The sequence below is a fragment of the Crotalus tigris genome, unplaced genomic scaffold (assembly GCF_016545835.1).
Source record: "Crotalus tigris isolate CLP2741 ecotype Arizona unplaced genomic scaffold, ASM1654583v1 scf7180000017567.3851432, whole genome shotgun sequence".
Classification (NCBI taxonomy): Eukaryota; Metazoa; Chordata; class Lepidosauria; order Squamata; family Viperidae; genus Crotalus; species Crotalus tigris.
Window position 1 is genome coordinate 2,778,281 of NW_024096477.1, and position 288,358 is coordinate 3,066,638.

Consider the following 288,358-nt stretch of genomic DNA (forward strand, 5'->3'; position numbering starts at 1 on the left):
TTGTAAAATGAGGTAAAACCAGTGATGGGATTCAGCCGGTTCGCACCACTTCGGCAGACCCAGTAGCTAATTTTTTGTTGCCCAGGCCCAGAATGCACACAGAGAACCAGTTGTTCACATATTTGAATCCCACCACTGGTTAAAACTCACCTGTCTCGCTTAGCGACAGAAAAGTTGGGTTCAATTGTGGTCGAGGAGTACCTGTATTTGCAAATGTTTTATTTTATTCCTTTGGTTCTGCTCCAGATATTGTGGAACACTCAGCAAACTGTATTAATTTACAAAGGGTGCAATCTGTATTGCATTTACAATATGTTCTTTTAAAAAAAGAAAAGATGATTAAATATTAAGAGAAAAATGTCTGCGTACTGAAAATACAAAAAGTTTACCTCGCCATCAGTGGACAGGATTTAGAGCCATCAGTTAAAAACTGCAGTGGAAGATCACAGTTTTAGTTGCTTCTTGTAAAACAGAAATAGATTCTAGGTTGCAAATGATTCTCTCCGAAGTAGGTTTGTGTCATTTTCGTTCCACTGGGGATAATTCTCCTCTCCCCCCAAGAAAAACTAATCCAGCAAAGGCTGAATGCCACTGATGCAATATTATCTCAGTCTCTATGTGTTTCTTAAGATTCCCACCTCACAATTTCTTCTCAACAACTATCACCTGTGGGGAAAAAACCTGTCTACTTGATGGTGGGAGCCCATCCTGTCAGTAACCCATCCCACCACAGGCAATTTGGTGGCAGCTTCCAGCAACAAGTCCAAAATGTCTAAGCACCTTTGCTTGAGAGATGCAGAAAACTCCCCTTCACACACTTGTTTCTGGCTTTAACTTAGCCTGTAAGTTAAAAACAGCAAAAGGTGAGAATGACACTTTGAACCAGGAGGTTCAATTTACCCTTTCAGGATGAATGGTGCTCAAACTCTCTCCAGAATCTCAAAAGTGGGTAATTCTAGGTAATGAAGTTTTTTTTTTCCCCCAGTCCAGCACTAATCATATATGCCCATCCTCTGGTAGCTTACACATTTGTATTTTTCTTCCCATTCTCCATCTCCTCCCATTTGCAACCATGTGGACTCTGATCTTCAGGGATCTAACCCCCACTAGTGCCACAATGCAAGAGAAAAGTGGGGAGAAAAACTAATGCACACCGCGAAGTTGGCCCTGAGACCTTCTACCTAAAGAACATATAGTGTGGTAACAGCTGCAGTAGCTGAACTATCATAGCATCCTTTTAGAAGATGCCCTAGCCTTCATCTTCCATAGCTGGGCCTCCAACCTTCTGCTTACTTTGTGTGTTCAGTGATAAAAGAAAGCATGGGAGAGGTATAAGGCTGAGGACCACATGGGAACCGTGCATTGCTTATTTCCTCAGTAAAGAGTAGATTACTGCTTTCTTGATTACACATTCACTGTTAATGAACCTGAAATTTTCCTCTGGGAATAGAGCTGAAATGTATTAGACATAGTTGTACTTTATATAATTAGGGGGATATTAAGCATTGCCCAAAGATCACTATTATTACAAGATGTACAATATTACCCAAATTTGACATATTGTAAGGTTGGCTAGATTTATCCAGTTAAATCTGTTTAGCTAGGTATTAAACTAGACATAATACTAGGCGTGAGAAATAGAGTGGCAGTAGTGAGGAGATTACTATGTTTGAGTAAGTATATGAAGATATATAGATAACGCTAAGCAGATTCAGAGTATTAAGAATGGGTTTAGCAGAACAGAGCAGTTGCAACAAATTGAGATAGAAAGGGAGGCAAGTAGATGTTTATCTTCAGAGTAGAAAGGTTATAAAAAATGGGTCAGGATGCTCTAAATCTCAATTCTACTGCCATTATGCAATTGGAAAGTAGAAAAATTAGGGTTCTTCTATCTGGACTGCCATTAGATGTCAGCAAAGAGCTAAACTTTTCTGACGTCTAGTGGTCATTTGTACTTTTGTAACCCCAATACAGCAAAGCTTTTCCACATCTCATTAACCTTTGCATGTGCTAATGCAGCTTTAAGAGGAAGCAATTTCCTCCAAAGCATTGAGTAGACTAATAGTAAAATAGCGTACAGAGATGCAGAAAAAGCTAAGTAGGGCAATTGCTACAAGCAAGGGATAACCAAATGCAAACAGAATGTGTTTTCAAGACTCTTTAAAATAACAAATGTTATCCTTGAAAAAAGGTGTCTCTTGTATTGGAGGCTAGTTGATCCTGCAGCATTTACAAAAGAGGCATTATGTGTAAAATAACCCTTAATGGCTCTTTAGATTGTCTAAATGAGGACAGACTTTGGTTAGAGTATTGATTCAGCTAATTGTGAAACATTTAAAGGTTCTGGAGTTCTTAGGCTTTACATAAGAGCAAAGGTTATTCCAGAGGATGTGTAAGGTTAGAAGTCAACAACTGTGACTGATGACATTCTTGCTCTGGATAATTCTGAGCTCTTGCTTAATCTGCTTAATCAACTGCCCAGCACAAAATGGAGATTCTAGAGACAAGATAGAGCATGTGTTTAAAACAAGACAACCACAACAATGCAGACAAGCTTTGGGGGAACCATATACATTTTATCAATGCAGAGCAGTGATTTTAAATCCTTTAAAATTCACAAAACACCCACATACTTCCCATTTTAGTTGTCAAATTCACGAGGAAGCCGTGGTATTTATGAATACAATGATCAAAACTCAAAAATGGTGTAAATCCCATGGAATTGCTTTCACTAATATTTTGAGCTACAGAACGCCACTTGAGTCAAAATATCCCAAGAGCAGATTCATTTCAAATGTTGGTTCAGCTTCCTGATTAAAAGTAATAAGAGTTCTGATCTAGCCATGAGATTCTAGTGAAACAGAAGAAATGAGGTGACTTAAGTCGCTATGCAATCTCTCTTTTTTTTGCACGGAAGATGAACAAGTTGCAACAGGAAGGCCTGCTTTTTTTTTTTTTTTTTTTTTTGGTTGATGTGCTTTTGAACAACTTGGGCAACCTGCCATCAGCATCACTGCTGGGAAACACACAAGAAAAATGTAATTAATAAAATCAACCAACCTCCCATGCCTATTCAGCACAGTGTTCTAACAAGCACTGGAATGAGATGAAACTAACATCCAGGCCATTAACCCTGTGAATGCAAGTTTCCTTTCTAGATGACAGTGACAGATTTTAACTTCCACACGCACCTTGAGGAAACTTGTGCAGTTCTCAGCACTGCCAATTTTATTAATAGCATTTGAGGTTCTTCTCTTCTTTCCAAGTGATCTGGAATTCAGGGAAGCTTTTCTGGAGTAAATTCCAGGAAAACATCCAGTTCCAAATCTTTCATTAAAGAAGAAGAGTAGTTGTTGCTTTCCTGGGGATCTTTAAAAAAAATGCAGAAACCTGGTGGGAGGGTGGAAACACATGAAAAAAACTACAGGCTGATTCCTTGGGATCCAGCTTCCCCAATCTGGGAATCAGATTTGTTTATACTGCAGATCTCACTATTCCTGGCAGCTTGGCTAGTGTTGTGAATGCCAGACTACTGAGAATTTGGGGAGCTGCAGTCCTATATAGACAGACTTATCACACACTTGGATTAATTTGAGACAGCATTAACTAGTTTAATGATGGAGTAGGAGCCATGACGTTCATAAACTGAAAACCCAAAGTCAAACAGTTTTTCCTGTTGATCTTTTTTTTATACTCACTGTGATTGATTACTTCAGACACAATCTTGGGATCTACTTTTCCAAATTAAGAAAAAGAAAAGGAGCAGCAGACAGGAGCATTGTCAATTCCTTTTTTATTTAGGTATTTTTAGTTCCATAGATATCATCTACTACTATTGCAGGCATCATCATGTGTGCCAGAATTTATGCTTTTAATTTGCTTCTGCCCAATCCCCCTGACAATCTATTCCAAACTATTTGGGTAGATGAAAAATAGCAAGCTCTGGATTTGATTTCTCAAGAGATCCCAAGTACCCTACATCTGCCAAACAAATTTGCAAAGACTCTTGTGCAATTAAGGCAGTGTAATGCAGAGAGAAGTATAGGGATTTTTTAAAAAATTAAAATCCTGATGCTATTATTGGCCCAGCAGGAAAGTAATAATTATTTTTATTAAGTAGCGTGCAGCTATGTCTTCCTCCCGGTGGATCCAATCAGAACTCCTTTGTTTTTCAGTGCTCCTTATCAGGATAAGGAGCCACATGTGCAATTTACGCAGGGGAAAAGTCTATTTTCTTTTCTAATGCAAAATGAAAATACCTGAGACCCAATCTGATTTATAATCAGGGTGAAGGGGGTGAGCATCCTAATCCAAATAGATATTTCCCTGCTTTCATTAGGATAAAAACCACCCAAGTAGTTACAATGCTGTAAGAAATATTGTGTTGGCAATAAGACATCTCCTATCAAAAATGTCTGGAGTTACGATAGTACCAATAGTCCCCAGCTTTCAACCATTCGTTTAGTTCAAAGTTATAACAGCATTGAAAAAAGTGGCTTATGACCTTTTTTTTAACTTATAACCACTGCAGCATCCCCATGGTCACATGATGAAAATTCAGATGCTTGACAGTTGGCTCATATTTATGACGGTTGCAGTGTCCTGGGGTCACGCGATCACCTTTTGCAACCTTCTGACAAGCAAAATCAATGGGGAAGGCAGATTCACTTAATATTTGTGGCAAGAAAGGTCATAAAACGGGACAAAATTTGCTTAGCAACTGTCTTGCGTAGCAATGGAAATTTTGGACTCAATTGTGCTCATAGGTTGAGGACTATCTATAGTTGTGAGACCAAATGTAACTAAGAAATAATTTTAATGATTTCCATCTCTCAAAATTCCTCTTCAAGCCTGGATTTTAAAAAAAGGTGCTTAATTCTATTTAGATTTTATATTGCTATGGATGGATAAAAACAGTAAGAGTAGAAAAGACAGTTTTCTTCCATTTTTGACCCTCAAATCAAGACCATAATACAGAGGCACCAGTTATTTTGGTATTTGAGGCAGAAAATCTCATAAGCACCTCTCCTTGGAAATTAAACACAAATTACAATCCTCAACAATTTCATGCCCTATGACATTAAACGAACTGACTGCCTGCATCTGCTGAACAGTAGCAGCAGCTCTTATGAATTTTAACTAAATGGAGTAAATTCATTCAGCCAATTCACACCAAAGTTCAAAAGGCTACAAACTGATAACCCATATATACCCATGTTTCCCTGAAAATAAGACCGGGTCTTATTTTCAGGATAGGCCTTACCTCACCTCTGGCACCAACAGCCCCACCCAGCTGGTCCACTTCTTCTGCCGGAAGTTCTCTTCCAGCTGCATTCGGGCCTGCATTTTGCAGTCAGGCCTTTCCAGAAGGCCTAAGCAACCAAGTACTGAGCTATGGATTCAATCCATAACTTGGTGCTTGGCTGCTGAAGTCTTGCAGAACAGAGCTATGGCTTGGTTCTTGGCTGCACAGGCCTTCCGGAAAGCCATGATTGAGAAATCCAGGCCTGGCTGCAGAAGAGGACCGGCCAGGAGAGGCCTGGCTGCAAGGTAAGTGGGCATGGGGCAGGTGAGATAGCTCCACACCCCCACCTAGCTTGATTTTTTAGGTATGTGCCTTGCCCCAAAACTAGGGCTTATTTTTGGGATAGGGCTTACATTAGGCCCACTCCCAAAAATCAAGCTAGGGCTTATTGTTGGTGTAGGCCTTACTTTCCAGAAAACACAATACTAGCAACAACTTCTTGGAGGAAGAGTTGGTATGTTTTTTCCAACAGCCACTGTACAACGGTGTAAGGCAGGGGTCTCCAACCCCCAGGCTGTGGCCCATTCGGAACCAGGCCACGGAAGCTGAGGGTGAGCGCAGGTATGTGAAGCTCCATTTGTGTCGGGCAATTGTGCTCACTGCTTGTGCAAATGGAGTTGTGTGCGTGCATGCTTACCCGCTGCTCATGCAGAACCATTCCCTCTGTCCCCCACCGGTCCACAAAGCTGGAAAAGTTGGGGATTGTTGGTCTAAAGCAGAGGTGTGGAACCTTGGCTCTTTTATGACTTGTGAACTTCAACTCCCAGAATTCCTGAGCCAGCATAGCTCACTATGGTCTAAGGGCTATTCATATATTCAACCACGCAGCCCTTCATTATCAATATTTTTCACTAGATGTAAATATGTAAACAACTCATGGCATTCAGCAAATGTGAAAGATATAGGTAAATCCTTGACTTATTACCACAATCGGGACCAGAATTTTCATTGTTAAACAAAGAGGTTGTTAAGTGAATCTTGTGGTCGCTAAGTGAATCCGGCTTCCTGCATTAGCTTTGATTGTCAGGTGTCAGGGAAGCTTGCAACGGTCCCTGGGACACTGGGACACTGCAAATATTGTAAATACATGCCAATTGCCAAATTTCCAAATTTTGATCACGTAACCATGGGGATGCTGTGAGGGTCATTAAGCCTGAGGATCATATTTCCAGTGCTGTCGTAACTTCCAATGCTTGCTAGATGAATGGTTGTTATCCTACATTTAAAGCCATTTAATTTAGGTTTCACAAATACCATACACTTAGAGCCATAAAATTCAGGTTGCACAGAAGTTATCTGGGAGTACTGGAGAGATCATGCACTAATCTGCACTTTTGACACACAAAAAAAGCAGGAATAGGATAACCTTTAGAGAGTGGCTAATTCAGTACTAGAACAAAGGCTCTTCATGTTTCCCAGTTAAAGGATCTTAGGCAGCACAACACAACAAAGATATTTGCCAAGACATTAAAAAGTATTCTGATTCCAAGACCCTAGAATCTTACTGGTGCAATAGATAATATTGAATTTGATTAATCAGCTGCTCTTTTCAATAGTTGAAGGTAGGACATTCAGGAAACGGTTCTACTTTATTCCTCAATTTTCTCCTATTTGGCTTAGGGAACCTGTTAGGCCAGTGATGACTCAATTATGTGTTCATTGTTCAGTAATTCTGAAAGACACTCCTACCAGTCTGAACTTCTAATGCCAGCTCATGTGCGGTTCACCCTGCTTCACTCCATCATACTCCCTTATAACACAGTTATGGAGACAAAGAAGTTGGGGAAGGACAGTCACTGTACCGCTCTGTTGTGGACCATTACTTTCAGGTGTCTGGAATGTTTTAAGAATGACAAAGCCCTCTCTTTTCTGCTCATCAGTGGAAATATCACTTTAGTTTCAGCAAAATCAGTGCTAGAGGAAGGAGGAAAGATGACATTTAATGCTTTCTGCCCACCTAAACTACTCCGCTGTTCATGAAGTATAGCTGAGCATTACCTGAGGTCTTTGTGTGTGCTTCCTTAAAGTTATACAATCTAAAAAACTGTCAGTTTCAGGCACTCCCTTCCTATGCAAATTATGAAAATGCCTAAATCAGCGTAAAAAATATACCTGTATGTTTACATCCCACCTTTATTTTTAGAAATAATTCAAGGTGAAGAACATATTCAACACACCTTCCTCCTCCTATTTTCCCCACAACAACCACCCTGTGAGGTGGGTTGGGCTGACACAAAGTGACTGGCCCAAGGTCACCCAGCCAGCTTTCATGAGTAAGGCAGGATTAGAACTCATGGACTCCTGATTTCTAGGTTGGTACCTTAACTACTGGTCCAAACTGGCTCTTAATGTTTGCAGCTGTCCTTGAATGAGAAGGAGGGGGCTACCATATTTGGCTATCAAAATTCTAAAAATAATTGGATGGCAGCAAAGAGATATATCAGATATACAAATGTTTGCAGCCCATATTATTGGGGTGGGGCAGGGGAATAGGGAGAGACTGCCTATCAATTGTGTGTTAAGAAAAGGGTATTTGCCTACATGAGTGCACCACTAAATTGCCAACTTTTGCCCTGGCTCCATTTATAATTGGTCCTCTTCCCTAAATTCTAATTTTCTAGGCCAGGACTTTTCAACCGGTGGTACGCGTACCACTTGTGGTACATTAACAAATGGCAGGTGGTACGCAACCCTGCCTGGCCCAGTGTGGGGGAGGGAAAGAGTCAGCGCAGGCAAGGACTTACTGTGAGAGAGTCCTCTGCAGCAGCAGAGTTGCTGGGGCAAGGCAAAGGCCCCAGGCTCACTCCTTGCTCACTCTCCCCCATGAGGGGAGGAGGAGGGGGACAGAGACAGGAGAGGCTATAAAAGGAGGCAGTTTGGGTGGGAGAGGGAGAGAAAAAAAAGCAGCAGTCTTGGGAGGAGGCAGAGTCATCTCTACTGCATTGAAGGGAAAGAAGAAGGAGGGTGGTGGGGGGAGAGGAGAGGAGATCAGGCAGGCTGGCCATGAGCTGATCTACTACTGCTGTGGCAGCCACCTGCGCTGGCAGCAGCAAACAGGCAAGAAATGCAGTGGGGGAGGGGTCACCCTCCAAGAGGAGTGAAAAAAGGCAGCAATGGCTGGAGGTGAGGCAGGAAGATGGAGAGTAGAAGGATTCTTATGTGCTTTTGAAATCCTGGGATTTGTGCAATGTGAGCTTTCTGTTCTTAAGGAGTGTTTGGCAATTTCTATTTGGCTGATGGCCCCTGTTAGCTTCTATTGCTCTGCTATTGTTAGCTGTAAGTTTTGTTGCAAGGGATTTTAAAGTATTTTTCTCCTGAATGGATTTTGCCTGTAGCATTCCTTTACTTAAGAATGGAGCCATGTAGCAAGGCTGCCTTAGCCAGAAGCCAGTACTTACTACATTTTTTTTTCTTCCTTAAGTGCCGGCTGCTTAACTTTCTTTTCTAGCCAGTAGCTAATTCTTAAAGGGGAATGTGCCTTTTTAAACTAGTTCACTCAGCACTTGTCTTTTCTGTCTCTGGAGGCTTTTCCTTGTTTGATGAATATATGGAAGAGAGAAAATATGGGGGAGGGGGTTCAAATTCTTTCTTCGGAAGGAGATGGGAATGAGAAAGAGGGAGGGAAGTCCTGCCTTAGCACTTGGCCATCAGCAGCCCTGCCATTGACTTTGCTTGTCAAAAGGTTGCAAAAGGGGATCACATGATCCTGGAACACTGTGACCATCATAAATATGAATCAGTTGCCAAGCATCCAAATATAAATCACATGGCCCTGGGCATGCTGCAAAGGTCATAAGTGTGAAAAATGGTCATAAGTCATTTCAGTGCAATTGCAACTTTCAACAGGTTTTTTGTTTTTGGGTTTGTTTTTTTTTTTTTTTGGGTCATCAAGTTTTTGACACCTTGCTAGATGGTACTCGAATATTGCCATATCCTAAAAGTGGTACAATTGGTGAAAAGGTCGAAAAGCCCTGTTCTAGGCAACCTTATTGACTTTCTAGAAGTTGGTCAAAATGGAGGGTGTCTTGAAATTGTCAGGATAGCACCATAACCAATATGGTTACTTTTATACTCTTCTGATTTTAAAATAATTACGCTGTTTTATGGACTTCTATCTTTAATTGTATTACTTTGCTTACATTATTTTGCTGTGGATATTTTTATTTTGTAAAATGCCAAGATTTACAAAATTATAGTGGTAAAAAACCTGAAAAAATAAATATGTATTATTAATACAAATATTTATATCCACTTTTCCACAAGTGACATCAAGACAGTGTATAGAAATCAGAAAAAAAATCCCACAGGAACAAAAGTCCACTGAACTCAATGGAAATGTAAAAGCCATTACAGTATTGATAATGTAATGGGTGATACTCACCATCCAAATGTTTAAATCTGGACCATCCCAAAAGTAATTAAATGAGACTTAAGTCTACCCTGTAAAACATTAAAGTAAACAAAAGATAGCTTTAAATTCCTCTTTCTCACCCCTACATGTGGCAGATGTATTTAGCATTAATTCAAGTATGGACAACTTGTGGAAACAAGACATGCAGTATGTTCCACCTAGACCCCAAATTCCTCCAAATTCTTTTTGCAGTGCTGTGACTCTTTCATTTTGGTTAATATAAACCACTTAAGAGACAGAAAACACATGAAAACTAGTAGTATAAGGGCTAAAAAAAGTTTTGAAAATATCCCGACTTTTTTTGATACAGCCCCATCTACATAGGAGATACAATTGTACCCATTTTACACCGTCAACATATCCCCAGATTAGAGCTGCAATCCATGGCCATGGGAAAAAAATGGCCTGCCTCTACATTAACCAGATGTAATTTAATGAATCGGTATACATGTCCCTAATTAAATCTTTGGATTTCAATTAATCTGTTCTTCAGTTAGCAACATTGGTTGGTTCAGCTGGACAATGGTCAAGCCTTATTCCTGTATGAACTGATACCTTTCCTTAAATATGTGTTTGTTAGGGTAAATTGAACTAAGGAAACCCATTCATTTATTCATCTTCCAGGAAAAGGCATTTCCCTTTATGGGTCACGCCCTTGAAATAATGCTCGACACACCAAAGTAATTGAGAACTTTGCCCAGTAGCACTGCTTGAAGGGGCAGGTTGATGCTTGCGATGGTTGACAACTCTTGCACAGAAAGCAACACAGGAGAGTCAGTGTGTCATTAGGAATTCCTTCTGGTGTGATTCACAACCATCTAACACCTAGGATACCAGTGTTCAGATATATTAAGCTGTATTGGCTGCAGCTAAAGCTACTTGAGATATACAAAGTTGTTAGGCTATAAATGAGGTCACAGCCATTTTCAGCAGAGGGAAAAATGAACAATGTGCATCCACAGATTGTTTGGATGTGGCCACCGCACCACCTATCCAAATAAGCTGCTATATAGCGATATTTAATCCAAGATAACATATTTTAATATGGATAGTACTATTAAATTTCAAAACAATTTAATTACAGCAATTAAATGCAAAAAGTGTAAAAAATTATTTTTTTTATCTTGGCTCTAATTCATATCTTTATCCCAACCTAACCACTTTTTAAGTGCAACCTCTAGCACAAATAATCTATGTTCATGGTAGTCTTCAGCCAAGGATTAGTTGCATGCCTCTGATATATGGCTGTGCAGGCTTTTAGGATATCTTTTTACCTAGATATCCCTTCCAGAATTCTCACATACTAAGTTAGCAACTATGTCCCTTTAATGACCTGTGGACTTCAACTCCCAGAATTCCTGAGCTGTGGTGGTTCAGGAATTCTGGGAGTTGAAGTCCACAGGTCATAAAGGGGCATAGTTGCCCATCCCTGCTCACATCCCAATACGAAATAGGCACATCTATTCTAGTGAGAAGAGGGAACTGAGCGTTACAACAACAAAACTGATTGTACCATCTTAGACACTACCTGGGAGTATCTGTTCTTTCAATACAACCATAGTTCTTTTTATTTAACCTTCCCCCTTTCTCTTATATTAACAGGTGTCTTCTTGCTCAAGACAGCTGAATTATGAGCCTTCTTTCCTTTTAAGATCCAAATACAAAAGGTACATTTAGCCAAAAGCCAAGAAAAATAAGGAACTACAAATACATGCCTAATGAAACTTTGCCTGTGGAAGAATCTTTGAGATTAAATTTACCATTTTCATTCTTAATCATTACTAAAACTTTTGTCTCATTATTCCTGTCCTCTTGAAAATGCCTTAGTGGAGTGGGATGTAAGAACTGATACCCCTATCCATTAACAAGAATTGCTTATGTATAAGCAATTGTGTATAATTGTGCCATGGCGGCACATGGTTAAAATGCAGTATTGCAGGCTGACTCTGCCCATAGCCACAAGTTCAATTCTCATTGACTCAAGGATGACTCAGCCTTCCATCCTTCGGAGGTCTGTAAAATGAGGTCCCAGATTGTTGGGGGCAATATACTGACTCTGTAAACTGCTGAGAGAGTGCTATAAACATTGTGAAGTGGTATATAAGTGCTATTGCTATAACTATGTTTTCCTGGCTGAAATAAACTGTTGGCCCTTTAATTACTGCTTGTCCAGGAATGAGGATGCATTAGAAAGTTTCCCCTCTTTATAAGAAATATACAGAACTAGGAGATTGAACAAGAAAGCAGGCACCCCAAAAGTTATTCCTGCTTGATTGTCAAACAGTAATTCTTCCACACCCCACAGTTCCATCCTAATTCCAGGTAAGATGTTCTATCTCTCTTTGCCAAATTCTACATTATGTTTCTCAGCCTGCCTGTCGTCCCCCCTTTCAAAAGATTTAGATAAAATATTTTAGTAATCAAGGAACATCAAAGCCTTTTTATTATCTAAACAGGATTCAGGGATTTAACAAATGAGACTAGAGGGATGAAATCTTTTAAGATCCAGAATTGAACTGGGAAATGGCCACAAAAACTATACCTGGCAGATAGACATCCAACTGTGCAGATCCAGTCACAGTGGTTTTTAGTTGCAAGATAACCTTCTCCTAAAACAGAGTATATATTGAAATAATAACTAAGTAACACTCATGGTCCCCTTTCCTTCACAAATATTGTGTCCAAATCTATTTGTTTTTTTGCAATTCAATTTGCACGTTGCATGTTTGCTAAGATGCTTGCACATAACAGGGAGAAAATGTTCAAAATGTTAACACTCAGAGATGAAATGCCAAATTATCTAGTAGCAATGGATTCTCTGAAGCACAGATGGAATTTGATCTGCTCCAGAAACTGACAGTCTTTTTAACTTCGAGAACAGCAATAGAGCTGCTTTAGAGAAAGATTCACTCTAGAGATTAAACGTCAAAGAAATAATGAAGACTCTGAAGATCACAAAGTTCTCCAGAAGCCTTTGAACTACTTTCAAAAATAACCTGCCAGAAATAACCTGCAAGTCAAAGCCCAGAGCACAGGGTTTCTGCTATAATATGCAAACCAATTTTTTAAAAATCCTCCCCAACTCTGAGATAACAGCCAAGAGATAAGAGGAGTTATGGGAAAGTATGACATATAGGAAATCTTTCATGAGCCCACGTGGTGTGTGATATGTGCTGGATTCATCCTGTGGTGAGAAATTTCACTTTCCTTATATTAGAAATATCTAGTGAACGGACTGTTCTCTCTAAACAGTCACAAGATGATCATTTCATTAACACAACTTGGGCTTCCATTTATATTAAATACATTAGAAGTTGTGTTACTGAATTTAAGGGATTTAAGACTGGAGTTCCTTGCTCAGTTTGGTATCAAGCCTTATCTAAATGAGTATAAGGAAATCAAAGCAAACTGGCTATGTTTTTCTTCCTCCAAAAGGACAGTGGTAAGTTTAACCAGTTCACTGGGTACTGAACTTTTTAAAAATTTATTATTTTATTCATTCCTTCTTTTGAGTCACAGTAATCACCAAGACTTTCTCCTTGGATATTAGAATTTTTTCAAAAGCAATACTAACTTGCAATTGGAAGGAAATCAAGAGACAAATTAACCTATTGTAGTTAGACTTTGGTCCTTTCCTTCTTTGATAATGTGATGTGCTTTATGTTTATAGTCTTTGAAGCTACAATCTGTACCAGCAACAGAGAATCTAAGTTAACTCATTCTGAAAAAAGGAATCTCTGCATATCTGAAATACACTTTAGTTAACCCCTCCAACCTTTTAGGACTGAGCCCTCACATTGCAGTCAAGTTAAATAATAAAATCCAAAGACAGAAAGAGATGGATAGCATTCCTATTAAAAATAACTTGAATTTCAGATACCTGCAAATTCTTGGGCACGTCAGTAGAATCTTTGCAGCATGCATGTTAGAACGCTTTCTGATACTTGCTCATCAGGCAATTAATATTTTAGGGATAGGAAGATGCAATGTTAAATGAAACAGTACATTTTTAAAAAGAGAGAAATGTAGCGTTGACCATATTTACTCACACCATTGTCAAACTTTTGAAGTGAGATCTACTCCAGTTGGTTTACACAATAGAAAACTTAAAACAGTAGTAGCAGGCACATATGTAACAACATAAACCTTGCATTTCAATATGAAAACAATATCATCAGCAAGTCTTAAATCTAGGTTGCCAATATAGCCCAACAATATTTGATTCAATACTTCTTATGAAGTGAATTTTGGGGCCATTTGCACTATACACGGTCAGGAAGACATTCAGGGCCTGAAAAGGTCGCTGTCCTTTGGTTATTGAAAATATGCTTAATTTAAAAGCAATCCCATAGCACAGTGGTTCTCAACCTGTGGGTCGGGACCCCATTTGGGGTCGAACGACCATTTCACGGGGGTCGCCAAACAACGCAGTCCGCCATTTTTTCCCTTTTCCTTAGCTGTGCTACTCCCTTTTATTCTATTGGCTTTTGAAAGCCAATAGAATAGACTCTCTTGAATAGAGTCTAATTCTATTGGCTTTCAAAAGCCAATAGGAATTGTCCAGGCTGTCTCTGCCCTGCTGAGCCCGCCAAAAGTCCCATTCTGCAAACGGTGCTGCACCAGTTGAGTAGTCCTCGACTTATGACCGGTTGAGTAGTCCTCGACTTATGACCGGTTGGGGGTCGCAGCATTAAAAAGGTTGAGAACCACTGCCATAGCAGAATCTCAGGTTTGCATTGTGATGAAACATACAGGACTACCAGGAACGACAGTAAAAAAAAAATAGCTCAGGAAATCTGATGCCTTTTAATGATGTCTCAAAAAGTGCTAACAAACTTCTGATTTTTGGCTACCACATATTAACCTGCCAGCAACAAAGATGATTAGGGGACTGGAGACTAAAGCATATAAGGAAAAGTATGTCTAGTTTAAATGAAGAGAAGGACGAGGGGGGACATGATAGCAGAGTTCCAGTATCTCAGGGGCTGCCACAAAAAAGAGGGAGTCAAGCTATTCTCCAAAGCACCTGAAGGCAGGACAAGAAGCAACGGATGGAAACTAATCAAGGAGAGAAGCAACCTAGAACTAAGGAGAAACTTCCTGACAGTTAGAACAATTAACCAGTGGAACAACCTGCCTCCAGAAGCGGTGAATGTTCCAACACTGGAAGTTTTTAAGAAGAAACTGAACAGCCATTTGTCTGAAATGGTATAGGGTTACCTGCCTGAGCAGGGGGTTGGACTTGATGACCTCCAAGGTCCCTTCCACCTTTTATTATTATTATTATTATTATTATTATTATTATTATTATTATTATCATCATCATCATCATCATCCTATGGTATCAAGAATGTACATGTGTATAAGAAAAAATGTGCAAGTGAAAAAGAGAAATTTCATCCAGAGAACATAACACTGTGCAAAAGTCAATATACACTTAATTTTGGTCTAATCCCATGCATGTTAGATTGTATAGTCCAATGAAATAAAAGAATTAAGATCTAAATCTGGGTTAGAAAAAAGATAAAAATAAATGAAATATTACATGCACTGATAGGTGTTTACTAGTTATAGAAAGCATTCAAGTAAAATTAAACTTCAGAAGTATCCTACAACTGATCTCTTAACTGTTTAAACTTGACATTCTGTTTCAATGCCTCATCTGAGGACAAACAGTTGAGCAAAACAAAATACAGACTAAAGTAATTTCAGTTTGAAGAAAAAATAATGTCCAAGGCTACCAGATATATGGATGGGTTATCATGTCTATCTTCTGGACCCCTTGGAATGTCTGCTGCTTTTATTCATATACAGTACTTTATTTATTAAATATTTACATCCTTGTCTTATTTGCTATTTTCCTTATCCACCTTTTGCTTCTGGCTTTGCCCATTTTCCTTTGGCTCAACCACTTTCTTAAGTTCAAGTCTTTGCACACCCACACACAACAGAGCATCTACAATCCAAAATAGGTTACCTAACTCTTCCTTTAAAGCTATGATTTAAAAAACAAAGGACCCCAATCTTTTGAGTCAGTGGGCAGACCTGGAATTTTAAGAGTATGTTCAAGTGTATATTGTCAGAAAATGTTCTACGATGGTCATTCAAGCCATCATTAAAGCACCCCTTTACCAAGAGAAAACAGTGGTTGGCTCTAAATATGCCTCTGGGTCCCATGGATCACTGAAAAACATAATTATCTTTATGGCTGATATTTTGCTCTGCAGCATGTTGGCTTTCCATTTTTCTTTTTAATTAAAAGAATCACCCAGGAACACGTTATGGGCTCATTATTACTGTAAGCAATATATTAGGGACCCAGAATGTGGCAGCCATGTACCAAAATCTCCAGTAGCCATGATGATATATATTTGTAATTTTTTATGTGTCACTGAATATAAAACAGAAGGTATGGAAGAAGAGATGCCAGGAAATTATTATATTTATAGGCCTGTTCAAATACTGACTAAAACTAGCCCTACAATTTGCTTTTATTTTGCAGTTTCACATTCACGTTTTCATTTACAGTGAAATAAATTTAGTTATCTGTCTCTGCACCCTAGTGAATGCTCAAAATTAACATTTCAACCACAAAAATTCTCCTCCACATGGTGGTGCTCCTCTCAGCAACTACAATGTTCAAAGTGCATAAAATGAATTTAAAAAACACAGTAAACAAACATGCAAACCACAGAAATGAAACAGGCACCAACTACAGTCCCATATATTCTTTTATATGGAACAACCAGGGTACAGCAAGGGGGAAGTTCTGTTGTGAACTATGCACATTTGCTCAAAAATAATGCTACACTGTACCACAGCACTTATTTATTCCAAAGTTTAAGTGAGCCTAAGACTGCAATCGTAATAGTAACAATGGAATAGAAAGAGGAAGTAATTGTTCGTTAAGGTGCAGTGGTTTACAAAGCCCTACTGGTGACGTCCTCCTGCAGCAATGTTGTGTACTTTAATCAGCAGCATGGAGAAAAATATTCTCTGATTTTCCAGTTCTGCAGGAAAGCTTCCATCCAAGACCTGGAACCTTTATGTGACAAAATAAAATGAAAATAAAACAGCAGGTAAGTGCCACTGTTCTTTTTACACTTGGCATATTTTCATATACAGGCATCAATACATCTTCAGTACTACACTAAATGCAATGGGGCTTACTGCTAATTAAGTGGGTTTAGATCTGCAATCTAACCTTCTCTCCCACTATTTAGGCGGTGTATAAGCACCCCTTGTTTGGAATTACTTATGAAAAGAATTCACTACTTCTAGACATTTACTTTTCAAATATGCACTGCAGATCCTTTTAGAGCAAATCTTATTAAAATGCCATGCATAAGAACACACTTTAACATGCTAATTGGAACAATTCTTTGTAAATAAGCTCAGAATTGTGCATAGTGAGCTTTCCTTCTTTTAAATCTCAGTTGCAGTTTATCTGTCTATCTGAGAGATTGCTTTTTATCAGTTGAGGGTGGCAGGAGCCTAGTTGATCTGTAACTGGATGTCACAAGTCATGAGACCAGCTTAAAAATAATGTTATTTGCTAACATGGGGTATCTGGAGTTCTTTTGTTTGCTCAAGATTTGGAAACAATTGTCACAGGTTTTCTCTTTGCTGTCAGAGGGAAAACCAGTGAACTCTTAGTTGTGATTCAGTATCCGACTGAGTGATCAGTTTATGCATCATGTTTAACCAGCCTGATTTGGATTTAACACTTTAACCATGAATGGGTTAGAGGTTACATCACATATACAGTGACTCCATTACACAGATGTAACAATCATGTAACCTGTGTCAGTTGCATCCTGATTTATGCAATAATATGACTCGTGTGCAATGTCACTCTGATGTCATAGTTTCTAGCAGCATTTATTGAACAGTACATTGCATCAGCCTAGCAACTGTTTGTGAACCCTGCACGGTAGCTTCGTCAACAAAACTCAGTTAAAGTAAGCTAAAGCATGACACAGTATATAAATCCAGCTTTTTACATACAGTACATAAATAGATTTCCTTATTATATAATCAAAGCCCAATAAATTAGGGAACTGGAGGCTAAAACATATAAAGAACAGTTGCTGCAATTGGATATGTCCAGTTTAATGAAAAGAAGGACAAGGGGTGACATGATAGCAGTGTTCCAATATCTCAGGGGTTGCCACAAAGAAGAGGGAGTCAAGCTATTCTCCAAAGCAAGGCTTTTCAACCAGTGGTACGGGTACCACCTGTAGTACATTGGCACCTGGCAGGTGGTACGCAACCATCCTATAAAAGTGGTAGCGGGGGAGGGGAATGAGCTGAACCAGTGGCAGCACTGCACAAGCCTGAGTGAGAGATGGCTGGAGCTGCAGGGCTGTCAGGGCTCAGCTGAAGCGCCAGGCTCCAGCTGGAGCTCAGCGTTGATCCTGGTGCTTCTGCTGAGTCCAGAAGTGCCGATCAGCTGGAATGTTGCAGCATCTCCAGGGTCTTGTGATTTATATTCAGATGCTTGGCAACTGATTCATATTTATGATGGTCACAGCGTCCCAGGGTCATGTGAAGTGACCAAAACCTGCTGCAATCACCCAGCAGACGGGGGGAATAAAAACCGAACATCCCCCCACCCCACCCCCACTGCCAATCCTCAACAGAAATGCTCACAACAACAAAAACCTCGGACAGGAGGAAGAGCGCCGCTGGGTGGGCAGGCAGGTGTCTTGCTCGGCACTTTTTTTGGTGTCATTGTAACTTCGAACAGTCGCTAAGCGAACTGTTGTAAGTTGAGGACTACTAGTATTTCATCACTTTTTTCCTTTTTTGGTCGTCAAGTTTTTGATATGTTGCTAAGTGACTGGTGGTATCTGGATATTGCCATATCCTAAAAGTGGTATAATGGGTGAAAAGGTTGAAAAGCCCTGCTCCACAGCACCTGAATGCAAGACAAGAAGTAATGGATGGAAACTAACCAAAGAGAGAAGCAACCTAGAACTGAGGAGAAATTTCCTGACAGAACAATTAATCAGCGCAACAACCTGCCTCCAGAAGCTGTGAATGCTCCAACACTGGAAGTTTTTAAGAAGAGACTGGGCAACCATTTGTCTGAAATGGTATAGGGTTTCCTGCCTGAGGAGGGGATTGGACTAGAAGACCTCTAAGGTCCCTTCCAATTCTGTTGTTGTTATAAATTGCTTAGCCTACAAATTTTTTTCTTCCTCTTTCTGGAAGAGAAAGCAAGCGCCATCTATTTTATACAATCTCCAGTAAAATAGCTGCTTATATCACTAACTATAAGGACAATATGGAATTTATGGGATGACCTGGCCACAAGATACCTTCTAGGGGAAACTTTAGAATCAAATCAGAACCTGGAGATGGAAATTATGGCTTTGGCTCAATTCTAGCTCATACTGTATGATGGCATAGTCCTAGCATAATATTTCTACCACCATCTATGAACGTTCTCAGATTTGCCTGATTTGAAGAATAGAACCTAACATTCACATTATAATTACAGTCAGTCCTCTGCTTATGACAACAACTGAGCTCAAAATGTCCACTGTTAAGCAAGACAATTGTTAATGTGAATCATTGCACGGTTGTTAAGTGAATCTGGCTTCTCCATTGAATTTGCTTGTCAGAAGGTTGCAAGAATAATCACATGACCTGAGGACACTGCAACCGTTATATATATGAACCAGTTGCCAAGTGTCCAAATTTTGATCATCTGACCACTGGGGATGCTGCAACTGGCATATGAAAAACAGTTGTTATTTTTTCAGTGCTGTTGTAACCTTGAACAGCCACTAAACAAATGGTTGTAAGTTAAGGATTGTCTGTATTGTAATATACAAGCTGAGTTAGCTGTAGGGTGGTGACTTTAACAGGTAGTCCTCAACTTGCAACAGTTTGTTTAGTAACCGTTCAAAGTTATAATGGCACTGAAAAAAGTGACTTATGACCATTTTTCACACTTTGCATGACCTTTTTAGCATCTCCATGATCACGTGATCAAAATTTGAGACGCCTGGCAACAGACGCATGTTTATGATGGTTGCAGTTGTGACCTTCTGACAAGCAAAGTAAATGGGGAAGCCAGATACACTTAAAAACTGTGTTATTAACTTAACAACTGCAGTGATTCACTTAACAATTGTGGCAAAAAGGTTGTAAGATGGAGCAAAGCTCATTTAACTGCCTCACCTAGCAACAGAAATTTTGGGCTCAGCTGTAGTCATAAGATGAGGACCACCTGTACTGTACTCAGAGGAATTCCCAAGACAAATGGAAAAGGGAGGACATGAACCAGCATGGCACTTTCTCATTATCAATCTACACCTTCAGCATTTAGGCTGCAGGCTAATATGTCTGAATTAGTGTTAGTCTCTCAGTTCAGTCAAACCATGGGGGGAGGGAGAGGGAAGGTGCAAGCAATGGGAAAATTGATTTGTTCAAGGAAAACTGCTGTAGGTAACCTAGCATATGCCAGATATTTTTAGACTACCCTCCCAACCTTTGCTATAGGCCATAAAGGGGCTGGAAGTCCAAAACATCTGGAAAGCATCAGGTTGCCTGCTGCTGATATAGCAGTTCAATATTTTGAAAGGAGGTGGATTAAGGAGGGTTATGCATGCTATGAAATTAAGATATGCACCCTCCATGGGAAGGGAAGTTTCAGCACAAAAACGATAAGACTTTTTTTTCTACCAGAAGAATGCCATGTAATTGCAAAACATGCCAATCCCAGTGAGGGACTAATATAAGGCAGCACAAAACGAGAAAGAAAAAGAAATGAGTTATGTTTTGTGCAACTCTGCTTGTTTCACAACAATGGCCACCTTCTGCGGTCTCTATTGTGGAAACTATCTTGACATCAGTAACATGCAGCTGGAGCTGCCAGCTCCATAGGACAAGGCTCCAATATTTCTGTGCAAAAAAAACAGATATTTGAACAGGTGTAGCTTATTGTGCAAACATCTGCTGAAATTCTCAACCCTGAAAACCGTTTAAGGAGCCCTGACGTCTTGTGTCTGGCCACCTAACTCATGGAAAAAGACAGCTCCGGATAGATCAAGATGTTACTGCAAACAATCTGCCATAAACTAGACTCTGCCCCGGTGCCAACAGCACCACGCAAGGACCAGAAATAACCGCGTTAACAATAAGGCACAATCTCGCCTCCCAGACCACGCATAACACGAAATTTACATACTTTATATTAACAAGAAATTCAGCATTAACTAGGGAATAAAGCTGTTTTACATATGGAAGGCATCGGTTATTTTTTTTTTAAAGGCTTAGTATTTCCTTTGAAGCTATGCAGTACAGCAGGATTATCCTTAAAAAGTCTTCTTCATAAAGCTCATCGTACACTTTCGGCACTCGTTGGAAGTTAAAAAAACGAAACAAAAACATCCTCGCGACCCTTCTCGTCGGAGTTACCATTCTGTGTAGCAGGATCTTTCGGTCTTTTAGCACCAAGGCAAGCAAAAATGTTAACAACAACAAAAAATAAAAAAATCAAGTGACGCTTTCCCCCAACCCATTGCCTTGCCGGCGAAACTGCAGATATTAATCTACCCGCCTTGGCAGCAGTTGTTCAAGGGACAGGTGTCCTGCAGAAAACCGAGGATCTCCTCCTATTCTGCTGCCGCAGCGCGGTGCCGTCCGTCTCTCTACCTCGCCAAAGGATAGCGAGGTGCGCTCCTTCTTGCGTTAAAGCAGGGCCTCACACGGCCGCCTGCACTCGCTAGGCCGAAGAGGAAACGGGATTCCCAGCAGTTGCAGCTCCGGCTCGCGCCGCCTCCCCGCTAAGCTTCGCCGCGCGCCTTATTCGCGCCGGGCCATTCAAGCGCCGCCGCTGCCGCACAGCCCGAGGCGGGAAAAGAGGGGAACGGCTCCCGCGGGAAGCTGGTGAGCGCCGCAATCACAATCCAGCTGCGGACGGTGGAGCCTTTTTTTTTTTTTTTTTGCGCGCGCGCGCGAAGGCTCTTCTGCAAAACTGCGCTCCTGGATTGTTTCCCCACGACGAGGTGACGGTGGGAAACGCGAAGGCAGAAAAAGCCGAGGAAGGCAGACACGGCTTGTTGGGGGGGGGAGGGAAAGGAGGTGGAAGGCTGGCGCACACGCCGCCCACGCCCGAAGCGAGAATTAAAGGCAGGAGCGGTGGCCCCAGCATGGCAGACCGGACTGCAAACTTTAACATTCGTAGCGTGTCCTAACGCGGGAGTTAGAAGGGACCATGGAGGTCTTCTAGTCCAACCATTTCATACAAAGGGATTTCCAGTCTCTTCTTAAAAACTTGCAGTGTTGGAGCCTTCACAACTTCTGGAGACAAGTCGTCCCACTGATTAATTGTTCTAACCGTCAGGAAATGTCTCCTTAGTTCTAGGTTGCTTCTCCCCTTGGTTAGTTTCCATCCGTTGCTTCTTGTCCTGCCTTCAGGTGCTTTGGAGAATAGCTCGACTCCCTCTCCCTTGAGATATTGAAAGACTGCTATCATGTCACCCCTGATCCTTACTAAGCAAACCCAGTTCTAGCAACCGTTCTTTATATGTTTTAGCCTCCAAGTTCATTAATTCGGTATTCAGGAGACCGACCTATCCACGGGACGGAACTTGTCGCCGTTTCGGGGTTCTTGCTCCCCAAGATGTGGTTTTTATGGGTTGCCGCTCTTTGCAGCTTGACCCCTTCGCCCGTATTCTTCCCACAAAGGAGGCGCGCAGGAGTTCCCACCTAGTTGGCTTTTTGAGAAGCCCGGGAGTACAAATTGCTGAGAGAAGTCTCTCAGTGTAGGGGTTTCAGCCTCGCTGTGTGTGTGTGTGTGTCCAACGCAATTTTGAGAAGAGAATCTACCCGTCGCTTCTAATGGAAAGTGCTATAGCTTTACTTTGCAAGCGGCTGCAGGATTGCAGAACACTCGTAGTTGTGCAAACTGCACAACCACTAGCTCTGGTTCCCCCCTTCCCCTCTCCTCTCCGCAACGAAAAGCCCGCCCCTCCCCCTCCCCGGGATGTTGGGTCTTCTAAACAGCTGCATGACAAGCAGAAATTAAACGGCTGCTGTTCGCCTCCCCACCCTAATTAGTGCATTTCCATGTTGGGAAATCTTCAGCTGTTAAAATTCTCTCATACAACTGCTGATGGCTCAGGAACTCCGCCAGATAATAAAATATTGGCATTTGTTTGCCAATTCTGCCTCAATCGTTTTCTTCTTCTTTTGTTTTGCAATGTGTTTGCCGGATTTGAGCCTGAATTCAAGCGCTGGGGCGTTATAAAATGAAATAATGGTTTTAAGAGTTCTTCTGTGCCTATGCTAAAGGCATTTCTCGGGGCATGATCAAATCCTATCCATACTGGCTTGACGAGCGGTCAGGTTTTATAGCCTAAAGGACGAGACTTCCAGGCATCTTTCGGTTTCAAAATAAAGTAACGTCGTTGCAAAAAATTTGCTTTTGCTTTTTCAGAAGGCTTATAGGAAATCACTAGCCTCAACCAGGATGATCTTTTAATTTCAGCTTGCTGGGGGTATTTTATAAATAAAATAAAAGGAAATACATAGTTTTATCAGATACCGTTAATTGCTGATCTGCCCTTTTTGAGGTGAGTTGTTACAGCAGCACAGAACAAAGTGATTTATAACTGACCATTGCAGCATCCCCACAATCAAATAGGGTTTGATTGGTATAGGTAGGCTTTAGGGTTTCCTGCCTGAGCAGGGGGTTGGACTAGAAGACCTCCAAGGTCCCTTCCAACTTTTCTATTATTATTATTATATCAAAATTTGGGTACTTGATAACTGGGTTATATTTGTGATGGGTGCATTGTCCTGCGGTCATGTGATTTACCTTTTGAGACCTCCTGAGAAGGAAAGTTACTAACTTAGCTGCAGTGCTTCGCTTAACAACTGTGGCAAGCAAGGTCGTAAAATGGGGCAAAACTCATTTAACTCTCCCACTTTGCAACAGAAATTTTGGGCTCAATTGTGATTTTAAGTCGAAGACTACCTGCATTTTAGAGACTGGGGCAGCTCAGGCAGCCATTTCTTTACAGCCCATATATTTATTAATTTATGTTCAATATCTTGCCTCAATTGCAACAGGCTCTGTATAGATAATAGCAAGATAAAACACAATACAAAAAAGATGTCACATAACCAGCACTGAGAAACAACTAAGGAACACAAACTCACTTGAGCAAGATATTTTTAACTTCTTTGCTAATGGAGGAGCCACCACTAATAAGGCCTGTTGTCTGGTTCACATCACCGAACCTGTCAAGGACACCCCAATTAGATCATCTTTAGATGTTCAGACCCATTCAAACTCGTGACGTCGCACAACGTATGGGGACTTTTTCCCCATTGCCGGCAATGGGATGGGTGCGGTTTTGGAGTGATGCATCTGGCCCATGGGCCAGCAGTTTGACATGCCTGCGTTAGGCCAACCTTAGCCTGGTAAAATGCTGCTTGATATATCCCACTGCAGTGCTTTGGATGTTGTTTCAAGGAAAAGTTTTCCTTCAAAATGGAATAATACAGATAATTACTGTATGGAACTTACATAGTTACTCTTTTCTCCATCATTATTAACATGGCATCTAACGTTTTTGAAGGCCTGAAGACTACAAAGTAGGTGGGGTACTTACTACTGGACAGGCCCAGATTTGGGGGGAGAAGAAGAATTGGGGGTGTTATTTATTTATATGTTTATTATGAGAGTTACACTACAGGTTTTATTGCTGGACTAAACACCACAGGGAGCTGCTGAGTGTCCTAGCCCCAGCTTGGTAGCAGACCTTCTCAAAGGTGATCTATCACCACTATATAACCATCTTACCCTGTAAAGGTTCATGAACTACATGAGATACTGGATGTCCTTGTACAGTATTTCACAAGACTGTGAAGTGCTTCCTATCCCAAGTCTGTATGCCTTTAACCTGGATTGATAATGGGCTATTACTGATTATATAACAGTCATTACGATGATAACTATTCTATATAATGCTTTTACTGTATGTTGCCCAGAATCTCAGTTGATTGAGGCGTTTGATCAATATTGTAGCTAATAAGTTAGGAAATTGTGGATTTGAGTTTGGTGAATAATATCTGGCTCCAGAACTGCAGGTTACCTGCTCCTACTCTAGAGTAAAAATGCAGTAGCTTGATAAATATGTGAGGGTGAAGAACTTAAATCCTCTTGTCTCTTATTTTACAAACATTTCTGTGTGTATGAGCTGTCCTACAACAGTGTGCCCAGAAGTATAGAAATTTTAAAAATATTTGGGACTTTTGAGCTGGAAAGAGCAATATGCAGGAATAAATCCAATTTAGAGGATCCACGCTCAGTGGTGGGATTCAAATATGTGAACAACTGGTTTTCTGTGTGGATGCCGCTTTCGGACATCCGTTCTGAGCCTGGGCAACAAAAAATTAGCCACCAGTTCTGCCAAAGTGGTGCGAACCGGCTGAATCCCACCACTGTCCATGCTGTATATTGTGGTGGACATTTATGTAACATTTATGCCACTTGACTTGGAGTAAAAATGTACAGGTAGTCCTTAACTTACAACCATTCGTTTCCTGACTTATGACCTTTTTCATATTCATGACTGTTGTAGCATCTCCATGGTCACATGATCAAAAATTGGATACTTGGCAACAGGCATGTATCTATGACAGTTGTACTCTCCCAGGGTCATGTGATCTGACAAGTAAAGCTAATGGGGGAAGCCAGATTTGCTTAACTGCACGATTCACTTAACAACTGCAATCATTTCTTTAACTGTGGCAAAAAAGTTGTGAAACGGGGCACATCTCTTTAACATCTATCTTGTTTAGCAACAGAAATTTTGGGCTCAATTGTAGTAAGTCGAGGGCAACCTATATTGCATAGAACAGGGGTGTCAAACTCAATTTCATTGAGGGCTGCATCAGCTTTGCGGTTGCCCTCAGGGGACTGGGTGGGTGTGGCCAGGGTGGGTGCAGCCTACTGGGTGGGCGTGGAAGGAATGGGTGTGGCCTACTGGGTGGGTGTGGCCAGCTCTACATCGTTCGCATCAAGAGTGCCTATGGGGGCTTGGGCAGGAGTGGGACAGATCTGAGGGTCTCTGGCAGAAGGGAGTGGGACCAGGGCAAGTGCCAAGGCATGGTCCACTGGAGGAGCCTCACTGTTCCTCTCAGGCCATGGGGGGGGGGCTTAATGGAGCTAAGACTGAATGCATTTCAGCATAGATGGCCACCACAAAATTGTACATTGGCTCCCAGCTGGCCTGGGCCAGGGCCAAGGCAGAGGGGGCCGTTCCCTCACTGTTTCCAGAATGGCTTCGTGGGCCACATGAAACCACTTCGCAGGCTGCATCCGGCCTTGTGTTAGACATGTCTGGCACAGAACCTCTATCCAGCGTTTTCCATCTCTTCCATCTTCTGTGGGGTGCAAGTGATTTGCATTTGTACAGTGTCATAGGATCTACACTACTGCCTGACACTTCAGCCCTGCTTGTATAATTTGTCCTCATTGTACAGCATGTTCTGAAATGAATTATAGCTGGAGAAGGAACTGTTTTTTTTTTTTTATTATTAAAGAGTTTTATAAATTTTACAAAAAATAAGAAACAATACAAAAACAAAAAACAACATATACAAATAAAAAACAAACATTACCCAACAAAACCCCCCTTCCCCCACCCCTACCCAAACCCCCCCCTTCCCCCCCCAGGACCTCCCAGAGCAGAATATAGGCTTAATTAAAGAAAAAGTTAAAAAAAATTATAAAAAAAGAATATAAAATAGAAAATATATATATATATAAAATTAAAAATTATGAAAAAACTATATAATATTTTTATATCAAATTTAAATTGTATGAATTTTATCCATTTATCCCAAACAGCAAGAAATTTCTCTTGCGTTTGTCCCTTTAAGAAAGCCGAAATCTTTGCCATTTCCGCCAAATGAGACACTTTAAGAAACCATTCCTGCAATGTAGGCAAAGATTCCTTCTTCCAATATTGTCCTACTAACAGCCTCGCAGCTGTTATCAAGTTTAACATCAATATAACCTCCTTTGTGTCACAATCAGTAACTATACCTAACAAAAATAATTGTGGAGTAAATTTTACCCTCCTTTTAAAAATTCTCTGGATATTCCACCATATCTTAATCCAGAATGCTTTTATCTCTCTGCACGACCACCAAATATGATAATAAGTAGCGTCCATACAACCACATCTCCAACATTTAGGTTGTAAGTCAGGGTACATAAAAGACATTTTTTGTGGATCAAGGTGCCATCTATAAAACATTTTATAAAAATTCTCCCTTAAGTTCTGTGCTTGTGTAAATTTGACATTTCTCACCCAAATAATTTCCCAGGTGTCCAATGGAACTGGCTCACCAAAATTCTGCGCCCATCTAATCATACAATCTTTAATTAGTTCCGTTTCTGAATCCAATTCAACTAAAACCCCATAGATCCTCTTAATGTGGGTTTGTCTTTGATCCTTCACTTGCTTAATAAGATTTTCATCTTCTCTGTAAAAACCCACCTTACAGTCCATCTTCCATCTATCTAATAATTGCCTATATTGGAACCAAGAATAAATAATATTTTCTTGTGCTAACTCTTCCCGTAATTTTAACTGCCAGTTTTGTCCATCCCATATAAGTAACTGTCTATAGGACACCATATCCATTTTAACCCCTCTTTTTATTCCTTCTATTGCATGCCAAGGTACGGCCCATAATGGTACTTTAAGAAGGAACTGTTAAGGGGCAGCTCCACAGCTGAGAAGCAGAGGGCTTACACCATACACCATTATGGATCTCCTAATCAGAAAGGACGCTCCTACAGCTTGGACTGGCTGCTCCATGAAACGGGAGGAGGGAAAAGGAGGAAACAAGAAAGTGGGTCAGGAATGTAACTAGACTCTATCCACCTCCCCACTTGGTTTTAGAGACAGGCGGCTGCACTTCCTCGCCGGTTGGAAAGCAGGCCTTATGCTGCTGATGTTTCTCACCAACTAGGCTCCCTGATGGTTACTAAGGGATACTGAGGGATGTGTTTCCTTGTGACTTGGGGGGGGGGAGGGATGACCATTTTTTTTGATGCAACCAGTTGAGTTTTTCTAAACTGAGCAGAGGAAATCTTAAAACAGGATGGAAACAGCAACGTTCCGTTCAGAAGGCCATAAGCCTGAGCATGTGAATGGTCCTTGCAGTTTTTAATTTTTTTCCCCCTGAACTTTTCTGTTCTTGATAGGCAAATCTGAAAATAGTTTGCCTTGAAAAAATACTGTTTTTTGCACCCTGTACGTAAGTTTCAGAATTGGCCAATTGGACAAGTTTCCACTAGGGTCCGTGAATATTTTTTTTTAAAAATGTAGCAACTAGACAACTTTGACTTCTAGCTTGTGCTTAACATTCATCCTTATAGTCTCAGCAGGGCTTAGGTGTTCTATCAGAGGGTTTACAGTCTTTTAACTTATATATGCCTTTTATATATCCTTTATATCTTGATGCCTTCTTTTATTGAATATATTCCTTCTTTCTGTCTTATGCTGGTCTATGACTATGTTAAAGATAAATTTCATTTGGTTAGCAGGGGCATCTGCAGGCAGGGAGGCACCAACTGTGTTGAAACCACAATAACTGAACCTTGCCCTTTTATGTGAGTGTGATGCCACTTTCAAAGGGGTGTGTGTCTTTGATTGCTTGATCCTGCCTGTTCTCTTGATGCTGCTGACCTTTTGTGTGTTCATGAGGAAAATAAACCAAACATAATGCATGATCTGACAATTCTGTTTTGTTGTTTTACATTCCTTGGTTTGGGGATTTTCGGATGCTGCCCTAAATCAGAATGTGGTTTAATTTTAAAAATCCAAAGAACAAGAGGCTTTACTGCCTAAAATTGCCCTGCAACTCCATTAGTTTTTATATCCAACTAGACAACATATGAGCCGTTGGGTCATCATTTCAGAGATTATTCTCTTACCTAAGCAGAGAAGCAGAATGACCATGGGCGGGCAAAAAAAATCAGTGGAAGCGGGAACAACCTTCGATTTCCTGTTGGCTTCCCCACTGAATTTTTAGTAGGATGCCAGCAGGTAAATATTTCGTCCCTCCCTCCTCCCTCTTCCTTTCCTCCCTCTTCCTTCTTCTCTCTTCCTTTTCTCCTTTCCTCCCTCCTCCTTCATTCCTTCTCCTTGATGTGGAGATCAGGGAAGATGCACAAGAGATCAGGAGGGGTGCATAGGGATGCATAAGAGGGTCAGGAAGAGCATCTGGGGGTGTGATGTGAGTTGGGTATGATGCACATGTGCATGAAAAGTGCTACAGGGTTGGGGAGAGTCCATGTGGATGGATGGGGTTTTGTGAGAAATGCTGTACAGGTTGGGCTGGGTGCACAGGTGTATGGCATATTTTTGGAAGAGTGTGCAGGAGTACCTTGTAAGTCAGGAAGGGTATATGGGATGAGATGTGAGATGGGTATGATGCACATGAGTGCATAAAGGTGCTACAGGGTTGTGGAGAGTTCATATGGATGGGAAAGTTGTCGGGGTGCTTAAGAGGTGCCATAAGCATTGTGGAGGGAGAAAGGAGTGAATCCATTAAGGTTACAATCAAAGTGACATGAGAATTTAGTAATATATAAGATTCATCTAATATAGAGGTAAAAGGAACATATAACCATTAACATGTTTTCGTTTCCCATATGGCTTGTTTAACCATGGCTTACTAAAATAGATTCCAAATTGTCTCAGTTTGTACAACACATCAAATTGTAAATGTCTTCTGCATTATTTATTGTTGAACTTTATGGACAATGTTTTCAGATGCCCAATTCAGCAGAACATTTTTTTCATTGCATTAGAACCCAACCTTTATGTTTTTAGGAAAGTGCAAAAGACAAAGTAAATGAACTGCAATGTTTCTGCAACGTCATATAATCTAATACAGTAGTTGGATTCTCTAGGCTAGATTAAGATTATGGGTAATGCTAATCTGTTTGACAAGTTCAATTAGATTTCTCCAAGCTTGAGAGAGTCAAATCTTTTTGCAGCTGAGGGGGCTACACCTTTTTAATCAAATGGGATATTTTTGGTGCCTAAGAGCCATAAGGAGAATGGCAGTAAAATGCAACATCATTGGAGGATACAGACTTTCCATTTTGGGAAGATTTGAGACTTTTGAAAATGTTAATGAACCTCTTAAGCTCACTTCTGGATTTATTCATTTTATGTGATTCCCTCCCTTCTTCAGCATACAATGATTGTGTCATAATTTGCTATAAGTTTCCAGGGTCCAGATTTTATGAGCTGCCAAAAGTTGGCTTCAAACCAAAAAAACTCTGTTTTGGTTTCATCTGTCCACAGGACATTCTTCCAACAGCCAAATGGCTTATCAAACTGTAGATGGGCAGAGATGTTGTTTTTGGAAAGTAGTGGCTTTCTCCTCCTATTCTTGTGCATATTTAGTCAAAAGTAATAGTAACAATTTTTTGGGTTCTTATTTGCAATTGTGCAAACTGAAGGAAGCAGGTTGTATATAACTGATTATATTCCCATTATGGGTTTCTTCTGCTACTTCGCCTCAAACAAAAAAAAAATCAGGTTACCAGGCAGGCAGGTAAGCAGGCAGCCTGTTTGTATCTTAAAAAGGATTGACACTGTCTGCCTGGTTCAGATTCCAAGGCAGGCTCTCTGAGATGTTTCCAGATATAGATAGAGATCACACTCAGCACCTGCACAACAAGTTTGAAGGCAGACACTAGAAAGATGTGACAGTGGTCAATATAACAGCATATGAACTATTGTACAGTAAAGAGTTTCTGATCACATTAAAAATGGGCACATCATTGTTCTAAAGCTTAAAAGGAGATGTGTCATTCTTTTGAATCTGAACTTCATAAACAGAAAATGGAAGGAAGGATTATTTTGTCTTTCTGTTTTCCAGAACTACTTCAACGAACTCCTGCTTATCTCTCTTGAAAAGATGTGTTGAAACCAGTTAGACTACTTTTTCATAACACTCATCTGGCTAGAGGCCCTTGAGAAAGGAGTTGTGTAACACTGCTGAAGTTCTGAGACCTGAAAATTTCATACGCAAATGATGTTCACCCACCATGATTCCTTAAAGGTGCTATTATTTCTGACTTCTTTTAAAATAGGCATTGATGTTTTTCAATTCTTCTCTCAAAAAGGCATTTGATTTGAGTAAGTAAAAACTATAGACTGAAATCATGTTTGAAGGCAGTTTTTCACAAGAAAAGGATACTTCCTTTTTTAAGATCCAATGTGAAATCATACTTAAACAGCTATTTCAATTATAACAATAATTCTATAATTCACTGACTTTCAGACAGAGCACTAACAATGTGTTACAAACAATTTGATGGCAGGAATATGCCTGAATTAGTTTGCAGTCTCCCCTCTTCACATGTTCTCTATCCCTCACTTCCTAATCTAGTCAAGCCACTGTTACCAATATATTTTGGTTATTTGCCATATGGATGATGTGGAGGCAAATATTAGCATCTGAAAGCCCAGTGCTTGATGAACAGGAACAAACAAGTTGAAACTCTGCTTCTTATCTGAAGATTGATTCTAGCCTGTTTGTGGTTTGAAATCCTTCTATACAATTTTGTTCTTTTTCTTTCACTTGGGAGCACTGGTGCAAACTACTGCACTCTTTGGAACTGCCTCTCCCTAAGGTCAATCAGCCTAAGGACAACAGAAAGATAAAATTCCCCAAGCCAGATCTGTAGGCTCTATGCAGAATACTTTAAAGGTAACTTCCACTGTCATATGCAGACTGCTTCAATACAGTTGGTATCCTGTAAACCAAGTGGGAATCTTGCAAATAGCCAGCTGGCCATTATGGTACTCTGAACCCCAACATTTCAGAAAGGTGTTAGGCTGGAAAAGGTTGTCATGCTTTCTTGGTGATGACCACTGAACCCATATGAAAGAGTGGTTCTGATCAGCTTCAGCGCTGTCTAAGAAAATGCATTAACCCTCTTTTCATGAATTGGGAAGCTTATAATGGACAGAGAGATACACTTAGTGCAGACATGTCAAACACAAGGCCCGGGGGCCGGATGCAGCCCGCTAAGTGGTTTCATGTGGCCCGAAAAGCCATCCTGGAAACAGTGAGGGAACGGCCCCCTCTGCCTTGGCCCTGACCCAGGCCAGTCGGGAGCCAATGTTGCCATCTATGCTGAAATGCATTCAGTCTTAGCTCCATAAGCCCCCCCTCCCGCATGGCCTGAGAGGAACAGTGAGGCTTCTCCAGTGGACCATGCCTTGGCACTTGCCCTGGTCCCACCCCCTTCTGCCAGAGACCCTCAGATCTGTCCCACTCCTGCCCAGGCCCCCATAGGCACCCTTGACACGAACGATGTAGAGCTGGCCACACCCACCCAGTAAGCCACACCCATTCCTTCCACACCCACCCAGTAGGCTGCACCCACCCTGGCCACACCCACTCAGCCCCCTGAGGGCAACCGCAATGCTGATGCGGCCCTCAGTGAAATTGAGTTTGACACCCCTGGCTTAGTGGGAGGGAATGGCACTTTGATTAATGAGGTTGGTGGGTAACCTTGGCCAGACACAATTTTTAAAGCAAACCAGATTTTACACTTCACACATTGCAGTGGATGGAAAGAGAAAAACAATACAAACGTGATTAAACAACATAAACAATATTAAAATCGGTCAGAATTGAACTGGCTGTGGGCAGAGTTAGCCTGCAATGCTGCATTCTAACCACTGTGCCACCACAGCTCCTTCGATTATTCATTATTATCAATAATGTGATTTTTAGCAAAAGTAACTTTCCAAAATAAAAAAAATGGTATTCCTGAAGCAATCATATACAGTAGTTATGTTCACACCCCTTATTTATGTATGCTTTCATGCTGGTTCAATCTTGCAGCTTGAGGGGAAAAAACATGCTTGGCAGCCCCAGAAGGAAAGTAATTCAAGGCCAAAGATGCTTTATTTATTATCCATATTTCCAGTCCTTTTTCCTCTATGAATTGCCTTGACATCGTTGATGGATCACCACTTTGGTAATCAGAGTCTTTCAAGCCTATTGGCATCATACCAAGATCCCAAATATGTATCAGTTAGTAAAGAATGAGGGTGTATCCCAAATGAAAGTTTGGTATTTGTCAAATCCTATGTCCAGAGGATAGCAACTTGGTGCCTCTTGGCACCAGTGTTTGTCCATGTTGATTAATTTAAACATTTTGGAATAGTTATTCATAGAAGAGTGTCTTTCCAGTACACTCTGCCAGATTAAAATCCTTCCAGGTTAAAACAGCTAAGAAAAAGAAGAAATATTAAAATGGATCTTACTCTATGGTAGGCAGTTAGAGAGATAATCCTATAATTGAAGTGATTTGTTTAAAAAAACCATTATGGGCATAGTAAAAAAAATTGCCATTAATATCTTGGCAAGGATTTGATTCCCCTTTTAGGTATACATCAATTTTTCTTCCCACTTTACAAGCTATAAGACATATAAAAACATCTTTGGAGGGAAATTCAGATTTGATCCAGAATTTCATGAGAAGTTGACATGGGACGATCCCACCCTGAAAACTGCTGGTAAATCCTTTTTTAGAGTTCATAAACGAAAAACAAAACTAAACAAAAACAGTAATTTAGCCTAATTTGTTCGGTTTATATTTTAATTTAATACTTATAAGGTTGCAAATAAGGTTTGGGGGAAAGAAAGAAGTACTAAGATGTGAATGTAATGCTAAACTGTACACCCCAAAATGTGGAATTCATTAAAGCATGAAGATCTTTGAATTTACTGAGTATGGGCAATAGTAAGAAAATTGTTCTACTTGCTGTAAAGACTAATGCACTTGATTTAAAATCTTGGATGGAAATATGTGTATACTCTCAACCTATAAATTGACTTTCTACTGATGCTTATAAAATGTGTTGAACTATGATTGTGCAGTAAAGATTTAATGTTTTAAGAGGTTTGTTCATATTAGTAAAGTTGGAAGGGACCTTGGAGGTCATCTAGTCCAACCCCCTGCTCGGGCAGGAAACCCTACACCATTTCGGACAAGTGGCTGTCCAATCTCTTCTTAAAAACTTCCAGTGTTGGAGCATTTACTGCTTCTGGAGGCAAGCTGTTCCACTGATTAATTGTTCTCACTGTCAGGAAGTTTCTCCTTAGTTCTAGGTTGCTTCTCTCCTTGATTAGTTTCCACCCGTTGGTTCTTGTCCTGCCTTCAGGTGCTTTGGAAAATAGCTTAATTCCCTCTTCTTTATGGCAGCCCCTGAGATATGTAGTGGTTAGAGCATCACCTTTGATGTGGGTTCAGATCCCAACTGGTACCTATTTTATCAATAGTGGTTCTTGGGCAAAGACCCCTTAATGTTTCACCTGCCTACCTCAAAATATGAGAGTAACATGAATTAGGAGAGCCATGCCAGTTTGGACATCCTCCAGATTAACAAGGAACCAAGGCTGCTGATGATGTGGGCTACTGAAGCAAACCATACGTAGACAAGAGAAGAGAACCTGGAACTGTTGGAATGCTATTACAATAGCAGACCTAATGAGAGGAGATATTTGAAGCATATGAGGTACCTATGGATGGGCAGAAGATCTGTACCCAGACTAAATGAGAAACAGCTAGTTACCAAATGTTTCCACATAGTAAAGAGGAAGCTGCTATCACAAATGGAGACAGACCAACTACACATTCCATTCCATTAAGTATGTGTGTATGTATGCATGCATGTATGTTTTAACATGTCCTTTCCTTTCTTGGGATTTAGAAATGGAGTGATGAAAATCACAAGTTCTCATGACCCAGCAAGGAGCATGCAGAGTGACTGGCATGGTATTTGACATAATTAATACTTCATTTGAATGCAAGATTTCATATGGGCCATAGTCACAGGGAACCTTAAAAAAAGGTAATTTAAGAAACATGGAGCTTATTTTCAGACGTCACAGTTACTTTTTTAATTTGGACACAATCCAAATTTTCAAGAAAGTCACAGTTCCTGGAATATATCCATTAACATAGAAACCTCTTAATCAACTCTGTTTGTGTGTGTGTGTTTGTGTGTGTGGTCACTCCTGTCCTAGTTACTGCCTAGACTAGTGCCTGCAGTTTACACAGGTAATCCTCGACTTATGATCACAATTGAGCCCAACATTTCTATTGTTAAGTGAGACATTTGTTAAGAGAGTTTTGCCCCACTTTACAACTATTCTTGCCTTAATTGTTGAGTGAATACTGCAGTTGATAAGGTAGTAACCTGGTTGCTAAGTGAATCTGGCTTCCCCATTGACTTTGCTTGTCAGAAGGTCACATGACCTTGGGAGACAGCAGCGTTCATAATTTTGAACCTGTTGCCAAACGTCTGAATTTCGATCGCATGATCATGGGGATACTATAAAAGTCATTAACTGTGAAAAATGGTCATAAGTCACTTGTAACTTCGAACAATCACTAAATGAACTGTTGTAAGTTGAGGACTACCTGTATAGGAGAGAGAGACAAAGACAGAGAGAGAGACAGAGAGAGAGAGACAGAATTTGAAAGTGATTAAAAAATATTTATTTCTTCAATGTAGGCTGAAGAAAGAGAATGGCAGACAGAATGGACAATGCCCAGCTAAATCTTGATTAATTTCCATCTGTTGCTTCTTGTCCTGCCTTCAGGCACTTTGGAAAATAGCTTGACTCCCTCTTTTTTGTGGCAGCCCCTGAGATATTGGAACACTGCTATCATGTCCCCCCTCGTCCTTCTCTTCATTAAACTAGACATACCCAATTCCAGCAACCGTTCCTTATATGTTTTAGCCTCCAGTCCCCTAATCATCTTTGTTACTCTTCTCTGTACTCTGTACTCTTTCTAGAGTCTCAACATTTTTTTTACATTGTGATGACCAAACCTGGATGCAGTATTCCAAGTGTGGCCTTACCAAGGCATTATAAAGTGGTATTAATACTTCATGTGATCTTGATTCTATAATAATGATGATGATGATAACGGTGATGATGACGACGACGATGACTTAGGTGAGGGAATAGATGGGGAACTCATCAAATTTGCAGATGACACTAAACTGGCAGGATTAGCCAACACCTCAGAAGACAAACTCAGGATCCAAAAAGATCTTGACAAACTTAAACAATGGGTCCTTTCCAACAAAATGACTTTTAATGTGGAGAAAAGCAAAGTTACACATTTAGGCAGGAAAAATCAAAGGTATAAGTACAGATTAGGCGAGACCTGGCTGAAAAACAGTAACTGTGAGAGGGACCTTGGAGTCCTAGAGGATGATCACTTGAATATGAGCCAGCAGTGTGGCAGCAGCTGCCAAAAAAGCTAATACAGTACAATCCTGGGCTGTATAAACAGAGGCATAGAATCAAGATCACATGAAGTATTAGTACTGCTTTATAAAATCCTGGTAAGATCACATCTGGAATACTGCAACCAATTTTGGTTGTGTATGTTCTGTTACTAAATGAAGCGTCAGTCTAGATCATGAACTATATGGTGGCAGTTGCATTCCATTGCAACTGAAGGTGTCTTATTGAAAGAGACTGCTTGCACATCATGATGTATGAAAGTTTATGGCAGCATGCAAATCAAGGGGAAGTGTTATGTGCATATGTACTTCTAAAACATATTGCAAATATTGGAGAATTATAGCCAAGTTGGTGGTGCTTCAATGCTCTTTGATTGCAGATCTTTAAAACACATCAATCAAGGGAATAATGTTCAGGCCTAATTATGATATACAATAGGGGTCCCCAATCTCCAGGCCATAGCCCATTACTGGGCTGTGAGCCATTGGGAATGAGGCCGTGGAAGCGGTGGGCAATCGTGTGCACGCATCCCCACTTGTGCGAGCAGTGGGCGAGCATATGTGTCATGCTCCATTTGCATGAGCGGAGGGGCACGTATATCCACTGCTTGTACCAATGAAACCCTGTGTGTGCGCTTGCAGGCCACTTGCGCGGAACTATCCCTTCTGTCCTTTCCCCTCTCCTTGCCAGTCCACAAAGCCTGAAAGGTCGGGGAACTCTGAAACACAATATGCCAGTTGAAAGTTTGGCAACTGATATGGCTAAAGCGGCAAAGGATCTTTACTGAGATTATTCTATTTTATATTTCAATATTCTGCCTTATTTTGCATCTCAACTGCCTTCAAGTCCCCATTATTTTATATTTTAATCTCAATAATCCAACCAAAAGTCAGCTTGTCAGCCACACACAAAAGACCCAAAGAGACACTGTCAGTTCTTCTGCGTTTTCCTCTATGATTTTGGTCCTGGGCCAAGTGAAAATGCACCACCTGTCACGGGTGATCTCTGGCTTTGGTTCATACTTGGTGGGATCACTGGTGAATTTCAAATAGTATTTCAGGGCAAACTAAAATGTAAAGTTTCCAGTTGAAATGGATAGAAAAATGATGGATACCCAAGAAAAATGTCCAGTCTACAATCTGATACCTACAGCCTCCATGCAGATAAAAATAGATCCTTATGTTAATAAACAATTTTAGACAATGTATATAAAGTCCTGTTAGGTCATTACAAGTTTAGGGAACCAGCCATACAACACCCATTGTACATCCTGGCTCATACTAAGCCATGAACCATGGTTTGCAAATTGCAATGGCTAGGTTCATACATTGCAGTGATCAATAAACAAGCAAGGTATGTTGTTACTGAGATTTCAGTGCTTTCCTATATTGAACCATGGTTGGCTCAAATCTAATTTTGGGGTTCATATTATTCACTGGTTGGATTTACCCAACATGCTTGGCAGCTTCTTACTTTTTGGAATACCTTCCTTCAGAAGTACATATAGCTCCAAGCCCTGTAGGTGGGGCTACATATAGTTAAGACTTTAGAAACAGGTAACAGATTGTTAGCTTAAACAATCTTTTGGTCCCAGATGATCTGAATTAAGAGTATCTAGAACAGTGGTTCTCAACCTTTTTAATGCCGCGACCCCCAACTGGTCATAAGTCGAGGACTGCTCAACCGGTTGTAAGTCGAGGACTACTCAATTGGTGCAGCACCGTTTGCAGAATGTGACTTTTGGCGGGCTCAGCAGGACAGAGACAGCCTGGACAATTCCTATTGGCTTTTGAAAGTCTATTCTATTTCAAAAGCCAATAGAATAAAAGGGAGTAGCACAGCTAAGGAAAAGGGGGAAAAAAATGGCGGACTGCATTGTTTGGCGACCCCCATGAAATGGTCGTTCGACCGCAAATGGGGTCCCAACCCACAGGTTGAGAACCACTGATCTAGAATGATACTGTTCATTCTGTAATTCTTTGTGTATGTCTTCCCAGAATTCTTCAGGAGTGGGGCAGTTTATATATACTATAAACAAGCAAGCAAATGCATAAATGTGTCTGTTAAGTATTTGATAGACCCTATCATTGTTAGTTGTGAAAACAGGAAGCCTGATTTCTGGAGGTTGTTGTTTACGCAACATTCAAACCTATGGCTAACTGATCCATGTTTTAATGACTTCACCTAATGATCTAGATGTGGCAAGATACGGAACCGTGACTAATCATACGACTTGAGGATTGTGTGGCTCCAAACTTCTCCATTCCTAGCTTAGATCCAGTTTGTGATTCAATAAAACAGAGTACCTGAAAGCAGCGAAGCAGGGATTATGGGTATCTGTTACAAGTGGGTGATATCATATACATCTTTGTACAAATGATAATTATGTAATTTGCCTCACTTGTGTTTTATAACTGATTCACACTACATTACAGTAGCTGAGTCATTTGTGGAATGATATCATAATACTTGTGAGATTGCTTGCCCCTTTTTCCTCCTATGGATGGTCCTGACATGAATGGTGTGAGCGATCAACCCCTTCATTGTATTGCATGTCCAATGCTGCGTAAGTAGAGAAATCTACACTATTTCTTTGTTGCATCTTTCACCTTTATTTCTTCAATTACAGCTTTACTAGGCAGCGCCCGATCCAAATACTATCCAGATTCAGATTTGTTTATTGTTAACCAAGTGTACTTAGCTCATGCTTTAAGACAGTGCTAAAACAATATTCTTGAGCTGGTGGGCACACTTGAAGTGCGGGTATTTATATGTATGTCTGATGATCCCAAATCACTTTCTCCGCATTTTCCTTTACAAAACAAGCTAAGTGCATATACAAAATCCTACCCCTGGTCCTTCCAGGTGAGGACCTGCTGCATTGCAAGAACAGGAAGGATAAGACAAAGGTGGCGAGAGAAACACACATATGCAGTCTAAAACAATGTATGCCGTATGGCTGTATCTAAGGTAGCCATTGAGTTTAACAGACATTTCCTGTTTCCTGACTTCCTCTTAAGTTCTCCCTGGAGGCCCATGGATGCAGCTTGGTTGGCCAATTCGACATAGGGAACTATTTCTGTAGATCTGTCTGCTCTATGCTTAAGGTATTCTAGAAAATAGTCTCTGTTGTCAGCTGCTGTCTATGATAACATACTAGGAGTTATTCATTTGGGCTGTATAGTTTTAGATTATATAAAAGAGCATCTTCTCCCAGTTCCTGACAGCTGATTAGATCTGAATCATTTTTACTAAAATGTGTTTGGATTGAACTGTATTTGATGAAGACATAATTATGGAATAAAAAATCATCTCAAACATCATGTAATATATCCACTCTGGACATTTATTGGTAGAGAGGGTGGAAGCAACAATGCAAAAATTAATTCCAAGCGTATGAAAAATTGGTTGTTTTGTGGCTATATAACTTTTTAAAGTGAGAATAGCAATTGAATAATAAATTGTTAGAATATTATTTTGCAATGTCATGAAGTTATGATCTGAGGGAAAAGTAATTACATATATGAATTTGATTTTGAACCAAAATTAATATTTTCAGAGGCACACAGTTTTTATGTATATCTATTCTAATGAAATTGGCACCTGAACAATGAAAATGAGTTCTTCACATCCTTATTACTGCCAAGAGGTTACTTATGTAAAATTATTTATATATAGTATATTTACACATTCTTCCTCTCTCACACACGGACCTTATGTGCATGAGAAACCTTTATAAAGACAATTTATTTTAAAACTGCAGTTCCTTATTTTTCTGTGTTTTATTGAAATTAGGAAGAATAGATTGTTAAATTATGCTATAAATCATTCCAACAGAAGATTCCTTCTCCTGTGCAAGTGATAAATAATATAAACATATATATTTACTAAATATGGAATATCCAGTGCTTTTTTTCTAAAAAAAAAAAAAAAGGTGCCAGAACTCACACACGTCATACAACCCGCCTTGCCTACCCTACAAGGTTCCATCCAAAAAAGGTGCCGGAACTCCATTCTGGGTGTTCTATGAGAAAAAAAGCCCTGGGAGTATCTATACCTACTTTTTTAAATATTTTCATTTTATTTCTACATCACTTATTTGCATATCTTTTTTATCTATACATGCTAAGAAGATAATATGCAGCCGTTGGATCAAGATGATAGCAGATTGCAAGGATTCAAAGAGAAAAATAAAGCTTGCTTGCCTGCAAAATAAACTCATTGTAATAGTTTTTAATAAAGTGCTTTGAATTTTATCCAAATCAAAGTTACAATATGTTATTTTCTACATACATTTATTTTGCATGATTACTCCAGGCCCATATCGTTTCCAAACTTTATAAAACTTGGAGCAGGATGAAATTCAACATACCCAGTGCTCCCAAGGCATCATAATCCTTTTTTTGTTTACAATTGCCACTCCTTTTCCTACTTTTCATTTGGTATGTAATCGGGTGCTTCAAGGATCATTACGTGCTTAACTCCACCATGCCGACAGAACAGCTGAACATGCAGAAAACTGAGAACCCACCCTCTGAACTTGCTCTTCTATTTCTGCTGTCAAGGAACCTTGATCAGAAGCTCTGATTAGCAGAAAACAAATCACTGCTGAGCTGCTGGTCCATATGCAAGATGAGGCTGGACCTACCCTGCTCGCTGTGTTTGGACATTCCTTAAACTGCCACTGATTCTTAAGACTTCCTTACATTTAAATTGCTCAAATTTGCTTAGGTATCTGCCTGAGTTGATGAATGCTGTTTTAATACATAAAATTTAAATTTGTGAATTCCAGCAGTGGTTTGAATTCAAAACAAAAACAGAAAGTCCCTCTTTAACAAAATCATGGCAAAGATAGCCATTATTTAATAAAATGACTGATGCTCTTAGTGTGTGTATGTGTGCGCGCGTGCACAACTGTGTAATAATATACTGATATGTGCGTACACATAAACTCATATCTACCTAAGTTTTTTTTAACAGGTTCAGGTGCTCTTCTTTTTCTCATGCAGCCATTAGTTGGAGTTAGAGAATTCTGAAATTTATTTATTTATTTATTTATGAGACTTATATACCGCTTTAAGTGCAAGCACTCTCTAAGCGGTGTACACCAGTAAGCAATGTATGTATATGTTTACATTGCCCCCAACAATCTGGGTCCTCATTTTACCTACCCCGGAAGGATGGAAGGCTGAGTCAACCTTGAGCCGGTGAGATTTGAACCGCTGACCTGCTGAACAGTCAGCTAAAGTGGCCTGCAGTACTGCACTCTAACTGCTGCGCCACCTCGGCTTGCATTCTTAATCAGGCTTGGAATTCATGTTTCCAGGGGTGAAAGGTTACTCTATTGCTACTCCTAATTTATCCTGCAATTCACATCCTTAAGTCTGCTCCTTCTCTCTCAAATTCTTTCCCAGATTTGGTGGAAGGGAACCCTTCTGCTGACATTTATGGCATGTACAGCTAACCTTAACTGAGAACACGTTATTAAAAATGGTGCTATGGTTAATATTAATTTGCAAGAAAATATGGACCGTGAGGTAATTCATTGGCATTTTGGTGACGCTATGAATACTGAGAAAAAAAGAAAATAATTCAGAAATTGAATATATCTCGAAATCACAATTTTTGTTTTATTTGTCCCCATAGATATATATATATTAGTGGATATTATTATTTCACAGACAATCCGGTCTATGTAACATGTTATGCGATCAAGCAGGCATCCTAAGCAACAATAGCACCATCATCTTTTTTCCTCTGGTGCAGCAAACTTCACAAATATTTATTTTTATCCTGCCCTTCCCCTAAGGTATGCATTTATCAGGTCTATTGATATCTCCTGAGGATAAGATACTTTCAAAACCAGTTATAGCAGATCAGTGGTGGGAGACAGCTATATCACCACTGCCATCTCCTGCTTTCAAGCACCTCAGAGGTATGTGAAAAAAGATAGGCCTTGGCCTAATCCAACAGGGGTATTCTTCCAAACACAATTATCTCATTTCTTCTTCACTACAGGGTAAGTCTTTGATTTATGACCACAATTTAGCCCAAAATTTCTACGGGTCAGTTTTGCCCCATTTTACATCTTCCTTGCCACAGTTGTAAAGTGAATCACTGTGGTTAAGTTAGTAACACAGTTGTTAAGTGAATCTGGCTTCCCCATTGACTTTGCTTGTCAGAAGGTCGCAAAAGGGGATCACATGACCACAGAACACTGCAACCGTCATAAACATGAGTCAGTTGTGTCTGAATTTTGATCATATAACCATGAGGATGCTGTAATGGTCATTTGAAAAATGGTCATAAGTCATTTTTTTCAGTATCGTTAAGTTCAAACCCTCACTAAATGAATTGTTTTAAGTCTAGGGCAACCTGTATTCTATAACCTAGTAATTGGCTCTGTGTCACCCACCCACCCGTGATTCAATGAAGTCCACAGTTAAAGTTTGATATGCTGAAGATATATTACTTCTCACAGATTTTGGATGGCTTTCCGCACTTACTATTTGTTGCTTGCTTTTATATTCAACTTACTTTCAGAAACTGAAGGCAGCATTAGGCAGTTTCTTCCCATGTTACCTTACCAGTCTGTGAACGAGGAAGGTTCTGATGATGACTGAGTTGGATCCAAGTCTTATTCTCTCCAGTCTTTAATTACTATGGTTTTACAAGTTAAACAATAAAATTGTCAGCCCTTCAAAATAGACCAGGTCAAGAAACAAACATAACAGGGGCTCCCAGGAATGCTAGTTTATTGTAGGGTGCAGTAACAAATCTTGAAAGCATGTTCAAGTTTCTGTCCTATCTTTTGATAAACAAAATCAAGGCTGAGTTATTTTGAGTTATTTCCTCAATAACTCTATCTTCTATCTCTGGTATGTGCAATATCTTGTCCAAGGATTTCCTTTCCCAGGGGTTCTCAGCCTTGGCAACTTTAAGACTTGTGGACTTCAACTCCCAGAACTCCTGTCTGAGGAATTCTGGGAGTTGAAGTCCACAAGTCTTAAAGTTGCCAAGGTTGAGAACCCCTGCGGTCGTATCTTGAAATATGGTACCTTCAGCAATAGCCATCATTGTAGATCGTTTGAAAAGGCACAAAATAAATTTGTGGAGAGCTAAATCACTACTGAATATTAGTCTTGATCTGGCTTCTGTTCAAATGTGAGAGATTCCATACACAAAGATAAAAGATAAACTCAAAGAAATATAAACGATAGCGAGAAGAAAAAGTACAGTTTTGAAAACAATAGAAAATGAGAAGAGAAAAAAAATACAAAAAATTGTTTAAACCAGTTTGCTCTAGTAGTTAAGGCAGCAGGCTAAAAACCAGGCAACTGTAAGTTCTAGTCTCACCTAATGCAAGAAAGCCAGCTGGGTGACCTTGGGCCAGTCATTCTCAGCCCAATCTATCACAAAGGGTTGTTGTGGGAAGGAGTAAGTATTATGTATGTTCACCCCCTTGAGCTATTTATAAAAAATTATGAAGGCAGGGTAAAAATCAAATACATTTCTGATCTTCTGTACAGCAGTTATAGACATACATACAATATCATCTTCCTTATACAAAATTACATAACATAGTTTCCTTTCCCTCGCACATACTGTATGCCCCTTAATATAATTAGTAGATCCAGAAATCACTTTTTATTTTTATCCATTTTCAGCAAAAAGTCCAAAAAGGGTTTTCATTCTTTTAGAAAAGTAGTAGCTTTTCCCCTCCCTGAAGTTAATTTACGGTAGCCATTTCTTACAAGCTCTATCATCTTCATGGTCCATTCTTTTGTGGGGCCTATTTCTGTATTTTTCCATCTTTGTGCATTTAATAACCTCGCTGCCATTGCCATATAGAAAACCGATCATCCATGAATCTTTTCTAATTGACATTCTGTAAGTCCTAGTAAGAAATGTTCTGGTTTCATCTAAATCAATGGTTCTCAATCTGTGGGTCAGGACCCCATTTGGGGTCGAACAACGGGAGTCGCCAAACAATGCAGTCCGCCATTTTTTCCCCCCTTTTCCTTAGCTGTGCTACTCCCTATTATTCTATTGAATAGAGTCTATTGGCTTTCAAAAGCCAATAGGAATTGTCCAGGCTGTCTCTGCCCTGCTGAGCCCACCAAAAGTCCCATTCTGCAAACGGTGCTGCACCAATTGAGTAGTCCTCGACTTACGACCGGTTGAGTAGTCCTCAACTTACGACCGGTTGGGGGTCGCGGCATTAAAAAGGTTGAGAACCACTGATCTAAATGTTGATCAAATGGTCATAAGATGATACAGAATGCTGGACTAGATGGGCCCTCGGCATATTCAGGAGGATTTTTCTTACTTTCTGAACGATCAGAGATATTAGATTCTAATATGTTGGATGGATGGATAGACTGAGACAGATAGACAGGTGGAGATTCATGTTATTTATTAAATAAAAACTCAAATGAAAAACTCAGGCAGATTTTGACTGTGTTAGCTGCATCTATTGAAATTGTAGCAGACAGATGCTAGGTCTTTGGAATTGCAAACAAAAATTGCATATATGAAAGATGGGGCAAAAGATTTATGGATTTGATAATTAGCCTTAATGTATAAGCCAAAATCCTGGCATACTTCAGTTGTGGATATCTGTCCTGCACTGTCCAAAGAGGGTTCTGCTGAATATTTTGCCTTTATATTTTGGTATTGCCCTGTTAGTGTTTCTCATTTTTTTAGAAGCTATTTGTTCCTTCCCTTAAGGAAGGGTTGTGATATTTTATAGTTATAAATATGTAATGGTAAAATAATAAAAAGAGTGCTTAGAATCAGTTGACTTGAAATTTAATCCTCTGGAACCTGAAACACTGAGATAAAGCAAACATCCTTTTCTCCCATTGTGAAATGCCAACATAGAGCCCATTATTGCTGTTTTTTAAATGGCTTGTGGCTGCACAAATGTTCTAGCTTACCATTTGGTCTAAAGGAACAAAAATGTGCCAAACTGGGTGGAGTTAAAACATGGTGTGGAGGTATACAGTGATGTGAACATTATTTCTAAGACTGTGTGGCTAAAACTGTTATCTTCTTTGCTGCCTGGGATAAAAACTAAACCAGGTAAAGTTGTTTACCATTCACCCAACCCATGTCTGTGGTTTAAATGCCTGGAAGTCATCATTATTCACCTGAAATGAATATGCAGGTAGCTAAGGGCAAGGCTATACTTGTGAGGAGTCATTAACACCCACCACTCCCTCTTTTCTCCTACTTTCCTTCCCACAGGGTGAAGGTAGTATAGGACAGCAACACTCTTCCCACAAAAGGTCTAAAGATCAGGTGAAGGTAGACTTGGTAAGGCAGATAAAAAGGAAGAAGTTCTTTTCTTCCAAACTAGTCCATCCAGAAACAGAAACTCTCACCCAAAGAGAAAGTTGACTTGGTCTAATGATAATTGAACTGATGTTCAAACCCATTCTTTGCAAGTGAGTGTTTCTGGGCTAATCACCATTTCTTAGTCCAACCAACCAGAGAAGAGAGCGAGTTAGAAAAGACAGAGAAGGGATGAGTCTATGGAGAAGTAAGGAACTTATTATGATAGAATAACAGAATAATAGAGCTGGAAGGTACCTCAGAGGTCCTTTGGTCCAGCCCCCTGCTCAAGCAGAACCTATACCATTCCAGACAAATGGCTGTCCAATCTCTTCTTAAAAACCTCCAGTGATGGAACACCCACAACTTCTGGAGGCCAGCCTTTCCACTGGTTGTTCTCAGTAACATGTAATTTCTGTTTAGTTCTAGGTTAGATCTCTTTTTGATAAGTTTCCATCTATTACTTCTTGTCCTGCCCTCAGGTGCTTTTTGGAGAATAAGTTAACCCCCTCTTCTCTGTGACAGCCCCTCAAATATTAGAAGACTGCTATCATGTCATCCCTAGTCCTTCTCTTTGTTAGACTACACATACCCAGTTCCTGCAACGGTTCTTTTTATTAGATTCCAGATCCCTAATCATCTTTGTTGCTCTTCTCTGCATGCTTTCTAAAGTCTCAATGTCTGTGTTTTGTTTTGTTTTGTTTTTTGGTATCAAGGTGAGCGAAGCTGAATGCAGTATTCCAAGTGTGGTCTTACCAGTGCAGTATAAAGCAGTACTAGTATTTCATGTGATCTTGATATTATCCCTCTGTAACATTAGAACTACATTAGGACGATGTATTAAGCATACTGAGAGTTCAATTAAAAAAAAATACAACACATCATACATATATAAATTCATTCTAAAAATACATGCAATCAAGGTTGTTTTTGTTAGTTGCAAAGTCGTGTCCCATCGCGACCCCCATGGACAACGTTCCTCCATCTATCCATGGGGTTTTCATGGCAAAGATACTGGAGTGGGTTGCCATTTCCTTCTCCAGTGGATCACATTTTGTCAGAACTCTCTGCTATGACCTGTCCATCTTGGGTGGCCCTGCATGGCATAGCTCATAGCTTCATTGAGTTACTCAAGCCCCTTCGCCATGACAAGGCAGTAATCCATGAAGAAGCAATCAAGATAGGATTTTTTTTTTTTTGAGACAGTGTAATTTAGTAATGACAAAAATCGCAACTCTTCTATCAACATCCAACTGTATTCAATAGACACACTTTTCAGACATTTTCATCATGCCTTAAAAGCTGTTAGACCTGTCAGAGTAGAAATTATAGCAGGGAGAAGAAACAAATGGGGGTGAACTTCAGGCACACACATGTGGATGTAATGTAGAGTGTTCCTGAATAACACACATAGAATTGCCCAATTGTGATGTGATGATGGGTAAAACTATCATCTTCAGCTTACTTTTGCAATACATTAATTAGGGCCCTACTTTATTCAAGCAGTGACCCATCTAAGAAACAAACCGACAACCCATTCAGAAGAAAGCCAAATTCTTAAATCAGTGGATGAACTGAAGGAAGGTTATCAGGCTTACTCACTTTTAAAATAAAAAGTAGGGAAGAGTACAAATAGGTAGAGCTTTTCCAATGACAAACTCAAGAGCTCCATCTGGAATTAAAGGGGTTAATGGGCCCCTGGGAAACCTATATTGAGGAGAGATGAAGTCTTTAACAATGCAAATCTAAAACAACAGTGTTATCATCACTAGAAGCTTTGGTGAATAAGAGCTGGGCTATTTATACCACTGGGCTTTAAATTATCAAGACTGTGCACCAATGAAAACATGATCCACTCCTTAACTGTTTTCCTCTCTACAACTATGCTTTTGTATCCACATTCTTACTTTTCAGTTGAAGACACAGATCTGATGAAATGGATTGTAATTCACATAATACACGGGCTATCCTTTATCATTCTTAAGGTACTTTTGCTGTCATGGACTAAGAGAATTACTTATATTCTGGAAGTTATTTTATTCTCATGCTTTGAAGTTCCATCTGGCTTGTAGTCATAGACCATTCATTCCTCTACAAAGTTGATCTAATCATTCTGAAAGACCATCTAGCTAGCAGCCACTCCTCTTTTTGTCTGTTAATGGATTCAGATGTCCTGATTAATAACGCATTCACACAGTGATAACAGTATCAGGGGGAGACTGTCTTTCACTGAAAACTATTGTTTCTCTAAAGATGGAGCGATACTGCTGATTGCCTTCTTGTGAAATGTTGAGATGACCTTATAAATTCAGGGCCACTCTTTCCTTGCGGAAGGGTGAGGCAAATGCTGGATGTTGGTGCAGGAGAAACTGATGCCATGATTCTGAGAGACAGCATCCTATGGCTTCCCTCTTAGCTCCCCCCCCCCCCGCAGCAGCTTTGGAAGATGCTGGCTCATCAAAGATGTCAAAGCAGATTGCTAGCCCAGTTGGCTATTTTTACTTCAAATATGTACCAGTTTTGAACGTTACTGCAGGAAACAGCATATATCATCTAAATCTGCACAATCATGTGACTAATATGTGATTAAAATATTAAACATATATTCCATATATCATCATCATCCTAAATCAGTGTTTCTCAACCTTGACAATTTTAAGGCATGTGGACTTCAACTCCCAGAATTCCACAGCCAGCAATGCTGGCTGTGGAATTCTGGGAGTTGAAGTCCACATGCCTTAAAATTGTCAAGGTTGAAAAACACTGTCCTAAATGAATACACAATAGCCTGAAGACTTCTTCATTAAAGGTTATGGAGTGGATCTACCACATTCTGCAGCTTTTTGAGTATTTTTGAGTTATCTAATCTAGAACTGAAAGATAGTGACTAGTTCCAAGTCACCCAGCCAAGTTCTGTTTCTAAGGGAGGACTAGAATCTGGGTCTTTCCACTCCTAATCCAGCACCCTAAGCATCAGATCACACTGATGGTCATCTATCTATATATCCTAAATGAATAGATATATAAACATAGATAGGGACATGTTTCATTGAAATCTGCCCTTTGAAGTAATAAATGTGTTTATCATTTAGATCAGTGGTTCTCAACCTGTGGGTCGGGACCTCATTTGGGGTCGAACGACCATTTCACGGGGTCGCCAAACAACGCAGTCCGCCATTTTTTTCCCCTTTTCCTTAGCTGTGCTACTCCCTTTTATTCTATTGCAGTGGTTCTCAACCTTTCTAATGCTGCGACCCCATAATACAGTTCTCCATGTTGTGGTGACCCCCAACCACTTATACATCACCGGTGCCAGGGGCGTGGCCAAAGAAAAGGGGAAAAAAATGGCGGACAGCCTTGTTTGGCGACCCCCGTGAAATGGTCGTTCAACCCCAAATGGGGTCCCGACCCACAGGTTGAGAACCACTGTTCTATTGGCTTTTGAAAGTCAATAGAATAGACTCTCTTGAATAGAGTCTAATTCTATTGGCTTTCAAAAGCCAATAGGAATTGTCCAGGGTGTCTCTGCCCTGCTGAGCCCGCCAAAAGTCCCATTTTGCAAACGGTGCTGCAAGTTGTCTGCAGCGAAGGCGAGCTGTCTGGAAGTTTCCACCCCTCCCTGCTGAGCAACTACTAAAAATGTAAGTAAAAGAGTGCCAGGGGTGGGAGGTGGGAGGCCGGCGGGCGCAGGGAGGGTTGCTGGTGCGCATGGGGCCCGACGGGTGCCTTACCTCCCTTGGGCTGGGCCAGCTGGTGGCCCAGCCGGTGGTCGGCCTGCGCCGTCTCTGCCGCTTGCCAGCTACGCCTTGGCCGGCGCAGGGGGCGGCACCATGCATGCGCAGCACTCCTGGGCAGGGAAAGTCCTCGACTTACGGCCGGTAGGATAGTCCTCTACTTACGACCGGTTGGGTAGTCCTCAACTTATGACCGGTTGGGGGTCGCGGCATTAAAAAGGTTGAGAACCACTGATTTAGATTTTACAAAAACAGATATTTCAATAGGAAGCTTTTACTTATACAGTGGTACCTCGGTACTCATCATTAATTGGTTCCAGGAGGTGCAATGAGTACCAAAAACGATGAGTACCAAACAAATTTTCCCCCTAAGGAATAATGTAGTGAGTCACAAGGTAGCAGTTCTATCTTGTGCGTTGGGTATCAAACAAACAATGAGTACTGGGACAAAATTGTCATGTCAAAATATGTTGAGTACCAAATTCAATGAATTTTAAAGCAGTTCAGTATCGAGGTACCATTGTATATGGCAAACTATATACAGGTAGTCCTCGACTTACAACAGTTCATTTAGTGACCATTCAAAGTTACAACGGCACTGAAAAAAGTGACTTGTGACCGTTTTTCATACTTATGACCGTTGTGGTCATGTGATTTACATTCAGATGCTCGGCAGCTGGTTCATATTTGTGATGGTTGCAGTGTCCCAGAGTCATGTGACCACCCTCTGCGACCTTCTGACCCAACAAAGTCAATGGGGAAGCCAGATTCACTTAGCAACAATGTTACTAATTTAACAACTGCAATGATTCACTTAACAAACGTGGCAAGAAAAGTCATAAAATGGGACGAAACTCACTTAACAAATTTCTCACTTAGCAACATAAACTCTGGGCTCAATTGCGATTATAAGCCGAGGACTACTGTATTTTAATATTCATTTTATTTATTTTTAATATTTATTAAATTAACTATGCAAATAACATTTGTAATGTTTGAAAATTGTTGGGCTGGAACTGACATTCCAGGGGAAAAAAGCAATTCTGTTGCAATACAATTAGATGCATTTTTTCTTCCAAGTGTTGTACTAAATGAAGCTGCAAAGGAATAGGGAACATATGGGAGCTGTTGGCCCATATTAGTATTCCCTCTCCTTCCTTTCCTGCAGACTGATTATAGGTGTGCCTGTTTCTAATGTCTAAATGTTGAATTGGCATCCCAATACTTATTCACACAGTAGCAGATTGCATATTGTATATAGCCGTTTATAAAGACTTTGTATTATCTTTGTGCCAAAAAGATGGCTAGGAGAGGTTCCAATGGGACTTGTTCTTCGGTAACAAGTCCCCAGTGGCTTCATCATGAAAGCCGCTGTTCAGTTTTAGAAAGAGATCTTTAAATATTCTTTTCCAAATGCTCTTTTGCAATCATCTCTCAGATCCAAATAGGTTTAGTTACAAAAATGTGTCCTCAGTTTTTATGCAATCATTAATTAAAACTGAGTACCAATTAACTTGTTAAAGCTTTTGCTGGTGAATCTGTTATAAGTCAATTAAATCTTGCTGCAATTTCTAGAACTTTTTGCATGGATTTATGTAGATGTATAGGTGTTTCCATCCATGTTTTCGAGCAGGTAACAAAAGCAATCGTCCCATCAGAGAATAAAACTATTCCATTGTTAAAATAGCCCAATTCTGGTTTTTTTTTAACAGTTTGGTTTTCATCTGTTTCAAACCATGAAAGGAGCGTTGGCTTACCTGAACGCCTCTTCTCAGCATGATGATGAAGAATCCACCAATGATTATTTCAGTCTTCCTGCCCAATCAGACTAAGTTGTCATGCCCCTCTTTGCCTGGGACCTCCCAGTTTCATCGACGGTGTAGCCAATGACAACAGTTCGATGTGATGACTCTCAAAGCAGGTACCAGGAAGAAAATAACAACAAGAAGTCCCTGATCCTGACCTAACTGACCTGTGAAACGGGGGGGGGGCATGGATTCTTCATCATCATGCTGAGAAGAGGCGTTTAGGTAAGCCAACGCTCCTTCTCCAGCATGATGACTGAAGAATCCACCAATGGGACGTACCAAAGCTCCTGTAGTCCCTATGGGTGGGAGTCAATTGGGGCCTGTGTTCCTGATGGTGTCACTACGTGTTGTAAGATACGCCTGCCAAAGGCAGCCTCAGCCGGGGCAAATTTGTCCAAACGGTAATGTCTAATGAAAGGAGAAGGTGATGACCATGTTGCCGTCCTGCAGATGTCCTCAATTGACGCCTGAGTTGCCCACGCCGCCGATGTGGCAGCGCTGCATGTGGAGTGAGCTGTCATATGACTAGGAACGGGCAGGGCAAGAGAAATGTACGCATTCGCAATGCAAGCCCTGATCCACCGATCTATGATGGAGGCTGACACCTTTTGGCCCATAGAAGAAGGCTGAAAGGATATAAACAGAGCTTCAGATTTGCGGAAGGCTGCCGTGTGTTTGATATAACAGCGCAAGGCTTGCCTTACGTCCAGTGAATGCCATTGCCGTTCCAAGTTATGCAACAGTGAGGACAGAAGTCCGGAAGAATGACCTCTTGTGATCTATGGAACACTGTGTTTATTTTAGGGATAAACAAGGGATCTAACCTGAGAACCACCCTGTCCTCATGAAACGTACACAGATCCTTCCTAATCGATAAAGTAGCCAGTTCCGATATACGTCTGGCAGAGGTAACAGCTATTAGGAAGACCTTGAGAGACAGGCGCCGCAAGGAACATGTTTTAATTGGTTCGAAGGAGGAGGATGTTATTGCCTGCAGCACCTGGGGTAGGTCCCAAGAAGGGTACCTGTGGACTATGGGTGGCCTAGTATTGCTGACACCTTTAAGGAAGGCACAGATCTTGGGGTGTTGGGACAGAGACCCTGAAGGGTCCCAGGAAAACACCGTGGAAAGGGCCGCTAGCTGCCTGCGGATAGTGTTGGGTGACAACCTCTTGTTGACGCCCTCCAACAAGTAATCTAAAAGCTTTGGAAAAGTTACCTGAGACAGACTCACTTGATTTTTGTCGCACCAGTGACAGAAATTCCTCCACATATGGTCGTAGATATGATTGGTCACCGGTCTCCTGGCAGCCTGGATCATGTCGATCACCTCTGCCGAATATGACTCTCGAGTCAGGGTGCGGCGTTCAAATGCCAGGTAGTCAACTGGAGCCATTGGGGGTCCGAATGCTGAAAGTCCCCCTGTGTCAACTATATGCAACTGTCTGGTATCCTCCACGGGGTGGATACGGAGAGGCCCACCAGATCTGCAAACCACGGCATCCTGGGCCAGTGAGGAGCAAGGAAGATTACCTCTACTTATTCCTCCAGGATCTTTCTGACAACTGCGGGGAGCAGAGGCAGTGAGGGAAAGGCATACAAGAGACCTTGTGGCCATTGGCTGCATAGGGCATCCGCCCCCTCCGGTCCCCGAGAGGGGAACCAAGAAAAGAATCTGGCCAGCTGGGTGTTTTCTGGCGAGGTGAACAGGTCTACTATCGGATGACCGAATCTGTCTAAGATCTCCCTGAAGACATCCAGGTGTAGCCTCCACTCCAAATGGTCTACAATGGACCTGCTGAGGAAGTCTGCCTGCCGATTCGCCTCCCCCAAGATGTGCTCGGCCCTGATGGAGAGCAGGTTGCTCTCTGCCCAAGAGCCCAATGCTTGAGCCTCCGCCATAAGGGACTTGGACCGGGTGCCCCCTTGTCGGTTCACGTGAGCTTTTGCAGCCACGTTGTCTGTTAGGACCAGCACATGTTGCCCTTTGAGTATGGCCTGGAAATGTTTGAGAGCTAGGTGGATCGCTCTGAGCTCCAACCAATTTATGTTGTGCCTCACGTCTGTCCGTGACCACTGACCCTGAGCCATCTGGGTTTGGAGGTATGCTCCCCAGCCGAATAGACTCGCGCCCCTGGTCACGCTGATGCGATAGGGCTCTTTGAAAAGAGTCCTCTTGAGAATGGCCGAGGTTGCCCACCAGCCGAGAGACCCATCTGACGAGGGACACACACCAACTGGTTGGAGGTACTGGTATGTTGCCTCTGGTACGGGAACAGAAACCACTGGAGGGTCTGAGCATGTAGATGAGCCCATGGCGCTATCGCTGTGCAAGATATCAACTTCCCCAGGAGCTGGGAAAGGAGAGCCAACGGTACAGCCCTGCTCCTGCGCACCTTGAGTACCAGGTCTCTTATACTCTTGCGCCTCTCCTCCAACAGGTACACATGACAGGTGTCCATGTCTATAACCACGACTAAGTGTAGCAGACGGGTTAAGGGAGTTGTCTGGCTCTTTTTGAAATTTATCAAGAACCTGTGGTTCTGTAGAGTCCTGATCGTGAGGGTCAAATCCGACTGGGTGGTGGAGTGATTGTGATTGAATCAGTATGTTGTCCAGGTAACACTGGACACGGACCGGGACCAGTCTTAAATGGGCTGCCAGTACTGCCAGGATCTTGGTGAAGGCCCTGGGGGCGGAGGAGAGGCTGAAAGGGAGAGCCCTGTACTGGTAATGGTGGTTAAGATAACAAAACCTCAGATACCTGCGATGTGCCGGGAGGATGGGAATGTGTAGGTATGCCTCCTTTAGATCTATTGATGTCAATAGATCCCCTCGCCTGATACTGCTCAAAATGGAATGTAACGTTTGCATCTTGAACCTCCGGTATTGTAGGTGGAGGTTCAGACCCTTGAGGTCAAGGATTGCCCTCCATCCCCCTGAGGATTTGGGGACTATGAATAGAATGGAGTAATATCCTAGTCCCGCCTGATTCAAGGGGACCTCCTCTATGGCTTCGATGCTGAGTAAGTGTTGAATGGCGTCTTCCATGAGGCCTCGTTTTATTGAGTTTCTCATGGCTGGGCAAGACACAAAATGGTCTACTGGCATGGATTTGAACTCCAGGGACAGGCCTTCTCTTATGGTATGCAGAACCCAAAAGTCCATGGTAGTGCTTTCCCATTGGCGGGTGAAGAGGCTGATTCTGCCGCCAATGGGGGGAGCCCCTTCCGAGTCACTTGGTGCGGCAGAAGGGACGACCGCCCCTGCCATGAAAGGAAGACTTGTTCTGGGTCTGAAACCGGGACCGGTCCCTGTAGTTTGGTCTATCAAAGGAACGTTCTGGTTTAGGCACTGCGGGCCTGTAGGATTGACCCATCTCTGCCACTGCTCCAGACCGAAAGGGCTGATGCCATCCATAGGGGAGAAAGCACCTGCTGGCCCTCCTTGTCAAATGGGAAATGACCTTTTGCTTTTGTTTGTTCTCAATGAGGAATGGAGTCAATGCCTTCCTAAACAGACTGCCTCCCTTGAAGGGAGTGGTGGCTGCTTGCCACTTGTGTTTACTTTCGGCCCTCCAATTCTTAAGCCAGAGTAGCCTCCGAGCAACTATGCCGGAGGCCATAGCCTGGGCCAAGTGTTTGGCAGAGTATAGAGATACATCTGCCATATATTCAGATGTATTTATTAGTTTGGTGAGGTCCTAGTGGATCCTAACCTCTTCCAGGGGAATTCTATCCTGCAACTGTCTAAGCCAGGTAAGTGAGATTCTGGCAAAGAATGATGTGGCGATTGCCGCCTTTGCTGCCCATGCAGATGCCATGTGAACTTTGTGTAACACCAGTTCAGATTTCTTATCCTCTGCCTTAAGAGCATCCGAAACATCTGCAGGGAGACTGGCTGTTGAAAAAAGTGGGGCTAGAGTTTCATCCACTTTGGGCACCTCCAGTATGTCAGTCATATGTTGGGCCATATCTACAGTCTTGCGCTCGGCCGCTCCCTGGGAGGGCTGAGCTGCTGGTGATTCCCATTGTCCCCGAATGTTCTTCAGGAATAAGGGGGGGCAAGGTATTTGTACGTGTTTGACTACCGGGTCAGCGAACAGAGGGTTTGTGTCCTGAGCTGTGGGACTCTGTGAGGTGGGACCGGATCGGAGGAGAGCTTACCCGCTGCACAGGCCCTGCACAGCAAAGATGGAAAGAGAGATGTGTTGAAGAGCTCTGCCATGGGTTGTGAATCTAGTGCAAGCTCCTCACATTCTGACCATTTATCTGCACTGTCGTCATAATCCAATTCATATGAGGAATCGGATTCAGGGGAGTGTGAAGCCAAGACGATGCTTGAACGATCCAGTATGGGTCAAGTTGAAGTAGTGGGTGCTGAAGAGGGCCCCAGAATGGTTTGATGGTGGCCTGATGATGCCATGGCTTGAAGGACCGCCTGCGAGATCATTGCTTGTAGCTGGTCTGTAAAGGATGGCTCTAGCGGAGGCCATAACCCCACAGCTGTCGGTGTAAATGACGCTGGTGGTGCCGTAAATGGGCCTGGAGCGTCGAGGTCCTCCCCAAACAGGGGTGATCCTCCCTGACCAAAGGTCTGAAGTGAGACCTGCTGTTGTCCTCGCTCTGGTGACCAGGTTCCCGATGAAGACAGCTGTTGCGTTCCTGTCCCTGGGCCTGCTGGTGCGAGGAGCGGAGATGTGCGTTCTTGCCCAGCTGACAAATGTTGTGCCTGGGAAAATTGCTTCTTCAGGGCTCTATGTGTGCGTTCAGCCTTCCTGCCGTATTTCGATTTTACTTTGGCCTTCCCCTTGGGCGCATCTGGAGCCGAGGTAGCTTGCTTGGGTTGAGCATCCATACCAGTGTTGTCTGCCATGTTGATCGAGAGGCGCCCCAGATGTGAGTCTGGAACTAACTCACTCTGCAAGAGACGTCAGGAGGCCCCTGGGGGAGGGATTGACTTCGTGTAGAACGTGAGCCGGTCCACTGGCTAAACCGGTCTCACGTTGGGCGCAGCGAGGCGCTCATCACCAGGCCAATAGAAAAACAGAATGCAAGCCCTGAGGCTTAAACGTGATGAATCACACGCGTCTCACAATAGTAGCAATGGTCAGGTCCAGTGGCCAACCACTAGATGCAGAGAGGCAGATACTAATGCGATGTAAGACGAGCAAGGCCTGAGTTTGCTTAGCAGCACTTCAGTGGGAGCACCAAACTTGTTGTGACTGTGATGTCTCCTGAAGTTGGAATAAGACCTCCAGGCAAAACCTAAACTTAAGACTAGAGTGAATCCACAGCAATTATATCTATGGGAATCCTAGAATAAATGTATATTTAGCTCTCTATAATCTATATAAGTAGAAGTGAAAGTAAAATAAATTAAGCCCCCAAAATGGCGACCGCGGCTGGTGAACCAGCTGGAAGCTTCCTTACCCAGCTTCCCAAGATAGTGGGCGCCCTGGGAAGGAAGGGTGGGGTGGGTAGGGAGACCTGACCAATAAGGCTTGGCAATCCGGATGAAGAACTCCTTTGATCCTCCCGGATTCAAGAATTGGGGGGGGAGGGGAATTAATGATTCGTGGTCAACAGCTGATTGGACTTGACAGTGCAGGCCACGCTGTGAGGCCTGCTTCGTTCCGAAAAGCAGTTGGGGCAAAAAGTGGAAAAAAAGCGGTTTTACTAGTTTCTGCAGCACTAGCAATCCCCTCAGTTCCGTCAATCAGCCTTCCAAAATCTTTGTGTAAAATATCAAGGCTGAACGGGCCCCAAAATGGCGGCTGCGAGCTGGGGAATGCCGACCAAGCCCGGTCCTAACTATAAAGCCATGTGGCCTCAAAATGGCGTCCGCAGGGGAAAACCAGTAATTCCTAAGGGGAAAAACGGTTCCGCTGAATCTGGGGATAAAAAGTTTTTTTTTGCCCTTGTCACAGCAGATATCTGAGAACGAGCTCAGCCCCGCAATTTGGGAACAAAAGCAGCCACCCCCCCCTTAGGGATGAAAGGAATAGTACGTTCCTCCCCTGTGAAAGAAAGGGAATAGGGCTTAAAATTCCTTATGAGAGGAATAATCAGAGGCTAGAAACCTCTACTTTATCAAACTAAGGAATCCACCAAGGGTTTTAAACTAATTCAGTCTAACCTGCAATCCAATCAACCTGAGAGTCAAGATATCACGTCCTCATGGGCGAAAGACTAAGATGAAACTGGGAGGTCCCAGGCAAAGAGGGGCGTGACAACTTGACAACTTAGTCTGATTGGGCAGGAGGACTGAAATAACCCATTGGTGGATTCTTCAGTCATCATGCTGGAGAAGAACAGGTTCATCCTGTATGGAATCCCCCTTCCAATTAATGACAAATCAATGATTGGGTTCTATGGATTATAATGGGAAAGTGTGATTTTGAACCATAATTTCAGCCCTACATTTAGCACAGTTTATACAATAAGCTAAAACGAAGCCAACCACATTATGGTTTAGTTCAATGTATGAATTCCAGCCACTGTAAAGAAACATGGGAGAGCATTTGGGTATAGTATCTGCTTCCTAGGGGTCACATTGATATCTACCTCCTCCATGGATGGCCCCCATCCTATAGTCCCTATCATCCCCATTTATCTTTATCTTGTTTTCTAAGCAAGTAAACAGACTTTACAAAACCATGCATGTTCTAAGGATGTGTGTGGAACAGAGAGATTCTGCAGAGATGGTCCGAGAGAAAAAAACATAATACTGAAAACTGAAACTTTGAAGTCTGTCAGCTTCCCATTTTATTTTGTTTCATTAATCCATTGCAAAAAAAATGAAACACTTCGATGGGATTAGAAGATTGGCTGGCCCAAATGTTTCAGGTTGCTTGTCCATGTTTACAGGGATGTGTATGAAATATGGAAATCTTATTCTTCAGCCTCACTGTGGGTGTCTGATGTTAAGAGAATAAATATCAGTGGCTTCTTAGCAGTCAAGCTAAAGTGTTATTCATAACTTTTTCAGGAGCATAAAATTGCACCAAGATATGGTAAAACCTGCTGTTCCACTGGCAATCCCTGTACCAGCAGAGGCACAATGCTGCCATCCTTATTTATGGTGTACAGGATGCTTTAAGGATAAGTATACATGCATAGTATCTCTAGCTGTTTCCCCTCCCTTTTACCAAATGTCCCCAAACAGCAGGAAAACAATTGACTAGTCACATAATAGGATTGAGATAGTAGGATGGAGTCGGAGAAGAGTCCAGTTCTGATGATTGCTAGATGACTGGATTTAACTCGTGTCAAAAATTGCTCTGGTTATGCGTGTCTTGCCCATGTCTGTTTAGAAGGAGTCTCAGTTGAAACAGCACACTTCTAGAATAAGTACCCAACCCACATCCAAGAGCAATCTGGCAGATGTAGCTGACAGGCATAGAAAGAGGTATGTGAAGCAGTAGGAAAAGAGAACTCTCATTTCCTTACTACACTGTGTAGTTGTCCATCTTGCTCCCGCTAATCAACTGTTATTGAGACTGATCCAAATCTCTGAACTTGGGGAGCTGGGGGGGGGGAGAGAAGTGCCAGCTTTGAAAGAACCAAACTCTTAAGTGCCCAAGCATATCTGAAAGACAATATGCAAGGAAGGAAAGGAACATACCTTCACCAACCTAAAATGGCCAATAAATGTTGATTGACTGTGGCATTGACTTGAATGGCCAGTGAAATATAACAGAATGCCATAAAGTATTGCTTTAAGACCAGAACAATAAAGAACAACTTTTAAACTACATCAGGTATGGGTTGAAGAGGAGATGAAGATAGTATTTTGAAGTCATGACATTAAAAAGAGTGTGGGTATAAATAGAGAAAGGCCTCCAATCCTGCCTGTTTGGCCCCGACATAGTAGATCAGTGTTTTTCAACCTTGGCAACTTTTAAGATGTATGGACTTCAACTCCCAGAATTCCCCAGGAGTTGAAGGGTGTATCTAATTTGGTGAGGAGAAGGACTAGGGGTGACATGATAGCAGTGTTCCAATATCTCAGGGGTTGCCACAAAGAAGAGAGAGTCAAGCTATTCTCCAAAGCACCTGAAGGCAGAACAAGAAGCAATGGATGGAAACTAATCAAAGAGAGAAGCAACACCTAGAACTAAGGAGAAATTTCCTGACAGTTAGAACAATTAACCAGTGGAACAACCTGCCTCCAGAAGTTGTGAATGCTCCAATACTGGAAGTTTTTAAGAAGAGACTGGACAGCCATTTGTTTGAAATGGTATAGGGTTTCCTGCCTGAGGAGATAGATGGTTGGACTAGAAGACCTCCAATTCTATCATCATCATCATCATCATCTTAAAAGTTGTCAAGGTTGCAGTAGATCAGTCTGAGTAATTCAGAGCTATGCCTAGTTGAAGATTTGTGTTATTGGTTGCCTTAAGTTCCACAATTGAGAAAACTCCTTATGGCTGGCATTGCTACAGGCATTTTAGAACCCATTATTTTATTAGTGCTTTCCTCAAAGAGAACTTGGAGCTACGTAATCCAACTTTTCTTACATATGTAATGCTGTGTATTTTCTTTGTAACGTATTATTGTTCATTTGTTTTCCATGCATCATCTTAGCAAGGCTTTGCATTAGTATGTGGTTTATGAATGCCTTACATAACGAACTAATAAACATACCCTCTATTAGTCAGCATTGCAGATTTCATTAGCTCAGCAATCTAAGAAGACATTTTAAAACAAGCACTGTCAAATCAGTTGCTGCTATTTATTTGCTAAATTTATACCCCAGCTTTATTTTGTAAATTTAAGGGGGTGTACACAATGTCGCCTTCTCCTGTTGTCACACAAAAGCGACAGGTGAGGTTGTTGCATTGAAACAGAATGACCCAAAGTCACCCAGCTACCATCTGTTATGTAGAACAGGGCTCTCCAAACTTGGCAACTTCAAGTCTTGTGGACTTCAATTCCCAGAATTCCTCAGCCAGTCTGGCTGAGGAATTCTGGGAATTGAAGTCCACAAGACTTGAAGTTGCCAAGTTTGGAGAGCCCTGATGTAGGACAACTGGAACTCGATTATTTACCTCTGTATCTAAGGAATTCCAGAAAAATTTGGGAAGAGCTGCACTATGTCCCAACATATAAGGTGACCTACTAGCACTCTCACTCTGTCTCCTTGTGCTACTGGGAGTGAAGAGTTAATGATAAAGAAACAGAGTTTCTAGATGAGAAAAGCTTTCCTTTTCTGCAATCTATTTCCCCCCTTTTTCTGAAGATATCAAACAGGGAGAGATTATGAGAGGAGAATCTTGTGCTGTAACTTAATGGCTAAGCTTGGTTTCCTAAGACGAACTAAAGGAGACAGGGAAAGAAAAAGACATCTCAGGTAGAGGTGTCACCTTTCTCTGCCTGGCATTTTCCAGTTTTGCTTTTTCTTCTTCCTGGTATAACTTCTATCCCAGCATCCCCAGGAACAGCTTAAGAGGCAAAAGAAAACTAAACCTACCAAATTTCCATCATTCTCTACCTTTGATTTTTTTTTTAAAAAAGGCTGAATAGAATTTGGCAACTGATTTACTGAGGACAATCCTCTGTTTCAAGACCAGTCAGTGGATAGTCCTCAATCTGAAGACTTCCTCTGTCTAGAAGGTTCTCCAAATCTATTTGGAAGATAGAAGAACCTTAACAAGAGGAGAGCAGGGCCCTTCAGTTACCCATTATCAATGAGGCACATCATTAGCAGGACATAGTCTTCTGCACTTATGCTAAGGAATGTTGTACAGCACTTTGACTTTCTGTTTAATTCGTAGTAATCATTTCTACAATTAAGTCATTGGGATCAACACAAGTACATTTTATGCAAATGTATTCAATTTTCACTCTTTTGGCAATGTCACCTAATTGATCACTCTGAGTTATGGTGTGGGGAACTGAACTAACGTTTCTTATGTGGTTCATCAATTGCTATCTCTGCTTCCAGGTTCAATCAGAAAAGGTCCTAGCATCAGGAGGCACATGGACATTTAAATGCAGGTAGCCAAAATCAATAATTGTGAGAGTCTGAACTTAAGGCCTTCTCTCCCATAGGTGAATTTATGGATTCTCTCCATTTTCTTTCAGAATACCACTACTTTACTCAGGCATATCACAGAAATAGCAACCTCACTTTTCTGAATGCTAATCCTTTCTGAAACCATCCAGTGATGAACAAAATAGTAATACCTTCAGGGGAACTCAAAGACTTGCCAGAGTTTAACACCCACTCCTAAATCAGGAACATTTCAGAGAACACAAAGACGGTTAAGTATATTCAGTGGTTCCAAAATATTGTTTTATGCTCGGGAGGGGGGAGGGAGAGAGAGAGAAGACAAAGAAACTGGAATGAGTGAACATTTGAGCAGGGATATTTTTTCTTCAATTACTATTTGGAAGGGTTTGGACCAGGTCTAGATAATATTTGGTTTGGGGCTCCTTTCCAGATGTTCTCTGTGATCACCAGAAAAAAAATAAAGGAACAAGGAGAAAGCCTAACTCCATAGTGAACAGCTGTATTTACAGGACACAAGGAACCATCATTTAGCAGAGTGCATGAATCCAAGCAGTGTGGTTTGTTCATGTTCAGAGTATCCTACAAACTGCAAATATTTTGGGTACCACGTGAACATAGCCTAACACAGTGATGGCGAACCTTTTAGAGCAGTGGTTCTCAACCTGTGGGTCGGGACCCCATTTGGGGTCAAACGACCATTTCACGGGGGTCGCCAAACAACGCAGTCCGCCATTTTTTTCCCCTTTTCCTTAGCTGTGCTACTCCCTTTTATTCTATTGGCTTTTGAAAGCCAATAGAATAGACTCTCTTGAATAGAGTCTAATTCTATTGGCTTTCAAAAGCCAATAGGAATTGTCCAGGCTGTCTCTGCCCTGCTGAGCCCGCCAAAAGTCCCATTCTGCAAACAGTGCTGCACCAGTTGAGTAGTCCTCGACTTACGACCGGTTGGGGGTCGCGGCATTAAAAAGGTTGAGAACCACTGTTTTAGAGACTGAGTGCCCAAACTGCAACCCAAAACCCACTTATGCATCGTCGAGTGCTGGGTGGGTATGGCCCATTGGGTGGGCGTGGCTTCAGTGGTAACAGCAGATTGGGTGAGACTAAAAAGTTTAATCAATCAATTACAACTTTGCAAGGTCTTTTTTTTTCCCACGAGAAGTTGAAATTGACTGATTGAACCTTTTTTTTTTTTTGCATACTGTGGCGGAGGCCTAAAGTGAAAAGGTTTTATAAAACCCAATGGAAGGCCTAGGACTGAGGCCACTGCACGGGTGCCCACAGAGAGGGCTCTGAGTGCTGCCTCTGGCACCCGTGCCATAGGTTCGTCACCACTGGCCTAACAGGATGAATGTAAGTGTGTAAGAGCCTATGTCAGTTCTATGAATTTGAGTAGAAGTTGTGTTCAGGAATAGCACATTGAATTGGTTGTCTGCATGCTTCCATGTGATTTCAAGCCAGTGTACTGCAGTTATAGTAGGGAGCCCTCCTCCCAACACACTTGTCCTGACACAATTTAATAGTGGGATCAAAAAACACCCCCATACAGTTCTGTAAACTAGATTTATTAGTATAACCCAAAGAAGTCCTTTGACTCTTGTTGAATACAGCACTCTGGCAAATGTTCATTTTAAAATTGTTTTGCAAAGCAAATGTGCTTCCCTGCAGTAAGCAATGCTACCATATGCTATCTGTTGTAGTATCACCAATACATATTCACTGGAAATTCTGTTTTACTTACCAATTCTGGTCATCCATTTAGCAATCTTTTGAGTTCTTTAAGACCTAATATTCCACTAGTCTGGGACAATGGATGCAAACCACCTGTCCCACAAATAGTAGAACCCTTTTCATCCCTAGAATAGACTAAAATTCAACAGAGCCTCTGTGTAAGAGAAAAGAATGAATTCCTATTTTAGATTATTCACCCCCCCCTCCTCCTCATGGACCATTATCATACTTATCATGCTCTGGAGTTGCCCCCAAATCCTGCAAATCCTGTGCCCCCATTTCCCTTCTCATGACCTCCATGTGTGACAAATTTGGATTCAAACCAATAAGAAACTTACTAAAAGTATTAACTTGGGTACCTGAGCTGAACCAAAATTAAATACTTTTAAATCAAACTATTATATTAAAGAATAAACAGCCTGTCCTTAAGGCTACATTCTAAAAATGCTTACTTGGGAGCAAGTTCAGCAGCTATCTGTGGAACTTACTTATGAGCATCCAAAAAGATCAGACAGGAGGAAGTAATCAAAAAATGAAGTTAAGGGCACAGTGCATTTGGACATAAGACTCAGAGGTAATTATGTTCAAGACTGAGCTATGCTGGCATGCAAGGCATCCTTGGGCATATGGGTTTTACAAGGGAGCTAAGAAATTAATTACACATGATCCCACATAATGCAGACCAAGATTTTCAATCAGTGTTTGTTGAATATGACAAAATGCTCCCATTGGCACATCTTGCTAAACCCTAATGAATGAGCTCGCTCACTATATACTATGCCCCAACCAACAAAATTATACTTTCAAAAAGTGAATTAATCAGACATCCTGCTCAAAAATTGACATAATGACCATATTGACATATTGAGATACTACTTTGTTTGATTTCCATACCAGGCTTTTATTTTATTTTATTTTTTAAAAGGAAGCAAGTAACATAAGTCTCATACATTACAATAATTAAAATATCCATGTGCAAAACATCTTAGTATTTTCTGCTCTTACTTCTGCCTGCTAAAAAAAAAACAACAGTTAATTCTGGGTGAATAACATCTGAAGTAACATGGAGGAGCCTTACTCCTGTCCATTCGTCTGGATGGCGCAAGTGATGAGAAAGACTCCTGCGAGACGCCCTGAACTTAAGCTTACATATGGGAGCTTGCAAGCCCATTGCTAATTGCGCCGACTTGTTGCTCCATCCACCCCTCGGCTGGAGTTTAGCCACAACAACATGGGGCTTCTTTGCCTTTCTGGTTAATTAGGTGGCGGGGGGCGGGAAGTAAGAGAGATGAATGCGTGGCACCTGGCTGACAATGGATTAAGCCGCTCGAGACAGGGAGCGGGTCAGCCCCGAGATCCCTTCAAAGCAGATACTGCACCGTCTGCATCCCTGACGCTTTATCAGTCGCTAACACCCAACTGCCTCGGCGCAGCAGCAGCAGCAGCAGCGCTTCCTCCTTACAACTGGAAGTCTGTAATGGAGGGGAGCAGCAGTCGCCACCGCCGCCAGATGGTACGTTACCGCCAAGAGCCTTTCTAGTCTGCACACTTCCTCCTTCGTGTCCCCACCATCATTCGAAGGAAGGGAACGGCGAAGTTATTTATTAATACGCGCGACGCTGCAAAGGGGGGCAGAGAAGAGGCTGAAAGTTGTCTCCTGATGCTTTGGCAAAGTGTCGCCCAAGTTGCTAAGTAGTCCGCTTCCTGGCTCAAGACAACTGGGGGGGGGGAGAGACAGAGAGAGAGAATAAGGAGGAGGAAGGAGAAAAGTTTTACTCACTTCTCTTCTTGGAGCAGGAGGAGGAGGAGGAGGAGCCCCTCCCAGCCAAAGAGAAGGAGCGAGAGAGATAGGGATGCTACCGCTCGCAACCAACAAGCGAGCAGCAGCCTGGCTGAGTAACACGTCCCCTGGAGACTAGCAGGAGCAACACGTGATGTGTCTACTTAGGGTGAGAGGGGGAGAGCGGCTGAGAAGTGGGCAGGGGGGCGAGGACGGGGGCGCATTCGAAGCGCAGCTGTAGAGCTGAAGGTCCATAACTTTGTCCATCTTCTTCCTTCGGGGAAGAGGAAGAAGGGAACTTATCGTAGAGTTGATGAACTTTGCACATCCATAGAAACGCCATTTTGAATTTGATTCCTCTCTCTCTCTCTCTCTTCCCCCCCCCCTTCTCCCTCCGGAACAAACTTCGTTTTTCTCTCTTCGCCGTCTCCCTCTCTTTTTCCTTCCACCTATTTTCTCCCCTCCCTCCATTGTTATTATTTTTTTAAAAAAACGAACCCACCACTCGATCGCACCATCGCCAGTCCAGCTTTCCATCATGGCTCGACCCAAGCAGCCCAGTTTGGAGCAAGTCAAACGTAAGTACGCGAGAGCGCAAGGTCAAATTTCTACCTGCGCCTTGGAAAGAAAAGAAAAGGAGGGGAAAAAAAAAGTTGAAGCCGATGGTTTAGAAAGCCCGGCGGAGAATGTATTTGCGGGTTGATGAGACCTGGAGGGAGGGGAGGGAAATCGCATAGGGGGCTTTGACCCTTTTGAGAGTGACAGGACTTTTTTCTTGTTTTAATTTTTGCACCGTAGCTTTTTTACGGGAGGGAGGAGAGAAAAAGTTTAGAAAAAGTTGTCTGGCAGCAGCGTCGGTGATGCTGAAAAGTCCATGCAGCCTTTTCTGCTTTTCCACCCCATCCCCCGCTCGTCCTGGCCTTCCCCCCCCGACTCTCCCCCCCCCTTCTTCCGTGTTGCAAACTGTACCAACCAGCAACACCCGTTGCAGACTGTTGCCTGCAGGACCTGATGCTCATCCATATTAAACCGTCTGAGCTCAGGAATTCATCCAGATCATCTCTCTCGCCTCCCCTCCTACAGCAAAGTTTATTTTTAACCAGCGAAGTTGGAAAGGCCTGCGAGAAGCAGCATCTTTTAACCCAATTGGCCTCGCTCGCGTCAAGCACATCCCTCCTGCTCTTTCGTTCGCTTCCCCCTTTCTCCAGTTGGTGAAGTTTTTATGATTTGTTGACAAAGATGATGGGGAGCGAGATGGCGTTTGGCTCCCCTCTTTTTATGTGGAAGTGGAGTCGTCTTTCTCAAGGTAGAGAAGCGGCTGGAGTGGGGGGGGGAGGTTGGATGGAAAGCGGGGGGGGGAGTAACTCGTTTGGGGCTTTTGCTCTTCCTGGGCATCTGTTGCTGTTAACTTTTCCGCCTTGTTTAGGGCGCTTGCTAGAAGCATCTGTGTTATGTGTGTGTCTTTTTAATTCGTAGTTCGGTACTTCTCGTTCCCTTCACTACCCTCCCCTCCACCCTGGGCGGGGAAGTGGGAGGTAGAAGCTTTTACGGATCATGCCAGCTTCTCTGGCTTTTTCCTTGGCCTTCAGGGAAGGTGCCAGGCCCCATCAAAGAGCCCTTACGCCCAGAAAGATTTTGGGGGAGAGGGAAGAGGAGAATCGCCTCTTTCGTTTGTTTTTTTTTCCACGTATACTGTGTCAACTGGACATCTCTCTCTGGGTACGGATCATAGAAGGAAGCGCACACTCGCATTGTCACGAGTACAGGAAAGCGCCCGAATGTATCCGAAACCAGGAAAACGGGTCGCCTTCTTTTTCTGCGGGCTGTTTACTAAACAAGCGAAGTTAACATCTTAGTGGTCCAGATCTATGGTTCCTTTCTCACCGTCTTTCAAGCCATCGCCCCCCCCCTCCAATTGCTACATCCAAAACGAATTGCAAAACACTCCCCTCTCTCCTTCCCCCTCCCTCTCCCCCCCAGTTCTGTACGTGTTGATGCAGACTAGTCGGGACTCGTCTCTTAGGAAGCTGCGACCTTAAACGTTGCTAAGAAGCGGGGGAAGGCTTTCCTCTCCCACGCCCCTTGTAGATCGGAATATTTCCCCCCTCCCCACTTCTGACTTGACAGACAGGGATACAGTTCCTCCTTTCTTTGAGAGTTTAAGCGAAAGGTCGGTCTGATCCTTCGTTCTCTACGGCACCCTCCCCCCCCCTCCGCCCTTCGCTCCCTCCAAGTGTAAAAGCAAACAAAGTTGAGTCTGCAAATTGCTGCTGGCTGCTTCGGGGCGCTAGATCTAACTTCGCCACCGCCGCCACCGCCGCTGACTTTGCTGCTCCCGGCCCTCAACGAGGGGCGGCCTGGGAGAGGAAAGAGCAGCCGCGGGAAACGTGGTTGCGCTGCTCCCGCTGCTGAGGTTCTCATCAGTTCCTCGTCCGTTTCCAGCAGTTGTGCAACAGGCGAACGCATCTCGTTGCTGGGCAGAGGAGGCGAGTTGGAGATGCTGAAAACTTCGTAGAGGGAGGAGCCGGCGGCTGCGGCTGCTGTAGCGGCAGCCTGTTGATGGTGGAGGTGGATTGAACTTTGTCATGTCCGTTGATAAGTTTGTTCTGGCTCCCCCCTTCCTCGCTTCTGCGCTTGCTCTCTTTCCCACCCCCCTCTTACCTCTGCGTTACACTATCTCTCCCTCTCTGGAGTGCTCTGCAATGCATCCTTGATAGGTTATAAAAGGGGAGGGCAGGCATTTCTCCTGGCTCAGCAGATTTTGCTCTCTGTGGCTCCTTGTTGCTCAGTTAGAAGATAGAATTTGAGGCCAGATCCTGATGAGCAGCTCCTATTCTACGCAACTTCACAATACACAGAACCAGTACCAGGGGACACGCTTTTGGAAGGGGGGAGGACATAAGTTAAAAAACCCACTGGCCTGTCCCAAAGTCTTTTTTTTTTTTTTTTTTGCACTAAGTAGGTCTACCGTCTGGCAAATTTGGTTCACATTCTTATTTGTGCTACTCTATCACTGCTTTGCCTTTTAAACCAGCTGAACTGCAGTGAATGTAGTTGTGTTCATTTTTTGGTGAATGTGAATTGCATCAGTGTGAATATGATAAACAGGGCCAGAATTACTTCCTTTTGATCTGAAAACCAGCAGTCTGGAATCCTTGAAGACATTTTTGGTAACTCATTAAAGTCTTCTGATAGCAGTTGCCCCACCAGTTTTAAAGGCTTTGTCAGTGAGGTGGCCATTAGAATTTTTTTTAGTCATTCTAGAGGAGTTTGGGAAAAGTTAACAGTGGTCCCATTTCCCAGAGAACAGATGTATGAAAGAGAAAGAGGGAGGTACCTAGTGACTCATGATCACACAAGCCATATTTGTTTTATTTTCCTGTTTGAAGGCTTAAGGGTATAGTCTTCTCTTGATGTCTGTATATAAAGCCCATTAGCATTAACGGGTGTTATGTACATCCCTCAGAAAAGACTCTTTTGTGTGTTAGAAACTCAGAAACAGCATGGCTCCATCCTCCAATCAATCAAGTTACCACAACATTTCTTTTCATCCTTTGCTTTAAGATGCACCTAATGGTTTTATTTGTTTTAGTGCAATTGGCCCGAAATTGATGGTTTGTGTTTGTGTCTCAGTTCCAATAGTGTACTTAAGCAGTAAAAATATAGTTTTGCATATCATTTTGCTTAGGAAAATAATGCAGGCCATTTCAATTACTTGCAGTTTCTATGAAATTACATTTTAATGTCTATTTCATTGATTACTATTTTAAAGCAACATTTCAGGATAAGAACATTTTTGATTTTGCTCTCTAAAAATTAAGTAGTTTGAAAAAGTTTAATGCTGTTTAATTCTTATCCAATCTTGAGCAGATGCTTTCATCCTTGCACTGTTACATCACTTATTTTGTCTTTTGAGGGCCAAGAATTCTTTGAAGTAAAACTTTTAGATGCAAAAACCAAAAGTCCTCCTTGCATAGCTAGTGGCTTTGATAAACTTGTTTTGGCCTGGGGCAGAAGGTGTGCTTGAAAACTCCACTTTTTTCAGGAGTTTTATGGGTTTTCATCACTTACTTGATAAGCTTACATTCCAGTAATCCCTTTCCATTATTGAAGTAATATATTGTTTGACTACATTGGGTTTTTTTTTCCCCCTTGTAGTGCAAATTGATTTTTATACTGGCCACAGCTAGTGAAAACTAGGTATTGTTGCTAGATCTCTCAGGTTATACTTATTATCCTTTGTGAAAGTAGGTGGTGTGTAGAAGGTCATAGGATAAGTGTTGCTAAGCAGCTAAACAGATGCTAAAATTAACCCAACTGCATCTATCAGGATTTCACTCTCTTGTTTCTTTTTGTCAATGAAATGCGGTTATCTAACCTTTTAATTAATTGAATTGTGCAATGATACATCTACTCGAAGAGCTAACAAAACATCACCCAACATGCAATATTTTATATTAGAGGGTCATTTGGGAATCGGAATAATAACAGAGTTGGAAGGGACCTTGGAGGTCATCTAGTCCAACCCCCTGCTCAGACAGGAATCCCTATAATACCATTTCAGACAAATGGTTGTCCAGTCTCTTCTTGAAAACATCCAGGGTTGGAGGATTGGAAAATCCTAAATTATTGCAAATAAATGTACAAGAGGGTTTCTTATGCGTAGTGATCGATCCATCTTTGGTTCCTGAAGTGAGATGTTTCATTTGGAAAGCAACCTCAAGAGAAAGTACTACACTAAAAAAGAAACAGATGCCGCGACCCCCAACTGGTCGTAAGTCGAGGACTACTCAACTGGTGCAGCACCGTTTGCAGAATGGGACTTTTGGCGGGCTCAGCAGGGCAGAGACAGCCTGGACAATTCCTATTGGCTTTTGAAAGCCAATAGAATTAGACTCTATTCAAGAGAGTCTATTCTACTGGCTTTCAAAAGCCAATAGAATAAAAGGGAGTAGCACAGCTAAGGAAAAGGGGGAAAAATGGCCGACTGCATTGTTTGGCGGACCCCCCCCCCGTGAAATGGTCGTTCGACCCCAAATGGGGTCCCGACCCACAGGTTGAGAACCACTGCTTTAAACAATGCCTTTATAAAAGTAAAATCTTATTAGGTTCATGAAGCCAAGTTTCTATGTTAGAAGACACCGGTTTTTGTAGCAGGCTGTTGCCTCAAAGTGGGGCCAGAATCCTAGGTGGGTGAGGCAAAATACTGTTTCTGTCTTAACCTTTTATTCTCCACCCCACCCCCAGTAGACTGCTGGTACTGGAAAAAAAATTCCACTTGTGATCTTGCAGAAGATTTCTGAAGGGCTCTGTATGGACCTGCTAGGGAAGGTTACCCACTCCAGCCCCAGAAGAAAGTTAGGACAGAAGTCTTTGGTGAAGCTATCTCCCAAGTATGTCCTAGTTACTAATACTTTCAATGCAAACTGCAACTGAGCATACTTCCATTCAAGTACAATTTTGGAAACTGAAAAGTTTAAGTATGTCTTTGAATGGGAACGTGGTGTTTCCCAATTCCTTTTTTAACAGTTAAAATAATAGATCTTAAAAAAAAAAACTTGATTTTTATTGTTCTGTCATCTGTCCTCCTTGACCCATGTGAGTTGAAGCACAGGTGGAATGTAATATTTCACCCTCAATCAGAGCTCTAAAATGGGATGGGGAAAATAAATCAGGGCACTATAGTAGTATCTTGGGTTCTTCCCATTCTTGCATATGATTTAAATTTTTTTATTGCTTGATTTCTAGCATTCAAACTAAGGAAAAATAAGTTGTTTTTCTTAATTTTTCTACTTTTGCCCAATTAGTTAATAGAATTTTTTACATTGCACCTGATTATTGTAACTTGAATTTTTTACAGATATGAAGTGCTTTTCTGAAGAGCAGTTTGAAGTTTAGAAAGGGTAAGAATTGCTTTATGTTTCTATTCATCTTCTCTGAAAGATCTTTCTAAAAATGAGTATATGGTGGAGAAAACATACAAGAGGGATGGCAAAAAAGGACACCCCCCCAAGAATGGCAAAAGTGAAAATTTGTAAGAAAATCTTATAGGGGGCTGGTAATTCTGAATGAATAGATTGATCATGGTATATGACAAAGTCTGTTATGTATTTTTTTAAAAAAATAACCTCGTTCTTATTGATGTTAACATTATATGTATTGATATTTATTAACATTGCAGTTGCTGGCCATTGTGAGAAGAGACTGCTGGACTAGATGGGCCAGGGGTCCGATCCACCAAGGCACTGCTTATATCTTTTAAGTAGAGCGTTATGTGGGTCTTCAATTGCCTATAGAATTTCATGGGAAGTTGTGGGGTTTCTAGCCCTGATGGCAATGATAAAAACAATGAAAACTAGATTTGAAACAGTAGAAGACATAGCAAAGTAATTGATATTTTCATATGATAACTATGAATGAAAATATCATAGAGACTAGGTTTATGCAGTTTAAACTATTTTTTTTTCTTTCAAATATGGCTTAAATTGAATAAAGAATTGGAGAAAAATGTTTTTTTTTTGTTCCTGTGTTGGTAGCATTTATGTACAGTAGGTATAGCTGAGAAATTGCCAGTGTTGCACATGAACCTAACATGCCCCCCCTTTTTAAACTCCTTGCCTACTTTTACTTCCCCACTCTAGCTATCGCCAACAACAATAACAATAATGTATGGAGTATTTGTGAATTTCTTGCAAAATCGTAACCTGTTAAATGTTCTGCTGGATTGGAAAATGTTATTTGGGAGTAGGCATGAGAGGATTGATAAGAGCTATATCATTAATTTTTACTATGTGGGGCTGAGGATATTTGGAATCTGCTCTCTTGCTATTTAATTTGTCCTGGAAATCAGCTTATCTGAACTAAAGATGATGAACACACTTAGAACTGTAGTATTTGGGGCACCTTTGTGAGGCAATCTATGTAGTTGTACAGAGAACATCCAAGTGTGTTAAAGTTTCATTTTTGAATGAAGGTCATTAAAAATCAACAGAATTATTGGAGTAACTGAGCATGGCTACAAACCCACCCTGTTTCACCTCCTTGTTGGTATTAAAAGGACAGCACTTTAAAGGTAGCAATCCATAAGACAGCAACAGCTGTGGTGTAGAAATAGCTAAACAGAAGCATCCTTGACTTTGTTCTTTATGAATCTTATTGAAGCTGTTCTGATCAAAGTTATAGAGTGTCAAGCTCTCCTGAAATATTATTGAGTTTTGTTAGAGATTGAGGTCCAAGATTTATTACTGTGCTGCAGTGTGCATATGTACACACATATGCAAGGTAGGATATTGTGCAGTTTGGATTTAGTGCAGTGGAAAATGACTAAGCGTAAGCTAACTGAGAAAGGTCAGGCTTGCTGGTTGGGTCACACAGATCTGTGTCTCCTGGCGATGATTCTGGAATTATACCCAATCTCTGTAGCTGCAGAACCTGTGGATTTTGTTCCCTCCAGCAGGATGGAAGTCATTCTAGTACATCTGGTTCAAACTAACCACCTCTCCAGTTTTTCATGCTAACCTGCTTTGCAGTCAGTACCTGAATAGGAGCTGTAGACAAAAGAAGTAGGTGATGGGTGGGGATTGTTTATTCAATGTTATTCAAGTAAGTCATGTTAAGGGAATTGGAGGGCCTCTGAGATAGGGTAGCTAAATAGTTTTAAGAAGGATTCACCTCCAGACCTCCAAAGGGGGTAATACCAACAAGACAGAGGATAGTAATTGAAACCCCCCAGACAAGCATTGTTAGGTTAAGGACACCAAAAAGAGGATTATGGGCTGCTTTGAAGCTGTTTTCTTTCCCTTTGCTTTAGGCCAGGGTCTGTATTGGGTCTCCTGATTGTTAGTTGTATTAGGGTCAGATTTGTAGTTTGCTAATGTAAAATACATCACTTTTAATTCAGCATCATATTTTGCTGTGTCTCAGGTATGCATAGGCAAATCTTAGGAAGTCCTTTGAAAGCATGTGCCTTTTTTTTCATGTTCAGTCATTCACAAATTTATACTCTTTGAGCAGCAAGCTACAGTGGTTTTCTCCAAGTAGATCTTATTCTCCCCAGTTAGCCTGACAATCCAATGAAGTTGTAGTCCAGGACATGTGCAGGTATCAGCTGTGGAATGTCACTTGTAACATCCTTAAAGTTTTTTTAAAAATAATTTTATTAATGTTTATAAGTACAAAGGTAAAATAACTAATACAAACTGAAAGAAAATAAGGACAAAGAAGTATAGGAGGTGAAAAAGAAAATAAGAAAAAATATATAAATTTTATAGTAAATGTTAAAAGGATAACAGAGAAGAAATATTGATGATGTAACCTGAGATATGTACTAAAGATTTTGTTATTGCACTATTGATTTACCCAATCACATTGCTTTCTAAATACTCAAATGTAAAACTGGAAAACCAAAAATATATATATTTGACTCCTTCCTCCCTCCAGCCAAGTATAAAATGTTTCAGTGGTTTAATGTCCTCACTAATATTTCAGTTAAAAAAATCTCTTCTTCCAATATCTCGTCCTTTATCAAAGTGTAAAAATTCATCATTCCGTACTAATCGGCAAAAGTCTAAGAGTTACTAGAAATAGTAACGTAACATTCTTAAAGTTATTTTCAAGATTGTAAAACTTTACCTTTTTATTTTAGAAATTTTGTTTCTCCATCAGGTTTTTATATTAACAGCCCCATTCTGCCAAATGGTCCCTTATTGAGGTCAATCTGAATAAATTTCCATATGGGAGATAACCTCATTATTAGTTTTTGCTAAGCTATGGTAGTTGTACAACTATTTAAAAGGCTATTTCATAAGTAAGTCATATGAAACTAATATTCATATGACTACTAATTTCTTCCTTTGTGTATTATTTCAAGAGTAACTTTTATTAGAAGTTCTCCTTTCCTTTGAGAACATCTTTGTACATACACGGAAGTGAATAGCCCTTGTTAGTGTGAAGAGCTTGACTGAATTCCCATATTCACAACCAAGTTGCTTGATTTTGGCTTAGCATGTAGGGGGGAACCTAAGCATTGTGATTTGTAAACCATTGCTTATGGCAACTTTTTTCTTCACAAATCATGGTTAGTAAAATTGTTGTTTGGTGCTGTGCAGAAACTAGGCCATTATATTCCTTAATTATAATTAGTAAATGAATTCTATAAACGGAGTGAGAACAACATAGCTTAAATAATAAGATTAGTTCAAATTTAAGTTTCTGCAGAGATTTGGAACCTCAGTGCCAATTATAAGCATCAGAGGTTTCCACAGGAAGCGGGTCATAAAAGTCAAGATGGTGGGCACGACCAGGTACTTGGAGCCTTGCCTCTTTTTTCTGACTTTTCCATGTGTTGCTTGCATGTGATTTTATACATTTAAAGAAAAGGTGGGGCTTTGATTTCACAACTGCAGCTGCCATCTTGATTTCTGTCAGCCTTCCCCCTGCGGACCTTCCCCCTGGATGTTCCATGAGAAGCATCATCACTGCTTTTCAGAACTGACAACTGTTCAGTTGGTTTGACAGCTGCATTTGCATGCAGTTCTCCTCCCCCCCACCCCCTTCCTCCTAATAACTTACTTACTATGAAGGATTTTTAACTGCAGTTGCCAGGGTTTGAACCTTGGTGCTTCTGCTATCAGAGCAATGATCTTTTCGATGGCTTGGTTCTCTTGCAGGCTCCCTTACCCACTCTGCAGGCTCTGTGATCACTTCCTTTCCTCTTCTTAGATTTGGGCACTGAGGTGAAGAATAATGATAATGTCCTGGGAGAACACAAAGCATAATATATATATATGTATGTATGTATGTATGTGTGTATGTATGTATGTATATCAAAGCATTATATATATATATATATATATATATATATATATATATATGTATGTATGTATGTATGTATGTATGTATGTATGTATGTATATCAAAGCATTATATATATATGTATGTATGTATGTATGTATGTATGTATATCAATGAGCTTAGATACAAGCAAGAACAATAAACCTCCAGTAGTATGGTATTGTACTTACAGGTAGTCCTCAACTTATGGTCTTTTGTTTACTGACCGTTTGAAACTACAACGGCACTCAAAAAAGTGACTAGTGACTGTTTTTCACACTTATGACCATTGCAGCATCCGCATAGCCACATCATCAAAATTTGGATGTTTGGCAACTGATTCATATTTATGATGGTTGCAGTGTCCCGGGGTCATGTGATCACCTTTTGCGACCTTCTGACAAGCAAAGTCAATGGGGCAGCCAGATTCACTTAACAACTGTGTTCCTAATTGTCAAAAGGATGATTGAGCAGTGTTACTACTGTATTACCTCAGACAGCCTCAGAAGCTTGTCTGTTATATGGGAAAAATTTTGTCTTTCTTTTGCAAACATCTTACAATAATTAATGAGAAATGGAATGGATGATGCCAAGGCCTATACTAATCAGTCTCTGTTTCTGAATTTTGTGTTTTTTATATTTAACCCAATGTATTGGTAAGGTCATACTTTGATGTGCTCCTCTCCCAGATTCCCCCCCCCCCCGCTTTCATAAATGCTTTTCTTCAGCTTTGTTGCTGAAGCTAGAAAAAGCTGGTATGGTATCTTAAGAATGGATTGGCTCCTATACTTGGAAGTATTAGGAGATGAACAAATTTAACTAGCAGCCATTTCAGGAGTCCTTTACTATTATTTTTAATGCACTTAAGTTCAAGGCTGCAAAGAAGAGCTGAACTGCTTGATGAAAAAAGTAAAACAAAAACTTTTTTAAGCTGTAGTATGTAGTTTTCTGGGAATTAATAGGTAAATTGGTTAACAGAGATGTATTTGTCACTCCACAAAGATAATTTGCAAGTTAATGATGCTGAGTTCCCTGTTACAGTACATAGGAAACAGTTTAGAGAATTTGAAGTACATGATATTTTTGTATCCAGGTTTTGTTCTTTTGTTTTGCATCATGCTATATATCTTTGGATTTTTCATACTGTGCATGATTTAATGAAGTTCTCAAAAATTGCACGGCATCGATGAATTTGGCAGTTGGTTGCTGGAAATATGCAAGGCCCTCCTGTTTCCATCCCAAATCCAGATCATGGCTGGACTTGTTTCTGCTTGTCAAAGTCAGGCTGGGATATGAGTTTATCCCTTCCTTGGTAGTTGCAACCTCTGTAGACACATTGTGGTATTGGTCTCTTCTGGAAGAATTTGTGAGAAAACCTCATGTTATATAACACTTTGTCAACACTGGACCACTGCAGCCTTATTTAGGAATACAAAAGAGTTCATGGAACAAGGCAAATTGTTCTCTGCTGGTTATCATTTGAAAATGATCCCATTTGCAGTGCAAGAAGGTATTATCTGGGTTTGACAAACCTACTCTGAAAAGCACTACAGCAGCATCCTATTTGGTTTTTTTTTAGGACAAATTAGGTATTGAAGGTTATTTGGAGCCTCTTGTATTAAGGCTACGTTCACACTGCATTAAACCATAATATTTTTTGCTTAGCACAACATACTAGCTTAGCTTATTGTGGCTTATTCAATATACCGTGGTTAGATAATGAGTTAACCTGGGGCTTGGATTCACATATCACATTGGTCAACCCGGACCTCTCAGCAGATGGCAATGAAGAACAAGTTTCCATTTAGGCAGAACATTTTGGGAACCACTACACCAGCTTGCTCTTCGGTTGCTTCAGTTTTTGTATTTTGTAAGAGGTGTCGTGGTGATTGAAGGAAGCTCTCATCCCTAATTTTAGAACTGTAGTTCCATATGATCTATTGGTTCCAGATGACTCACTGAAATTTAATACTCCCTCTATTAACTTTGTGATTATGGTGGTTGCCTCATATAATCTATGAAACACTTTGTAATTGATTGCATTGGGACCTGTAGAGTATTCCTGCATAGAACTGAATGAAAGTATTATAGCTGTGCTTGGTTATTTACTTCCATCAATAATTGTGCTTTATTTCTCTTGACATCACTGAAATTTGGTATTTCCAAATAAAAGTAACTATCTATAAAGGCAAAAGCTTTGTTAACATGGGTCCTCCTATGTGTGCCCACTCTTCTACATAGCTATTAAAGGCATCACAGGCATTCTTTCCATTTGCTCAGTCTAGACTACAAGTTCCATAATCCCTGATTATTGGCCAAACCTGTAGGGATGTGCCAAGCCCTACTGGAAAAAAAGAAGAATTGTCACAAAGGGGTTATAATTAAAACTGCTGTGTTCTGCTTGGCATTTAAGTGTTCCATGTCAATTTGCAGAGGTTGCCTGTCTCCTTTAACTTAAAGATTGCTGTCTGTGTATGCTATGACTCCTTCTCTCTAAACCAATGTTTCTCAAAGTGTGGATCCCCTCCAGGTCCTTTTCAGGGGTCCACGAAATCAAAATTATTGCCAGCCTGGGTTGAAAAAGAATATAATAGTCCCATCAGACAGTTGTGAGAAGCATAGTGGCAGCTAATGTGTCAAATTTAATTTTCAATATGATAAATATCAATAAATACAACTCATATAAACAAAACTCTTTGGGGATCTTCCATAATGTTTAAAAGTGAAAAGGGCTCCTGAGAGGGAAAAAAATGACACTGTTTTAAATCACCTGTTTTCCTAGGAAGTATTTTTTTTTTTAAAAAAAAAACAAGTTTTATTAGTTTTTTCTTTTTACAAACAAGTGTTTAAAGATCAACGTGGTGGCAGGGTAATCAATTATCCAAAAGCAAAATCATACTTATATAGTTCAAATTAAATCATAAAAAAGAAAAACCCCTCTCTATTCCCTCAGATAATATATTATATTCAGATTAATGTATTTCAATACAACTAAGTCAATCAAAACACTCATCAATAACATTTCATCTAGATATATCCAAATCCTGTGTTAAGCTTTACTATTTCAATTGTTATATTCCATTTTGCTACTATAAATACATAATTAACACTTCAGGTATCTCTCCATTCCCCTTTTCCTTAATATCATCTATAATCGTTTATTAACATCATTTCTCCCTAGGAAGTATTTTTGTTTTGCAAACAACAACAGTGCTTAGTATTGTACTTGTGCTTTCAGTTTTGTTCTAAGTCTTTCCCAAGTCATAGATGTGCTGTATTACAACATTATAATTTCTAACCAACACAGCCATGAACTACACTGGCTGGGAAGAATGATACTTTTAGTCCAGCGTTTTAGATCAGTTTGCTATGTGCAACAAGATAACAGGAGGTATAAAATGGAAGCGAAAAGATGGAAGAACTCTAGCTAACAGAAGCGTTTTAGTTGGCATTTTTCTACCTTTAATCCACTGGAAATTTTTGAGAGTATAATTCTGTAAATGAGGTTCAGCTATAAGAATGCTTTTGTTCTTGCTTTGTGGTTGTCAGCAGATGCTTCTTTTCCCTAGGGCAGGGGTAGGCAACCTTGGCTCTTTTATGACTCGTGGACTTCAACTCCCAGAATTCCTGAGCCAGCTATGCTATGCTATGCTGGCTCAGGAATTCTGGGAATTGAAGTCCACGAGTCATAAAAGAGCCAAGGTTGCCTACCCCTGCCCTAGGGGAAGAAAATTTCTACCAAATTGTTTAATTTTGGTGGTAAAAAACCCAAATAGCACATGTCTGATTGTTATATTAATTCTTAGTATGTAAGCTTCTTCATGGCTGTACCAAAAACTTAATTCTGAATCTGTTCAAGCGTATACTTTGTGTATTCTGCCCGCATGTATATATTAAATTTTGGAAACTACAGACAGGATTTTTTTTATATTTAGAAGCCTGGTCTCCTATTGTGCGAAGCTGTGATGGCTTAAGTGTGGTTTATTGTTGACTGGAATCATCTTTTAAGTCATAGCCGAGCAGACCATATTATGGCTTAGTCAGTGTAATGTGTGAACTAGAATACTAGATCACACTGTAGCTACCACTTTAATAGCTGGGTATTTTCTCTCTCTCTCACTACTTTTTGTCTTAATATCTGTAAGAAGTGATACTAATCTCCTTTCTCTTTTTATTGCCCCTGATTGGCTTGCAGTTTTATTGATCCATCATTTTCTTAGTTGTGGCTTACCAAATAAACCCTAATCCAGTGGATTTCTTTCCGCTATAGCAGTGGTTCTCAACCTGTGGGTCGGGACCCCATTTGGGGTCAAACGACCATTCACGGGGGTTGCCAAACAACGCAGTCCCCCACTTTTTCCCCCTTTTCCTTAGCTGTGCTACTCCCTTTTATTCTATTGGCTTTTGAAAGCCAATAGAATAGACTCTCTTGAATAGAATCTAATTCAGCGGTTCTCAACCTATGGGTCGCGACCCCATTTGGGTTCGATCGACCATTTCTCGGGGGTCGCCAAAGAAGGCGATCTGCCATTTTTCCCCCTCAGGGCAGCGCATGCGCGCCGTGCATGGGGGCGTCGCCGCGCATGGGGGCGTCGCCGTGCATGCGTGCACCGCCGCACATGCGCACAGCACGTTTGTGTGACGGGGGTCGCCGTCACACAAACATTGAGAACCACTGGTCTAATTCTATTCTATTCCAATAGGAATTGGCCAGGCTGTCTCTGCCCTGCTGAGCCCGCCAAAAGTCCCATTCTGCAAACGGTGCTGCACCAATTGAGTAGTCCTCGACTTACGACCGATTGGGGTTGCGGCATTAAAAAGGTTGAGAACCACTGCACTATAGGCTTAGTGTTACTACAGCAGGTGGCTGCAACTCACCAATCTTGCCTGATTTCAAGAAAGCTAAACAGAATTAGATAGAGAAAAACGTGTGTGGGGGGGGAGCAAGGCAGTTGACTAAATTGGGAAATTGAAAAAAAAAATAAACCCAGAAAAAGAATAGTACATAGATGTACCCATGTAATTGCCCAAAATCAAGCTTGACTCCAAGGTTTTTTTTGGTCACTATTGCAACTAGTCTTTAGTTATAAACGTGCTTATGAGAAAAAAATCTTACATACCCAGGTATGCTCTCCAGTTTAAAAAGCATCTTAGTTTCAGCACATGCATTAAAGTAGGACACCCAGTGTAGAGATTGTGGGCAGGTGTGGAAATTGTTAAGCAATCCATATTATAGACATTTGATGGCCTGCCACTCCCTGTGTATACCTTTCAGATTTGCTTAAGTATGTTGGCCACTGATTTGAAAATTCTGCTGTAGAACCAAATGGCAACAGAATGAAATATTTATACCACTATGTAGTTTGGGATTCTCTGTGCCATTGTGTGTTGATTATTTATGCAAGTGTATATGCTATGCTGGTCACCTGAGTTACACTCTATAATTTGTTTGCTAATGGAATATGAACCTCATTTAATCACTTTTGCTGAATTGAATTCTGAACGGACACTTATATGCTGCAGCTGGACCCAGAAATACTGTATGTTATCATTTTGCATTTCTGTAATGAAAAAGAGAAATGCTGAAGTGGAAAGAATACGGCTACATAAAGGATGCCAAAGCTTAGATTTTGGCAATTTGGTTCTGAATGGCTGTCATTGCTGTATCACATCTGCTGTTCTAGTGAGGTCCTAACAAGTAACTTGATATAAACTATTTGGATTCAGTTCAGTCTGCTTTCTGACTAAATTTGGGAGTAGAAAAGACCTTGAACACAAGAGTAAAAAAGTGGGAGGTGGGCAGCTGTCTAGTTGTCCTGCCTTTAGTATGTCTCTAACACATCCTTCTTGATCAAATGATACCATAGTATGTTATAATGGTTTCAGTAGTACCCCAAACGCAATATTTAGAAGCTGAGGCTAGAGAGTGTAGCTCAGTTCTGCAGCATTGAATTGCCTCAAAGATCCATCCTGTACTTTTGTTACCACAAACATCAAGTGGGTAAAATATGTGAGTAGCTCTCATCTCTGACTTCAGAGCCTCCCGCTTCCACAATTGGGCTAATTTTAATGCATTTGGGAATTAGATTTTTTTAAAGGAAAAATGGATGTCTTTTAAGCTTTGTAGAAGTATAAAATTCCAGTGTCATCCTTTAAACGGAGCTTATTTTGGATTCTTTGTTTGCCTATTTTGGGAGTATGACCCTGAGCACACTATGCAAATCCAGGCATGGTCTTCGAGCTGATGAACATTGAATATATTCCTGATCTGCATGAAAATAACTTGAACAGGTTCATCTTCCATTTTCAATCCTAGCATTCTTCAACAGATTTTTAGAGGCTATTCTAGGTCAAATGAGTATTTACAAGCTGAAGTTTAATCCAGGCAAGACTTACTCTGTGAGTCAGGAAATCTGCTAGTTTGGATAGAAATGTTGAGTGAGATTGAAGTTTCCCCAAGTATCAGGAATGTAGATTCTTGGGAATGTAGTTGCAACCCATATAAGCCTTGTTGAAGACTGTATTTGATGTCCATCAGTGTAGCATCAACAATTGAGAGATGGTTTGAGTTATCTTGTTGAAATAACCATACTGGCTGCACTACTGCCTATTCCAACGTGACTGCAATCTAAGGAGATTTGTTTTCTGAGTGTGTTCTATGTACATAGTAGAATGTTTTAAAGAAATTTCTTATCTGAAACTTCTTCCACAAAATTTCCAAATTGCTCTTAAACAGCTCCGAGTTCAACAAAATCCAAATGCATGAGGCCAGCTGATGATAACTCTGTCTTTTAGATTCTTGCCAAATTATCATGAAATTAGGACATAAGATTTTGACTAGCTGTGCAGTATGGTTTAGTAATGGCCATTACAATGCTGAATCCTTAATCTGACTCAGTTCAGACTCTTTCTGTCCATTCCTTTTTTACCCTTTTCCTTTCAGTGAAGCATTTGGTGACCACTGATTGCTTCTTAGAATGGAAAACCTTATACTTGCTCTCCCACTGTCAGAAGTTGTTATTATTATTAAGATCCAGCTTATTAAGGTTGGATTACTGGGCCAGCGTCATGTTCTAGGAAGTGATGTAAGTTGTAATGCTATTTTGAACCTGCATGTGGAGTTTGAACTACAGGATTCATTAGATACATAGTATGCATAATTAATAAGCACTGGGATGGAGTCAGATGCCAAATATATTGATGATGATGATGATGATGATGATGATGATATCCATTCAGTCATGTCGGACTCTTGGTGATGCTGTGGGCCAGGTCTCTCCACATCTTCTGGTCTTGCACTAATTATCTAATATATTATCTTCAATCAAATATATTGGAAGATACATACAATATGGCAAGGGGACTATGAATCAGTTTCTTCGAACTGGATTTTGCTTCGGTTTCAGACGAATTGGTATAGATCTTGCCCTGTAGTATTTTTTGAAACCAAGAATCTTACAGGAACAATACCCAATATTCAAATTAATATTTCAACTGAAAATTAAATCATAATAGTGGTATTTATAGAAAGTTAATCATTGTATATAGAGACCAGTCGTCGATAAATGAAAAGCTTGTTTTGAAACTTATTTTGAAAATAAACTCTATATTGATCTTGTTGAACTAAGGCTACACACTTCAGAAGAGCTTCATTGCAGTATGTCCAGGCCTTATTTTCAAGAAGGCATGTAAATATATACTTGCCCAGATTAAAATGGTGTGGTTAAAGTCACTGTGGAACCTGGGGGCCTGTGAGTTCTAGTCCTGACTTGGGCAGCTGAGTGACTTTGGGCCATTTACTCTCTGTCAGCCCTAAGAAACAGGCAATGGTGAAGCACTTCTGAAAGCTTGCCAGATAACTGCAGAGACTGGTCCATGAAGTCATCAAGAGTCGGTACTGACTCAAAGGCACAAAACAAACAATTTAAATAGTTTGTCATCTTCTAGTTGCTGAAATTAGTGCAGCCAATACATACTGTTTAAAAAAAGGAAGTACAGCTGTTTGCTGAATGTGTCTTAAAATTTGGACAAACATTAAATATGAATCTTCATTAGAGAAAATGGGAGCATGTTCATGAATAAGTCTGGACATGGTTCCTGTCTGTGGTACACTTGTAGAAGGAATAGATTTTGGATTGTTTAATCTGTGTAATAATTAGGTAAATGTGACTGGTGGCTTTTGAATAGGTATATCTTCAGATTTCTAGGCTTTTAGGGAAATATTCTTCCTGGAGGACCACAGGCTGATACCATACAAATATTTCGCATTTAACTCTATAGCCCCAAATATTTAACTCATATTTATTTATTGTTCTGCAGTTAGTTATACACATTTTGGAAATATGGTACTTGCTACTTGTTGGTCCATTCACAAATGAACCTGGGAGGAAATTATGTGAATTGCTTTCTTGGTTACACAGAAGAAATTCAATTCTGATTACTTTACTTAAATGGTATCAGAACTACAATGATGGAATGTCTTACATCACTTATTTTGGTTCATCATATATTTATTATTTTGTACGCAGTGATTATGATTTAGCAGAATAGTGTTGAATGCAGGTGGTGAATTATGGTATGTCTGCTGCTACTTGTATATATTGATTCACTGTAGGAATTGTTTCTATCATAATAATGTGGGAATTTTGATTTGGAATGTTTATTTGAGATCATTTAGCTCTTAAAAACATTGTGGGGTCTGAACTCTTTTGGATACAATGGTGTCTTTTGCTTATTTTTTTCCAGAAAAGATTAACAAAGGTTATATGATGTAGAGTATTAGTAGTACTGTGATATTTTCCAAATGCTGTTATTTCTAAGGGTTTCTGCAATGCTTGAAGTGTACAAGTGGCTTCTAGACCAGGGGTGTCAAACTTGCAATGTCACGTGATGTGTCCAACTTTTTTTTCATTGCCGGCAATGGGGTGGGCTTGGTTTTGCCATAATGCATCTGGCCCGTGGGCCGGCAGTTTGACACCCCTGTTCTAGACCAAGCAGAGGTAGAAAGAAAAGATGTTGTGCATATATCCACTCACAAAACTTTGGACTGATTTATGTATACATTTTCATTGATCGATTATGTGCCATTGAGTCATCTTCATCTCCTAGTGACCACATAGATGTTTCATAGTTTTTCCTAGTAACTAAAAATATAACAATTGAATGAATATATTCTTTTATAAAGATTGTATTGAGTTGGAAAAACCAGTTAATATTCCACTGCCATCAGTAACTCAATTCACAGTTAAATTTCTTCAGAATAAATGTGGGTACAGCTCTTGATTATAGTCTAACATAGTAGGAGACTTACTAACATTTGGGGTCTGATTTTCTTTAATAATTTCCGTTCTTCAATTGCTGGGTATTGACTTCTAATTTGTGATTAACTACATCCAGGCTACCTCTGTCTGCAAGCTACCATCTGAAATTTGTATGATTGATTTATGTATTTATAAAGATACTGAAAGTAACTTTCTGTGAGAGTTGCCTATCTCTTTTGGTCTATATTCTTTCTTTTCACAACCCTTCCCTCCCTAATTGTGTTGGTATTTTGGTTCAGTGTTAGATACTTTTCTTGAGGAAACAAGTAAGCGCATACTTTGTTCACCTTGATTCATAATGGCAGTTAAGTTTGAGACTAGATATAGATGTAGTTGTGCTCAATTTTAAAATAATTCTTATTAAGATGTTGCTTATTAGCTAAGACTGAATCTTGCAAATAAGCAAAGTAATTATGGCTTTCTTCAGGCAATTCAGGGTTTGTTATGTCCATTTCTGCTGCAAGGAGCTAAGAAAAAAAGAGTGTAAAAACCAAGTACAAACTGAAATTTGGGATTCAGATTTAACTAGTATTTCAGTTTATGGTTTGTTGCAAAAAAAAAAGTTTCTTCATAGAGATGAGTTTTCATATCTTGTTAATCCAGAAACAGACAAGCTATATTTTGGCTTGATACTATATGTAAACTTCTCAGTTTTAATTCTTGTCTTTGTAACTTATACAGTGGTATAAGTTGGTACTTGGTACCAATTTGGTACTCAATTGCTTTGAAACTCATCGAATTTGGTACTCAAATGGATTTTGATGTGAAAATTTTCTCCCAGTACTCATTGCTTTTTTGATACTCAATGTACAAGTTAAAACTAGTTATTGTCAACTGCCTTGTGACTCAATACATTATTCCTTATGGGAAAATTTTGTTTGGTACTCATCGTGCCTCCCGAAACCAATTAATGATGAGTACAATAAATAAGAAACTATAGCATTTCATATTTCAGTATTGAATTTTGAATCCAAACGGGCAACGGTAAATTTCCAAATTGTGCAGTACAGTAATGTTGAAGCAAAGTGATTGTACAAGAAAATCAGAAAGAAGCATAAGCATACAAACTATATGAGATAGATAGGGTAATTTTACCCTATATTCTGAAAGCATGTTATTTGGAATGAAAGTAATTTCCACTAGGTTACCCTATTATGTCCTAATAGGACATAAATTGGCTGATGTTCTTTCCTTTTTCAGTTGTACTCTCCAGAAGAGCATTTGCCCATGTAATTTCCTACTGAAGTTTCTAGAAATAGAAAAGGATTTTAAAAACCATGCTTTGTTTTAGTAATAAGTCCTCTCTGCTACTAAAGATCTTTCAGTTAAGAAATTCATATTATTCCCTTTCTTACCCTGGATATGCCCTCCAAATGTGTGAACTTAAACTCCTAGGACAGGGGTCCCCAACCCCTGGTGCGTGAACCAGCACCAGTCTATGGTATGCCAGAAACAAGGCAAGCAAAGCCCTATCTGCGGGATGCAGGTAGCACATGAAACCACACCCCCTCCGGTCCATGGAAAAGCCTCTCTCCACAGAACCGGTCCCTGATGCCCAAAAGGTTGGGGGGCCACTGTCCTAGAATGTTCAGTATAGTAGTGACTGCCCATCTTAAAGCAGACAATTCTAAGTGATTAAAAGAACAATAAAAATACAAGGAAATTATCCAACAATAAACATAAAAATGGGGGGGGGTCAAGAAAATTGGTACCCAATACACAATATAACCAAGTTCCAAACCTTACTGTCCTATTTTGGGAGGATGCTATGGTCCAGGGATGGCTATATTTTGGCATCCTATTATATCACTTGGTATTACTTCCTCCTGCAGAGTGATATTTGTTCCAGTGAGTTTAACATATTATGCCCTTTCTTATCTTGGATATGCCTTTCAAATGTGCAGACTTAAACTTAAATATTAATACAGCCTCTTGCTCTGCCCATTATGCAGCAATGGGCTATACTTCCTCTTATCTGAGTGTTTCTTAGGCCTCATCTCTTCCCTTGTCTCCCAAGATCATTCCCCCATACCATTACAGAAAATGACAAGCTCATTTTTGCCAGTAGGCTGAAACCTTCACTTGAAACAATCTTGAGAATTGCAAGTTGTACAGCCTTGGTGTGATCAGTATGTTTTCTCATATGAATGTCTACTTAATCTTGAGATGAATCTCAGTGTTGAAAAGTTGTATGTCTCTGATCCTTAGAAAGAGGGAGGCAGGGAAGGAGAGAGGGATGGAGGGAGGGAAGTCCGCCTTAGCACTTGGCCATCAGCAGCTCTGCCATTGACTTTGCTTGTCAAAAGGTTGCAAAAGGGGATCACATGACCCTGGGACACTGTGACCATCATAAATATAAATCAGTTGCCAAGCATCCAAATATAAATCACATGACTCTGGGCATGCTGCAATGGTCATAAGTGTGAAAAATGGTCATAAGTCATTTCAGCGCAATTGCAACTTTTAACGGGTGTTTTTTTTAGTCGTCAAGTTTTTGACACCTTGCTAGGTGGTACTCGAATATTGCCATATCCTAAAAGTGGTACAATCGGTGAAAAAGTTGAAAAACCCTGCTCTACCACACCAGTTCAGGCTTTCTGGACTACACTTTGGGTTGCCGCACTTCCATCCTGAAACTGCAACCTCTGCACACATGTGCTTAAAGGTACCTACACAAAAAATACACTACTTCGCATTACACTTTCTCATCCTCACCTCCTTCTGAATGAAGAATTTGAAACTCCTCCTCCATATTTTCTCTCTTCCATATATTCATCAAACAAGGAAAAACCTCCAGAGACAGAAAAGACAAACTGCTGAATGAACTAGCTTAAAAAAGAACATTCCCCTTTAAGAATTAGTAGCTAGAAAGGAAAGTTAAGGAGCGCAGCCAGCACTTAAGGAAGAAAAAAAATGTAGTAAGTATTGGCTGCCGGCTAAGGCAGCCTCCCCAAATGCCTCTATTCATAAGTAAAGGAATGCGACAGGCAAAATCCATTCAGGAGGAAAATATTTCAAAATCCCTTTACAACTAACAATAGCAGAACAATAGAAGCTAACAGGAGACATCAACTATCATCCAAATAGAAATGGCCAAACACTCCTTAAGAACCCAAAGCCCACATTGCACAAATCCTAGAACTTCAAAGTCACAAAAGGACATAAGAACCCTTCCACTCTCCATCTCCCTTCCTCCCTCCCTCCCCCATGCCTCACCTCCAGCCATTGCTGTCTTTTTTCATTCCTCTCCCACTGCATTTCTTGCCTGTTTGCTGCTACCAGCACAGGTGGCTGCCACAGCAGTTGTAGATCGGCTTATGTCCGACCTGCTTGATCTCCTCTCCTCTCCCCCTACCCTCCTCCTCCTCCTCCTCCCCCTTTGGTGCAGCTAGAGCTGATTCCACATCTTCCCAAGGCTGCTGCTTTTTTTCCCCTCTCCTGTCTCCGCCCCATCCTCCTCCTTTCTCATGGGGGAGGGTGAGCCAGAGATGAATCTGGGGCCTTTGCTTCGCCCCAGCCACTTTGCAGCTCCAGAGGACTCTCTCACAGTAAGTCCTTCCCTGCGCTGGCTCTTTCACTCTCCCACTACACTTGGCTAGGCAGGGCTGCGTACCACTGGTTGAAAAGCCCTGTGGTAGAGCACTGTTTTATCTTGGATAAAGATGATGAAGGCCAACAATATAGGATGCTTCACCTATTAGGGCTAGGCCTGTGAACCAGGCTTAGGGATGCTTTAGGCTCAGTTGCTGTTTTTCTGTGTTTAAGGCATAATACCAGGTGCTAAAAGCAAGTGCTGATGTTGAAAGTGGTTCATTGCTATCATGAGTAGCAGATAAAATGGTAAGAAAAAGTTCATAACAGCTACCTTGTGAGTGGCAGTGCAGTATTCCAGATCAGGTTAGAGTCTTTTCCATGCTTACCATTATTTCTCACTACTGAGGTTCAGTGCACCATGGTAAGCAAAAAGCTGGACTTGAATGTGACAAACATCCTGTGTCATCCATGGAGTCACTTGGGCAAACTATAGTGGATGTAATTTGAAAAGTGAAATGAAGAAACAAGTACCTACCTATTTGGAACCAGAAACTACAGTAGTAGACTATAATTTAATAAATGGATACCCGAAACGGGGCTGAATTTAATGTAATAAATTTATTATAATGTATGATTTTATTTGATGATATACATTGTGTTAAGCATCATTTGATAGTTTTTTAAATCTTTTAACATGATTATATAATTGTGTGTGTCCCTCTGTGTGGAATGACTTGTCTCCATGGAACTACTTACAACACATTAATGGTATATTAGAAAGCTATTATCTCCATGATGTTTTAGAATCCCTGGTTTATTTAGCTGTATTACATTCCTTTATTTTAGGTTTATATATTTTCTTTAACATGTTCAATAAAAAAGGTAAATCAAATATTAAACTTCTAGCTGGTGAGTGAGAGATAGATGCTGAGAGCTTTGGCTTTTGAGGATATGGCAAATCTTACGCATCTGGCTGATTAATCTGGTTTATACAATTCCATTTTGGGAAGGTGTTCTGACTAATGCTGTTGTAATTAAAAACTGAGAGGGATCTTTCCAGCAACTTTCCAGCAACTCTGGGCTTTCCAGCAACTCTGTTTTCTATTTAATTATTAGACTTAATCTGTTTAATGTTGCGTTATTAATATATTTCAATATATAGTATATAATATATAGTAAGATTTTATAACACTGGCCCTTAAATATAATCTATTGATAGCAAGCAATAATGCCAAAAAAAGCTATGCACTTAATGCTTTCTTAAATGCGAGTTTAGATTTGTCTTGGGGTTTTGTGCTTTTTCCCCACAAATTAAAGATAAAAATAATATTTGAAAACAAACGGATCTTTGTAATAGCATGTCGAGCTGTGTCATGTTCCAAATTAACCATAGTTCTTACGAATAATTCTGCTAATACCTGTCTCAGAATAGGTGCCTGGTCTCTAAATAATCCATGCAGGATTGTGGTTCTTACCTCTTTTCTCCTTAAAGTTACAGTTCTAAAAGTGCAGTTGCATGTAACTCTTTCTCTTTTCTCCCCTAGCATTTCTTTAAATATCCTCCAGATATTTAAAAAAATAGCATATGGGGCATAAAGCTTATCCTGCTTGCACTCAGTAAAATTATTCCTTTAAAAAAAAAATCACTGATTTTAAATTAGTTGCTTTATTTTACAACTGCTAACCTGATATTTTTTGCTTCCTTTCTCTTAGTCTTGGTCTTCAGTCTGTAGTAATTACTGGTCTGATGATCTTGTAAAATTATTGAAATAGATGTTTTAAATCTCTGAGGTATAAGCTATGAAGAAATAAAAATGTTTTTTTTTTTTTTAAAGTCAGGCACGGTTTGTGTCAGGTGCTCTTACTATTGTACTGATCAGTCAACTTACGCTGGATAAAGGTGGATTTTTAAGCACACCTGAATCAGTAAACTTTGCTAAATTCAGTGGGGCGTGCTTGAATCATGCTATATTTGATATCTAGGTGACTGATTTGTCGATGTTTACCATGGCGAACAGGGGTCATTTGTTACTTCTTTAAGAACTGCCAACTTAACCAGGAGGAAAATCTTGTCTCACCTGTTTTTAGTATCTTGTAACAAGAGCTTGCTATTAAATAAATAAATAAATAAATAGATAGATAGATAGATAGATAGATAGATAGATAGATAGATAGATAGATAGATAGATAGGTGAAAATGTTTGCCTCATATAGACAGCTTTCTGTATATCTGCTAATAATACTGGAATCAGATGACAAGTTAGCAACCTCATCTGGACAGTTTCTATATAACTAATGTAAGTGAATTGTGCTTTTCAAATCTCCCCCCCCCAATTATGTCATCCTCCCCGTTTTTAATATCAGTTGTTTTGACAGTGTTTAAGGTGCTGGATTAGAAGGAAAAAGACCCACATTCTAGTCCAGCTTCATCCATGGAAGAACACCAGATAATTTTGGGGCCATTCACAGTTTTTCGCCTCAGCCTACTTTTCCATGGTAGTGTTGCAATGAAAGATGGGGAGAAGGTTGTCATCCTGACCACTTGCACAAAAGACAGGATACAAACCTAACAATAAACAGAGTTGGAAAGCAAAGTCCTCTTCTTATCACTACTACCTGTCTTTTTGAAAAAAAAAAAAAGGAAATATGTTTTTAATTTGATAAGAAATGGCCTATTTCTTTTTTCCTTTCACTTGGAAGCTGGATGATGATGAAGAAGAAGAAAAAAAACAACTAGACCCAGATGGAAGTGAAGTTCTGCCTGCCTGGTGCTTGCCTCTTGGGCACCAAGGACCGGTTCTATGGAGAAAGGTTTTTCCACGGACCAGAGAGTGCGTGGTTTTGTGCCACCTGCATCCCACGGATGGGGCTTTGCTTGTTTGTGTGGACCGGTTGCTGGCATGCCGTGACTCGGTACTGGTCTATGGACTGGGGGTTGGGGATCCCTGCCTTAAATAATAAGGTCTCTATAGGTAGTCCTTGACTTAGGACCATCCATTTAACAATGAAGTTACGATGGCCTCAGAAAAAGTGACTGACAACCTGTCCTTGAAGTTACAATTGTCACATCCCCACTGCGGTCATGTGATTGCAATTTGACACTTAGCAACTGGCTTGTACTTATGGTGGTTGTTGGTGTGTCTTGCGGTCACGTGCTCATGATTTGCAACCTTCCCAGCTGACGTTTGACAAGCAAAGTCAACCGGGGAAGCCAGATGGTAAAAGTAGTCATAAAATGTGGTCCAGTCACATAATGATTTGCTTAATGACTGCATCATTTAGCAACTGGAATTCTGGTCCCAATTGTGGTTGAACTTTGAAAACTACCTATAGTTCCTTTAATTGCTTTTTTTTTTTAAAGCACAAATGTTGCACAGGTCTTCTTGCCATATATTTACCATTGAACAGTGGGCTAGCAAGGCTCTAATACCTTTGATATATAAACAAGGAAGCACAATTTTTATGGCAGGTTTTCTTGCCATGTATTTGCAATGAAAATGGAAGCTTTCCCTGTTGGACTTCTGCTTTGTAGGTATGAAAAATAATTTGATCCCAGTTGATCCTTTCAGTCTGGTGATGTGTGTGTATATAAGTCTACGCTGAGTAAGGAACTTACTCAAATCTAAGCCAGTGAATATAAATTGCTGGTTACCTTACCCTTATTTGTGAACCCTGCTTTGTAGAGATTAGTTATGGAGGGAGAAAATGTACAACATAAAGGTTGCCAATTGTTCAGAAAATCCTAGCTTAATTTCTGCACCAAACAGGAACTTCAGCTGCAGAAATGGGCAAATTTCTTCACAGCAGAAGAGCTGGTTAAAAAGTTGGCAAAACCCCTTGTTCCTTAAAAATCGTATTATGAGAGACGTGTACAAAAGGTGTCTGAGGGAGGTTAGAGTAGAAGAATGAGGACCGTAGGCTGCATGGTTGACAAGTAGAATTGAGAAGGTCTCCTTGCTCGGCTTGAGAAGGGGGATGTGGGGTGGAGAGACACCTCTGTGCACACACAAAAGAAGCTGCAGGGTTTTAGATACTGTTACGTGCAAAACGGCAAATAATCATTGCTTTGCAGAAACAGGGAGGGGCTCCAGAAGTGGAGGATGTTCGTTCATTGTTGAAGGGCAAGGGCAGCAAAGAGGCACAGAGGAGCTGTGGGGTAGGTTGGGGGGGTGCTGGCTGCCAAAACCTCTTCCCTCTCCCTGCCCTATAAACAGTCCTCCCAGCTGGCAGCCTGAGGATTTGTGATAGTGTGAGCGAGAAGGGGGAGGTGGACAGATTTCTTCAGTATCTCTGCTGTGTAACTGTGGCTTCAACTTGTCAGGCTTCGCAATTCAGAGGTGTTTTTTTTATGGGTGCGGTTTTTAAAGGCAATGAAAAACTTTCACTCTTGGTTTTCCCTGCATCTCATTGTGCGTCTCCCCTTGATTAGTTTCTTGTTTTCTTTCCTTAGTGCCTTCCTGCCCAAGATGATCAAATGCAGGGGGAAAAAAGATGATGCTGTGAAATCAGAGTTCAATCAGAATAGAGCTGGAAGGGATCTTAGAGGTCTTCTAGTCCAACCCCCTGCTCAAACAGGACACCCTATACCAGACATGTCAAACACAAGGTCAGGGGGACGGATGCGGCCTGCGAAGTGGTTTCATGTGGCCCGCGAAGCCATCCTGGAAACCCTGAGGGAACGGCCCCCTCTGCCTTGGCCCTGGCCCAGGCCGGTCGGGAGCCAATGTACCATTTTGTGGTGGCCATCTATGCTGAAACACATTCAGCCTTAGCTCCATAAGCCCCCCCCCAATGGTCTGAGAGGAACAGTGAGGCTCCTCCAGTGGACCTTGCCCTGGTCCCACCCTCTTCTGCCAGAGACCCTCAGATCTGTCCCACTCCTGCCCAAGCCCCCATAGGCGATGTAGAGCTGGCCACTCCCACCCAGTAGGCCACACCCACTCCATCCACGTCCACCCAGTAGGCTGCACCTATCCTAGCCACACCCACCCGGCCCCCTGAGGGCAACCGCAATGCTGATGCGGCCCTCAATGAAATTGAGTTTGACACACCTGCCCTATACCATTTCAGACAAGTGACTGTCCAGTCTCTTCTTAAAGCCTCCAGTGATTAAGCATCTACAACAAGCTGTTCCACTGGTTAATTATCCTCACTGTTAGGAAGTTTCCCCTTAATTCCAAGTTGCTTCTTTCCTTGATTAGTTTCCATTCATTTGTATGTGTTTCCACCAAATGTGTGTTGTATCAGTTGCTCATACAAGACATATTTGGTACTCAAAAGTATACTTCATTGTATAGGAGCAGCCATCTGTTTTTCGTCTTGTGCTGTCCTGGTAGGCCACTGCTGTCAAGTGTGAATTTAACATTTTACACTCATTTTTAATTCCTTCCTCACCCTCTGTGGCTTTGCTGAGAAAAGGGGTACTTGAATTGACTTTCTAGGATTGTGGTGATGAGGACAGCTCAGTGGTATCACCTTTTAAAGTTGCTTTGTTTCTCTGCAGCAAGGAAATTGACACAGTAGGAGTTTGCCAGAAGTAATACTTTTCAGGAAGGGATAACCAGGAGTTGTTTGGTGATAAATGAAACATCAGTGTGTTCCACCCAGATGGCCTATGTGGAACTTTAAAAAAACTTACTTCATCAGTTACAGGGAAAGCAAATATTTTATTTACCAGATTGTGTATTCAGGATGCTTTAGCAGAAATTTTGGCATTATTGGGTTTCTGGGCTTTTTCCTATGTTCATTCTCTGAAATGTTAATTTTGTGCACATCTATCAAGTAGCAACAATTTCTGTTCAGCCTAGAACAGTGGTTCTCAACCTTTGTAATGCCACGACCCCCAACTGGTTGTAAGTCGAGGACTACTCAACCGGTCGTAAGTCGAGGACTACTCAACTGGTGCAGCACCGTTTGCAGAAGGGGGCTTTTGGTAGGCTCAGCAGGGCAGAGACAGCCTGGACAATTCCTATTGGCTTTGGAAAGCCAATAGAATTAGACTCTATTCAAGAGAGTCTATTCTATTGGCTTTCAAAAGCCAATAGAATAAAAGGGAGTAGCACAGCTAAGGAAAAGGGGGGGAAAAAATGGCGGACGGCGTTGTTTGGCGACCCCCGTGAAATGGTCGATCGACCCCAAATGGGGTCCCGACCCACAGGTTGAGAACCACTGGCCTAGAACAACAGTATACTTCCATCCTACTTGTTTTAGAGATAATTCGACATTTATCATTAAATGAGAAGAAGATATCAAGAACAGTTAAGCATTAATTGAATCAGCATAATCCTTTCTCTGCTACCTGTTATTTCTTTTTTGCAAAAGAGTTTATTTTGTATACATTAAGGATTGAGAACCAGCATGTTGTCATTATTTACAGAATGCTTTTATAATTTTCTTTTTCCAAGTATAACAGTTTTGTTTTTGTTTTTATTAGTGATTAAGTAAGTGCAGCTCTTTAAACAATCTGATTGTGTGTTGTTTGACATTAGCATTGTGACTTGAATTCTATGTGTGTACATTTAGGATATGGTTTTGAATCCCTGTTTTTGTCAACTGAAGCAAGGGCCTGGTTCATAATAACGTCATGCACGCTTTTATATTACATTTAAGGGGAACTTTTTACCCCCAACTTGAAAAACAGTCTACAGTCAGAATCACAGAGTTGGAAGGGATGTTGGAGTTTCTAGTTCAATTCCTTGCTCAAGCAGGAAAATGACCTTGATGAGCAGGATTTGTGAAATTAAGAGGGATGAATCATACAATATGCTCCCTATAGGGAATGCAAATCTCTCTCTCTCTCTCTCTCTCTCTCTCTCTCTCTCTCTCTGTGTGTGTGTGTGTGTGTGTGTTTGCATGTAAATAAAGAATAATTAACCATCTGCATGAGGCATTTAGAAATAACACTTGGACTCAACAATGCCGTAAAGATTGCTACTCATTGTAAGACCGGCCTGACCTTACCATCTTGTCTGGCTGTGGTTTCCAGCCAAAGATTAACTTTTTTGGAAAGAATCTCACTTTTGGTGCTGAAGTATTTTTTGACTTGGTGAGTGAATGCAATATGTTAACACCCCTGTAAACTCCAGAATTGCTTGACTGCCCCTTGCCCTGCCTGCTTCGTACTGGCTGAAAAGGTACCATTGTTTGTTCTGCAAACACTGGGCAATGTTTGTTTCCAAGGTGACTGTGGTTCTATAGCTGCTGTGTAGAGAAGGGGAAAAAGTTGGTTTAAACACCTGGGAGCATCTTGCTTTAAGAGCAGAAATGAGGGAGAGCAGGAAAAAAGGCACACTTTTTCCCACCATTGTTTAGACTCCAGATTATTTCTTTTTAACTTTTCTCATCAAGTAGTCTCACATAAATAAAAGTGATGGTGGAGGTGGGTGTATATTTATGTTATCTTAATAGAGAAGTGTAGAAGACTATTACTGGATTGGTAGTGCAAAATATGATGGCATTCGGTGCACAGAGCTTTCATTCTTCACAGTTCCTTCGGATGAGAAACAATTCCCTTATGGGAATATTCTCAGCAGTTGCACGAAATGCTGATTAGTGTATAAAATTAAGCTGAATGTACTGTGTGAATAATTTGAATTGGGCCTTCTCTTTTGCTGTTCTTGCTTAATAGCTGACAGCGCCTGTTAGATATGGATGAAGAATTCAATAATTTTGTGACTCTGATCCTTGATCTTTGGCTTGTATCTTCAATGCTTTTACTAGGATGACAACATGATACACATTGCAAAATGCAACGTTTGTATGTTAAAGCCACGTTCATGTGCACTTTAAAATGCGTTATGTCAGTGATGGGGAACCTTTTAGAGACTGAGTGCCCAAAAACTACCCCTGCCCCCGCTCTACCCCCTGCCCCGCCCCTGTTCTGCCCCCCATCCCCCACCCCACCTGCCCGCAGGACCACTCACCATCTTCAGGGCCCGCCGCAGATCGCCCAGGCAGCCCAGCTATGGCGGTCACACCCTCTGCCCATGCCCTGCAGCATCAACTGTGCACGATGGGGTGTGAGGGCAGAGTCTTGTCTACGCTGCCTGGCTGCCATTTCCTTGGCTGTGCTGCTCTGCGTGGGCCATGTTCAGGGGTGAATCTCCTTCAGGGGGGCTGCTGGAGAGGAGGGGGTCACAGGGGGAGGCAAGGCTGGGGCAACGGCACGTGTGCCCACAGAGAGGGCTCCAAGTGCCGCCTCTGGCACCCATGCCATAGGTTCGCCACCACTGCATTATGTGATGCAAGCTTTCATTTCTCGCTTTCCTCTGACTTAATTAACTACAATAAAAAAAAGAGTTGCACCTATTTGTCTATACTCAGTTATTGGGTCCCCATATCCTTCTTGTGCTTTCTGTTTGATAATGGCTTATTAGAAAATCATAATTTGCCCAGTTTTTTTAACGGTAATAGATGCTGTACGCAGAACTTTGACTTTTTCTTAAAAAAAAAAGTTCTGTCAGGTCTAGTACAGTTTATGCACAGGTTTCAGTAAACATTAACTACTTTTATCAGGGCTAACTGTGCCTTGAATGGTTTAGTAAAGAGACTGCGCTGAAAGACACCAACGAAATGAACAAGTCCAAGGTCACAAAGATGGAAGACTTTGTATTTTTGATTTCAGTGAAGAAGCTTAGAATTCGGGCTTTATAATTGTTTTTCTTCACATGTTGGTGTAAAGACATAACTTGGTTGAAGTAAAGAAAGAAGCAACACACGTCAATCTCAGCATCCCAGGGTTTTTTGTTTCTTTGCATTTAAATTGACCTGCATCATAAATGTCCTTGTCAAGGATATGTTAACAACAGACTCTTTGGGGAGGGGTTATATGCTGATACAACTTACGCTTGAGTGAAAAGATTTAAATGCAACTTTTAAATTGGATCCTGGTTTTGGTGAGTTTGGATTTAACATCTCCTCTGAGAACTGATTGATAGTATTTATATTCTGCCATTTCTACATGCCTCATGGCTTCTCTAATTTTGTCCTCACATCTACCCTGTGAAGCAGATTACTTTGAAAGGGAATACTGCACAGATAGGCCTACTTTTAATAGAATGAGTGACTGCCTCATTTAATAGAATGAGTTTGAAGGAACCTTGGAGGTCTTCTAGTCCAACCCCCTGCTCAGGCAGGAAGCTCTATACCAGTGGTTTTCAACCTATGGGTCGGGACCCCATTTGGGGTCAAACGACCATTTCACGGGGGTTGCCAAACAACGCAGTCCACCATTTTTTCCCCCTTTTCCTTAGCTGTGCTACTCCCTTTTATTCTATTGGCTTTTGAAAGCCAATAGAATAGACCAGTGGTTCTCAACTTTTTTAATGCCGCGACCCCCAACCGGTTGTAAGTTGAGGACTACTCAACCGGTCGTAAGTCGAGGACTATTCAACTGGTGCAGCACCATTTGCAGACTGGGGTTTTTGGCGGGCTCAGCAGGGCAGAGACAGCCTGGACAATTCCTATTGGCTTTTGAAAGCCAATAGAATTAGACTCTATTCAAGAAAGTCTATTCTATTGGCTTTCAAAAGCCAATAGAATAAAAGGGAGTAGCACAGCTAAGGAAAAGGGGAAAAAAATGGCGGACTGCGTTGTTTGGCGACCCCTGTGAAATGATCGTTCGACCCCAAATGGGGTCCCGACCCACAGGTTGAGAACCACTGGAATAGACTCTCTTGAATAGAGTCTAATTCTATTGGCTTTCAAAAGCCAAGAGGAATTGTCCAGGTTGTCTCTGCCCTGCTGAGCCCACAAAAAGTCCCATTCTGCAAACGGTGCTGCACCAGTTGAGTAGTCCTCGACTTACGACCGGTCGAGTAGTCCTCGACTTACGACCGGTTGGGGGTTGCGGCATTAAAAAGGTTGAGAACCACTGCTCTATACCATTTCAGACAAATGGTTGTTTAATCTTTTCTTGAAAACTTCCAGTGTTGGAGCACTTTTATAACTTCTGGAGGCAAGTTGTTCCACTGAGTAATTGTTCTGTCAGGAAATTTCTCTTTAGTTCTAGGTTGGTTCTCTCTCCTTGATCAGTTGTAAATGATTTAGCAATCATTTGCAGTTATGATGGTGAAGAAAAAGTAATTCATGCATTTTTGACCTTCATGTTTCTATACTGGAAAGGAAAGGAAAGTAAGATCATAAGCACAGTTGCAGTTTTACTTAACAACTGGTTTAGCAACCAAGTTTCCTGTCCCAACTGTGGTTGCTAAATGAGGACTGTATGTTAACTGACTCAACTCATTGAGTTCCATGATTGCCTTGGAAAGTCTGTTTCTTGATTCACTGGGTTGCAAATCTTAGAGTAAAATTGTCACAAGTGGGTTGCTCTGCAATCTTGAAACGAGGCAAATTTAGTGCAGAATAAACAGGCTTTTTTGGTCACTGTGTTCTTTCCTCTTTTAAGTACACTCTGTAACCCCCCCCCCCCGGTATTTCACCATATTTGTTTGCTCTGGAAATTTGCAGGATTTTGATTGGAAGATGGTTTTAAATTATTCAAAGATTAGTGTTTCTGTGTTAACATTTTGAGTGACATAACTACTAAAGTCATGGGAGGGGAATATTGTACAATGCAATCAAGGTGAAATCCTGGGCATGAGAATAGTTGCATTTATTCATAGAAATAATTGGAGCCCAAAGATTGAGTGCACACACACACACACACACACCTAGGAATATTCCTTCTGCTTTTGTCTTTTGATTAATCTGTTAGTTGTCCATATCTAAGTTATTAAAAAAAAAGAAACGAAAGTTTATGGAAAGGTTTGTGAGGTGCATTTTGGATGCTGTTCATAGATGTAAATGTTTTTTAAAGGACCTATAAGCACAATTCCTGGGAGTAAAAGGAACTTCCTACATACCTTTGCACATGTGTGCACACAAGTTCACATCCAGGCATGCAATTAATAATTAAAAAATACACTCACTTCAGAGGAGTTTGAAGAATATTCAGATCAGAAGTACCAGCTGCCTCACTCCATAAGCAGTTTGCAAAATTTTGTCTCAAAATTCTCAGCAAGCCTGCATCCTCTAGGTATATTTTACATTTTGCCACATTCTATTTCGTGTTTACAGTGATCGGGCGACATACTACAAACAATTTGTTGAATTAGCTTTCACCTGGTGTTTTAAAATGGTGGAGGAAAGAAGCCATAGTGGGTATTAACTAAAAGCTTGCTGGCATGCAGTTATATTGTTTTGGGGTTTTGGTAACTGAAAACCAGCTGCCTTGACAGAAAGTTTCATGAATGTTTTCAGTTTTTTTCCCTGTTTATTCTTCTATGTGTATGTGCATTTTCTGAACATCTCCCCCCTCCCAGTTAAAAAGAGTGCCTTGTGAAAGGAGAAAATGCAGATGTTAAGATGGATTTAAGCTGTCTAAAGTTTCTGGTACACTGCAAAGCTCTATTTCTCCAGTGATGGATGACACCTTCTGCAGTAACAGTGCACTGCTGTCAGTCATTGGATGCAGGCGCAGAGCAGAACAGCTGGGTGTAGCATAGTGATTGGCCCAGAAATGCCACATGGGGCAGGGAGGAGGTGAGCCTCTTCAGCCACGGTTGGCTAAATTTTCTTGCTTGTACTTTGGCCTGCATCTCTTTAGCTGCAGCTCTGAAAAGGAAAAGAGAGGGAGGGAGGGAGGGAGGGAGAGACAGAGATTATATATAAAGGCAGTCTTACAATTTCAGCCTCCGTAGAAATACATGGTGCAGCTAAAAATACAACTAAAATATCTGTTTCAGATTGTTCACTGCTATGAGTACTTAACAAATTATCTTGAAACCAGTAAATAGAGGATTGTAAAGGTTAAGAACCGGTTTGAGCAGCAGTCACTCATAAAACTCCATTTACATTTGTGCTCCTTTTGTTCGAACTGTTTTTTCCCTTCACAAAATAAAAGCCTTTTCTCAAAACCTTCTACTATTCGTGGCATATGTTTTACTTTGCATCCTTTTTCAGGCTGAATTAATTAATTTGGATTGCTTTATTTGAGAAGCTTTGTAGTTTTGTTATACTCCTTAGTTAAAAAAAGATAGGGTAATCCATTTTCTTTAAATTATCTTGTTAAATGCAGGTTTATGTTAACTATTGTGCTAGGGAGGAGGGAGAAAATTGCTGGCATAGAATATAGGAGAGATCTTTGTACCCATTGTTAACAGGGAGAGCAAGTATACCTTTGCTAAAAATACATTGATTGCAGACTTGTAGATATGCCCATCGCTTCATGTATTTCAAGAGTTTGCTTTGAGACACTGTCCATTTTATCTTTGGGTGAGTGATTTGGTGTTGGTTGTAACCATCTGTTGTAAAACTGACCATTCCACCATTCCAGTGGCATCAAAAGTATCAGCAGGATATTGTCCTGTGTAGGTAAGACCTTGGATCTTTGGAAGAGGGCGTTCTTACTTGGCTTGGCAATTTCAGCCAGATAAGCAAAATATAAAGCAATGCCAAAATTAGAAATGAAAGGAAAACAAACTCTCTACATTTCAGTTCAGTGAATCCATGTGATACATTTAAATTGATGTAGAATGAGTCAGGTGATTGACTTGCTTATCTGCGGTGGTGATCAGTTTGCTGTTTTTGACCCCGTATTTGTGTCTTAATTGCATTGGGAGCAGAATGGAACTGGCTCCAGATTTGGGGATTTGTTTCTGGTCCCCTCCCCATTAATAGCAGCAAGCTGCAACATTGACTCAAATACCAATTTTCTTTGAGGCATCTGTAATAACTGGCATCAAGCCTGCAGACCTGCATTGGGCAAGTCAGGTGACAGTTCAAAGTGGATGGGGTGAAGTTCTCCATCTTTGAGTGTGCATGATTTTTTGTTATGTTAACTGTGAAAAAAGCCTTTTGTGTATGTTTTTCAAAAATAGCATTTCCATTCCTCAATAGTTTTCCAGTAAAAGTGAATGACATGCACTTTCATTTGGGCCATACTCTGCATTGGGTAGTTCAGTGCATGAACAAGTCTGAAACTTTGATCATCCCTGCTATTATTAGTACCTTTGTGGGCTACTAAGCAGGAGTTGTGCATGTGCATGTGACATATTAAGAATACCTAGGCCCCACTACTAAAATAATGTGCTGGCCATTGTGTACCAGTTTGGATTTCTGCTTGGTGCAGTTACCACCTAGTTAAACCGTGTCAATGGCAGCAATACTATAGCAAGGCCTCTGGCATTTACCCAGCAGGATGAGTACTAAAGCAGTGCCTTGAGCTGAAGAACAGGTTGTTCTTCCTGGTGCTGCAACTGTCCACCTTGCAAGTCTTACAAGTTCTGCTCCTCTGTCCTCCTCCTAATCATCGGGTGCACCCATTCTGTCTGTCTATCAGGGTTAGATACGGGAAAGAAGAGATCACACAGGAACAAAATGCTCATTGCAGCAAGCAGCTGCAAAATAAAACCATTGAGGAGAGGGTGTTGTGAGACAGAGTGCAGCTGCCACACACTTGAGAGTTTTCCATGCTTTCCCAGTGGGCTGAGGCTCAAACTGTCAGGTCTGTTTCCCCAGCAGAGCACAATTCTTGCAACTACCTGCCTGCTTTGATACACACTACTGTAAGCACTTTGATAAGCCAGTTTTTGATGGTTAACTGTGTTGGATGGTGACTAAAGAGAACTCGGTTCTTGCCTTCCATCAGACGTGAAAAGCTCATTGGATAATTTTGACACCCTTCCCCATTCCTTTTCTCAACTCAACCTACTTTACACCCTATCTGAGCAACGCTAAGCTCAAGGAGAAAAGACAGGATACAAATCTTACAATAAAAAATAAGTCAGATTGGACTGTTGTGATATGCTTTTCTCTATTGGTGGGGCAGAAGGTGTTAAATAGATGCCACATTCATTTTAGAGCAGTTGCACCTCTTGCAAATTGGGTGATGAGGCCCATCCCACCTGGTCAAGTAAGGGGGAGGGTATGTAGCACATCCTGTTGGCTAAAGAATTTCGGCTAGTGGGGTCTAGGAAGAAAGCCTTCTCTATGGAATTGCCCTATGGAATTGCCCCCAGAGGTGAAGCAGGCCCCCACATTCCCACATTTCTTCAATAAAAGCATCAAGATACTCTGCTAGCTGGCTTGGGGGTGTGTGTGTCTGAGGGTGGCATGCAACCTTGGTGGTGGTTGGTGGCTTGATGACACTCCCTCTGCTTTTTAAAACTTCTTTTAACCTTTATAATTCAATTTATAACTCTTGCAGACTAAAATAAACAATCTCTTTAATGCTGTTCTTAACTCTGTTGCTTTTCACAGTCATTTAGGTGAGATGGGTGGTGTAGAAATTTGAAAAAGAAATACATTTGAAAGGATGCACAGTACCCTTTAAAACTTTGAGGACTCATTTCCCAACCTTTGAATGCTCCTTAAAAGTTGCTGAGGAAGCTGTGGTGACCTAAGCATGCCTGGCTGAGATGCAGAAAGAATGCCTTTTAACCAATCACATCTTTATTTCTAAAACCTGGCTTCCAGCAATCCATTTCATTGATCCTTTTTCTTTCCTTCTGTCACCCAGCTAACACTAATACTACTTCTGGCTGGCCCATGATGTCTGGGCTTCTGACCTATGTGGTTTTTAAATTGGTTTTATCTTCTCTTCAGTTTTATTGCTTTATTTTTGGGGGGTAGATTTCTGTTGCTTTAGACCAGGGTTTCTCATCCTTGGCAACTTTAAGATGTGTGGACTTCAATTCCCAAAATTTCCCAGCTAGTACTAGAGATAGAGGAGAGGCCTCTTGGTTGCATATACTGTACTAGGGTTGAAGATTACCAAGCAAACTTCTCTTGGGTAGCTGGCATAGAGAGATGGTTAAAGAGAATATAGACTGTGAACAAGGAAGCTGCTGATTTAAGCTTCACCTCTGCTAATAAACACAGACCTTTGGCAAACAGCTGCTTCCCAGATGCACTCTCTATTTGCCATACAGAGAATAAGGAGAGGCCATGTGGTGTAGGGATTAAAGTGTTTGCGCTAAGGAGCTGGGGATCCAGGTTTTAATACACTGTCAGCGCTGGAAGCTCATTGGGTGACTTTGGGTTATTTGTTTTATTTTTTAGACTCTTAGTATTTTTAAACAGTATTTTTTTTTTTGCTAAAAACTGCAACACAACTAAAAATTATTTTAAAAAATAGGGGTGTTTAGCTGTAAATTTTGCAAAAAAAAATTACACAATGAATAGAAAGCACTAACTATTTAAAATTGCAAGATGTATTAAATACAAGGAAAAACAAATAATTGTGTGTGTGTGTGAGTGACATATTTATGATGTTGAGAAGTAAAAATCTATTAGTTCTTCATACCCATTGTCAGTCTTAACTGAAATTTGAATAGCTAAATGCAACCTGTTAGGAAAAATATTATTATTAATGCATTAATATAATTAATACTAATATCACTTACATGCTACTTACACTTTCATGTTACTTACCTGTACAAAAAAATTTCATACCTGTTTCTATTAAATGTTTCTGCTAATATGGTTTTCTGTATATTGTAAATATCATTGGTCCACTGAAATATGCAAAATGAAGCACTGAGATAGATGCATCTTTTCAGTATGTTGTCCTCTTGCAGGGATCACAGAACCGCAAGTAGTCCTCGACTTACAACAGTTCATTTAGTCACCTTTCAAAGTTACAAGTGACTTATGACCATTTTTCGCACTTATGACCATTGCAGCATTCACATGGTCATGTTGTCAAAAATCAGATGCTTGGCAACTGATTCATATTTATGACGGTTGCAGTGTCCCTGACAAGCAGAATCAACGGGGAGGCCAGATTCACTTAATCATGTTATTAACTTAATAACTTCAGTGATTCACTTAACAAGTGTGGCAAGAGAGGTCGTAAAATGGGACAAAACTCACTTTACAAATGTCTCACCACGTAGCAAGAAAAATTGGGGCCTCAATTGTGGTTGTAAGTTGAGTGTAATACCTGTACATTATTGTGGAGTGGGGCTTCTGTAGTTTGAAAAACCATTTTGTGTAAATTACCTTTACCTTTACCTTTACAGATAGTTCTCAGCTAATGACACAATGGGAAGGTCACAAATTGGAATCTTATGACTGAAGATGCTGTAAATGATTATAAATGCAAATGGTTGCCAAGGGCCCAAATTGCAATCTTTTGACTGCGGGCTTGTAACTTTGAGGATGGTTTGTAGGTCGCTTTTTACAAGGCTGTTGTAACTTCAAAGCTTTGTTAAATAAACGTAAGGTGAGGACTACCTGTAATAGTTACAGCTGTAAAAAATGTATAAGGGATGTCTACAATGGCATTTAATTAGTACCAGATTTTTCCTTTTTGATGTATGTATGTATGGGAGGAGGCCTAGCTAATGATGCCCTAAACCTGACATCAAGTAGTCTTATTTGGCTGATCAAACTAGAAATCTGTTTTGGGAAATGGGTCTTTTACATTTGTTTAAAGACAAAATGGGTACTCTGCCTCCCTCCCCTTGGGATTTTCCTTCTTTATTCCATCTTTATCCAGCCTTCTCTCACAGCCATTGCCACCCCCCATCTTAACTTTCCACGCATTATCTATTATGCTCTGCTTTATGCCTTTGGGCAACATTTTCCTGCGTTACCAACTAAGTCAGTAATGGGTGATAGTGCACAACAGTAGCTCTTATTCATCTTGTATGTCTGTGGGTTTTTTAAAATTGGTATTTCTTTTGCATATACAATTTTCTACAGCTGAAACATCTCTCTCTTTCTCTCTTACCCCTACCCCTCGGTCTATTTTTTTTTAACGCTCCCTCATAAAAGCATCAGCAGTGGATTGTTTCATTTGCAGAATTTAAAGCCTCAGAACAGAAGCTCTTCCAGTTTTTATGAATGCCCTGTTTGTTGCTGGAGCACAACTGTTCGATATAACAGGCTGCATCCCACTCTGTTTGGGACCAGTTTGAGCTGCAGAAGGTCTTTGCGCAAGCCAGATTTTTGTGTCAAACAGCACCATTATGTCTGGGATAGTTGGATGGTTTTTTATTGGTTTTTTTTTTGAAAGATCTCTTTTCTTAAATTTGCATGCATTCTTTCAAATGTAAGCGTAACTGAAACTGAAGTAATCCTTTAAAAATACAGCTCCACAGGTAAAAACTGCCATTTAGCAGACAAACATGATGCTGTGATGGCTGGATTCTGTGCATTTGTGGGCATCTTAAATAAAAACACCTAGGGATGATCACTTGGCGATTTCCTGAAGTTACTCTGTAAGACACATTGGTTGACATGAAGGATCTGCTAAGCTTTACCTCAGATTAGAGATGGAGCTATCTAATCTAATAGGCCAGGTTGTCATTCTTTTTATATGAACCTTCATGGCTTGGCTGCCACTTACAAGTGTTGAAATGTCTGTATTATATCACTGAACCTATACAAATATGATTCTAATATTTCAGAATCTTACTGGCCTTAGCTTAATAAAACTGGGAAAAAAAACATAAAGCAGATCACTAAAGAGACATTATATTCCTATAATTCTGAGTTAGTGATGAAATGTTGGCAACTTATCGGGATTGCTCATTTGCACCTCTGAATATGCTATAAAGATATTATAAATACAGGTAGTTCTCGAGTTACAACAACAGTTGAGCCCAAAATTATGTTGCTAAGTGAAATGTTTGTTGAGTTTTGCCCCATTTTACGACTTTTCTTGCCACAGTTGTTAAGTGAATCGTTGCATATATTAAATCCAGTGAATCTGGATTCCCCACTGACTTTGTCAGAAGGTCACAAAAGGTGATCACATGATCCTGGGACACTGCAACGATCATAAATATGAACCACCTGCCAAACATCTGAATTTTGATCATGTGACCATTGGGATGCTGCAGTGATCATAAGTGTGAAAACCGGTCATAAGTCACTTTTTTTAGTGCCATTGTAACTTTGAACGGTCACTAAACAAACTGTTGTAAGTCAAGGATTACCTGTAAAACTGCAGTCCTTGCTGTGACAAAGGGGAAATTAGAGTTAGGAGACTAAATCTAATCTCCCCTTTGTCACAACTGCAGTTATACAGGTAATCCTCGACTTAACAACAGTTCGTTTAGTGACCATTATCCAATAACATTGGATCCAACACTTGCCTCTTGAGAGGTGGCAGACCAGTGCCTCTTTGAGGCAACCAAAACCTTTCCTTCCTTCATGGTGGCATTGATCTAGATTCAGATCCTTGTCCTATCTGTGGTTGCCTTAACTGCACAGTTCAAATAGAGGACCAATCTATGTTTGGCAGAATGAACATTGCAGAGACCCCAGCCTGCTTTCTCAAAATTTGTAGGCTTAGACACCTCCCAGATAAACCTCTATCTATACAACTTCTATCAGCTCTCCCCACAAACTGCTGGCAGGGGTAATGGGAATACAGCAGTATCTGGAAGTCATTATGTTGTCCATTCACCCGTCTTAAAATATAACACTGATTAAAATAGTTTACATTCGCAGTCTTAAACTATTAGCCTGTGGGATGTCCTCTGTATACTTTCTCTGGTTTGTTATGGAATTACACAAGTCGTTTTTTTTTTTCTAAATTAAAAAGCTTCACAAACAATAATGCTTGTTTGTATGTATCAATGCATATAAGTGTGTTATCTGTGAGACTTTATTTTTTTCTTCCTACTGGGTGAGAGAATTCTGAGTTATGATTGTACTATATTTAAGAACTGAAAACGATTATGTTGGTCTGTTGAGATTAAAGATCTTCTTCTGTACCTCCCATAAGTTCCCAGTCTTTCACTTCAAACAGAAAGTTACACTTCTTCCTTTCTACCTCTGAGGAGGTATATCAAGCATATTTTATTTGCATAGAAACTGTTGACTGCCAAGTCCATTTCCTGGAAGAGCCCAAGTATTTGCCTGGATAACCCTCTAGATCTTACTGACTTTCTTCTCTTTTTTTTATTTGACTTGACTTGGAGTGACAGAGGTGTTGATCCATCTAAATCTTGAAGGAATCAGAAAACTGAGTGGGGCACAGCCATGTTCTGGTTTGGTATTAGAGATAAAAATAGGGATCAATGAAAGAAATATAGGAACGATATTGAATATGTTGGACTGAGTCCATATAATATAAGATATCAATGCTTCTGTGAAGCAAGATTTTTTCCCCCTCCTTTTTACTGTGGAAGGCACCAAAGTGTTTCAACAAAAACTACGAAAAGACAAGAGTTGAGTGATTCAGTACTGAGAATTCAGATGCTGTGTGTTGATAATGCAGGTCTTGCCAGGCTGATATACTTAGTGGTGCTTCTTTTAAAATGTCACCTTCTCAGAGGTCTGTGTTATGTTAATATGAGGAAGAGAGGAAGGAAAGGGCTGTGTGATCTTCTTGCCAAGAAATGAGAAGAGAGGGAAGGAGGGAGGGAGGGAGGGAGGGAGGGAAAAAAAACACATACAGTTAAACAGTACATACCGCAAAACAGGTTAGACAGGACTCTAAATCCAGTTATGAGTCTGTTCTCCGTGCTTTGAGGCATCTTCACTAAATTTTTCTTCCTACCTGTTTCGCTACCCCTCCCCAAATTTTCTTTTAAATGGTCTTATGAAGTCTATCCTTGCTTGCACCCGGGGTGGGTGAAGATCAGCAGTCTCCTTTGCTGCTCCCAGCAGTTACTTGAGGAAATTCTCTGCCTTGTGTTTTGTCCTCTGTTGAAATTGTCTTGTGATTATGTAGAGAGGAGGAAAAAAAAAATGGCATGCAGAGTTACAGCTAACACTGCTGAGGGTTTCACATATTGCTATTAATTTGTTTTAGTAATTTAAAAAAGCTGCCAACTTCAAGAATGCTTTTCAGTTATTGGTGATTCACATCTAGTATCAATGCATGCACACCTGTTCAAGGAATAATGGGAGAAGAATTTGTGATCAACTCTGGGAAGTCGAGTTTATTTCATTTCATTTATTATGAAGATTTGTATGGCTGCCCCTCTTAAACACAACTCTGAGCACTTCACAATAATTAAATCAATACTATAAGTACAGGTGGCCCTCGACTTACGACCACAGTTGAGCCCAGAATTGATGTTGCTAAGTGAGAAATTTGTTACGTGAGTTTTGTCCTGTTTTACAACTATGCTTGCCACATTTGTTAGGTGAATCATTAGTTGTTAAATTAGTAACACGGTTGTTAAGTGATTATGGTTTCCCGTTGACTTTGCTTGTCAGAAGATCGCAAAAGATGGCCACATGACCTTGAGGACATTGCAACCGTCATAAATATGAACCAGTTGTCAAGCATCTGAATGTAAATCACGTGACCATGGGGATCCTGCAACGGTCGTAAGTGTGAAAAATGGTCATAAGTCAACTTTTTTCAGTGCCGTTGTAACTTCGAACAGTTACTAAATGAACTGTTGTAAGTCGAATATAAAATCATGGACACGGTGCTCCGATCATCCCCTTAGGATGCCCCACAGCCAACACCAGATATCCTTACTCTATCCCAGCTACTGGGTCTTGATGTGTGTTGTAAAGGGCTGAAAGGGTTGGGGGCCTGCCAGACCCACCAGTGGGAGGGTGTTCCATAAGATAGGGACAGCCATGGAAAAGGCAGACTCAGGCACTCTTGCCTGAAGTGCTTGTTGTCTATCTTTCGCAATCTGTTGATACCAGATGGTTTAGTAAACACACCATATATATTTTGAGTTTTGGTTTGCTACAGCATCCAGCTGCCAGGTACCCTCCTTAGAAGTGCATACACACAGTTGTGTTTGTATATACATAAAAATACACTAGGGGCTATATGCTCATTTGCCATTGTTTTACGGCAAGCAAAGAGGATGCACTGTCCTTTTTTTTTTTTATGTCTGCAGTGCCCTGCTTAATTACTAGAACTTGGATTTCAGGCTAGTTTCAGTAAAAATCACACATCTGGCAGGAGATCTTTCAGTGGGTTAGAGTTTCTAACATTGTGCCTTTTAAAGATCTTTTCTCCTCTGTTTTTCTTTATTTCTTGTATATACTCCAATATCTAGCACCTAACTGCCTTTGCTTTTGGTTGGTTCACATGTATTCTTTTACACTGGATGGTAGTGGATGTGAATGTCTGAGCATCCATCATTTGACTGTTGGACAGTGAAGCCTATAGTTTCATTATTTGGGAAGAATTGGATCTGTTGCTGTGGGGAAACTGGTTAGCATTCCGCTTTATTCAGCCTGGAAGCTGCAGCTTTTACCTATTGCTGTGATCTTCATGTTCCTTAGTAATGTACACTTTCAGGGCAAATGTCTTACAGAATAGCATTGATGAGTTGCTTCCCAGTCTGTCTCTCCCTAATGTTTCATAATATTTGGATATATGTTCCTTTGTAACCAGTTCTGGGATTTTGTGGCCTATGAAATGGTTTAGCACTACACTGTATTTAGATATAGGAAGTCCTCAACTTATTGTATGTCCACAATTGGGACTAGAATTTCTGTTGCTAAGCAAGGGGATTGTTAAGTGAATTGTGCCTGATTTTACAAGCTCTTTTGACACAGTTAAGGGAATCACTGCAGTTGTTAACTGAATCATGCAGTTGTTAAGTGACTCTTGCTTCCCTCATTGACTTTGCTTTGTTGGAAGCCAGCTTGGGAAGGTTGCAAATGGCTATTTCATGACCCCAAGACATTGCAACCATTGTAAATATATACTGGTTGCCAAGCGCCTGAATTTTGAATATGAGATTATGGGGATGCTGTGATGGTTATAAGTGTGGGGACTGGCCATAAGTCACTTTTCAGTGCCTTTGTAACTTAAAACAGTCACTAAATGAATCGTTATAAGTTGAGGACTACCCATATTATAGAAAGCAAACTGTCTTTCTACATGGTAGATGCCAAATTCTCATTTCCCCCTTTGTCTATTTTGAAATAAGGGGACTTATATCTGTAATTGAATATTTAAGACATTTGTCATGATTTATATTATATAAAATTATATATTATAATTGCAGCTGGCACGCCAGTGTCTCATAGTAGTTGTTAATACTTAGCCATTTTTGTGGATGATTTTCTTCACGCCAATAATGTTGTAGGTGAATGCTTCTTTCATGACAGTTTGAAGTAGTGTCGGAGAAAACTGCTCGATGGTTGTGGTGAGCCACTGCATGCACACAGTTCATTGCATAATAATTTTGGCATATGGTGCAACTTTTTAAAATGGGTTTCTTGTGGCAATTCTAACGCTAAACAGATCATTGCAAGAATAGTGAAAGAAAGGAAGTCTTGATATAATAGTCCTGAGTTTTTTTTAATATCCCTATGTCAAGTCACAATATAAATCCAATTCAGATGATTAATTTTAAGAAATGGCAGCTACAAACAATAGTTCCTGAATCCTCTAATGTTATTGTAGATCAGGGGTGGGGAATGATGGCCCTTTTATGACTTGTGGACTTCAACTCCCAGAATTCCTGAGTCAGCATGACTAGATAAGGAATTCTGGGAGTTGAAGTCCACAAGTCTTAAAGGGGCCATCCTTCCAAACCTGTGTTTGTAGATGAGGAATTCCTTATTCATCCCTTTTAACAACACATAACTCGCAAGATGTGGCAAAGGCTGAAGCATTTCAAAATATAATTCCAATTATATTATCTGTGGCTCTCTCTGGCCGCTAGGATATCACTTGTTACCACAAACAAATCAGTTGAAGTCATAGATGCAGACACAATATACCATAATCCTTTTTTCCAACAAATGTTTGTTCTCGCATGCTGCTAGCACACAACCCCTCCAGCAACTCCCAAATAGTTAATATTTTCACATTTTGGGTGTTGGAAGGTTCTACTGGGTTCAGTGAATGAACTGATGTTTAGAAACTTTTTGTAGTCAGGATGGAAGCAAAGCATTGGGAAAATATTTATGTTATTTTGGATTCATAGGATTAGCTTTCAGTGGATTATTTTTCTCCACAAAGGTAGCATAATCTAACTTTGACCCATTTTCTTGTGATTTAGGAAAAGGTATTGCCTGCAGAATATATTATGTGAGTGGTTGGGCTTTGCATTTCCTCACCCTTGTCTTCTTTGATTGGCCTCATCAGGGTGAATTATGTCTGACTGCTTGGTAGTTAATTGGACCCTCTTTCCCATTCACTAAGCTGATAAGTCCTTCTCTGTCTGCCTTCATCAAGCATCTTTGTTTGAGAAATTGCTGAAGCTGAGGCAAGAGGTAGAGAACCATGGCCCTTTTATGACTTATGGACTTCAACTCCCAGAAGCGTGGCTGGCTCAGGAATTCTGGGAGTTGAAGTCCATAAGTCATAAAAGGGCCATAGTTTCCCATCCCTGCAATACAGAATAACTGCTTTCTTATTTGGTGTCCTAAATGAAGGTAGTTCTGTGGTTTCTTTTAATAGCAGCCTTTTTCCGTGTGCGACATCCTCTAGCATTTTAACTTTCCCAGAAGACCTTCCGAATTATCCTTCTGTTGATTCTTTCAAAACAAACTGTCCAATTACCTAATACGTGAGGTGAAGGAGCAGTCTTGTATAGCTGATGGGTCTTTCTTGGCAGCTTGTAAATACAAGTTTGTGCAGTCTTTACAAACCTTCTCTCCCCATTTCACCATTGTGTTTGATTCTGCAAAATGCTCTGGACGAGTAAACTTCATACAGGCCCCCATTTAAAGCAGTTGATTGTTTTGCAGATGCAAAAGAGTATAGGAATTGAATCCAAGCTTGATCCAGGTGTAGAAATTTAATGTGGACTAGTGCAACGGCCCAACTTTTTGGGCACCAGGGACCAGTTCTGTGGAGAGAGTTTTTTCCATGGACCAGAGAGGGTGTGGTTTCATGTGCTGCCTGCATCCTGAGGATGGGGCTTCGCTTGTTTGCTCAGCCTAGTTTCTGGCAAGCCGCAAATCGGTGCTGGTCCACAGACCAGGGGTTGGGGCCCCTGGACTAGTGTATTCTCTAGTCTTGGAGCACATTTAGGTTCCCATAAGGAAGAGATACTTGAGTTTCTTTATCCTGCTCCCTGTTGGAAGCTTTTGGACCAGTTAGGGTTTTTGCCATGTCAGTATAATAGTACTACATTTGTTTTTCTTTTTCTTTCCTGAATAGCTCTAAGCCCCAGCTTTTCCTGTTCAGCCCTGAAGCCACTGAATTTAAGGGCTCTTCAGTGGTAAACACTACAGATTTGGATTATCTTCTCTGTAATTAACCTGTAGAATTCATCATCACAAGGTGTGGTGATGGCCACTAATTTGGATGGGTTTAAAAGAGAACTGGATAAGTTCACAGAGGACAAGTTGTTACCTCTGAGTTGAGGACAGCTTGCCTTAAACCATTTGCAAGGGAATGGCAAGGAATGAGTGGCATATCTTAGTTTTCTATTTGTAGGACTCCCACAGCCATTTGCTTGGTTATTGAGAAATCCAAACTGATGGAGCAAAATGGTTCTCAGCCTGATACAGCAAGACTGATCTTCATGTTCCTGAGTTCAGCTGGGATTTCCAACTAGGCCTTATGATGTGGCACTACTCTATCTTTAAACAGTAGGGAACAGTAACTTTATGTTATGGCTGATGTTGAAAGGGTAAGAAAATTTGTATTTGCATCAGCATTGGAAATAAAAGAGTTTGTTGTGATTGCAGCCAGCCTTGCTGTGTTTATCGCAATTTTGGAATTCCACACATCTACCAGCTTTCTGCTAGCTGACCTTCTTCTCTCCATACATTTAAGGTGCAGAGGTCATTCTTCTGTGCAAAGTCAAATTTTACACATAACTCAGCACCTACAAAATAAAGATGATTATTTGGAGATGCTAAAATAACAGGCAGTTTTCCCCTGCCTGTTGAGTATTTAATTGCACAGGAATTGAAATGCATTCAGTGTACTGAAGATTTTTATGCCAGCTTTTGGAAGCAATGTCTAGTTGTAAGCACTTGGGGGAAGAATTGAACAATTTTATCCCTCAGTTGATGAACTTTAGATGACTGAAGGCAGTATCACATAATACGATTTTTGCCATGAAATTTGTCCAGGGTTATTCTGTTTTGTAATTATTCTAACTCCTTAGTGTTAAAGATTATATTTGTTTTTAATTGTTAGTTGCTTCTAGCTTTTAACTGCTGTTCAGATCTTAAAGAGAGAAGGTTTTGGAAAAATATATTGATGTATTTTCAATCCTACGCATTATAATTAATCCTCATTTAACTATCACAATTGGGACCAGTATCTGTTTTTAAATGAGTCGGTTGCTAAATGTGAAACCACACCTGTGCTCATGATCTTACTTCAGCTTTCCTTTGTTTTGACCTGCAAAGTTTGTACACGTGAAGATTGGTCTTAACATCTATTTTTTCATCATTTTCGTAACTGGTTGCTAAATGGGGACTACCTGTACTGGTTTGCATTTGATTATTAAAGGGACATTTCTATGGTTCCTAAGCTTGATAAAACTTGAATAATGGTACAGTTACATTTTCCTTATGATAACAGTTGTTTATTCTCTCTTTTTTAATATGAAAAAGTTACTTGTTCAGCAAAGCTGAAATTTTGGCTGTTTTGAGAATGTGGGTCAAGAGTAAGAATAATAGTAATTTCCTTCAAGAGGCTTCTTGTACATATTATTTCTCTCCCTGGCCCAAGAAAAAGCATATGGAAAAAATGTTGATTACCACCCACTACCACCTGTAGCCCTGCTAAAGGCCAGGGGTTGAGTTGTGGCCCCAATCCTTTCAACAGTATGGAGGATTATAAATGTCACTCCTTTTAGAACATGTTTGCAAACGTCACTGCTAGGGTAAAACATAGGAAATATTATGCTCATTGCTTGAACATGTATAAATACTATCAGGAGCCTCTCATTTATGATTGTTCTTTTTTTTCTTTTTCTTTTTTTAAAAGCTGTATGTTTGGCCTGCAGTTCTGGATACATACATACATACATACATACATACATACATACACATATATTTTGCTTGAATCTCCTTAATTTTTTAAAAAGATTTAAATGGCCTAGGTGCAGCCTTTATATGCAAGCTTGTGATTATGTTTTCCTTACTTAATAATTTTTGGCTTAAAATGTATAAGAGTTTTTCCTGAAGTCAAATTAGAGGAATAGTTTGAATCCATAGTTGTGAATTAATAAAATTCCTTGTCAGTAATAGCATTCTAATATAGATATGTTTGTTTATTTTTACTATTTATTAAATTTGTTTGCCAGTAATCTTGTTGCAAGGTAACATGATCAACATTACATAGGCTTTAAAACAATGTTTCTCAAACCTGGCAACTTTAAGATGTGTGGACTTCAACTCCCAGAATTAAGCCATGCTGAGAATTATGAGAGTTAAAGTCCACACATCTTAAAGTTGTCAAATTTACAAAACACTACTGTGAGACTTCCTATAGCATCTTATATGGTATATGAATATTGTTATAGCTATGGTCTATTGTAGATTGGGCTGTGGCACACAAGCTATGGCATGTTTAAGGATCTCAATTTCATATCTAAGGGAACTTACTGATTTACACAATTTCTTAAGCTTAATTGTTCCTATATTCCCTATTTTAGTATCAATTAATATAAAGTGTAATGGTTATCTAAAAATAGCCTATATTGATCCTTGATAGGGGTAGACGTGCCAGGAGTTAATCTGGATTTGGAAAGGAAGCCTTTGGAAAATTTCAGATTTAATCCTTGACATGCTTGATTTTTTTTTTAAAGCCTTCTTGAGTTGGTTCCAGATAAAATTTGATTGAGGAATCAGCATGACTCATTAATTGAACTGAGCAATGGGAGGGATACTTGACATGTTGTTCATTAGTAAATCTCCTGTATTTTCCCAGTGCTGCTGATATCTTTTTTTTTCTTACCACAAAAAACCTGACTACTTGGTAAAAGACTGCATTTTAGATATCTCCTGTCTTTTAAAAGACACTGTTTTGCAGTGGACAGATGAAGTTATTCTAGCTTACCGCATGTGTATTACTGTGTATTTGCAGTTAGTGTTGTTTTAATCTTCTATTTTTTTCTGATAGCTCTTGGAAGAAGCATTGAAGTCCTTTCTACCCATTTATTTTTAATCCCATGAACTCATTTAACATGTGACTTATTTTTGTTGCTTTTTTTAATTGAACGGTTGAAACCATCTAATACTAAAGCTGTCTCAGCAGTTTATAATATAGTACAGTAAAATATTATTCATTGATTTAAAATATTTAGTTGCCATCATTTCTAAGATAGAAGGCACTAAACAAAGAATCAGAAATGTAACAAAGTGACTTAAAATCTCTGTCTCCCTCCCTCCCTCCCTCCCTCTTTCCCTCCCTTCCTAAATAAATGGGGGAGAGGGTTTTTCATGAGCAGTTTAGCAAGATTGGGAGGAGGTTGAGGTAAGTTCAAGATGACATTGTCATAATTAACTACAAATAATGCTTGCTTAGCTACCACAATAGGGACTGGCAAGTTGGCCATTAAGCAAAATGGTGCTTATAATTTTACTTCAGCATTTCTTTGCTTTATAGACCTATGCAAAAATTGGTAAATGCAAAAATTGGCTGCAAAATTACTTTTTCCACACCATTATAACTGTTGTCACTAAACAAGGCAGTTGCTAAATGGACTCCCAAATAAAGAATAACTGAAAATAATGCATATATGGATAGGTAAATGTTGCTGATAACAAAGCGTTGCTACTAACTACCTGATTCAAATGGTTTGTCATTTATTTATTTTGAGAGCACATTACAAGGCTAATTTACCACAGCCTTCCTTTTATGTTAGGGTTGTTTTTGTGGATTTAATTTTACCGTTTCTCAGTATTGTTTTAAAACACTGATTAAAGAAACAGGTGATAAAAGAATGGAATCCACTCACAGTTGACTTCAGGAATACATAAACTAGAATGAGTCTGGCTGTTGGATAAATCAGCATCGTTGAAAAAAGGCATACGGGGTGCTGAGAGCCTTGATTTGAATGAAATACAAATAGTCCTCGACTCACGACCACAATTTAGCCCAAACTTTCTGTTACTAAGTGAGACACTTAAGTGAATTTTGCCTAATTTTAGGACCTTTGTTGCCACAATTGTTAAGTGAATCACTGCAGCTGTTAATAACATGGTGGTTAAGTGAATCTGGCTTCCTCATTGACTTTGCTTGTAAGAAGGTCGCAAAAGGGGATCCACACCCTGCGACACTGCAACCATCATAAATATGAGTCAGTTGCCAAGCCTTTGAATTTTGATCACATGACCACGAGGATGCTGCAACGGTTATAAGTGTGAAAACAGTCATAAGTCACTTTTTTCAGAGCTGTTGTAACTTTAAATGGTCACTATATTGTTGTAAGCCGAGGACTACCTGTATTCGCTCAAAAAAGAAAAAAAAGGCTACTGTCCTCCCAAAATACAGAAAGCCCACTGCAATTCCTAGCAAATGATGAGAAAGATATTTCTGCCCCTCTCACTCCAGGAGAGACACCACGGTTGAGGGGAACATGCCTGGGCCTGGTGGCCTTGTGAAGGATTCAGCAGCAAATAGAGACTGCTGAAACCTGGGCAATTTCCATGCGAGCGGGAAGTTTTCACCTTTCTTGGTGACTAGAAAAAAAACAAGGAGTGGCTCTGCTTTTGAGAAAGAATTGGGTGTGGTGGGAAGAACAACTTTGAAAGCATTACATTTCCCTTTGGAATTACTTAGAAGGAAATGGAGGCAGTGTGCTGCTGTGTGGTGACAAACAGGAGTTTGCACGTAGCCGTTGCCTCTCAGCTTCGCTTGAAAAATCTGTGTAGGTTCCATCTAAAAGACGGGCTTGGATGAATGCTGCTTCTGCCGCCGCTGTTGCCAAAAGCAAACCTGTCATTTTGGCTGGAATGCTTGTACAGAAATGGGCCTATCGAGGGCTCTGGGAAAAAACAGAGGCGCTGTCCCTGCCCCTCCCCACAGCTGTTTTTCTGCATGTTTTCCTGCAGGGTGCCAAATGAAGTTGCTGTCTGTCCTCTTCTTTCAGATTCTGAAAAGAGGGTCCTGACTGAAGGGCTTGCAATCAGGACCATTTTGTGTCAATTATTTGGGCCCTTTAAGTCTTTTTTTTTTTTTTTTAACCACAGTTATGAAGAGTGCATTTTAAAGATCCACTCTTCTTCCCAACTCTTCCTTTCCTTCTGTTCTTGCATCTGAATTTTAGGACTGTGTCAGCTGCTATAAATAAGTCTACAAAAGCTGCTGGTCTGCTTTTTTTTTTTTAAAAAAAGAAAAAGAAAACGAGAGCAAAAGTGAGATTTCGAAGAGCCTAGTGGCTTCTCCAGCCATGGAGATGAAGAAGCCTTTTCTTCATGTCATAGTGGAAACTGAGCACAAATGGAAATTGTGTTCCTTCTCAGCTAGGGGCCATTTTGCAGCCTCAGTGAATGTCTGCATCCAAATCTGCTATCAGTAGCAATTCTGACTTGTGATGATAATGGAGAACGTTTCCACTTTCTGCTTTATAATTCATACTGGTTATAAGTTAAGCGATAAAAAGGGAAAGATTTTAAAATCCATCCTCTAGTAGTGGCAGCCTCTAAAGCAATACTTATTTCTGACTTCTAAAATCTAAGCCCTGAATTTAGTTTTATTTAAACAAAAGTCTTCTATGGTTTCAGACAGCAATCTGTGATTCTCTTAGCTCCCCAAGTGAAAATCATCTGCTACCTAAACTCAAATTTTCCACAGCTATTCATCTCTTCGGCTGGATGATGCGAACTTTATAAGGAGTCTAAATTATTGTCTCACTGTTGTGTTTATAGCAAGGCCTTGTGGTGATATAGATAACTGTTTCTTAATCTCAGCAATTTTTAGATTGGGGAATTCTGTAAATTGAGTTCCACACAAAGTTGCTTAAAATATCATGGAGACAAAAAGAGTCATTCCAGAATTTGTTAGAAAAGGGAATGTCTTTCTGTATCTCTTTTAAAAAAAATTCTCTCCCCCCCCCCCATCTTCCAGTTATTGAAGAACTAAGATGGCCTTTGGGAAAAAATAATAAATTCACCACTTTTAATTTTGTTTCTAATTTCTAAGGCAGCTACTTCCATTTCTCCCTCCCTCCCTCTCTCCCTCCCTTCTCTCAGTTTTGTGTTTGAGTCATTATTGACTCCTGGATTAGTCCCCGCTGTTTTCTTGCAAGGGTTTTTGAAAGGGTTTGCCATTGCCTCCTTCCTAGGGCTGAGAGAGTGACTAGCCCAAGGTCAACCGATTGGCTTCGTCCCTAAGAGAGGACTAGAAGTCACAGTCTCCCAGTTTCTAACTTAGTGAAGCATTGCACCCAATTGCCTCTCGCTTTTGTTCTAATGATTCCAAAAAGGGTTAGATTTCGATTCTTAGAATTGGCTGTGAACTTTCTGAACCAGTTCCTATAGAAACGTGCAACGACAGTGTCTTTGGGAATGGGACAAGCTTGACACAGACTGATAACTGAAGGTGGTCATCTTAGGATCCCACTGTCATCCACACTCGCAGCAAGTCGCTTAACTTAAAATAAGGTTGGGTTCTGGATGAAATTACAGTGCCTTTAATAGCTAGCTGGTGAGAGGGACTGCTGGTTCTGCTGTAACATCCTTCAAATTATTCTGTCAAGCTATTAAGGCAAAGGAGTCCTTCCTAATAGGGTTTGGCTCACTCACTATTCACTGAGTTATATAATCTACTAATCAAACATGTTTCAAACTGTCTTGTTCAGTTATAGCCCTGTTTTATCTTCCTTTTACAAATATGAACAGAGCTGGGTGCATTTTTAAAGTTTCATTACATGGGAAACAAGTTTTTTACAGGAATGACATTACTATAGGAAAAACATTGATAGAAGTAGTTTCCCCGCATACTGTGATGGCTAAGCAGGATTTGGTAACTTGGCACAAGGATGTTTGTTCCTCACCCCACAAGTGTGGGAGTTTTCCCTTAATTGGAACAAGCCACTTGGAAATTTAGGTGTTCTTTTATCTTTTGAACTCCACAATTTCTAATAGCAATTAGAAATATATATTGTATTAATATCTCTTTGAATTATCGTCCCTTAAGGGTTTATATGATTGCCAAAGGGCATCAATTCTACCAATGTATTTAATCTGCAAATCTGGTGCTCCATGCTTTTTTTCAAAAGACAAAATGCATGGCTAATTATGGATATGTGGAAATATTATTATTCCCTGTCCCTCCTTTTTTTTGGAAGGAGCTGCCTATTTTTAATTGTATTTAGGGTGAAGAAATTCTGATAGAATTTAGAAGGATCTGCTTTCTTATTTATTTATTTTGCCACCCAATAGCCAAATGTCTCTGGGCAGCTTATAGCTAAAAAACCCAACTCATTAAAAGAAAAATACAACAGAATAGAAGAGCAGAGTACAAAAACAACTGAAACAGAGCAAACCAAACTAAACCAAACTAAAAATAAATAAGTAAAATAAAGCAAAACCAAATCAAAAGGGACTTTTACAGTAATGGGATACCTCCAGATTCAAACAGTCAAAGCCACTTGGTCTTGTTAAAAGATGCAGAGGGAACGGCCTTGAAGGACAGGAGAAACCAAATAATGCTCAGATAAAATGAGTCCAGGTCTGGAGCAAGAATGTAATGTGAGTAACCTCTAAGACATCCCTCCCTAGTTCACAGAAAGATAAAGAGAGGGAAGGGGGAAGCACATGTCAATAGAGATTCTCAGTCATCCAGGTCATAGTTATCCCAAAGATGCTTTTTCACGAGGCAACTGGAAAAAAACGAGAAAGTCCAGTTGTCTCGTGAAAAAGCACCTTTGGGATAGATTTATACTTGCAAGATTCTGTTACCACAGATTTACAATTAGAGTACAGTGCATTGGTTTCCTGGTGTGATCTACCTTGATGGGCTGACAGGGCTGAACCCGAATCTGCTTCTCTCTCTCCAGATCCACTCAGCTCCAGGCACTAGGTCAGGAGTTCAGCAGCATAACTTGAGCAGCCAGGGATTGAAATGTATAACTGAGTATCATCCATTTGTTGCAACCTACCCAAACTGGCAAAGGACTTTACTCAGAGGTTTCATGTAGGTTTTAAGCAGAAGGGGAGTGAACATTGAACCCTGTAGCACAACACCCACTGCCATGGATATGATCTTTTTCTACTTATCAATTGAAAACAGCCACAGAGAAAGGAGGACAACCATTGTAAAACAGTATCTTCCACTCCCAACCCCCAAAGCCAGCCCAAAAGGATGCTGTGGTGAGTGGTATAAAACACTGCTGAGAGATCCAGGAAGACAAGCATGAACGCACCAATCTCATCCTGGCTCCATCTCAGATCATTAACAAGCATGACCAGTGGCATCTTTATACTCAGCCCCAGCCTGAAACGTAACTGAAATGGGTCCAAATAATCCACTTCCTCTAGGGCAGTGGTTCTCAACCTGTGGGTCGGGACCCCATTTGGGATCGAACGACCATTTCACGGGGGTCGCCAAACAACGCAATCCGCCATTCCCCCCCCCCTTTTCCTTAGCTGTGCTACTCCCTTTTATTCTATTGGCTTTTGAAAGCCAATAGAATAGACTCTCTTGAATAGAGTCTAATTCTATTGGCTTTCAAAAGCCAATAGGAATTGTCCAGGCTGTCTCTGCCCTGCTGAGCCCGCCAAAAGTCCCATTCTGCAAACGGTGCTGCACCAGTTGAGTAGTCCTCGACTTACAACCGGTTGAGTAGTCCTCAACTTACGACCGGTTGGGGGTCGCGTCATTAAAAAGGTTGAGAACCACTGCTCTAGGGTCTGAAGCCTGATTGCTGCCTCAAGCATCTTCCCTAAACCTTCAGTCCTGGATAAAACTTCAGTAGTTGTCCAGGACTGTTAAATGCAGTGATGTCTTCTTGAGGAGAGGGTGCACCACAGCCTCCTTCCAGGCTGAACAGATACCCTTCCCTCAAACAAATGGACACCTACTGCATGGACTCAACCACAGGTCTCATTGTGGATAGCCTTAACCATCAGGAGGGACCTGGATTTAACAATAGGTGGTTAGCTAACAAATTGGAAAACTGTGCTCAATTCCTTGAGAATCACAGCAAATCCAAATGATTTGATCTGCCAAATAGTGAGAATGTTCCTCATAATGGCCTTGCACATGGTGCAGCAACCCATTCCCCCCCCCCCAGCAAGGAGTGGCTCACCCTAAATGGGACCACTGAATATCTGCTGGCATATGCAACAAGGACAGAGAAATGGGAATGTTCTGCCAACTTTATTATCATCATGCTGTAATTCCTAATAGGGCTTCTTACTTGTGCTTGATCAGATTCGTTCTTCTTATTTCCAGCTTGATCCATTAATTGCTTGGGGTAGACTAGTCTAACAGACCTTGATCCTGTGTGGGGATGACACCAACAAGCCAAACAGCAATCACAAAGTATTCTTGTCACAGTAATAGAAATATAGTTATATCCTCCAAAACCAGTTCACATTTCAACTACCCCAAGGCAGAATCCAGGTCTAATCTTCAACCTCTGGTATGCACCACCCTCATGACCTGAAACAGATCCAAGATTGCTCCTGAGCTGCCCCAAACTCAATGTTGCCAGGTGGAAGATTGAAGTCCCCAAGAACCATAAGCTCAGGATCTCAACTTTCAGCCCAGCAACAGGATCCAGCAGTTTAGGAAGGGTGCAGCAGAGAGGTGGAAAAACAGTAACAATCCCATCTGCTCCCTGAGAACAACTTTGACCAGAGAATGTCACACCTGCTTATCTCTGGGATGGAACCTCTGAAAACCCACACTGACTCATACATGACAGCTTTTAAACAGTCAGTGATTTGGTATTTGTTTAGAGCCCACTTTTCCAGACCATTAGATGCCAAGGTATTGTGGTGGAGCCATGGAAAATAGTTGCATCAGACTTGGGATAAGGCACTAGCTTTTACAGTACTGCAAGATCACTGGGTTCTCAGAAATAGGTTTCCAGTAAACTTCCAATAAATGTGTCATGGCATGGTAGCTGTAGTTTCTTCCCGTGCTCCTTGAGTGATGTCTGAAAAGCTCTAGCCCACGAGGGAGAGAGACCTCAGTTTCTGGCTGTTTTATTCTGCTGTAAAGATGAGTTTCTGGGATTGTCTTTTCCCATGTTGTCGATGCGCTAGACTTTACCAGATGAGTGTCAAAAGGAAACTTGGAAATAACTTGAGGTTCCAAATTTCACACAACACAAGTGAATGGGTTTGTGTTGTTTTAAATTTTAATGCCTTCCTGTATTGGGAAAAAAAAATCTGTGTTAATTTTCAATTTGCAAGGGGAGAATTGAGCTAAAGCATTGTTTCCTAATGTATGTTCCTTCTCCTCCACAGAGGGAGTAAAAGTCTACTTCCCCATAGTGGACCATCTACAATCTCAGAACTCAGCACCTCCTTTAGCTGCATCTGTCCCAAAGGATTTGTGCATCAATCAATATCCATGGCTTTTCCATTGTGAAATATGCCCAGGATGTAATTATATTGCTCTTACTCCTTGTCTGACAGACAGTGTCTTCATAAAATAGTCATATCTATGCACGGAGCCTATTGCAGCAATATTTACATTCCCTTATGCACAGCAGGAATGCTTACAAAAAGGAATGTGGCACACCTAGAAGCTCTGAGTCGTTTCTTGGAGAAAATTTAAGAGTTTGCTACATGGAAACAAGATCTTTAGGAGCAATCAATTCCATACCCCCACCCCTCCCTTCAGATTTATCCATAACTGTTAAGTGAAGTGTACTTCAGGAAGCACCAGGACTGAAATGGGAGTTTGACAAACCTGGGGATGCTGAAATTACAGATAACCTGTAAAAGGTTGACTGGTTTTTGTGTCTCTCTATGTGTGTCTTTAAACAATATTTGTTCAGTTTAGTCAATACAGTAGCTTCCAAGCTACATTCATAATTGGCTTTTGCTGTTACAACTTGGCAAATGTATTCCTGTGGGGATGAAGTCTGTGTTCATGAAGAGTAAGTGATCTCCATTTTATGTGGGGTGATTGGAGTTGCTAAAATGCTGCACACGAATTGCCTCTGTGCAGTGTAAAACTAAGGTAATGGGAAAGCCCTTGTGACACCATTAGCTTTTAAACCAGATGTATAGGTTGCATGTCAGACTTCACTGCAGAGTTCTGATAGTTGCAATGCTGAACTCCCACAGAATCTTAAAGTTCCAGGATACATGGGGATTTGTAGATGCATATTTTCAATAAATATTTGGAGTGTGTGTGTGTGTGTTTGTGTGGGTGTTGAAGGGACAGTCTTTTTTTGCAGTAGTGAACAAGGACTTGTATATAGATAGTCCTCGACTTACAACAGTTCGTTTAGTGATCATTCAAATTTACAATGGTACTGAAAAAGTGAGGTTTTTTTCACATTTATGACCACTGCAGCATCTCCTAGTCACATGATCAAAATCAGATGCTTGGAAACTGACTCGTATTGATGATGGTTGCAGTGTCCCAGGGTCATGTGTTCACCTTCTGACAAGCAAACTTAATGGGGAAGCCAGATTCATTTTAACAGCTGTGTTACTAACTTAACAGCTGCAGTGATTCACTTAACAACTGTGGCAAGAAAGGTCATAAAATGGGGCAAAAAGAAATGTCTCACTTAGCAACAGAAATTTGTGGTCGAAAGTTGAGGACTACCTGTATAAAGCTTCTAAATAAAGTAAATCTGAAATTCATAAATAGCAATGCATTGATTTGTTAAATTGTTGGGCAAACCTTTCTTAATTGCTTAGTTGATAGTGTACATTAGCACTAAGGAAAGAGTCATCATAGATTTCATCTAGTGAAGAAGTTGCAGTAAGTAACCTGTTTGATTGATTCTGGGCAGTTAAGCATACATTAGCCAATTTTCTTTGATTTCACCCCTCTTTTAAAAATAGTGGTTCTGCTCTGTAGCCTTCCTGAATCTGCTGTTCCTCACATATCATAGGCAACTTGTTTGTATTATCTCCAGCCATGTTGTCCATAAATGGTGGGTTATGTAATTTGATATAACTGAAGAACATCATATTACAGTAGGCTATTATACTACAAAGAGAATGGTGCAGTAAGGTGGGAGTTGTAAATGAACTAGCTGTAAAGCCATACATTTTGAAAATGAATTAATTGAATTAAATGCATTTATTAGATTTTTTACTTGGACACAATTAAATGATGGTTTCCTGCTTTAAAAAATGTCCAATATGTCCAGAATCTAATGTAATAAAAATGGAAACTCAACCCCCCCACATATAGCAAAAATCACAAAACGCATTAAAATAAATAAGGGAAAAAAACAACAAATCTGAGATAGTAGCAATCTCAATTCAGATCTTCTAAACATCTCTTTTTGAAGCAACTTCAGAAATATTAAGTGGGAGTTGATTATATTTCGAGGAAGAAGTATTTTACAAGGCTAGTGGAAAAACTGAGATGTCGCACTTAAGAACCTCCACCTTGCCAAAGTTGAGGGATACTAGCAAATTCTTCAAGCACACCTGGCCCAGGTGTGTCGAAACTGGTTGAAAAAAACAACAACCCCAGTCTTGCAAAATACTTCAGTGCCAAGCCAAATAGCACTTTAAAACTCAAAAGCAGCACTTTGGATTGCACTCAGAAGTTAATATTGTAGGGATAAAGTTCAGAGCCTAAAGTACAGGTCGAATATATTCATGTCAGTGCGTACTCATTAGTAGCCAGAATTCGGCATAGACCAGTTGAAGCTTCCAAATGATTTTCAGAGTTAACTTTTTCATTGCGATAGGCCAGTGGTGGCGAACCTATGGCACGCGTGCCAGAGGTGGCACTCAGAGCCCTTTCTGTGGGTACGCGCACCTTGCCCCGGAGATGGCAACCATCCCTCTTCAACCAGCCGCCCACTAACTTGTCGAGGTCCCACATGGCTAGTTTTCCTCCCCCCCCCCCGTTCCATCCCTCCTGGCCTCACATGCTCTCCTTTTCCTGGTCACGATCCACTGCATCACCTCCTCAGCTGTTGGCCGGCCGTCCAGCTCAGAGGTGGCTTCTCTGAACTGCTGGCAGCGGGCTGCAGAGCCCCAGAGTGCCGGTCAAGGGGCCGGCAGGCTGTGGCTACTGACGGACACTGTCAGCCTCCATGCGCTTGCTGGCCTCTATGTCCGCGGGCCGATGGTGTCAGGCAGCAGCTGCCCCGGCCCCTGCCTCACCTTATCCTGCGACAATGGCACCCCCGCCCTGCCTCGCCTTGCCTCACCTCACTCCACAGGACGAGCGTCCTGCCCACCACCCCACCTGCCAGAGACCCCTTGGATCTTCCCCAACCCTGCCTGGCCCCCACAGGTGTTCCTCCCCACGAGCAACATCAAGATGACCATGCCCACCTTGGCCACACCCACTCAGTCTGTCAATACCACCGCAGCCACGCCCACCCAGTGGGCTATGCCCACCTGGCACCTGGCAATAAATAAGTGGGTTTTCGGTTGCAGTTTGGGCACTTGGTCTCTAAAAGGTTTGCCATCACTGTGATAGGCTAAGTGTTCCGTTTCAGATAGGGCTGCAACCAGTGTACCAGCTGAATCTGGGCAGCAGTCCTCCTGACCAGGGCCTGTTTCTACCAATCTAACAATAGCCATGAGTCCAGGAGAACCCAAAGTTGTTGACTTTTGCCAAGAGACAGTACTAGAGGCCCTGAGGAACTTTAATGAACAAGCAGAATCTCCGTTTGCTGGAGTTCCACATTATCCTGTTTTGTATCAGCTGGATTCTGAAAACCTCCAGATAGGTGGGTCAAACCACTGACTTCATCTGCTGTGCTTCCCAGGAGGCAGTTCCCTACCCTGAACTGACAGAGGACATAGTATTACTCCTTCTACTTTCAGGAAAATATTAAAGAGCAGGGAAGGAACCCTGCAGCATCTCCCCCCCTCAAGTAAGCAACCTTAATTCTTCTCCCCAACCTAATTGGAACCACCTATCAAGGAAGAAGTAGAATAATGCCTTCAATTCCCAAAGCTTGCAGATGGTCCAGAAGGGTAACATGCTCAACAGATGGGATGTGCGAAAATGCTAGGAAGAATGCACTAGTCCAAGGGTAGGCAACCTTGGCTCTTTTATGACTCGTGAACTCCAACTCCCAGAATTCCTGAGCCAGCATGGCTGGCTCAGGAATTCTGGGAGTTGAAGTCCACGAGTCATAAAAGAGCCAAGGTTGCCTACCCCTGCACTAGTCTATTCAGGTCAAAACAAATTCTGCATGCCCACATCTGAATCCTGATGGAGAAGGGTGACAATAATTCACTTGCCTTAGAATGTGCAGAAGTCAGATGCTGGCCACAGTCTTGGTGATTTTCCCTAAAAAGAGGAGCTTTTAGTCAAATTGCTTAGAGAACCACTTTGATCTAGTGGTTAAGGCACCAGGCTAGAAAGCGGGAGACTGCGAGTTCAAGTCCTGCCATAGCTACGAAAGTCAGCCGGGCGACTTTGGATCAGTCACTCTGCACTCAGCCTTGCCCACCTCACAGGGTTGTTGTTGTGGGGGGAAAATAGGAGAAGGATGATGTGTTGGATGTGTTCGCCACTTTGAGTTATTTGTAAAAATTATAAAAGTGGGGGATACATGTGACAATTGTCAAATATAGATAGATCAAAAGAGGGCTTTTTAAAGCAGGGGATGAACCAGGACTGTTGGCATTAATCCAAGGGAGGTATTGGTCACTTCCAGGATTCAGTCTGGATCCCTGAAGGAGCCAGGAGGTGCAAGAATCAAGCACCCATGTGGACAGGGATTTCTGATGGAGAATCCTGTCTGCGTTATCAAAGTCCACAGGTCAGAAGGAATTTCAGATAACATGGCAAGATGTTGCTGCTATCACTACGATGGGCTGTGCCCAAGAAGACTCCACTAATCTGACTGATGTTACTGGAAAAAAATATTCGCTAACCAGCTCTCTGGAATCGTTCCTCTAGATTAAAAGCAATTATTGATTATGTATGGGGTATTATCCTTCTTAAGTTCCAAGTCCTCAAAGATACTGAAAGTGCTGCCCCAATTTTTCAGAACTTTCCTTTACAGTAATGAGGATTTTTTTTCAAAGTTATAATATGAATTTGGAGATGTATTAGGCCTCCTAATTCTACACCAAGTAGAAGATTTCAGAGTAAGTTATTTTGTGACTTGGCTTGCATTGTTGGATTCCATGCCGGAACGCATAGTCCCACACGGGAGAATTCCAGTATGGAACGATAATAGACTATAGCAGCTTTAAATCTAAAACTGAATGTGTTGATTGTTGCTGTTTCATATAGGAACTGATCAGGGGACAGCTTTTTGGAGCAGCTGTGGCATCAGGTTTCCTAAATAACTCAGCATAAAAAATATATAAAAACGAATATTTTAAAATATTAATATATAAAGCAGAGTGACTTCTTCTGATGCTAAATGGATTGCTTTTTCTGGATAATTAATATGGATTTTCTGGATAATTAAATGTAAAATTACAATCTTGAGTAATGCTCTGTAATGATCATGCTAATAAGTTGGCATTCTAGGCAGCAGGTTTGAGTATTTGGTGAAATGCAATTTATATTTTGAATAGTAGCTTTTTTCTTATTCTTAACAAAGGAGGAGGAAAAACGAATTTAACTTTAGGGAGGAGGATAAAGATGGGGGCAGGATAGAGGAAGAACATCATAAGATTCAGGACAAATGAGCTTGCACTTTCTTGTTCCCCTTTTTTTCCTGTACAGCAAAGCTTTGAAAAACCTCTATACATATTCTAGCAGCGTTTGGTCAGAGAATTTGCCGTTGATTTGCAGCTTTAATTGTTGTTGTTGTGAGTTTCACAGTTAGCCAGATGTTTAGACTGGATTTGGCATTTTTATCCACCCATCCAGTCCTTCTCAAGGACCTCGGGTAGACAGATGTTGTTTGATGATGTTAACGGTATTGTTGCAGGATGGAAGCTATTCTTATTTCCTTTTGCAATTGAATGATGGTGATTTTGTTAATGCCAAGGGTGTTCAAGTAGCGCTTTGGGTGTTTTAGGATTGCACTGGTACCTATTCCCATTTCTGTTGTGTCACAACAATGTGAAGTCACAGCTGACATTTCTTTAGTTGGTGTTAGCCTTCATACACATCCAGTTCTTCCCAAGAACCTCCTAGGACAGAGGTAGGCAACCTTGGCTCTTTTATGAATTGTGGACTTCAATTCCCAGAATTCCTGAGCCAGCCATGCTGAGGGGAAAGGGAGAGGTTTCCATGTTGAGCCATGCTGGCTCAGGAATTCTGGGAGTTGAAGTCCACGAGTCATAAAAGAGCCAAGGTTGCCTACCCCTGTCCTAGGATGTTGTAATGTATTGGCATACTGTATGTGCCGATCTAAGCAGTGCAACTAAATGATCAGATTTTCTCAGTGGCATCCAAGCTGTTTTGCTATGTGTGCCAATAATCACTGGGACCATCATGGTCCATAATCTTTCAGTTCCAGTTTTCAGATCTTGATACTTTGTGATCTTCAGATCCTGATTTCTTTGTGCTCTATTTTATTAACCTGGGTATTGCCATATTCACATTCACATTTTTCTTCTTCTTTTCATCCATAGTTATATCTGGTGCATTACAAGCCAAGATTTTATTTATCTGTCTGTATTAGGAAAACCCAAAGTATTTTAAACTTGTTCATTTTCTACTATTTTTTCAACTCTATGTTCCCACCAATTTTCCATTGCTGGTACGTGATACTTTTTACAGATGTTGAAGTGACTCTGTAATGTAGCAACTGTGTAATGTCATTGTTTATGATCAGTTAGTGTAAACCTTTTGCACGAGCTGAGTGTGGTATTTACTTTTTTTCCTACCTCTTTGCACAATCTGCACTCTGAACCATTTGATTTTTCAGGCGCCTGGCAGTGAGATGGGTGACATATAAATTTAAGAAATAAATAGAATTTCAATTATGGCCTTGATTATATTAGTTCAGTCAGAGTAATCAGTTTGCATGCTGGTTGGATGCATTATTTCAGATCATGCTTTGAACATGTGATTATTATTATAATAAAGATTTAGTACAGTACTACTATAGTTTGAATTGCTGACTCTAGTTTTGGAACAAATTGTGTTTCTGAAATAATAATGTGTGCAGTTGTTAAAACAAAATCTTTATATCAGTTTGTTAAACTCCATTGATATTTCATCGTTTCTTGCTACAAGTCCATTAAAAGATATTTTGTGCCTCCCTGGCTTTGTGAAATCACTGGCTGTTGTTTTGTTGTTTTTATGTGCATTGGTATTTTAAGGCCATAAGTTAACTCAAACTTCCTGATGGAGTAAAGTATGTTGCCAGGTCTTTTAAAGGAGACTACTATATTCCATTTACAGATGGCATTGGTCTGGCAGGGATACAAGCAAATGTTTTTAGTTTAATAAGTATCAGCTTAGATGTATTATTATTGTTAATAAATATATTTGATGCTTTAAAAAAAACTTGTTATAGACCAGGTCTCTGTAACCATGTCTCTATTACTTCATTTTTATAAACTGATAGTCAGGATGGAAAATGGTACTGTACTACCACATTCTGAACAAGCTGCAATTTTTTGATGATCTGCCCATGTAGAACACCTTGTGATAATCCTAATGAGAGGGGACCCATGCAAGACATTTCTGATTCAGGAATGAGCGCAGTTGGGGGACACGTTATATTTGTGCAAGGCCCATCTAGCCAATGGCTACCCAAGGAGCTGAGAGTCTTGGAGGACCCTCAAATTAACTGCCAGTTCCTTCTGAGGACATGTAACTGCATTCAGAAACAATCCTGTGTGGAAAATCCCCACATTTAAGGGCCTGAAAATCCCCTGACACTTAGCTTGGTTGGAATTGAGTCTATGTTTGTTTCTCTTCATCCAGGCCTCAAAAACTTCCAAACACTGGAAAAAACATTGACTTGGTTGACCAGGGATCAAGGTATACAATTGGGTATCATCAGACAACCAGTTCGGTGGTGTGGTTAAGGCTAGAAACTGAGAGACTGACTTGTAGTTCTGCCTTAGGCACTAGCTATCTGAGTGACTTTGGGCCAGTCACTCACTCTTAGCCCTAGGAAGGAAGCAGTGGCAAACCACTTCTGAGAAATCTTGCCAAGAAAACTGCAGGGACTAGTTCAGGCAGTTGCCAAGAGTCAAAAACTCAGGATACTGATGATACCTGACGCCATGCAGTCAGATGTCCTCACCTAGCAGTTTTATGTAGAGAGTAAAATCCAGCAAAACAGGTGTTTAGATCTATCTAGTCCTCTACCAATACCAAACTGGAACCAATCTTGAAGGAAGGAATAGAAAAACTGCAACACCACATCTCCCACTCCTAGCTTCCTGAGCCTGTCCAGATGGAATAATATGATTGATATTATTGAAAGCTGCTGAGAGATAAAGAGGACCAGGATGGATTCACCACCTACATTCTGGTCCAGTCAGAGGTATCCACACAAGTGCAACCAAAGCTATTTCGATACTATCCTCAGGAATGAAATGCAACCAAAAGGGGTCCAAATTATTAGCTTACTCCCAGGTTCTCTGTAGCATGACTCCCTTCTCAATTAATTCTCCCCCCCAGTTGAAAACAAAAGAGGCAATTTGGTATAGTAGATAAGATGCTGGCCTGGGAACCAGGAGACTGTTCTAGTCCCACCTTAGGCATTAAAAACTTATTGGATGACTTTGGACCAGCCTAACTCACCTCACAGGGTTGTTGTGGGGAAAATAAGGAGGAAGGAATATTGGTACGTTAGCCACCTTGACATGTGTATGAAGAAAAGGTGGGATAAATATCTAAAATAAAGAAAAAATGAAATATGTCTAGTACTGTTGTCCAGTGAGGGCTGCTTGAGGAGAGGATAAACCACCATTTTCTAAGTGCAGGTAAGACTACTTCCTCTATCAAGGATGAATTCACTACTGCTTGGACCTAATGACATGTTGTCTCTTGGGGCCTCTGACCAGCTAGCAAGAGATCCAGCAGGTGGTCCAATCATAGCCTCAATAATATATTCATTTTCTTAGCACTATCAACCTTAAATTTCTTCCAGGTAAGGTAAGAAGCCAGAGCATACTTCAGCCAACTCCATAGGACTTGTATAGGCTAGTCTCCAAGTAAGAACGAAACTGAGGAACTTTATTAGACAGATGCCTTGAATAGTCCTCACAGTGACTATTCAAGGGTCACTGATGATCTTAAACAGGGCCACCTGTTGGGAGTCTGTAGACTTAATAAGAATGGAAAAGCACCTCCATTTTGCCTGTTTTATTGCCATGAAGCAATCCTTCAGAAAGGCTTTTGCCCAGACCAAACATGTTTGATTTGCTCTTCACCCTCCTCTATGACACTTTAGAGGTATCTCTTGTTTCATTTCCTAAAGTTCCTATGAAAACCAATGGGATTTCCGAAACCATTTTTACTCTCTAATTCCAAGTGGTGACTAATGTGTCAGTTGCATCAGACTGGTTTCCTCTGAAGCCTGACAGGGTCCATCAATGCCTGGAGCAGACCCAATTGAACAGGTCGTGTCTCCCTGTAGCAAGGAACAGCCATGCAGAACTCCAGGGCAATCAAAGAATGATTAGACCTTAACAAGGGACTGATACAAACATCCCTAATATCCACATCATGCTGCTATTGCCCCAAGGAAAAAACAAAAACAAATCACACTTCCATGTGTTGGATCCTCAGTGAACTAGATCAGGGTCATGGTAGCCATGAACCCCCAGACCATCTCAGACTTCATGCCCCCAAAAGGCAGGTGGATGTGTCCCAGTATACAATCACCAATGTAGCCACGAGTTCAGAGAGCCCAGCCAGGGAAGCAGCCACACAGCAGACAGAGTGTGGCAGGCCCTCTCCTCTCCATCCATAGACCCAGCTTCACAAACAGGATCCCCGGTTATCAGCATCTCTGAAAGTCACCAGAGCCTCCCAAATGACACTAGCTACTTCACTGAATTGAATAAACTGCTAGTATCTTGACCTATTTGTAGGACTTATACAAGAATTCTGATTAAGTTTTGGACCCAAAGCATTGTGCCATTGACATCTGCTTATGAACAATACATAGATAGGTGGCAGCTAATTTTAAGGTTGTCTGGTCTGAAAGAATTTAGCATGTGTTTATGAGTCTGGTTAAAAGAATCAGGAGCGCATACGCACACCCTTTTCGTTTTGTAGCAAAAAACAGTACTCAGAAAAAAAAATAGAGCTTAAAGGTAAGTCAATTAAATCCAATGGCACTAGGCCCTTCCCTTTTGTGAGACGATGTGCGGTCGCATTAGAGAGGCCTGTACAATAACACTGCTTGGGCAAAACTCCAAAGCTCTCAAGATGAACAATATTTACATAAGTTGAACCAACCTCCTTTAGGAGAGCTAGAAAATCCAAAGACTGCTGAGTGGTCAGCAAAAGATAAAAACAGGCAAGACTTTTGCTGCTGGGGACTCCCTTGTACTGCTGGATGCAAACTTAAGCAACAACCGACTAGAATTCTCCTGCATTCATGGATTCAAAATAGAAAGAGCAGTGCCTGATCTCAATTTATGCTGACTCAGTAGTGTGATGGTGTCAGGAACACCGAGAATCTGTTGCACCCTCAAAACCATTAATGTAGATGCTTTGCATAGAAACTACACATGCAGCATTCTGTTCTGTAGTTCATAGGTTGGTTTTTGTTTCTTTTTAAAGGATTGGTAATCAAAAAAGATACTGTTCCCTCCTGAGTCCAACCCTCTCCGCATTCATTTAATTTTGTATCTGACTTTCCCGTTGAGTACAGCCTTTCTAATGATTAATGCAGTTTTGACAGTTTCATGGAACCACTATGTGAAAGACATCTGATCTCTATTTATTGCATCCTTTCTTTAGTTTTTCTCTCCCTTCCTCTGTTTTTCTGTCTTCCTCCTTCTCATCCGTCCTGCTGCTGCTTTATGCGAAGGGGAGGATGGGAAACTCTAGCACATTTGTTACCAATTAAGCGGCAAGTACATTCTCAAAACGTAGTAGGTCTTACGAGTGGTGGTGGTGGTGTGGTGGTGGTGTGTGTGTGTATGTGTGTGTTTTGTTATGTTAGTGGGTAAATTTGTAAATGAAAAAGTTATCTTAATCTTATGTGACTCAGACTGGCACGGCAGTTTTTTGTTTCAATAAGCCAGTTAAGCAATTAGGCACCCCAGGGAATGGGTTATTATGAACTAATCATTCCCCTGAGTTCAGGAAGGTATGAAATATAGCCAGGATAAAAGTGCTTGACGTCTTCCAAGTGTGGTAATCCCCAGAATCTAGCCACATTCTTCTGAACTGCCCTACCGCTATTTTACAGCCTTTTGCTCCTCAAGAAAGGAAAATTAATAAATTTCTTTCAGATCAGGATCTCTAAACTCAGGGAAGATCTGCAGAATTGTTCCAATTTGACATAAGGAATGTGGCCAGGATCTCTTTGTGGGAGAACAGCTGTGTTTTTCCGTGGTGGCAAACAATCAGAAGGCATCTGGCAGCACATTTTCTGACTAACCCACGGGTAGGCAACCTTGGCTCTTTTATGACTTGTGGAATTCAACTCCCAGAATTCCTGAGAGGCTCCTGACCCTTTTAACCATGCTGGCTCAGGAATTCTGGGAGTTGAAGTCCACGAGTCATAAATGAGCCAAGATTGCCTACCCCTGGACTAACCCATCCTATTAAAAGGCACCAGTTTTCATGAGTTGCAACTTATTGCTTCAGATATTGTCAGATGCCTATGATTTTTTTTGGGGGGGGGGGCAATACAAGTCGTCCTCGTCTTACAACAGTTCGTTTAGTGACCATTTGAAGTTACAATGGCTTTGAAAAAAGTGACTTATGACCATTTTTTCACACTTACGACCATTGCTGCATCCCCACGGTCATGTGATTTACATTTGGATGCTTGACAACTGGCTCATATTTATGACGGTTTATGTAATCACCTTTTGTGATCTTCTGACAAGCAAAATCAATGGGAAAGCCAGATTCACTTAACAATGTTACTAACTTAACAATTGCAGTGATTCACTTGACAAATGTGGCAAGAAAAGTTGTAAAATGGGGCAAAACTCACTTAACAAATTTCTCACTTAGCAACATAAATTTTGGGCTCATTTGGGATCGTAAGTCAAGGACTACCTGTACAGTAAAGGAAGTGATAAGGGAGGAGAAAGGTCCTTAAAGGCAATACCTCTGTCAGGCCAATTGAAATACTACAACATTTCTACAAACTTGGAACTCTTGAAAGCTTGCAGCAATTTTGTACAAACACAGTTGACCTAACAAAGGTATTGCCTTTGTTTTATTTCCTGTTGCTAGCTCTTGGATCTGCCTCATTTGAGGAATATAGTCTGGAAATCATTTGAGCAACATTATTTGCTTAGCTACCTAAAAATGTAGTGCTGAGGCTACGAATTCCAGAAGACCATCCAAAGGCGGGTTTTGTTTTCTGTGTTCTCCACTCTCCCCTCCACCTTTATTTATATTCAGAGGTCCTTGAGTGAAAAAGTAACTGTTTCCAAGTTAAGTAGAATAGGGACTTTGCCTTCTATCACAAATATGGATCTGTGCTGGAGTACAAACCATACACTGGAGCAGTGGGCTTCCTCGTTGTTTCTTGTTTCTTAATTTAGACATTGATCCTATGAAATGAGACTGCTGGCTTCAGTTTAATACTCAGCTGGTATGTTGTGCCACCTGTTTGCAGTGATTAAGAATCACCAACTACTTCACAATGTCATAGTGAGCGCTTGGAGATGATAGCTTCATCTTTCTCCCACATCTCCTGGTTAACACCTTGTAAAGCCAGTCTGCCCCCCCCCCAAATGTTTAAAAATGCTCAAAAGTACTTAGCCCACAAACATTTTTACCACCTCTTGAGTCTACATATTCTGTTTGGGTTTGGCCTCCTTTTGGCTTCAAATAAAAAAGACAAGTTATAACGAAACAAGTCTGAATTGAATTTTCTAATTCTAATTGTTGTAAAAATTATCCCTGGGTGAGTCTTACTGAAAAGCCAGTTTTAAAAAAGTTTTTCTACAAATAATGATTTAATTATTAATAGCACTCTCAAAAAACAATGCACTGAGACTTGTGTTTGAATGAACTGAGGATATTTCTAGGAAATACTTTACATGCTGTAAAGCCTGTATCTCTGAGAGAAAGATGACACAAGAGTTCATATCATTAGGAATCACCCATTTAATGTTGAACTTTAAAAAAAAAAAAAGAGAATTGAAAGAATAGTCTGTGGCTTGCCAAAATTGCTTATACTAGAAGAAAGTTATTAGACTTCTCAAAGTCCCAGATATGATGGGAATTACTGACACTGGGATAGCAGGTTACAGAAGGCTGGAGTACACCTTGTTAGACACACTGAGATTGTAGAAGTAGATTAACCGAATTAAACAGTCAGGATAGGGAAACAATATGTTGCATTCCTGTAGTGTTCAGCATGCATTGTATTAGGTGCAGGTACCATAAAAGTGCCAGCTTTGTTTATGTCTGTTTCGAAGTAGAAGTCCGTAACTTAGTTCTCTCCTGTGGAGAGAATCTTCCTTTCTGAGGATGCTTCCTCCCATGCAGATCACCTTCCTATGGGTGTACCTTGGTACTCAACTGCTATGAAACTCATTGAATTCAGTACTCAGAGCATTATTTGTACTCATTGTTTGCTTGGTACCCACAAGCTAGAACTTGTCAGTGTCAGCTACCTTGTGACTCACTACATTATTCCTTATCAGGAAAAAATGTTTGGTACTCATCGTTTTCGGTACTGGTCATGCCTCCTAGAATCAATTAACAATGAGTACCAAGATACCACTGTAACAGGAGTCCCATAGAATTAGTGAGAAGACTGTACCCAGGGCCTCCAGCTTCAAACAGTAAAAAAAGGCTGGAACTGTGCCTTCTGTACACTGTGTAGCATGAGTGATCTGTGCTCAGCCTTCAGGCAATCTCACTTTCCTAATTTGCTCAGGTTAATCATCCCTAGAGTTGTGCTAGCTTTCTAAAATCCTGAAAAGTCCTGTGCAACCATGAAGATCTCACAAACATGCCAATCCAGCTCTTCAATGCAGCATGGGATTGTCTCTGGCTTTGAAGCATCAGGCCTAAGTTCCAAATACTGGTTCCAAGTATTTCTCACTAAATTAATATTAAGAAAGGGTACAATAATTTTGTGGATCTAGGAGTGACCCTCATTTAATTTATTGACTTTTATTGCAAGAGGATGCATTTTGTAGTGATATATGTGGTTAGGTTGCGGCCAACGCTGCAACTGTGTATATGAAATGTATGATGGGTGATTGGTTTGACTCTTTTTCATATTATTGGGAAGGGGGACAGGATGAATGGCAATTACCCATCTTAATGAGTTGAGTTTTTAAGACTAGAAAGTTAGACTGGTTAACAAGAAATAGAAGGCATCCTGATAATTATTCAGGTAGTTAAAAACAAATAATGCTGTGCATATGTTGCTGGCATCTTAAACTCTTTTCCCAGTCAAACTCATCTTCAAAGGTGGGAGGCGTCTGCAATAAGAGACATCAGACTGGATCAGTGGATCACTGTGTATGTTGGAAGTGTGATGTCAGGGAGCTGAAGACAAAATGATGTGGATGATAAGAGGGTGAGGGAAAAAGTTGGAGAGGCATTTTTTAAGGAGATGCCTAGTCAGTAAAGCCTCCAAACAAAGAAACCCCCACAGATAAAACAGCTGAAAATAAGAGGGTCTGTTTTGCTCTTGACTTGAGAGGAGTGGCGCTCCGTAATAAATGACTGTGTGGCAGCTGTCTCCCAGCTTTGTCCCTTAATCCTGTCAGTAAGAGCAGCCAGGATTGCAAATGCTGCTTTCAAGTAGAATTCATTGGTCTTGTGTGTATGTGTGTGTGTGGGGGGGGGAAAATGAAGGGGTAGTGAGACGATGATTGTCTTATTGATCAGCAGGTTTATATTGTGAAATTCTTCCGTTATTTTAAAAATCTCACAGGGTTTTTCCTCAGCCTCTATTAAAAGGAAAAATACAGAGAATAAAATATTCCTACATTTTAATTTGTTTTTTCTTTTTTTCCCATTTTTTCAAAAAAAGTCAACATCAGTGTCACTGAAAGGTAGATGTGATAGGGAGGATTTTAAAAAGCCATAATCCTAGATTAGGCTTTTTTTCTTAAAGCAAATGTTAATTGGGGATGGCTTGATTTTAAGACATAATGAGGTTTATTAATTTCTTCTTAATGAGTTCCTACTCATTTAAACAAGCCAATTTTGTTTCAGACACATCCATTTAACTAAGATGTATCTGAAATACCAACAAATGGTTGTTATTGATGCTGCTGTTCCTTGCTTTTCATCCCCAAGTATTTTCTATTTGGAACTTGAAAGGTATTGTTTACACTAGAAGTTAGAGATAAAACCTCCCTCAGGTTTGTTTGTTTATTGAATTTATATAGCCCCCTATAACAATTAAAACAAAAACTAAACAACCAGTATAATTTATCCAGTTAAAAAAATAAAAACCATAATAACTAAAAAGACAAGGAAGATTGCAATCAAACTTATACCAGCCATTTTATGGGTGATGGCAAAACTAACTTCTGAGGGCCTTCTAGAGAGTCAACTTCACCTTGGAGGGGATGATGCTCCAAAGGGTGAGTCCCATGGCAGAAAAGGCTCTCCTCCTTGGTCCCGCCAAGTGAAGCTCTTTGGCTGATGGAACCTCTTGCAGGACCCGATGGGATGGGTGGATGTAATGGGGGCAAGGTGATCCCTCAAATAACCTGGCCCAGGTAATAGTGGTTATACAGCTAGTCCTCGGCTTACAATAGTTTGTTTAGTGACCGTTAAAAGTTACAATGGCACAGAAAAAAGTGACTTATGACTGTTTTTCACACTTACGACTTTTGTAGCATCCCCATGATCATATGATCAAAATTCAGACGCTTGGCAACTGACTCATATTTATGACTGTTGCAGTGTCCTGGGGTCATGTGATCCCTTTTTGTGACCTTCTGACAAGTCAATGGGGAAGTTCACTTACCAACCGGATTACTAACTTATCAATTGCAGTGATTCACTTAACAATTGTGGCAAGGAAGGTTGTCAAATGGGGCAAAGCTCACTTAACAAATGTCTGATTTATTTGGTGGACGTGTAAAAACATAAAAGCCTTTTGGATTAAGATTTGGTGGAACATTCAGAAGATTTTTAATAGAAAGATAAAATTTTCACCACAATTATTTTTGTTAAGTATTATTGTAGATTGTGATGTTAAAGAAACTATTTTAATGTTGAATCTTATTACGGCAGCAAGGTTATTGGTTGGACAATATTGGAAAAAAGATTCTTTGCCTACCATAGAAGAATGGTTGCTTAAAGTTTCTAATTTAGCAGAAATGGCTAAAATTTCTGCTTATTTGAAGGGTCACTCACAAGAAAGATATATCTCGGTGTGGAGAAGATGGATAAATTTTGTACAGAATAAATATGGGATTAGAAAGTATTATTTAGTTTTTGAATAACTTAAAGCTTAAAGTGGGAATTATTTATATTGTTATTTATGTTTTTGTTTGAAATATTTCTTTTGTATTTGAGTTGAAGCATTTTAGGGATTTTATTATTTGTACAGTTGGATAAGCTTATCTAGAATTTGTTTGTTTATTTTTTTAACCCTGTAATCAGCTCTGGGAAGTAAGGGAGGGAGGGTTAGGGTGGGGGGGAGGTAGGGGGGATATTGTATTGTATTAAAATTTGTATAAAACTTTTCAATAAAAAAAATTAAAAAAAACATGTCTGATTTAACAACAGAAATGTTGGGCTCAATTGTGGTTATAAGTCGAAGACTACAAAGAAAAGGAATTTGCTGTTTCCATCTTCTGCAGCTGTTTTCCATCTTAGAAATTCTCCCAATTTCCAAAATGGAACTATCAACTAGTTTCCACACTTTGTAGGTTTTCTGAGATCAGCCGGGATTGGTTAAGTGCTACCACCTCTTTTGATTCCATGATGTGTTTGTCTTGTTTATTGCAATCAATCACTAAATTGGTGTGAGGGAAGCAAAGCAATAGTAGAAGGAATTCAGGTGTCAACTAAAAGGCTGTATTCTATTTATTAAACGCCAAATTACACAATACACAAAAAATACCACAAAAAGAGGATGAAAATGCCCTGATGGATGCTGAACTTCATAACTGAAAGCCTCTGTTTTTCACAGCTTCACTTCATTTGCTGGCTCTTCTTTTGACTTACGGAAGTTTGACTTTCTCCTTTATTCCAGACAGTTCCATATTTGTTTTTGGAGTGAGTCAAAAATTGGATCACTGACTATTGCCACATGAATATCTTTGCGGTCAGCCATTGGTCACTTGATTTGTATTTGGATGCTATTTGTAGTTCCTGGGATGGAGAGATTTTATTTTTGGGGGGGAGTGGTGAGGTTTATGCATTGTTAATGAGCTTAAAGAGGCTTTTGATGGGGAGTCTGAAGAAAATCAAAAGTTTAGAAGCAGCCCTTGCTTTTTCTCTTTGGAGATCCCTGGAAAGATTTTCCACAGAAAGATTTGTGGTTGAAAAGATAAGGCAAAAAAGAACTTGAGGATGATTAAAGATCATAAAAACAGAGAAAAGTATAAAAACAGAGAAAAGTGAGCATTGGTTAATTCGTGGTGCCTGAATACTATGCACTTTAATTCCTCCCCTGTCAATTAGTGAGGAAAAATGCCTTAACTTAGTGTGTAAGTGGCTACATAAATATGCTCCTACCATGTTGCTTTAGTCTATAATTGTGGAGAAAAGCCTCTTTGGCTATGAAGGTCAGAATCAACCTTCCTCCCCTTGTTTGCCAGGCTCCTAAGCCAGGGGTGGGAAAGGAGATTCCCTGCCCTCCTCCTAGTTAACAGGTGCAAGGAGCAAATGTCCAAAGACAATTCTGACATCACTGAATTGCAGCTTTTCCTTCATCAGGGCATTACAGCTTCTTTAGTTTCCACTGTGGCTTAGCAAGAATAGCCAGACTGATTGTCCCTTGGATGTCCATTATGTTCCAAATCTTGGCATTTGCATGACCAAGTGATGGTCAAACTGGGACCTGAAAGCCATGAATGTGGCAGGGTCTGTCATTACATACTGGTACCCTGTGGCATTCCCCCAGTTTGTCCACAGTTGGGGTGCAGTGTTTTTAAAGCTAACTGTAAGAATTAGACTTGTGATACCACTGTTATGGTTCGCCTTCATCCTACCTGTTGTGTTCCTTATTCTGTAATCTGCTACTTTCTTTCTAGAATTATCTGAAATATTTCAAAGTTGGATCAGCTATCACAGAAAGGTTACTTCCTTCAAATCTGTACATTCAATACAGAGATCATTTTCAGACATGGAAACGATTATTTTTGTTTGGTTTTCCTTTTTTTATTTCAAAGTTTGCTAAAATATTTTTGAGCCTTAATTGCTCAAATATCACACTGTAAATTAAAAAAACTACAGTAAATATAATTGTTTTCCTTCTACATATCCTAGCTAACGCTGGAAAAGGCTATTGTTACGAAGATTCTGACTTAGCTTTTTTGTGGATAAGGTCTCTGAGTTGTAATTTCTATGCAATATAAATATATAATATGCACTCATGCACACACACACACACATTAACATTCACTGTTCTGATTTTAGCTTTTGGTATATATATCACGTGTGTCAAACTCATCACGTGATGTGTTGCGACGTATCGCAACTCTTTTTGCAGTGCCGGTAATGGGGTGGGCGTGGCTTCGGTATGATGAAACTGGCCCGTGGGCCAGAAGTTTGACACCCCTGGTATATATGTTCCCAGTGCTTTTTTTGTAAGAAAAAAGGTGCCAGAACTCACATCTTGTTAATCTTTTATTTAAAAAATTATTCAGTTCTTAACATAAATTTAATATATTATATTTAAGGCAGATGTTCATAGTAAATTTTACACTAAAAATTAAAAAAAGATTTTTAATTCTCCAATGATTTTTTAAAATAAAAATTATTTACTTTTCGCACATAGTCAATCACTGTACACACACCCACACATGTCAGTTGTGTAACAAAACATAACGGTCACTGCCCGCAGTAAGCACTCAGTGCACGACCACATGACCAATCACAAGCCGAGCAGTGCCATAAGCCGAGCAGCGCCATCACGACCAGCACAGACGTAGTACACATGCATTGGACTCGACACACAAGCAGTCCGCGTGCATCATTTTAATGATTTTTGCCACCGACCTGCTATGCTCGACAGGGCAATTTGTCCATGTGGACCAAACATCAAATTTTCAAAAGTTACTTTTAAAACTTGGAAAATCCGTTGGAAAAGGGTGCCGGAACGCTGTTCCGGTGCGTTCTATGACAAAAAAGCACTGTATGTTCCTATTATTGTTGAATGATCTCAGAATGAAAAATTAGCTATTTAAACATTGTAACTTTCAACAGTCCAGTAAAGAAAATTTGACTACAGACACCTGTTGATTTGCATTTTTCCTTCATTTTCCTGGGGGGTTTTTTGGGCTTCAGTCTCTTTCTTATTGCCTCTGCTACTCCAGTCAATAGAGATGAGTGGCTGAAACAGCTGCAATTCTCTCCTTGCTGTGAGGGTATTTTTTTGGTATTCTTCAAGCGGTCCTGATGCAAGTTGCAGATAAATCCAGGTGGTTTTGCAGTGAGAAAGAGGAACTCTGCAATAGTGATAAAGAATAAACCGTTAAGGAATCTGTTCTGGTTTAGCATTTTTGACATCAGATCTGTCTAATGGGAAAAATAGCATTATGTAAACAACAAAAAAAATAGATGTGCTTCAGGATAGTAAGCAAATGTTGTGAAGGAACAATGACAAAAAGTTGCAAATACTTTATGTAGTAATATCAAAGCTTAGTTGACAGTGTAGAATTCTGAAGATGTTAAGGCCCAAGTCCAGCCTAGATTTCTCCTCTCAAAAGAAAAAAAAAAAGCTGTATATTGGTTTTTCAGGAAACCAGTTAGCCTTAGAATTAAATCCCCAAATGGTGTGTTCACTAAAAGCCTTTCTAAGGCATGTAAACATTTGTAAGCAAACTTAATCCAAGGAATTGTTTCTTTTCACAGAAGAGGCAACAGCGGTGTTTTGCCTTAACGTTAAAAAGGATAAGTCTGCATCTGGTTGCACCAAAGGAACAATATAATGTGTAAGGAAAGCAAGTTCTTTTATATGTCCCCATTAATTGCTACAGTCCACAGTGTAAAGGACTAATAGAACAGAGTGTTTGACTTTGATAAGTTGTTGCTTGAAGTAGTGGTGTGTGTATTTGAAATTCTAGTGCTGTTCTAACTTGTGCAGTCCACGATGCTGCTAGCAGTCCTACAAACTATGTCTCTTTGAAAACCTTGATTTCTAGTTTGCCTGGACATGTTCTTAAAAGCAGGCTGAAATGGGCCAAACCCTTGTTTTCTGGCATTCTCTTAGCAGATAAAGATAAGTCTGACAGTTGATTGAACAATACAGGCTGTGAAGCAACATGTTGAGTGGAAGCCGCTTTGCTTTATGGACTCAAAGGAGGGACTCTGATACTGTAATTGGACTGGCGTTGCATATATAAGGTCTTAATTTCCATTTTTTTTATCTCTTTGATTTAAGAGATCATTGGTAGTAGAACTCCTGTTGTTTTGGAAACAATACAATGTTCTCCAAGTTGTCTCTTTTAAAATGTATTGGGCTACACTTTCTGCCATCATCTGTAAGTGCTATGGATGTGAAAATCAACAGTTTTATCATTTTACTTATAAATTCTAAGTAAATTGAATTGAAAAGAAGGCTACTTTATTAAAAAAAAATCTCCAGAGTTTAGTCAGGTTAACATCATCAAGAAATGGAACTTAGGCTGACACTGTGCATCAGAAATATTTATTTATTCAGGGACTACTTTGAGGGGATGGCATAAAATGGTTCAAAATGAATGAACCAAATGCTTTTTTTCTTTAAAATCAATAAGAACAGGGATGTGATGCTATCTTTTGCCTATATCTTTCAAGTCAGTGCTGAAATTTTTGGAAAATGTATCTTGAAGATACAAAAACTTTTGAATTCCAGAGGTGCAGTGTGGGGTTTAATTTCTAAAGCCTCTTATGATCTGAGTTACTTGTGAATTTATAATGTCAGTGAAAAATATTTTGCATGTTTTGCTTGTACGTTGCTGGTACAAAAATGATGCACCAAGTACCAGGCACCAATATTTCTCAATTATTATTATTATTTTTTTTGGCTTAGCTTATCAAGTTTTGTTTTCCATCACATTGTAGGTCTATCCCAAAGGCTGTAAGCTGTTCAGTTTTCTCTAGATATTTGCAGTGCTTGTATATTACATCCTTATATGGCTGTAAGCTTTACAAATTGCTGTTGTAGATTTCAAAGTATGAATTCTGGTAGCTGATTCTTTTTGGCTAATAGAAAAACAAATCATAAACATTGTGTGGTTCTGAGGCAGGTGTCATTTTCCTGTGGGCTTTATTCCGAGAGCTTTGCCAATACTAAATTAAAACAAATCAATTTAGTTTTCCTATAAGTCTGAAGGAAAATGGCCTGTGTACTGGAAAAGCAAGTATCAAAGTCATCCAGTGACTTAAGAAGTGGTACACACGTATGTAATACACTTAAAAAAAACCCAGTTATAGAAGACCCTTATCTTTTTCATTTTCTTTTTTCTAGGCAGTTTTTGTACTAATCTTCCATTTGTGCTGACATCATCAGGACTCAGTTTACACCAGCAACTCAGAATTCACATTTTAAAGGTTAGTTTGGATCTACATGGCTTCTTTCTCAACTCCTCTCCCCCTTCCCCCGTGCCCTTTTTGGAGTCCCTGTATCACTGTCTGACGTTATCCTTAATCCTCCAAGATCAGCAGAAAGTGGAAGCAACCTAGGCTGCTGAGTGATTGCTGCTTGGTTCAGGTGGCATGGGAGGGAGCCTATTTTTGTGCTGCCAGGGATCACTAAAAACAGAAGTAGAGAAGGGATTGGGAGTGTGTGTGAATGGATGGAGTAGCAATTTCAATGGATTAACCTGTAAAGCAACATGACTAAGCAAGACTCATTGTGAAAACACATATAACTGCCAAGCCAATGTGATGCGAAAGATAGCCCCAACAATTCTGAGAACTAGATGAAAGAATTCAAACCTAGAAAAGGTGAGTCCCAAATTCTTAGTCCTACTAAGCCAGAAGTAATATACAAGCAATAGTTATTCCTCTTGACCACATATGCTCTCTAAGGGGTAGGTTCACACGCAACTCATGTGTAACTGTGAAATCTTTTGTGTATAATTGGAGTAATGGGACCTTTTGTTTGCATACTACTCTTTCCCTCTACTACGAACACTGCCTTGGCTATTGCCAGGATCAGGCAAATGGGAGAGGACTTGTTAGCTACAATGGATGTGAAGCTTTATGATGAAATGCTCCTCTCACTTTTACCAAAGATCAACATTTTCTCCTGAATGAGACATTTACTAGCATACCACTGATTGTGAACAGAATTCAGCAATCGGTTTTTTCCACAGTTGTTTTTTTTTTTTTAAAAAAAAAAAAACCACGTGGGAAGAAGTGGCAGAAGTGTAGAACAAATGCTTGTAAAAATGTTTGTGAGAGAAAACCCCTTTTACGCTGGGTTTTCTTGGGCTCCTGAGATTGTAATACCAGGCATCTCCTTATTTTCTCCAGTACAGGAGATGGAGAATCTACCAAGGGATTTTCTCTGTCTGCCTGCTCTTGAGACCAAGTAGCCAAACTTGACATGCCGCCTCTTGCTAGGAGATCCAGTCTTAACTTGGTCTCAGCTCTTGAAGACGTATCAGGTTTGGCTCTCAGCAGATAGCAGGTTAGAAAACTCCATTGGTGAATTCTCCTTCCTTTAGTTATCCTTAATATTTTAATAAAACAATAATTTGGAATCCCCTTTAACAAAATTTCCCTACAAGCACTGGGCTCAGTACTAACTCAATCGTGATTGACGTGTGTGGGGTGGGGAGGGGAGGCTTTTGCAGCTCTCCTACTTTCCTTTCCCCAGGGCTCTGGAGAAAACTCACAAACAGGGGCTGCTCGGAACGTATCCCACTTTCCTCTCCCCCCACTTTTTTTTCTTCCTTCGTTGCTGGTGCTTTATTGCAGGGTGCAGGTCTGAAATTCAGTTCTTGAATTCAGACCATCGGAAACATTTCAGGCAGCCAGGGACAGTCGCAGACGCCATTTTGGTTGCCGTTACAGGCAACGAAGCCGATTTAAGTCTCATTTGTTTGCCTGCTGTTTGTAGGCAGTCCCATAAGCTTATTTTCGGCGCAGCGGCTAGCACTGCCACCGCGATTGCCCCAGCACCAGGATCTTACTGTTAAGGCCACGGAGACCGTTCTCAGTAGGGAACGAGTCGTGGCCACCATTTTGGGGCCTCCGACAAGGACAGGGAGCCACGAACGACCTCTTTAGGCTTTTCCAGCGCTGCAGTCCTATCAGTGGCCCAGTTTACACAGTCCTTTCAGGGCTTTAATTTCCAAATTCGCTGCTTCCCCTGGGCGCAAATTGTGGGATCACCTCCTGAAGGCCGCTATACTAAAAGCCACATGGGGACCTCTATAGGCCCAACGAGGCCTACTCACTGTAGTTGAGTGGCCATCTTTAATGCCACGTGTGGGATTCTTTAGGCCCAATGAGGCCTACTCATAGAAGTTGACCTGATCTAGGCCACATCTGGGGGTGTCTCTCTATATTACCACACTTCTACAATATAAATACAAATTGTGTAGCCGCCAATTGAGATCTGATCCTTCCTTTGCCAGGACCTCTTTGTCCCTTTCAGACCTCTGAGCACTCTTGGGGCGTTTTTCCTTTTTTGCTGGTGCACATTGACTGGCCACCTAAGACCTCCGGGCGGAGCCCAGAGAGTGACCCCAAACGTGCCTTCAGCATCTGACTCAATTGCCGTGACCAAAGCCCAGAGAGAATTTTTTTCTGGTCAGGTGGTCAGAGAAGCAGTCTTGTTACTTGTTCCAGTTCCGCTTCCGCTAACTGCTTGCCTGCCAGAGCTTCGTCTCAGCTTCCCTGAGACTGCTCAATCAGGATGGAGGACTCCATGATGCCTCACCCCATGGGCACTGTCTCTCCATCCAGTTATGGCTGCCACAAATCCTCCGAACAGGAGGCGGCAGGCAAGCCCAAATCTAAGACTAAGACCACACTCAAGAAGTCTTCCAAGTTGGCGGAAAAGCAAGCCAGCCGTAGGCACCAGGCTCTGGAGAAGGAGTTCTCCAGAGTGCAGAGGCAGGCCAGATTAGAGACGGATCAATTGGCAGTCCCTGAATTTGACCTTCCCTTAGGCCCTTCAACTTTGGCTCAAGGCGTGTGGTCCCTCACAGGGATGCCTGTCACACTTAGCTCGCCTTCCATATTGGTTCAACATACAACAACAGCTCCAGGTCCAGCCCCAGAGGCCACCTTCACTCCTACGGCTGCAGGACTCAGGGGACCGGACATCGGAGACATTTTCTCCGACAGCCGCCTTGAGGTCTTGCTAACCAAAGTTGTGGACCGAGCTTTAGCAGAATGGTCCTTCCATTCACCTGATCAGGGGGCTTCCACATCAGCCATGCCACCTTATGTTCCTCCTACGGGGCTCCCTATACTTCAGGAGCCCACGTCTCCCACATACTCCTCCTTGAGCGGCTACTCTTCCCCGCAAGGTGAGGAACAGCTGGACTTTAATTTGTCAGAGGAGGAGGAACTTCCCCCTGAGCCCTCCCCTTCGGGAGGCCTGTTCAATCCAGCCCTGTTTCTTACACTGCTTCGCAAGGCCACATCGACGGCTAACATAGGGTCCGATCAGTTCCTTCAGCCGCAGGCAACATCGGATTCCAGCCCAAATCCGATATTTTTTGAAATGGTGGCAACCCAACATCACGTTCCGTGCCCCTCTATTTTTCTTAAAGGGATCAAGAAACAATAGGCCTCTCCTTCCTCCTTCCCTTCCATAAGCAGGACTGACAAAAAGATATTTAGCACCTCCACAGACCTCACTGATGCACTGGAGGTCCCCAAGGTAGACGAAGCCTGGACCCCTCTGGTATCCCAGACTGCGGTCGCTGGGGACATGTCGGAGGCACTCAAAGCGGACGACAGAAAATGGGACCAAACATTCTGGAAGACCCATCAGTCAGCAGCATGGGCAATTAAAACGGCACTTGTGCATCCTTTTTTTGTCCGGACTACCCTTTTATGGCTTTGTCAGCTTCAGGCCAGTGTCGCTGCTGAGGACATTCGGACCCACCAGGACCTAAGCAAAACGGTGGCAGCCACTGAGTACACTGCAGATGCAACACTACAGTTGGCCAACTTTGCCTCTAGGTCTCTAGCATTCATTCAGTCTCTGAAACACTGGCAGGCTGACACCAAGGCCAAATGGCATCTAGCGACTGCTCCTTATGTGGGCAATAATTTATTTGGGGAGGCCCTGGCTCCATACCTTGTGGAAAACAAGGACAAGCGGAAGGTCATGGCTCACTTGAACAAAAGGCCCGATAAACGTCCCGCTCCATATTTTCGTAGGCAGTCCTTTCAGCCGGCAGCAGGTCCAACAGTTACTCAGCCCTCCCACTCATACACTCCCAGACAGGAGAGACCATATGACTGTCCTTATGACAGACCAGGTTTCCGGTCCAGACAGCAGAGCCAGTCTAAGTGGCCATTTCGAGGGGCAGGATGCCCCTACAGGAGGTCCAAGTGACTCTTACATTGCTCTTCCCATTGGGGGAAGGCTGGCCCACTTCTTCCACCAGTGGGAACTCACTTCCAGGGACAACTGGGTCTTACAAACCATCCAGTTTGGTCTGTCCCTGGAGTTTCTAGCCAAGCCCCAGGACCGATTCATTGCCTGATCCGTTTCCAGGGATCCACTCAAACAGGGACTTATGCAGGAAGCTATTCAATATCTTTTAGAGATTCAGGCCATAGAACCGGTACCGCCGGACCACAGGAGAGGGGGATTCTATTCCATCCTCTTTGTGGTTCCCAAGGCCTCGGGGGTGGAGAACGATTCTGGACCTCAAAGACCTAAACTATTACATCACTTACAAAAAGTTCAAGATGCAGTTACTCCAGTCCATCCTGGGAGGCCTCAGACAGGGAGACTTCCTGGCGTCAATAGACCTCACAGAAGTGTACCTCCATATCCCTATCCATCCAGCTCACCAGTGGTTCCTCAGGTTCTGTTACAGGGGCAGGCATTTCCAGTACAAGGCCTTTCCTTTCGGCCTTTCCTCGGCACCCAGGGTGTTCACCAAGATCCTGGCCGTACTAGCCGTCCAGTTGCGGAAAGTACCAATACGCGTCCAGTGTTACCTGGACGACATCCTGATCCAAGCGTCATCCTTCCAGGCAGCTCAGGCGAACCTGAAACACACCATTCAGGTCCTTCAACAACATGGCTTCTCGGTCAGTTTTCAAAAAAGCCAGACAGTTCCCTCATCCAGGCTTTTGCACCTGGGAGCTGTCATAGACACCACAAACTGCACGGTCTATCTCTCCCAGGAGCGACTGGTCAGCATCAGGGACCTGGCTCGCCAGGGGTACAGGGACCGTACCGTTCCATTGGTCTTACTCTCCTAACTATTGGGAAAGATGGCCCATAGCCATAGTTCCCTAGGCCAGGCTCTATTTGTGGGACCTCCAATGGTTCCTCCTACCATTTCAGCGGGTGAATGCCAGCGCATCCAACCATCGGGTCAGGGTCGCGGTTCACATCCGCAGGTCTCTGTGCTGGTGGTTCTCACTAGCGGTGACCAAAGGATCACCCTTCAAGGAACCGGACCGCATCACCATCACAACAGACGCCAGTCTGTTTGGTTGGGGAGCCCATCTACGGTCTCAGTTTGCGCAGGGCCGTTGGTCCTGTGCAGACTTGAGACACAACATCAATTGGCTGGAGCTCAGGGCCATCCTTCTAGCTCTTCGCCAGTTCAGGCACTGGATCAGGGGACATCACGTTCTGGTCCTTACGGACAACGTGGCATCCAAGGCACACGTCAATCGTCGGGGGCACCAGGTCCAGGTCCCTTATGTCCGAGGCACGGTTCCTGGGTTCCTGGGCAGAGTCCAACCTGACCTCTCTTAGGGCCGACCACATCTCGGGGGTCAAGAACCAGCAGGCAGATCTTTTGAGTCATTTGACGGTGGATCCCTTGGAGTGGGGGTTGCATCCAGATCTGTTTTCCGAGATCTCCCACAGGTTCAGCCATCCGATCCTCAACCTGTTTGCGTCGTCAACCAATACCCAACTCCCCAGGTTCTACTCCCGCTATTTTCTTCCAGGGGCGGAGGGGATGGATACCTTGCGGACGCCGTGGCCACGAGGTCTCCTCTATACCTTCCCTCCCCTCCCACTCATACCGGCGACCATCTGCAAGCTACTACAGGAGCAGGCGGAAGTGATCCTCGTGGCCCCGTACTGGCCACAGAGGCCGTGGTTTGCCGACTTAGTGACTCTTTCCCGGTCTCCTCCGTGGAAGATTCCTCCACATTGCGTGTCCTTACACCAGGGGACCCTCCAATACCCGGACCCTCAATGGTTACAGTTGACCGTCTGGCGCTTGAGCGCAGCATCATGACACAAGAATTGTTTTCCCCCCGCGCAGTTACCATGATTCAGGCCTCTCGTCATCCTATGACCAATCGCATTTATGATTCTACCTGGAAAAATTTTTGCCATTGGTGTAGAATGCGACAACTGGATATCTACAAACTGACCATCCCTCAGATCGTAGATTATCTGCTGGACGGACAGAGACCTGGCCCCTGCAACTATTCGCAGACAGGTGGCGGCTCTGTCAACATTACTCACTTGTGCGGATTCAGTTCCCTTAGCTCACCATCCTAGAATTCGCGCTTTATCAAGGGTGCGTGCAACACCAGGCTCCCGTGGTACATAGATACCCCCCTTGGGAATTGCCTCGCGTCCTTCGCGCTCTAACAAAACCACCCTTTGAGCCCATAGCAACTATTCCATTACGGAACCTATCTCTTAAGGTTGCGTTCTTAATCGCCATCACATCAGCCAGGCGTATCTCTGAGCTGGCTGCTCTATCGGTCAGGAATGACCTTTGTATCTTTCACAGCGATCGGGTGGTCCTTCGTCTGGACCCCTCCTTTGTGCCCAAGATAAACTCGCTCTTCCATAGAGCACAGGAAGTCATCTTGCCAAATTTTTGCCCCAATCCTTCCCATGATTTGGAGCGGTAGTGGCACACACTGGACGTCCGCAGGGCACTGCGGCATTACATGAAATGCATGGAGCCTTTTCGTAGGTCTGAGGCCCTATTTGTTTCCTTCCGTCCGGCTTTTCTGGGACAGAAGATTTCCGCTGGCATTATTGGCAGGTGGATCAGGGCCTGTATCACGGAGGCGTACCAGGCCTCTTCCCTGCCAAATCATCTTACTGCCCATTTCATCCGCAGTGCTGCGACCTCTGCAGCATGGGCCACTCAGGCGTCCATTGAGGAGATTTGCAGGGCTGCAACATGGTCCTCGCCCTCCCCGTTTGTACGCCATTACAGGATTGACCGCTTCACTTCCGTGGACGCCTCCTTTGGTCGGAGGGTCCTTCAGCAGGTGGTTTCAAGGGACACTATTCCGGCCTTATCTGTTTCCCACCCATCGGGACAGTGAGGCTTTGGTATGCCCCATTGGTGGATTCTCCATCTCCTGTACTGGAGAAGGGGCGTTGTCTTACCTGAATGCCTTTTCTCAATACAGAGATGGAGAATCCACACCCACCCTTTAGGTCAGTTAGGCCGAATTTAAGGGATTGAGAGCCAATACCTCGTCCACCTTCAGCCACTTCGCCCTCGTTAAGACTGGATCTCCTAGCAAGAGGGGGCGTGTCAAGTTTGGCTACTTGGTCTCAAGAGCAGGCAGACAGAGAAAACCCATTGGTGGATTCTCCATCTCTGTACTGAGAAAAGGCGTTCAGGTAAGACAACGCCCCCTCTCTCCCCTCTCCTGGTTTAAAGTTGGTTGAATAAAATAAAAATGTCCATAGATTAGCCAAACAAGCAAACAGAAAAGTATTTCGGGGAAAGGATGTAATATGGTTCAATATATAATTTGGCTTATGCAAACATATGGAAGTAACAAAAAGAAATAACCCAAATTATTATTTCAGTTACATGGGACAAAACAGCCACAATATCTGAGATTGCTGGATGCTGATCAAATAAAAATAATACATAAATACAGGTAGTCCTTGACTTACAACAGTTTATGGTTATTGACCATAAATGGTTATTGACCATTCAAAGTTACAGCGGCACTGAAAAAAGTGACGTATGACCATTTTTCACAGTTACGACCTTTGCAGCACCCCCATGGTCACATGATCAAAATTCAAATGCTTGGCAACTGATTCATATTTATGATGGTTGCACTGTCCCGGGATCATGTGATCACCATTTGTGACCACCTGACAAGCGTTGGGGAAGCCAGGTCCCCTTAACAACTATGTTACTAACTTAACAACTGCAGTGATTCACTTAACAGATGTAGCAAGAAAAGTCGTAAAATGGGGCAAAATTCACTTAACACCTATCTCACTTAATAACAGAAATTTTGGGCTCAGTTGTGGTTGTAAGTTGAGGACTACCTGTACATAAACCATAGATACATTGAACAAATACATAAATACATTAATCAAATCTGGTCAACGTTTTTTTATTTTAAAAAAGGGGAATATGAATTTGCTCTTTAGAAATAAATCAAAACATAAAATATCTCCCACATAAGAGATTATCGAGATATTGAAACATCTTGGAGGGAAAGAAAGAAAGTGGGCCATGGTCTTTGGAAATGGGCACAGGGTGGAAAAGTTTAATTTATATTAATGTAGTTCTGTGAATATGCATTTGGGAGTAAATCACACTGAACTCTAAAAGTGACTTACTTATGAGGACATATATATAGGATTAAAGAGTGGTTAGTATAAAAGTCTGGTGTTCACTTAGGTAATTACCTCTTTCCTCAGTTTTTTAAAATCCTAACAGAGGAAACAAATTTATAAAGTTTCTTCCTGTTGAGACTGAATGAGAAACAGCAAGCCTTGGTTTAATTTTATTTCCCCCCCCCCCCCCGTATGGTTGTTATTTAAATCATGTCTCATCTCTGAGGGCCTTTTTTTCATGGTATTGGGGCTGACTACTCTGCCTCTGAACTGGCCTTTGTCAAAAGCCGACTGATTTGTTTGCTGTTGGTAGCTTCTAGTAGTCTATTTATATGTGTTAATGCTTTGAGTCTTGCAGCTATTGCTTGCTATTTTTCTTGGTGGGCCTGGATCCAAATGGAAGCGAAGGGGCATTCCTGTGAACTTTAACCTGTGATAATGCTTCCTTTTTTACCCTTCATCTAAACAGGTCCGTTTTTTGACAGTGCAACTGGCCAGTTTGTGTGTAGCTTTCATTAAAACTACATCAATGTCCTGGGAACTCGCTCCTTGAGGGCAAAGATCATTTTCCTCAGGGAAACATTTCATGAGAATGTGACCATAAAAAATTAAGTTTCTGCTGCATTGTTAGTCTTCTGTTGACATTCTAACTGGCAGAAGATGCCATTCGAGGTGTGGAGACTTTAGAAGCGGCTGAGCTTAAAATTTCTGTGAGACAGCCCAGCATCTTCAAAAGATGTGCAAAAATTGCTGCATTTTCTCAAAAGCAAACTAAACTATATTACTATTTTTACAAAAAGCTATATTTGTACTTATGGAAATATGTAAAGCAGTTGCTGTAAGTATTCACTGTCCAATTTACAATGCTTCTGTCCTTTTTTTTATGTGTACTTTTATGCCAGCTACAATATAGGATTGCACATGTAACATGATAGTAATTGCAAATTGTAAATTTGCCTTCCTTTTTTCTTGTTAGCATTGAAATTGAGAGGATTCATCAGGCATGATGGGCTCCTGACCTATAGTGCTTGATCCCTTCTGAGTATACTAGGCAGCAGGTCTGTCTGTCTTTCCTTCTGTCCTTGAGGTAAACCCTTTCCCATCCACTGCAGTTATTTGTGCTAACATTTTATTTAAAAAAAAATGTTCTGAGACCTTTTTCTACTGAGTTCTTCTCTTCTGGTTTTCCATCTGAGTCTTCCTTTTTGTTGTTGTTAATTGCGAAGTCGTGTCCGACCCATCGTGACCCCATGGACAACGTTCCTCCAGGTCTTCCTGTCCTCTACCATCTTCTGGAGTCTTCCTTTACCTTATTCTTTAAGCAGAATTATGCAAAATCCTACAGTATTGTGAGACTTTGATGGGATTCCATGAAGACACTAAGACTTCCCTCCCATTCCTCCAACACACCCATTTTTTAATCACCAAGGCTTTGCCCCTTAATCAGGAGTTGTGGGATTTTTTTTTTAAACTAAAGTTCCGTGGTCTGAAAGAACCTACCTGGAAAAATCGACATCATCAAACAGTTTTGAGACGTAGATACAGTTGAATATCTGAATTTGTCTGAATTGTGATATGCTGAAAATAAATGAGATAATGATGGCCTGATCAGACTTGATATGATATTTTAATAGCTGCTGCTTTAATAATGCAGAATAATTATACTCCCTGGATTATTAACGTTTTCTCTTTCAAGAGGTTTGAATATGTTTTGGATTCTTCCATTAAATGCACTCTGCCCTCTTAAAAATAGAGAAATTTTATGAAGTCTTTATTTTCAAATTATCTAGTATCAAAATGTTAAATAATAAAGGAACCAATTTGGAGATTTTTTGTCTTTTATTCTTCTTTCATTATCATTGTGGCAATAAAATATTATAACCTGCCTTTATTAACAACAATGAAGGTGAAGGCATTTTAACAATATAAAAATATTAAAATATAGTAAAATAACATAACTAAAATATTACTGTACAATATATACATGCTGAAATCTGCCTTCAAATGGTATAGAAAGCTTGGGGGGGGAAGTATGTATTTGTGTCAGACGTAATCTTTATGCTAATAAAATTAAACTTAGCAATAGTAAAGGTTACAAAAGAAATAAAAAGTAAAGAATTAATCATAGAACACAACACAGTTACTTAGAGCAATGATTATGGATGAACAATACATAAGGATTTTAGCTTGGTCACAAAATTAGGACGCAAATCATCTTTTACAGGAAGGTAATAAACCATTATTTACAAAACACAATTCTGGGCTCATGGATTTTTATAAGCCAAAGCCAAACTAAGTCATGTTGTGACTTAGTGTGATGTGTGAACCTATAAATAATCATAGATTTGCTTTAATCTAAAACCCATTCCAAGACTTTGAGATTTATAGCAATACTTGGTCCAAAGATCCTTGAGAAGATGGACTTTAGAAATGAAGAAGCAGATTATTTTCAGTATACTGAGTATATATATATACAGTACTATTAGTACTGAAGAAGCAGATTGAGTCATTTTCATGTGATTTTCATCATGGATTATTATCCCTTGGTTATCAACAGCAGGGAAGTTCTCTGGCTAGTTTTTAATACCTTCAGTCATAGTGTCTGATCATATTGGCACTTGGGAATTGGGGTACATGGTGAATATGTTTATTTACATTATGTTATTTGTACAGAATCATATGGTAGGACTTTTGTTTGACTCTAGGGTTTCTGTTTTGTCTAGGTGAAGGCCAATTCATTTTATCTTGTAGATGTATTATGGATAAATATTTTCAGGTCTAGGAACTCAATGTGAATGTGTTTTTATTCACTTTGAAGAAACAGGAGTGCAACCTGGGATGAATACAGTACCTAATCCAGTTTTGCCATCTATGTGACTTTACTGAGATAGACTGACATGGTAATCCATGTTCACCATAAGTTGTATTATGTTAATGCTGTTTATATGCCTTGAACCTAAAGCCAATTTTTTCTTCTATTATGTGAGTAACCGTTCAAAGTTAAAACAGTGCTAAAGAAAGTAACACAACTAGTTCTTGTGCTTATGACCTCAGTGTCACATGATTGCAGTTAGGGTACATGGAAACTAGTATGAATTTATGGTGGTTGCAGTATAGTGGGGTCATGTGATCACTATTTGCAACCTTCCCAGCTGGCTTTCAACAAGTAAAATCTATGGGGGAAGCTGAATTTTCTTAATGATTCTGTGATTTGCTCAGTGACCACATGATTCTCTTAAGAACCATGGGGAAAAAAGGTAAAATCAGATGTGGTCATGTTGCAATAGCAATAGCACTTAGACTTATATACTACTTGACAATGCTTTACAGCCCTCTCTAAGCAGTTTACAGAGTCAGCATATTGCCCCCAACAATCCGGGTGTTCATTTTACCAACCTCAAAACCATGGAAGGCTGAATCAGTCTTTTTTTTTTAAATTAAAAAGTTTTACAAAAATTACAAAATATACCCCCAAACCCACCCACCTTACCCCCCCTCCCCTCCCCCACTTCCCAGAGTTGAATACAGGGTAACAGATATAATAATCATAATCTAACTAACATTAACCAACTATATAGATAAACAAATATAATGCGCTTTAACTCCCCTTTAATACAGAATAACAATTTGCAAATAACCTTAATCATATAAACAAATTAAAACTAATTCATAAACAATACGATATAATTAAAAATTTCACTATAATAAACTATGAATAATAATAATAATAATATTCTAAAATTTATTCATAAAATAAATGGAACTTTTTAGTCCCATATTTATTCTGAATATAGTCTATCCATCTTCTCCAAACCGAAATATATCTCTCTTGTGAATGATCCTTCAAATAAGCCGAGATTTTTGCCATTTCTGCTAAATTTGAGACCTTAAGGGTCCATTCTTCTATAGTCGGCAAGGAATCTTTCTTCCAATATTGCTCTACCAACAGCCTTGCTGCTGTTATTAAATTCAACATCAAATTAATTTCCTTAACATCAAAATCTACAATAATACCCAACAAAAATAGTTGAGGAGTAAACTTTCTTTCTTTTAAAAATATTTTGAATGTTCCACCAAATTTTAATCCAAAAAGCTTTTATATGTCTACAAGTCCACCAAATATGAAAGTAAGTTGCGTCCAAACAACCACATCTCCAACATTTGGGCTGCAAGTTAGGATACATACAAGACAACTTTTGGAGATCCAAATGCCACCTATAAAACATTTTATAAAAATTTTCTCTCAAATTTTGAGCTTGAGTAAATTTTACATTTCTAACCTAAATTGTCTCCCATGTGTCCAATAGAATCGGCTCTTGAATATTTTGTGCCCATTTTACCATACAATCTTTAACTAACTCTGTTTCAGAATCCAATTCTATTAAAACATTATAAATTCTCTTTATGTGGGCTCGAGTTTGATCTTTAATCTGTTTTATCAAATTCACATCCTCTAAAGTAATACCAACCTTTTGATCTAAACTCCATCTAACTAACAATTGATTATACTGAAACCTGGGGGAAAGATGGGATAAAACAATTTACAATTTAATGTTGTGAATAATAATAAAATCTATAATCAGTAAAATAATTGCCTTCCCTTTCTCCTCCTTAGTTCTGTCTCTTCATTCTTAAAGGATGTGTCATGCAGTATGTATAGATGATCATAGTTTGGAATTATATGGTTTGGTAAGATACTACAGCTTTACATGTATGTCTGTTTATAATTTCAGAGAACATACTCCAAATCTTAAGCAGTTGTACAGCAGCACCAAGATTCTCAACTGTTTTGAAGGTGTGGATTTGCCCTCTCTTGACACAGCAATGGCAGCAGTTATGAGCTTAGGAAAGATAGCTGAAAATGGCAGTATGGCATCTCAAAATGTCAAGTCCCCATCAAAATCTCTTACTCCTACTCGGATTGGCAGAAGAAACCAGGTAAGGAATAACAATTTATTTTTGTTTTTCAGTAGAACACAATTTCACATGAATTATTATCTCCCCATTCTGCCTCCTCCTGGCCAGCTAAATTGTATCAGTACTCCTAACTAATGAGAAATATATATACTGTATATTCAAAAACCAGTCTGTATATGCTTTCTCATTTATTATGGAGCAGCTCATAAGCCTAAGCATTTGTGAATAAATGGCTTTTGAGCAAATTGGAAGTAAATGAACTCCACTAATCATGATTGGTTGCAAATGATTGCTTTACTAGCTTGGAGAATTGCAGTCAAGTCACACATGCTCTTTATACATGCTCTCATTCCTCCTGTGGTGTCTTCTTGCTCCATTTTCCTTGCTGCTTCCTCTATTGTTGGCCTTCCAGGGCTGGAAGGGGAAGCTGTGTGGTTTTGCTTCCCAGATCTGTTATAGGCAAGTGACTTGACCCTCTTCTTGCCTTTCTGGTGTGTTATTATCAGAAAAAAATAATGTTTGCAGGGTTTCTTTTATCGGTTTGAACTTTTATTAGGCTACTTTTTGTTGTAAAATATATAATCATAAGATTAGAAGGGATCTTGGAAGATGAAACTTTGAATGATGTGTTTAGTTGTTAAGTGGCTGATAAAGGACCTCCGGAATCGAGGTTTCTAACTAGCCAGGCTTGGTAATAAGCAACGTACAGAAAAAGAACCATCCTTTCTTATCTCCATTTTTTTGTAAGTGGTTCAGATGTCTCAGTACCTTCTTCTATGAGAACAAGAAACAATTTAGGAGTAAGTTGCCCTGCTTAGAAAAAAATGCTGCAATTGTTAGGGAGTTTTGAAGCATAACAAAAATTTATTGAGAAATCAGTGTGACTTGGCAAGGCAAGGCATATATGTCTTGCCAGTTTCCTAAAGCTGGAGCGTAACTAACTTTGGATCACAAGATGTTTTAGACCCTGCAGCATCAGGCTACTAACTATTCTGCAGTGAACTTCAAAGTAGTGTTAAAATGTCGAAGCTATTAGTGGCTTCTTTGGTTGCCTTAGTTAGCACAAATCTCACAGATGTAGGAAAAGAAGAGGCAGAGTCTGGGGAAAGAGTCAAGAGAGGAATCAGCCTGGAGTTGTTATGTTGCCACAAGCTATCCTAATCGAGTCCCCCTTTGAATTCCATTCTCTTATCTTTAACTCTAGGGCCAATTTAGTGCTGACCTTAGTTCACTAGATTTTTGTGTATAAGCTTGAGCATTAAATCTTCTTAATTGGAGCTTAATGTATGGTTCCATTCCTGTTGTTTGCGCCTGACACAGCGCATGTTTAGGACTTGGATGGATGACAATAATTTCAATAGGGAAGATGCAACCCTAGCATAGACTCACTTGGCCATTCTTCTAGAGTTCCTTTTCACTGTTGATGTGGATGGTTCTCCTTTCTGTAATCCAAACTTCTCTACAAGTATGGAGCTGCCACAGAAAGCAGAAACTACCCTTGGCAGCTGTAACTACAGGAACTTCTTGCAAGGACATCTCTGCTTCAAAGTAATTTATGTTTTCCTCCAGTCAGAGAATGTACAAGATGACTTAAGATACTAGGCAAGGCTGGAAGTGATGGCACCCTGCTTGGACCACATTTCTTTGTGCAGGACATTAACAGAAACTGTAGTTGCACGGAGAAACTAGTAATATAAGGAAGGGCTTTTGCAGAAGAAGCAATGTTTTCCTGAACGTTATACCCTAAATTTTACCTAGTCTGTCAAGGTTTGAGATATGTGTGATACAGCCACTGGGCTAGACTATATTTCCTTCCCTTTGGTCCTTTGTGTAGCACTTCGTTGGAAAAGCAGGAAGAAGGTGGATAAACTGGTTGGCTTGTTTGTGTGAGCTTTACTTAGAGCTACTGGCTCTTTAATCACACCAGCCCTTTCACTGGGCATTGGATCAAGACAGTAAATGCGACAGGATTAACATAAATACTTGCACTGTAATAAATAAACAAATAAATAATGGAGAGAGGCTATGGGTGATTTTCCTATCAATCAAAATAGAAGTTGACATTTAAGTAAGTTTGCTGTTTGGAATGGAGTACCTAGAATGGTATAAGCAGATGAGCCTCAGCCATTATTTTATTTGCTAGTGATCCTTATACCCCAAAGCTGCTGTAGATAGGCAGATGTGGTCTCTCTGATGGCAATTCCTGTTGCGTTGAAAGAGAGAGCGCAACATTTTAAAGATTGTGTTGAAGTTTAAAAATAGCATTCTGAATGTCTGACACAAGGAGAAAAGTTGGTGGTGGAGAAACTGTTCGATTCCAGTCTTGGGCTCTTGATCCATATTGCTCACTTACAGGATGAGGCAGTCCTCCAAGGGAGAGAAATGAAATCTCCACAATCATTGGCAATATACAGGAACTACATTTGGAAAGCTGTTGCTTCATGACCTACTTACAATATTTTGGTTGCCACTGGAGATAAAATCCTGGACCAGATGAATTATTTTGAATACAGTTTGCACGATGCTAGGTTATTTCATGGGTTAATGTGCTTTTTTGTTAAATCTTACGGAGGAAACATTTGATTCGAAGTTACAAGGTTGAACTCGCCTGTTAAAATGCTTTTAAATCACTTTGTAACTGGGAATTGCAATTTTCATTCCTTTATCAGTAAGAGAGGGCAGCATGGTGGCCCAGCGGTTAAGACAGGCTGGGCTCATCAGCTAGAAAGCCAGCAGCCCAGGTTCGATACCCCAAGCGCCACAGGATGAGGTGAGCCCTTGTTTGTGCCCCAGTTCCTGCTAACCTAGCAATTCGAAAGCATGCAAATGCAAGTAGATAAATAGGTACCACTTTGGTGAGAAGGTAACTGTGCTCCATGATGTCATGCTGGCCCTACGACTGCAGAAATGTTTTTGGATAGTGCTGGCTTAATGGCCTTGAAACAGAGATGAGCACTGCCCCCTCTACTCAGCAATCCACAGGGACACCTATTAGTTAGAGCAGTGGTTCTCAACCTTTTTAATGCCGCGACCCCCAACCGGTCGTAAGTCGAGGCCTACTCAACCGGTCGTAAGTCGAGGACTACTCAACTGGTGCAGCACCATTTGCAGAACGGGACTTTTGGCGGGCTCAGCAGGGCAGAGACAGCCTGGACAATTCCTATTGGCTTTTGAAAGCCAATAGAATAAAAGGGAGTAGCACAGCTAAGGAAAAGGGGGAAAAAATAGCGGACTGCGTTGTTTGGCGACCCCCGTGAAATGGTCATTCGACCCCAAATGGGGTCCCGACCCACAGGTTGAGAACCACTGAGTTAGAGGGATCTATGTCATGTTGAAGGATCTTAATCTAATTCAAGAGTATATCCTTTAAAATCATAAATTGCTTATTCCTCTCTTTATAATTGATTTCACGATATGAGAGATCAAGAATTCCCAGGGGTGCTTTTTCCACCTGTATCAGAGGTCATATAAAGACATATCAAACTTTTTATCAAAGTGGCTGTCTTTTTTGCTACTTTGTTTGAGAGAAGCTTTTTTCCCCCATCATCAGTAATACTCCACCATAGTCAAACTGTATTGCCGCAGTCCAAATTCTTCAGCAAAACTTTAAAAAAAAAAAAACCCAAATACACACGTACACAGAAAGTTGTATTAAAACTATTATGTTGTAAACTGAGTCCAAACAGATTCTTCCTTTTAGCTAGTTTGTTTCAGAGTATTGAGCCTGTTTGGTTTATGTCAAGCAGCTGAGACTGGGGGCTATAAAGTAAAGGAAGCTCAGGCCTGGTAGTTGCACGGACTTGGGCTAAATCTGAAGTTTGCCCTTATCAGTTCTGACTGATTTGTTTGTTTGAAAGGGGGATATGTTAGAAAACAAGGCTTCCAAACAATTAATGGCATTGCACAGAGGGATAGAAAGGCTTCTTTCAGCAAGGGAGCTATAGCCTGATTTCACAGGAAAGCCTGCACAAACATATTTCCTCCTGATATGTTTGTTTTGCTGAGACAATATTTAGCATGGTGGAAGAAAGATTTGCACCTGAAGGTAATTCTATGAGCCAGCTAGAATTTGAAGGTCCTTTAAAAGAACTTTAATAATAGGTATAGGATGTGTTACCAAGTGTTTTAATAGGAACATATGAACACATAAAGTTTGTGTTACTTTAGCCATGCATAAAGAAAATATGAGGTGCTTATCCACCATGCCACACTTACTTATTTTTTAAGAGAAAGGCAAAAAGAAGAATTTCAATAACCGTTTTATTAATTTGTGGAGCACACCACTATATAAATTGCAACGGCTAATAGTATAAATGTATTACTAAAGAAAAATCTGCAGATAGGAAAAACCTTACCTAAATTTATAGAAAAAGGTTGTATGCTCCTGAGTATAAGAAAAGGGTTTAACAGTGAAATGATACTACAAGTAAGCCATTTTTAAATAAATCTACCTGAAGCACCTGCTTGATATTTTGCTGATGGAATTTCCAAAATCCAGTATAAAATATTCTAGCAAAGTACTTTAAAAGTATGTTCACTTTTTCTGGGAACTTTTCTGAGCTGAATAGTTTGCTGTCTTAGTTTTGAGGGGTTTGCTGTAATAACTGACGAAAAGAACAATTCAGGAACAGCTAAACATTTAAAACATCTACGAGGGCAATTTGGAAATAAACATCCAGTGACAGATATTCGCGAATACAGAACTTTTATTATACACATTAGAAAACTACAACATTACATTACTTTTCGACATAATTGCCATTCAAATTGAGGCACTTGTCATAACGTCTTACAAGGTTTGAAATTCCTTAGTAGAAGTCGCTCGGTGCCAAATCTGGACTATTGGGGGCTGGGTGATCAAAAACATCTGAACAGAACTGCTTCAAAAGTTCTTGGGTGCATCTAGCAGTGTGCAGGCAAGCATTATCTTGAACCAACACCACACTGGAAGTCAGCATGCCCCCATGCTTGTTATGGATGGCTCTTCTGAGTTTTCGTAACATTTCACAGTAGACTTCTGAACCATGCTCCATGAATTTCACTAGTAGTACTCCTTTGGCATCTTCACATTTGGCGGGATTTTCTATGGCACCACTTCCGGTGTGATATTGGTTCAACATAATGCTCGCCTGCATACCACTAGAAGTTTTGAAGCAGTTCTGTTAGGATGTTTTTGATTACCCCCCCCCAATAGCCCAAATTTGGTGCCAAGTAACTATTACTAAGGAATTTCCAACCTTGTAAGACATTATGAGAAGTTCCTCAATTTGAATGGCGATAATGTCGAAAAGTAATGTAACGTTGTAGTTTTCTAATGTGTATAATAAAAGTTCTGTGTCTGCAAGTGTCTGTCATTGATAACCAAATGGAGATTTGTTTCCGAATTGCCCTCGTATAAAACCTTTAGTACAGTCAAATTGCAAAACATCTGGAGCATCCCTTGAACACCTACAACACTGACAAAATTACTGTCAGTCAATTGCAAAGGGCAGCTTTACTTGGAACAACTTACATCCTGCAACAATACCTTTAACAGTATCAGGTCGTTGGAAAGGACTTGATTGGTGAGTTTTAGAGGCAGTGGGAGAATAATTAATAAAAATGCCCCAAGTATTTGGAGGGATTTAAAACTGGTGAAAATTTGCATGCACACATAAATATGGAGCAGATTTAAATTATTTAGCATTACATTCTACTAAAATGACTACAGTATTTTTTTTTTCATAATATATTAGGAAGGATTGGACAGCTCATTTTAGAACGCAGGAGACAGCTTAGACTTTTTTTCTTTTAAGTGCGGACAGAACTTGGAAAAGTTAATGTAAAACTGGATGTGCTGTGTATGATAGAATAGTGGATAATTATATTGACTCTTTCAAGCAGTTGGGCAAGAGAAAATGATTAACTTGTTTCCAGTCTGTCCTTTCACAGAAATGTCGGTGTCTGATTCAATATCCTAAAGGCATTTTGAAAAACACCAATGAATGAATCAGGATGTTCTGCGTAGACACAAATTGTTTTGGTTTCTTGAGCAGCGCCCATCGTACCTATAACTAATCAGGAATCATTCTGTTCCTTAGCTTTTTTCTTTGCTTCTTCCCCCCAAAACAGCAGGACTAGTTGAAGGTTTCTTTTTATTTTTCAACTCTGATTCTGGATTGTCTTGGGGGGCGGGGGGGGGACATGCAGCAATAAATAACAGTATTTCTGTAGCAGAAAGTAAAATGAAGTAGTTGGCTAATTCTCCTTGGGTTGATGAGTCTGCTATAGATCTTTGTTATGCAGAAATGATGCAAACGTATATTTGCTAATTCTAACTGAACAGCCTCTGATTCCCAAAGTGCTTTTTGCAAAAAGCAAACTGCACTTTCTTTTTTCTTTTTTTTTAAAATTTATTTGAAAACATTTTGCTTCTCACTGAAGAAGCTTCTTTGAACCATTAGCTGGATGATTGAGAATCTCCATAGACATTTAGCCTATGGGTCTTCCCCCCCCCATTTTTTAAAAGAAGTGTCTCATGTTTAATGCAAGCATCGTGGTCAAATTGTAATTGGGAAAACTAAAAAATGGATTAGTTACAAGCTTGCTAATTTCTCCCCCCCCCCCTTATGACATATTACTGTATCTTTCTTTTAGTGTTTCTGAATCCCATATCCTTATATATAACTTGCTCTGTTCTTAAGGTTTACAATATATACAGCAATTCTTTTTGTCTCTGATTTTCAGTTTGGGGTGATTTCTGTATTGCCGATGGGGAAACTGGGGGATATCATAGTACTTTAAATGGATTCTAGGAAATCTAGAGAAGGGATAGAATCTACCTAAATAAGTCCTGAGATAGGATATTATATTTGATTTGGAAATACTTCCTGAGACTGGAATCCAGAGTCTTCAAATAAATGTAAGGATGGGTGATTTGGGATAGATAGAAGGAAATGTTCCTTTCCTGCAGTAGGTGGTTTTCATTGTAAATTTTGTAATATCAAAATGCTGTGAAAATTTCCAGTGTAAGTTTAAAAAAAGTTTCCATTTTTTCCCCTTCTAGCTGGGTGTGAATCTGGCATTTTGGGTATATGTTGTGGGTGCTCTCACAGAAAGATAGCAAGGAGCTAGTTCATTCAGGGAGTGGGTAGCACGAGGGTTATAATCTCCCTTTCGCTTCCTCTGACCTCATCTTCCTGCCCCTGCCTCCATTATGGATGTTTCATTTTCTGGGAAGCTAGGCAAGTTTCCAAGCAAAGCCAGAGAACTGCAGCTCTCCATCATTTTTATTTTTGGAGAAAGTTTCTGGGCCCAAGGACATTCCTGCAAGTAACTGGGATACAGGTTTGCTTTGCAATATGTCATATTTCACTTGTTTAATTTAAAACAGATATATTTAAAATATGAAGCATCAGGTGAGGCAAGGAGCCTGGCAATCATTAAGGGAGATGTTGGTAGGCACAATTGCTTTCCCAGTCTCTGTGTTGGTGACCCTGATTTAGACAGCCGCATGAAGGCTAAGACTATTAATACTTTAATATTTGAAACTCTAGGCCTTTTTATTGCTATTGCCTTTATTTATAGTCACTTTTAAGGTAAAGATCCTCTAAAACAGTGGTTCTCAACCGGTGGGTCGGGACCCCATTTGGGGTCGAATGACCATTTCACGGGGGTCACCAAACAACGCAGTCCGCCATTTTTTTCTCCTTTTCCTTAGCTGTGCTACTCCCTTTTATTCTATTGGCTTTTGGAAGCCAATAGAATAGACTCTCTTGAATAGAGTCTAATTTATTGGCTTTCAAAAGCCAATAGGAATTGTCCAGGCTGTCTCTGCCTGCTGAGCCTGCCAAAAGTCCCATTCTGCAAACAGTGCTGCACCAGTTGAGTAGTCCTCGACTTACGACCGGTTGGGGGTCGCGGCATTAAAAAGGTTGAGAACCACTGCTCTAAAATGACTTACAAGCAAGATTTAAAAAAATAAAATAAATATTATTTTACCATAAAGGAACTGTACATTTGTATGATCAGGATAATAGTTAGCAAAGACTCTTTGGGGAAGAAGAGAAGAATCCAGTTGAAAACCTGTGTAGATTGTTCCTGGTTACTATTGAAGAGATAAGACAGAACAATTTCCAGAAGGTTTTCTTATAGGACAGCTAATTATAATGATTTTTGGGGATCCATGCTGAGGAATAAAAGTGTTGTGCAAGTCTTGTGTTCCTCCGTCATAGCTTTTTAATAATCTGGTTGGTCAAGTCACTTCCATAGTTTCAGATATTATGGTGGGGCTCTTTCCACACTCTGGGTTGAAAGAATCATCCTTTTTCTTTGATTTTGTCTCAGATTCCAAATTGTTATTTTTTTATATTAAAAAAATGCCTTTTTTATAATAGCTTCCCCATGTTAACACTGCAAGAATTCACTCTGTGTGAATATGAGGGAGTATAATCGTTATGTCACTGTAATGTTTTCTTTGTAAATGTGTACAACGAGTGATTGCTTGGCTTTTCATTAACATTAAAATGTATATTTGTTTTTTTTTTAAATAGGAAACAAAAGATGACAAGTCTTCCTATACCTGCCCTCTGTGTGAAAAGATTTGCACTACCCAACACCAGCTGACTATGCATATTCGTCAGGTAAGTTGGTAATTTTACAACATAATATTTTAAATCTGGAGATCTGCCAGTAAATTTATAGTTACATATATTAGTTTCTCCCTGCAAAGCCCAAAATTATGTTGGCTGTCAATGTGTATCCCGAAGCCTCTCCCTCTTCCAGCTGTGAACCATTTTTATTTTAAAGATAACTATGCTTCATATCTTTGTCCCTCTGTTGCTACTGCTTCATTCTCCCCCCCCCCCGCCTCCTTTCTCTATTGATGTCAGACCAGAAATTTCAGAAAACTGCTGTAGTTTCAACTAAGGTTGGGCTGAAATTTACTTGTTTGGTATTCAGAAATATGTGTGCTTGGCTCTATTTCAAATCTTCCCAAGATTTAGGGGGATGCTGTGTCACAGCAACCATAGCCTTTTGCTTTATTTCGAAACACCCTAATTCCTTGGGCATTGGTTGCTATACAGGTAGTCCTCGGCTTACAACAGATCATTTAGTGATTATTCAAACTTTCAACGGCACAGAAAAAAAGTGACTGTTTTTCACAATTATGACCTTTGCAACGCCCCAAGGTCATGTGATCAAAATTCAGACATTTGGGCAACTGGTTCATATTAATGATGGTTGCAGCGTCCCAGGGTCATGTGATCCCCTTTTGCGACCTTCTGGGAAGCAAGGTCAATAGGGAAGCCGGATTTATTTAACAATTGGGTTACTAACTTATCAACTGAGTGATTCATCTTAACAGCTGTGGCAAGAAAGGTCATAAAATGGGGCAAAACTCACTTAACAAATGTCTCATTTAACAACAGAAATTTTGGGCTCAATTGTGATCGTAAGTCAAGGACTACCTGTATCACCAAAGCTCTCGCAGGAAGTCACAACCAAGTTATATGTTTGCTTTTTTGCCTCCCTGTTACGGCATACTGAAACTTGGGCAGCTACTGGTAGAGGAATCCAAATTTTGTAAATAATGTCTCCTTGATCACTCCAAAATACTCAGCATTTCCCCAGCTTTAAAACAGACAATACTATGCTTTGCCATCTGTGCATAAGTGTACATATTTTTTTGCATACATTTTTTTGGGGGGGGGGGAGGGAAATTAAGATACACTGGTCAAGAAGTGATTTAGGTCTACAGATCAAATGATTTAGCTAACTAACTATATGGGCCAGAAGCAAAAATGAGTTAGAAGAAAGAAAAGAAAAATTGGGATGGGACATGGTAACAGGTTAATAATCTTCCCATAACTCCGTAACAAAGAAGATGAATGAACGTTCATTTATCGTAATAGGATTAAAAACAATTGTTTCAGGAGTTCCTATTGTTGCATAGCAAAATAGATCTCATAGAAGACATAGTATTGCCTGGGAGTGTTTAAAGAAGTCTAGATGGGAATCTGTTCTGTATTTTAAGCTTCTTCTTTAGACAGCTGTAGAAAATGACCTTTTGGGAGTCTGCTGACCCAACTGGGACAAATGTATGCATGTGCATACACACGTATGTACAGAATTCCCCCCCCCATGTGAATTAGTGTTTTTATATGGATCTGCTGTAAACTGTGTGATAAAATAGTGGCCTCTTTCCTTGGCGATTTGTGTGGGATGAGTAGGAACCATCTACAGTTTGTGATGGCCATGCCAGGGAAACGTGGTCTCAACAGTGCATTTAAGACCAATTATACTTTAATGTGAATGAACCCACAGAATTTGAATTGGCTGATGGACCTCATTTTTCAAGGCTGTTAGATGCATCCCATATAAGCATGTGGCACAGCTCATTCTATTTCCTTTTGGTCATCATCTCAGTAACTTTTCTGAATGTTTCATGGCTTGGTACAAAAATGAGTTGTCTTTACGCAACATTCCAGAGAGGAGGAAAAGCTGTTATCAGTGCTTTATGTGGTGATCAGTTTAAGATGTTTTTTTTAAAAAAGTATATATATTTCCCCAATTTTTGCCTTTTTCCCTCTCCCTGCTTCCTGCAATGTATTCTGTTTTTAGGCTGAGTCATAACTGGAATGATTACATTATGCTAACTTGAGTTCTGTTGCATTGAACTTCCTTAGAGTGATGATGGTTGCAATTGACTAGGATGTCCTTGACCCTGAACAGGAAGAACTCAAAAGAAAAATCTGTTGCTTCCTTTAGCATAACACTGACACTGGAGGAACAGACCATTCCTGCAGCATCTGTGGAAAGTCTCTGAGCTCTGCAAGCTCCCTCGATCGCCACATGCTAGTGCATTCTGGGGAGAGGCCTTATAAATGCTCAGTATGTGATCAATCGTTCACCACCAATGGAAACATGCACAGGTGAGATGACAGCGTGCAAAAGATGATCAATGTGTATGTTTGGAAGATTGTTTACAGCATGTCCTGTTCCCTTCCAGGGCTTTAATCCAGTGTGTCTCTTTTTAGCATGTATGATTATCTGACAGCCGTTCCTTCCAGTGCACGACCAATTCCTTTAGTATGTCCTCTTTTTGAATCAGCTTATTGGAAGATGGGACTTAAACGACTTGTATGCACACACACTTCCTGAACCAAGGCCTTCTCCTCTTACAAATGGAAACATTGAAGGCCGTTTCTGTGTAGATTTGCCTTTATTTCTGTCCCAAAATTCTGGTCCAGCTTGAGCTTCTTAAACAGAATGATGTTGAATACTGCTGAACATAAGAATCTTTGCCAAAGACTCAGAAATACTTGAAACAACACGCCACGGTGGAATATTAGTTGCCCTGATCAGTTTTATCTAACAACATTCTTCCTAATATCGTTGAAGTTTGATAGGTAGAAGAAAACAAATGTATCATAATGAAGGAATTCATTCATTTCAAGCTTAATTTTTAGTGCAAAAAGTAGCTATAACTTTCTTGCTGCTGCATAAAATATTTGCCTGTGGATGGGATGCCTGGTTTGTTGCAACAGAGATCCTTATTGGTTTGTCTTGTTATAGCTAATGGTAGCTTTGGGTAAAAGTAAATAAGGAATCTCATAAACTGCTAACCACTTGTGTGGTCTGTATTAATACTACAGTATGTCTTGGTCCTCTCATGAAAGGTAAGCTTCAGAAATACAGTTTTTACAGGCAGTATACAGCAGAAATGAAAGTATTGCAAGATTCTCCATTTTATAGTATATAACAGAAATCAAATTCAAAATTTGATTTTTTTTTAACAGTGATTTTAGAATTGAAGATACTTTTACAAGTGAAATTTTTTGGCACATGTTTGTTAGCATTGTGCAGTAGGCAAAGCCTACTGAAGTCTCCATTGCACAGTTATTGGATAAAAAGAAGATTAATCTGCTTCCTCTAGAGCAGGGGTCTTCAAACTTGTCAACTTTAAGACTTGTGCTGGCTGGGGAATTCTGGGAATGGAAGTCCACAAGTCTTAAAGTTGCCACGTTTGGAATCCCTGGCTCTAGAGCAGTGTTTTTCAAAGTTGAAGATGTGGGAGGCTGGAGAATTCTGGGAGTTGAAGTCCACACATCTTAAGAGTTGTCAAATTTAAAAAACACTGCTATAGAAGAACATGGTTTGGTGAAGGAATATGCAAAACTTTATGTATATGTACAGATACTGGTATTTCTTTTTTCCATACTTTGTTGACATGTTTTGAAATGTGTCTGTATATACATAATGCCTAGAAACTACAAGATACATACATTTCCCAAGATAGAAAACCTAACATTTTTCTGCTAAGAAAGCATAAGCAGGCACTTTTGAATCAGACTAAGACTCTTATCAAATTCAGCTTTTTCCCCCCTCCAGTTGGGGAAAGTAAGGCAGAAGTATCTTCTGTTTGTCCAGTTACCTGATAATCAGAGTTGTACTGCTCTTCACAAGGACATTCTGTTCAGCTTCACAAGACTAATAACTATTGTTGACAAATTTGTTTAGTCTTTTCTAAAGCTGCCTTAGGTCACCCTTTGGGTATTGTGTACTCATTCAGAAAACAAATGACAGTGCTGCAGCTATTCCAATTTAACATACTAGTTTAAAGCCCTAAATGATTTTGAACCAAGTTTTCAGTAGAAGCGATACACCTCCATATATTTATTTGCCTTTGCCTTAAAATAAGCATTGTAAGCTCTATTCTTTAGCTGGGTTGTGACAATAGTTAGATTGCTGAATGCCAGGGATAGGATCTTTTTTCAGATTGGCTGCACAGTCCTCTGGAATATCCTCTTAAAGGCAGTCCATCTATCTCTTCTCTCTAATCGTCCTTGGCAGTTAATTTCCCCTCATTTGAGATACTTCAAAACTTCTTTATTTGCTAGTCTTTAATTCTTTTTTGTTAATCGTTTAAAAGGGCGCTTAACTGATTTGCCATAGCTCACCTTAGTAAAGGGAGATTAAAAACCTGCAAAATAATACTTGCTCTCTGATTACATCTAACAGATTCTAGCTTGACAAAGCATTTCAGTGAATGTCCTCCTACTTCTTGTTTTAGCTCTGTTGAAATGAACCGAAGGCTTAAGAGATTCAAGGAAGGCAGTGCTATTGACGAGTAACAAGCAGGGTAGCTCAAGAGACAGCATGTATGAAATTTATGTTGGCAACACTTGAGCATGCTTCTCCTTTGCAGGGCGCCAGATTCACGTAACTCAAAATATTTATATTTGATCCCTGAAGCAAGCCTGGCCAAACAGGTTCTTGAAGTGCTTGGCAACTTGCTTGACAGAGCAGGCCATTCATGTTGAAACTTAGGTGTCCATTGCACTATGCATTTCTTGATCGTATGGGAGGAATTATGCAATTTTCTGCAAGGCAATGATTCCTGTTTAGGAAAATGTAGATTGTAAGTAGTATGTAGGTTAAAAACCGTTTCCCATATTGCTTTTCCCATCTCTGTGTGACCATCTCTTAGATACCTGCTAAATAAAAGAGGTGGCTTAAAAATGAGGATGCAGTTACCCTTTTGATTTCCTAGCCCGATTGAGTATTTACTGGGGTTCTTTCACTTTTCTAATTTACTGAGATGTAGGTTGAACTCCCCCCCCCCCTTCTGTTAAGCATTGGAGGGCTTTTTCCATACAGGATCCATCAGGTTCAGAATGCAAATTTACAGACAATGTCCATTGGCAAAAGTTAGCTTTTTTATCCAGGATGCATTTTCTTCCTTAGTCAAAAACGAATGGCAGAAGGTCTCTCACTCCCCTGAGAAAAACAGTGTCAAGCAAAGGTGGGGCCTTTTCAAGATGTTCTTAACCACAGTTGAATTATATCTGGAAGAGTCTGTTTGTCAGTGCACTTTTAAGGAAACATCTTGAAATTACATTTCCTAAGTGGCATTTTATAGCATCTTCACATGCACTTTTCAGAGTATCTTTTTCCTCCAGTTTCAGTTCCAGCTTGGAACTGATTGATTTACAGCAGGAAAGTTAAAAAAAAAAATTATATGCATAGGGATCAGATTGGCAAGTTTAAGACTTGTGGACTTCAACTCCACAAGATGGCTAGCTGGGGAATTCTGGGAATTGGTTTACAGATTGAAGATACTTTTTCTGACAATACATATAGTCCTCGACTTACAACAGTTCATTTAGTGAGGTTCAAAGTTACAATGGCAGTGAAAAAAGTGACTTACGACCGTTTTTTACATTTACAACCTTTGCAGCACCCCCAGGTTCACATGATCAGAATTCAGGTGCTTGGCAGCTGACTTTATTTATGAGGGTAGTACTGTCCCAAAGTCACATCCTCAAATTTTGCGACCTTCTGACAAGCAAAGACAATGGGGAAGCTGGATTCACTTAACAACCATGTTACTAACTTAACAACGGCATGATTCACTCAACAATTGTGACAGGAAAGGTTGTAAAATGGGGCAAAACTCCCGTAACTGTCTCACTTAGCAACATAAAGTTTGGGGTCAATTGTAGTCGTAGGTCAACGACTACCTGTATTTCTTTTTTCTCAGGAAGTAACCAGAGATGGTGTTAATTTTTTGCATTTCAGCTGCTAAGAGTGGCAAGGACTACATGTTAGGATTACAGATAATCCTCAGTTTATGCCCATCTGTTCTACACAGTGATGCTGAAAATATGGAACGAATGACCAGTCCAGCCAAGTTTTGGCCATTGCAGCACCCCTGCAGTTATGTGATCACAGACTGGGTGCTTGAGAGCCTGGCTCAGTATTATAACATTGTGGGGAACTATCTGGGATCTTTCCTGCTGGCTTCCAACAAGGAAAATCAATGGGGAAGCCACCAAGGAAGGTCACAAGTCATTCCCCACTTTTTTCTCTCCAGCCAGCAGCACCCCTTCAGCCTTCCTGGGCCTTTCCTCAGTTCACAGTAGCCCAGTGTTTCCCAAACTTGACAATTTTAAGGCATGTGGACTTCAACTCCCAGAATTCCACAGCCAGCAATGCTGGCTGTGGAATTCTGGGAGTTGAAGTCCACATGCCTTAAAATTGTCAAGTTTGGGAAACACTGCAGTAGCCTCTTCAGTCCTGTGTTTGCCCACTCCAAACCTCCTCTTCACCCCCTCACACTCCTCCCTCACAGCAACCTTGTCTCTCCCATCTTCCTGCTTAATGACCTGTACATCCTGGGATTACAATGGCAACTAGGACTGCCGGGGTTGCCGTTGCTGAGCAATGCGGTCACATGACAGCACACTTTACACTACATCACTTAGCGATGGTAACCCCAGTCCCAATTGCTGTCGTAGCCCGAGGACTGCCTATTCATTGGTTATCTGTGCGCCCTAGTTCAGAGTACTTTTCAATCTGTATCCCCGTGCCTGCAATTTTTCAACAATACAAAATTAGATGCTTCTGGTTCACGTCTTCATTAATTTCCCTATTGTTTATGGAGCAGCAGAAAGTTTACAGTTCTGATTCATATTTTCTTTTTGATAGGTAAAAGTATAATCCGTTCTGTTCGAAACAAATGAAGCAAGAAACCTTCCAATCTAATTCTGAGAACTCTCTTTCCAGTTCAAAAGAATTCTTCTGAGCTTTGGCTGGGATGAACGAGTGACCTTTTCTTATTTAAGGCACTTAAATCTCCCAACATTTTAAAAATCACCCTATGTTGCAAAGTGGGACCATCCTGTTCAGATTAGTACAAATACCATTTGATTGGAGAGAAAGCTTTAGTGTGTACTGGGAGAAGAAAAGGGCTGTACAACGCGCTGGGGGAAAAAAATAGGTACCACAAGGCAAGCAGTAGTTGCAAGGTAAACAAAATTGGTTTCATGATGGAATATAGGTAATCCTCAAATTACAACCACGGTCAAGTCCCAAATTTCCCAATGGAGTTTTGCCCCATTTTACAAAGTTTTTTTTGTCACAGTTGTTAAGTGAATCACTGCAGTTGTTAACTGAGGCAGTCATTAAGCAAATTTGGCTTCCCCCATTCATTTTGCTTGTTGGAAGCCAGCTGGGAAGGTTACCAATGGTGATCCTATGACCCCAGGACATTGCAATCCTCATAAATACATACTGTAACAATTGCCAAGTGCCTGAATTATGATCGTGTGACCATGGAGATGCTACAGTAGTCATAAGTACGAAAATCGGTCATAAGTCATTGTTTTCAGGGCCTTGCAGCTTTGAACAGTCACTAAGCAAAAGGTAGTAAATGGAGAACTAACTGTATCTTAAAGACATTTATATACAAGGATGCCTTTTATGTTAGTGGTGCTGCTGGAGGGGGGGGATATATTTAATAGTAGAAATTGGTGATTGCGAGATAAGTCCTTCTCACTGGTGGCTTCTTTTCTATAGATCCTCATTTCCCCAGAGGTACAATTGGCCCCCTCCTTGTTGCTTTTTCAAAAGTCCTAAAAATTTGATTTTGTCATTGGCTATTTTTATGTGGTAGAGTTTTAAAGGTTGTAAGCTGCCCTGAGTCACTTAGGTGTGACATGGGGCAGTTATATAAATTTGTTTAATCAATATCTAGCTGGATGCGCTTTATTTATGTCATATTTGATCTCTGATCTGTAGGTCAGTTATCAAACCCAGCTCCTTATATACCTTTATTCATTTATTAACTATAAATGGTCCATTGACCAGAGGCAGTATGAGTAGCAAAGATAAACAAAATCAGATTTGTATAGCCAATTAAAGAAAAACCAAGTTAAGAGTCCTTAAAATGTTTCCTCAATAACAAATCAAGCACCCAGCATCCTTGCCAAAGTTCCATCAACACCTTGCCTCTTCCCTAAATGTTTCTCAACCTTTGCAACTTTAAAATGGGTGGACTTTAGCTCCAGTTAGCTGAGGAATTATGGGAACTTGCTAGGGAATAGCCAGCTTTTCATGGTAGATACAAAGAGGTGGAGTTGGCCATGTTTTTCCTCTCAATTACTATGTAGCCTCCACTGACCTTGATATGTCTTTGGTCTATAGCATTCAGCTAAAAAAAAAAGTTAAAATGTGAGATTAAAAAATGTGGGGTTGTTTCTAGTTTTATCCCAAAGATAAAGCAGTGCTAATAGAAAAGCTTTCCTGTAGCCCCTTGAGCATGCGTATTCTGTTTTTATGGAAGATTACATTGTTCCATGCTTATAGATGATTAAGGTGGCTTTTGTATGTCAGATCAATAAAGCAGATTGTTTTCATCATTTGGAAGCCACCAAGCAACAAATAAAGTAAAATAAAATCCACAAAGTATTGTCAGTTTTCACTACCATCACCACAGAATGACTGCGTGCTTTGCTAGACTGCAAATGAAGGGCTGATGAGACGCTGCACTGGATTACCAAACCCTCAGAACAAGAGAGTGTGCATTATTTAATATTATTTTATATTCAGGATTGGATTAGGTGCTTCATTATTTGCCAGAGCAGGGGTCCCCACTACCGGGCCGTAGCCAGTTCAGAACCAGGCTGTGCGAATGGCGGGTTGGCACAAACGTGTGTGCAGATCAACTTGCTTGAGTGGCGGGCTGGTGTGCATGCACACGAGCATGCAGCTTAATTTGCCCAAGTTGAGCTGCGCGCATATGTGTGTGTGTGCCAATCTGCCGCTTCTGCAGCCCAGTTCCCCTCTCCCAGCCATCAACCCACAAAGTTTGGGGACCACTGTGCTAAAGGTTATCTTGCTTTGATATGCAGTGGGGTATCTTTCCATCATGATACTACATTAAATTGTCCCAGAGGCCTTGCCAGAAGGCATGAAAGTCTGTTAATTCTGCAAGTAGCAGAGTGAGGTCCTTCTGGGGATTACTGACTCTTGGCCAGGGTAAAATGTACAACACTGCATGCATCTAACAAAATTACATCAACGGTGGATAAAAGATACTGCTTTATTGCAGTGGGTTTTACTTAGAAAAAATGCTTTTCAAAAATCACTCAAGTTTTGCAGTGTGGAAGGAAACTGGATCATCTCAGATTCTTTCTTTTGACTAGCAGGAATTCTTTCTCATTGCAGGTCTTCAAGCACCATTTGTGTCCTGGTTTGCGATCGGTGGCTTACCAGGTCCATTTGCAAAGACTCTGCCAATCTAAAATGATATGAGTGAGGTTGTAGACGCAGGTTTCTAACCTGCATTTTATTAAAGTGCGGCAGTATTGAACCAGTTTGTTTTCCTTTAGGTTGTAGATTTCTTTAAAAAAAATAAGCCTTAGTCCTTCTTTACATACAATGTCTGTTATGAAGATGGTATTGTTAACAGTAGATATACAGTAGATACACAATCTTGCTCGTCTTTTTCAACTGGCTTTCTATCTTAATGTTGAACATAATATAATTAGGGTCACAGCCTACTGTGAAGTTTTTTCTGTAGGTTGCTGCATTGCAGCGAGTGGGAGTAACCCAAGAATTAAAATATGTTCTTGGGTTGCTCCCTTTCATTTTAGTGGAACTTCCACAGAGGAATTTCCTTGTGCGTTCTACTCTTGGCTTTCTGTTGAATTACTCAGCGTTGCCATCCTGCTTCCAAGAATTTAATTTTGCTTATTGCATCAATTCTACAGAACAGAGCTTGAACAAATTAGCATTTAATAGGGGTTACTGTATGTTTCACATGTAATTCTTATCACACTGTAGGTTACCTGGTGCACAGCTATTTATCTTTTCATATTGCTTGACTATCCCTTTTTTTCCTTACGCCTTATTAAAATGAATGGTCTCTTTGCTTTGGAGTACTTAGTTTTAGAGATTTGTTTCAGGCGTCGTAGGGAGGAGTAGTCCCAGAAGTGAAGGATCTTGCCTTGTCTGTAACAGACAATATTAATTATTCTATCTCATTCCTGCTTGCTTTGGTATTTTTACGGAATTTTTATTTGATCATCATGAAATCTTTTAATTTGATCATGGCTTGGCTGTGCTGGAATTGGAGGAAAATCTGCGAAGTAGGGCTGTGCATGCTTTGAAAATGATTTGGAAGTAATGGTTTGACCTTTCTATAAACACAGCACCTCTCTATTTATGAAAGCAGCTGGTCTTTCCCTGGTTTATTGAAGAAGCCTGAAAACAAATTATGCCTTCTCTAATTATAATAAGTTAGCTGCTTATAGCAGCCACATCTTTTTTCCAGGCTCTTACAACTAGCCGGAAAAAAAAAAAAAATGGCTGCCTTGGTGAATAGCAGAGATTTTATTCCGCTCTGCTCATATAAAGTTCAACCATTTCTTCTAGATCAGTGGTGGCGAACCTATGGCATGCATGCCAGAGGCGACACTCAGAGCCCTCTCTGTGGGCGCGCACGCTATTGCCCCAGCCCCACCTCCCCCCATGGCCCCCTCAGCTGTCCCCCCAGAGGAGAGTTACCCCCGAGTGCAGCCCACACAGAGCAGCACAGCCAAGGACATGGCAGCTGGGCAAAGACTCCTCCCTCTCACCCCATCGCACACAATTGATGCTGCAGAGTGCAGGTGGAAGGCATGGCTGCCATGGCGCTGCTGGGTCGCCTGGGCAATCTGGTGGGTGGCCCTGCGGGTGGGTGGGGGGCAGGCTGGGACGGGTGGGTGGAGATGGGGTGGAGCAGGGACAGGATGGGGGCGGGGCAGTTTTGGGGCACTCAGTCTATAAAAGGTTCACCATCACTGTTCTAGATCTTCCTCCTAGGTCAAAATATGCAGTGTAATTTACTAGCCAGAAATTTGAAAATGGGGAAGGTATTAGAGAGCTGAAGGAATGCTGCTGCCAATATTAAGAATTTTGGCATCTATTCTTTTCCCAGAGTGGGTACAAGCACAGATGGATGATGATGATGATGATAGCCTTATGCTAGCCAACATTATATTGGATGCAAATAGTTTTATCCTTGGAGAAGATTTTGCTTACAGGCTTCTTTCTCAGTTTTGTACAAGTAGCCCTCAACTTACAACAGTTCACTTAGTGACTGTCCAAAGTTACAACTCCATTGAAAAAAGTGACTTAAGACCGTTTTTTCACACTTACGGCACACGGCCATCCCCATGGTCATGTGATCAAAATTCAGATGCTTGGCAACTGACTCATATTTATGATGGTTGCAGGATCTGGGGATCACGTGATTCTCCTTTGTGCAACCTTCTGACAGACAAACGTAATGAGGAAGCCAGATTCACTGAACCACCGTGTTACTAATTTAACAACTGCAATGACTCACTTGACAACTGTGGCAAGAAAGGTCGTAAAATGGGGCAAAGCTCACTTAACAAATGTCTCTTAACAACATACATTTTGGGCTCAATTGTGGTCGTAAGTCGAGGACCACCTGTATAGAGAAATTTCTGGACTTACAACTTCCTTTCAAAGATTTCTACATTTGATATCTGACATCTTTCACTTGTTGGTTATTTGAATCTTTTAAACTTCTTGAAATACTGAGAAAATCATCTGACCTGATAACAGGAATTTCCTCAGGACCTTGTGTTTCATATTTGATCTGAGAGATGGGGAAAATCTGTTTGCACATAGAAAACCATATGCACTAGGGAGTGGTGTTACCACATGAGAGCTCTCAGCATGCACAAACCGGCCTTTTGTTACTTCAGCACGAGCTTTTACTTGCACCTTTAACAGTTTCAGTTGTGTAAACTACTTTTTTTTTTTCCCCAAAATTGCTCCATTCTGGTCCGCATCTTCCAAGGATTTTGATCTTACATCTGAATATTGATTATTTGCAAGTGAGTAATGGTATGGCATCAGCTAAAGTGCCTTCAGAGAAGGCAGAAATGGAAAAGCCAGACATGAAATAAAAATGAAGCGATTTTACCGTTTTAATGGGTGCACTAAACTAAACACAGAGCATGTGAATAGCTGCAAGGCAGTTTGTGTTCCTTTCGACCCTTCTCATCAGAATCCTAAGAATGTCAGTTTACAGTTTTCAGGGTTGTAGAGATAAGCTTGCAGGTCTGGTGCTGATTTCAGATGAGAAGCTGAGCACACTTGTAAAGATGCACAAATATCCTCTGATCCTTTTTAAATAGACAACCAAATCCAGCTAGTTTAAATTCCTATTCTAAGGGTAGCATGTTTTGCTTGACAAGTTTTTTGGGGCGGGTGTGTGTTCATTTTTCCCTCTCAGAAACTCATTCTCATCACGGCTTTTCATTTGATCTCATTTAAAGAAAACTTTTAAAAAAGGTTATATTGTTTATCAGTTATATATTGTTCGTCAGTTACCATGCGTACTCTGAACATATTTACAACTGATGCTCCAATTTATTTACTAATTTGATTGTTTTTATATACTTTATATCAGCCCTTCCTTAGTGATGTGTATGTATGTTCGTGGGGTCAGAGAGGGGCTGGCCAACCTGGTAGGGGTCATCAGATTGGGATTTGAATATCCTGGATATTCTACAATGTAATACCGTTAGTATTACACTTCACTGATCCTACATTACCACCAAAACTATTTTAGTGTGAAATATACAAGTATGCCAAGTATGGTTTATGATTACTTTGGCACTTCCTTTATTAGATTTATCCCAATTTTTGGTAAAAGTTAAAATTTCTTAGATTGTAGTGCTGTGCTAGAGAGCCTTGCATTTTGTCCTTTTTCCTTTTCAATACTTTATTCATATAGCATAAACATAATTTTTGTGGTTTGCATTTCTCCACCACTTTTTTAAAATCCAGCTTTAAAAGCTAGGTGCAGGCCTGTTTGGTAAAAATGTGCTGATTTGCATGTGCTTAAACTTAAAGAACATTGCCCCCAGTCAGCATGCTTTGATTCATAAATTTGATATTCCTAATTACAGTAGATTATACTCCATTTGTCTTCAGATTCATCCCTGAGTAGATGAAGAATATGGAATGTAAGTGGATCATTTGCAAGGGAGGGGGAGGGGGAGCCTAGGCATATTACACGCAGGTATTTCATCTTTCTGTCTGTGTCATTACATTATTCCTTCTCTAATACTTTTCCTATTTTTCATAATGGCATGGACAGGTGAGGAATGGATGCCATCTGCATTACCAGTGCCTATTGCTTATTATCATCATAGGAATGACAGTCTGGGGAGAAAAAAAATGCTTGCTACAGCTTGCTTATGGCATCAAATATTTTAGACATGTTAGATTACATCAGTAACAAGTCTCAGTTTATGGTTAGGAATGATAGTCCAGCACTTCTGAAGAGGATTGGGTGGTGAATAATTGCTCTCAATAATGCCCATTTGCTAAAAGATTGAATCATATGACTATAGAGTGTAACAATTTTAAGGTACTTTTGTCTTACATTTATGTGAATTGGTTAAAGCAGACATGTCAAGCACAAGGCCCGGGGGCCGGATGCGGACCGCGAAGTGGTTTCATGTGGCTCGCAAAGTCATGTGGCTCGCGAAGTCATGTGGCTTGCGAAGTCATCCAGCCGGGAGCCAATAATTTTGTGGTGGCCATCTATGCTGAAACGCATTCAATCTTAGCTCCATAAGCCCCCCCCCCGCATGGCCTGAGAGGAACAGTGAGGCTCCTCCAGTGGACCATGCCTTGGCACTTGCCCTGATCCCACCCCCTTCTGCCAGAGACCCTCAGATCTATCCCACTCCTGCCCAGGCCCCCACAGGAACCCTTGACACAAACGATGTAGAGCTGGCCACACCCACCCAGTAGGCCGAACCCACCCTGGCCACACCTACCCGCCCCCCTGAGGGCAACCGCAATGCTGATGCGGCCCTCAATGAAATTGAGTTTGACACCCCTGGGTTAAAGGCTTGAAAGAGGCACAAAAATCGACCAGGGATAAGTGAGAAAACTGCAAACAGACCAGATATTCTGGTTCTTACCACACAGGAAAAGACAGTTTGCAATCAGTTAGCCAACAAGAAACCATGCTTTGAAACTCTGATGTCCTGCAGTGGAACAATCTGCTCATTATTTCTTCATTCCTGTCCACATATCATGCTATCACATTCATTTAATCACATTAAACAGATGCAGTGTCAATGCAGAATGTTTCTGTAAGCAACAAGTGAGCAATTCAAAGCATGCCAAAGATCCTCAGCTCTTGCTGACCACCTCGCCACTTCCTGCGCAGTTATCATTAAATGCTTACAGAGGGTGTTGGGCACAACACTGAATTTATTTTGTCTCCTGTGAACATAGGAACCAGCTGCCCAACATATGGGCTAGAGTGTGGAGGCAAGTGCATGCCGTGAGAACGATTGACAGTTTAGTTCCAACTCCATATGCTATATTTCTTTCTTTTCATTGTTTTTTTTTAAAATGGTGACAGTTTCTTGGTCTTGTTTAAAAGAGAACTGACAAGAAAGGTACATTCTGATATTTGTTCATTCTGGCATGCCAAAGCAGAACCGGTTGGATATGGTGCTGGTGGGGGGATATTGGAGTTGATCCTTCATCTGGTGTCCAAGTGAAACAGCACCAGAACGAATGTGCCAACTGGATTTTCCATTCTTCTTTTGTCAAATTTTGTACTTCCTTGACAAGCCTAGTCGTAAAAATTGCTTTCTACCTGTAGACTGCTGGCCAGTTCCCCCCCCCCCTTACCACCAATAAAATCTTTTAACTACAAGAGTCTTTATAAATTTATAAGGATTCTTTCATTGCAGCTGTTTGCATAAGGTGATAATTAACAGAGAAGCTGCAGCAGGTTAAAATAAGTGGAAGAACAAAAGAAAAAGGAAAGGGGAAAGAGGTCTAAAGCAGACTAGTAAGGAAAGCTGTTCTTGGTGCCAGGGAATGCTAGCTGATTGGGAAGCAATGAGAAAAATAGAACATCCTGCATAAGGGCAGGGCTGACAGTTTCTTCAGGAGAATTATGCATTTGCTGTGTTACCCATTCTTAACACAGTTGATTGAAAAATGGCACTTGGTTTTTAAAAGAACAGGGGATTCAATTTTGTGAACTCAAAAGTAGGTATACTTGTGCACTGCAAAGATTGGTAAATTATTTTACAAGAATGTGTAACCTTTAAGAAAAATATACCAGACGTAAAAGAAACATATATGGAATGCTTGATAAAATTTGGAAATACTGTCTAAAGGCCATGTGAGCTGAAAACCAGATTTGTAAAAACAAACAAACAAACAAACAAACAAAAAACTGCTGAAATATCAAAAAATACCATAATTCTTCAAGTCCTGCAGACTCCGTGATCAGCAAAATATGTGACTATTTTTAGTGGCATGATTTTAAAAAAACTTTTTTTGTTGTTGAGTTAAACTCTAAATAGCTATGGTAGATTTACAGAAGACTCGTTAAACAAAATCCTGCTACCCAAATGAGTCTTGTCCTCTTCAGTTGATGTCATCACATAATTTCCATTCCCTTTCTGGGGCTGAAAAAAATATGTAAAAAATTCTTGTTGGAGGGGGAGAATTTAGTTTAGTCTTTCCATTGAACAAAATGTGGATGGGGAAGAGTTGGGGGTGTGTATGCTTCCCTCTAGTGCTGTTTGAAGCCCTTCAAGGTAGAGATTTTACTGATATTGACCCCATGTGATCTGGACTTTTCTTTCTAGACCATTGAGGCCAGGAAGTCTCCACTGTAAGTTATTTCCATTTGAGAGAGGGCTTGAAATATAGCTTTGCTTAGGGTCAATTCTGTACTCCTTTCCCCTGTTTATCATGTGCAGGTCAATATGCGTTGGTTCTTTTCCTCTGCTTGCAATTTTTAAAAAAATGTGTCCTGCAATTTCCCCAGATCTATGCACTCTTTTGTTTTTTATGCTTCACCATTGCAGTTTCGACTCAGTGAATATTAGGATTTCCCATAAATCTTGGGAACAAGGGAATTTTCTGTATACATTGCAAATCGATGTGTCAAGTTCAGTTAGTGCTTGCCTCTCGTAACATGGGGAGGGGGGACGGGGAAGAGGTGACCTTTCAGCTTCCCCTATGCAGTGTTTCTCAACCCTAGCAACTTTAGGATAAATGGACTTCAACTCCCAGAATTCCCCAGCCAGCATGGTTGGCTGGGGAATTCTGGGAGTTGAAGTCCACTTATCTTAAAGTTGCTAGGGTTGAGAAACATTGCCCTATAGGATTATCCAAACTCTATGCCTGAGTCTTCCTCAATGCCCTCCAGGCTCTAGATCAGGGGAGAGGTGGGAAACGACAGCCCCTTTATAACTTGTGGACTTCAACTGGCTGGCTCAGGAATTCTGGGAGTTGACGTCCACAAGTCATAAAAGGGCCCCACCCCTGCTCTAGATCAGGGCTTTTCAACCTTTTCACCTATTGTACCACATTTAGGATATGGCAACATCCGAGTACCACCAGGCGCCTAGAAAGTTGTCAAAAACTTGATGACCAAAAAAAAAAGGGAAAAAAGTGATAAAGTACAGATAGTCCTCAACTTAAAACAGTTCGCTTAGTGACTGTTCGAAGTTACAATGGCACTGAAAAAAAGTACCCCCAAGCCACAGCCGAGCAAGACACTTGCCTGCCCACCCGGTGGTGCTCTTCCTCCTGTCCGAGGTTTTCATTGTTGTGAGCATTTCTGTTGAGGATTGGCAACAGGCATGGGGTGGGGGGGTGTTTGGTTTTTATTCCCCCGCCGTCTGCTGGGTGGTTGCAGTAGATTTTGGTCACTTCACATGACCCTGGGACACTGTGACCATCATAAATATGAATTGGTTGCCAAGCATCTGAGTGTAAATCACAAGACCCTGGAGATGCTGCAACATTCCAGCTGATCAGTGCTTCTTCTGGGCTCAGCAGAAGTGCCAGGATCAGTGCTGCTTTCCAGCTGATTGGTGCTTCTTCTGGCTCAGCAGAAGCGCCAGGATCAGTGCCGAGCTCTAGCTGGAGCTTAGTGCTGATCCTAGTGCTTCCACTGAGCCCTGACAGCCCTGAAGAAGCGCTGATCAGCTGGAAAGTGGCATTGATCCTGGCACTTCCGCTGAATACTGACAGCCCTGCAGCTCCAGCCATCTATCGCTCAGGCTTGTGCGGTGCTGCCACCGGTTCAGCTCATTCCCCTCCCCGGCTACCACTTTTCTAGGATGGTCGCGTACCACCTGCCAGGTGCCAATGTACCTCAGGTGGTACCCGTACCACTGGTTGAAAAGCCCTGCTCTAGATCAGTTCCTAAAATTCTCGGCTATAATTATGCTGGCTGAGGAATTCTGGGAATTGAAGGCTACACATTTGGAATCACCAAGGTTAGAAAGACTGCTCTGTAGTAGCTGCAAAAAGGATAGACTCCCTCCTGTTAATGGCCAGCAGAGATAGAAGGATGTTTGATTCTATCCATTCTCTCCTGAACTGATGTGTAAATTAGCTCCAAAGACGTTTAGCATTTGTAATCAAAATAAAAAAATCTGGTTACTTTTTTTTGGTATTATTATTTTAACAAACAGCTTTTAGTTAGCAGCACCTTAGGGGTGGTGGTGTATGCTTAGGCTGTTCCAGTTTTCTCACTTAAGTAATTTTCTTTCTAATTTGGGAATATTTGTTTTATTTCCAACTCCCATTAATTATGAGCTGAAACAAGAATACTTAGCTCATTTTCCTAAACCCAAAATTCAAGGACCAGAATCTATTTCAGGAAAGAATATTTTAATAAATACGAGCACCAGGATAATATCAAACTAGAAATTGTTTAATAAAAATGCTGAGCTTTTGACTTCCGGTGGATTTTGCGCGCGCGATGGCGGCTACTTTGTAGCCGTCCTCCTGGGTAAGTGTAAGAACCGCTATGAACAGCAGACATCAGCTGTTCAGCGGTTCAAAACCCCCTCCCGGGCAAAGGGGGGGGCAGAGAGTTGTCTGAATAGTGGTAGAGCCTCTTATGCACCCCCCAAGTTTTTCTTTTGGGGGGTGAAAAGAGTGCTCCCACAGAGTTCAGACTGTCTCCGCTTCCCAGCTGCTTTTGTCCTTAGGGACAAAACGAGCTGCTGCAAACACCTCCGTGATTAAAGAGAACTGGTGAGTTTTTTTTTTTTATAAACGGACAGAGCTGAGTAGAGGATTTAGTTTTTGCTTTCTTTGATTTATTTGGATTTCAAGTTTCAAGACTTGTTTTTACTTTTATACTCCCTCTTTTTATTTTTTTTTCTCTTTGTTGAAAGGGAAAGTAAAATGGCGATCGGCAAGCCTCTCGGTGTTTTTTTTTTTTTTGGGAAGCTAGAATGGTGACCGGCAGGCTTTTTGGTGTTTCTTTTTTTCCCTTTCCTTTTTTGTTTTTTTATGATTGGAATGGAGTGTTAGTATTATTATTTTTGTTTAGTTTTTGTGTTTTGTATTTTGTATTTTTTGGTACTTTTTAAAAAATGGAACGGATTTTTTCTATTTAATTATTTTTTTTCTTCTCCTTTTTTCTTTTTTTTTCTGAACCCCTTTCTTTTTAATAATGATCCCTTTTGAAGGATTTTTTTTTTTTTTGAATTTAGGGAGTTAATTTCATATTTTTTTTTATTTTTTTTTGCTTAATTCTTGTAATTTTTAAGAAGGAGTAAAATTTTTTTTAAGATGGCTCCAAAGCGTCCAGTAATCTCTACAGCTTCCAAGGTGGCTTCTTCTTCGGTGTCATCATCAGGGCAACAACCTAAATTAATAGCTTCACCTTCTTTCCTGCCACAGTCAATAATGGTGAAGGACTTGCAAGATATGATGGGAGATGTTATACTTCAAATTAGGGGAGAAATGAAAGAGATTTTAGAGGAAAATAACAAGACTTTGAGGCAAGAGATAGTTTTAACTTTAAAAGGAGTTGCCTCTGTTCTTGAAAAGTTGAACTCTCGTGTAGAAGAAGTGTAGAATGGAATTGATGGAGGAAAAATTTGAAAGTATGGAAAAAGAGATGAAAAACTTTCAGGATGAGATTCTTATGCTTCAATATAAACAAATGGAATATGCTTTAAGAATCAGAGGTTTACATGAGTCTGTGCAAGGAGATTTGAGAGAGATGGTGGCAAAGGACTTTGCTCTGATTCTGAATAGAGAAGAAGAGGAAATACTTAGTGGAATTGATCAGACATTTAGAGTTAACTCTGTGGTGGCAGAGCAAAAGAACTTGCCAAGAGATGTGGTAATTTACTTTGGGAAAAGATCCTTGCGCAATCAAATTATACAAGCTTTTTATAAGAAGAGGTTTCAAATTGCTTCACAAGATGTTATAATTTTAAAGGAGATCCCACCAAAAATTTTAAGAAGAAGAAAGGAGTTTGCTTTTTTAGCAGATGAACTTAAAAAGAGACAAATTTTGTTTAGATGGGATGTTCCGACTGGAATGGTGGTGAGCTACCTGGGGATACATTATAGTCTTAATACTGTTTCTAAAGCAAAAGATTTTTATACTTCAGTCCTGGGGGTAAGCTCATCGTCACCTATTATGTTTAAAGCTTTGGAAGAAAAAAAGGCAGAATTGCAGCCAGAAGTGCTTAGAATTATGAAAATTGGGAAACTTCAGTTTGAGGGGCCTCAACAAGTAGAGATGGAGGAGCAGAAGACAACCTCTGTGCAACATATAATTGTAAAGACAAGGATCAACAGAAGAAGTTTAAGGAAGTTCCACAAGTATTGGTTCCTGAACTTGCGGGAGAAGTAGGATTTATAAATTTTTTGGAGCAACCTTTAATGCCAGAACTGCAGTCTGAAGAGCCTATATTAATTAAAAATGGGAAGCCTCAACAAGTAGAGATGGAGGAGCAGAAGATAACCTGTGCAACATACAACTGTAAAGATAAGGATCAACAGAAGAAGCTCAAGGAAGTTCTACAAGAGATGAAAGACCAGAAGACAACTTGTCCAACATATAAACGTATAGAAAAGGAGGTGGAGGAAGCTTCACAGGTATTGGTTCCTGAGACTTGTGCAACATATAAATGTAAAGAAAAAGTAACATATAAACGTAAAGAGAAAGACCAACAGAAGAAGGAGGTTGAGGAAGTTTCACAGGTATTGATTCCTGAGCTTGTGGGAGAATCAGGACTTACAAATTTTTGGGAGCGATCTTCAAGGGCAGATTTTAATGCATTTCTTTCGTTGCTTATGGGCAAGAGAGACTGATAAGGATTGTGTTTATAGTGGACGCAACCGGCTATTGGACAGAAGATTATGGATACTGAATGAAAATTTTAGATAAGTTTGTGTTTATAGTGGACGCAACTGGCTACTGGATAGAAGACTATGGAGACTGAATGAAAATTTTAGATAAGAAGTTTAAGTTTAAGTATTTTGTTTAAGATTATTGAGATTGTGGGAGAAGTAAAATTTATAATGTTTTTGGAAAATGTCTTAAGTAATGTTTATATATGTGTTTTGGGATAATAATATAAGTATGATATGAAAAGGTTTAGGGTATATTATAAAATGATGGATAATAATATAAATGATATGAAAAGGGTTTAGAGTATACTATAGTTTGTTTAAAGATTGGTTTCTTTTTTATTATTATTATTATTTTTAAGAGAAGTTAATTTGTTTAATTAAATTTTAGATAAGAAGTTTAAATATTATTAATATTTTAAGAGAAAATAATTTGTTTAACTAAATGTATCTAGATTTGTTTAGGATTTATATGTTTTTTAAGTTTTTCTTTTGATAGGAGAGAAGATTATGAAGATTGAAGGAAATATGTATTTATTTTAAGTATTCAAAGAGTATTTAGTTTTAATGGCATAACAAAGGTTTATATGTTTATTTTTCTGTTCTAGGATAAAGAAAGAGGGAGAGATTAGATTTTATATTATAGGTATAGATATTCAAAGAAAGTAATGTTTAAATTTGTGTTTTGGAGGGAGTTTATATAGAATGATGATTGTATTTAGATTTGTTTAAGTGTTTTAAGTTTTTTTTTTAATTAAGCTCTGGGAAGCCCAGGGGAGGGTTTGGGAGGTTTGGGGAGGGGGAGGAGGGTAAGGAAGGGTGGGGGGGTATGGGGAGGGGATTTGTTTTTGTAAAATTTAAAAAACTTTCAATAAAAAAAAAATGCTGAGCTTTTGTCGGCCAGCACTACCGACATCATCAGAGCATGGAAGCAAGTCAATGGGAGTTCCCTTTTTATGATACTGGCCAGCTTTGCACACGGGTCCTGGACCTCGTCATCGGTCCATCCAATGTCCCTAATTGTTTTACTCTTAAAAGGCATGCATTGGCTGTTCCGTTGGTGTTTCCAAGGCTGCTGTTCCCTTATCCACTTTCCTTCCTCCAATCCCTTCCCTCGTGTATACACCGCTGTCTGCTATCACACCACTAATTTCTAAAGCTGCTGTTCTCCCTTCCCCCTTCTGTGCTGGCCAATGAAAGCTCAGCATTTTTATTAAACAATTTCTAGTTTGATATTATCCTGGTGCTCATATTTATTTGTTTTTTACTGCATGGCTTTATCCAAGATTTGAATTTTTAACATAATTAGAGACATATGTGTGTGTGTGTGTGTGTGTGTGTGTGTGTGTGTGTCTGTGTTGCTAGTCTTGTTAAGATTTTCCCATTGTGTAATCACCAGGGTTCTCCTCTTACCTGGAAGCCCTGAAGGAAGATGATTAGGATGATTTTTCATTGTAGGGTGTGGTAAAGTGCAGTAAAGATGTTGGAAAATGCCTTGTTTGCTAAAAGGATGAATCAGAAGATCTAGTAGATTTGTCTGTGTAAAACACCACTCCACCCCCAAATCTGAGCACTGAGACTCATGAGGTACTTGCCACACATTTTGGCTTTCTAGAAACATATTGTAAAACATTCTTGCCACTTGCTCATATACTGATCAAGGTTTTTTTTATGTTCTAAGAAACAAAATTTCCATGAATATGACTTCTGACAGGTAGTCCTTGACTTACGGCCACAATTGAGCCTAAAATTTCTGATGCAAAAGTGAGACAGTTGTTAAATGAGTTTTGCTTCATTTTATGACTTTTTTGCCACAGTTAAGTGAATCACTGTAGTTGTTAAATGAATCTGACTTCCCCATTGACTTTGCCTGTCAGAAGATTGCAAAAGGTGGTCACATGATCCTGGGAGAGTGCAACCGTCATAAATATGAATCAGTTGCCAAATATCCAAATTTTGATCATGTGACTATGGGGATGCTGCAGTGGTCATAACTGTGAAAAACAGACATAAGTCTCTTTTTCCAGTACCTTTGTAACTTTGAACGGTCACTAAACGAATGGCTAGAAAATCAGAAGGATTTGGGTGTGATTTAATATTCTGTTACAAAAACTATCAGATATAGGTAAACAATTTTCCCTTCTTTTGAAGGTTTGGGACTGCAAAGTGGGTACAACCATATACAATTGGGCGGGAAGGGTTTCCTTTTATTTTTAACAGTGACATTATTAACACAGTTTTAAAATGGCAAGAAATAGTGCTGTTTTTAGCAGTTATGGTCAGAACAGAACCGAGCAGCAAAGGGAACTTGGGGGGGGGGTGAGCTAAAGATGATTTTTCTCTTCTTTCCCACACAAGGAGTTGGTTTGAAGATGGTCCAACGGAGCAGTTGAGAGCAGCAACTATTTTACCTCATCATAAATAAGTGTACTAAGTTTTTAGCATTAAAATACATGTACAGAAGTAAAAAGAATGATTCAGTGAAAGATTCATTGAGGATAAATTTATCAATGGCTGCTAGTCATAATAGCTATATTGCTCCTGACCTTTGAGACAATACGCTTTTCAGCATAATTGCTGCAGACTCCCCTTGGGAGACTACTATTGTATTTCTGTCCTGCTGTTAGACATCATAGGCCTCTGGTGGGCCAGTGAGGAAACAGGATACTGGGTTAAATATGTCTTTGGTTTATTCAGCAGTGCTTTTCTTATGGTTTGACAGATATGAAAATAAACTCGCACATGAACAATAACCTGCAAATTGGTCACACTTTTGGTTTATATGAAACTCTTAAGATGGCTTTCAAGTAAAATTACCTTTACCACAAGAATTAATTATTTCAAAGCAACAAGTGTTCTTATTCAGATTTACTGGAAGAGGTGGGGGAACTTCCTGATGCAGTATTTCCATCAAACTTTTAATAGGTTTGTCTCCCTTTAGAACTGTAGAAAGTTCTACTTATTACTTATTAATCGTCCTTGTTGATCTTCTCTGAACTCTTTCTAGATCTTGACACCTTTTTTATATTGTGGCAATCAAAACTGGATGCAATATTCCAAGTGAGGGCTTACCAAGATATTATAAAATGATCTTGATTCCATGTAGGACTGCACTGGCTTTTTTAGCAGCCACAACACACTGCTGGCTCATATTTAAATGATTGTCCACTAGAACTCTTAAGGTCCCTCTCGCAGTTACTACTGTTGAGCCAGGTCCCAACTAGTCTATACTTGTGCATTTGGTTTTTCTTGCCTAAATGTAGAACCTTATTTTTCTCACGCACATAATTTATAGAAGTGCAATTGAGATGTGTTTCTATAAATTATTTGTATTATTATGTATTTCTAATACACTTGACAAAAATGACTCTTTTATTTTAGAGCATCTTCCCTGTGATAATAAGTAGTTCTTACACCAGGTGGATGAATTTAGACTCCAGGCTTACATAAAGCTACAACAAGCTTTGAATAAAATTCCAAGAGCCCCTCTGAACTATTATTAAATATATTGGAAGTTTACTCTGCATTAAATCAATGAAAACAAATGCCATGTTTGTTTCTTTTAATTCCCTTCAACATGCCACTTAAAAGGCAAAGGCATTTGCCCTCACCCCCAAACATAACCCGATTTTATGCACTGGTTCAAATTCTTGCATTTGAAATTAGTATAAGGCTAGGTTTCCTAATAAACCATGATCATTTATCACTGCCTGAGCATACAAATTTAGATAAACAGGATCATCTCTGTTTCTCAGGACAATAATTAATTTGTATATTAAATATTTACAACACATTCAATTTAAGTAGATGCTGGAATGAAATACAGTAATAACCATGTAAAAACAAACTATGATGAAAACAATAACATCCCAGTATTGTCTAAATAGACAACTAATATACTGTAAGTTGATGGTGACTTAAAGTTGATCTGAGGTCAATAAGACTAGTTAGAATTAAAATTAATATTTTCAGTCAGCACCAAAATGAAACAATGTTGGTATTAGACTGGCTTCAGAATGTGCTATACCCAGGGTGCTAGAGTCCACACATAATATATTTCAGTAATGTATGAGGTAACATAGCAACACTAATCAGAAGGTCTTAACAAAGTTATTAGTCTTTTATTGATTCCTATTTAAAGGAATCACCCCCCCCCCACTGGAAATGAATTAAATTGTGTCTATTGGGATTCAGGCCTTCTGTGAAAAGAGAAGACTAAACATGGAAAAAGTAGGATTGTAATTCTATAAATGTCTGTTCCAAAGTAAATCCCTTTGAGTTTAATTGGACTTGATGAGTATCGGAATGCATCTTGATTTCATTTAAGTCATATTTTCTAAATCCTTTTCCTGAATTTCTTCGTTCAGAATATATTAATTTTCATTTGTCATTACATAAAAATGATTACACTGATTAAAGACATATATAGGACCATACTGCTTAATTATTGCGGCTTTTTAGGTATATTACCATGGCCACTTCAGTCCTAACAGCAACCAAAATACTTCAGTTGTTTGTGGGTTTTGTATGCTGCTGGTAAAGTCTGAAGAAGTAAAAGTCACCTAAAACTTATTATTTAAGATTTTAGCATACTTTTGTGCTGCAGAGTGAAGGAACAGAAAAAAATGCCATGTTTTATACCGTTTGTATTTTAATTTACTCTAGCATTGCTGGTCAATTTATTTCTTCCTTACTTATTTGAAAGGAAGAAAAATATCCTGCCTTGCCAAAATTATAAATACATTTACTTGTAAGTACAAATCCAAAGCCAGCAGCAGGGGAAGAGTGGGAGAGGGGGTGACTGATTTACAGTAGATATATTATATATTTTTGTAAATAAACAGGAAAGGAGAACAACAATTCATACCTTGCAGAAGCAGAGAATAAATCTGAAATATGGAAATAGACAATTTTCTTAAATTTCGATAATATACTTCTGTGAATAGGCTTCTCTTCTGTACTTCTAATGGGATTAAATGATATCATCTCTTTATCATCTGAATTTTTCTCTTTGCTGTTACTTAGTTAATTGTTGGAGACTGTGCATTCAGTTAACTAGGTAAAGACTTAATGAAGTCGGAAAAAAACAACTTTTGGTGAAACTGTCCAAGAAGCAGTGAAACTCTCAGTGCAGCAGAGATGATTAGTTCCTTTTGATATAATCTTGGTCAGTTTGGTTGAATGCCTTTTCTGCATATTTCTTTTTTTCATCTCACATGATCAGGTTTCATCCAGGTGAAGAGTTCAACCATATCTTTACCTCAGTTATCCCCTCCAAGTTATTTCCCCCTCTTTCCCTCTAGTAAGTCCCTCCCTCCCACTTCGTTCTCTCAAGTCCCTTCTTCAATCTCTTTTCATTCTGGGAAACTGGAGCTACGCATTTGGAAATAGGAGTTTCCCTTATTTAATTTATGCATAAGTTTCAAAAAAATGACAAATTGATAATCTTGCTGACATCATTTTGAAATGGATGGTTTCTCCTTCCTGGTTTATTTAGCTCTAAACTGAAATTGGTAAGGCCACACTTGGAATACTGCATCCAGTTTTGGTCACCATGATGTAAAAAAAGATGTTGAGACTCTAGAACAGTGGTTCTCAACCTTTTTAATGCCGTGACTCCCAACCGGTCATAAGTCAAGGACTACTCAACCGGTTGTAAGTCGAGGACTACTCAACTGGTGCAGCACTGTTTGCAGAATGGGACCTTTGGCGGGCTCAGCAGGGCAGAGACAGCCTGGACAATTCCTGTTGGCTTTTGAAAGCCAATAGAATAAAAGGGAGTAGCACAGCTAAGGAAAAGGGGGAAAAATGGCGGACTGTGTTGTTTGGCGACCCCCGTGAAATGGTTGTTTGACCCCAATTGGGGTCCTGACCCACAGGTTGAGAACCACTGCTCTAGAAAGAGTACAGAGAAGAGCAACAAAGATGATTTAGGGGAATGGAGGCTAAAACATATAAGGAACAGTTGCTGGAATTGGGTATGTTTAGTTTAATGAAGAGAAGGACGAGGGGGGACATGATAGCAATGTTCCAATATCTCAGGGGTTACCACAAAGAAGAGGGAGTCAACCAATTCTCCAAAGCGCCTGAAGGCAGGACAAGAAGCAATGGATAGAAACTAACCAAAGAGAGAAGCAAGCTAGAACTAAGGAGAAATTCCCTTCCAGTAAGAACAATTAATCAGTGCAACAACCTGCCTCCAGAAGCTGTGAATGTTCCAACACTGGAAGTTTTTAAGAAGAGACTGGACAGCCATTTGTCTGAAATGGTATAGGGTTTCCTGCCTGAGCAGGGGGTTGGACTAGATGACCTTCAAGGTCCCTTCCAACTTCATTATTATTATTGTTACTGTTACTATTATTATTATTATTATCATTGTATGTTTCTAATGATTATAAGTTTATCTACACAAATATTTCTCAGCTTAAGACTGCCTATGAATTCTGAGCTTGCTCTATCAGTTTTATTTATCTGTTTATTAAATCAGTACCAGTATGTCCTAGGACAGTGGTTCTCAACCTTTCTAATGCCGCGACCCCATAATACAGTTCCCCATGTTGTGGTGACCCCCAACCACTTATATATCACCAGGTGCCAGGGGCGTGGCCAAAGAAAAGGGGGAAAAAATGGCGGATAGCCTTGTTTGGCGACCCCCGTGAAATGGTTGTTCGACCCCAAATGGGGTCCCGACCCACAGGTTGAGAACCACTGTCCTAGGAGAACCAGCCCATGGCTGCACAGAATGGGTTTCATGAAAAGTAAGCAGCTCACTGTATTGCTTTGGTGCATCTGGATTTGCTTAAAGTCTTTACAGTATTGCTGAGCTGATTGCACTCTACCAAACTTATCCTGGACTTTTTTGCTGCTCCCTTGTTAGCATGAATAGTTCCATTTGCCTCAATGGAAACCAGCATTTTAGCATGCTAAGGTGTTTTTGGACACCCCACGGAGCCATAATGAAACAAGCTTTCATCAACTCAAACTGTATGAGACAACATACAAACAACCACTGTGGCCAAATGTCTCTCCTTCTCTTGCACCTCAGTTTCTGGAACAAATGACTTGACACGGTCGGTCGTTAAAAAATGGGGAAGTTAAAACAGGGTAAAGAAGCTTTAGTGAGTCAGTTAACAGCTGTGGGCTTTGCACTGACTACATCCTGTGTTCTGAAATGAGGGCTCATAATAAAACACTTTCAGATCATGAAGGATTAAAGATACTGGTTCTCTTAGTTGGAAAATATGGTCTCAGTTCTAGCTCCAAAGTACTTTTGTTGTCTTTGGCTTGTCAGATAATGTGCTCTTTTGTATACTTCTGATACCTTAAATTGATGTTGAGAAGCTTATTAGCTATCATATTAAAAAAAAAAAGAATCAACTCTTATTCTTAGGATTGAGTTTCCTTAAACAAGAAATTGGCTTCTTTGCAAGTATAACTTTAATTAGAACTTCTTTCCAATTCAGAACCTGTAATGAACATCTTTTTTGTCTTCTCACTCTTTTCTCATCTTGACTTTAGACATATGAAAATCCATGAGAAGGATGCAACTGGCGCTACAAGCACAACTCCTGCCTCTCCATTGAAACGCAGGCGCTTGTCCACCAAACGAAAATTCAGTCATGAGGCTGAGGCCGACAAGGAAGAGCAGAGTCCAGCAAAAAAGGTCCTCTGGGAAATAGCAAAATAAATAAATAAATAAATAAATCCCGATAGTTGGTTGAAATTAGAGATTATGAATTCAGCTAATCACTTAAAAATGGAAAGAAGGCAAAGTATAATAGATGCACAATTGACAGTTTGTAATTTTAGACACACAGCATGCTTTAGAAGTTGTGCATACTTCTTTTGAAATTGCAGTATACTTACCAAGTGACTAGTCAGGACAAGAAATAAAAAACATTGTGGGTTTTTCTTCAGCTCCTGAAGTTTTCAGCCAACAAGAATCTCTGAAATACACTAAATTGTGAAGATGGCTATTTATCTATGCTGATCTCCTTTATTACCTGAAGAAATGATTTTAAATAAACGATACTGTACAAAATAAACAGTGTCAATTTGGATTATCTCCAAATGTGCTGTGGCCGAATTCATGATAAAATATTAGTTGAAAACCTCTGTCAATATGACACTGCATTGTTTTGAGTTCTGCATTTTGATTATTTGTGCATATTATTTGGAAAAATTTCATTGCTGAGTGTGATTGATTGTGATCAAACTCTTTTTTCTGATAACTTTGAGAAATGAAGTAATTTCCTCCATATGTTCATATTCTGTGTGATGTGGAATATCTCTTAAAGGGATAAATGGAGTGGAATGAGAGAAATCTCCAAACAGGTCAGAAGAGCTAGTTAAACTAAATTACTTTGTAAGGAAATGTTCACATTGCTTAATGTTGAGGACTAGATTAGAATAGATCTCCAAATATATAAAAAAGAAATTCCTGGTTAAATTTTGGATTTATCCTTATAGATCCATTTTGTAACATTTAGCCAAGGGATAAAACAGTCAATTATTTGCCAGCTGAAATTTACTGCTTTCGGAAACTGTTACTTGAATTGTAGCCTGGGTTTGAAACCCCCTCTTTTTTTCTTTTTTATTTTCTTTCTTTTTTTTTTTTACCATGAACAGGTTGTGGAGGAACCACAAAATGGTGAAACTGAAAAAAGGGCTGATGAAATTTATCGATGTCCAGTGTGTTTCAAAGAATTCTCTTGCAAGTATGGGCTAGAAACCCACATGGAAGTACATCCAGATACCTCACTGAGGTAAGAAGAGTGCAGTTGAGATAGTTTGTGGAACAAAAAGATATTTCATGTTGATGTTACATGCAGCAGATTTGAGACTCATTTGAACTTGGTGGGACCTGTTTCTAAAGAAATGGGCTCTGCAGGCATTTTTTTTTTTTTAGCATTATTATGAGTCTTCATTGCAGTTACCTTTACTTTCTATCTTAAAATACATCTTGAGAGGCAAAATTTTGGGCTGGGGAGTTCTGGAAGTCCATACATCTTAAAGTTGCCAAGTTTGGGAAACAGTGGTTTGGATAGTGTGATCTTTGTGCAATCACGTTCCTGTGAATGTACTAACCTGTTCCCATTTCTATTCTCTAATCTACGTGATACTATTGCACTCAAATTATAGTGTGATGCAAGGCTGGGAACTAATCTAACATATTATAGAGTATCAATCAGTAGTTGAGAGACAGGTCTAAGATGTGTCTCTCAGTAAGTCTCTTTGTGGCATTCACAGACTGAGTTCCCATAACATGTAGCTCATGCTAAAAATGAGGTTTTTGAAGTGCAGATGTTGTAGGAACTTAGCTGTTCTTTTAGCAGGGCATATGAATCAACTTGCCACACGTTATGATTTAGCAGTTTGTGCCTAAGCTGTTAATGTGAACCTGGTAACTATTCTGTTACTTTGTTTGATTTAGGTTGGAACGTCAACTTGATCACTTGTAGCATTATATAATTCTTCTAAGTTTCCACTTTCTAGTTGTTTTTTTTTATTAAGTCGGTTCTTGACAATAAAAAACATTAAAGAATTCTCACATTTGAAAGTACCGCGTGCAGTTTAATTTAATCCATCGGGTGTGCCTAATGTAACCTGCCCCCCACAGCAAAATGCTTGCTCATATGTGTATGCTGATATATATCGTATATGCCGGCGTATTAGGCGACCTGGCGTATAAGACGACCCCCGTCTTTGGCGCCGAGTCGCATTCCTAGAACGTCATCTTATACGCTGGAAACTACCAGTATTTCCAGCGTATAAGACGACTCGGCGTATAAGACGACCCCTGTCTTTGGCGCCGATTTTAATGCTTGCGGAAGTCGCCTTATACGCCGGCATATACGGTATGTACTGAGTGCACACTTCCTGACTAGAAGCACCTTTTCCTGAAAACTAACTACTTTATGCTCTTTTGATAAAATTAATGAAATGAAATAGATCAGCAGTATTGACACAGTAAATCTAATGTTGAAGGATAGCAAGTCCATAGTAATTTATTTTTACCTGGCATCATTCTGTGAAGCCTCCCAAAATATTTTTTGACAGAATAAGCCCTTGGGATTCAAGAATTTATTGTGCAAATCAATAATGTCTGAGGAGTGGCTGCTAGTCCTGCCTTTGTAACTGCAAAGAGAGGCTGTAAATGATCAGGCTGATTCAAACCTATTCTGCTACTGTCAGATTAGCAAGCAAATAGGAAGGGGGGGGGTGATCAGTCTGATACTTGGTGAGTGAGCAATACACCATTGTCTTGTGAATGTAAATGTAAATCACAAAACACAAGCATTGCTTAGGTGAGAGACTTCTCTCTTGAGGGGGAGGGCAGTCTCTTTTGATGATGTGAAACCTTTAAATTATGCATTTTTGATAGTTGCCTCTAAGGGCAGGTCTCTCAGTGGAATGCTAGGTGTGTGTCTGTATGCAAAATAATAGGGTCCTTTGTTGCACTGACAATCGACTGTAAATGAGGCGCTTACCCTAGAATTTACTCTTCAGGTCTAGACTCTTGTCCTATTGAAACAACCTGAAGCTAGCTGCACTGGCTAGTTAGGGCAGGGGGCATTTCTGACTGATGTCTTCTAGGGACCATCACTAGGAGGTGGGCATAACACTGCCCTTTTCATCCTGGCTTCCCTCCTGCTAAGATTAGTTAAGACTCTAGTTTTCTCTTCAGTCAGGCCAGCCAGCAGGGCTCCAGCTATTTTGGTGCATTTATATAGGAGCGATGATATAATTAGCAGAGCTGGGAAATGCCACATGGCCGCCAGTAGGGAAAAACAAGCAGCCCTTTTCACATGTTGGATTTTTCTCTTCTGAAACTTCCCCATGCCTGGTTTGGTTTTCTTACCGAACCTATAAATGTTACTTCCCCTCGGCGTTCAACAGCTTCAGCAGTAGCAAAACTAAATTACTCAAACAAGGCCTTTTGATGAACGAGGATTTAAATCATAGAATCAAGATTAAAGCACCTAAGATTATTCTGTGTAGGTGGATGGCTGTCTAGCAACTGTTTAAGCACGTCCAGCAAATTACTTTTCCAGTAACTTGTTCTCTTGTTAAACTTCATTTGTCGATTGAAAGTGTTTTTTAACATTTAGTTGGACTCTCCCTTCAGTTTAAATCCATTATTCCACATTATCTATTTTTTTAGCAATGGAGATTAAGAATTGGTTTTCTTCTGAGAGAGAGAGGGGGGAGAGGGGGGGAGAGAGAGAGAGAGGAAAGAAAGAAAGAAAGAAAGAAAGAAAGAAAGAAAGAAAGAAAGAAAGAAAGAAAGAAAGAAAGAAAGAAAAAAAAAATCACCAGCTGGCTTTCATGGCTAAAATGAAACTTGAACTCACTTTTACCTAAAAAGATTCTTGTTCTCTGTTGATCCTTGTTGCTTTCTCTGAACCTATTTCAATTTCACTGAATGCTGCTTAAAGTGCAGTGCTGGGGTCTGGAAACAAAACTCAGAGTGAGATCTGTCCAGTGTAGAAGTATTTTGTCCTGTGGTTTGGAAATTATACTTCAGTTGATGTAGTTTAAAATTGCTGTTGCTTTTTTTTTTTTTTTTTAATTTTTTACAGCCATCTCACACTGCTGAGTCATACTCATTTTTCAGCCATCTGCTCTTTAGAAAACTTCTTCACACCTAACATTGCTTAACTTGATATCCTCTACCACAGGGGTGTCAAACTGCCGGCCCATGGGCCGGTTGCATCATGCGGAGGCTGCGCCCATCCCAGCTCCAGCAATGCGAAAAAAGTCACGATACGCTTGCGACACGTCATGTGACGTGGCAACTTTGACACTTGTGCTCTATCACAGGGGTCCCCAGCTTTGGCCACTTTATGACTTGTGGACTTCAACTCCCAGAATTCCTCAGCCAGCATGGCTGAGAAATTCTGGATGTTGAAATCCACAAGTCATAAAGTGGCCAAGGCTGAGGACCCCTGCTCTATCATATTTCTGTTCAAATTATTTTGGCTCTCTACATGCATTACTTTCAAATTTGTCTTTTAAAAATTTCACTCAATATTTCAGCCTTTTCTTTATCTCAGGCATGTCAAACTCGCGACGTATTGTGACTTTCCCCCCATTGCCGGTAATGGGGTGGGCGCGGTTTCGGTATGATGCATTTGGCCTGCGGGCTGGCAATTTGACATGCCTGCTCTACCTTATCAAGTTCATTTCTGCATTGAATTTTTGTTTTCTTAGGGTGCTAGGCATCCCTTCCATTTTTGTGTCATTTGCAAATTTGATCAGCATTTGCTTTATTTCATCCACTTCCTTAATAAAAACTTGTTCAAGAATTCAGGACTCATGACTCCACTCATTTGATTAAGAAGAATTGCTCTTTAAGTATGATTTTTCAAACCCACTTCTATGAACAATTTTGTTCCATGTGATTTAGTGTGCCTTTAACTAGATTGCTAGTCAGTATGTCATGAGACATTAAGTGCTTTGCTGAAATTAAGATTTGTCTACAGCAGTCTGGTAAAGTAAGATGGGTTGTTGTTGTTAACAAGCCCCTGATGACTTCTGGCAATCGTTACATTGTTTTTAAAGCAGACCAAGATCAATCTCTTTGTGGTCTGTTTTATAATCTTCCCAGGCATCAGTATCACATGGATTGCTCTGTAGTTCTTTGAATTTTCATTTTCCATCCTCCATTGCCTGATACTTCACCCCTTCTGGATTTCTGGAATTTAATTCACAAAAGCTTGGCCAAATCCTCAGCAAGTTCTGGGAGTACCCCAAGTGGCAATTGAAACGGCTCTACTTAAGTAGGTGTTGTTCTCTGTCTGTGTTTCTGTCAGTGTCAGCCTTCGATCCAGCTCCTTCATTCTGCTTTTCAAAGTTGCCTAGGAGAATAGAAACCCTCTTGCAGGAGACAACTGAACAAAAATACAAGTTAGTTCCATTCTTATTTTGTCTTTCCTCGACAGCCAGCATGCCATGGTTCTTACGTTTCTGTCCATCTTCCTATCTACCCCTTGTCTTCATAATAGCTCTCTGAGAAGGAAAAACAGTGATTGGTTCACAATCATCTGTTAAACCGATGTTTGGTGGAATGTTAGAGTATATAGCATTGCACATAATTCTTGAAATAATTTAAAAAAAAAAAAACAACGGCTGAAGGTAAACCTCTGCAGGATTCCTGGCATCATTGCTTTGGTGTTAGTGACGTGAGATTGGGGAACTCAAAGCAACTTTGTGTGCACTGATGACAGCCCTTCACACTAAGTTCTCTAATGTATGGTATTAAAAGTCTACCTGAGTTTAAAAGGGGGGGGGGGAGGAAAAGTGGTAAGAATGTGTCAAAGCTAGTTTCAGATATTATGGTTGGTAGGAAATACATGTGGAGACCTAGGGTTAGATCATTTTATCACATTCTGCTTCCTGAAGGTTTGGTGCTGAAAATATGATGTGAATAAGCAGGGATTTTATAATCAGTGACACTTTCAATACAATTAAGCAGAGAGAGAGAGATGAGAGAGAGAGAGAGATACCAACTTTGATGAATAAGAGCTTTTAGATCTGAATGGAGTCAGATCTTTATGAACACATAAGCCTGTGAAGTGAGCAGCTAAGTCTGTGACATACGTTTACTTTTTTGTTTGTTTCTTTTCTTAACAAATATTGACTCCTTTCCTCCAATGTATATCTCCTGCCCTGCCTCCTCCCTGTTCTGTCCTCTCACCAATTTTAAACGTGTATAAACTTGCTTAATCTCTTTTCAGACCCTGCTCTTTCAGCTGCTCCTCGTGCTTTATTTGTCAATCTCTTCCTTGACCATTATCAAACATTTCCCTGGGAAGGCTCGACTTTCACTTCAGCTGAAAGCCATAATAGTAATCTCAATTTGAAAATGCCAGTGTGCTCTGAGAAGTTTCCAGAGCTTCCTGGTTGCAACCTAAAAGGAAGGGCAAGCCTGTTAGGCAGGATGAGGAATATTATTTCCATACAGCAGCTGGTTTGATATACTGGGGAATTAATTTAGTCCTGTAGTAGTATAGAACCTCTTTTTCTTGCAGCTCATGATTGTGTTTATAAGCTGTTGAATAACAGTTGTCTTGTCCCACTATCTGTTGGTCAGATTGTCATCCCTGGCTCTTTTCCTTCAGTATTAATGCCAGCTCCTCTAGTGCCAGTAACTGGGGATTAATGCAGCTGTTTGATCCCATTTCTCAGAGACTTCTGGGCAAAAGACTGGGCTGGGGGTTGTCCTGAAAGGCAAGCTGTGTGGTGAACTGCTAATGTTAACAGAGACATAAACCAGTGCACACTTAATAAAGGTGAACATTGAAATCGTTTCGTTTCAACGGTGAATTAGTCATTTGCCTTTTACTTCAAAGCTGTTTTAAAATTCTCCCAATCTCTTCTTAAAGTAGAAGCAAAGGGGCACTTGGGGTTCAGAAAATAATTTTTATGGTGATCAGGAAGCTTCCGCTTGAGTATTGGTTAATGTAAACAATTATGTACAGTTCAGATTTATAGCTTTTTCTCCCCATGGCTAAAAGCTGGGTCTCTTCTTCTTCTTCTTCTTCTTCTTCTTCTTCTTCTTCTTCTTCTTCTTCTTCTTCTTCTTCTTCTTCTTCTTCTTCTTCTTCTTCTTCTTCTTCTTCTTCTTCTTCTTCTTCTTCTTCTTCTTCTTCTTCTTCTTCTTCTTCTTCTTCTTCTTCTTCTTCTTCTTCTTCTTCTTCTTCTTCTTCTTCTTCTTCTTCTTCTTCTTCTTCTTCTTCTTCTTCTTCTTCTTCTTCTTCTTCTTCTTCTTCTTCTTCTTCTTCTTCTTCTTCTTCTTCTTCTTCTTCTTCTTTTCTGCTAAAAACTAACTGTTTAGGCCTAGAGTACTGCATGCACGACAGTACCTGGGCACATTTCAAGAAAAAAATGAAGCATTTCTCTGTTGCTTTTGCTTTCAATCTGAATAACCTTAACTAGATCTTTAAATCTGCCCACTTAAAAGTTATTAATTTGGAATTGGATTTAGGAATGTAAAATAACCTAAGACTTGTGCTATCCTTCACAATACTCATTTATCGTTATCAGTTCACTCGTTCATGTGTGACTCTTAGGGGAGATGGATAATAAAAATACCTCTGCACGTACAACAGAATGCCTTCCTTTGACCCCAGAAATCGCAAGAGACTTAAGAGTGTTCAAGTCCTCTTTTAATATTCTTTTTGTGCGGTAGCTGACACAAAGACTTTCAAATGTAATCTTGTACACTATTGCAAAATGCTGTTTGAATGCTTGGTGCAAGGGAATTTATGTTTTGCCTACATGTAAATGTGCTGTTACACAAATCTGAATCTTGGTGGACAGCTTGGTTTTTTTATTATTGAAAAAGAAGTTAAGTTCTGTTTGAAAATAATGAAGAATGTTAGTTTTCAGATGTTAATACCAGTATCATAGTTTACATCAAACTGTCCCTGAAGAACAGCTGGAAAAATGCCTTGCTAGTACAGCAGCTTTAGTTGTCACTCTTGTTAGTCATTCTACTTTAATTCCTCTCTCTGCTTCAATCTCTGCTTTATGTAGCTATCCTGTCTGTATTTAGCTTGACATTGTGTGTGGGGTATTCACGTTAAGATTGCAAGCTTTTCATTTTCTCTCTTCTTTGATATTATGTTCAAAGTGTTGTCATATGTTTTCTCCATTGACACAATCAACTTCTTCTGTTTAAAAGGTACTTCTTTAAAATTCATTAACAAGCGTCAAAATTGGTCATTAAAAATATCCACAAATGCTTATGAATAGCCTGGTTTTAATTATATTCTTTTCACGTCTATTGGAAGAATTAGTAGTAGAACTCTGTACAAAGTTGTTTAGATTTCCTGGCCCTTATTGCAGTTAGTATGACATTGATTCCTCCCGTTAATAGGATCATAAAGTTGCATCAAATGGTATTTAAACTAATTTATCTATATTCTTAGTGTGAACAGAGACATCTCACTGCTCAAAGTGAAGCCTAAATGTGAATGAACTTATTAGGCGCAACACTTTGATACAGATATTTGGGAGAATTATACTAGTAATCTGAAAAGTCATCCTGGATTAAGATTTCTGTGGATGTACTTGCAAAGCTGAAGCATTGTGTTTGGGATGAGTTTGTAATTATTTTTTCTTGGTCCATCTGAGCATTACTGTGAAAGTGAGAGCCCCCCTTTTTACAGTGTGTTCGGTGTGTCTCTATCAACTGAGAGGAAAATTGGTTAATATCTCCCTGGTGGTTTGCTATCTTCTTCTGGCTAGCTGCTGTTACATAGTTTATTGCTCTTTTCTCTATAATGGCCTCATTCCAGCTGTTTGATTCTCCCAACTGAGATTCACAGGAGAGACCTTAAAAGCCCAAAGACTATTTATCTGTTTTTCTCTTTCATGCCTTTGGAGTCCACTCACAATGACCCTTATTGTTTTTGGGGGGAGATGTAGAAACAAGGTCCTGGAGAGTAAGTGGGAGGTCTTGGGAGGAACCGTGTGTTGAAATGAAGTGTGTCTGATTGAGGTTTTTGGGGTGACTACGTCTGTCTCTGCTAATGTGACTTCAGGTTTCCATCTGCAATCATGGCAACAGGTGTTGAGTTTAAGATGCTGTTTTCTGACCTGATGTGATTGGATTCACATAAAACATTGCACCATTAAAACGAATGGATTTAACATTTGGTTGATCTGTTAGAGGCAGGAACAATACTTGGTGGGGGTCAAGACAAAATTCATATTTTAAATTAAAACAAATTAAAATTAATTGTAAATTAATTGACATATTGAATACAGTTACTGTGATTTCTCCCTATTTTTTTTTAATAATTTGCATCCTACATCATATAAACTTCACAATATGGTAACCACTTTTAAAATCGTTCTGAGCATCATCCTCAAAGTTTGACAGGACTTATATATAGCCTGGGGATTCACATATCATGCTAAGTCAAAGCCAGCAAACCTGGTTGGGAATTGATCATCTTGGTTATCCAGAAGCAATGGTTACTTGCCTTGGTTATAGGAACTTTTTGACATCTGATTTTCCATTATGATACTAGCTCTGTTTTTACAAGGAAAGAGAACGGCAAGAAACAGTGTTCTGTTTGGACTGATACTGATGGTGTGATTGTGTGTCTTCCTCATAAGTAATTATGCTCTTTTCCTCCTCTCTAGGTGTGATGTCTGCTGTATTACCTTTCGCACACACCGGGGGTTGTTGCGGCATAATGCAGTTATTCATAAACAACTTCCAAAGGACTCAACTGGAAAGCCTTATATTCAGAACAACCCTTCGATTCCTGCCGGCTTCTATGATTTGGGCTTCACAGACTTTTCTTGTAGGAAATTTCCTCGCATTTCTCAGGTGTTTGTTCATTTTACCTGGTTGTTTGTATAATATCCATTACTTTCTTTTTCTATTTAATTTAGAAGAGAATTGGGAGCTAAGCATCTGGAGCATCGGTCTCTTAGAATCAGTTTCAGCCGGCCTCTTCCTGAGGGAAGCCTTAGTTAAAAATACAGGGGCACAAAAACTGGCTGCTGTTGGCCTTTGGATTTTGTGGATACTCGATGCTTATGTGTTTCCTTGTCATGTCTCCTAGGTTTGGTGTGAGACGAACCTGCGGAGATGCACCAGTGATTATCATCGCTATATCTGTGAGGTATGCAACAAGGCATTCCCAATGCTCTCAGCACTCAAGCTGCACAAAGACACCCATGCCACTGATCATGAAAGAAACGTGCGCAACCTGCAGTCAGAGGACGCAGACCTAAAAGCTTACATGGCATCCTTGGGGCTGCAGCATACCAAAGACATTGAATCTGTCAAGCAGGAGGCGCTCGTGCCAGATGATGAGGTCCAAGAAATGCAGCTACGAACACTGAAATGTAACCTACCTCAGGAACCAGGAAGCGATAACCAGTTGAACATATCCCCTCTGGAGGCTGCTTCTGTGGGAGGCCCCTTTTCAGTCCTTCCCCCTACAAAAGAAAATATGAAGCTACTCTCACTACAGCCTTTCCAGAAAGGCTTCATAATCCAGCCTGACAATAGCATTGTTGTTAAACCCATTTCGGGTGAATTAGCAGATATCCAGCAGATCCTAAAGATGGCTTCCTCAGCGACTCCACAGATCAGCCTTCCACCACTGCCTAAGGCATCGCATATCCCCATCCCATCCATATTCAAACATATGCCTCCACTGAAGCCAAAGCCATTGGTAGCCCCCAGGACGGTTGTAGCAAGTTCAACACCACCTCCATTGGTCAACACTCAGCAGGCTTCTCCAGGATGCATCAGCCCAAGCCTTCCTCCAGTACCACCCAAAATGGTCAAAACCTCTGACCAAGAATCAACTGCAGATTCTTCTGTCACACACAGTAAATCCAGAACAAACTCCAGCCCTTCTCCCCAGGCTAAGCCAGAATCTTTGGGTCAACATGAAATGAAAACTCAGCTGGAGCAAGACAGCATCATAGAAGCCCTTTTGCCTTTGACAATGGAGACAAAAATAAAACAAGAGGTGACCGAGCGGGACTTCAAGGCCATCATGATTGGAACCGCAAACAAGAAGACCCCAGCTATGAGGAAAGTTTTGTATCCGTGCCGTTTTTGTGAGCAGGTGTTCCCCTTCTCTGGAGTCTTAAGAGCTCATATCCGTTCTCACTTGGGCATCTCCCCTTATCAGTGTAACATCTGTGACTACATTGCAGCCGACAAGGCAGCACTGATCCGGCACTTGAGGACGCACAGTGGGGAGAGGCCATACATCTGCAAGATCTGCCACTACCCTTTCACAGTGAAAGCCAACTGTGAAAGGCACCTGCGCAAGAAACACCTCAAAACAACCAGAAAGGACATAGAGAAGAATATTGAGTACGTGGCCAGCAATGCAGCTGAGATGGTAGATGCTTTCTGCTCCCCAGACACAGTGTGCAAATTCTGTGGGGAGGACCTTAAGCATTATCGTGCCCTCCGTGTCCACATGAGGACACACAGCAGCTGCCAAAAGAAGAAGCCATTTGAATGTAAGGAGTGCGGCACGGCCTTCTCAGCCAAGCGGAACTGCATTCATCATATCCTCAAGCAGCATTTGGACATCCAGGAACGGGAGATAGAGAGCTATGTGCTGGCCGTGGACTGCACTCCTCCAGAAAGCCAGCCTGACCCTGTGTTACTGGAAGAAAGCACTTATCTGGATTGCAAATCTGTGTCACCTTTCCTGGAATCGCAGAATGGCTTTTTAAGGGGGGCTCCCGCTCATGCATCGATCAAACTTGAAACTGCAAATAACTTCCCAATGGATTTTGATGAGCCTTTAGATTTCTCGCAAAAGAACAAAAACCTGAATTCTGTACTGGTCAAGCAAGAGAACCCGTTTGGGTCCTCTCTCTACGACAGCTCCATGGAGCCCATTGATCTATCAATTCCCAAGGCTCCAAAAAAGGACAGTGATGATAGTAGCATGAGTGAAGATAAGAAGCAAGAGCTCCATGACGAGAAACTCCAGGACTGTCAACTGTCTCCTCCAGCTAACGGCAATCTGGAAAACACAGCTCTCAGACATTCCCAACCACTGAAGGGACCACTTCATTTGACCGTCCCAATAATTTCTCCAGGTGTCTTGGGGAACTCGGTTTTGTTGAGGCCTTTGAGGCCCAAACCACCGCTTCTCTTGCCAAAACCTCACGCAACGAAAGAGCTGCCACCCCTTGCTTCCATTGCACAGATTATTTCATCTGTGGCTTCTGCGCCTGCTTTACTCAAAGCAGAAGGCGCAGACTCTGTCCCCAAGGTAGCCATTGGCAGCTCCACCAGCTCTGAAAAGTTAGGAAATCCCAGTCCTAAAACAACTACCCTAGCCACTGTCCAGACGGATACCAACACCCCCAGTGACCTAACGAAGAGCACCAGCAGTCCAACGGGGTCCCAGAAATCCTCCACGTCTGGATCAGTAAAGAAAAGAGGCAGAAAGAAAGGCACAAAAAACAAGCCAAAAGCAAGCAGCGGTCTGGACTTGGAATCAAGTGGGGAGTTTGCCAGCATAGAGAAAATGCTGGCAACCACAGACACCAATAAATTTAGCACATTTCTACAATCAACTGCAGACTTTAAAGAAGCGGCTGATAAAAACGGAGCTAGCGAGGAAGAGAGAGAGGCTGTTGAAGACAAACTCCTCCTGCGTGGAAAGCGAAATGCCTATTCAAATTGCATTCAGAAAATCAAGTGCCCCCACTGCCCTAGAGTTTTCCCCTGGGCAAGTTCTTTGCAGCGGCACATGCTCACTCATACAGGTAAGAGAGCTCTTACAAAATGGCTGGGGGTTGGGAACGATCAGGATGTGCTCATGGGAGTTTTAGTTGAGTGACCAGGAGGGATGTGACTCTAGAGCAGGGGTAGGCAACCTTGGCTCTTTTATGACTCGTGGATTTCAACTCCCAGAATTCCTGAGCCAGCCATGCTGGCTCAGGAATTCTGGGAGTTGAAGTCCACGAGTCATAAAAGAGCCAAGGTTGCCTACCCCTGCTCTAGAGGGAAGAGCATCATTAATTCTTTACATCCAAAAGGGATTGCCAGGAAAATGTGCCAGCTTTAACTGTATTGATAAGTTTACCCTGTATTGCGCCATTCTTGGGACATCCTGTTTTTTAATTGGGAAACTGCATTATATTTGTGCACCATTTATTTATTTGGTAAATTTATATAGCTGTCCATCAGTTATACATCACTCTGGGTGTTAAAAGGAATAGAAACAAAGGAAAGCAGGGCCTGGTGATGAAAAACTTCAAACATAATAGAACAGCAGCAGAAAATAAATTAAACTACACTCAGTCAACCAAACAGCATGCTCCCCTCCCCACTAGTTGCATGGATTAGTAGCAGTTGACCTCGTACTACAGGGTTGACCCTTGTACTTGTAAGATCAAATCTTGATTTACAGCCCAGTTTGCTATTTTGGGCCTGACAGGCTCTGATTTGCTGCATCCAAACAGGGTAGAGTGCATTGGGGGTGGGAGAAGCCAAGGCTCATGGCTACAGTGCCACACTCTGCTGTGGCAACTGGATCTCTTAACCTCTTAACTACTGGTCTGAGTATAAAGGATTTTTTTTTTTTTTGACAAGAGGCAAAACTGGAAGGTCTCTACGCAGTGTTTCCCAAACTTGACAATTTTAAGGCATGTGGACTTCAACTCCCAGAATTCCACAGCCATCGTTGCTGGCTGTGGAATTCTGGGAGTTGAAGTCCTCATGCCTTAAAATTGTCAAGTTTGGGAAACACTGGTCTACAGTGTTGCAGAAGAATCACTGTGTCCTAGAATCGTTCTGTAGAATCTTTTAGATTGGTGAGGATTTCTGATTTAAATTCTCCCTTCCTGTCAATTAGAGTAGCTATAAAGTTTTGACTCTCATCCACTCTGTATCTTAGTTTCATCAGGGGTGTAGAGATCATGGGAAGTATAAGCCAACGTTATCTGAAAGATCCAGGTTGGGAAAAGCGGGGAGAGGAAGAAAAGAAACAGCAGAAGGGAAGAGTACATCTTCTTTTTTCCTGCTGTCAGATGTGTTTGCCTTATCTGTTTTTCCATTTGCGAGGCTTCAACATTGCTTCCTCCTACACTTTAACCCAGTGGAAAAAAGAAAAACATTGAGCAGCATTTGGAATAGCTATAGAGGAAAGAAAGCCACAATGCTGCTCCTTTCTGCTCCTCCTGTTTTCATTGCCTTCATTAGAAGTTGCTTTTCATCATTCTGAAGCAGAGGTGGCAAACCATGGCCCCTTTATGACTTGTGGACTTTAACTCCCAGAATTCCTGAGGCAGTATGGCTGGCTCATGAATTCTGGGAGTTGAAGTCCACAAGTTATAAAAGGGCCCTCGTTCCCCACCCTGTTCTGAAGCAACTGCTGACAGAAACTCGCATTAACTTTTAATATCTATGACAGGGGTCTTCAAACTTGGCCCTTTTATGACTTGTGGACTTCAACTCCCAGAATTCTTCAGCTGGCATGCCTGGCTGAGGAATTCTGGGAGTTGAAGTCCACAAGTCATAAAAGGGCCCTCATTCCCCACCCTGTTCTGAAGCAAACTGCTGACAAAAACTTGCATTAACTTTTAATATCTATGACAAGGGTCTTCAAACTTGGTCCTTTTATGACTTGTGCCTGGCTGAGGAATTCTGAGAGTTGAAGTCCACAAGTCATAAAAGGGCCAAGTTTGAAGACCCCTGATCTATGATGTGTGTTTACAGAAAATTACTAAAAAAAAATCCTCCTGCCCCATGTAAATTATCTAAGATTTGCTCTCACTCAATGACTAGACTTGCTCTGATTTTGATGTATCCAATTCTTGAATTGAAAGCCAGAGCGAGGGGGGAAAAAAGGCTTTCTATTGGCTCTCCCTAAACATAGATCAAAGGGAGAAAGAGAGATATGTCTACTTCCTTCTCTGTCTTTTCTTTATATAGGTCTCTATTTTAATAAACGGCATCAGAGCCTTTTGTTTACTTAAACTTCCAAATTTTAAGATATGGATCTTTCTTCATTACATTTGGCTTTCGTAAAAGTAAAAAAAAAATCATTAGTGTGGTTAAGGATGTGTGAAAAATATGCTAACTAGCTTTTGTTTTTGCAAATCTGTTTGCACTTAAATATGTCCTTCAGTTCCTATGATTCATATATTGCTGGCGAATGCTGTTTGTAAACTTTATGAATAATGTTATATCCTTTCCCACCTATCCTCCCATACTTTTTACCTTGCCAATTTACATATATTCCACCATCTTATTAATTCTGAATTCAAACAATTGATTTCTGCTTTGATATTTTAGAGCATTCAGTGTTAGATGCAGCGGGAACACTTGTAGATTGATTAGAACTGTTGAAGTTTGCAAATAAAAAAGGGCAACAGATTGGCATTGAGGACGGTGATTAATTATTAAAATGCATTGCTCATGCACAGTATTTCTCCCACCATTTTCAAGGACAGCTGTGTGGTGTGTAGCCAGAGCAGTTGGCCTGCTTAGGCACCCAGTATTGTTTTGTCTCAAATGAGGGAATCACAGGATTAGCCTCTTCTCCAATCTTGTTTGCTCTTATGGTGCTGTCATCAGGAAAGGATAGAATCTGCAGGAACTAATTAAAACTATTTGCAAGAATGGCAGGAGTTTAGTGTTAGGTAACAGCAATAGGAGAGTAGTTGCAAAATATTTGTCACGACTAGTGGCAGAAATGCAAAATTGGGATCAAGCCAAAGACAATTATAACAGTGCCTGATTCAAAATAACTGCTTGCTCCTGAATTAGATGAACCATGTTAACAAAAAACAAAAACAAAAAACCCTTAGCCTTTTCTTGGAAAATGTGGCTTCACCATTTCTGGTGTTTTAGCTTTGTTTGGAGGCTGAATAAAGACAGAGCAGTTTAATAGCAGCCGTTGTCTTTGGATTGCCTGCTCAGATAATAACTTCTGCCAATTTAGACTTTGCCATTGAACTCAGAGTAGAACCAGATCATCTTTAAAAACTTAATTACAGTCTCCCTGAAAAAATAATCTCTTTGCTGATTTAACTCATTGTTTTGAACTGTACCTCCTTCCTTGTCTAAAAACTTGTTGGCTGGTTTTATCCCTTTAAAAAAAAAACATGCTTCATATTTCCACATGGATTAAAACAACTAAGTAGTAGTAAGTAGATTTTCTCACAGCATGAAACAGTCTTTGGGCTGCAGTGTAGTGGAGGAAGAGGAATAAGAGCAGTTTATTCTTCAACTGTGGTGTATCTAGAGGCCATTTTTCATAAACACCTATTTGTTGTAACTAACTGAGCATCCATTTGGATTGTGATGAGATATGAATTTGATAAACATAAACACTATTGCTAATAATAGGTGTAAAACACATAATGGTAGATGTTGAGCATTTGGAAAGAATCCAAGTTGAATTGATCGAACTGAAATATATTCTGTATGTTAGATGTAACTATAACATGCTGAATCCATTAATATCATTCAGATTAGGAAACTTGGGTATTGCAATGCTTGGCAAGTTATTTCCTTGTGAATTCATTCAGCTGGGACAACAACAACAACAATAGCAGGCTTAAGAACAGTATGGGTCCCTCTTCTTGGTTTTGAAAATAATCCCTCCTATAAGTTCTCTGTGAATATTTGCTTTCTGTTATTTTCCCCTCCTTTTTTGAAGCCCCACCCCTCAAAAAAACAAAAACAACTCCACCAGGTATAAATTCAACGTTCATGTCAAAGGCCCAGAACATTCAGAAGAATTTTTGCCTAGTGAAGGGAAGGGGCTGTCCACACTACATATCTACCAAATCTTGGTAATCTGTACAGTTGATGAATGAATTGGGCACTGCCATATATTTACATCATTCCTGTGGTAACTCCAGTATTAACTCCTACTCTGTTTTTCAAACACTGAAGCTGGGATTTCATACAATTTTGACAAAATACAGCACGTTGACTTTCCCTCCATCAATTTAATTTCATTGTTTCTCACCTCATTTTATTTGTTTCTAGTTTTTTTTTTAAATGTTGGTATAATGATGACTAAATCAGAGTAAGCCCTCCATGTCTACTACACAGCCTGGATTATCTGCCATTGACTCCGTTGTGGTTATTGGTCACCTATTTCTCTTGTGTTGATGATTCATTTGTTTGTGCAGCAGAATGGGGCGGAGAGGAAGAAAATGACAAATTCAAACTTGGAAAACATCCCTAAAATCTCACACTGCAATGAGAAGATACTCATGGTAGCTCTTGTTCCCGGACTAAGATTTTGTGGCTATGTTTTTTTCTTAAAGATAAGATAAGATAAGATAACCTTTATTGTCATTTTTTTACTGTGGGCACAACGGCACACATCAAAAATGAAATTTAGTTGCCCGTTCTCAAAGTGAAACACATATGAGTCGAGGTGGCGCAGCAGTTAGAGTGCAGTACTGCAGGCCACTTTAGCTGACTGTGTTCAGCAGGTCAGCGGTTCAGATCTCACCGGCTCAAGGTTGACTCAGCCTTCCATCCTTCCGAGGTAGGTAAAATGAGGACCCATATTGTTGGGGGGCAATGTGTGTATATATATATATATATATATATATATATATATATATATATATATATATATATATATATATACACACACACACACACACACACACACACACACACACACACACACACACACATTGCTTACTGGTGTACACCGCTTAGAGAGTGCTTGCACTTAAAGCGTTATATAAGTCTCATAAATAAATAAATAAATAAATAAATAAATAAATACATGACACACACCTAAACATACTATATACAGCATATGTATAGACCCACACCCCTACATATACACAACAAATAAACATTAAATACTGTCCATCTTGAATATATAACAGAAGGAGGAAGCTTGAGAGTTCACAAGGTTAATGCTGTATGGAAAAAGGAAAAAGTCTTTGGTCCTGGTTCACAATCTAGTACTTTCGAATTGTACAAAACCGGAATTTCATATTTAGGATTGCCAAGAGAAGAAGATTATGAGAGTTTAAGTCTATCATGTTAAAAATTCAGAAATTTGACTCTCCTGGCTTGTGGTTCCTCCCAAACAAAACAAACAATTATTTATCTCCCCTCCTCCCCTCCCCCATCATCTAGACAGTGTTTCTCAACCTTGACCATTTTAAGGCATGTGGACTTCAACTCCCAGAATTCCACAGCCAGCAATGCTGGCTGTGGAATTCTGGGAGTTGAAGTCCACATGCCTTAAAATGGTCAAGGTTGAGAAACACTGATCTAGACCACCATGAACAGCAGCAGTTGATGGCAGTCCCAAGGCTGGGCTTGAAGTCAAGGACCAGGCCTCAACTTCATCTCTAGAACCACTGATACCACTTAAAAAGCTGCCGGTGCTGTTCCCCAAGGCTCGATTGCCTTCATGGCCTAACCGTCCCCAGGATCTGCCACGTGCCACATACTTTCAAGTGGTGTTCAGACCCTTGCAACCTACCCAGAACTGCTCTGGGTCTCACAAGGCCTTCGTTCCTGAAGTGGCTTTGGAGAAAGCTCTTCCACAGCCTCTGCAGCCTCTGAAAATTGCACAAACCACGCCCCATTCTTGTGTGGTTTTTGGAGGCTTCAGAAGCCATGTAAATGCATGGCCCTCTCCCGCAACTTCCAAAGGTTCCAGAGGTCACAGGAAAGTGTACCTCATCCTCACATGGCCTCCGCAACCTTCTGAAAATCACACGAGAGCGAGGCATATTTTTGAGAATAGTTGTTGGTTATTAGTGTACACTAGTATAGATTAGTCATCATTGGCCTAATGCTTTATTATTATTATTAAATACAGATCATATTGAGACTTTAATTTGGATCTGTTGCATAGTACGGTAGCATGATTTTTTTTAACAGAGATTAAACAATATCGTATTTATTTTCTGAAATTACCTGTTCCACGAGTTTTATATGTATATCTGGAAAAATAGTGTCCATTGATGGACTGTGAAAATTCCTACTACATGAGTAGCGATTAGGAAGACTTGACAGACTTGTAATGCTCGATAAACATCTGAAAAATTAATGCTTGAAATACACCTGGAAAAGTACTTCGACCAACTCTGATTCATCCCTTCTTTCTGTTTAGTGATATTCCTCTGCTCTCTTTTTTCTGCCTCATGTTCTTTGGGGATCTCAAGATGATTAGAGGCTACCTTTATGCATGGTTGAATGGCATGACTAGTTGTATGTTTTTTTTAACTTACGAAGCCCAGCTGGCATTGCAGATTGTATTTTGATGACTTGACTAGGAGGGAATTTTGTTCTTCCCTCTAATGTTTGTTTTTATAGCTGTGTGTGAATTGATTGAAGATGCATGCAACGAGGCAGAATTGTGGCCTTGCTTAGGCAGCTGGCTTTTGAGCCTTTTACTTGCTGTGGAAGTGGCCACAGGTACTAGCAATTCTGATAGTTAACTTTCCTAAGAAACTTATTTCTCCATGCCCCTATGCCCTATCCATTTTTTCTCTATTACATACCTTAGCTCAAGAGTTCCCCAAGCTTTCTACTTTTATGGACTGGCAGGGGAGGAAGAGGGGATGGTTCCGTGCAAGCAGCACGCAAGCACGCATACAGTTCCATTGTGCGAGTGGTGGGCACGCACACCCACCTGTACACGCAAATGGAGTGCACACGTGCTTGCCTACTGCTCACACAAGTAGGGATGTGTGTGCACGCCTGCACTCACCCACCACTTTTGTGGCCCGGTTCCGAATGGCTCAAGGCCCAATAGTGGGCTGTGGCCTGGGGGTTGGGGACCCATGCCTTAGCTCTTTGGAATTTTACTTTATAAAAAAATAATAATTATGTGTTACCAGCTCCTTATTTTCTCTAATTTTGTCAGGAACATTCCTTTTCTTAAGTGAGTTCAGAATTTACTCCTGCCGTAGATTGAACAAGGAGGTTGACCCTTTGATATGCTTGAGTATTCTAATTAGCCATATAGCACCATGGAAATTATGTTGGGGACTTAAATATATGTGTGAAATGAAATAATCTCCCCTTTAAGTAACTGATGGAAGCTTTTTGATGAGTTTAAATGCCAAGGGAAGGTTGCAAGCTAGTTCAGCAGTTGCCTCTCACTTTATCAAGCCCATGACCTTCCAGATCCCTTTTAAATGGGCCACAGAAGCTATGATCATTTGCAACCAAACATACATTTCCTCCTGGATTTGTGTGGTGCCACATGCACAATTGATTGCAGAGTATTCCACTGATACCAAACCTCTTAAAATAATTTTTTGTTATTAAGTCCATATGATTTTTCAGGCAATTATATTGGAGAACTCTCAGAGCTTTGGGGTTTCAGAATCAGTATACCTTTATTATGTTATTTTATATATGGCAATAGCTGGAATCCTGAGCATGCTATTAGGGAAGTAAATTGCTTCAAATTTAATAGGGGCCTTCTTTTAAAAGTAATCTATTTAGGACTGAGCTGAGTCAAAGTTGTTCAATCTAAGTTGAAGGGATAGGAAAACACAAGGAGCTCCTCTGATGCATTAGAAAAAAAGATAAATATGTTTTTTTTCCCTGCTTCATTCAGGTCAGAAGCCCTTCCCTTGTCAAAAATGTGATGCCTTCTTTTCTACCAAATCTAACTGTGAACGCCACCTCTTACGCAAACACGGAGTTGCCAACTACTGTCTGAGAAGAAACGGGCTTATCCCCCAGTCTAAAGAAAGTGATGCTGGAGCTCATGATAGCACAGGTAGCTTTTTTAGGTTGTTCCAGAATTTAAAGATAAGTTGTGTTCCTTTTTGCTTTGGGCCTTTAGAGGAATCAGTGAGGCTTTAGAAGTCTTTTCAGGACCTGAGGAATTCAATTAGATGTTAACACCTTGACCAACTGAAGTCTGTTGTGGGGATTTCTCCCCTCTTCAGGAGAGGTGGGAACATTGAAAGTCTCACAGATAGGCAAGAGGGTTCTATGTCAAAACTTGCTCTTTCTCATCTTACACTAGAACAAAGAGATAGGGGCGAGGGTAGTTGTCATTGGTTCTAGATTACCTGTCCGATTAGATAGATTATCAAGCAGACAGGCCTGATAGTAGTTTTACAAATTTTAAATTGTGATGAGATTTGTTACAGCATATATGTACCCTAAGGAGGGATCACTTAGTCTTTTCCACATGTGCTGGATCCTACTCATCCTAATTTTTAAAGAAATTTTATTAAAAATTACAATTCACAATGATGCAAATTTAAAAAAAGAAGAAAAAATAGTATGAAAAAGAAAAAAAAGAAAAGAAAGAAAAAAATAAGAAATAAGTTACAGAAAAAGAAAAGTACACAAAGAAGCGACAAGTTTACTAACTTGTTACCTCCTCCTAAAATATAACAAATGATCTCTTATCCTATCTCTTATCGATAAACAGACCCTTAAAACCTTATCATTTCAGTCCTGATCAGCAAATGTCCATTAAGGGTTAGATGAAATAACAATTTATCTATTTCAACCTTGATCAAATAAACTAATTCCTTTTCCTTCTAACAAGCTTTATCATCAAATAATGGCCTAAAATGTGATTTATTTTCATTTTTTCTTTGCCCTTTCTCACAAAATTCTTCAAAGCTTTAACAAGCCTCTTTTGTATCCAATATAAGAAAATTATCCAGGTCACTCTCTTTGGTTTGTTATTTGTATCCTCCTCTTAATTATTAAGACATCAACCAGTTTCTTTTCTATATCTGGTGTAACTCCTTTTTCCCATGTCATTCTTGTAGCTAGTTATTTTTATTTCCGTTTTCAAATCAGTCTTGATCACATCAGATAATATTTGTTCTTCTTCCATAGCAGCCTTTGTACATAGTCTACCTATAGAGACAGACATCCTTAAAATTAACTTCTGAGGGCATTGTTCAAAAATTCTCTTCAGTATGTCCAATGTTAAAATATTTTGCTTTGTTCAGTATTAGTAAGTTGTGTTTTAATGTTCTCCCCCTTTAATTGTAATCCTTAATTACTTCTCATTTTCTATGATGTCCAGTTTTTAAAGTCAGATCTTACTGTTTTAAGAATTCAAGACGAAAACATTTTTTCCATAAGAAGAACTCCTTACAATTAATTGCAAAATCTTATTTCAAAATTACCTTCACCCTTGGTAAAGATAGATGTTTAACTTACAAAGTCTGTTTGTAACTTTCTAAAATCAAAATTTTAATCACCCCTGTGTGTTTATACAGATTGGTTTATGTCAGTGGTTCTCAACCTTTTTATACGGCGACCCCGGTTATAAGGACGTGCCGCGCATGCGCGGCGGCACCCCCATGCGCGGTGCGCATGCGCGGCGGCGCCCCTTGAGGGGAAAAATGGCGGATCGCGTTGTTTGGCGACCTCCGTAAAATGGTCGTTCGACCCCAAATGGGGTCGCGACCCAAAGGTTGAGAACCGCTGGTTTATGTCCTTAAAACTTGTATTTTAAAGTTTTTTCACTAAGGATTTAAGGAAACTCACCCAGTGTTGTAAAATCCCTTGCATTAAGAAGCAGTTTCCAAAAGTGATTTTAGAAAGGGAAGTATGCAGACCCAGTATCCTTTTAAAGATGACATTTTTGGTTTGGGCCAGATGGCTCATTCCCTTGTCACTCAGAGCTGGAGACACTTGTCTTGCAGCCTCCTCATGGGGAGAAACTATCTGAAGCATTTTTGGGTGATTGCAAGTTATCTCTTTGTCCGTAGAGGAATTACAGAAAGCCAGTCTACTCACTGGCTCTTCAGTCCATTTCAGTTCGCAGTTTTTCTTCCCTGCCAGTCCAGATCTCCATCATGCTAAAGTAAGAAAGCCTTTAGCTCAGTGGTTCTCAACCTTTCTAATGCCGCGACCCCATAATACAGTTCCCCATGTTGTGGTGACCCCCAACCACTTATACATCACTGGGTGCCAGGGGTGTGGCCAAAGAAAAGGGGGAAAAATGGTGAACAGCCTTGTTTGGCGACCCCCGTGAAATGGTCGTTCGACCCCAAATGGGGTCCCGACCCACAGGTTGAGAACCACTGCTTTAGCTGAAAATAGTACAAGACAAGAAATCCCGTGTTTGTTTTCTTAAGAGGATGCTTTGGCTTTTGTAACATTTTGCTAATGGAAATTGGAGGAAACATATCAGGATTAAAGCTACTGTTGATTGTTGGGAACTATGGTTTAGTATCATTAACTAGCTGTTGTTTTTATTTGATTTGGTCTGATGACTGGTAGAATGAGATGGGTAGTTTTGGGAGAAAAGCCTATTTGGCGCAGTCTTCTCTCACTCAGCTTAGTGAGAAGAAGTTCTCAAGATTCTTGTGAAGAGAAGCAGCTATAGCATGCCATGGTTTCCTGTAAGAAAAGCAGAAGATTAATCGGAAATAATAAGTAGAAAAAAGAAAAGTGACAATTTCATAACTTAATAATAGAAAAATGTTAATTTACTGCTACATTCTTTTTTGATTCCTTTGTATCCTTTGAATTGTGTGTTTATACTTCATCAATGCTCTATCTGGAATTCAGTGGATATACATGGAGAAATACACTGTAGATAGTAGGAGAGACCTTTTCCCATTATTAAAACAAAAGAAACAGTCTTCTGAATGTGATGTTTGCAGGTACGTGCTCTTAGCTGCCACCCATGTTCTTGTTTTCACAGTCTCAGGTTGGAGAATTTAGGAATCTGTACAGTTCTAACCATGGATGTTTAATTTTGAGGACTTTTTCCTCTTCACAAGGCAATGCATAAGCTAGAGCAGAAGTCCTCAACCTTTTAGGCACCAGGGACTAGTTCCATGGAGAGAGGTTTTTCCACGGACCAAAGGGAGCGTGGTTCCAAGTACTGCCTGCATCCCATGGATGGGCTTTGCTTGTTTGTGCGGACCATTTTCTGGCATGCCGTGGCCCGGTGCTGGTCCACGGACCCGGGGTTAGGGACCCCTGAACTAGAGTAAATGGACTGAGCCCGTGCCATACAAGGGAGGCAACGTTTGCCTATCAAGGATAAATTTAATCACATCACTGAAAATTAAATAAGATAAGTTTAATCAGCATTGATATGAATTCTTTCATTTGTATGAAAGGGATCTTACCAAAGTGTTCCACCTAGTGGAAGCTATTTGAGATTGGAACATTTAAAAAAAAACCAGAATAAAAAAAATACTATTGTGAAAAATCAGAAATGACTGTAGATGAAGGACCTGCATACTTCAATATTTTAGGTTTATTTTTTGTTTGAACTACAGTAAGGTGCAAATTCAGACAGTGTTTTGCCAGTGTTGTGAGGACACAGATAGCTCACAAATTAAAAGTCATACCAGAACTAAACTCATAAGTCTCTTTAGATAAAATCTATTCCCACTTCCTCCACCCAACATTCTTTATCACCATCCTCAATTAGGGAGGATCAAATGGTTTTAGATGCTGCTATTGTTAGATAATTGGGAATTAGGTATACAATTTACTGCAAATCACCCTGAGATCTAATAGTAGATCCTGGATTAATTTCTGCCTAGAGTTAGTATGCTGTACTTCTTAGTTTACAAATAAAGTTATGAGTCAACAACAGGGAATCAATACAGCATGATGTAAATAACTTGAGAAATATATGAATTAAAGACCTCCCCCCCCCCCAATCCATTCTCCCCAGCTCAGCAGCCCAGAGTTTGCTTCTTTCTTCTTAGCTATTTTCTTATGGTTTCTGAAAATGATTGCTTGCATTATTTGCACATCTTATATGGTGCTGTCAGGAGCATGTGTCATTAGATCTTCACATTCTTGAGTCAGATTTAATAAACTAGTGACCTTGCTACTGTTTTCTCCCTGTTTGGTGACAGAATGAAAAGGAGTCCTTTAGGAACAAAGTGCAACGGCTTATAACTTAAGCCTTTGAAAGCTGGTATGTATGCCTTATATAACAGGCTGTTATGCAAATCATAAAATGCGCAGGTATTTCAGTTAAGACCTGTATGTGGTGCTTGAGAATCTCCACTCAATTAGAAACTTGGCCGTTACAGTTTTAAATAATGAATTGCTGTTTCCACCCCACCTAAGAACAGTTACCTATAAGAAGAACAGATTTTAAACTTTGCTTCCCAGTCAACAGAATTTCTATAAAAGCCATCTATTCTTTTTACTAATAGCAGTACTTCATGTGACTCTCTGCTTACTGAAGGGAGGACAACACAATGGGCATGTATTTATAAAGTCTCTGTGAAAGATCAGGGTGGGGTTTTGCTCAAGTCATTGTAAAAAAAAAAGATAAATGGGCTAAACTGCACATGATTATGAAGCAAGGAGTATTAGGGAGTCTAGCTGCAGATTTATGAGGTCAGCAGTCCATGGCAACCTGCAAAATGCTTTAGAACATACAAAAGATAATTGGATTAGGAAGATACCTTAAGGCAGTGGTTCTCAACCTGTGGGTCGGGACCCCATTTGGGGTCGAATGACCATTTCATGGGGGTCGCCAAACCATGCTGTCCACCATTTTCTTCCCTTTTCCCTAGCTGTCCTACTCCCTCTTATTGGTGGCCACACCCACTTGGGGGTCACCACAACATGGGGAACTGTATTATGGGGTCACGGCATTAGAAAGTTTGAGAACCACTGCCTTAAGGTCTGGTGACTGTATGTATAAATCCTCAACTTCCCCTTGAGTTTGGTGCATAATGTTTAATCATGCAATATAATTGTGGTATAGGTCACAGCTCCCAAGCAATGGTTTGCCAAAGTTGTCATTTCCCACATACAAATTTGGTACACACTATGTATGTTTTGTTTCTACTCACCCAAGCAATCATGGATTTGGAATTTTCCTCATGTTATGATAAGTAAAATAGGGTTCTGGGAATGGTTGGGCAGGGGATAGGACAGATGTGTTACATATCTGTTTGATCTTGGATTCCTTAGTTGTCTGGGACCAAGAATGGATTTCTTGGATTTGTCTTTTTAACTAGAGCCCCCAAATATATGAACTGGAATCAATAGTGGAAAACAGGAAGATTGCTCTGAGCCCCTTTAAATAATCTTTGGTGCCAAAATTTCATATCTGATTCTGCCAAACTTTCTGTTTCAACATTCTAATTTAGGTAGAAGTTACTGCTCTTAATGATGCATAGTTGTACATTACTGCAAATCACTCAAGATCTGCTAGTAGACCTCAATCTATTTTTTGTCCACCAGTCTGGTTGAAACGCTGTAAAATCAAAACATCTATATTCTCAAAACATCCTTAACAAGGGAGGAGTTAAGGAAACCTGGAAAATATGATTCAAAAATTGAGAAACAATAGAATCCATATCTGAAATGATATATTAAAACCACACTTTAATGGGGTGGGGGGGAAATGGGAATAAGGACTTCAACTTCTTAGTAACCAAATCTAGTTTTTAAAATCTCATTTATTAAATAAGGCTTTTCCCAAGTTTTTTGTTGTATTTTGTTGCATGGCCTGTGAGATGTATACAAAGCTTTCATTTTATGGAAGAAAAAATAGGGGTCAAGTACTCTTTCTATTTAAAAGGACTGAGAGTTTCAGTTAATCAACACTGGCTGGTTTATAAATTGAAAAGCTTTTAGGGGACTTCACTGCCTTTTATTTTGCAAGATGGGTTCTTGGCTGTTGACACCATTTGTTAGTGCATTTCATCAGCGCAGTACAATACCATATAGAGAGCCAGTTTGGTGTACAATACCATATAGAGAGCCAGTTTGGTGTACAATACCATATAGAGAGCCAGTTTGGTGTACAATACCATATAGAAAGCCAGTTTGGTGTAATGGTTAAGACAACAGCCTTGAAACCAGAAGGTTGTAAGTCCTACTTCTGCCCTAGACGTGAAAGCCAGCTGGTTGACTTGAAGCCACTCAGTTTCTTTCAACCTGACCTACCTCACAGAGTTATTGTGTGGAAATTAAGAGGAGGAAAGAGTATAGTGTATGTTCGCTGCCTTGGGTTACTTAATAAAGTCATAAAAGTGGGATAAAACTCAATACATATATATGCACACACATATTTTCACTCCCAAGAAATAGTTTGAAAAGTTATTTTTCAGTCTGGAGAAGAAAGCTCTATTGATACTGCTGAACTGCCAAAGAGCACCTGCACAATTATGGAGTTTCCTTTGCAGATGGTCCTTAAGAGTGAAGATATTTGGGGATGTTGGGAAATGGGTTTTGAGCAAGCTATCAAATGCTAGCTTCAAGGGGGAGTTGCAGCACCCTGGCTCTACCCCACTCCCATTGCAAAGACAAAACATGCTTAAGTGCCTTCCTACAGGGTACTTGAATGAAGGTTTCAAACACAGGCCCTTTCCTCCATCAATCAACTGCAGTTTTGTTGATGACACTTTGTTATAAACACATGAATGTTCAGGTTTGATATTCTGGCTCCATTTGTTAGAGTTCTGTCTTTAGCCAATGATATTGTTTTAGCCTGTTTGTATTTTTCCTTTGGGTTTTTTGTTTTTAAATTTAAAATGCCTGCATTTTATTTTTCATGTGTTTAGAACTGTATATAACCTCTTGATTTCTGGCCTGTCTTTGTCTGGTCTTTCAAGGTTGTCCTGTTGACATTCACAAATACAGACTTGATGAATCAGCAGAAAAAGGATTTTATCAACATTCCGACATCCCTTTAATTTCTAAGTGGCTACTGAGCTTTCAAAAACTCAAGCCTTAGACTTTTTATCTAGGGACTGTTAGTTCTTGTAACATATAAAAGGCACTCTAAAAAAGATAATGGCTATGAACACCAAATCTAATCAGGATTACATACCCTATTATGCTGCAACATTAGCTAAAGTTTAGTGGGGGAGAAAGGGGAGAGTTGGTGAAGAAGAAAAAAACTCCACAGCCAGCTAGAACTTTATTAGAAACAATCAGAATGTTACAAAACAGGGTGTGTCATTTTGTACATTAAAGCAGATATTCTTTTGTTCCCTTCATTTCTCTGGTCTTTATATTCAGTCCGATGAAGTCTGCTGACGATAAGGAAATGCTTAATGGATTAGGTTTGCTTCCCATCTTTCCTTCACGCAGTCAAGATGGCACAAATAGCACTTCCTCCTTCAGTTTTTCCCGACAACCCTGTGAAAGTAAATTGTGCTGAGAGAGTGTGACTGATCCTAAGTCACCCAGTGCACTCGCAAGGCTGAAAGTGGACTTGAACCTGCCTTTTCCTAAGCCTGGTCTAACTACTTAAACCACTATACCAGGGGTGGGCAACCTTGGCTCTTTTATGACTCGTGGACTTCAACTCCCAGAATTCCTGAGCCAGCATAGCTGGTTCAGGAATTCTGGGAGTTGAAGTCCACGAGTCATAAAAGAGCCAAGGTGGCCTACCTCTGCACTATACCATGTAGGTAGTTCTTGACTTACGACCACAATTGAACCCAACATTTCTGTGGCTAAGCAAGACAAGTGTTAAGTGAGTTTTGCCCCATTTTATGGCTTTCTTGCCACAGTTGTTAACTGAATCACTGCAGTTGTCAAATTAGTAGCACGGTTGTTAAGTGAACTTGGTTTCCCCATTGACTTTGCTTGTCAGAAGGTTGCAAAAGGTGGTCATATGGTCCTGGGACACTGCAACCGTCATAAATATGAGTCTGTTGCACATAGTCATGTGAATTTTGATCACATGACTATGGGGATGCTGCAATGGTCATAAGTGTGAAAAAAGGTCATACGTCATTTTTTTTCAGTGCTGTTGTATGTCAAGAACTAAGCTTCTTTGCCGCCGCCCCCCTCCCTTTGAAATATTCAAAAGGGTGACTTTGTTTAGACAAACTAAATATATAATCCCTGGGATTTTGGAAGAGATATAATGATGTTGCTATGTGTCTCTTTTTGGGAGTACCAGAAGGAATAGGATTAGCTTGTAAGGATAGGAAAGGAGCACCAATTCTAAAAATAGTCTCCCTGATGTAGTTCAGAGGACACAGGAATGCTAAAAGGGTGCCTGCATCATGGTTTCCATGGACTGCACTTTGATTCAGAAGACTCTAGTGAAAGCCAGTGACTAATTCTTCAGTCAGATGTTGAGGAATATGTCCATAAATAGTCCAGTTGTCCAATCAAAACTTTGCAGAATACCGTTTGTTGTGCTTGCTTCCTCCATTAGATTAAAGGAAATAGTTCGTGAACATGACAAACAATTAATCAAAATTCCGGTAGCTAATAGTATATTCACCTTTTTTCTCCTATCCAGATATAAAACAGCAATAATTTAACTATTTGGAACCAGAATTTCTTTGAGCCTGATCCCATTAATTAAATAGCTTGCTCCGTTGCTTTCACATTTCTGTTATGTCGCTGAGGGAAAAACACATTTGGATTTATTAATCTTTCCAGAATGTCATAGCATATGAAATATTGCACATGAATTGATGAAATTTCTGCACAGGGATCAAGCATTCATCTACCAGGTTCCTGTTTGTGCATTTTTTAAAATTAAGCTGAGGTATTTTGCCTCACACAATTGTCCACAACAGTATTGGATTTGGAATCTAAGCACATTGTTATTCTATATTGCTGAGTGTCGTACATGCAAACAAGACCCTATGCCATTTTTGACTAGAGAGCAGATAAACATATTTGATGATGACATTACAGAAAGCGATGTTGATGAGGCTTCCTTGAGTGCTGAAGAAATCAACATTTCTTGTTCTCTCTTGCAGATAGTCAGTCTGATCAAGAAAATACAAGTGCGGGAAATGAAGCACTCGACTTGACGTCTGGGGAGAGAGAGCACCTAGAGCAAGCTGCCGAGTTTCTAGAAGAGCCGGAGTGCAGTCCCAAAGAAAAGGAGAAGATGGATTCATCCCAAGGAGAGGAGGCTGCACGAGCGAAACTGAGTGAGGGAGAAGATGAGCCAGAAGAAGATTCGGTCAGCAATAAAAGCCTGGACCTCAATTTTGCTAGCAAGTTCATGGAATTCAAGCTGGCTGAGAATGAACAAAACACAGGCAACAGGGCTCAGTCTGAGAATAAACACACCTGTGAAACATGTGGGAAATCCTTCAAATTTGCTGGTACTCTTAGCCGGCACAAAAAAGCCCACGTACACGATGACAGGAAAGACGAAAAGAGCAGTGAGGATGAAAGTAAACCTGTTGAAGGTGCAGACCAAGCCCACGTCCCTGCCATGCAAGAGGACCCACCTCTTGAACAGGAAGAGCCTGGAAAGGACATTAAGGGTGTTGAGTCTCCCACAGACGGCGAGGCAACAGGAAGGGAAAATGAGGAGAGTGAAAGCATCTCTGAGGGAGAAAGCATGGAAAGAAAATCTTCTGAAAAAAGTGATGAAGACCGGAAGCCAAAGCCTGATGCGGGCACTAAGAGTGAATCCAAAGCAGACAAAAGGAAGAAAGTCTGTACAGTGTGCAACAAGAGATTTTGGTCTCTACAAGATTTGACACGGCATATGAGATCCCATACAGGTATGGGTGGGGACCGCTGAGTATTATTTTCAATAATATAATCACTCTTTGATAGAATATATTCAGAGGTTCCAGATAAAATCCATAAGATGTTTAGTTAAACTGAGGAAACTCATTGTTTTTGTTTGTTTGTTTGTTTTTAAACTGGCTGTCTACTCAGAGGCGGCAGAACTAGGCGGGACTGTCAGAATCTGCATCAAAACCTGTTACTGTAAGGCCCGGGTGTCAAAATTGCGACGTCACGTGACGTGTCGCGACATATCGCAACTTTTTTCCCATTACCGGCAATGGGATGGGTGCGATTTTGGCGTGACGCATCCGGCCCATGGGCCGGCAGTTTGACACCCCTGCTTTAAGGGTTTCTTTGCCTTGTGCACTTAGTAATATGTACAACTAACTCCAGGTTTCTGATCCTATGCAGTATGAAATATTTGGAGCAACATAAAGAAGGAAGGTAGCAACTTACAAAAACTTTATTTTAGCATAAAATCACGCTGAGCCCACTTTTGCAAATTTAGGTTAGGATCTTAGACATACTTGTAGTATCTTTGACATGTAAGTAAGATGCACATTCTAGTACAGATGGTTTACCTCAGGTTTGCAGGCCGTTTGATTTCCCTCAGAAGCTCAATGTTTATTGGCAAGTTGGGTATGCATTTCAAGAGATTTGCAGCTTTGCCCAAGGCCACCCAGTGTGAGATTCCATGTGAAATGATGGGAGTTCAGTTGGAATCGAAGGCCACAAAATATGGGAGAGAAAAGCCGGCCTGACAAAATCCCAAGCACAGGTTGTCTTCAGTTTACGACCATAGTTGAGCCTTATGTTGCTAAGGGAAACATTGGTTCAATGAGTTTTGCCCCATTTTGTGATCTTTCTTGCCACAGTGGTTAATGTGAATTGCTGCAGTTGTTAAGTTAGTAATACGGTTGTTAAGTGAATCTGGCTTCCCCATTGACTTTGCTTGTCAGAAGGTCGGAAAAGCTGACTGCAACTGTCATAAATATGAATTAGTTGCCAAATATCTGAATTTTGATCACATGACCATGGGGATGTTGCAGTGATTATAAGTGTGAAAAATGGTCCTAAGTCACTTTTTTTTTTTCAGTGCCCTTGCCACTTTGACCGGTAACTAAATAAACTGTTGTAAGTCAAGGACTGCCTGTATTTACTTTCTCTGGGTTAATTAATATACAGCCCATCTACCTGATTTGTCCCATGTATTCAAGATAACACAGGAGGAATAGAGCAGAGAGATAATATTGCTCCCTTTGCTTTGCTTAAAGTATCTTCAGATTTCGCATGCCTTCAATTGTTGGGTTGAATATACAGTGCTTTTGAAGCTAACATCCATTCTGTAGAAAGTTTAAGTCAAATCTTGTGAAATTCAGGCAGCTGTGATGACAAGGCATTTTTCTTTGCAACCTCAAGAGACACTCTTTCTCTTAAAAAAGTAAAAAAGATAAAACTTAAGGTGAATCTAGAGAAAAATGAAAAACAGTTTAACAATTCATGAAGATTGTTACAATCTTCCATCAAAGACCAAATACTTTACTCCTTTGATAAAAAATGCTTCATTCTTAACTTCCCACTTCTTTTTAGAAAAGGGAAGCCAAATGAGACGAAAATAATGGAAACTCTATATTTTTCCCTTTAAACTCTGAAGCTCTTCCCTTTCCTTATAAGAAGCTAATTTTCTAGTCTCCTTTGTATTCAGTAGAACCTCTCTCTCTCTTTCTCTCTCTCTCCCTCTCCCTCCCCTACTTATCTATCTACCTACCTACCTACCTTATTTAAAAAAACCGCAACAAAACACGGTTTTGTATGTAGATATTAGACATTTAGAAAGGTAAAGTGTGGCATTCAGTTGACGGGAGCAGAGAATTTTTTCCCTGTTCCCATTACTAGGGACAGATGCACAAATCATTCTCCTAGCAGCATTGTTAAGGGACTTCAGCTCTTATCATCAGCAAACCTTGTATCTGAAAGGATTGGGATTAATCAATTTTTTTTTTGTCATAGATCAGCAGATCTATGTACAAACTATAGAATGGTACTTAATTGCGTTAAAAGAAGTAAAATCAGATTGACCTGATAACTTCAGATAAAGTTTTGGAATTTTTAATGTGGAAAGGATTGCGATAGCTGAAATTGAAAACATCTAAAATGCACCCTGTTGCCTTCTCTGATAAAAATAAGACAAGAATGATAGTAATGGCGGGACCTCTACTAAGTCTAAGTGCTATTGCTATTAAATAAACAGTGTGAATTCATATGATACAACTGTCAGGTTAAAGTGGGTTGGGTAAAAATATGCCATTTATGTATGCCTCAGGGGAAATTAATTACATATATCACCATTCATGATAAACATTTCCCCTTTGTCCCTGGTCAGCCTTGCTAAACCTGTAAATGTTAAAAAGGATCTGTCATTGGCCATTCCAACCAAGAAAGAAAGGGAACCCTCTCAGGGATGAAGGAATGTCCGACTTCTGATTTTGTCTCTTTTTTTCCCCTTGATCCCAGGGGAGCGACCGTACAAATGTCAAACCTGCGAACGGACCTTTACTTTGAAACACAGCCTGGTTCGTCATCAGCGCATCCATCAGAAAGTAAAAAATGCCAAGAATCACGAGAAGGACAGCGATAGGGAGGACACCCGTTCGCGAGGGGAAGAAGACAGCGAGAATGAGTCTCTCCCCAGCAGCACAAACCCCATCTCTGAAAACGAGGGCGATGCCCTGGTGGGGCTTGGAAGCCATTCTCCGGTGACCAGGAGCCGCAGAGAAAGCCTGGCCAATGCCACCAAGGATTATGCTTGTAAGGAAGATAAGCCAACTGGGAAAGCCTCTAGTCTAGGCCTCGCTGAGGCAAGCAAGAACATGCAGAAATCGACAGCGAAGGAGCCGGAGTCACGAGGAAAAGCCGATCGTGGAAGCTCCCCTGACTTCATTCAGGACTTGCTGGAGACCCAGAACAAGAAATCCTCCATGAGTCATATCCTCGCCTCTGCAGAGAACGCGCCTCAGCTCTTGGAAGTTGAATGACAGCTATGGCTTCCGCGGCACCTCTGCAACATTGATCCAGGACACAGGAACGAAGTTGTCAGGGCGATAGCTTTCCTTTGCTGCTGAGTCAACCTGCTATGGTGACCCAGGAGTGGGCAGTGGGCTGGTGGGATCGGGGGGGGGGGGAAAGTATGGCCGTCTGGATTCAGTGCCATAAGCCCTTCAGTATAAATAATGCAAGAGACTACAATTATATACTGGTCTGAGTGCCTTACTACTTTATTAGGTCTTTTGGTATCGTAGATATTTTTTAAAGCAAATTAGATGATTTTTTTTTTAAAAAAATATTTTAATTATTTGGAGAGGACCTTTTTCATTTAAGCATTAATGTTACTTTTTTTTTTTTTTAAATCCGGGTGTGTGAGTTTGTTCTTGTATATCTGTGATAGCCGCTTTTGTGTATTCTCTGAGCTGGAAACAAGGGGGGGGGGTTCAGCGGTGCAAGGAAAGCCCTAAGAAACTGCAGCCAATAACTGGAAGAAATTTTAAGAAATCCCAAGCAGAAGTAGTAGATATAAATGGCTAATTTGTTTTGGGTTTGTCTTTTCAGACCTTTTCTTTTTTTTTAAATCACACGAGGGAGAGTTAAAGCAGTTCAACACATTAACATTAATTAAGGTTTTGGAGCTTGGTTCAGGCTAAAAGCAGGAAGCCACAATTACTGTTATCTTCATTATTTCTTCTATTTCTTCTCCTCCACTTCACATGATCAGTGATGGCATTCTAGCTACTGTCATTTTGTATAAAACCCTTTCCGACCATTTGTGGACTTAAGAGAGCATACAGAAAGGGTGGCATAGTGACTTAAAAACCTATGGAAAATATGCGCCCACTGTTTATGTTTATATATGTATGTGTGTGTATATATACACATATATATGCATACAGTTTGTGTGTGTGTATATATATATATATATATAAATGTTTGATTTGTGTTTCAATATATTATTGTTTTAATATTTTATAAAAGTTGTTAGTTTGCTAATCTCTGCATTCTGCAGAAACCAATGGACAATATTTGTCCACGGAGATCTACACCACAGCTTGGATTGCGTGCTTAGATATTTCTGCCTAATCTCTCACTGACTTTCTTTTGGGGTTTCCCGCTCTTTTAATATGTATTCATTAAAAACCTCTTAGCATCAAGTGGAAAACAGCGAAAGCCCCATTCACGGATCAATCCAGGTGGACTTAGAATAAATTTACATGGAGGGAATAGAAAGAGTGAATACTAAAGCAGTGATCTTCTCCCAATTCCTCTGGGTTCATACTGATGATACATAAGTAAGAACTGAATGTCTGATAAATGAATTTAGGAAAACAAGAGTCCTTACTGGAATTGAAAGTTCATGCCAGAGAGGGTTGTACCTATATCTTCTTTTCCCCACACACCCAATTGAATGCATGTAGTGTAAGTTGCTACTGTGTGTCCACTTCTGTTTCCCATCCAATCATACAGTTGCCTTCAATTTCTTGTGAGCGATTGTGTCAAACGAACCCCAGCAGATAAGGGGGTTCAGTGTGAGCTAATAAAAGGGAGAGGAGTCAAATAAATTAATGGCAGGCTGGCATGAAGAGTTGGAAGAAAGCTATCCAGACTTCATGTGAAAAGCAGTGCAAATGCCGTGGCGTAATTGGGAATTGCAGTAGTTGCATTTTTTAAATTAATAACTAAGCTGATGTAGTCTTCCAGAAATAATAGAGAAAAGTGAAAACTTTTGAAGCCTTAAGTGATCTTACTACCTTAATGTGCTTTAAAGTAAGGAAATAGTCTACTACTGGCAATAAAGTTTCCAGATGGACAAAAGTACTTTTTTCCCCAAGGTTTCTAGAGGCTTTTCCAAATGTTTAACTCTGTTCTGAGTTGGGAATGGACTATACATTCCTGTTGCTGGCAACAGGACCTAATGCAAATCCACCAGCGTTAAGGCTGATCCACTGACTAGTTAAGCTGGTGTGTTAGGTTGTAAGGTTCATTTCTTCTTTGATGTGAGGCCCATTTATCTTGACAGGAAAAAAAATAACTAATTGCCCTCTCCGTGTATGTGTGACTTGTGCATATGTGTGCAAATATGGCTGCATCGCTACATTCCTATATTTCAATTTTAAAGATACAAATGCAGAATTGGATTTGGAAAAGACAGCTGACAATTTCGCTTGTAGTTCTGTTACTACTAACGTGTGACCCGCACACTATGTTGTTGCTGTTATGTTGCTAGTTCTGTATCCAGTGTGAAAAAAGCTCGTGTTTTAGGATGACTATCCTAATTCTGTACCCTCATCTTAAAGATGGAGGAAATTTACAATTATTTTCCAGTTCTACGTGGTTGTGAACCCAGTTCTCAAAGCGATCTCTTTTTCTCTTCAAGGGCCTTTTGGCAAGAGACAATATGTCTCTCTGTGTGACAGATCCTCTTTTTATAAGTAACCAGAAACCATGCATAGGTGGGAGTCTGCTGAAGTAGTCCTTTGCCTGCGATCCACATACTCTGATTCAGACTGAGTTGTGGGCCAGGAATGACCATTCACTTGGAATACTTGTGGGACATATATATATATAATAGGGCAAAGGCATCGTATTTCTGGGATCTTTCTGTTATTCTTTCACATTGAACCTCTTTTGTTCATATTATTTTTTTTCCTGCCCTCTTAATTTAAAATTGTTAATCCAGGGTGGAAAAAAAACAGTGGAGTTCCAGATTGACTGGCTTATAAACACCCAAGCATTCTTAACCAGTGGCTGTTGTAACTTGGAATATTAATTTAATTTGGAAAACCAAATTTGGTCCACCTTGTCCTAAAGTGATACTCTGTGCAAATAGCATTGAAAGCAAATTAGAAACAAGTTGATGTTACATAGAAATAAAGTAATATGTAGATCCTGAATTCTCGGTCAAAATTGGGAGTATTATACCAACCTATTTCATATTTATTATTTTTTAGAGATTCAACTCAGATTGCAGAGGAAGAGCAAGGAGATCATTTTGGGGCGATAGTATTTCATAGAGAATGTGAAGCACAGATTTCATTGTATAAAACAGTTCTGAAACCAATCCTCTGGATTATTAAAAATAAATACCAATGGTTTCTTTCAGAATATAAAATCATTTGCTAAATGATGCTTTCCATCAAAGTCAATTTCAGCATCCCTTAATATAAATTGCTATTATATTATTATTATTATTATAATTATTATTGTTATTTGGGAATATTTTGTTATTAATTTGAGGGTTTTTTTTTGCAGCTCTCCACACTAAACTGCGCAATATTGTGGGGGAGAAGCCATTAATTAAATCAGGAGTGTCAGAACTGCCCTCAGACTGAATGGGTCATTCTGCAGACCTGTTTAATCTCTTGACCTTTGTTTGGGGAGGGTGTGAGTCTGACAGATCTGAACAAAACTTTATGCTGCAGAAATAATGTAGCAAATAATATCCCAGCACCCTGCCGGGACATCTGCTAGCAATAATCACTATTGATTTAAAGCTTTATTTAGTCTTTATGTATATCGTAGTATATAAAATCTTGCCACATTTTATTGGTGTTTTTATTAGTTGCATTTGATGGAAGAAGAAAAAAATGTGTTCCCTTTTGTTGTTTCCCCTCCTCACATTCACAATCCCCCCTTATATTAAAACTGTGAACTTTATAATGTGTTTAAACAATGGGTGAATCTTAGGCTTAGTTTGCATGTTGAGCTAGTTCATTTCTCTGCATCTTCCTGATTTTTTTTTCCTTCTCCCTCCCCTTTCCTCTCTCAGGGCTTTTTAAAAATCTGAAAATCTCTTGTTGGACTTGTAAAGGAGCTAATGGTGAAAATTCAATCACTACAATAAGCACTTGACTGTGAAAGTATAAAAAGAACCAAGAATAAAAATAGACCTAACATGTGCAGCAATAACAGCACTACTGATGTAGAGCTAGCTCTCTTGATGGTTTAATTCCAGCTTCCCAAATGATTTTAGTAGTCGTTTTCTTTCTACAACCTGATCCTCAGTTTTTCCATCAACGCCATAGACTCTGTCGGGAGTACCTTGCGTGTTGCTGTCTGCTGTGTTGGTCGGACGGTTGAATTGTGAAATAATTGAGAGTAGAGCCGACACTGCCTTAAATCCTCTGGTTTCTCAAAGCCAAAAAAGATCCAGAAAGGAAGTAAGGGCAATGAGCTTGCATGAAGTAATAAATCCCTTACCTCTGTGTCCTTCAGCTCAAGGTGACACTATCATGGTTTTGAGGAGGTAACTTATCCATTGAGGATTCTCCCTTCTGGTTAATCAAGTTTGGTTAGTATTGATGGGGTGGGGTGGGGGGGAGTATGTCTCTCTCTTCCCCATTCTCTCTTCACTTAAGATGGATGTTTTAATTCTAAAAGTGTTCAGCCCGTGCAAGAAGATAATTAGTGTGTACAATTTATATATAGAAATATAGATATATATATATTTTCGAAAGGGAACGTTTAAAAACTGCTGCTACAAGTTGTGTACAAGACTGATTTATGCCACATGAACAGAGAATCACACTATTTCTTTGGGTACTTCTATTCTTCTCATTCAGTTGTATGTTACTTCCAGATTCAAAGTGATGAAAATAATGCTGTTCTGTATCAAACGATCTACGCAATAAAAGGTTATATTTAAAAAGAAAATCGTACACTTGGAAGTTGCAAAACAATTATCTTTTCGAGCACTTGGGAATCTCTACTTTTGTGCATTTTCAGTGTGGATTATTTTTGAAAAGCAAAAAAACAACAGAGAACAGTCCCAATGAACTCATACTTGTTATACTTGCTCTTTTTCCTAATGTCTTACTTTGTCCTCATCCAAAGATTTGTACTTAACAATTAGCTAACCTGTTTTTTTTCCCCTTCACATTTGCCCGTGCTTAGTGCAAATAGTTACCTTGCCAGTGCAAAGGCATAAAGAGTGAAGATCTTTTAATTCTTGAATTGAGACATACACCACATAAGGTATGCACTGTACAGAACTCCTTTCCAAAGATGGGGGTGGGAAGTACAATAACACTTCATAAATGGGGACATGACCTAACGCAGTGTTTCTCAACCTTGACAATTTTAAGGCATGTGGACTTCAACTCCCAGAATTCCACAGCCAGCAATGCTGGCTGTGGAATTCTGGGAGTTGAAGTCCACATGCCTTAAAATTGTCAAGGTTGAGAAACACTGACGTCCTAATGTAACATCTGCATCTCTTCTCAGAGTTTAAGGGAAGGGTGGATTGTACATATCATCTTGATATTGTAGCAGTGTTTCACCACTGGGTGGCACAGTTGTAAGAACATGGAACCCTGGAGAGATACTAGAAGCATCATCTCCAGAGTGATTACTTTGCTTTTAAGATCTAATGAGTGAGTAAATATTTGCAGCGTTCCCTAAGCCAGATTCATTTCAATGTGCAAGAGAGACAAGTGGGCAGATTTCCCTCCTCAAAATGATTTGACACAAACGCAGGCAGGAGTATTTTATTAGACATATGTTTCTAATTCCTGTGATTGGGAGCTGTCCTGAGATTCAACACTGATGGAAAAGGAATTATTTGAAAGCTGCAGCCTGGGGAGGTGAGCAAGAAGAACCAAAAAAGAGAGAGAAAACTGTGACGGGATCTCTAGTGCATGTGTATTTTAATCTAGATGGAAAAGCAGGCTGTGGAGAAAATCGGGCATTTGAAGTCTTTGGGCTCTTAATTGGATATGATGAATATGTTTCTGTTCCTAAGCGAAGTAATTATAGAAGGAAATGGATAAATGTTTTCATATTTCAAAAAACTGCAGCATACCCCGTTAACGGAAAATTGTATAGCGTATTCTTCATTTTTGCAAACTCACTAGTGAGCATGAATCGAGCAAAGCAGTGTGTATCCTTAGGACATTTCTACGGGTATTTTGAGAATATCACTGACACCTGAAATGGACTAATTAACCTTTTTTTTTTTTTGTGAGGACACTGGCTGTATTTCAGAGGAAACACGCATAAAAGATTTCTACAAACTTTAATCTCTGGTCATCTAGAGGCTGTTGTCCACAGGTTTTTAATCCCAGTTTCAACATTCCCACAATTTTTGTTCAGGAGCCATATAAAAGGATGTGAAGAAAGTGAGAAGGCACCTGCAGGATCAAGAATACCACAGATGACACTTGTGATGTTTCCAACAGCTGCATTCTCTTGCTTTTCTTACAATACTCAGCCTGACAAAAAGTTTGGTTGTCAGTTCTATCAACAACCCTGAGCTCAAGTTCAATGATCCTGGTTTATAGTGCTCTCTCTTCTGGTATCTCTTAAGAGGACATAGTCACACAGAGTCATTGTTGAGTTCCTATCAAACTCCAAAGCCTGGTTAAATTGCTCAAGCAGTCCTCATTCTGCTTGGAGCAGAATTTTAATTTTTTTTTATTAAAAAGTTTTATAAAAATTACAGTATCAACCCACCCCAAACCCTCCCCTCTCCCTCCCCCACTTCCCAGAGCTGAATACAGGGTTACAAATATGATAATCATAATCTAACTAACCTTACCAACTATATAAATAACCAAATCCATAATGCACTTTAACTCCCCTTTAACATAAATATAAACAAATTAAAAATGAACATAATAATAATGAGAACATAAACAAATTAATATCCTAATTATTAAACAATACAGTCCCCAAATAGTTAAACAATGCTAATACTAAAAATAATAATATCATAATAATACTCTAAAATTCACTCATAAACTAAATGAAACTTTTTAGTCCCATATTTATTCTGAATATAGTTTATCCATCTTCTCCAGACTGAAATGTATCTTTCTTGTGAATGATCTTTCAGATAAGCAGAAATCTTAGCCATTTCTGCTAAATTTGACACTTTAAGCGTCCATTCTTCTAGAGTAGGCAAGCAATCCTTCCAATATTGCCCTACTAATAACCTTGCAGCTGTTATCAAATTCCAGAATTTTAATTTTTAACATTGCTTCTCATCATAATGGGTACATATAGATTGCAAAATAAATCCCCATTAGAGTTCTCACACCTCTGCCTTCTGGCCCCTTTCACAAAGCTCCCAACACCCACTACCTCTTCTGTTTCTCGTTGCTCCCACAGCTGGCATGCTTGCCATCTTCAAAGTGTCTGGAACCCATCATGGATTTCCTGACAGGCTCAGCTTGTTACTGGATTTCAGGATCTGGGGAGAGGGTGACTTCAGAATGCCCTCCCCGTTCTTAGTATTTTTGTACTTTTGATGTGATTTCCAAAGATGGTATTTCTATGCTGTTAAACGGCAAATGTGTCTTTAATCCTAAAGTAAGTTCTCATTTTTTTAAAAAAAAAAATAACATCCACCCAATAATTGAAATTAAAAAATGAAAACTATTAGTTTTGCAAAATGGAATAAAATCAGGGAGTTTTTTTTTTTGGAACCGTCACGCTTTTGCTGAGCCTTGTCAGACATGCAATGTAGGAGATGACCAGGCTGAGCCTGAGGGAGGGGTCAAACAGGTCCTCAGTCATGAGTCCCTTCATGCCCATAGGAGATCTAAGTGTAGCTCACCCTGAATTCCTGTGACTTGCCGCCAATTTCCTTGGATCATTAGTAGTTCAGATTCTTGTAGAGAGCTTAGGCTTTAATAAATCTTTATATTCATTCGAACTGCCTGGATGTCCTGATTTCCCTGGCACTTCACAGTTACCCCCAATCCTCAGAAGATGTTGCCCAACCTGCTGCAAGAAAATACACTATATATTTTTAAATGGCATATAGTACATGCAATTCCAGCTATTGTTTGAGATTGAGACTATGCCACTGGGTTTCATATGGAATATACACTCTGAAAAAAATCCCTCGCCTTCCATGTAAATTTTTATGGACATGACATAATATAACATCTCTAGCTCTCTTCTGTGAGAGCTTAAAGGAAGATAGACTCTGTACAGTGTAGCATTCTGATAAGACACTAGTTCAAATATGAAAGTGGATGTATCTTCCTTAAGTTTGGATCTTGGAGGAGTGTCATTATCAATACAGAAGGTACTGTCCTGGCCAGTATTTCCTTAATGCCTACGATGATATTGTTAGACTTCGCTGTTGTCAAGTTTATATAAATGGGTTGACACTGCAGAGAACCTTTGCTGATCTTGAGGTAGTACACAATTTTTATTATTCCCCAACCAATCATGATTGACAATAAATGGGGACTGAAGTCTAGCAAAAGAGGAGTCCCAACTGGGGGAAGCACATGAAGGAAAGAAAGAAACTTGATGGGATTAGTAAGCAGTGGATTTAAGACAGAGTAAAAAGAAGCAGAATTAAAAACAGTAATGCAACAGAGAATGAACTGCCTGAGAGACTGATAATAAAATGTGCTATATTAATATATCACCATGATTTCTAGCCCTGCCTTAGGCACAAAGCCAAATGGGTGACCTTGGGCCAGCCCCTTTCTCTCAGCCCTAAGAAAGAGGAAATAGTAAACCATTTCTGATAAACCTTGCCAAGAAAACTGGGGATGTCTCCAGGCAGTTTCCAACAATTAGACGTGATTAAATGGAAAAACAAAATACATCATTTGGGAGGTTAATGGGTCAAGAGCAATTCAGAACAAACTTCTAAGTCAACAACTAAATAAATGGAAGCTCAGATGGGGGACACAAGAAGCATGTGGTTAAACAATACCGATCTATTTTGGATCCTGGAAAATTCAGTTTCTTTCTTGTTATCATTGGCTTGCTTACATTGAACAGGTTTGTAGAAGTTAGTACATCCTTTGTTTTAGCAGTTCTTCAGACATGAACCAGAACAAAGATCTTGACCTTTGAAAATTAGCTATTATTGAGGAGAATCATATAGCATTATATCTGTAGTTTCTTGGGATGCCAATAGCTGCGCCTTTATTGTACTCACCCTTCTCTATATTAATGGCATAGCTGGCCTGGCTAGTACCTTTGGATGGGTAATATCAGAAGTTATTCATGTGGAAAGAAGAGGGAAAGGTAATATCCATTGCTTCTTACATATTTAGGGTATATCAGTTCTCCAAAATTCATCCTTCCCACTTACCTGAATTTTTCCACTTGCAGCATATATTTAGTATTTGTTTGCCTACATAAAGCATGAGTGTAATATCTCTAAATATCTCTATGTAGGCAGATTGTAAGTTTGACTGATTGTGTTGTAACTCCCCTTTTAAGCATATGACTCTTCTTTGAAACTTAGTCAGTTTCAGTTCCCATTACCTTCCAGATTTTATATCAAGAATTAATGTGACTGACTGCAATGCAGTCCATGTAAGTGTGCATCACGTTCATGAGGAAGTCCCAACTGTGCACCATCATTGCCAGTCTGTACTCTCCTCCCCACCCCCTAGATTTTAGTACAATGTGGAATTAAATAATTGCACATGTTTACACTGATCCTGAGTAGTGTGCTATTGGCAGTTACTTGTACATGATGAAATATGAAAACTAAGCCACAAAAGTCACAAAAAGATTTAGTAATCTGCCCACATATATAACTATCTTATTAGTTTAACAGACTGATGGAGTTGGAAGAAACCTTTGAGGTCATCTAGTCCAGCCCCCTACTCAGGCAGGAAACCCTATGTACCTTTTCAGACAAATGGTTGTCCATTCTCTTTTTAAAAACTTTCAATGTTGGAACATTCACAACTTCTGGAGGCAAGCCATTCCACTGATTAATTGTTCTAACTGTCAGGAAATTTCTCCTTAGTTCTAGCTTGCTTCTGTCTTTGATTCATTGCTTCTTGTCCTGTCTTCAGATGCTTTGGAGAATAAGTTGACTCCTAATTTGTGGTATAATGAATTCATACTAGGTATTGCTGGCACTCAGTTTTCAAAACATGTCTTGAATAGTTACTTGGGAATATGGTTTTTATTTTCCAAAGGTAAACAAATAACTAGACCAGTGGTTCTCAACCTGTGGGTCGGGACCCCATTTGGGGTCGAACGACCATTTCACGGGGGTCGCCAAACAACGCAGTCCGCCATTTTTTCCCCCCTTTTCCTTAGCTGTGCTACTCCCTTTTATTCTATTGGCGTTTGAAAGCCAATAGAATAGACTCTCTTGAATAGAGTCTAATTCTATTGGCTTTCCAAAGCCAATAGGAATTGTCCAGGCTGTCTCTGCCCTGCTGAGCCCGCCAAAAGTCCCATTCTGCAAACGGTGCTGCACCAGTTGAGTAGTCCTCGACTTACGACCGGTTGAGTAATCCTCGACTTACGACCGGTTGGGGGGGGTCGCGGCATTAAAAATGTTGAGAACCACTGAACTAGACATAACTTAAAATGGCAGTTCATGATTTGCTTTGCTGTTTCCCATTAAATACTTGAAAAAACAGTTCATGAAAGGATATGAGTAAAAACCAAATGAATGGTCTGATGGTTATTACACAGTGCCCTGGTAGATGGTAGCACCTGGTTAATCTGATTGCTTTTTTTGAAGAATTAACCAGTGTTAGCTGAATCAGAATTCGGATGGACTTACTGCAATTGTCTGCTTAGTGCAGGATTCATTAGAACATTTCTGATGACCACCCAGCCGTTGTTTGAATATCTTCAATGAAGCAATATGTGGCAACCATAACCAATGGTTATGTGGCAACCATTCCTCTGGTTGAAAGCTCATATGGTTTTGAAATTTCTCCTGACTACTAGTCTGTTACTTCCTTATAGTTTCAACCCATTTATTCAGGTCCTGCTCTCTGGAAAAATAGAAAGAAGTCCACTTCCTCTTCTGTGTGATATTTGAAGACTGATCATATCCCCCAATAAAGGAGAATATTTCCAGCTCGGGGTTGAAATGTGGGGTCCTTGGTGCTCTCTGAGCTTGCTTGTTTTTCAGACGTTTCATTACCCAGACTAGATAACATCATCAGTGCTAGTACAGAGAGCACCAAGGACCCCTGATCATATCTCCATTCTGTTGTGTCTTATGCAAACTAAATATACACAGGGTTCTTCAATCATGTATTATAAGGCTTATAATCCATCCAGTGCCCTTCCATCCTGGTAGCCTTCCTCTGAATTTGCTCCAACCTGGATGGATTGCAAGCCTTATAATGAATGATTGAAGAACCATGTCTATGTTTAGTTTGCATAAGATACAACCAAAGGGAGATATGATTAGGGGTCTTTGGTACTTTTTGAACTCTAGGGCCCAGAACTCATATCGGTGTTCCAAGTACTTAGATGGGAAAATTCAAGAAAATCCCAAAGGGATAAGCCAGGGGTTTTCAAACTTGGCCCTTTTATGACTTGTAGACTTCAACTCCCAGGTTATATTTATTGGAAAATTAATGTGGATAATTCCTAGTTTAGCTTGAACTTAGCACACTTCCAGTCAATCCCTATTGCTAGATCAGAGCAAGCACACACTTTATTCAGTTCAAACAAAATAAATATCTGTGTTCAGAGATGAACTATGGGGTCCTTGATGCTCTCTGAGCTTGATTGCTTGCTTTCAGACATCTCCTTACCCAATTAGATAACATTATCAATGCTATTCAGTTCAGATAGCACAAAATATAGGTTTGAAAAGCTAACCGGAATAAAAGGCAGGCAAAAGTGAGGGAGAGAGAGATGTAGACAACAAGGAAGAGTTCATTATTTATTTGCATCGCTATATCAAAAAGCAGAGAATATTCCAGAATTCCTGGAAACCAGGTTGTGGCCAGTCCCAATGGACGTGGCCTTTAGTGGTTCCAGCTTTAACCCTCTCTAGTACACTGCAATAAAAGAATAGAGAGGGAAAGCAAGACACCATCTGATTCCCCCACTTCCAGAATGCACCATTAAATAAATAATATGGTTGAGAGAGATGATATATCAATATTAGGCCATGCAACTATAGTCCTGTATGTAGAAAGTTGAGTTCCTAAAACATCCTAAAGCATCCAATGAATAACGTTCTTGTGACAGACTCATAGATTCCAAATGATCTTCTACAGAAGATGCTTTAACCGAAGTGCTTTAACCAAAAGTACTTTATCCTTCTAGTCAAGGCTTTTATGGCTGGGCAATATGGGTTTTAGGATTCAGGTGCCCAACAAAGAAGCAATCAGAGACCAGCCCTACCAACCTGCATCAATCAGAAACCAGTTAGCTAAAGCATTCAGCATTCAGGATTCCTGATTATAAAGACAGCAGCTCTGTCAACCCCTCCTTAGTTGCCTTTGACCACCTTGCCTCTGAAGATATTCCAACAAAACATCAGGAAATCTATAGGACAGAGGTGAGGAATGATGGCCCTTTTAGGACTTGTGGTCTTCAACTCCCAGAATTCCTGAATCTGGAAGTAATATTAGTATTAGTAATAATAATAATAATAATAATAATAATAATAATAATAAACACCATTAGCATTGACAAATTCTCTATTAGTCAATTGCAAAAGGCGGCCTTACTAGGAACTGCTTCCATCCTGTAATATCATCAAACATCCACATCTGCCTATCCCAGGTCCTGGGTAAGGACTCGATAGGTAGACAAAATGCCAAATCCAGTCTGAACATCTGGCTGACTGTGCGATGATCAATATAATAATAATAATAATAATAATAATAATAATAATAATAATAATAATAATAATAATAATAATATAGTTGGAAGGGACCTTGGAAGTCATCTAGTCCAACCCCCTGCTCAGGCAGGAAACCCCATACCATTTCAGACAAATGGCTGTCCAATCTCTTCTTAAAGACTTCCAGTGTTGGAGCATTCACAACTTCTGAAGGCAGATTGTTTCACTGATTAACTATTCTAACTGTCAGCAAGTTTCTCCTTAGTTCTAGGTTGTTTCTCTCTTTGGTTAATTTCCATCCAAAGAAAGAAGCAACCTAAAACTAAGTCCACAAGTCATAAAAAGGCTATTGTTCCCCACCCCTGTTCTAGGCCATGATTACTAAATCCTGAAGCCCAACAATGTTATTAGTTAACTGGAGATATCAGTTTTGTCTCTGGGTTACGTATTTATGAGGGCACTGGAATAGTGAGCTATCTATCCCTTTAATACTTCAAGGCTCTCATTGACTTTTTAGCCTCAAGGAGAGACTAATTAGTTCAATGCACTGCTATTCTAGGAAAGAAACATAATCTTTTAAAGGATATCGTCTGGCTTGCCCAGATTTTGTTTTGCTGGAGAACTGCTTGACAAAAAGAGGCAGTGGAGATGAGTCCTTTTCAACCAAGGGTGAATAACCAGGAAAAAAAATGGGGTGGAGTGGCAACTAAAACAAGAAGATTTGGGATGCTTTCAGATATCTTAATGCAACTGGAGAGAAATATTGGGGTTAAAAAAAGACCCATCATTGAAACCTGGATTTAGACTATAAGCCCGATTTAGAATTTTTAAAAATGTACACTAAAATGTCCATTTAGTTATTTATTTTTTTGTATTACTCATGATTCTGCCCTACCCCCAAGGAGCTTTATTATCTTTAGAGAATAAATAGGATTTACTTATCTCACTAATAAATATCCTCTTGTTTGGTTGAAGGTGCACTACTATGTTAAATATGTGGAAAAGAAGTTATGTATCACCTTTGGAACAATTCTGTAAGATAATTTGTCCTTTTCTTCAGCCAGAGGGATAGTTCTGCCTTGCCACAGGATAAAAAAAAAATTCTTATGGGGTAGCCTTACAAATCTGGAAGGCAGCCTGTGTCCAAATGATTTTGACAGGAGCATTTTTTTTTAATTTTTAAACATGTCTTAATTCATAATAGAATATATACTCTGTATCCACAAGCACTCAAAGCAGCTGAACTACAATTTGAAGATACAAAATGTAAAGAATAACAAAATCAATGGAATGAGAATCAATCAATCAGTCAATCAGAATAAAGCTGGAAGTGACCTTGGAGGTCTTCTAGTCCAAGCACAAGCAGGAGACCCTATAACATTAAAAATGAATCAATCAAAACTAAAATTAAAATCTTACTTATAAGTAGAAATTAAAAACATGATTAAAATAATTAGATGGATTTTCGCCTTCTTCCTAAATACTGGGAGGACAGAGAGACAAATGCATTCTTAAATTGTGCCAAGTAGAATACTAGGAGCCAATTCAGATCTTTCTGTACAGAAATCATGTACGATAATCCTTCTGCCTTGCACCACTTAGCAGCCTAGTTACATCAACTATAATTCCAAGACACTCTTCAAGAATAGTGCATAAAGTGTTTTGTAGTAGTCAAGTTTGGTTGCAATCAAGGCACGGGTAACTATCAATAAATCTGATTGACTTACCAAGTCTTGTAGTTGGTACACTAAACATAATTGTCCAAACACAATTCCAATGCTGGCTGTGGAATTCTGGGAGTTGAAGTCCACATGCCTTAAAATTGTCAAGGTTGAGAAACACTGATATAGCTTCTGGCTTTTTACAAGAAGAATAATTGGAACTACCACAAGATTCATTCTTGCCTCATGGCCAAGAAGGATAACAAAGCTAATGGTGTGGAAAGGCACCAGGAGGTCTAGGAAAATTACCAGATTGTACTTCCCCATATAATTTTCAGCACTGGTTATATGCCTTTGTATCATATCCCAAATAAAAATCCAATTGCATCTACAGCTAATTTTTAACGACCTTAGAATATCTGACATGGTCTACAGTATATTTAGAAAGATCTTCCAGGTCAAGGGAACACTTTTTAAATAGAGATCTTGCTTCTTTTAAACAGGCAGGACTATATCCCACATTCAAGGAAGCATTGATCATTTCCCTTCACCATTGGACCAACCTCAACTTGGTTGATTTTAGCAGACACAAGGAGCAAGAGCCTAGCAAGCAGAAGATGGTCCTTTCCACAAAATCTGTCTGTGTCTACAACCTGTACAGAACACATCTGAACCTGGCAATTAGCTTTCCAGGGTAGTCTCTTTGTAACCTTCCCCAAAACTGGAGTCAACACTGAGGTGAATCTGACTAGCTTAGTCTGCAAAAAACAACAGCAATCTTCTTAGTGAGTTCCTGATGTAAATTTCATTATTGTCTTAATTCCTGTTCATTTTATGTTTTGGCTTGAAAAACATGCTTAAGAATTTGGTTTCTGAAGGTACCACCCTTGGGTTGAAGATCAAGCAAGCTAATGCACTATTTTTGCGCATAGTCTACAAGTATGCGCAAAACTAATGAGTAGGAGCACACAACAGCAAGCCCCTTTCCCCGTCACTCTGTATTCACCTATCAGTGTACAGTGAATGTGTGTAGCTCAGGAATTGGCAACTGATGACTCTAGGTTGCCTGAAACGTTCTCCATCCAGATCAATTTGGGGGTTTCCTGAAGTCACCTAAGATCAAGGCACTGCAATACGGTGGCACAATTGTCTTTTTTAAAAAAAAGGTTTTAAGAAAATTGGAAAAATCTTGCTGTCACTAGTGGCCCCTTAGGCTGTTTCCATGCTATTATTAGTTGGAATTCCATGCTATTAAAGCTGGGAGAGATACTTAAAGCTTCATTGGTGAGCCCTTTAATTCAAGTGCTCCTCAGTGAAATGAATGGAAATGGTGCTAACTAATTCCTGTTAGTTATGCCATTGTGCAAAAGGATTACATTGGAAAGGAAGTTTAGAAAACAAGAGAATTCTGCCTTTTCTGACCTGCCAGCAGAGAGTGAATTTCCCAGCTGCTTTAAGGGACTCTTTGTGACTATACAAAATAAAAATAAAATAAAAAAATAAAATAAAATAATAAAATCTTGTCATACTAATGGATCAGGGTCTTTGATAAGTTCTGCAGGGATGCTTATTTATTTATTTATAATAGCTGGAAACTGAGTCAGTTCCATATGGCCAATAGAGCTGATTGGTTTAGTGAAACAAATATGTTAACAAGATGAAGGCACTGATGCTGAACTGAATTATATGTACCAATGGCCTTGCAGATCTGATTTTGTTTATAGGATTTATACATTTCTAGTGGCTTACATTCTGAGTTACATCCTGAGCATGCTCAAAAGCAAGCCACACTCTTTTGGGGAGAATGTTTTTTCCCCATAGAGTTAAAGCCAGAAGAGTGGAAATGTTGGTGCCTGAAATTCATTTCCTTATCTGATGACCCATCCTGTTTGCAAACCTCCCTGCTTGCTGTAAAGTTTTCCTGAGGCTGGAGGCAAGATTATTTATCTGGAATGGGTATCTAATTTTTGTTTGTATTCTCATCCTGCTTTTGTCTCATAAATAGATTTTATAGAATCCTTCATTGGTACCCTAAATATTCCATAAGGCAGTGTTTTTCAACTTTGGCAACTTGAATATATGTGGACTTCATCTCCCAGAACTTCCAGACAATGTGGGAAGTGAAGCCTATACATCAAGTTCCAGAGGCTGAGAAAGCCTGTTTTAGAGAAGCTACAAGCTATAAAGCCTGAGTCAGCACAGGAGATAGAAGGGGCGGTTGGGGGGGGAGGGGGGAAGGGAGAAAGTCTGTGTGTGCATCTGTTGGAAACAACATTGGGGGAAGATTATGCATATCAGTACTTCAGGATCTCCTTCAGTTTTTCCTTGAAACTGAGTGAGGTCCCTTTTGGAGGCCATGAAAGAGAGCAAATTATTAGTGTCATTCATTATGATTGCTAATTAAGGTCAAAGAAGAGGAGAGAAAAATGCAGACTTTTCTGTTTCATGTGTGGTTGAGGTATGGAGCTAGGAGACAGGAGGTTTTTTTTGTCCACCTTCAATCATGGAAATGCGCCGGGTGTAAAATATTTTGAAAATCTTGGGTCTTAATGCATACAGCAGTGATGGCGAACCTTTTAGAGACTGAGTGCCCAAACTACAACCCAAAACCCACTTATGTATCGCCGGGTGCTGGGTGGATGTGGCCCACTTGGCGGGTGCAGCTACAGTGGGCGTGGCAGACTGAGTGGGCGTGGCTGCAGTAGTCATGGCAGATTGGGTGGGCATGGCTGGGGTAGGCGTAGCCACCTTGATGTTGCTTATGGGGAGGGACACTTGTGGGAGCCAGGCAGGGCAGGGTTGGGGGAGATCCAGGGGGTCTCTGGCGGGTGGGATGATGGGCTCCCCAATGGCAGCTCCAGGCTGGCTAGCCTTAGGCCAATGATGGCAAACTTTTAGAGACCACGTGGGCTGGGGTGATGGCGTGTGCCCACAGAGAGGGCTCCGCGTGCCGCCTCTGGCACGCCTGCCATAGGTTCGCCACCACCGGCATACAGTGATAGAAAATTAATGTTCAGCTGAAAATAAAATTTAATTTTGTTGGGTCCTATGGACAGACAACTAGAAAAGATTGCTTTTACATACAACATGGTAACTGCAGCGAAATTGTTACATGAGCAAAGATGGAAAGATTTGGAAATACCCACAACAGAAGAATGGTTGGTGAAGATGACAGTTTTTGCAGAAGTGGCAAAATTGACCCATTTGATTAGGGAAAAGACAAACCCTTTATGGACTTTTTGCTGAAAATGGGAAAAAATGAACTGGTGATTTATGGATTTGATGGTTAGAAAGGGTAAAATATGGGAAGAAATGGATGTAATGATGTAATCCTAAAAAGGGAGGATAGAAGATATATTTATTTAATTGCTGTGAAGTAGATTGGAAGTTCCTTCTTTGTACTTTGTTTCTTCTCTTTTTCTATGCATCTATGCCTCCTTGTGTACACAGAGCCAATAAACAAAGAAAGAAACCTTCCAATACAGTACGAAATGCCTATCACAGTTATGTACCTTTACCTGTTTGGGTGGAAGGGGCAGCTTGCATAGCAAGATGTTTCAGACCAATTGATGACATGATCTACCATTGAGTGCAATGTATTTTGAGAATATGCAAAGTAGGTCGCTCATGGCCAGTTGGAATCCAAGCATGACTTTGTCCATAAGAAGGGGGGAAATGCTACCCCAAATTTATATTTAACATTGCAGGGTTGGGGAAGAAGCATCCAGGTTTGTTTGATGAAAGACTTTTGATATCAAAGAAGCTGGTGTCTTTACCAAAAGCAAAATAAATAAATAAATAGCTCTCTTATCTTGTGCTCTGCAACTGTCAACTAGAGGTATGGGTGCCATTAGTGAAAGGAAAAGAGTGTCCCCTGGAGGTACCAAAATATTTCCAATCTCTGGAACTGTTGATAATGATGCTTATAAATACCTATGATATTACATCCATTACCTAGAGGGCTGGTGGGATGTCCTTCATGAAAAGCCTTCAGACAAAAGGAAGACAGCAATCTTCTGTGGGGATGCCAGGTACAAAGAATCAGGACCATTCATGTAAGTTGCAGTTGACGTGATTTATTGAAGCCTATAAATAAGAATCTGGTCAACTAATCATCAGCACTAAATTGATAGATAAGGGTCAATGGAACTCAAGGGGGATGGACTGGGTGTTTTGTAGCAAGACAAGGATTCTAAACTGATGATGCATTGTATTCTGCCTCCAGTTGTGCCAGCTCTTCTCCTACTATAAGCTCCTTTTCTCACTTGAATAGGGTTTGGATTAGATGTCCAGCCTATCATGATCCTGACGCACTCAGCTTCTGTCCCTTTTAACTTTCTAGCTCTGCTAGTAAGGCACATTTTGTCCCAAGGTCACGCTGTAGCCTGTTTGCATTTCAACCTGTTGACTGTATGGTTTGCAGAATTGGCTGGCAGTTCCCAGCCTTCCACCAAGGAACTGTTGGAACAGTTGTAACTCATGCAGATGGCTACAAATTCATAGTACTGCTGTGGATTGGTATCTTTTCCCCCTCAATGGGAGGAGCAGCTTCTGGGCTGCATGTGCTTGGCTTGTTGCTCCAGAGAGTTGGGTTACAGGTAGGCACTAAGCCATCAGAAAGAATTTTGAAGAGTTGATGCAGAAAGGAAAATTACTAGCTCCAATTCCCTTTGCCAAGCCCTTACATTTGAGTACCAAAAACACACAAGAAGAAGCCAAGGCTGGTCTGATCCTCATGGGAAGCTAGCTATTTATGTTCCTAGACAGTTGAACACAGACAAGAAATTTTGGGCTTCTTTACATTTATTTATTTTTGTACTTCTGAGGTTTGTATCCCAGCTTTCCTTTCAGGAACCAAAAGAAGTATATATGGCATTAGTCTTTATTTTTTTATCCTCAAAACTGGTCATCCTGTGAGCTCCACAGTCATGTGAGGGATTGAATCTTGGGTCCCAGTCCAACAATCAATATGCCACAGTGACTCTTTCCTTTACATGTTGTAGATTGAACACATGCAGAAAGAAGGAAATGCAGATAAAATAATGGAGCTTTCCTCAATAGATGTTATTTAGGTATTGCCACAAAAGCACAGCAAGGAAACCACTGAAATGAGCTTCATATTGAAAGAATCTAGAAACAAATAAAATTATAACTAGAAGCCAGCATGGGTTTGTTAAAAACAGATCATGCCAAACCAATCTTATTTCATCCTTTGACAAAGTGACTAAATTAGCAGACCAGTGAAATGCTGTGGTCATAGCATACTTAGAAATCAGCAGAGCATTCAACAAAGTAGATCACAACCTACTTCTTGGTAAGCTAGAAAAATGTGGGATAGACAGCATCACCATCAGATGGATTTGTAACTGGCTGACAAACCATATTCAATGAGTAGTCCTTAATGATACTACATCTACATGAAGGGACATAAGCAGTGGTCTACCACAAGGTTCCGTCTTAGGCCCGGTACTCTTCAATATCTTCATAAATATTAGATGAGGGAATAGAAGGGGAACTCATTAAATTTGCAGATGACACTAATCTAGTAGAAATAGCCAACACTCCAGAAGATAAGCTCGTGATCCAAAAAGATCTTGACAGATTTGAACAATGGGCCCTATCCAACAAAATGAAATTTAATGTGGAGAAAAACACAGTTTTACACTTAGGCAGGAAAAACCAAAGATACAAGTACTGATTAGGTAAAACCTGGCTCAAAAACAGTAACTGTGAGAAGGACCTTGGAGTCCTAGTGGATGATCACTTGAACATGAGCCAGTAGTGTGTGGCAGCAGGCCAAAAAAGCGAACACAATCCTTGGTTATATAAACAGAGGCATAGAATCAAAATCATGTGAACTATTAGTACTGCTTTATAAAGCCTTAGGAAGACCACACCTGGAATACCGCATCCAGTTTTCATCACCACATTGCAAAAAAGATGTTGAGACTTTGGAAAAAGTGCAAAGAAGAGCACCTCAGATGATTAAAGACTTGGAGGCAGAAACATGAAAAACCATTGCAAGATTTGGGTTCAGCTACGGTAGTCTAGACCAGGGGTCCCCAACCCCCAGTCCATGGACCGGTACCAGGCCGCAGCATGCCAGCAACCAGTCTGCACAAACAAGCAAAGCCCCATCCGTGGGATGCAAGCAGCACTCAAAACCATGCACTCTCCAGTCTGTGGAAAAACCTTTCTCCACGGAACCAGTCCCTGGTGTCCAAAGGTTGTGTCTAAGCAAAGAAGGACTAGGGGGACATGTTAGCAGTATTCCATCTCTGCTGCCACAAAGAGAAGGGGGTCAACTTATTCCAAAGCACCAGAGGACAGGACAAGAAACAATGGATGGAAACTGACCAGAGAGAGAAGCAACTTGGAATTAAGGAGAAACTTCCTAACAGTGAGGATAATTAACCAGTGGAACAGCTTCCTGTCAGAAGTTGTGGGTGTGTCATCACTGGAAGGTTTTAAGAAGAGACCGGACAGTGACTTGTCTGAAATGATATATTGATCAGGGGGTTGGGCTAGAAGACCTCCAAGTCCCTTCCAGTCCTATTCTGATTGATTGATTGATTGATTGATTGATTGAATATACTGAAAATCATTGCTGTTTGCAGTGGAGCTTATGAGGGTATCTGAAATCTGAATTTTGGGAATTGAAGTCCTCAAGTCTTAAAGTTGCTAAGGTTGGACACTTCTGATGTAGACAAAAGTGCTTGTCGTACTATATTTTATTGTATCTAGAGCTGATACATATGCATTTCATATCTCCCTGGCTTTGATGTTCTCTCACCTTATTGCTCCTAGTAAGTTAGTAATATGTACTGTTTGAATAATAAATTGAACCCAAATTTTTGCCTACTTGGGCATTCTAAAAGTGGTTTCCAACTTTTTTTCAATAATGCCTCATTTCAGTAAAACAGTTTTTCTACCACACTTATTTTTTTTCAGAGTGTAAATTCAGATGGAACCCTTTATATGGGTAAATCATATCTCATTGTGCAGTATAAATATAAGAGAAATGTTCACATAAATAAAATAGAAGACTTCACATAAATAAGTGAAAAAAATAAATTACCAGGAATAAAAACATCAAAAAATCAAGCTGTTTTATTACACAAAACCCCACCAGAAGACAAATAAAAGTACATCTTTATCCAGATATTCTCAGTTTATGACAACGCAGACAATAAGTGCGAGCACAGATACAGTATTTTAATAATATCTTATCACTTTCACAGTCTGCACAATCGTAAGCAAATTCTTTACAAGTACTGATTTATCAACTGAGTATGCCACTATTTATAGTTGCAAAGAAAGAGCTAAGAAGTTCTGGAAGAGTGCATCTACAGTATGTCACCTTAATATTAGATGTGATCATGTATTTCTCAACGCCCCTATTTAACTATCTTCTTGACTTGAGTTTCAAAGTCACCACTTCACAATGCCTAACCAAAAATGCAGGAAAAGAACAAAGGACAAATAATTTTGAGGGAAAGGGGAGGAGATGGGAATTACACACTGGGAAATTGCATGACATAGGAGTGTCTCCTGAATTTTCCTTTAGGATATCCATTTCTATAAAAAGAGAAAAATCATATCTTGAGAAGATAAAACAAGTCACCAAGGTGCATGTGCATAGACGTATGCTAATTTAAAACTAGGGATTGTAATGTATGAACAATTAAATATTTTAAAAATAATGTATTTGATCACAGCAAGGAGACTGTGATCCTTACCAATTTAGTTGCCTAAACCTTTGTCCCTGACTTTTTCTTATAAACTATTAGCTGAAACAATCAGAGATAATGTTAGAGATAGAGATAGAGATAGATAGATAGATAGATAGATAGATAGATAGATAGATAGATAGATAGATAGATACAGTGCTTTTTTTGTATAAAAAAAAAAAAGGTGCCGGAACTCACACATGTCATACAACCCACCTTATCTATCCTACAAGGTTCCATCCAAAAAAGGTGCCGGAACTCCTTTCTGGGTGTTCTATGACAAAAAAAAGCCCTGGATAGATAGAGGTAGGTAGGTAGGTAGATCTATGAGATCCTTTTCTTACACATCAGAAGTACCTAGTTCCATGGTGGCTATAATCATAACATAGAGAAACATGCTATCACCAGATCACAGAGTTTGAAGAAGTCATTGAGATATCAGGTTCAACCTTCCCCTCCCACTTTACTCCCAACATTATCTCCAATACATAAATCAGAATTAAAACATCCTTGACAAAGGACTAGAATGTGAATCTGTCACTTCTTTGGTATTTCAGAGAATGATGATTATATTTTCAAATGTTAACATTTTTGTGTCAATTGTTTTAGGGCTATGTTTAATTAAGGTGTTTTATTCATTCAGTACCTTCTTTGATCCTGTCTTTCTCTTACTTCTACAACAGATCAAAGAATAGCAGATGCCTTTTTGTCTCTCTATTCATCAGCCTCTCTCTCTTTAATTTCTAGAAAAAGTGTTTCTCAACCTTGACAATTTTAAGGCCTGTGGACTTCAACTCCCAGAATTCCACAGCCAGCATTGCTGTGGAATTCTGGGAGTTGAAGTCCACATGCCTTAAAATTGTCAAGGTTGAGAAACACTGTTCTAGAAAAAGTGGAGAGAGAGAGGGGGGGGGAGGGAGGGAGGGAGGGACGGGGAGAGAGAGAGAGAGAGAGAGAGAGAGAGAGAGAGAGAGAGAGAGAGAGAGAGAATCTCAAGGAGTGAAAATTCCATTCATTTTTCTGCTCTGATCCTGAAGGAACAGAAGGACTATTGACTGGATTGGAGCATTGGCCTACAATTGATTCTTAGTCTTGCTTGAATTATAAGTATATATGCCTATATTCACCTTATAGTATAAGATACATTATCCATGGGATGAAAGCAACAATGAATAGTGGCACACTTATTGTTACTAAAAAAACTGAGGACCAGATTCTACACTGGTATGTAGATGCATGTCTGAGGCAGACCTATTTTCTATATACACGGTACATAGTTTCTCAACCTTTTGGAACTGAAGTGGTATATTTTGGAATTTGAAAAATTCTAGAAGATACTCCAATATATAGGTATCCCTCGGCTTACAACCACAACTGAGCCCAACATTTCTGTTGCTAAGTGAGACAGTTGCTAAGTGACTTTTATGATCTTTCTTCCCAAGTGAATCCCTGCAGTTGTTAAGTTAGTAACATGGTTGTTAAGTGAATCTGGCTTCCCCATTGACTTTTCTTGTCAGAATTTCGTAAAAGTTGATCACATGACCCTGGAACACTGCAACTGTCATAAATACTATACATACCAGTTGCCAAGTGTCCAAATTTTGCTCATGTGACCATGGGGATGCTGCAATGGCCATAAAGGGTCTTAAGTCATAAGTCACTTTTTCCAGTGCTGTTGTACCTTTGAACGGTCACTAAACAAATGCTTGTAAATTGAGGACTACTGGTAATGCTCCTAAGGGGATAAGAGAGATAACATAGGCGTGTGTGTGGACAAGAACATCAACCTTGCTGTCAAGCAAAATCAAGCCCTTAATAGTGAGTGCCACACAAAGTGCACTAACCAAATAGGTGGTAAGACATTAGGGGAACTCAGGCACCACACAGGTTATGTAGGAAGTAAACACAGGGTCAGTCATAAAGGACTCAAATGTCTATACACCAATGCACAGAGTATGAACAGCAAACAGGGTGAACTAGAAATTCAGGTTAATGAGAGCAGATATAATATTGTTGCCATTACGGAAACATGGTGGGATGAAACCCACAAATGGAACACACAGCTAGAGGGATTTAAATTATTTAAAAGAAACAGACCAAATAAAAGAGGAGGTGGAGTTGCTCTCTATATAAGAAATAACTACATCTCTACAGAAATAGAGCACAACAATGATGAAAACTGTCCTGAACGCATATGGGTCAATATAAAAGGGGGGTGGGGGTGGAAACGACATTGCCATAGGTGTATACTATAGGCCACCCAACCAAACACAGGAAACAGATAATCTTTTGCTAGTCAGCTAACTAAGGTATGTAGGAAGCACATCAAAATAGTAATGGGGGACTTTAACTACCCTGACATCAACTGAGAGACAAACTCTGCACCAAGTGGAAGATCAAACAGATTCCTGACAAACCTAGCAGACAACTTTGTCTCCCCAAAAGTAGAGAAGGGAACTAGGGGATTAGCCATTTTGGATCTAATTATCACTAACAGAGATGAAATGATAGAAGGTTTAACGAAGAGAAGGACAAGAGGGGACATGATAGCAGTGTTCCAATATCTCAGGGGCTGCCATAAAGAAGAGGGAATCAAGCTATTTTCCAAAGCACCTGAAGGCAGGACAAGAAGCAACGGGTGGAAACTAATCAAGGAGAGAAGCAACCTAGAACTAAGGAGAAACTTCCTGACAGTGAGAACAAGTAATCAGTGGAACAGCCTGCCTCCAGAAGCAGTAAATGCTCCAACACTGGAAGTTTTTAAGAAGAGACTGGACAGCCATTTGTCCGAAATGGTGTAAGGTTTCCTGCCTGAGCAGGGAGTTGGACTAGATGACCTCCAAGGTCCCTTCCAACTTTACTACTATTACAAAAGGTAGACTTATAAGGTGTTGAAGCCATAGGAACCTTGGGAGGTAGACAAAATGCCAAATCCAGTCTGAACATCTGGCTGACTGTGCGATGATCGATGATGATGATGATGATGATGATAATAATAATAATAATAATAATAAAGTTGGAAGGGACCTTGGAGGTCAGCTAGTCCAACCCCCTGCTCAGGCAGGAAACCCTATACTATTTTGGACAAATGGCTGTCCAGTTTCTTCTTAAAAACTTCCTGTGTTGGTGCATTTACCTCTTCTGGAGGCAGATCCATGAATGCTCCAACATTGGAAGTTTTTAAGAAGAAACTGGATAGCCATTTGTCCAAAACGGTATAGGGTTACCTGCCTGATGACCTCCAAGGTCCCTTCCAATTTTATTATTATTATTATTAATTATGATTATTATTACTAAAGCTTACTTGGTCATAAAATATCTACGACGATGAACCTGGCCGAGACAGACTATTGTAACTGCAGAAAACATTTCCATCGCAGCAGAAAGAAGCTAGGATCTGTCAAGATGGAAAGTCCCCAGTGAAGTTATCAACTGAGTAGTAGGGAGCTCAGTTTGCTTCCTGCAAGAATCCAAAGCCATGCCTGGAAATACTCATTGAACACTGTTGTGAAGATAAGAACTCTTTTACCTCACACTAAAAGTCTAGGCCTTAGAAAGGAGCTGGCACAAAATCTAATTTTACTAGGGAAAACTGGCAGGCACTACAGTTTTGTCAGATGGAAATAGCAACGAGGAAAAGAAAAACGAAACCAGATGTTTCCCTTTACAATTGCTTCATATTTAAGTTGGGATGGAGGGAGGTGAAATGGACTATTAAAATGTTACAACTCTTAATTTTCAAACTTCAGAATGCCACTGGAGAACCCAGAGTTATGCTTTGCTTCTTTCATTTACTTCTTACACTATCAAACATCCATATATCTGTGTCCTTGTATTAGAAATTTAGAGAGAAAAAGACTTGTAGATGAGAACAAATATATGTAGCTCTAATACTTTATATTGAGAGAGAGGGGGAGGGGGGCTGGCACCATAGAACCATGTAGCTTAAACTTCATCCATTATATCATTTTTATAGGATAAACTTTATCTACAAGTTCCACGGAGATTAAATCAGTGAAGAAGATGGATGGCCATTAGTCAACTTGGAATTTTGGTTTGAAAAGATGTAAGCTGATGCAGTAAGAAAGCCACCAGAAAGCTTTTCATTTTGAAAAGAGCTGCTCGAAAAAGCTTTTCTATTTCACATACTGACATACCGTTCACCCTAACAGTCTCCTGGGGCCAATTAACTCTACATCCTTTCGCGGAGACAAAGGAATGTCATCATTGATGCAGTTTAGAAATGTGTCCTGTAAAAACAATCCATAACTTAGTGATGAGATGAAGCTAACCTTCCTTCTGCAAAGTGACAGGTGCATGACTATCAGTCTCTGAACTGTTCGAATAAAAACCTTGCTCACGTTCCACCAAAATCATGTGGACATCCTTGGAATGCATGGAAGTGGAGAGAGAAAGGGGTAAGAAGAAATGGGTAATTTATGGATATGTTTCTCCTCTAGTTGAATAGCAGGTCGCCGTGTTTATACAGGAAATGTAAGATCACTCTGTATTTCAGAATATTTCTAAAATCTGGTTGCGGTTATGCTTACTTATTCAGTGGGAATTAGTTATGGGCATCAGAGAACAGGATTTTAGTTCTAATGTATCAAGTCAGGATCTGGAGGACCTGTTCCAATTCAGCGTTTGGTTGTGTTTCAGTGAATCTTTCCATAGACTGGCAGAAAATGGGCCAATCTATGACATGCTTAAAATTGGAATTCTGTTTATTAAAAAGTGTTTTAAAACACACACAATGTTTCTTTTAAGTAGATTTCCAGATCTTCATGTGTCAATAAAGCAGATTACCTTGGTATGTAGCAAATAATCCATCAGTATAGTGGCCATAGATTTATAAGAAGGTGACAGAATGTTCAGGGCAATCTGAAGTAATAGTCAACTGCATCAAAATCAAAATGGCGGATTGATCAAAGCCTACTCCTTTTTAATGCGTAGTCATATATATATATGACTACATATATATATGACTACACACACACACACACACACATGTACACATACTATATATATATATATACTACAATATATATCAATTGATATATACTATATCAATTAGAGTACCAAATCTATATGGATTATTAAGTTTCTGGTGTAATGAATAGTAGCACCACCAAGGAGAGAGGGACAAGTTGTCTGCTGCTGCTTTAAAACTTCTCTATGCTAGAAGCATTGCCTTAGGAAAGTCTGTTATTTTATAAAATATGTTTCTAATAGAATTCCTTCCCTAATAATTCTTTGAGAAATAACTGCAGAATAAATCATGAAATAAATATGTTACTACTGAGTAGGAATGATATTTCTACTCCTCCTTCCATTTTTGTTGTTGTTATTCAATATAATATTTTAGGGTACAGAATATGAAAGTTGTTCTCACATATTGAAATACAAGAGTTTTGGTAACAGTAATCTGGTTAACAGTGATGAAAATAATGGTTGAGAAAAGGATCAAGGGAGCAGAGTGTTCTTTTCTTTTTACGGAAAATGATATGTTACTGTACGCCCTATTAATCCAGCATCTGCTTCTTTCTTCTTAGCAAACAGCTCCCATTTTGTGCCCAATTGGCCATTTGTGCAGCTGTGGTAGTTAATCTTGATTTGTGCTGTTGGATTAAATTATAAGAGCTTCAATTCATCATCCAATTGACATGGATTAACAACATACTGTGCTTGGCAGAGATGTTTTGCATGTGATGCGCAGGAATATTTTATGTTACCATTGTATATATAAAACCTCTGTCTCAGAGATATATTCAAGAAGGAGTGACCTACTGAAACCAATTGGACTTTCCCTGAGGGACGTTTGCCCTCCCCCTTCCCCCATTAGCACATAGTAAATGTCTTCTTTCATTGGAGGACTGGATTAAACTGGAATAATGTGGTGGTGCAGTGGTTAAAGTGCAGTATTGCAGGCAAATTCTGCCCACAGCCTGGAGTTCGATCCTGATGGGGCTCAAGGTTGACCCAGCCTTCCATCCTTCCGAGTTTGGTAAAATGAGGACCCAGAATGTTGGGTCAATAAGTAAGTAAAGTTTACATAGTAAACTGCCAGAGAGTGCTGTAAAGAATTATGGGGTGCTACATAAGCCTAAAATTTTATCAACTACTGCTATTAAGACATGAGCTTTACAATACCTTGTGCTTTCTCAGAGATTGGATATGGGTTGATTGAAGCTATGGTCACATGATATTGTCCGCCATCTTGAATTTTTCTTAACTACACTCTGAGGACATCCCTGACTGAAGGCTAAAGTATATCCAGCTCAATATTTAAAAACTCAGCATTTATATGCCTCTATACCAGTGGTTCTCAACCTTTTTAATGCCGCAACCCCCAACCCGTTGTAAGTCAAGGACTACTCAACTGGTCGTAAGTCGAGGACTACTCAACTGGTGCAGCACCGTTTGCAGAATGGACTTTTGGCGGGCTCAGCAGGGCAGAGACAGCCTGGACAATTCCTATTGGTTTTTGAAAGCCAATAGAATTAGACTCTATTCAAGAGAGTCTATTCTATTGGCTTTCAAAAGCCAATAGAATAAAAGGGAGTAGCATAGCTAAGGAAAAGGGGAAAAAAATGGCAGACTGCGTTGTTTGGCGACCCCCGTGAAATGGTCGTTCGATCCCAAATGGGGTCCTGACCCACAGGTTGAGAACCACTGCTCTATACTCATAATTGCTCTGGGAATCATTAATTCAGAAATGAGCAATGAGCAATGTATAAAGTCTTACAGTGCTCAATCTGCAGTCTCTCCAGAGTGCCCCAAAATGCTAAGGGGCAATATTTTGGGATCACTTTATTTGGGGAGGGATTGAGGAGTTGCTCCATAAAAGTCACCCTAAATTTCCTTTGACTTTGGGAGTTGTTAGAATATCATTATCATACCCCCACAGTCCTTAGGTCAAAAAGAAAGAAAACATGTGATCATTGTTATGTACCTTAGCAACAGATTTTCAATCGACAAAAAGATCTCAACTTAAGTGGACTGCTTAAGTCTTTAATAGTTGTATATAAAACCATTCACAAACCTTATGGAAATCTAAGTTTCCTGTCATTGTGTCATTTGTGTTTTGGAAGTGGCTAAGTGGCTAGGAAAACTGAAAATGTTGGCATGTGCAATATTCCTCGACTCTTCACAGCTGCATCAAGCCAAAATTTCCTTTGCTGCAAATATTTTACACGCAATAAGCTTTTCTTCTTATACATGATAACTTTAAAGAGAAAAGCTGAAGAACAGATTTCTGTGTTTCCACATTGCATATAAAAGAACATCATGGATCTGAAATGTTGTGTGATGGTTCATCCTGCAGTGGTATTTCACAACATTATATATGTTAAGCCAGGAGGTACTGACATTATGTGTTTACTTCTGTTGCTTTGCTTAACATATGCAAAAGTGTGTTTACAAACTGGTATGGTGTAGTAAAACATAAATTTTCATCACTTTTTGTGACACTTGGAAACCTGCTAGGAACCCCTGCAAAGAAGAGTTGAACTTCACACCCATCATATGGCTGTACATTTGTATGCTATAGGTGAAAAAAAGGTTAGAATAAAAGATGAAACAGCATTTGTGTTTCCCAACAGCTTACCAGATGCCCACGAGAAATACACGTATAATAACTCTCTCCCACAGTTGTTCTCAGTGACTGTTATTCTGAGGGAAGCAAAATAGATAAACCAGTTTTGCTTCTTCTTTGTTGCCAGTAAACATCTGTTAGCCATTCTGGCAAGAAAACTCTAGGTTTTCATCAGATTTTCTTATACTTTTAACAGAAGTATAGGAGGTCTTCTAGTCCAACCCCCTGCTCAGGCAGGAAATCTTATATCATTTCAGACAAATGGTTGTCCAGTCTGTTCTTAGAAACTTCCAGTGTTGGAGCATCCATAACTTCTGGAGACAAGTCATTCCACTGATTAATTCTTCTAACTGCCAGGAAATTTCTCCTTAGTTCTAGGTTGCTTCTCTCTTTGATTAGTTTCCATCCATTACTTCTTGTCCTGCCTTCAAGTGCTTTGGAGAATAGGTTGACCCCTTCTTCTTTGTGGCCCCTTGGATAATGGAAGACTGTTATCATGTCATCCCCTAGTCCAGAAGTCCCCAACCTTTTGAGCACCAGGAACTGGTTCAGTGGAGAGAGGTTTTCCTGTGGACCGAAGGGGGCGTGGTTTCATGTATTGCCTACATCCCTCAAATGGGGCTTTGCTTGTTTGTGCAGATCGGTTTCTGGCATGCCGTGGCCTAGTGCCAGTCCATGGACCAGGGGTTGGGGACCCCTGCCCTAGTTCTTTTCATTAAACTAGACATACCCTATTTCTGCAACCATTCTTCATGTGTTTTAGCCTCCAGTCTCCTAAACATGTTTGTTGCTCTTTTCTCTATTCTTTCTAGAATCTCAACATCTTTTTTACATCGTGGCGACCAAATGTGGTCTTACCAAGGCATTATAAGGTGGTATTAACACTTTCCATGATCTTGATTCTATCCCTCTGTTAATGCAGCCTAGCATTGTGTTGACTTTTTTGGCAATTGCAGCACACTGATGGCTCATATTTAAATGCTTGTCCACTAGGACTCGGAGATCCCTGATTCAATTACTACTATTGAGCCAGGTACCACCTATACTATACTGTGCATTTGGTTTTTCTTGCTTAAATGTAGAACCATATATTTTTCACCATTGGATTTTAAATGTAGAACAACTTATAATTTGATTCTAAGAGAGATTGTCAGTCTAAGATTGGCACTAAGAAATCTCTGGAACATTATACTGCTAGAAAAAAATTATGATTAACTATGAGTGGCAAGTGGAGATAAGGATGCTGTGATCCTTATTTCATACAGTAACAGAATGTTTTAAAGCCACCCAGTCCACGTGGATCTTTATGAAGCTATCTCATCAAACAGCATATAAAACAAATTGTTTCAACACAAAATAGACTTTTTATTACCCACATCTAAAGGAGTTTCTTTTCTCCTGCTTTCCCTTCTGTTCTCAATTATTTGACTGACAGTGCAGTCAAGTTTGCAGTTGATTTGTTGAGAAATATCAGATATGCATATGTGTGGGCATGCAGCTAGTCCTCAAGTTAGAACCACAGTTGAGCCTAAACTTGTATGGCCTTTCTTGCCAGAATTGTTAAATGAATCACTGCTGTTGTTAAGTTAGTTAAATCAATTTGGCTTCCCCACTGACTTTGCTTATCAGAAGGTTGCAAAAGATGATCGCTGGACACTGTAACCATCATAAACACGAACCACTTGCCAAACATCTGAATTTTGATCACATGACCATGGGGATGCTGCAACCACTGTGTGAAAAACTGTCATAAGTCACTTTTTTTTCAATGCCGTTGTAACTTTGAACTAAATGAACTGTTTGTAAGTTGAGGACTACCTGTATGTTTGTGTAACCATGTAAAAACAAAGACATCTGCCTTACCATTTTGACATTCTGACTGTTCAAGCTTATTTAAATTATTCTTATTCACAGTTTTCATTCAAACGTTGGTTAAACGAACTATCATATAATGCGATATTTGAGAATAGTGAGGAATACTTCTCAGATTTTAGTACAGATGGAAAGGATATGGCATCTAATAAATCTTAGTACTGTAGTGGTGGACTTGAAACTTGGGTGATTGGGGTTTGTGTTGAGTGTGGGGAAGAGAAATGCAGCAGTTCACAACAATCTAATTTTATTTTCACCTTCATTTTCAAAATTGTGAAAACCTTTTGGGAAAAGTGTATGTTTGAGGTTTGATAGCTAATAACACCACTTTTTTTGGAGTAGTACCATAAAATTATATATCCATGGAAAGATAATTTAATCAATAATGTAATGCAACAACGTTTGTTCAATTATCTGTACTGTATTTTATGAAAAGTTATAGCCAAATAACCAGAAAAAGGAAGCACAACTTGTTTAGGTTGATATCAGGTAACTTTCCTTCATCTAACTGTAGCCAATGAGCATGAGTGTTTAGAGACCCAATCAGGTCATTTTGTTTTGGCAATGAGCTAATCAGATCACAGTATGATTCAGTTATTGATGTCATGTATTGAAGCTGAGAGGAGGACATTGGTCAGTGTATTATGTGATCACTATCAAGTTGGTTGGATTTTTTTGTGTTCTTTCATTTAGTGAGCTTGTAAAACGTAATACAATTAAAATAATGGTGCAAAGAGTTGACTGGTTGCCCGGAAAGCGATGTAAGATAGTATTATTAAGTGAACAAGGCTACAGTTATAAAAAAATTAGAAGAATAATTGGTGAAAACTTAACCAAAGATGGCATTTCTACCGTACTCTTTTCCCAAAAGGTTTCCACAATTTTGGCCACTACTGTATTAGAGTCACACATGTCAGGTAAATCAAACTATTTGGAAGTGACCCACTTGCCTGCTCTGGTTATTGAAGAAATTATTCCTCTGAAAGGAGAAAGGAGAAAGAAAGTGAAACAGTAGGCTGATGGAAATTAGCTCCTTTAACCAGGAAAAATGTCACTACAGGTCCTTACAACAGTTCACTTAGTGACCATTTGACGCTACAACAGTACTGAAATTTTTTTCACACTTATGACCGTTGCAGCATCTCCATGGTTACGAGATTTACATCCAGATGTTTGACAACTGAATCGTATTTATGACGATTGCAGTGTTCCAGGACCATGTGATCACCTTTTGCAACCTTTTGACAAGCCAAGTCAATGGGGAAACCAGATTCACTTAACAACTGTGCTACTAATTTGACAACTGCAATGATTCACTTAACAACTGTGGTAGGAAAAGTTATAAAATGGGGCAAGACTCACTTAACACATTTCTCACTTAGCAACATAAATTTTGGGCTCAACTGTGGTCATAGGTTGAGGACTATCTGTACTTACCATCTTGACAATTTGTGTTGAACTCCTTGAGGCGTGACATACCTCTCCAGCAGCCAAGCTAATGTATTTTGAGTCAGATTCACATACTGTAACTGAAGATTGTATCCAGGTGGCGAGGTTGAATTTTCCTGTTTCATCTGTGCTGACATAATGTCATGGTCACAAAGCATTTGCGTATTAAGATGTTTCCATTTTTCTTTCCTGAGAGGGAATTGTAGAGCAGAATATATTTTGCTGAAGGACAATCCCCTCTCCTACTTGCCAACAGCCTATCCTCAGAAGCCAATTACAAGGAAAAGAGAAATATCAGCATGCTAAAGATCTGCTGCTTATACTTGTTTAATAAATGCCCAGGGACATAATCCCACAATAAACTCATGCAATCCCAATTGTTTACCTTTCTCTCATTGGCTGATCCTAATCCCCAGACTAATCCTTCCTTTTCTCTTTAACTCCAAATCCTCCTCCACCTTAAATCTTCTCTGCTGCTCCTCTCAGTAATCATCCCAGGCAATGTTCAATTCTGTTTCCACAGCCATATCTTGGCCTATGATTTTACTTCAAAATGTGTAGACCTACCCTGCCCTGCCATGTTTGGAGAATATTGTCTCTTGCTAGGGAATTGAGCCATACTCTGATGACCTTTCCTGATTGTACTTTTTTTTTTTTAACTTTTAACCATCTTTTCCTCAATGTTCTCTCCCAGAAACTTCTCCTGCCCTCCCTTTTCCTCTCCCTCTCCTCTCTGCTCTCCTTCCCTCCCCCCCTCTCTCCCTCTCCTCTCCCTTCCTTTCTCTCTTCTCTCGTTTCTCCTCTCCTCCTTCTCTCAGGACCCCTTGCCCTCAGCCTTTCCCACCTCTCCCCTCCTCTTTTTCTTGTTTTACAGAGGCTGATAGGACCCTCAGGCCTTGAACTTTGTGGAGCATAAAGCAACCAAGCTTCAGTCCTACTGATTTCAGGGGGATAAACTTAAGTTGTGAGATATAGCTATTACTGCTTCCATGACGACTAATGCCTATACCACAGGTTAAAAATAATTGAATATGTTTGACGGGAATGGCTTCAAATAGACAGTATTTGTTCAGAGGGATGACTTAGTGTTATTTCAATGTAATTGAGCCTTAACCACCCCTTTCTTTCAGTGACCTTAATGCACATTGCCACACAGTCACCATGAGTTGGCGGCCTTATAAATTTCACTTGTAAATAAATAAACACCATGATGGTGACAAACTACACGGACTGTCCTAAATGGAGTACAAACAATATTCTTAGCATAGGCATAGAGCTGGCGTGATTAAGATTGCAATCTTGTATTGTCTGAGGGGAATCTATTATATTAAAATGAACATAAACATACAAAAATGTTGTCTGATAAATGAGTCTCTTATTCAACAGTGCATATATTAACATCTGAAGACTGCAGTTAGAAAAAAATCTATTTTTTTCTGCTTTCATATCCATTCTCAATTATGTGGATGTTCTGAAACAAATGTAATCTTGAAATGAAACTAATCTGTCCATGATGAATAAATCAGCTAAAGAGCAGTTGCCTGGGGGTCCTACGGATTAATTTAACTAATTAAAGATAACCCAATAACAATGCCTTTAATCTGGGATTCAGTGCTCTCTCTCTCTCTCTCTCTTTCTCTTTCTGTCTCTGTGTGTGTGTTTTAAATCCAGCTACTGTATGAACAGAACAAATTAAAACAATTAAGAACATGCTGCCCTCTAATGGTTTATCCCTCTGGATGGTCATATAGAATATACTTTTCATGACTGAAATAATTCCTGCCACAGAATTGAAAGGAGACGACCAGTTCATTTACACAGAGAAAGAGAAAATATATCTCCAGTTTTTCAGCTGCAGCATGAAAGAATGAGAGACATTGCAATTGAAGGTCTCAATTGTCAAATTAGGATGAGGTTTTAGGAATATCTTTGTTCAATCTAAAGAGTAACATATATACATTTAAAATTAAAATAAATTATTTCTTGACAGCCCTTCAAATAGAGTACTTGTGGCAGCAAAGTATGACAGGTGAGCACTTCTCTTCCTGTATTTATTAATTGCTGGATATATTGTTTAGCCCAGGAACCTCCAAACTTGGCAATTTTAAGAATCAACTGCTGGGTGAAGAATTCTGAAACCCAAAGTCCACAAATCTTAAAGTTGCCAACTTTAGAGACCGCCTGCTTTAGTCCATCCTAGTACAGCTGACTCCTTCATTTCCTTCATCAAACTGCAGATCTTCTAAACCACTGTGAAATAGTAATGATGGAAAAAATGTAATTACTCTAGCAATTGTTGGGAGAACGACTCTGCCAAGTGAAGTTCTTCCAGAAAATTGATATTCAGCTTGAAATTAACCAAAGAGTTAGTTTAGGGCAGTGTTTCTCAACCTTGACAATTTTAAGGCATGTGGACTTCAACTCCCAGAATTCCACAGCCAGCATGTTTCTCAACTTGACAATTTTAAGGCATGAGGACTTCAACTCCCAGAATTCCACAGCCAGCAACGCTGGCTGTGGAATTCTGGGAGTTGAAGTCCACATGCCTTAAAATTGTCAAGGTTGAGAAACACTGGTTTAGGGACTTAGTTGAGGAACTGGATCTAGCACTGGAGAAAGAGACTGTATAATGTTCTTGTTGTTTTTTGGAAAACCTGGATTTGTTGTCTATCTTCCCTTAAAAAAAAGGGAAATCTAATGAACTTTCCCCAATCAATAATAAGGCTCCATATCATGAAAAGCTAGTGGGAAAAGAGAGTCAAGATGTGTGGGAGTTTTCTAAAAAAGAAGATCCTAAAAGCATAATTGCAGTGAGGGTAGAAGAATGGAAGAAGCAGAAGAAGTCCATGTAGCTGCATAAAATGCTTAGTGAAGATCTGAAGAAATGGATACATAAGAGGGGCCTCACAGAAGGATACATGGAGATAATCTGAAATTGTAAAGATAATGTCGGAGTAAGGTTTAGAATAAATTGAAGCTGGCAAAACAACAACAACAACAAAAAGGGCTGAAGAGAAACAAATCAGTATGTTCACTTCTCAATGAAGAGGTCAAGAAAGGGCAGAATTACTAAGTTCCTATTTCGTCTCAGTCTTTTCTGAGTATATGTTCCACAAGACAATTATGAAGAACAAAATGAAGGAATAAAGTGAGAACTTAATGGAAATATGAACAGCAAATAACTATTTATTAGAATGAGTTTGAATTTCATCGTTAGGGTATTGAAAGAACTTGCTGAGAACTTGTTTTTCTCTGGCTAAGAAACCTTGGAGAACATGTCAAGCACCATAAAACCTGAAGATATGTTTATATCTTCAGAAAGTAGCAAAAGGAGGATCCCACAAATTATAAACTATCAATATTTGGAGTTTTGGAAAACTGAGATTCTTGGTTGGCAGAAATTATATATCCTTCTGTTTTGCCTGCTTTGCACATACTTAGGATGGGATGTCCAAGCGAATAATACTTGATGGTAAAGTACTATCTGGTTGACAAGATGGTGGTTCTCTCTTATCTGTCTGTTGGCTGCTTCCTGTGTATTGTGTTAATAGCTATGTGATGATATTGCACATTGGAAGGATGTTTTTTTTTTCTGTGATTGTTGAATTATAGATGTTTTGTTATTAGGTTAATAAGAAAATTATTCTAGTTTGGTTGATTGCTGTGCGATGGTGGGATATGGAAAGTTACTGTGTGTTATCTAGTACAGTATCACAATGAATCTTCAGCACCTCCAACAATGCAACATGCCAATCATCCTGAGCTACACATATTTACTACCTTAGTTATCTGAGAAAAAGATTTTGGAATAGCGACTGATTGCAAATTGTGTATGAGTCAGCAATGTGAAGCCCTTCCAAAAACAATGCAATTTTTGGCTGAGTCAACAGAAGTACTGTTTCTTATTAATGGGAAGAAACTGTTCACTTTATTTTAAATCAAACCCTACCTTGGATGCTATGCTCTCTGCTAGGTATCAGATTTTAAGATGGATTCAGACAAAGTCAAAGAGAATGATCAAGGGATTAGGTACACAGTCCTAGACATACTGATGAAATTGGAATGTTTAGCCAGAGGAGAGGAGAGATAACTAAAGAGCAATATGATAGTGGCTGTCAGGTATCTGAAAAGACAATACCCAGAAGATTTCTGTCAAGGCATGGAATTGATGTCCTCAAACTTTTGGAAGGTTGAATATAAAGGAAAAAAAATTCTACTGCTAAAGGCAGTTTGATAGTGCAAACAGTTGACAGAGAGGCAGTGGGTCCCCCCCTCCAATTAGGTACATTTAAGAAAAGGCCAGATAGCTGTCTGTCATGATTCCATTAATTTAGATTCCGGGATGGATGAAGGGATTAGATTCAATGCTCTCAATTGACTCTTCCAATTGTTTAAGTCTAGCACATCATGTAGAAAATCTTACTTGGAAAAAAGCGTTCTTGGCTGACTTATAGTTTCCAGAATTTCTATTGGAAGCTTCATTAATTAATTAGAACCTCCTCCTACAGTGTGGATTGTCATTTAAAAAAAAAACCCCAAGAATTCTGTTGTTTTGAGCTTGTTTGTGTGGTTTTCTCTGTTATTCTGATACAAGAGGAAATGAACTCATAGGGAACAGTCTAGGCTCAGAATCCTAGATGATTAGACCAATACTGTGGAAGGAAACACCGGTTTATTATTATCCACCTTATGCTTCTTGAGATGGGAGTTGTTCAAAAGCTGATTCAAGGTAACATTTAACAAATAATTTATTTTATCCAGAAACTTAATGATAAGATTAAGGCAACTGGATATTCATAAATTCTCAGTAAGCTAGTAGATCCCTTCTCACTTATGTGAGCTGAGTCACAAGTGTTTCACGCACAAATCTTTGCTAAAGAAGCAGCTCTTATTGGAGTAAGGTACCATCTATAACCACAAAGATCATTTGTCTGTGGAAGGGAGTGTCTCATGTTCTTTTTCTTGGCAAACGTAGAAGACTTAAGACGTCAAGGTGATTTTCAGGGCACAGTGTATACTGAAAAGGAAGGAAACTAGAAAGACCAGTTGTTGGGTTAATGACTAACGAAATGGAGAGTGCAATGACCAGATATAATCTGGTTGTCTTTGGCAGAAAAATCCAGGATATTGCTTAGGGCAAAGATTTAGGGCAAGAGGGAAATAATATGCTTCTAAAAGCAAGGAGGAACAACATGGTCTTTCACTGCCATTCCATTCCCATTCCCCTAAGCCATAGTGAGGATCAGTAGCCCACAATATGCAATCCTCATATCACCTTTGTCTTTTTTATATATGTGCTTGCTGGGGAATTCTGGGAGTTGAAATATACACATCTTAAACTTCCCAAAGTAGAGAACACAGTTTTAGAGGAACCACCACCTGCAAGGAAGAAATTATTGTGAAGTCATGTTACAGATTCACTTAAGAGCAGTTATTGAGATTTTAATATTTTTCTAGTTGGTCTAAGAGACTTAAAGCCTATTTATCACAATACTCTGATATATTGGTGGCATTGGCTAGGCCAGTACGATCCCTTAACAATATAGATATTCACTATAGATACAACTTCTCAAAAAAATATGCAGAGGATTGGGGTGGTTGAAATTTCCATGCTGCTGTTGCTCAGACAAGTATTTCCAAAGCCCCATTTCTATCTATCCAACTGCTATTTCATCTTGTTCAGAAGTTAATATAATTTTATGATCTGCACAGTTTATTACATGCATCACCTTCTATGCTCCAAATCAATAAGCCCCAAACAATTTTCTCCCAGAAACAAAGAAGCTAATGGTCTCTTCCCATCCTACTTTCAATAGCTGAGGGGTCTGTTAGTGATGGAATATTTTCCACCAGGCTTGCGGTAACCTGACTAGTGTAGAGACTCAGGACAGGCCAAATATTTGGGATGTATCTCTCACTTTGTCCACCAACCCAGAGGACTTTTCAGCAGAAGTATTCATCATCTGTCTGAGACCATTATTTCATTTCATCTTGTGACAGGATTGTCTCTAGATGATCCATCTTCCTTCCTTCCTTCCTTCCTTCCTTCCTTCCTTCCTTCCTTCCTTCCTTCCTTCCTTCCTTCCTTCCTTCCTTCCTTCCTTCCTTCCTTCCTTCCTTTCTCTCTCTCTCTCTCTCTCTTCTTTCTTTCTTTCTTTCTTTCTTTCTTTCTTTCTTTCTTTCTTTCTTTCTTTCTTTCTTTCTTTCTTCTTCCTTCCTTCTTTTCAATTTCTATGCCACCCACCTTCCCTACAAGGTGACTTTAGATTAGCAAAATGTTTATCTTGGAGGGGTAGCATTAAAATGATTTCACCGTGAATTAAAAAAAAAGTTGATAATATAAAGGACCCTCATATTCCTCTTCTCTGGAATGGGGGTGGGTGGGTGGATTGGGGAAATGGGCAGGGAAAAGCTTGCAATACAGCCTGGCAAAGTCCAAGATCAGATGGAGAGCAGAACTGACTAAGGTTTTGCAAGGCATCCGGCAGGAATGCCCTCTTGCCTTGCCAGGGAAACAATGGCAGCAATAAACTGAATGCAGGGAGGATGCAGGAGTTAAGCCAAGAGTTTCTTGCCAAGGTGTGCTCTGTGGCTGGGCAAAGTATGAGAAGGGGAGGATGTGGAGCAACACCATTGGCTACTGCTGTCTGAGTTCCCAGAGAAACTGTTGTGTGTGTGTGTGTGTGTGTGTGTTTAGTTACTTTTGCATATACTCTGGTCCTCTAGCCAGATTGGATTACTTGCTATTTTGCAAGCCCAGCCAATACTGCAAACAAAGGCAAGAGCACTCTAAATCATGTGCTTGTAAAGCCTATAATTAGGACTGAAAGGTGCTTATTTTCCCTGCAGAAGCCAGCAATTCAGGGTACCTGAAGGAACAAATCCCTCAGCAGTTCTTTCAGAGAGGGAAAGGCTGGGTCTGTGTGAAATAGTTATTTGTGCCACGGTTGGCTAAGGTCTTCCTGGAGTCTTTGTGTTCAGATTCAGTTCCCAAATAGCAGGCTCACTGCTTCTCTGCTAGGGGAATTAGTCATGACTGTTGTAAACGGGAATTGTACTCTCTCTGTGGTAAGATGTACTTAAAAAAAAGTCTTAAATAAATGCATGAAGCCTCTGGTAGATTAAGGCACCCTCTTTTACTTAATACCAACAAATCCCACTCCCTCCAAAACTTTGCAGGACCTGGCACATCTCGGGAATGTCCTGTTATGCAAGCAGGCTGTTCCACAAAGGCTTCCTCGGGTCACCTTCTGTGGCCAGCTGAGGCCCTGATTCTGCAGATTCCATTGCAGAATCATGGAGTTTGAAAGGGCCATGGAAGTTTTCTCGTCCTACTCCCATTCTTCAGGATATTCTTCTCTATCTATATGGATTGCTCTCTACCCCCACCCCCAGCCCCCCACCGCTTTGCCACAATGTTTATCTGGATGCCAAAGCATACAGTATGTTCCTGCAAGAATATGAGCATAAAAAAGAGTCAGACCAAAAGGTGCTCTAAAGGGAAGGTTTGACTGGGATTGCAGGTTTTGATAGAGAAGCATCACAGTTTCCACAAGAATGATACACAGAGGATGAAACCAAGTTATTCCAAATCACAAAACCAGTTCATATCTATGAGGACCATAGAAGGGAAGTATCACAATGAGTCACCGTCTGGTTCTTTGAGACAGGAGAGAGAAAGATTCATGGTCAGGTTGTTTTCAACAACCTGTCTAGGAAACCAAGTTTTTGTATTTACTTCCTTGACTGTACAACTCCATCCCAGCCCAGATAATCTTAATTACTCCCCGGCTGTATAAAGCTAGCACTTGCGCAAGTTGATCTCTCAGCTTCTGCAGTTTCTCATTTCTTTGTGGCTCAACACGTTGCATGGCCACATGATGGCACTAAGCTTAGGGTGCAGCACTTGCTTCTGGAGATATGCATGGCTGGAGCCTTTCTTGCTAGGCCTGCAGTGTTTCTCAACCTTGACAATTTTAAGGCATGTGGACTTCAACTCCCAGAATTCCACAGCCAGCTAGGGTAAAGGATTCACAGGAAGAATGCCTCTCTGTTATGTTTTCAGAACCATCTCACAGGCAACTGCAGTCTCTCCTAAAGAGGTTGCGGCCTCTCAATTTCTCTTCTTTATCCTCTGGGTTGATCCTTACTACGCTGATCTGGCCAAACTGCATCTGTAGAGTTTACTGCTGAGGGGAGGCAAAGAGTTAAGGCTAAATCATAAAGTGTCAGCAGACCTGTGATTTCCTGTCAAGTTCCAGTCATTCTCTCATTAATATTCCCATTGCTATGAGAGGGTTGCCTAGTGTCAGCCATTCAAGGAAATGGGCAGAGTAGAGATCTCGGGAACAATCTTTATTGCAGTGCAGTAGAAGAACAACATCTTAAAAACTGTTGCAAGTTTCTGTCCGTCCCATCTTTTATACTAAGCAAAAGCAAGGCAGCAGTTTGAATTTCCTTCTCAGGGACTGAGCAGTCTTTCCTCAAAATCCCCTCTTAATGGTTCACTCATTCCTTCGGTATCTACATATCTTCGGTATGTAGTTGTATCTACATTCCTTTACAACTTATTTAGGGATCAAAGATCAAAGAAACGGTGGCTACTGACCCCTCCAACAGTTTAAACTCTCAACCAAGGTGTTGCTCCAATCTCAGAACAAAGTGGCAAGACCAGTTTGCCCAGATAGTGAAGTAGCTAGTCAGCAACCGGCGGACCTCATCTCAGTCCCAGCCTAGGACCATGGAGCCATTGCTTTTATCAGCTGTACCCTTTGATGCGGACTTCACATTTTCAATATGAACCCTTTGTCTCCCTGAGAGATTTCCTTACCAACTGAATCTGTGCAGAGACTTATGACTGTTTTGCACACTTATGACTGTTGCAGCATCTCCACGGTCACATGGTTAAAATTCAGATGGCTGACAACTGACTCATATTTATGACGGTTGCAGTTTCATGTGATCCCCTTTTGCAATCTTCTGACAAGCAAAGTCAATGGGGAAGCCAGATTCACTTAACAACCGTATTACTAACTTCATATATGCAGTTATTCATCTTAACAACTCAGCAAGAAAGGTCATAAAATGGGATAAAAAACAGATGTCTTACTTAGCAACATAAATTTTGCTCTAATTGTGGCTGTAAGTCGAGGATTACCTGTATTAGAATTAGAATTAGCTGAACAGTTTATACAAGGGACAACTTTCTTTCTGATTAAGAATAGCATGGATCTGAGAAACTATGTGAATTTGAGGTAACTTGAAGATTCCTTTACCCCAGATCCAAGATCTTATGAAGCGTATTAGTAAATGTCATATTCAAAATTAACCTATGTGAAGGAATTTAGTGACAAGAATTTATAGGATATGTGTTTTGTTTTTCTTCTCTGTTATGCTCCTACCTTTTTTTTGCAAAATCTACGATGATTTCCTCTATGTAGTCTGTGATTATTGACTCCAGAACTCCCTAACCATTAGGAATCACTACTCTCTGCTCATTTCTAAACTCTTGGAATGGTTGCAAAAAGCCCGTTTGGATCTCAAATCTGATTTACATGGAAGGTATTTAATGGCCTTTTATTTTAATTTAAATATGTCTATCCTTGATCTTTAGAAGATCAGTGATTAAAGTTTTTAAATTTAAAAAAATATGAATACGTTTTCCGCATTTTCTGCATAAACTCTTGATATTTTATTTAGATGAACTGCTTATCTATTCTGAAGATTATGTTTAAGTGGTTTTTAAAAAAACTTTTGTAACTAATGTTTTAATGCTAAGCTAAAGAAATATTTCTTTGAACTACGTATATTAGAATATCAGGGCTACTTCATATTCCTTGAAAGGAATTCAGGTGGATCCAGCTAAGATATACAGTACATCATCTTAGATGCTCCCTCCATTATCAGAGATGTGCATTTTGGATGCTTTGCCAATGTTTACTGTTAATTTGTTCCTTATTTTGGTTTACTGACCACACTATTGTCTCATATTAGTAAGAATGGGCTTCCCTTTAATCGATTCTGATCCCAGTCCTTCAAGCCTTCCTCTAGTGGCATTCACTTTTTAGCTCATCCCCTGTCACCCAGACCCTAGTCTCTCCTTAGTGGAGATGTGTTCCTTCTCTGTATATTCTTTTTGGCCGTTCCTATAAACTAAAATAAACTGTGATGATTTTAACAAGGAGCTGTTGATCATCAAGGAATACTTAACAGTGTTGATACCATCTCCTTGGAAGTTCTAGATACTCTCTAAAGCAGATCACAACATTCTATATACTTGTTAGAAAGACAACTTTTTAACAAGTATATAGAATGTAAAGTCAGGTGAGCACATTTTTTCTTAACATTTCAATCTCTTACATTTCTAAGTCCAAACGCAAGAAGCTGATGTGTGATATGAAGTTTTTCTTATCTTATGTCCTTCCTCCAATGTCCACAATAAGCCCATAAAACTTTGGCCTCTAGTCTCTGACATCTGTCCTGTGCTGTAGACTCCCCAGGGTAGCCTACAGCCCTGGAATTGCCAAGTATTAAATACATCCATGACTATTTCTTTTTTTTCCCTAAACTTAGCTTTCACATCTTTTATCATACTCTTAAGGAAGGATGTTATTAAAAATCAAGAAATATTATGAGTTTATATGAAAAGATTGAAACAAGATCATGTGAGGTACTAATAGCACTCTATAAAGCCTTGGTAAGACCACATTTAGAATACTGCATCCAGTTTTGGTCACCACACTATCAAAAGTCTCTAGATAGAGTTCAGAGAAAAGCAACAAAAATGGTTAGGGATCTGGAGCTAAAACATATGAAGAACGGTTGCAAGACCTGGGCATGACTAGTCTAGTGAAGAGAAGGACTGGGGTGACATGATAGCCGTGTTCCAATATTTGAGGGGCTGTCACAGAGAAGAGGGGTGCAATCTATTTTCAAAAGCACCTGAAGGTCAGACAAGGAACAATGGATGGAAACTGATCAAGGAGAGATTCAATCTAAATAGGGAGAATTATTCTGATAGTGAGAACAATCAACCAATGGAACAGCTTGCCTTCAGAAGTTGTGAGTGCTTCATCACTCAAGGCTTTCAAGAAGAGACTGGACAGCCATTTGTCAGAAATGGTATAGGGTCCTCTGCTTGAGCAGGAGATTGTACCAGATGACCTACAAGGTCCCTTCCAACTCTGTTATTCTGTAAAATTGAATAACTAGTGATGCTTGAACATCAATTCCTCCTGGTACCACATAGTTCTGCCCTACCTGCATTTAGCAGCTCTTTCCAAGCTAAGACTGATGATAATGGTCCTCAAACAGATGAGAACTAACATGTTTCTGACCCCTTCCAATAACGGGAGGTAGAGTACCACATTTTATGGGTCTTTGACCCATTGCCATTCCCTCCGCCTTTGTACATGTTGCATGCCAGTCATTAGAAATAAATGGTTTGCATCATTGAAACCTGGTTGGGAAATGTGGCTTCTGGGGTTTCAGGTATGGCACCAGCTACTACTAGGGGTGTGTGTGGGGGTGGCTGTTATTTGGGACTCTCAGAAAGCCTTTAGGGGCATTGTCCCAGATATAGCTGGAAGTGAGATTCTCCTGGTATGGTTGGTTTGTAGGAACCAGTTTGGAGGTGTGCTTGCTTGTAGTAGCCCAGCTCAAGCAACTGGATGCTACGTCTAAGTTGCCATTGGATCTCCTCAGACTTATTGTTCTGGTAAATATATTAGATTAAATATACCAAACTAAGAAATCAACTCCACTGGATTGTTAAAATTACTTTGATAAGATTTATCTATCGCTAAGTAAGACAGTTAGGTGAGTTTTGCCCCATTTTAAGATCTTTCTTGCCACAGTTGTCAAGTGAATCACTGAGTTGTTAAGTGAGTAACACGGTTGTTAAGTGAATCTGGCTTCCCCATTGACTTTGCTTGTCAGAAGGTTGCAAAAGTTTGCAAATTGAAGACTATCTGTGTTTGGGGTAACGTAACATAACGTAACGTAACGTAATGTAACGTAACGTAACGCCCTTAAAAAACATCTACAAGTTGTAGTTGGTGTAGAAAATGACTGCCCATGTGCTAACCAGCATTACCTGGTAGAGTCAGGTAATCAGTAGGTTTCCAGATAAAATTCAAGTGCTAGCTATTGGCTTTCAAGTTCTATGTGGCTTGGGACTTACTCGCAATAGTATCTGGTTGCCCAAGACTTCCAAACATTTTTGCTGGAAGTCCTTGCTAAGAGGGGAGGAGACTTGAATTTTTCCCTTTTGCAAAGCATCCTCCCTCAAGATGTAAAATGTGGTCCTTTCTCCTGACGTTTACCAAGTTGCCAAAAACCTACTTATTCCAGAGAGCATTTGGGATGGTTACAATAGTGATAAATTGTAATGCCATTAGTACAAATATGGAATATGATTATGCAGTGGATTTTTGTCTGTGATGTTTTATTGATTTTTTTTTAGATTTTATTGATTTAGTTTTAAGTCGTCTACATTGTGTGAAGATATTGCTGCATGCTGCTAGGGGACCTGATGGGCGAAGCAGCTTAAAAACACTTGGAATAGATGTTTCTATGTTATATAGAAGCGGTGAATGCTTCAACGCTGGAAGTTTTAAGAGATTGGACAGCCATTTGTCCGATTTCCTGCTTGAGCAGGGGGTTGGACTAGATGACCTCCAAGGTCCCTTCCAACTTTTATTATTATTGTTATTGTTTGCAAAAAGAGGAAAGCAGGTGCTTCTGCTGTTCTTCCCTGTCCTTCTCTTGCTTGTTTCATTGATGCTGGTGCAAGGCTGGCAGAGAGATTTTTAAAAAGTCAACATGGTGGCCACAACCATGTGAACAAGGCCCCCCTCCCATTTTATATACCTAAACAGGACTGGGGCTTTCATTGCACAATTGGCCTTTTTTAAACACCCCCCCCCTTGTGGATATTACTCCTTCCCCTTGGCTGGGAGTTAAATAGGTAACCCTACTTTGCTTTAGCAACAAAGTGAGCCTCTTGTATGTTTCAGAAGCTACAGTTTAGGAGTTTAATTATGCTGATTTCTAATTTTGCGTTTTTACTTTAAGAAATATAACTCTTCAGTGTGTTTGTTTATGTGTGTGTAAAATATGCGGACTCTAACATTTCTGAATGGTTCTTATTTTTTTTCAATTTTTTAAAACTTTAACAACCCCGACTTAACTATGTACGACCCCTGTCCTGACTTAGGACTTGTCTTTGCATTAAAAAAAAAAAAAAAGGATGGCTGCCTCAAGTCCATGTGACTTTTGGCAGGTTAACACTGCCATCTACTGTGAGGTTTGAAAGAGAGTAGTTTAGGCAAGGACCAAGAGGACTCTAAGTATGAAATGGGGGAAGGTAGATTTTTGAACTAGAATTAAGGGGAAGTTAACTTCAAACAGGCAAGTGGAGGTGAAGATTTCCTTTTTCAAATATAATTTTTACTGAAGAAAGTTTTAACAAGATAAAAATATTAGAACAACAAAAATAATAAAAAATAGTGAAGAAGTAAGAAAAAAATAGAAATAGAAATAAATAAAAGATTATAAAGAAGTGACTTTCCAACTTTGTCAAAGTGGTTATAAATGTGTTTGGTTTTTTGCCCTGTCTCTTTCTCTCAGGTGATTTCATAATGTCCTTTTTTTTCCAGATAAGGAGGTCAGCAATTCTGTTGAAACCTTTGTGGTGCTGTGAAAATTCAAGATCATGCAGGCCACAGAAACCTTTATTCCTCCTGTGTTGATTAATCTGACAAGGCTCCTCTTTCCCTATCTTATTTACTGTAATATATTTATTTATATAAAACTGGTTCACGTCAGCGTCTCTTACTCCATTTGGACACTGGCTGCTCAGTTCCTTGACATTGTAAGATGGCTGGAACAGGGATGATGGAAATCCAGGCCTGAAGCAACCAGTGATGGATGACATCACCCCATTCATAATGTGGCTCTAAAAATCTCAAATAAGACTAAGTTGAGCGTCAATCAGTTGAGATGGTACGTTAACAAGAAGAGGCATTGTGAAGAGGTATTTCTTTTCTATGGGAATTAGGTAATCATCTGCTTTGTACTTTTTCTGAAATGGGATATAATTGTATATAGCTGGGGTGTCAAACTTGCTGTGTCACGTGATGTGTCGTGATGTATCACAACTTTTTTTCCCTTGCCGGAGCTGGGGTAGGAGCAACTTCCGTGTGATGCATCCAGTCCGCGGGCTGGCAGTTTGACACCCCTGGTATACAGCTATCGTTGTTCGGAACAACCTGACAACAGTGGTCTATGCATTGTTGTTACTGCAATGCATTGTCAATGGGGCTATTTCTGAAAGATATAGCCAGTAACAGATGCTGCAGCAGGATGCGGTATGTGCGTCACCATTGTTCTGAACACACTACATTGGCTGCCCATTGGCTGTCAGGCTAACCTTAAAATACTTGTGGTGATATCTAAAGCCCCCAATGGTTTAGGATTGGGATATTCCTCCCTTACACATTACACATAGCTAACAGCTAATGGAGATGCATTCTTGAGGGTAGAATATTTGCTAGAGGGTTGCATAAGCAGTAACCTGAAAGGGCATTTTTAATAGAAGTGGTGCTAATTTAAAACCCAACTGTTCATCCCAAAAAATTCAAATTCAGTTCGACTTTACTGTAAGGCTACATTAACAGAATCTTGCAAGTCTGAAGGTACAAACTTCCCACCACCATTTTTAATCACCCGAACATTAGAGGGTCTGTGGCAAATCAGCACGGCCATCTTGCCATGGCCAACTCACCACAGGACAACTTGCCCTGGCCAACTCGCCATGGAAGAATTCACCATGGGACAACTCATCACAGGACAATTCAATGCGGGAGTTGTTCCTTTTATTGTTCATCAAAGCATTGCAAAAGTTGGTAGTCATAGGAATGATTTCCTGTGATACAAGAGGCAAAATAATTTTGATGAAAATGTGGTCAACAAAAATAAAAGGAGCTAAGTGAATTCTGCGATGAGTTGTCCTGCAGTGAGTTGGCCATGGCAGGCTGTCCCATGGCAAGTTGGCCATGGTGAATTGGTCACAGAGAGTTGGCCATGGTGAATTGTCCCATTCCAACAATTAGGGTAGGTCCTTCCTAATTTTCTTCCTCTAAACCAGGGGTAGTCAACCTTGGCTCTTTTATGACTCGTGGACTTCAACTCCCAGAATTCCTGAGCCAGGATGGGGGAAACTTTGGCCCCCTCATGACTTGTGGACTTCAACTCCCAGAATTCCTGAGTCAGCCATGCTGAGGGGAAAGGGAGAGGTTTCCAAGCTGAGCCATGCTGGCTCAGGAATTCTGGGAGCTGAAGTCCACAAGCCAGCATGGCTCAGCTTGGAAACCTCTCCCTTTCCCCTCAGCATGGCTGACTCAGGAATTCTGGGAATTGAAGTCCACAAGTCATAAAAGAGCCAAGGTTGACTACCCCTGCTCTAAACATTAATCCATTGGTGGCTCCTGCCTTTCTCATCTGTTTGTTTCCTAGGCTCCTCTCTTCTTCCCTTTCCCCAAGGTCATTGGTTCAATTGATTTTCTAGAGGCTTTTATTATTCCATTCAGTTTAATTCTTCTTTCTCTTCTGTCTCCAAGTTGTGCTATACGAGGTGGCTACATTGCCTATAATGTCAAATCCTCTTTACTAATTTGTTAATAGTAAACACTAATGGATATTTTAATTGCAAAATGTCTTTTATTGTTTATTTTATGGTTTGTTTTTTTAGTATATGCCATCCAAAGTCTCTTTTGTGAGATGGGTGGCTATATACTGTAAACAGGATGAATAAATACATTAAAAAACCGACTCATTCTCGCTCCATTAAGAAGGAAAGCATGTTACAGGTTCTTAGATATAGAATGAAATAATTTAGGCTTTTCTATCATCATATTATTTCAAATCAAAGTTTTTATATACTAAATGTAGTGTTTCTCCATCAATTTTGTTCTCCTCCATCTGCTATCTATTACTCAGTCTATTCAGAAAAATAAAATAAATAAAATTGCTCTTAATGCTGACTTGATACATTTGGGCTGCTGCACCTAATCATGTCAGCATGCTTCTATCATGGGATCTCAGGAGTTGTAAGATGGGATGAGCCAAGAATCTCATCCAATAAAAGCACAGATCATATTTTTGAGCCATGACAAATCACTGTTTTTTAAAGATGATTCACTACTCTGAAATTGGAGCTCCTTATTCATTGACAGAATGCCATTGGCTCACAAATGGCTTAAAATGGCTTGTAAGTGCAAAACTCAAAGTTATGACACCACTTAGTCATTAATAGGGCAAAGCTCACAGTTCTGTCTTCCTCTGGAACAACAACAAGAATTTTTTAAAATTTGGCACAATGTTCCATGACTCCAGGGGAAATCAAAACTATAGCTTGTACACATTTTCCCAAGTTCCATTTGATGGTGCATTGCTGTCCATCATTGGTATTGGTTGGTATTCAGTCAGATCTGGAGTAACTCATAATTATGCCAGGGATCTTTATCCTTATCTCCTCCACCTCCCACTGCTGCAGCAATCTTGTCTCTCATTCCTTCCAGTTTAGAAGTGGTGACAACTACTGTAGTGTTTCTACCTTCTTTACATCGTTCCTCCAGAGGGAAATATTTCTTCAGAAATGGAACATAGAACATAGATCATCTAGTCCAGTGTTCTCAACCTTTATAATTCCGTGACCCCCAACCGGTCGTAAGTCGAGGACTACTCAACTGGTCGTAAATCGAGGACTACTCAACTGGTGCAGCACCGTTTGCAGAATGGGACTTTTGGCGGGCTCAGCAGGGCAGAGACAGCCTGGACAATTCCTATTGGCTTTTGAAAGCCAATAGAATTAGACTCTATTCAAGAGAGTCTATTCCAGTGGTTCTCAACCTGTGGGTTGGGACCCCATTTGGGGTCGAACAACCATTTCACGGGGGTCGCCAAACAAGGCTGTCCGCCATTTTTTCCCCTTTTCTTTGGCCATGTCCCTTGCACCCGATGATGTATAAGTGGTTGGGGGGTCACCACAACATGGAGAACTGTATTATGGGGTCGCGGCATTAGAAAGGTTGAGAACCACTGGTCTATTCTATTGGCTTTCAAAAGCCAATAGAATAAAAGGGAGTAGCACAGTTAAGGAAAAGGGAAAAAAATGGCGGACTGCGTTGTTTGGCGACCCCCGTGAAATGGTCGTTCGACCCCAAATGGGGTCCCGACCCACAGGTTGAGAACCACTGTTCTAGTCCAACTCCCTGCACAAGCAGGAGATTCTGTACCATTTCAGACAGTCTCTTCTTGAAAGCCTTCAGTGATGAAGCACCCACAACTTCTGAAGGCAAGCTGTTCCACTGATTAATTATCTTCACTGTTAGGAAATTTCTCCTTAGTTATAGTGTGTGTGTGTGTGTGTGTGTGTGTGTGTGTGTGTGTACTAGTTATAGTTATACTATAGGGTTCCTCCTAGAGGTTATCTGGTTGATCATTGCTAGGAGTGAATCAGTGTCCGATCTATCAGGAATTTGAAGGAGACCTAATCTTCCCCAACTTTTAATTTCCATTGTACCATCCATATTAAATTTCCATAGTTTTGTGTTCAGAACATAATTCCTAGAATACCCAGAAAGGTATTGAAAAGATTATTTTCATGCATTATTATAGAAGATATCGGAATGGCCTAGAACAGTGGTTCTCAACCTGTGGGTCGGGACCCCATTTGGGGTCGAATGACCATTTCACCGGGATCGCCAAACAAGGCTGTCTGCCATTTTCCCCCCCCTTTTCTTTGGCCACGCCCCTGGCACCCGGTGATGCATAAGTGGTTGGGGGGGGTCACCACAACATGGGGAACTGTATTATGGGGTCGCGACATTAGAAAGGTTGAGAACCACTGGCCTAGAAGGACAGGAGGAGTTGCTACTAAGGCAACAGTCAGATAAAGTAAGCTTGAAAATAACCATCTCAGGCAAGCCACTCCCTCCTTCACATGAAGATTAAGTGTCAGAAGGAAGAATGATATTCAGACTAGCAGGATTCTGTTACAATAGCTGTTATTGTAAAGATACTGAAGCCTTGACCTATATGGCAGTGGTTTCTTAGTCTGTTCTTCTACCTTGTAGAACTGACAGTTACTACCTTCAATTTTTCTACTGTCCTGTTCCAAAAAATTCATAAAAGAATAGAATGAGATGTCTGAAAGAATGCTCCAAAATTCAGTATTACCTTTAACAATGATATTAAAGAAGATAAAATTTAACTATGTGTCACCCAAGGATGTTGTTACACTTGAGATCTGTTAAGTTGCTAAGATCTGGCTGTGTTTGATATTGTAAGCCTATTTTAGACTGATAACAATCATTGCTAAATGAGATCTAAATGAGAATGGAACTACATGTCATCTTGGCAAGTGTGTGTTCACACTCCCACGTTTGTTAAAATAATATGATTTAGTGCATTTTGGTGCATTTTAGGGGAGAACTGGGAAGAGGAAATTGCATTTAACCCTTCTTATGTCTGCTGATAGTCATTGGTGAATTACTGATAGTTTAACTTCTCCTGTTTCCAGGTTAGATTTCCCATAATATATTCCAGTTTTCTTTCACAGACTCATTTATTAGATTTCCAATCTGTTGTGCAACCTAGTCCAACTTTCACAGGGGCCCATCAAATGTCTTTGGGAAGCCAAGGAAATACCTTCTGGCTCCCTCCCATCCATTTTCTTCAGCCTAGGGAGACAGTGCAGAGGAATCTGCACTCACTGAGAATGCCTAGTGTCTAGGTGAAAATAGGAACCCCCCCCAACATGGATCACATCACAGTTAACTTTGTCACTTTAATCCCCATTCCTCCAATTCCCAGGGAATGGTTTGGAATTTTTTGCCATCATTCTTTAAAGAAATAATTCTGTTGTTTGGTTCCATCACATTTGGTGATCTCACACTGCTCATTCCAAACTTCAAATAATTTCTGAACTGTTTTTTTTAAAAGCACTGTTCCAATACTGATTCTTCTGGGATTCTACAGTTTACACCCACTCAGTACAAGCACTGCTATGTATTCTTTCTCTCTGATTTCTCTTCTTTAACCTGTTACTGATCTATTCTCCCATCCAAGCAATGACAAGATTTAAACCTACCTAATGCTATCCTTGGAAGGAACAGCTGATGGAGCATAGCTGGTTTTTGTTTATTCAGTCAGTTTTGAGTCTTTTGGATATCATTTTGCTAGGATTTTCTGATAGCAAGAAAGCTTTGACTTTGGAGATGTTAGGTGAGGCCAGAAAAAAGCAATTTTGAGGGCCAGTGGGAATCTTTTAAGAAATATTCTGCGAGTATGTTATGTATGCTGCCGTAATGAAGTTTGACTCTTAATAGAATTGCTGCCCTGATGCTTGAGATCTTTTATAAAATTTGCAGTTACCAAAAGACAAACTACTACTTATTCAATTCATGCTTTAGTGTCCCAAGATACTGTACTCCAACCACCCACTTTTATTTTTCTGCTGAATAGAACTAAACACTTCCAGACAAAGCTCTATATGCTGTTGATAGTCTTATTTTTGAGAGATAATTTTTCAAACTTATTTGGGGCCCAATGGTATTCTTGGGAATGTCAGGCTGTAGAACAATCTATTTATCCAAAAGCAATGCTTCCAATCAAAATGCCCATGGTGTCTTCTTTAACAAGATTTATGGGGACAGGGCTTCAAGAATTTCAGCAATTGAACTATTTCTAATTTAGAATCAATTCATTTCATCTATTTAGCTGGATGGAAACTTTCTTAGTTTTGTTCCAACCATTTTCTGTGAACTTATGGGAGATTCTTTTACTGATAATGAAGGAACTTGAAGGTGGCTATTTACAAAGCTTTCTCCTTATCAGGCTGTAAACTGATCATTGCTGAAAATAACTATGATGCTAAATAGTGTACTCTATTTTGCTGCATTCCAGATTTCTATTTAGCTATTTTTAGTATGAAGAGAGAAAATAAAAAAATCGGGTGGTTACAAAGAGCGGTATTAATAGTTGAATTGGTAAACTCAAGTATTAGTTCAAGTTTTCTTTTATATTTTCTACCCACCCTATGTAAAGGGTCCAATAGTTCTCCCAGTGTGCTGTCTTCATGATGAGATCAAAAATTTGGGGTTGCAAAAGTGTAAGATTTTTTTTGCATCATGTGGACTGCTCATAGGCTTGGATTTCTGATTTATTTATTTATTTATTTCTGATTTAAAGAACCTAAGGACAAAAATGTATTAAGAAGATAGATTTGGATTATAAAAATCTACCATGCTGCTCAAGTTCTATAAAATGCTTCATCATTACAGAGACATTATAAGAAGTGGATGAATTTTGCAAGCATTTAAGTCCCTACTATGTTGTGGATATGAATACTATAATTTAGAGTGTAGAGTTCATAAAAACCCATGCTTTGTATTCAGGCATACATGAAAGATTTTTCTAGTACACTGTAAAACTAGGATGGTTTTACAGTTTATTAAAGGAAGGTTATGTTTGGGTTTTAATATCGTAAGTTATGAAAGGACTAAGCAAATGTTACCAGAAAAGATACCACTTTAACCATCACTGAAGAACTTGAGTTGCAAAGTTTCATTCAGGGATGGAGTGTTGTTTTTCATATCACTTTGTTACCCTACAAAGTGCTTATTAAGTTATGTACAGTATTAGCTTTCTCCCAGTTATATAGACACATTCATTGCTCTCTTCTAGAGGCTTATTGATTTGTTAGTCAACACAAAACCTTGGGGTTTTTTGGTTGTCTCCCATCCAAGTATTAACCAGATCAAACCCTGTTTAATTTGGAGGATTAGACAAGGTGCACTGTACAGTGGTTCAACTATCAGACAGTGAGGTTTGTAAACATATAACAGGGCTTAATCACTCCAGTCAATAAATCCCAGGACTTAACCCTAAACAGACCCAGTCAGACACAAATAAATTAATTTGACCCAATCACTTGAAGAATAGGAATACTTTCAACTGACTTATTTGATTTACTCTGCATCTCTAGTCCTTTAAGAAAAAGATTTGGAGAAGAGCAGCTGAAAAACCAGACCTTTGTCTTCATTAAAAATATGCTGCCCATGAACAGAATGTACCTCACAAATCGTGAATGGTTGCAATATCAATATCTATAGCACTCAGACTTATACACCACCCCATAGTGCTTTACAGCACTTTCTGAGCACTTTACAAATGTCAGCATATTGTCCCCAACAATCTGGGTCCTCATTTTACCTACCTTGGAAGGATGGAAGGCTGAGTCAACCTTGAGCCGGTCAGGATAGAACTCCAGATTGTAGGCAGAGCTTGCCTGCAATATTGCATTCTAACCACTGCGCCAGCAGGTTTGTAGTCATGTCGACTGCCATTGTTTGCTTGTCAAATGGGGAAGGGCTGTGATATCACAGGAACTTGTCAGTCCTCTCCAGACTCAGAATTCATGGAATAGTAGGCACTGTCATGGTGATAATGGTTTTTGATCAGGATCAGGATCAGGATCCAACACTTGGCCCATGGGTTGCATGTGGCCCTGCACAGCTAGCAATGCAGTCCCACAAGATAATGAAAAATATTTTTTTAAAAATAGAAGTTTATTATTTATATTAACTATATTATATATTTTATATGAGGCCTGAGACAATTCCTCTTCACTCAGTGTGGCCCAGGCAAGCCAAAAGGTTGGGCAATCATGAACTAGATAATCCTACTTTAAAAGTTTCAAACTAGCAAGAGAATATGCAGCTCTGCTGAAGTGGCTTTGCAAAGAAAAGAACTTATATTTCAACATTTCCACTAGGCCACAGGGATAGGCAACCTTGGCTCTTTTATGACTCATGGACTTCAACTCCCAGAATTCCTGAGCCAGCCATGCAGTCCACGAGTCATAAAAGAGCCAAGGTTGCCTACCCCTGCATTAGGGCTAGGGCAGGGGTAGGCAACCCAAAACACTCAAAGAGCCACTTGGACCCGTTTCCCACCAAAAACAAAACACCGGGAGCCGCAAAACCCTTTTGATATCTAAAATGAAGATAACACTGCATATATCCTTTTTTACCTTTATTATAGGTGTGTGTGTGTGTGTGTGTTTGTGTATGTATGTTTGTGTGTGTGTGTGTATGTATATATGTATGTGTATATACACACACACACACACACACATTAAAAATAAAAGTAAAAATATGACTCTTGGGAATATCCATACTATTAAAACAATGATCACCAAGAGAATGCTTTAAGAGAATAAAATTACATACACACACAGGTAAAAAAAGGATATATGCAGTGTTATCTTCATTTTAGATGTCAAAAGGGTCTCTCTGTCTCTCTCCCTCCCTCCCTCTCTATCTGCCCTTGGTCTGCCACTCCTCTTCCCCCCCCTCTCTCTCTCCCCCTCCCTCTCTCCTTCTCTCTCTCTCTCTTCCCCCCCATCTGCTGCTCACCTGGCAAGCTTCAAGCTTAGGGATAAGCAACCTCGTTTCTTTTATGACTCATGGACTTCAACTCCCAGAATTCCTGAGTCAGCCTAGCTGGGCTAGCTAGCTCTCTCCTGCCCTTCCTGCTTCCTGCAGAGACGCAGCAAAGAGAGGAGCTCTGCCCAGTAAGCTTTTCAACTCCTCGGAGAACACTGTGAGTGCACTCTCTTTTACACACACACACAAACACACACACAGAGAGAGGGAGAGCGAGCGAGAGCGAGAGAGAGAGAGAGAGAAGCAGGGAAGCACAATTGCCTCTCTCTGTCTCAGTCTCTCTCTGCAAAGGCAGAGGAGGCTGGGAGCCACAGGGGAAGGTAAAAGAGCCGCATGCGGCTCCGGAGCCGCAGGTTGCTGACCTGTGGGCTAGGGAATAGGAGTTTTTAAAACTTTGGATTGCTACTATAAACCAGCACACACAGTCTAGAGATGTGATGGCGAACCTTTTGGAGACTGAGTGCTCAAATGGCAAACCCAAAACCACTTATGTATTATCGGGTACTGGGTGGGCATAGCCCATTGGGTGGGTGTGGTCCATTGGATGGGTTTGGCCACATGTGTGCCATAGATATGCCACCACAGACATAGGGTTAGGGTTAAGTCACCATGAACTCAAAGAGCAAAATGGACATCGCCAACAAATTCGGAGTGCTTGGATATGGTTAGAAAGGCACTGACTTTTCTACCTGCTCTATCTACGTTTTTTGGTAAAATACATGGGAAAATCCCATAGGAGGAAAATTCCACTTAGGGTTAGGATTAGGTCACCATGACGTCATAGAGCAAAATGGACATTGCTAACAAATTTGGAATACTTGACTATGGTTAGGAGGGCACTTACTTTTCTGGCCTGCTCTATCTATGTTTCCTGGTAAAATACATAGGAAAATCCCATAGTTGGAAAATTCCACTTAGGGTTGGGTTTGGTCAACATGAACCCATAAAACAAAATGGACATGGGCAATAAACTCAGACTGCTTGGGTATGGTTAGGAGGGCACTAACGTTTCTAGCCAGCCGTATCAATGTTTCCTGGTAAAATACATGAGAAAATCCCACAGGAGGAAAATTCCAGTTAGGGTTAGGTTTAGGTCAACATGAACTCATAGAGCAAAATGGAAGTGGCCAAGAAATTCAGAGTGCTTGGGTATGGTTAGGAGGGCACTGATATTTAAAGCCTGCCCTATCTATGTTTCCTGGTAAAATACATGGGAAAATCACATAGGAGGAAAATTCCACATAGGGTTAGGGTTAGGTAAACATGAACTCATAGAGCAAAATGGACATCGCCAACAATCTCGGAATACTTGGGTAAGGTTAGGAGAGCACTTAATTTTCTAGGTTGCCCTATCTATGTTTCCTGGTAAAATGCAAAGGAAAATCCCATAGGAGGAAAATTCCACTTAGGGTTTGGGTTAGGTCACAATGAACTCATAGATAAAAATGGACCTCGCCAACAAATTTAGAGTGATTTTGTATGGTTAGGAGGGCACTGACTTTTCTAACCTGCCCTTTTTGTATTTCCTGGTAAAATACATGGGAAAATCCCATAGGAGGAAAATTCCACTTAGGCCTAGGGTTAGGTCAACATGCACTGATAGAGCAAAATGGATGTTACCAAGAAATTCAGAATGATTTTGTATGGTTAGGAGGGCACTGACTTTTCTAACCTGCCCTTTTTATATTTCCTGGTAAAATATATGGAAAAATCCCATAGGAGGAAAATTCCACTTAGGCTTAGGGTTAGGTCAACATGAACTAAAGGAGCAAAATGGAAGTCGCCAAGAAATTCAGAGTGCTTGGGTATGGTTAGGAGGGCACTGACTTTTCTAGCCTGCCCTTTCTATGTTTCCTGATAAAATACATGGGAAAATTCCATAGGAGGAAAATTCCACTTAGGTTAGAGTTAGGTCAACATGGACTCATAGAGAAAAATGGACATCGTCAACAAATTCAGAGTGCTTGGGTATGGTTAGGAGGGCACCGACTTTTCTAGCCTGCACTATCTATGTTTCCTGGTAAAATACATGGGAAAATCCCTTAGGAGATAAATTCCACTTAGTGTTAGTGTTAGGTCAACATGAACTCATAGAGCAAAATGGACATAGTCAACAAATTCTGATTTCTTGGGAGTGCTTGGTTATGGTTAGGAGGGCACTAACTTTTCTAGCCTGCCCTATCTATGTTTCCTGGTAAAATACATGGGAAAATCCCTTAGGAGAAAAATTCCACTTAGGGTTAGGGTTAGGTCAACATGAACTCATAGAGAAAACTGGACGTGGACATCAAATTCAGAGTGCTTGGGTACGGTTAGGAGGGCACTTACTTTTCTAGCTTACCCTATCTATGTTTCCTGGTAAAATACATAGAAAATCCCATTGGAGGAAAATTCCACTTAGGTTAGAGTTAGGTCACCATGAACTCATAGAGGAAAATGGTCATTGCCAACAAATTCAGAATGCTTGGCTATGGTTAGGAGGGCACTGACTTTTCTACTCTGCCCTATCTATGTTTCCCGGTAAAAGATATGGGAAAATCCCATAGGAGTAAAATTGCACTTAGGATTACGGTTAAATCACCATGAACTCATAGAGCAAAATAGTCATCGCCAAAAAAACAAGAACAAAAGAAAACGGGATTCTTGGGTATAATTAGGAGGGCACTGACTTTTCTCGCCTATTCTATCTATGTTTCCTGGTAAAATACATGGGAAAATCCCATAGGAGGAAAATTCTACTTAGTGTTAGGGTTAGGTCACAATGAACTCATAGATAAAAATGGACATCGCCAACAATCTCGGAATACTTGGGTACGGTTAGGAGAGCACATACTTTTTTAGGTTACCCTATCTATGTTTCCTGGTAAAATGGAAAGGAAAATCGCATAGGAGGAAAATTCCACTTAGGGTTAGGGTAAGGTCACAATGAACTTATAGATAAAAATGGACCTCGCCAACAAATTCAGAGTGATTTTGTATGGTTAGAAGGGCACTGACTTTTATAGCCTGCCCTTTCTATATTTCCTGCTAAAATACATGGGAAAATCCCACAGGAGGAAAATTCCACTTAGGGTTAGGGTTAGGTCAAAATGAACTCATAGAGCAAAATGGACATGGCCAACAAATTCAGAGTGCTTGGGTAGTGCTAGGAGGGCACTGACTTTTCTATCTTGCCCTATCTATGTTTCCTGGTAATATACATGGGAAAATCCCATAGGAGCAAAATTCCACTTAGGGTTAGGGTTAGGTCAACATGAACTCATAGAGAAAAATGGACATCGCCAAGAATCTCGGAATACTTGGGTACGGTTAGGAGAGCACATACTTTTCTAGGTTGCGCTATCTATGTTTCCTGGTAAAATGCAAAGTAAAATCGCATTGAAGGAAAATTCCACTTAGGGTTAGGGTTAGGTCAACATGAACTCATAGAGAAAAATGGACTTCACGAGCAAATTCAGAGTGCTTAGGTATTGTTAGGCGGGCACTGGCCTTTCTAGCCTGCCCTATACATGTTTCCTGGTAAAATAGATGGGAAAATCCCATAGGAGGAAAATTCCACTTAGGGTTAGGGTTAGGTCAACATGAACTCATAGAGCAAAATGGATGTCACCAAGAAATTCAAAGTGCTTGGGTATGTTTAGGAGGGCACTGACTTTTCTAGCTTGCCCTATCTATGTTTCCTGGTAAAATGCATGGAAAATCCTATTGGAGGAAAATTCCAGTTAGGGTTAGGGTTAGGTTAACATGAATTCATAGAGCATAATGGACGTCGTCAACAAATTCAGAGTGCTTGGGTACGGTTAGGAGGGCAGTTACTTTTCTAGCTTGCCCTATCTATGTTTCCTGGTAAAACACATGGAAAATCCTATTGGAGGAAAATTCCACTTAGGGTTAGGGTTAGGTCACCACGAACTCATAGAGGAAAATGGACATTGCCAACAAATTCAGAGTGCTTGGCTATTGTTAGGCGGGCACTGACTTTTCTACTCTGCCCTATCTATGTGTCCTGGTAAAATAAATGGGAAAATCCCTTATGAGGAAAATTGCGCTTAGGGTTAGGGTTAAGTCAACATGAACTCATAGAGCAAAATGGACGTCGCCATGAAATTCAGAGTACTTGGGTATGGTAAGGAGGGCACTGACTTTTGTAGTCTGCCCTATCTACTGTATGTTTCCTGGTAAAATACATGGGAAAATCCCTTGGGAGGAAAATTCCACTTAGGGTTAGGGTTAGGTCACCATGAACTCATATAGAAAAATGGACATTGCCAACAAACTCAGAGTGCTTGGGTACGGTTAGGAGGGCACTGACTTTTCTAGCCTGCTCAACCTATGTTTCCTGGTAAATTACATGAGAGAATTCCATAGGAGGAAAAATTCCACTTAGGGTTAGGGTTAGGTGAAGATGAACTCATAGAGAAAAATGGACATCGCCAACAAATTCAGAGTGATTTTGTATGGTTAGTAGGGCACAGACTTTTCTAGCCTGCACTTGCTATATTTCCTGGTAAAATACATGGGAAAATCCCATTGGAGGAAAATTCCACTTATGGTTAGGGTTAGGTCAACATGAACTCATAGAGAAAAATGGACATCTCCAACAAATTCAGAGTGTTTGGGTATTGTTAGGCGGGCACTGACCTTTCTAGCCTGCCCTATACATGTTTCCTGGTAAAATAGATGGGAAAATCCCATAGGAGGAAAATTCCATTTAGGGTTAGGGTTAGGTCAACATGAACTCATAGAGCAAAATGGATGTCACCAAGTGCTTGGGTATGGTTAGGAGGGCACGGACTTTTCTAGCTTGCCCTATCTATGTTTCCTGGTAAAATACATGGAAAATTCCATAGGAGGAAAAATTCCACTTAGAGTTAGGGTTAGGTGAAGATGAACTCATAGAGAAAAATGGACATCGCCAACAAATTCAGAGTGATTTTGTATGGTTAGTAGGGCACAGACATTTCTAGCCTGCACTTGCTATATTTCCTGGTAAAATACATGGGAGGAAAATTCCACTTACGGTTAGGGTTAGGTCAACATGGACTCATAGAGCAAAATGGACTTTGTCAACAATCTCAGAATACTTGGGTACGATTAGGAGAGCACTTACTTTTCTAGGTTGCCCTATCTATGTTTCCCGGTAAAAGATATGGGAAAATCCCATAGGAGTAAAATTGCACTTAGGATTACGGTTAAATAACCATGAAGTCATAGAGCAAAATAGTCATCGCCCAAAAAAAAACAACAAAACAAAACGGGACACATAGATAGGCAGAGTAGAAAAGTCAGTGCCCACCTAACCATCGCCAAGCACTCTGAATTTATTGGCAATGTCCATTTTCCTTTATGAGTCCATGGTGACCTAACCCTAACCCTAAGAGGAATTTTCCTCCTATGGGATTTTCCCAAGTATTTTACCAGGAAACATATATAGGGCAGGCTAGAAAGGTCAGTGCCCGCCTAACACTACCCAAGCACTCTGAATTTGTTAGCGATGTCCATTTTTCTCTATGAGTTGATGTTGACCTAATCCTAAACCTAAATGGAATTTTCCTCCTAAGGGATTTTCCCATGTATTTTACCAGGAAACATAGATAGGGAATGCTAGAAAAGTCAACGCCCCCCTAACACTACCTAAGAACTCTGGATTTCTAGGCGATGTCGATTTTTCTCTATGAGTTCATGTTGACCTAACCCAAACCCTAAGTGGAATTTTCCTCCTATGGGATTTTCCCAAGTATTTTACAAGGAAACATATATATGGCAGGCTAGGAAGGTCAGTGCCCGCCTAACAATTCCAAAGCACTCTGAATTTGTTGGTGATGTCCATTTTTCTCTATGAGTTGATGTTGACCTAACCCTAACCCTAAGTGGAATTTTCCTCCTAAGGGATTTTCCCATGTATTTTACCAGGAAACATAGATAGGGAAAGCTAGAAAAGTCAATGCCCCCCTAACACTACCCAAGCACTCTGAATTTGTTGGTGATGTCCATTTTTCTATATGAGTTCATGGTGACCTAACCCTAACCTTACTAATCCTAAGTGGAATTTTCCTCCAATGGGATTTTCCATGTATTTTACCAGGAAAAATAGATAGGGCAAGTTAGAAAAGTCAGTGCCCTCCTAACCATACCCAAGAACTCTAAATTTGTTGGCGATGTCCATTTTTCTCTATGAGTTCATGTTGACCTAACCCTAACCCTAAGTGGAATTTTCCACCTATGGGATTTTCCCATTTATTTTACCAGGACACATATATAGGGCAGGCTAGAAAGGTCAGTGCCCGCCTAACAATACCCAAGCACTCTCAATTTGTTGGCAATATCCATTTTTCTCTATGAGTTCATGTTGACCTAACCCTAACCCTAAGTGGAATTTTCCACCTATGGGATTTTCCCATTTATTTTACCAGGACACATATATAGGGCAGGCTAGAAAGGTCAGTGCCCGCCTAACAATACCCAAGCACTCTCAATTTGTTGGCAATATCCATTTTTCTATATGAGTTCATGGTGACCTAACCCTAACCCTAAGTGAAATTTTCCTCCTAAGGGATTTTCCCATTTATTTTACCAGGACACATAGATAGGCAGAGTAAAAAAGTCAGTGCCCTCCTAACCATAGGCAAGCACTCTGAATTTGTTCGCAATGGCCATTTTCCTCTATGAGTTCATGGTGACCTAACCCTAACCTTACTAACCCTAAGTGGAATTTTCCTCAAATGGGACTTTCCATGTATTTTACCAGGAAACATAGATAGGGCAAGTTAGAAATGTAAGTGCCCTCCTAACCGTACCCAAGTATTCTGAGTTTGTTGCCGATGTCAATTTTTCTATATGAGTTCATGGTGACCTAACCCTAACCCTAAGTGGAATTTTCCTCCTAAGGGATTTTCCCATGTATTTTACCATGAAACATACAGTAGATAGGGCAGACTACAAAAGACAGTGCCCTCCTAACCATACCCAAGTACTCTGAATTTCTTGGCGAGGTCCATTTTGCTCTATGAGTT

At 40.2% G+C, this 288,358-nt stretch overlaps 1 protein-coding gene and 2 long non-coding RNA genes across 21 annotated transcripts; 1 reads left to right on the top strand and 2 right to left on the bottom strand.

Moving 5' to 3' along the window:
- Positions 1 to 16,189: 16,189 nt before the first annotated feature.
- Positions 16,190 to 21,054, bottom strand: LOC120311219. Its single transcript, XR_005557558.1, has 2 exons — positions 20,917 to 21,054; positions 16,190 to 16,758 (listed from the first exon to the last, which is right to left on the bottom strand). It is a non-coding gene; the product is annotated as an uncharacterized LOC120311219 (long non-coding RNA).
- Positions 21,055 to 63,567: 42,513 nt separating this feature from the next.
- Positions 63,568 to 65,522, bottom strand: LOC120311288. The gene is made up of 3 exons (XR_005557575.1): positions 65,436 to 65,522; positions 64,965 to 65,080; positions 63,568 to 64,400 (listed from the first exon to the last, which is right to left on the bottom strand). It is a non-coding gene; the product is annotated as an uncharacterized LOC120311288 (long non-coding RNA).
- RREB1 (ras responsive element binding protein 1) lies at positions 64,058 to 230,643 on the top strand. 19 transcript variants are annotated; one of them, XM_039350493.1, is made up of 15 exons: positions 64,058 to 64,195; positions 64,987 to 65,040; positions 69,710 to 69,855; positions 70,323 to 70,365; positions 142,806 to 142,888; positions 155,801 to 156,005; positions 164,516 to 164,605; positions 166,734 to 166,897; positions 192,513 to 192,657; positions 193,623 to 193,759; positions 202,152 to 202,341; positions 202,580 to 205,271; positions 213,077 to 213,241; positions 222,171 to 222,932; positions 225,457 to 230,643. In XM_039350493.1, exons 6-15 carry the CDS (start codon positions 155,892 to 155,894, stop codon positions 225,975 to 225,977), a joined length of 4,980 nt encoding a protein of 1,659 aa, XP_039206427.1. In that variant the 5' UTR covers positions 64,058 to 64,195; positions 64,987 to 65,040; positions 69,710 to 69,855; positions 70,323 to 70,365; positions 142,806 to 142,888; positions 155,801 to 155,891; the 3' UTR covers positions 225,978 to 230,643. The 19 variants fall into 19 exon arrangements, with proteins under 19 accessions (XP_039206427.1, XP_039206434.1, XP_039206518.1 ...); XM_039350485.1 differs by lacking the exon at positions 69,710 to 69,855 and adding an exon at positions 64,480 to 64,631 and having other exon boundaries at positions 64,166 to 64,195; XM_039350459.1 differs by lacking the exon at positions 64,058 to 64,195 and adding an exon at positions 64,399 to 64,631.
- The last annotated feature ends 57,715 nt before the right edge of the window (positions 230,644 to 288,358 follow it).

Bases quoted from the DNA above. Each gene is read 5' to 3' on its own strand.
- RREB1 (XM_039350493.1), top strand. From the start codon at position 155,892: ATGGCAGCAGTTATGAGCTTAGGAAAGATAGCTGAAAATGGCAGTATG. The intron at 156,006-164,515 runs GTAAGGAATAAC...TTTTTTAAATAG, and splicing joins GGATTGGCAGAAGAAACCAG to GAAACAAAAGATGACAAGTC. The intron at 193,760-202,151 runs GTAAGAAGAGTG...CCTCCTCTCTAG, and splicing joins CATCCAGATACCTCACTGAG to GTGTGATGTCTGCTGTATTA.